We start from the raw sequence: 287278 nt of genomic DNA on the forward strand, positions 1-287278 counted from the left end.
CCTCATGAAGCAAACTGATGATCATTCTGATTTTTACTGACTGTTATCCCATTACAACCAGGTAACCGGCTGTGCCTGCGGGCTGTATCAAGCTGTGTGCTGCACCCACCCACGATGAGCCTTGGGTTTCTCCGTGGATGGGGTTACAACATCCTGCGCGCGGGCAGCACAGGGCAGTGGAGCAGCTCAGCAGGGACGGGACAGTGGGGTCTGGAGCGTGGGGCTGGGGAGCTGAGGGAGAAGACATGGAGGAGGAAGCTGGCTCACATTGCTCAGCCGCCGCAGCTTCAGCTGAAGGTCTCTGCTGTGCCCTGCTGCTGCAGACATGAGTACGCACCCTCCAACAGCTTGGCTGGGAGGAGAAAAGAGCCAAGCTCGCGTGCTGCCAGCCAGCACCCTGTCTCTCCTCTCTAAGGCAGCAGCTTGCAAAAGCCATTTGCTGCATTAATGCACAGTCCCTCCCCACACACCTTTCCCACTCCCCCCACCCAAAAGGGCCCACTGGTTTTAGGAGCGTAGCAGTACCTGGGGAAGCCCAGCCGCACGTGCCCGGCAGCTCCTGCCCACCGCAGAGGGAAGCTGGCTCTGGCGCTGCTCAAGTGGGCGATGTGGCAGCCCACGCCGTGATTTACAGCAGCTGTGTCCTGCTCAGCGGGAGCAGAGCCCATCCTGGCGCTGCGGATGTTCAAATGCCCGCAGCTGGGCCCCTGAATTGTTCAGCTCCAAAAGGCAGAAACGGTATTTTTCTATTCAGTGAATTTTCCCAGTGGATTCATCTAACCGATTTCACTACTTTCCCAGCCTGATACAAGGATTTGCACTGAGGAAGGAAGTCTCTCTCCCAGTGAGAATAATCAAATATCTCGCAGGCAAAGGAATGAAACAGCCATTCAAACATCGCCCAGTCCAGAGCATTGCAGTTATTCCACGTGACCAGGGAGATGCCTCCCCTGCTTATTTCAGCCATGTACCCATCGCCCATCTTAAGGGCTTCGGTACAACATGTCCGACCACAGTGTAGATGTGACAGCCTTGATTTTGCAGGGCATTACTGCAACAACAGCCAAGTCCAGTAATAGTCATGACTGCTGCCGTGCTGAAAGGCAAAGTTGCAAGCTACCAGGATTTGTTTTACTCATTTTGAGTATATGGGGAAATACAGACAGCAAAGCAGCATGTGAAAAGCAACTGCTCACCACCCGACAGAACCATTCAGCCATGTCACTGGACAGAAACCGTAACTCTCCAAAACATAGCAGAGATCAGCTCAGGTCTGGGTTTAGCTCTTATAGCTTATTAACAGTGGGACAGAAGTGTAGGAATTTGCACTTCAGTCATTCATTCCAAAATTCATCACATGCCTAAGACTATGTTTCTGTTCTGGGCAGGAAAATGTCTCAGGCTAGTGCCTTCCCCATGGAGAATTTCTTTGCCACCTTCAGATATGAAACATGTTCCTAACTAGTCCCCAGTGTTGACAGATATATGGCTCAAATACAACATTGATTAAAACAGAGCAGATAGCAGTGGGTGGTCAGGTCCTAAGCAGCTCCTTCTTTACAGTGGGATCTAAAAGAGTCCAAGGCAGAGCAGAAGACAACAGCTCTACAGAGAAGTGGATTCAACAGACCTGCCAGCAAAACACAGCTGCAGCTCAGAGGCTGCAACAGAAAATCTAGGGCAGTAAATACACAGAGTGAAAGCACCTTAAACATTGATCAAAAGTACAAGAAGGCATCAAGGAGACAGGGAAATAACAGCTACTTTAATGCAGGATCCTACCTGCCAGTGCAATAAATAGTAATAGAATAAGCTGGAGAAAGGGAAAAGCAACAGCAAAAGACTTACTTCCTTGGATAAGCAATAGCAAACCAAATCAAAACTTCTGAGTTCACTTCATGTCCATGGACGAGGGTCCGAAATACAGCACCCAGCACTTCACCAGACTGTGCTGTCTGAACACCCACTGCCCAGAGGGGCTCTCCTGCCCCTGAAGTACCAATAAAACCTGTTCCTCTGGCAGGATGGGTTCAATTTGGTTTCCCGTTCTATTGCTACTACTAGCCCCAGTATGTTCTGCTAAAAACCATATAATGACAGGCTTGCTTGCCTGCAAACTTACTTTTTTCCCTACACAGCCTAGTTCTTTACACTGTGCTAGTTCAGGAGAAGATCCTCCTTCTGAGTGTCTGGTATTAGGGTTTTTTTTATTCTGCTTGCTCTTAACCCATCAATACTTATGAATGTTCCTTCTTGGCCTGGATACAACTATATGTACATACTCCCAAGAAAATAGTTGTCCCCATTATATAAGCCTAAGACCTGCAGTTCTTCCATTTTTGTCAGCTGTTTTTTGTCAAATTTGTGCTAGGGAACAAAGCAGAATTTGGTCTGAAGGCAGGTGTTCAAACAGGCTTCAGATGCCCTTGTCAGAGAGCACTTGCAGCTCTGTTAGCTGCAGGTTACATCTGGAGAAGAGCCATGCTGTTGGAGTCAGCGGGGGTCTTGCACATAAAAGAGCTTTTTTTGTCCCCAAAAGCCCATAATCAATAATAATAACAACTTCATCACTTTTTCTTCCTCTCCCTCTTTCCGCATGTTCCTCCAGCTCCCTGTTCTTTACAAATCCTTATACTTTTCTCTCCCCCCTCCCACTTTTCTGCCTTCACCAGCTATGCTCTCTCCCTTTTCTGTGTTTTCCTTCCTCCATTCCCTCTCATTCTCAGTTACTCCATTCCCACCTCTCCTGTGCACAAACCACATCCCAAAGGCATTCTCCATCCTCCTCTTCTCCTCTCTTTCCCAGTTCTCCTCATCTCTAGCAAACATCTCTCCCCTCTCTTCTCTCTCCCCCAGACTCTTGCTAACTCTCTCATCACTGCTTCCTCCAATCCATTGGTCTGTTTTGCTCAGGAAGAACAGCTCGCTGTTGCCCATGAAAATCTGCCCACGTTGATCGCAAAGGGGCCTATGTGAGCGGTGAAGCTGGAAGATTTCTGTTTATTCTGGTGGTTGGTGGTGCATCCGACACAGGACTCCCTATTACTCCCGCTGGCGTCAGTAATGTTGTAAGTAATAAGTTCAGTGCAATGCCTCAGGCCAACTTTTTACTCCAAGAGAAAGCAGCTATTCCTTGTCACCTTCAGATTCCCAAGCATTGGTAAATCACCAGTGAACAAATTTCTGTGGGGTCTTCCATTGCCAGGATGGGAACTCTGCTCTCCGTATCTTTGGTGCTCTGCAGCAAGCCAGAAAATGAAGCCACGTTGTCACTTCACCGACCGCCCCAACCACCCGCTGCATTGTCAAAGGAAAGCTGAGGAGGCTTCGCTGTGCCACGCACTGTAAAAAGAGCTAATCAAAGCAGCCTTTTAATTGCTGGAGTAATGATTTAGATGTACAAAAATTCAGGCTAAATTTGCATGACTAATTAAATAATTAAACACAGCCTGACAACTAAGGAACACAATCGCGCATCCAAAAATCAAAACCACCTCCTGCACCTTGCCAGCAATAAATAGGAAGAGATTCACCACCCTGGGCATCCTGTCAGCAAGAGCTGTTGATGATTTGTGTCTCTTTGATTAGAGACCAAGTGTAAGTAACAGCACCTCGGCTCTTTCATGAAGTGTTTAATCTCTGCCCGGGGAGCTGTTGGGTTCGAGCTCAAGCGAGCAGCCGCGTCGGAAAGGCAGGACCGCATCTGGCCTCTCAGGGTGTGCAGACCCAGCCCATCAGTGCGAACGTGGCATAGGAAAGACCAGACTCGTGTCACATTTCCCACGTGCCTCTAATACAAGCTCAGTTTTCAGCAACAAGCCATTCCCGCTGCCTGTGCACTGGGCCCAAAGGGTTAAACAGCGTTGTTACCCAGCAAGGAGAAGGCCATCTCTCCCCCCTCCTCCACCACTGCTTTTTCAAGGGAGCTTATAAAATCCACTTAAAATATTAATACCGAGTTGGTCAGAACTGTACAGGCTAAAGGGCAATTTGAAGATTAATTCTCTATTACAATCTGAGCCTTGATTTCATAACCTTAGAAAGCAGATTCCCTGAAACTCTCCTGGGCCGCGGCACAGCATCTCGCCAGGAAGCCTGGTTTGACAACACCACGGCTTGACAGAAGCCAGAATCTGACATACTTTAATTCTCAAAAAAAGAGCAGCAGTAACATGGGTTTGGGGAAGGAGGGAAAAGAGATGGGAAATCCAGCCCCAACTGAATGGACTGGGAAGCTGCCAATATTTTACATTCCTTGTCACACAGTTTGCTACTGGCTCCATTGCCTGATGTGATTAGTCTGAGAAAAAATTGGCCAGTGCCTTCCCAGTCCACTGCTGACAAGGTGGCTCTTAATTTAAACTCTGCATACAGCCAGCATCCCTGCAGCCATTAAGAGGGCTTGCAAGCCATTGAATACTTACACTGGAAGAAGTATCAATTCATTATTTATTTCATCTCCATTTGATGCTAGTACACTGTTCAGTCCTTTCCAGTCCCTGTACTGTGCCTAGCCCCTTCCTGCAGGCTGGCAAGATTTCAGTGCAGAGAGCTCCCTACGCTCAAGGAGAAGATGCTCCGAGCTCTAGAGGCACATTACGCTGCTGCAAAGATGAATTTAAGCAAGCTGCTTTTTCGGTGGCATTATCTGGAGGAGCACCAAGGCACATTCAGTCCAGATCTTATCGACGCACACACACACTGGGGAAAATTTTCTTCCAGAGGAGGAGACAAGTTCTAACAGGCATTTTTGTTCCAGAATAGATCTGCCAAATTATTGCACCTTGCAGCATAGCCTCCTTCACCACTAGAAGAGCAAAGTACTTCCTCCCCACTCCCATCTTCTCACAGATCCTGCCCTGGGTTAATAGAAACTCATTTCTGAGTCAACATGGTTAAACGAGTGCAAAACCTCTATATGTACAACCTTGCATATGCTTCCATCATGCTTATATAAAGTGATTAGTGATAAACTGATGAAAATCTGGTGTGTGGATGAAGCAAAATAGCTGGATGAGCCCAACACAACAGCTCCACCAGAGCAGCTGTATTGCACACAGCAGCTCCCTACCACTGAAAGCCAAGGAACCGAGCAGGAGGAGGACACTGATTTCTCCCTGCCCCAGCATCTGGAATCAAAACCTCTCTCCTGGGCTTGCTGCTGAACACCAGGTCCTGGGGCTGAGTGTGCCTAAGCCCACCAGGCTGCTCCAAGAGGGATGGAAAACTGCAAGGCCTGGGTTATCCATGGCCTGAACAGATCCCCAAGTGGCAGCGCGGCTATAAACAGCGATGGTGCTAAGACATTATTGGACACATACCTGACTCAGCCCTTGGCTAACTATGCAAATAATTTCTATGGAGTGGAAGTATAAGGATATAGATAAGACACTATTCCTCTAATTTATCCAAGTAACTGAGAAGCATCTGAGCCATTTTTAAAAACTGCTTAAGCACTTGGGAGCTTAAATTCTGTTTGTCTCTAAAAAGTCTTATTTCTGGCTGTATTTACAAAGCCAGGTAAGAGGCTATCTGGAAAAACAGATCCATTTACCCTCCATCCTGGAAGTGTGCTGGGGACCCAAAGCACAACCTGGGCATGCAGAGCACACCGCAGTACTGCATTTGGCATTTGGCAGAGCTTCCCTAGATCACCAAGCCCAGATGTCCAAAAATGTGCACAAGCTCCCCAAATCAGGCCAAAAGAAGCTAATTTGCAACATCTGCACTGCACTGGCAGAACAAGAGCTCTTGTTTGCTGAACACTTGTAAAAAACACTGCTCATTTTTTATGTCTCTGAGCAAATTTATAAATCTGGGCCCAGAAGACTGCTTTGGAAAAATCAGGACCCTTTGAAACAGGCAGTAATCTGCTCTCAGGTCTCCTGACACATGCTCAAGGTAACATCCATCTGCCGGAGCCTGCTGTGAGGGCTGGCTTCCGGCTTTATTCTCTCCGCACCTCAGTTTGTTGATTTGTAAAGTCGGTAAAGAAAGACCCACCTACAGGCTTGCAGAGCTGCTGTGTAGCTTAACCGTTTCTCAGGTGAGTGACGCAGGAGCCAGGATGGGCCAAGGGGGCAAGAGAGATCTCTAGATGAGAGTTACAGCTGAAAAGACGATGACTGCCATGTTCATAATTAGCACCTGTTGCTTTCAGAGCCTCTAAGGCAGATCCAAGGAGGGACGTAAATGCTCTGTGCAGAGCCAGCACCTCCAGTGGGTTTGTGGCTAGGCACCAAGGCTCCCACAGCCACTTGGAGCAGTGAAAAGTGTGTGTTTAGAGTAGGGTGTATACCTCTGGCAACAGGAGCTGATCCTCTCCCTTGCCAAATGGGAGCCCAGAGACTTCACTTACACCTTTCGCACAAACCCATTTTGGAGAAGAGAAGAACACCACCCCACAGTGAAACCTCCTGATCCTTGCTGTCTCAGAAATCTCCAGCCCTGAAAGACGCAGCACACCTGACCGAGCAATGGATTCGAGGATGCATTTATGCTCCTGCTGCTTTGGGGACTGCACGTCTGGGGTTTTCCACCTGTGCTTTAAAAAGATCTGAATCCCCATTGCTCCTTGCAGCTGAGGAAGCCCCGAGAGGCCTGAGCGGCTCAGAGGCTTTCCGAGGTGGCACAACACACACCTGGGAGCTAAGGAGCCCAATGCTCTCTTGCTGCCCATTCCTGCCACGTTGGGAAAGGAACCCTGCTGTCTCTCAGGAGGGTGATCAGATCGAATCAGGCTAACAGGGGCATGGGGTCTGTAAAACCTGTCTGCCAGGAAGGGCAAGGAGAGCCCATCCAGCCATGGGGTGGAGGGAGCAATGAGATGACTTCTTGCCATACCCTTCTGCCCTCTACTATATACTATTAGACTGGCTCCACTCTGACTTCAAAAAACCAAAGACTTCTCTTCCCTCATCACCCAGAATCTACCCTGGAGGGATCAGGCAAGGGCAGGAAAAATGCAGGGGTGACAACCTTATGGGGGCTTTACTGCACTGAAAGACAGTGGGCCAAATTACCCTGTTGCTTTCATAAAGTGAGGAGATGAATAGCAACACTCCTGTCTTGACCCTTTCATATTTTAACCAGCACATAACATCCCAGTGAACCTTAGAAAATGTGCTGCAGAGTCAACGTCACTATCAAGAATTTTTTTCCACCTCTCATGTCCATGGTTCCCTGACAACCAGGTCAGAATATCAGATCCAGCTGTAAAGTTATATTTCCTCTAAAGCCAGCCCATTATCCCCCGCTACCTCTCTTTTCCGTGCAGACGGAGCCGTGCACGAGGCAGGAGGTTTGCAGAGAAACCAGGAGTTCCAAAGCGTAATCCCGAACAGATGGCAGCTCTAGCTGCGCTGCCTCAGAAGGGCACTTTTAAAAGTAAATAGCAACAAATGTTTTGGTGTGTAATGCGTTGAAATCTTGATCTCACACAGAGCTTCTTTTCTTTTTCTTTTCTCCTCCCAGCAGTGGCAAATGGCTGAGGACAAGTGGTTCTGAAAAGAAAGAAGAAGAAAAAAAACTGAATCAATTAAATGTTTTAGAAACAATTGTGTTTCAAAATCAAGAAGAAGAATTCATGAAAATCACTCCTAATTCAAGAGGGCTGTACTGATTTGTTCATCTTTCCCTTTCCTTGCCTAAGCAACCAAAGCAATAAAAATGATAGTTCCATCTCAGGCAAGGAAGCAGCAATTGAAACTTCAAAAACGTTCTACATCAGCTGATGAAGCTTGATGCAGTCTCCATGGCCTGAAAGCTAAATATTCTGCAAGAGAAGCAATGTACTAGGTGGTTGAGTGGGAGTCTGAGCTAACTGCTACCCCTCCGGGTTCCTTCCCTCAGCAAAGCCGAGCAAACCCCCTGCCCCAGGGAAAAAGCAAAACTGTTTGCATCAGCAAAGGTGCTGGCCAGATGGGAGCTGCCTCCGTTGCTCTCTGCCCATAAGAAACAGCAGCTCCTCTCCTATGCGGTGCCTACCCAATTCTGTCACTACAGGGACCTCAGTGGGGCAAATTTCCTGGCAAAGGAAGCTAGGGTTTGTAAAGCAAATCTTACTAAGCCTTCCTGAAACGTCACATCCACAAGAACATAATCTTCAGTGTGCCACAAAGTCGGTGGTTCCTGATATCATCACATCAAGCTGTCCCAGAGGACGGACTTCTCAGGAAAAGCAAGGTGCTGCTTTGAGTGACAGAGCAGATTCGATAAGCGGCACCTGCCGCCCCATGTGCCTAGTCCCGTCTCCAGGGAGAAAGCGTCTCCCAGGAGCTGCCACTTTTCAGGATGTGACCCTGCCAGGGTGTGACGATATTGCCTGGATAAACGACACTTGAAGGCTCCCTCTGGAATTTCCCATTTGAATATGGGATGGGGGATGTGTCCCCTCCGCCAGGATTTGCCGTGCTTCAGGCTGCCCTGAAGTCAGGTGAATGCGACTCCCGCAGCACGGAGCCTTGTGCAAACAACCCGTGTCCAACCCTGCTCAGATGACTTCCTGGCAGCGCAGAAAGCAAGCACGAGAGCGGGGCACCGGCACCTGCAGGCTGCCGTCATCTTGCCTTGGCATCACTGATGATGGGTACCAAATTTCACCTTGAAGCAGGGAAACTCAGGCTGAAGTGTAGGTTTAAAGGTATTCGGAAGATAAAAGCTTACTAGGTAGCAACCCTCCTATAGGAGGGTTTCTGCTTAACAGGCAGCCGCAGCACCCTGTGTCGCTGTGTAATAACAGATGAAACAATAACTCCCAGAAGAAATTTTTTATCTGCGGGTTGCAGACCGTCTCAGCTTTGCCCAGAGAAGGATACGACCAGCTGGGCAGATTTCACACTCAAATCTGAGAATTTTGCCCTTGTGCTCTCTAAAGGGGAGCAGGAATTTGAACCTGGAGCAGACCTGGAAATGGCAGTGTGGGGTGAAATGAGGAAGGGCAGTTAGGAGAGAAGGAAACAACTGAAGAAAAAACATAGTGGGAGGAAAAGAGGAATGGTGAAACATGATCTGGAGAAGGATTTAAGACTTCTAAGATTTGCACAGGTTAAGATTGTCTTCAAATCAGTTGATTGCAGTAATCTGTATAAAGTAATGAATTTTGTTAGACTTCATTTGCCCAACACAATCACAGATGTTATTAGGAGACACTCCATCCTTCCTGCATATCTAACGGAACCAAAAAGATTTTTTGAGGGAGTCAACAGGGACCTACACGTCCTACATTTAAGAATTCAGTGACCTGCTCTGCTCTTTCCTGTACTGTACTTGTATTACTGCATCTTTAGCAAATTCTTCTTTTAGGACCTGGCAGGTATTTCTCTGTAGCATTGAAAGAGAATTTCAGAAGTTTATTTCTAGGGAATAGAGCAGCCCCTTTTGAGGTGGCACCCAGGATTTGGGGTTCTTGTCACGACCCTCCTGGCAGTAACTTACAGCGTAAGGCCCTGGCCAGAACTGTGCTCCCTGTTCCAGCTCTCCTCCCATGGAGAAGGGGCAGTGATGGCACCGTCCCAGGGTGGGGACTCCCCCAGAAGCCAACACAATAAGCAGAGGAAAGAAAAGTCAGGAGCAGAAAGAGAGAATTACTGAGAACCATTTCAAGCCAGGTTGGATAGACCTCCAAATGAATCCACAGCTGTCCTGTTTGCTAATTTAACCTTATACATGCTCTGTTGGGCTCTCTTTCTTGTCTTTTATTTCATAGGAACACACACTACAATTTCCCTGTGGCTCAGTAGATGCCGGGAGCCAAGAATAAGAGATAAGACTGAAGTTCATACAAGGACAGAGAGAGACTAGGCACAGATTTATGCTCTGCTAGCCTCTCCCTGGACCAGCTCAGCTACAAAAGTTTGTATCACTGTCGCTGCTGACATCACCCAGCAACCAACGAGGACGTTCATTCACCAAAAAAGGTGCAAGGAGGCGACTGATCATCACAGGGCAGGTTTAATGATGGAATTAATGGGTGCATCTTCTTTCTTGTGGGCTGTTGGCACAGCCTCGCCATGGCGTACTGCAAACTGGTTGCCAGAGCCAGCTGGCTCTCCTGAGCACACAAGAATGGTCCTTGTACTGAGCCTGTCTCTGAAGTCAGAAGATGAGCAGAGCAACCATTATCAAGAAGAATAAATGGCTGCTAAGACCCTTAGTCTCTGTCTTAGAGAAAACATATTTTAATTTTCCCTTGGCATCAGCCTACTGAAGGCAGTGGACTTACTTACATCCAGCCTGAGTCTTCTCTCAGTACCTCCATCCAACAATTTCCAACCCTGTATGCAAAGGTTAAATCCTACCACATTTATCTTCAATACAAAGAAACCTCTAATTGCCCTAACACGTTCCTCATATCAAGCAAAGCAAAGGAGACAAGATAATGAAAACACCATTCTTGTGCATCTGCTGAGGGATCATCAACCTTTTTCCAAAGGTTGTTCATTCAAAAATCAAGAAGCTATCAATATCTTACATTTATACAATGTTGTTCATCCCAAATATGAACGCCAAACCGTAAGACTATATGTCTCATGTCATCCACTGCTGAAAAATGGAATAAAGCAGATGCTTAATAACTCAGTGTAGTTTTCCCCAACAGTTCAGGAGATGGAGAAAAGAATATGAGATTCCAAGAAAATTTCAAGGAGCAAGAGGGAAAGGGGTGGCCAGCTTAATACTCACGTGAACTACCTATGCAGGTTGCCAGAGATCCCGCCTAGTCATCAAAAGATCCTGGACCCAGGGAATTCATGTAGTGCATTTGAAAGACACTTCTTCAGCCACCGAATAAGCTTTTTCAGACAAACTTGGGATCTGCTGATCCAGAAGGCAGTCAAACATTATCTTGAACAAGCTGGACTGCTTCAGCAGCCTGTGGCCTTTGTGCTGTAACTATGCATTTTTCCACCTCTTAAGTCACTAATGCAGAACCCTCTTGAGCTGGCCAGATTCTAAGTGTCTGCCACCACTGAAATCAAGGGGCGTTTCACTGCTGACTGTGGTGAAGAGGCTGCCAACTGTACTTAGCCAGTGAAATGTACTCCTCCTGGTAGGTTTTACAGCTTTTCCTAGGCATAGTCAAACTCTGTACACAAGAATGGCTATGCCAGGCCAGATTGATGGTCTGCTTAGCCTGGTCTCCTTGGACCTTATGGTGGCCCATGGAGGCTGCGGGCAGGAGTGTGTATGAGCAAGGCATGAGTACAGCAACCCTCTCCCCTCGCACTCGCAGCTCCTTCAGCAGCCTGTGACCTGGGGACATCCTGAGCCAGAGGCAGGATCTTTGTGTATTTAATAACCCCTGATGGATGTTATTTCCACGAATTTTTCTAACTGCTTTGTGAGCCTGGATCAAGTTTAGCATCCAGCCAATACTTTGATGTAAACTGTTTGCATTGAGACTCCAAAACCAGTGCTTGCTTGCTTTTATTCTTGATTGAGATGAAGTTTCCCCCAATACAACCTTTTCAGAATAACACTGCCTGTTTAGCACATGTATAATTTGTTCCCCTCCATTCCCTTCCAGTCAAAGCAAGTCCTTGGTTTAGGGCATTGTGAGGGATGCTCGTGACCGCTAACTTTAGCCAAGGCCAGGCAGTTCCTATAGGCTCTCTTCACAATCAAAGATGAGAGATGATTCCCATTATTCATCCTCTGCTGGAGGAGCACCTCTCTTTTTCTTCACTGATTATAGCCTCTGTCAGCTAAAGCTAGCCTTTGTGAATCACATCAGTGCTTACAATCAGGAAGCGTTGCATGACACTGAAATACAACTTGGAAAAGCAGATGCTTATATATATTTCTAATAGAAGAACAATGTGATGATTCCACACAAAATATACAGAAAGGTTTTTGTGGGGAAAAATGGTAGAAATTGAATTTAACTGATGATATATTTGTACTTGGAGTGAGTTTCTGTGAGCTGTAAAGTAAGTATACATTCATATTTTTAGGGACTAAATTAGCATTCCTCAGTAAGATCACTCATCAGGTCTACTTGTGTGAATGAGAGCTGCGAGGTTTCTGGATAGCATTTATATAAAAACAGGAATGTTCCTGAAGTGCTGTAAATGGAGCTGCTTAAATTGTATGCCCAGATCTTGCATCTGATGACAGTAGCTGAATGAAATGACACTTCTGTGCAATCAGTTGCACGTTTGAGTGTGAATGTTTAATGCAGAAGGTTAAACTTGGTTTCATCAAACCCAAGCAACGACTGATTTTTCTACACATAGGACTCATGACTATGGCTCTAACTGGCCTTCCTGGATCATGGCAGATTTTTTTCCATTCCTAATAAATCATCATCCTTGATATCAAGGAAATAGGAATGGTATAGGACCAACATGGCCCTTGTCCACCTTATGCCCCAAGCCAAGGCTAGCTACACTGTCTCATTCCTGGCACTCTCTCACTGCAGCCTTAAGAACCACATCGTATAGCTTCAGCGTCACTGCTTTTCAAGGTTACCAGTCCACTTGCTGAATCATTCGTGTTATTATACATTTTTTACTGCAGAAAGTGGATGGAAATAAGCTTCTTCCCACTTGTAGTTCTGTCCCATTTAGGTTCTCACAACACCACCGCAGCATGAACACTTTGATCACAAAGCATATTTACTTCTTATCCTCTCTATGGTACCATACAAGCAGGAATTGGATTGGATGACGGAGCAGAAAATAGCGAGGCTTTATGTAAACCTGTCCCCAACAATGAAAATAACCCAGTGATCAGCAGTAAAACAGTCAATTATTCATTCAGCTTCTGATTTTTTTAGGCCTCCAAGCTTTTCTCTTTATCTGCCATGTGTCCCTAAATTACTAGAAAAAGGAAAACATTGACTCAGAAAAGTTTTCTTGGGGTTGGGAGTTAATAGTCACTGCAGAAAAAGGAGAGAAGTTCACACCTCATTAAGAGTTACTGACAAGTTCTTTCTCACTTTGAGACTCTGCAAGTTGGTGCTCTCTGTAGACTTGGATAATGTCAGATCTCAGGCCGCACCTAAAGTTTCTTTTCACAATAACAAGTAGCAGAAACCTTTAATTTTATATGAAAAGCTTAATTCTGCAGAAACTGATTTCATTCCTTGGGAAATCGGTAGTGTGAGCCACAGCACTGAGCAATGGCTTCATTCTGCTGAAGTCTTGAGGGCCTGGTAGACAGATCTTTCCTCTCCTCCAAGGGCTCCCCCAGCCCACCTACATGCATATCCCACTCACTTGCCGTTCTCCTCCCTCAGCACAAAGACTTTGTGTACCGGCATCCCCCAAAGGAAGACAACTGGTGATAGCAGCGGCTACACAGAGTTTCATGGTGTTTCTTCCACTTCCACCTCAGGGTGTTATAGGAAGTGTGGACTAGGATTTATTTTTATTTCCTGGGATGGGGGGGTAGATGCAAAGGGAGAGTAGTTATCATTGTCTGTTTGGCTAGGCTTGAAAAACTAACAGCATCTTTCTAAACCTGATCAGGCTGTGGATCTGTCTACCTTTTTGACTCCAGGCATTTTACAGGTCATATTCTTATCCAAAAGTCATTTGTCTTTCTTGCATTAATATCTCATTCTTTTTCTGAGTCCAACTTTCCATATATTACATCCATCTCATCCCCTCTCTTCCCTTAATATTGGTCTGTACTTTCTATGTCACTAGCCAAATGCTGAGGTGCCTCCTCATTGGGTTTGTCTGAGTAGAACATATTTGTGTAGTATAGAGTGAGTAAGAACGAAGTAAGGATATTTGCAATTTGATCTAGTATCTGAGCATTTCATTAATCCTTCCTCCATCAACCACTTAACCTTTATGGGCGTTCTTATTGCCTCTCATTGTATTGATTTCAGTCCATTTCTCCAATTTAGTGAGATCATGCAGTATTTTAAACCTGCCTTCCACCGTATAACTAGGTTTAGCTGGGGGGGTAATTGACATCAATTTAAAGATTGAAAAATTAGGCTGAATATCCGGGGAAAACTCTCTAATGGTGAGATCTGCTAGAATGCATTGCTGTCTCTCCATGGGATTGGTGGCAGTTCCATTAACATGTGCATTAAAACCATACTGAAGAAGTATAAGATCATAGACTGTAGAGAGCAATCCTGAAGTAGGATTGTAGCTTGCCTCCTATGGTCATCACATCCTGGATTTACCTCTCTCCCTCTTCGCACCACCCACTAGTTCACCGAGGATATGCCGAACCAACAATAGCAACTAATTCCGGGGACAGGATCCAGCGTGATGCTCCCTCCCAATATTATTGCAACTTCAGTTCTGGTGGTGGGAGTGTTGTGGTAGCTGTGGGAGTTTAAACCAAAGATACTCAATTCATTTTTACTCAGGATAGTTTTCCCAGACAGTTTTACTACCTCCTGGCAAGCTGGGAGGCATGTGCTGGCTACGTCCCGAGAACACGCGCTGCCTTCGTGGCCCCGTCTGTGGCAGGGGTTTGCAACTGCTCCCCAAGGCCATGTCCAGACTGTGAGACCCAGAAGGGCTTCCTAAGTCCTCGGTCCTGATCTGCTCCTTGGCTTCCCCTGCATCACACTGTCTGCTATGTTTCCATAGGAAACAAAACAAGCTGTCTAGGTTAGAAGGAAGTCAGAGCACTCTACAAACCCCTAAGCTGGTAGTGGGGAGCCTGGGACAGTGAGGTTTGCTGGAGAGCACATCTCTCCCACCGTTTGGACACAGACAGGAGAATCTTGAGAGATGCCTGATCACCCATAGGAACACAACACCCTGGAGATCATAACATGACAATATACCTCGTAACATCACTTTGGCACAATACGTTTCAAATGCATCCATCAATTCTGTTACCATTATCCCATTGTTCACTTCTTAAAGAAATGACTACTAATTCACATTTTCCTAGCAGAATGGTTGAAAGCAGACTGTGAAGAGAAGCCTGTTCTTCATAAGGCACAGATCAGAGATACAGGAGAATGAGGGTTTTGGTTTAAAATACACTGTTCACTCTTACGTTTATAAAGATAACAGTCCAAGCAGAAACAAGCACTGTCCTTCATGCACTTTGAGTGAAACAGTTTAACTGCAGGACTGGCCAGAAAAAAGTCATCCCCCCCCACACCTGTCATGAAAAATATCTCGCATATTTAAGAAAAGAAAACAATTTTCTCCGAAGTTGTTACTGAAACCAACTACTTTTTATTAAAAAAGGACTCCCATCAGTCCCTGAAAAGTGGAAACATTATTTTCAGCCACAAAAACCAACATATTAATCTCAAAAGCCAAGTAGACTGGCACATATTTTCATTGCTTGGTAGGAGAGGCAGGCTTTTTTGCAGGCTCTTGAAATCCATCTGCCATGAAAACACAATTTGTAAAAAAATGAAATTTCCTTCTAAGAAAAATTCAAAGGAAACTTTCCCATCAGCCCCACTCAATTAGCAGTGACATAAAACCTGTAAAACTTGGCTCAGAAATGGCTCAATTTCACAGCTGCTCCCCTGAATCTGAGAGCAGAGACACCAAGAAGACTTGCCCATTTTGGGTCGCCCGTTAAGAAAAAGATTAGCAGACGCTTATGTAGTGATTGGGACTGCACATGGGAGAAAAGGTCTAGTGCAGACCCCCCACTGCTCATGCAGAAGTGAAATCATTTTCTCCATGGCAGGAGGCACAGGCTACAAATTTGTCACATAATGAGTAGCCAGAGGCTGATACAAAAGACAAATTCTCTTAGTGAAATCCTTGGAGAATATCCCAATATGACTCCTAGGCTGGCAAATAGCTGGAGAAGATGGCAAGTAAAATGTAGCCATCTCATGAGGACGCTGCCTCTGGATTTTGTTTGTGCTTTTCTTTAACTGCACTTTGCATAACGCCCTGGCTAGTACCATTGAAATGAAACTTATTGATCGAAATTCTGATCCCATTGATTTTACACAAATGATGTATGGGTATGAAAGAACAGGAACTGCACTGTAATCACTCACGTCTCCATTTATTCCCAACTGAAGACATGTGGTAGACTTGCTTTTCCATGTACGTATCACCTCATTCCTATGAGCTTCCAGATATAAATTACCTCGAATTCTGATGTTCAGTACCTATTAGCTCACAAATGTGCAGTAAATATTACTGCTCCCTGAATACACTAACATTATTTATATGTTACCTTTCGCTTTTTTTTTGCCCACTTCTACCTTCCATCTTTTTTTACCCCCTTAACCACATGCCATATTTTTTTCCCCTTACTATCAGAGGTGTGGAGGAAAAATGAAAAAAACAAAACAAAACAGATTCTGGAAGGAAAGTGCCAGGGAAGCTGTGCTTAACGTACTGGAAGTGCTATTAGAAATGGTATTTCTACCCTAAAGGAAGGGTCTGTAAACACAGCGACTGCAGAACTCAAGACAGCAGGATGTAAGAAGAGCTCAGAAGAGGCAGTGAGCAGAGGCCCAAAGTGGAAAATCAACACTGCGTGAGCGTATGGTTTCTACCACCCAAAATAAGAAATGGCAACCCACTCCCTTCCCTGAGCCTCTGTGAGATGGCGCAGGGGTAATCCGGACCCAGGATCTCCTGAAGGCCTGTTCACTGAACAGAGTAATGCTCCTATTAAGCCTCCTATGTCCTTTTTCCTTGCAGGAGAGGGCAGGAGTGGATTTCAGGGACAAAATCATCCGCCTTCACATTCACATGCTATTTCGTAGCGATCAGCCCCTCCTTTGCACACTTGTTTATTATGTGAGGGGTGTCCTTTCTTCATATCTGGCAATAGTCCTTTGTTTTCCTCATCTCTATGTTTGACACCTTTTAGCTTGCTGCCCTCAACACTTCATTCTTTTCTTTCTAGTTTTTTTATAGTCAGACTGTCACATATCAATCAATGTTATGGATTGAAGCTGAATATATCGTGACTTGTCTAGGGCATTGGAAAAGCATTTTAAAGAAAGTCTTATGTATTTTCCCCATTGACATTTTCTGTTCCCCATTTCCAGCCTTATGAAATGGTAAAACCAGACAGGAAAATTGCAGGATTTTAACTTGCTAGAATTCCTAAATAATTGCTAGATGTAGTGAACGGTTATGAAAACAGGGCAGGTTATCTGGTGAGAAGGAAACCTTGATTGCACTGCAGCACGGAAAGAAAAAAGCCCACCTGTTAATCAGACTGATGGAAAACACACCCAAAATGGTGGTGAAACTCGATGGCTTCCATCAAGCACGTAAACGATCGGTACCACAAGCGTCGATCAGAACAATTTGACTGATCAGACCGCTTCGGCAGGGCTCCTCGCAGACCTCCTGCGCTGCAGGCGCAAGCCCAGCGCGGGGGCAGGCGGCATGGAGAGGCCGCCGGGCAGCGAGGGAGCTGCGGGGGACCCCACCGCCCCGTGGGGGCCCCGAGGCCCGTTCGAACACGCGCCGTGGCACGAGCCCAGCCGCACGGCGCGTCTCCCAGCCCCTCCGACCCCCGGCCACCGGGGCCGTGACAGAGCTGGGGCAGCTGTGCGGCTGGGCACAAGGCAGAGCCCAGCCCGCAGGGCCTCCCTGGCCCGGGGAAGGGGAGAGGAGCCCAGGCCCCGGCGCCTGGCGGGCCCAGGCACGGCGGAGAGCAGCCCGGTCGCGAACTGCCTCTGCTCGGGCGAGGACGGGGGCCTGGGCCGCGGCCGCTCTCTGCCTGGGCAAGGGGGCAGGAGCCGGGGCCGCGGCCCCCGTGCGGCCCGGGCCCGGCCGCGGCCCCGCGGCGGCGCCTCCCCTCAGCAGGGCCCGCGGGGGGCGGCGGCGGCGGCGGGACCCCGCGGCGGGAGAGGCCGCGCCGCCTCCGGGGGGCCGCGGCCGGGCCGGGCCGGGCCGGGCTGGGGCGGCGGCGCTGGCCGCGCTGAGGCGGGGGCCGCCGCGAGCATGCGCGAGCCGCGCGCGTCACGGGCGCGGGCGAGGCGGGCGGGAGCGCGGAGTCGCGGCGCCCCCTCCCTCCCCGCCGCTCCCGGTGCCTCCATTAGGCTCCGCCGAGCGCCGCGAGCGCGCCCCGCCGCCGCCGCCGCCCGTGAGGGACCCGCCGCCCGCGGCAGAGGGGAGCAGCCCGCCAGCAGGGGAGAGCGCGGACCCGAGAGCACGGCAGAGGGAGGGAGGGAGGGAAGGGCCCACCCCCCGCCACGAACCCTCTTCCTCCTCCTCCTCCTCCGCCTCCGCCTCCGCCTCTCCGCCGGGAAGCGCTCGCACGGTGCCCGCAGCCCCGCTCTGCCCGGTGCCCAGTCGGATGCGCTGATCACTAGGGAGCGGGCAGCAGGGGAGGAAGGAGCCGAGACCGGCCGAGGACACGCCGCGCCGCCCAGAGATTTATTAAGCTTTTTGTAATCCCCCCCCCTTTTTTTTTTCCCGTGCCGGGGCTCTTTTTGCCGGTGGATTTGGGCTGCCCCCTGCCTCCTCTCCTGCCCGCGGAGGAGCCAGCCGAGGCGGCGGCGGCGGCGGTGGTGGGGGCCCCCCCCTTTCCTTTTTTTTTTTTCCTTTTTTTTTTATTTTCGGGGCCGCCATGGGATGTACCCTGAGCGCCGAGGAGCGAGCCGCCCTGGAGCGGAGCAAGGCCATCGAGAAGAACCTCAAGGAGGACGGGATCAGCGCCGCCAAAGACGTGAAGCTGCTGCTGCTAGGTGAGAGCCCGGCGCCGCCCGGCCGCGCTGCCCCCGGCCGCGCTGCCCCCGCCCGGCCGCCCGCCTGCCCGCCCGCGCTCACCGCCCTCTCCTTTCTCCACAGGGGCCGGGGAGTCGGGGAAAAGCACCATCGTGAAGCAGATGAAGTAAGTGCCGCCGCGCGCGGGGGGCGGCGGGGTGCCGCGACCATAACGGCCGTAACGGTGGCGGTCGCGAGGCGGGCGGGGCGGGGCGGGGCGGGGCGGCGGCCCGCCGAGGTGAGCGGCGCCCGCGGCCGCCATGTTACCTGAGGGGCCGGCGGGCGGCTCCCGGCTCCCCGCGCCCCGCGCCCGCCCCGCCGCCGCCGCCGCCGCCGCCGCCCCGCTGCTGTTCGGGGCCGCCGTGGTGCTGAAGCGGCCGCCGGGGCGAGCCGCCGCTTCACGGCCGGCTCCTGTGCCCCGGCTCCCGTCCCGCCTCAGCGCCTGGGTCCCGTTGGGCCCGGCTCTGTGGCATTTATTAAAAAAAAAAAAAAATCCGCCGGTAATGCGGATTTAACGCAAGGCGCCCTGCCGCTCAAAGCCCCTTTTACGCAGCTTTCAGCCTTTCCTCTTAGCTGATGGGAGGCGGGTTTGGCTGCCGAGCGCCTATTGCACTGAAGCCGGGAACCGAAATCGCAGGCGCACCGGCTCCTGCCCGCTCCGGCAGCGCTGCCCCGCTTCCCTCGCCGCCTGCCCGGCCACCGGGGCGCCGCGGGCCGCGCCCGGCTGCGGCGGGGGCTCCGCGCGCACCGCTCCCGCGGGTAATCGGGCCTCGCTGTGCGGTAAACAGCGGCGCTGGAAAAACCCTCTGCGCGGCCTTTTTCAAGGCGTCGCGATGGCTGGAGTAATTGCATCCCATAGGAAAGCAGGTGCAGGGGAAAGCTAATGAGCGGGTGGAGATACTACCGTGGCAGGGTGCTGGGTTCTCCTTTCCGTTTCTTCTTTTTTCCCCCCCCTCCTTTTAATTAAAGCACAATGAAAATCCCAGCCTCCCACTGAAGCAGGCATGACAAGCTGGTTCAAGGCGGCGCCATCACTGAACAACCCCGTGCCTCGCTTTTAACGGGGAGAAGGCAGGGAGCGGGCTCTGTTTTTCAGCGCTGATGACTGCGGAGGGCTCTCGGCTGGGAGGGGCCCCGGCGCCCGGCGTTGCCTAGCGAGCGAGGGGCGCCGGCCGTGGGTGTGCAGGCTGCGGGGAGGGGTAGCGCGTGGCAATCCGCAATCCGGGCGGCGGGTCGCCGCCGTGCAGGGGCGGAAGGGCGCGGACGCGCCGCCGTGCGGGGCCGTGCGGGGCGGCGGGGCCGTGCGGGGCGGCGGCCGGCGCGGAGCGGAGCGGCGCGGCGCGGCTGCGGCGTTCAGGCGGTTCGCGTGGTGGACAGCGCCCAGCGGGGACTCGAACCCGCCGGCGCGGCTGCCGCTTCGGCGCCGCTCGGCTCCTCCCGGCGGAGGCCGGGCGCCGCGCTCGGCTGCCTTCGGAGAGCGCTCGGCAGCGGTCGGGGAGAAGCCGAGCGGGCTCGGAAAGAGCCGAAGGGGCTCGGAGCCGCTCGGCCGGCCGGGGGCCGCTGCGCCGGGGGGCGCGGGCGCCCGGGGGGGGCGCGGGCCGTCAGGCCCAGGGGAGGTGCCGGCCAGGGTGACCCGGGCATCCGCTGCCCGTTGCTGTGCCAATCCCTTGCGGCTGGCCTCGGGGGCTCCCGGGGGGGAACCGCCCGGGGGACCCTTCCCCTGCGAGGGGCGCCCCGCCAGCGGCCGGCGCTGCCCCCGGCTCTGCCCGCCGCCAGGGCCTGGGAGGGGGCTTTGCACCCCGAGGGGGGCTCCGGGGGGCTCCGCGCCGATGCGGGGCTGGGTTGCGCTCGGGCGGGTGCGGAAGGTGGATCGGGGGAGAGCTGCTGCAGAGGAGCACCCATAAATTACTGAATCTCTTGGAGCTGCTTCCGCAGAAACGCGCAGAATGGCGGGCAGTGGGCTCAGTCGAAGGGAGAGGCCGTGGCGACCACAGCGGTGGCACGCTGGCGCACGCACCCAGTCCGTGGGCGAGAAGGGCAGGTTATGGCCACAGTGGCACACACGATTAGTGTGCAGTGCCGCTGGGTAGCGGAGCTCTTGTCTTTTAAAGCAAATTGTCTCAAGATAATAACCAGCCCGCTGGGCTAAATTGCTATATCAAGGACTGAATAACACCCCACTGTTGTACATACCTATTTTTTTTCCACGAGACAGTCTGAAAGTAATGCATGGCAGGCTTGCCGTTTTGTGCCTGACTTGAAAATGCAGAGGAGGCTGCTATGGTGGAAAGGCTCGTAGTGTCGGAAACTGGGAGGTGTCCGTCAGCGTGGAAACTCCAGTGAACGGTGCGGAGGCTGGGGTGGGGACAGCGGTGTTGCTAGGAGCACAGCAGCAGGCATCTGGAGAGAGCCGCCCGGCACGGGCACAAGGCAGGAGGGCGAAGTGCAGGGAACGACTCGGGGAAATTAACATTTCTGAAAATTAATTTAAATATAATGCGGGCATTAGCATTTCACCTGGTCAAGCTCCATTAGACAGGCTTGCTGGGAACCTAATGATTTCTTAATAAAGATTAAATCACATGTTCATTAGATTTTGATGAAAGAGACTGCTATTTTATTTTTTTTAATACTGTAGTTTTAGTGTGCTTCTAGATAATAAATCTCATCTTCATATACGGCTATAGCAGTTTCACATGGGGATATTGCTTTGAAAAGCAGCACAGGAATCTCTAGACAGATAATAAAATACTGTGACAAAGGAATAGAGAACAGATGTTGTTAATGGAGGACTAAGAGGTTACACAGTGTCCAGGTAAATCTTGAAATATTGGGTAGAAGAAGTGACAGGTAAAAATTACAATAATTTGAGAGTGTGGCCAAGATGGGGATTAGGATTTATAAAATTAATTAAGGATGTTTTACTGAAATATTTGGAGATATCTTTTAGCTGGTGAGCGGGAGTTATCCAGCAAAGAAAGGTGCTGGTGAATGGCAGACATGTGGAACAGGAGGTTAGCGCGCACGCCTCAAACCACGGCAGCACAGGCCTAGGAATGATTCTCCCCTTAGCCTTCAAGAGCACTTGGTCACCGGGGTCCCTCAACGCTTGCACTTTGATTTAGGCCCATCGTGGCTGATGTTTGCTTGTTATTCTTTCACAAGAAAGAATGCAAAATCCTGCACATTACTTTCACCCATGCCTCAAAATGTAGGGTTAGGGTCGTGCTAGTTTGGGGAACAATCCTGAAAGGTGCTGTTGTGCCATGCTATAGAGCTCACCACAGTGTTCAGAATCAGGCTGTGACACAATCCCGTGTTCACTCAGCTTAAACTACAAAACAGCCTTAACCAAGCAAAACTGGGGCCTCCTATGAAGAGCCAAGCTACAGAGAGGAGAGTTATTGTATTAGAGAAATTTGTCTTCCACTCCCATCACCCCACCTCTGTAAATTCTCTTTAATGTAGGTCTGCAATGAATGGTATCTTTTTTTTTTAATCTTATGTCCTGAAATAAGTGTGGAGGATATGAGAAAGTTGCAATATGCAATCCTATTTTCTGGACTGTAGCATGGAGTCAAGACTGTTGTGGTTATTCTAGGATATTTTTATGGGGACTTATAACTCTAGCGAATATGTTTGTTCATCAGTAGGCCCCAGCCTAGGAAGACACCAAGTGTATCTCAGTCTATTACTACTCAGCAGAATACTTAAATACATGCAACGCTCCAGTGGTGAGCAGGGATGGACTACTCAGCCGGGGACACTGCCGCTGCCGTGAGCGTGAAGCTTCTAGGGAATGCAGTGTTTGAGCATTAATGCACAGCGGCTGAGTTGGCTGGCACAGCTTCAAAAACGAGGTTCTGCCACCTACTCATCAGCAGCCTTTTGGGATGGTGAGCCAGAGCAATATTCTGCCTTCCCAAATGAGGCATTAGTGATGGCTGTGGCATTCAGGAGGAGACAGGGCTTCACCTGCCCAGAGGAAGAGCCTTGGCTTTTTTGGGGTGGGGGGTGGGGGGCTTTTGCCTCTGCAGAAGCAGTGGCTTCTGGCCCCTGCTGAACTGGGAGCTCTGTGGAAGCTGAGAACTGGGTCCTGCTCCCTCAAGATGCCACAGCTTCTAGCCTTGCCTGTCCTCCAAAATAGCCATATCTCGGTTTGCCGGCAACGATGGCAGTACCTCACTTGATAGGCTGCTTTGTTGTACCATTTCTTTGCAGAATGTTTTTAAGTTATCACAAGGGCAGTAATATGTAATCAGGAAAAAGATACACTAGCATACGATTCTTATCTTTAAACATCTACTGTCCTCTTCCCAACAGCCATCAGTCCCAATAGCCATCTGATATATTGCTTTGACCTTTTTCAAAAAGCCCCTCGAAACAGGCCTAGGCTCTACTCGCTGTCTATGTAACTGAATTACTTATAATCTGATGAAGTTCTCTAGAGTGAGAAACAGTCCCCACCCTCTGGTTTTACAGCCCATCTCAGCAATTTTATGGTAAATGCCACTGAAACGTAATGATGTGTTGTGAACACCCACTTGAGGCCTTGTTCTTTGCTCTGTGCATCTGCGTCTCAAAGCTTTAGTGGTTTCACGCTTGCAGCCCCTTTCCCTGGGAATATCCCACCCCCATGGGGGCTTATAACGTGGGGGTGCTTCGTCTCTGTGGCGCGGTCCCCAGGAGAGGGCTGCAAACTGGGCCGTCATCACCCGTCCCGCTCCTCAGGGCTGCTCGTGTGCCCAGAGGCACCGGGAGCGGGAGCCCGTTCAGCCTCTCTGAGGCAGGGGTAGGGCCCCGCTGCCTTCCTCCCGCCAGGAGCTGTCTGATCAGCTGGCAGCCCTGAGGCATGGCCCTCCCTCGAGCATCAGCTCGGGCCGAGCCTTCCTCCTGCCCTGCTCTGGTTTTGAGGATTCTGTGACTTAAGGCCCAAAGTAGGGCAGTGACAGTCTGCACCTGGGTAGTAGTCAAACTGCATTTGAATAAGCAACAGGGGAAGAGTTGGAGCCTTTCAGATGAAGTTTTGCTCTTCTCCGAGGCCTGTTCACTGCACGCTGACCTGGCTATGGATTTGGCACAGTGTATGTGGCGTTCTGTTCCTTTGTCCCTTCAGACCCCACCAGGGAGGCTTACAGGCAGCTCTGACGGGGCTCTTCTGGCAGTGAAACCCTTATCTAGCAGTAAACTGTTTGCTGCAGCAGTTCTGGGGTATAGGGAAGACAGCTAATGGTACATCGCCTGCCTTGAGGAACCCAGAGTCTCCTGCCAGGGCTTGAGAAATCCTCAGAGCGGAGCCTGCTGCAGGAGTGGGCTCTCCCTTGCCGCAGCTGGTTTTTCCACCTCCTTCCCAGATGCTTTCTTGCAGCCCCAGATGCTGTGGGGACCACTTCCCACTCCCTGCAATGGCACAGCCAGGGAGCTTGCCTCTGGAGCCGGCCAGAAGTAAGAGCTGGGAACAGAGGAACGCGAGACACTTCCTTTTGGCTTGTAATTGCACAGGATAATATGTTCTCATCGCATTTTTTCTTCCTTCTGGATTATTAGTTGCGCTTATAAACCAAAACATTAGCAACCATAGTTCATTTATCTATACTTAAAGTACTTGTTAATAGACTGAAAGAGATTTCATAGAAAAGCAGTAATAATGTTAGCAGGCAAGACAAAATACATTTTGGGTTTGGGGGTTTTTTTCCTTAACAGTTCTTAATTTGCTTCTTGTTTTAGGGACTCATAATAGTAAAAATATTCAGTGACAACACTGAACTGCATAGTTTCTCCTCTTTCAACCTAGTTTTAAAATCTTAAAAGAAATTTGCCTGTCGTATTCTGACATGACACATCTAGTCCCGTTGGAAATGTTTTAGCAATCTAACGAGATGAAAACGGTTCTTTTAATGAGCTCCAAAGAAAGAGACAAATCTGCTGCACAAATGTAACCAGGGATCTGTTTTGTTTTATGTTTGGCTTGGCTAACTCTGAAGTTGTAAGAGACATTAGACTGAGTCATGACAAATGAAAAAAAGGTTGTGGCTTTCGTCTTCCATCTGTTCGTTTCAGTTTGTCCGGGAGACAACGTACATCTGAGAGCGAGCTCTCGAGTGTGCTTATCTGGGGAATATGGGGAAGACTGCTCATGAAAATGGGGGAGAGGAAGAGTGGAAAAGAGACAAAGTAATGGAGGTAGAGGCACTTTCTTGGCTCTTCTACTTGATCTGGTCGAGAGGAAGAGTGAAATAAAGAAATGATTCACTGTAGGCCAAGGCAATAGCAGGTTGCTGGTCACTCGGAGAATAAGAGCCAGGCAGTAAATAACGTCTTACAGAGTCATGATTAGTTACCTGCGGTCAAGCGAGTTTCCTCCGGCCACTTTGCAGAGTTAAAGCCTGCCCCTGTAAGCAGTCAAACTTCCACAGTTTCTCCTGGATTTGCAGGATACAAAATCATGAATGACTCCGTTGAAGCTGGTGGTTTTACACCCCAGAAAGCCTGATGCAAGTGCAAAGTCTAAGAGCTTGATGTTGCAGATTTCTGAGCTCATTCACCTCCTGCTCAAGCCATGAGAAAGGTAAAAAGCTTTCCTTTCAGGCCAGCAGCAGTTTACAGCACAGATGGAGAAAGACTAATCTATCCTGTATGCTCCAAAATCCATGGTTAAACTGTGAGTGTGACTGAGTGCAGAAGACAGAATTTGATCTTGTATTCTTCTGAAAGAATAAAAGAGGAGAAGGTCTGGCAAAAGAGAATCGGCAAAATTTCTCATAGGTATTCAGAATCACAGGGCCAGGCTATTCTGAGAGTTTTGCCACCCTTCCTGGTGCATTTGCAAATCTCATGAGATTTAAGGTTTCTTTAGAGCTTGAAATTGCTTCTATAGGGCCTGGAATTGCATAATGACTGGGCAAGCTCTGTTTTCAGGGTGTTCTTTCCTTATTTTTTTTTTTTTGTTTTTAAAATAAAACTTCCACCTCTCCTTACTTTAGAGAAAAGTTTTTTAAAAAGTCCTTATTCTAGCCTAAAGATGCAGTAATTGGGAGCAAAATGGAAAATGGCCCAAATGAAAACAAAGGATTAAAATAGATCTCAACTGCTTGGTTATTTTTGAAGCCTGGCTCCTTTTCTTTCTCATTAGCAAGACTGACACCAGCCATCTCACTTATTTAATGTCAATTTGAATACTATGCCCCCAAATCCTCCCCTTGACCTCACTGGACTTTGGACCAAATCCTTCCTATAACAAAGATGATGTCTGTCCAATGTACAGTTTTTAGGAGATCCAGTGTATTTCAAGTCTTTGTGTGGCACTTGGTAGGATACTGGAAGTGGCTAAGCTTCATTCACAAAAACAGTAAACAAAAAGGTCTGGAAATTACATTTTAGAAAGCATGGACACATTAAACCTAAGGCCATTTTCCTTTCCTTAAGAATTCTTTTTATTACATTCTTAGAGGGAAATATTAACAATTTTTGCCATAATTTTTCTAATGCTAAAGAGATGCTCTGCCTAATATAAAAATCCCCTTAAACTGTTAATTGAATCATTCTCATTTTATTTTTAAGGCCATTCATGCAATTGGCAGATGCAGGGATGGTTGAGAATTACAGTCCTGATTACAAGATGTTGTTAGGATTCTGCTTAATATCAGAAAATGCAAAAGGCTGAAAAATGCTACTGGATAACATGAAGCAGAGAAAGTGACAGTTGTCTAGTGCTGAGCAAAAGGAAGAAAAAGCTCTTTAATCCAAAGCTCACTCATTGTCTGCTTATTGCGGTAATAAAATAAAACTCTTGATGGAGGCATTCCTTAGCTTACCAATAAAAATGCTTATCTTCCCCAGCTTTCAAGTTAATTGAGAAAGAATTGAGGAACGCTCTCTCAGAAAGGGGCCCAGGGAATTGTATAGGAAGCTGACATTACATCTATTTTCAAATTGTCAATCAATAATATTTTCGACACTGAAAGAGAAGGATAGAAGGGCTGAAATTGCTTTGTTTTCCTTTCTTCTTGGGCATGTCCTGCTCTGCTTGGTCACCAGAATTATATCAGTTCATCAGCAGAGCTTTCATCTGAGCATGAAGTCCGTAAGCTAAAACAAAGAAACTTCTGTAATATTTAAGATGCAACCCTGCAGAATAGCATGATATTCTGCTGGAGAGAGCTGGTTGAGACGTTGACACATTGACACGAGGTTGAGAGAGAAAAAGATGTGGGTAACACCAGGGTCTTTCCCACAACTTAGAGGTCAGACCATGATTGTTAGTATTCTCATCAGGCCATTTTGTGGGGTTTTGTGTCCTCAAGAGTCAAAGGAATTTTATCCTCTTTGGATATCCTATCCCATTTGATACAGGATAACTTGTGTAGTTTTTCAGCAGAAATTCTGCTGGGTTAACATTGCAGGACTTGCTTTTGGAGAAAGATCAGGAGCTGCCAATACTAGTAAGCGACTTTGAGATGCAAGTCGGCATTCTCTGAGAAAATAACATAAAGGCATTAGCCAGAGTCTATTTAGGAACACGGTGTTGAGGGATATACGGCAAACCAGGAGCAGGTTTAGGCAGAAGCAGCATCCAATGCTGATAGCACATATAGGATTTAATAACAAGGAAGGGGAGCTGCTTCTCTTTGGCACGTGGCAGGTTACTTTACACAGACACATACCTGTACACGTTTCATGCTGTAAGGGGGTGTCTCCAGGACTGACTTCGGTGAACAGAGTGGGAAACAGGTTGTCCAGAGAGGTTGTGGAGTCTCCATCCTTGGAGATATTCAAAAGCCATCCGGACATGGTCCCAGGCAAGGTGCTCTAGGTGACCCTGCTTGAGCAGGGGGTTGCACTAGCTGATCTCCAGAGGTCCCTTCCAACCTCAACCATTCTGTGATTCTGGGCCCAGGACGATTTTGCTGGTCAAATCCACTCAAGGAGACATTAAAAAGAAGTATGCTGTATCTGCCTGTCTCTCCTGTCAGGCTCCAGCTGTTCTCTGGTATTGGTTTGATGAAGTTATTTATCCCATACTGAGGAGATAAATTTTATTTGAAAATATCTTAATAGCTTTATAAAAAAAAGCCAGTGCAGCCGTATACTTCTGTGTCTACACTGGGTCTGGTTTTTCAATCCTTTCTGGTATTAGCAGGGACCTCTAAGCTTGAGCAGTCCCCAGGAGAAAACACTGACTGTTGAACATTTGCTTTGAGAGTCTGAGTCTAGAAGAATATCCTACTCTAGAAATACCCTGCTTGGAGGATTCATCGCTTGAGTGTTAACAACTTGGCGGGGAAGCCAGGAATGGATGTTTCACCTTTGTGCCTTCCCTGCTCTGAAACACAACCCCCCAGTCTAAAAAACAGAGCAGTGACTCAAAATGCTTTAAGGCTCTCCAGCAACATAAAACCTGCATTAGACGCTCTTGTCTACAAGAGCATTGTCGACAGCAACTTGTGCACGTCGTGACAGTCTGGTACAAGTCTTGGAGGTTTTCTATATCAGCTGTGAACTGTTACTGAAGAGGATGAGATAAAACAGACTTGTACTGAGGAAAATATAACTTAAGTGATAAAAATGTATACTCCCTCCTAGCAGAATTTTGTGATTTACATTCTCTCTGGAAGAGAGTTTTTAAAGTGCTAGGCAAGAGGGAACGCGAAGGGCTGGGCACACAAAATGGATGTTAGGCATAATAATCCAAATTAAAAATGAGAGGTTTTGTAGCCAGATTTCTGGAGCGGTGGTACGCGGAAGCAGCGATGTAGCGTTGTTTCCTCACTTTCAGTACAGTGCCATCTATTCGTTACAGCCCTGTCCTGTGCGGCCTCAGTAGAGCAGGGCCTTGCCACAGGTGAGAAGCCAGCGCCTGACTTTATAGCAAAGGTGCAGTGCAAAGCCCTGGGAGCTCACTTTGACGGCTCTCAGCAAAATCGTGCCATGTTTGTATTTTTGGAAGAATTTTGTGTTCAGCTGATACTACTGACCAGTGCTGAGTCTCTTCAAAATAAGTGGTGAGATTTTTCAAATCACTTTGGGGCACCATGACATGGATTTACATGTTCTAATTTGAGATAGTAATACCCTATGTGACTTTATCATCCTCTAGCTTGCACCTCTGCGGCTGGAATGACAGGGCAGGATTGGGAGCCCATGAAAAGCCTGTATTTGAAAAAGCCAGTATGTATAATTCCTCTCAGTTCTCAGAGGAAATACCTGCTGGAGTGACTGCTGGGCCTCACCCAGCGCTGCAGGTCCCCTTGCCAAATAGGTGTAAGTGGCCTTTGGGGGAGACGAGAAATCAGTTGCTTGTCAGGAAGCTGGTAAGATGCATTAGCTGCTTCTTTCCAACATTAGGTGGGGGACCCTCTATCAATGCCTATGAATTCTACGACTGACAGATATTTATCATGGAAATGTCCATAACCATGTCGCAGGTGTTGCAGAGCCTTTATAGCACACTTCATCAGTAACACGAGCACAAATCACTAGAAGGAGGAAAGAAAATTATGGTGGCGAGCATACACCTCACAATGTCATCATGCTGTTCAGTAATCACCAGTCAGCCTTTGGTGATTGATTATTTAGCCAAATTGGACAAATTTTTCCCTATGAATGAGAAGACGTTTATTTAAGAAAGCAGCAAGCTCCTAGTAGCACGCCCTTGTTTTCCTCAATTTAGTTATGGGATAAATTTACATGGTCCTGATTTACAGCTCAGCAAAAAACCCAGAGTGCTGTATCAACTTGTTACTTTCAAGGTGGTTGCTGCCTGGCCAGTTCTCAAGCAGGAAACCTGATTCTGCTAAATGTATGCATTTAAGGTGTTTAAATTGAACATTAGACATTTGAGCTGATGGTCCTTGGTTTGTTATCTACATCTATCCTGCGTGCGCTGAGCCCTCATGAAACAGTAGTACAGAGGAACAGGAGAGCATTTTGCCAAATCCCAGCTCAAGGTTTGGCATTTCTGATGGCATCAGGGCTGCCTTAGAAAAGAGGAAGGACCTGCCCACCTCGAGACACCCTCGCGACTGCCATCCCGGCCAGCATCCTTGTGCTTGGTCCGAGTTCCCCAGCAGGCCCGAGGCTGGATTCCTGGGGACAGCCAGGGTCACAGCGCGGTGCTGACATGATCTGTGTAGGAGAAATGAAAGCTGCTGCCGGCACCAGGGGATCCAGGTACAGCAATGAATCAAAATCTTTACAGGTCCCTTAGTGATATCGATGTCTGTTCAGCACTTTTCACCCCAGCTAGTTTTAAAAAGAAAACAAACAAACAAAGGCTTTGAAAAAGATAGAAATGTTGAGGAGGAGTCCATAAAATGATAAAGAATTAGAAATTAATAATCTGTCATATGCTTCAGTAAATAACTCAGAATTTAGGGCTGAATTTATCTACTTCTTCTGTTACAGATTATTTCAAGAAATAAATTTATTTTTAATTCCTTTTTGCATAAACAACTATTTGCAATGTTTTTAACTACATGATAGGGCATGAAACTTTAATTATTACACTGGTACTTTTAGTTCTAATTGGAGAGATCAAATTGTGCTATCCTTTTCCCATCTGTGGTCAAATGAATAGGTGAGGCCTTCTGGCATAAACAGATATTCAGGATTAAATTTTCATTCTGATTTTTGTAAGTACTCCTGCATAGGACTTTGAAATAGATTTTCAGAGTTTGTAGTGAAATGTAGTTTGTGAAAAAACTTCTCACAAAGGGTCTAGAACAGTGATATAAACCCAGCCAAAATGATGTATTTAAGTTTCATAATAATTGGATAAATATACCTTGTTTTTTAAAATCAAGTCTGAGAGTGAAGTTTCCCCCTCTCCCCAGAAATGAATTTTGGATGAGAGTTTAAGCTTTATGCATTCCAGGTGAGAAAAATCCAATTCCAGCTGAATCAAAGCTCATTATAAATTGAGCATTTTAACTTGAAAACAATTTAAGTCCTCAGGTTTTTCACCGTGTCCCAGGCAGATCCTGCTAGCTGTGCAAATTCATTCATATGGACATAGGTAAGCACAGAGGATCAGAGACTTGCACAGAAAAATAATTGGAAGCTAAGCCCTGCTCTGGGTGAAACCGTTGCGCCGAAAGGCTGTTTCTTCACCCTACCTAATGGGACTAAATCTAACCTGATGGAAAATTTCAGATATGTTTCCTAATTTGACCCAGAGCAGGGGTTCAGTGTGCAGATTTTCTGATTCTTGCCACATTTATTTCTTAAAGCATCCTCTGAAAAGCAAGATCATACCATTTTTATTGGATGCCTCATTAACCTGGGCACAAACCCATTCAGCACAGAGCCTGTCTGAAGCTCCCTGACACACCTTGCTCTGTCTATTCTCTAGGACAACCCTCCTCATCCAGCAAAATGGTTGTCTTGATCTTCCCAAAGTCTTGCTCGGTGCTTATCCCTCTGCTGTCAGTTTTCAGACGTGTTGAGCCCCACAACCCCACGGTTGGCTAATTTCAAGACCGTAACAACTACTCGGTACTGCTGACCTTGAGGCCACAGGACTTGGGTGCTGCCAAATTAGTGATGCTGTGAATCTGTATGTAGTTAAGCCCCAGTGTTAGACATCGCTCATGTTTCACTCACACTCAGATCCCAAATCCCAGAACAGCAGAGTTTTCTAACAGCATACACATCAATATCAACAGGTTTGAACAGAGCTGGGTAATTGCACACAAGGAGATTTGTGTATACCTAACTTTTGTTGAAGACCACATCAGGATCATCTCTGCTTGCGTGGATTACCACCCAGTTTTAGTGTCATCTTGTGTATCCAACCTTTGTCCAAATACTCATTCTGTGTTTTTTATGCCTCTGGGAAAGTACAGATCAGGGAAAAGGATTCTTTTGTCATGGCCTTTTCATGCTACCCTGGTTCCATTTTTGCCTCAAGTGCTCTCAGGTACCAGATCTCAAATTTGTTACAGTTACAGTTATTTGTGGTGTTACCAGTATCAAGAGGAAGAAAAAATACTATCTGGTTTTAGAAAGTGCAGGTTTAAGTGCAGTATTTTATATATGTATTTAATGACTTTAAGAAATGAGACTGCATGAAATTGTTTGGGGCTAGATCTTGCCAGGCAATCGCATTGTGCTGATCCTCCAGCCTCAAACAACTGGAGGGACACTGGGGAGAGGCCAGGGCCATGGTACCCGGACCTTTGGTGGTACGCTGGGACTATCAGCAGCGCTTCCAGAGCCTGTCAGTAAGAATAACCAAATAGGGGTTGTTTAGCAGATGAAATATTTCATCCTGGCATTTCTGATGGCTGGAAATCCACATTTTTGACAGTGTAGGAGCAGTCAGCAATGGGCCTCGGCACTAATGAAGGCTAACCGTGTGCTGGGCTGCAAGAGCAAGAGTGTGACCTGAGGTCCCACAGGTCGAGCATGCCGGTTATTTCCCTCTACTTGGCGCTCGTATCTGAAATGTGGTGTCCAATTTTGGACCTCCCAGGCCAAGAGAGATATTGGTAAACTGGAGGGGCACCCAGCTGGCCAGGGGGCTCTGCTTTGAGCAGGGGGTTGCACTTGGGACCTCTAATACAAGTTATTCAAAGATTCTATGACAAGAAAACCCAAATAAATCTCCTTATTCAAAGTTTTTAAGTTTTTTTTTTTTTTTTAACTAAGCAACTGCATCTCTGTTGGGAAACCAGTCAAGGACAATCTTGCGCAGTTAGCACAGTTCTCCTTTAGAATGCATAAAACACTAGGCTCAGCTTTGAATATTTGGTTACTGCTTTTAATTCCCCTTCAAACTACTTGGGTTGGTTTCTGTGCTTCTAGATGTCATTTTCTTTGATTTATCCCATGCAGTATTTCACAGGCAGCCTTCTGAAATCTTAAGCTGTGGTTTGATTAACATCTCTTTTTGTTGACGGTGTGGATTTAATTCATTTCTGTCTGTCCCTGCTCATTCTTGCTTCTGGGGCCATTTCTCAGCTCTGCTAATATGGTTGCTTGTACGGTGACGCAGTGAACCAGACTCTGGCACCGAATCGGGGTTAATATAACTCAAAAAAAAAAAGGGTAGAAAGAAATGCTCAACAAATACTCTCATACAGCACCAATGCACTGAAGGCTGAGAGGAAAGATTGTGTTGAAAGATTCAATAACTCCTTGCTAGTTCTCTGAGTTAGGGCTTGATTTTTTGAAGGTAAATCAGTTACATCCTAAGTCTTTGAAAAGTGTTTTTCAAAAGTCTGTATGTACCTTTAGGCATTTAAATGATTTTTTTTTTTTCCAAACTAGCCTTCTTTTCTCATATTAGTACCTGTAAAAGAAATGCAGAATCTTCCACTGGCTTGAAATGTCTGCATTGTTTTAAATAAATTTCCTGTGACCCACAGTGCAGTGAAGAGGAAAGTGCCCTTACAACTTTTTGCTGCTGTTTCATTGTAGTTAGACCATCTTTTATGCTAGTGGAGGTCAAATCCATTTTACCTGGGTATGCTATTTCAATCACATTTACATTTTTAATGCAAAGCTCAGGTTTGCCTCACACTAGAATGATCTCTCTGGTTTTGTAACAGACCTTAGTTGTCCTAGGCTTTGGAGATTTCTTTTTTTATTTCCCCTCAGCTTTGGACATAGTCACCGTAATTTATATGGTAACTTTCCTCCACCGGGCTGCCCAAATGCTGCAGAATCTTGATTATACACGCAGCAAACAATATTTTCAAATTCCATTTTGTTGGGAGCAAGTTTTGAAGCCTGCATTAAAAGCCTTGTGTTGCCGTAGTTAGCCTGAGAGCGGTACCTAAGTTGGTTTGCACAGGGCTTTGCTGTCTTGCAGCCCTTTGAAGAGGAGAGCACTGCATACAGAAATCACCATCTTCCCTGAGTCTCCCATCCAAAATGGTGAGCTGTTCCCATGCTCTTTACCTTCCAAGGACTCACCAGTTCACAGCTTCAGGAAGATGCCTTTTGTGGTCTTACTGTAAGTAAACTAGACTAGAAAGTCCTTCATATGAAAGATATTTATCACATTCCTAGCCTCATAAGTGCTTCAAAGAGAGTCTGCTCCCATCATCAGGCCAGCTTTTCTCCATAAGTCTTGTATTTCCTCTTTTCTTTAAAAGACGCTTTTATGCAATGAGCCTTTTTCCCAAGAAGAGTATGCTATGCGTTAAGTCATTTAGGAAATAACAAGAAAACTCACCGGACTATTTACTGTTTTCTGAAGCCCCACTTACTTGCTTCTGAATTTGAATGAACCACCTCTCCCATTGCCTTTTACACTAGTGACCTGTAAGCTTCGACTAAGGTCCTGGATTGTCCCCTGAGGGAACAGAAATTAAGGCCACATATATTTATTTTGCTGACTTGTAACATCACATATAAACAAGCAGGAAAGAAATGATCAGCCTAGCAGAAGTTTGGCTCCATCAGTCAAGACAAGAAAGAGATTCTAAAACTCAGTGCAGATGGAGAAGAGCATACATGAGGCAGAAAGAGACAGACCTTGATCTTGAAAAGCAGGAGTCGAAAGAAGAATTATGATCAAGTTCAGGCTTTGGATAACAAAATGAGGTTGTTTCCTAAGCAGTCATCCAGAAGACTGACAACAGCTTGATACAACAGCGCACAGACTGGTACTGACACCTTTATGTGAACCTTGCTCAAAGCAAGTGCCAAGAATAAGTGGATCAGAGCTGTCAGAGCCATTAAGAAGGGCAAAGGCTAGCAGGGGACATGGCGAGCCCCCATCACAGTGGGTTTTAATAATAAGAACATGCCAACCACAAGTCAGATCCTAGAAAGCCCCCTTTTCATGGTAAGTCTTGGAGACTAATTTCCTGAATAAGGCTGTAGAAGCAAGACCCACATCTTCGTTAACTACAAGACTTCTGTAGCCAACACTAAAGCTTGGCAGAAAGGGAGAGAAGCTGTCTCAGTTCAGCTTCACTTCCAAAAGCTAGCCCTCTCTAATCTCCGATTTACTCTCTCCTAGAAGACCTCCTTAATATAAGTTACTGTAAGTAGCAGTCCTGACTGTAAGTGAAGAGACACTGGACCATTTGCCCAAAGTTCACGCAGTATATATAGCCAACAGGAGTTTAATGAGTGTAAAAATAAATGCAAACATACACAGAAGCAAAATTAGATCTTATATCCAGTAGGAAAGTCATGCTGAATTATTAATGACAGACAGTGCTGTAGTCTTTCACTTAGTAGCAAAACATACCCTCAATGTCTCTCAGGTTATGTCAGATTGAGAGCATCGCAGTCAAAGATAATGTCAACTTTTCAGTGATGGATCAAGTCCCTTGTATAGGAGCAAGAAAGGTGAATATTCAAATGAGAATCTAGGTTTTCTCTGAAAGCTACTGGGCTAAAAAGCCAGAAATTCCAAGTTGCGAATTGACTGATGTAAGTTGCCCTTGTCATGGACAAAATGGTAAACAGCATCAGAATAATAGATTACAAGCAAAAATAGTACAAGTCAGTGACTGTATAGACTGTGGAAAGGTCATTTTGTCCAGCCCTGTCCTAATGTAGAACTCTTCTTTGTCACGTATTCCTCAGTATTTCATATGATTTAGTTTTAAATGACTTAAAGACATGAACATTTTCACAGTTGTACATCACTCCTAACTGTAGTGTTTAAGCGTTTAATAGATTTCACATTAGAGAGCTTTCCCCAATAGCTTGAAATTTTTCTCTGAAATTTCCTCTTGCTTCTTCTGATCACTTCTCAGTGCAGAAGAGCTTTGAACGTTATCAGCTATTGGAGCAGAAATATAGACTGGTGAAGCTCTGAGCTAAGCTACATCTTTCTTAGTCTTTTTACCAAAGTTTGGATAGAGAAGTTATTGGGGGCTTTACCTTCCCCATGCTGAACATCTCCAGTGAAAGAGAGGTTGTCTTCAAGCACAAATGTGAATTGTTCAGGCCCCACAATGGTAGGAAGTAGCTGGAGGAAGTGATTCCAGTTCAAGGTAGAAAGGAAAAATCTTAGCAGTTGTGTCTTGGCTCCCTCTAAGTGAATTTGCAATAAGCTGTGTCAAAGCAAACAAACCGAAAGCTGAAAGAAATCCTATTGTGAGAGAAAGGGGGTCTTAAGGAGGCAAGACATGGCTAGACTACATTTTGAGTTGAGCCCGCATTTTGTGGGCTCAAGGCAGCTTTTGGGAAACGTGGATGAGAAATCTAGGGCCTTCCCTACTTTTTAATACACCTCCTTTTAGTGTGTGTTGGACTGCCTGGAGATGGTGTGCTCAGAGAAACCTTTACACACATCTGTTTGCCATTCTGGCCCTTCCTGTAAAGTCCAAAAATCATTTGCTGGAAGGCTTGCTGGGATTTGAAGACATCATAAACCTATGCAGCATGTTGCCAAACCACAGAAATCCCAGAGGAGGCCTGTCTACCAGGCTGTTAGATTCCCTTTGGAACTTAAACCCAAATAAACCCATGCGAGTCCAAGGTATAAAAATTATCTTCATCACAGAGTTATTTGTTCTGGCTGAGCAAATAACTCTGAAAAGAAGCAGCACCAACAGGAGGAGGAAGGATGTCTTTGTACTTGTTCCTCGTGATTCTTTTTAAACTGTATTTGGACCATCAATATTATTTCAAAGGCCTGTCTGCCTAGGCTAACTCACCAAAAGGGGGGCCTTAAGCTCACATAGGACTTTCTTCATCCACTGCATCAACAAATGCATGGCACTACAATCCTCCAAATCTTACCACACATTTCAAAGAGAGCAGTACAGTTAATAAAGAAACTGGTCTTTCTGAAAAACAGGCTTCAAGCTTCTCAGAACAATCACTGGTGTTATTTGGTCTGCTGGTGGTTTTCTAAAAGTAGAAGATGCCCAAGAACTCTCAGTATCTGCAGCTGGTGCTTGCCAGAAAAGCTTGTATGATGTATATGGATGAGTGGAGAAAGGGAGCGGGGGGAGGAAAGGCCTCAGAGGGGAAACAGCTGAGGAGATACAAATGAAAATTCAATTAAACAGAAGACAAGGAAAATTCAAACCAGCATTGACGCCCTGCTCAAGGCTGCTGACGAGTCTTGATTTCATCTCTCAATCTAACAAAGAAGGCAACAGTGAAGAAAAGAATTGGCCACCCTGGAAGGTGCTAAATTAGATGACCAGGAAGATGAAAAACCTTCAAATAAGACTCTTTTTTATGATATGCCTAGGGCTTCTAACAAATTCAGCTAGAACAATAGATCTTGTGTTTGTAACCATTCCAAAACTTGTCCAGTGTAAGAGAATTTTTCTTCCTAAAGAACTGAATTTATTTGCCATCTGGAAGACTTGAAATGGACAATGAACATAGTTCTCTGTTGTTTTCCTTCCTATGTAGCCATCAAAATGATGCTAAGTGGCTATATTAGAGTCAGAATGGTGACACTTTGCACTCATTTTACCTTCTGCCCTCAGTCACACTGGTATAGAATATAGAAAATGGTCTGTCTTGGTTCATACTCCTGGTTGCTACTGGTTTCCCATTTTGTGGAAGAGGCTTGCAAATGCTCAGGGTAATATTCTGTCGTAACAGAAAAGTTGGTGGTCTTTTCTTTGTTAAGATAAGCTTTCATTCCTCCAGAAAGTGGTTGTCATCAGTTTGTTCCTGCTTTATTTTGCTCTTTGCCAGCTGTGTGAGGAACACGTTCAGCATAACTCTGGTCTTTCCAATAGCTTAATTTCTCCCGTAAGTATTTTGCTTTTATTGGGATGTCACCACTAACACATTTAAAAGCCTGCTGATAATAGTTGAAAGCCATTTTAAACCTGCATGTAGCATCAGGAATTGATCTGTGTTTTATTTCTGTAAAATGGAAATAATAGTTAGCTATTACAGATACTAGGAAGCTAAACAACAGCCAGGGTTACCACTCTTTTAGAAATCCACATTGCTAGAAGAAACTCACACTATGTAGGCTTGGTCCAGAACCCAATGAAATTAATTGAAATCTTCTCAATGACTTTAGTGGGCTTGTTAGTCAGGTTCTGAATGCAAAGTATGATCAGCAGTGGTCAAAAAGAGGTTAGGCACAAAAAAATTGAGGAACTTTACATTTGCAAAGAGGGTACTTGGGTTTTGCAGCCAAAGCTTCGGCCTAAACTGGAGGGGAACGGAAGTGAGAGGTTGCTGGCTGGGCTGGACAAACTCATGTTTAGCCCTAGACCACTTGCATATGGATACCAGTTTTGTTGGGAAGGAGAGGTTGGCTGAGGCTATCTGTTCAATTCCTGGTTCTTATTTATTTTATCTGATATCATCTATATGCTAAGTCAATCACAATGAATGGCACTTGAAACATCCAGACCTAAGTCATTACATTATCACATTCAGGCCAGGCTTTAAGTAAAAGAGATTTGGCTTGTTCTTTACGCTCCTTGGCCCCAGTCCTGAATGTACTGCCATTATAATGGAGGATTATCTGCACTGGAGGTTTTCTTCATTTCCATTTGGAGAAAAAATTTCATTCAGTACAGCCAGGCCAGCCTGAGATGGCAGAAGGAGATTGGCTGCACGCTATTGCCTTTGTTATCCCGCTGCGCAGAGCCTGACACCCCCTGACACTGCCCGGGGCTTGGCAAAGGGGCCCTTATTTATTTCCATTTGTGGAACGCATTGTTTTCCGAAAGGGAGGAGAATCAGCCCTCTATTGCACAAGGAGTCACCAGGCAGTATAGTCGCGGAGCTGTAGGAGCTGGTGTTTGTTGATAGAGTTGGCTTTTCAGAAAGTGCCTTTGTAGGGCTTATCTGTTCTTTTAGCCTTCATCTCTTCCATGGTGTGTAAGGTGGATCTAGGCTTCCCCTGTCTTTCCCAGCCCCTCTACCTTTTCTAACATAAAAACGCAGGGATATAAGCAGAGGGACTCACATTTTTCAAGCCCTGAGATCTCCTTCAGAACCCTTCGCTGAGAAAGGTAACAGACCTCATACAGATATACCATCTGCCTTGCTGTGGGTTTTCTTAGTTCAGTGGTTTCCACACGTGATTTGAAGACCACGAATGGTCTGTACTGCTCTGACAGACAGTGTAAGCTGATTTCGGGGTTGCACTACATCCTCACTCAAAGTGCTGCTGCTTGGTGGTTTACAGCAACACGGCAGCAAAGCACTGGGGCCTCTTCTTCATCACAACCCCCTTGTAACAGCCCCAGTGACACATTTGCATCAAAGTGGAAGCCAGACAGCATGGTAGGCTCACTTGTATTCTTAAAGCATAGACACCACGCACATGGCCCCCTCTGCAAGACACTGTATGGATATTGGACTACATGAGTACTTTGGAGCAGAGACCAGTCTACACTGAATGCACTTGAAACGTTGTGAAAAACAGGCTTTAACTTCTGGCATTAAGCACTGAAGGGAGACTTTTCCTATAAAACCAGTGGCAGTGCAGTTGTGTAAAACAGGAGTTTTTCTCTCTCGTGTCAGGGGAGCAGCAACCTAGCCTCATGCGACAGGTTCATCGTACAACCATCCTAACCTGTCCTAAGGGGAGCATTTTTCAGGGGTTTGATAGTTCTGGAAAAGCACTTTAGGATGCAGTCAGTTCAGCCAGAGACATGGCCCTCACTGATACTTTCAGAAATATAAACCCAGAAGTAAATCAAGGGCCACTAGTGACTGTGCTCCCAGCCAGTAGCTTACAGAGCAGTTCCTCCAAGACACAAATCAGAAAGGGAAGAACTGTTTTTCCCTGCCAAAAAAACTAGAAGCCAAGGCTGCGAGACTGACCTTCTCCCTGCCCCATTTTGGCTCCCTTCACCCCTTTTGGCTCCCTGACTCCTCCAAGGACTTGCACACACGCAGATCTGCTCTTCCCCATGCTCGTTTATCTCATTGCTGCAAGGCTCCAGGTGCTGCCAGCCATGGAAACAACCTTCTCTGGACCAAACGTGCTCCACAGGCCCTGTGGCACCTGGGAGGGAAGCGAATGCCTGCACCATGTTTCGGAGTAGGGTTCTGCCTGTGTGTTATTTATGCCCAAGTCTCAGTCATGATCTTGTTAGTGGGGCTGCTAAGGAAAAAATTCAGAGAACCACTTGATTCACAAATCAGTTCAGAAAGAGCTTTAAGTTCCTCAGCTAAGAATTTCTGTTATAAATAAATTTTTGTATGGAGGGGAGGGGGAATACAAAAACATGCAGATTGCTCGTATTTATCTTCCTCATCCTGCTGGAGATGAGTTAGCAGGGAAGCAGAAGGGAGCAGAGTACTTTCTCTTACAGCCATAGGAAATAGCAGTGAAACGCTATTTACTGACCAGTATGGAGGTGTAACTTCAAACTCAAAATGGGAAAAATTAGGATCTTTAGATTTGCGTTAAGATAACTAATGCCATGTTTGAAGTCTTTGGGAACCTAGTAGATAAGTATGCCATCTCATAGATACCCAAAACAGTTTCATTCAATACTGAATTTTCCAGCTCTGACTGATTTCTTACAAGTCTTCTAAGCAGATCTGTTTGTGGGTACTGCAGCCTGTGGGGAAAGAGAGTCTTACCACAGCAGCAAGAAGTTAATAATCTGTTTTTTAGTGCCTTCACAGAACAAACTGAAAGCATCATAGGCCTGTCTAAGCTAGTTCAGATGCAGTGGGGCTCTAGTTTTGTCCGTCCAGATCCAGGACTGGAAGGGACGTCCGTCCTGAAGACTGGAAGTGTGCTAGTACACAGTCCTGCGTGCAGAAGTCCTGCAGATGTGGAGATGCAGTCAAACTGTGCAACAAAGAATGTATTTCACATTTCAGAAAAGCCAGGTTGGGTTCTAGCGTCTCAAAAAAGTCATTAAGTGTCAATGAAGATTTTATCCAAAGGTGCTTTTGGATTATGTGCTGGCACTGCTCAGATCAAATTTGTCTTGGTGCCATAATAGTAAACACGGTATGTGTGAAACCCAGGGCCATGAGCCAGTGTAAAGGGACAGGATAATGAATGTTGCATGAGCCTTTCAATGTCTTTTTACTTACAGCAGTTATTGGAAGGCACTAATCCCTCTCTGCTGGGTTATTGACTTTTGAGTGAATCCTCATACATTCTCCAGCAGCAAAACTTGGAGGGTTTCGGGCTCAGTAAAACTCAATAGTACCAAGACCTTGTCATTTATTTTCACTGTTACTGTTATTTTGGTATTTCAAAGCTGAGTTTTCTACTACAAATTTCCCACTGTTTGATCACAAAAGCAAGTAAGGGAAATTGTTATTTTTCATCCAGAATCTTTTGTCCTTTTTATTTTTATAAGCCACATGAGGCAACTTTTCTGGTCATTAGCCGAGTTAGTAAAGCGAGCTTTCTTTGTTGAGCGATAGCAGGGAAACATCAAATGTCTGGTTCCATGGTAGCAATTTGCTCTTGAAATAAAGCAAGCGTTGATAAGTTGCTACCCTCGGCTATATTTGTCCTAGTAAATAAACATCATCAGGATTTGAGCACAAATACACGTTGTTTTGCCCTGTTTAGCTATTCTGAGATTGCGTCAGGCCAACAGTTTCCTGCACATCAGATATATCTGTTATGTCGCTCTCTCATTCTGCAGATGCTGAGTGCTTCTGCGCGCCTAGCCGAGGGTGTGTTTTTTAGTCATTGATCAGCACAGCCAATACCCCTGGAAACACATCTCCATTAAGGCAACGTGGCGAGTGCTTCTGATGGATTTGTATTTTAGAGGCCAAAGTTTCCATTGGTGGAATGATTTGTCTCTGTGGTGTCTTGGAGCGGCAAAGTTGCTTAGAGGTAACTGTGGTTTGCCAGTACAGGGCACGCAGGGGACATCACACCCTCGGTGCTAGCGCTGCCTATCCAGCTTCAGCATTATCCAGCTTGATAGCAGGCCCTGAAGAGCTATTTTTGAGAGAAAGATTCAGTTTTACGTGATACCCATTAAAAAAAGTTCTTAACCATTTAGCAACGGGCTGTTCAGCTCAGAAGTGAAATTCCCCAGTTGAATCTCACAAAATCAGGATTGTGCTTCTTCCCTGAAGGAAGGGACCCAAAATAAAACAGAACAGCAGCAGGAGACCAAGTGAAACATGGCAGTGACATTTGTTCCCTTGGAACAGCAGGGTCACCACTAAATTTGGGTTCCCATAGCCCTTTGTAGAAACTTCAAAGAGACCGCACAGCTTCCTGATTAAATCCCAGAGTTTACAGAGGTATTCAGCTGTTTTGACATAAGCAGGATTTGTCCTGTGCATCACTCTCCCCACTTGCTTAACCAAATGAACATCTGAACTCGATGGAGTTTGCTGTCTCACCTCCCATGCACCTGAGGCCCAGAGAAAGATGCTTTTCTTTGCGCTTCTGATTTGCAGGAATTCGATTATGGAAGTTCATGGTCACGGAGGAAGTTCTCCGCTGGGGAGACCTGTCCTGGGGAAGGTTAGTAAGGGAGCAGAGCATCTCTATTGCTATGATTAACACAGGGTTTTGCTGTAACTCATGTAAGCTGCAACTTGATCAAGATCCCATCGCTGTACATCCAGCACAGAAAAATGGTCCATGTTTCTAAGCAACATATGCCCTGCCTGGTTCTCCCCTCTTCATGTTAGCCTCTAGGATTAATCCAAGCATGCCATGAGCAGTGGAAACAACGAATCCCACCTTCAGCTAGTGCTGTCTCCCAAGGGTGAGCACCCACCTGGGTTCTCCGACATGTAGTGAGAGCAGGCACACGCCTGTCCCGCACTGCAGGAATGAGGAGGGCCTCTCTCCTCTACCCTACTACCTACTTTCAAAAAACCTGTGGGAAATCGGTGCCTTTGAGGCCTCTACCAGGTCCGGGCAAAAGTGGCTACCAAGCTCAAACAGTGCTGACAGAGGGGGCAGGAGAGGCTCGTAGGCATGTGCAGGCAGGCATGCAGCAGGTGAACGCACCAAACTCGATCCTTTGAAGAGCAAACTGAGAAACACACTTGCGGACTCTATTGCCCAGGTTTCCCAAACCACTTGACAAATATTTAACCTAATTACTTCTAGGCAAATAGACATACTAAAACCAGTCTGAAAGCACTCCCCATTGGAACATTTCTTTGACAAGGAAAACTATTTCCTGGCTTATTAACCACTTTCAATAAATAGAATAACACTGACACAAAGACACTTCTTAACGGCCTTCTATAATGTAGCTGGAGAACTAGGAAACATGACCTGAAAATCCAGGCTCCCAACCCCCTTCCCCCGTTTTATCTGGGGGAAAAAAAAATTAGATCCACAGTGCACACACACCTTCTGGCAGAGATCAATTACATGCTGCTTTTTAGCAGAGTTTTGGTGCATTATTCTCCAATTTAGGCCACATTCAGAAGTGATTCTAAAGATGGTTAAGATGCATGTCAGAAGGAAATTGGTCAGAAAATGGATGTTGGGTGGGCGTGAACAGCACAGCATAGTGTAACTCGCAACACTTTGGCATTCAGTGGGTGAGCAAAATTGGTTTAAGTGAGAATAACGTACACAGATTTGGGGCGGGGGTGGATCTAGAAGTGCAAACTCTGAAAATGGCCTTTTCCTTAGAGGAAAAGAAAACAAGAGGCTGGGAACAGAACTGTGTGTGATGAAAAGCGAGTACCAGCCCCCCCAGGAACAAAAGGTCCCCTGTGGAGGATTTGCCCCAAGGAAAACGCCAATCTGTTCCGGTCCAAGCAGAGAGCTTGGTCTTTGTACCCACATCCTTTGAGACACGCTCCCTACAAGCCCCGACACCCCAAGCTAAGCGCAGAAGGGTTCACTTAGAGTTTGTTGACTTAAAGCAAACCCACTGAAGAGCACTCCCGAGCTGGAGCTGACTGTGGGTCCCCCAGCCCATGGAGGGATTGCTGTTTTACGGTTTCCTAAGAGAGGGAACAATGTTTAGTGCCGATTGCTTCGTAGTAAAGAAAAAAAATTGCTGTGGTAACGTAAAACTGTAGCTTAGATTCTGCCTAGACATCTCATTAGGGCAGAGCGGAAACATGCTTTGATTTGTATTCCTGATGATTGCACACAGCCACTAATTGGCCAAAGAAGCAAGGGATCTTTGTTGCTTTGTAGTTTGATGAGAAAAATACTGTGTAATGTGATCATTATTTTCTAATCAAAAAACGGAGAGGAACAGATCAGAAAAGAAAACCTATGAGTGAATAAGCACTGTATTTTTAATTAATATTTCCTTGTATTACTCAGTCACCTGGGTCTATAATCAGTTCCTAGCCCTTAATATGCCCTTGGTATTAAATAAGTACTATATAAATTGATATTTGAAATTATACTTAATAGTATATAAGTATTGCCCTTAATATGCCAAGCATTTTGCCCTATGTGTACTTTTACTCATGTGCATGGTCCCATTTAAACCAACAGGACTAGTCAGAAACTAAAATGAGCCATTTATGCTTGCAGGATCGGGGTCTTTTGTGCCCTGTGCTTGAATACAGGCAAATCGCTGCTTATGTGGGTAAAAGAAATGCCTGGTGTTTGCATGAGAGCGCCCTGTGACAGGGCTAGCTCCGGAGAGCGAGGCAGAGACATCTGCAAAGCCGGTTTGGAGCCAAATTCTGCCTTCAGCTACGTCCACCGGTGCAATTCCCCTTGGCGCAATGGGATAGTAAGTCTTTGCGTTACCCCAGTATCGACTTAGCTTCAGTGTGGCAAGACTGGACGAATAGATGAGAGAAATACCTGTCTGTAGCATTTCTGCCAGCAAATCTCAAAGCTCTTTGCACGACCAGGTCAGTGTCATCATTCCACTTCCCAGGTGGGGAAACGGAGGCGGCGAGAGGTTCGGGGCCTGGCCGGTGTATTTGGCAGCATGTCAGCCAAGCCAGGGTAGATCCCAGGTAGCCTCCCTTTCCCTCCCTTTTATCCCACAGAAAAGCAGATTTGTTTGCAAAGCTGAGCCTAAGGAAGAGAGTAGATGCTCAACGCACTACTGTATTTTAAACAAAGCAGCTTGGAGGTTCAGAAGTGATAAAATGCCAGAGATCCCTGAAGCATTCAGAAGAACAGGTCGGTGCCTCTCTGGGTTAGAAGGTCTGTCTTGTCACGGCCACTTATTTTCTCAGGAAATATTCAGCATGACTTTTTGCTAGTTTGCGTCTTGGAGGAAATGAATCTGATTCCCTGAGCTTTCATGTTACTTACTAGTGTGCAGCTGTGGCTGGCTCGCAAGCCTCTTAGCTGATTACCTGCTGGATTTTAAGTAATAAAAAAACCCTGATCCCTCTTTGAAGCATAGCCTAAGACATATTATGAAATGAGGAAGAAGCAGTGTTGGTCATGTTTAAAGCAAACATGAGGTATTATGCATTTCATTTTGACAGCTGAAATTTTACTGTAAAATTTTACTTTTGGCCCTAAAAATCAGCAGACCAGAGCCAGTACCTGCAAAGGAACAGAGCCATTGCATAAACATGCACCATGCATAGACAGATGTTTTATGAAATTGCACTTTCAGAGAATGGTTTCTTCCCTGTAGCCCTTACACTGCTAAAGCGTGAGTGGTGCCCGCCAAAAAAAAAAAAACAAAAAAACCCCTGAAACAGAAGGGAGGGGAAGGGGAAGAAACCTCATCCCCATTGCTGACATTTCCTACCGTCCAGCCAGAGCATGTGCTCTAAGGGCAGAGCAGGGACAGGACCGCTTACACTGACAGATTGGGGCAATCCGGCCCCAACCTGTGTTCATCGCAACAACGCAGTATTTGTCTTATAAAATTGCAGAAGTGTTAATTATCCAGATTCAGTAATAGAACTGGTTATTTATTGCGGCTTGCTGCTTTCCGGGATGAACAGGGTCTGGCTCCCTGGTGGAACCATTCATCAGCAAGCCTGACGACGACAGTCCGCTGCGGGGCTTTCATAACCGTAACACAGATTTGTTCACAGCTCCGAGCGACTGGCGCTCGCTCCCGCTATAGTACAGGTTTGACAAAGGCGAAAGGAAAGAGAGTCAGTCGCCAACCCGCATTCCCCTTTGTATAGGGCCTTTCTTTCGCTGTACATCTCGTAGCACTTTGCACAAAATAGAAAAGCAGTGTTGCCTACGTTTTACAGAGGGGGAAACTGAGGCACGGAAGGGGAAAGCAACTTGTAAAAACTCTTTCAGTTGGTGACTGTCAGAATAAGGAGCAGAAACACTGTCCAAGTCCTAATTCCCTTGCAAACCTGCGTGTTCATCCAGCTGTACTGAAAGCCACTGCACTTCCGTGCACTTAACCTGTGAGTTATAGGCAGAGGGGGAAATACAGAGGGTAATGCAGAATTTTACACCCTTAGTTCACCATCCTCCAGGCCTCTAATTTCTCCCTCCTCTGCTGTATGAGTTACTTCAGGACAGGCTGCACACATGCCAATACAGTGCACTTTGGGATTCATGCATATTCATACTAACCAGGCGCTAGTTTCACTCCACATAGGCTTTTTTCCAAGCAATTTTTGCTATTGTTGTTGCTGCAAAACATTTTAATTAACCACGAATTTTAATTAATTGTAACCCTGCTGAAAATAACAACACAAAAGCATAAATAAAAGGAGACATTGCTCAGGTCAGAGCTGCACATCTTCAGTTAGCTCTGCGATCACACCGCGTAATTACAGACACAGGTGCAGGGAAAACGCACAACTCTGAAGGGCATTTTCATGTAGTGGAGAAAGATGTAACTTATACCCCGGGATCTGGGGTAAGCCAGACACATTCGAATGAGCTACAAATCACACAATCTTAACAGCGAGGGTTAAGGAAGCTGAGAGGGGAAAGGAGTCATGCTGACTGGATTGATGGTTCTCCATCTCTCCGTTGCCTCCAGATCCAAGCAGGAGACTTTTCTGGGAAATTCACTGCATTAAAGCACTTGTTCCTTACACCATGTTGCAGGAGGTGTAGAGTAAAATTTTGTAGCCTTATGAAACAGGTGCCAGCAGAGCCGAAGCCCACCTTCCTCCCTTAACTGCATGCTCGCCAGAAGCTCTCCTCTAACCTGGGGAACAAATACAAAGTAAATCCATCTTGTTTGGGCCACTCAAAGGCAACAGCTTGGGACACTGAACTCCGTCAGAGACTTCCTACTTCGTTCTTCCTGTTGGCCTCAGTTTTAACTTCACCCCAGCCATGTTTGGGGCAGCGGCGTGGTGCCTGTGAGTGGCTCCCACTGCACTGCTGTGTCTTGAAACAGCCAAGAGATGGGTGCCATCTCATTCAGAATAAAAAACGGCATTTAACTCAATTAAAAGGCAATGCTAATGAGCTGGATGCTTTGGCCTGGCTAGATGATGGCTCCCTGCTGATAGACTAAAAACAAGGGTCGGGGGCAGCAAGGACACTTTGTTAGGGAAGGGGAGCCGTGCATGCTTGGAGGCATGGCCTTCCCAGTGAGGGCCTGTCAGAGGAAGGCACGGCAGCCGGCGGTGACAGGATTACTAAGTCAGGAAGGCTATTTTGAAGCTGTGATGGTGACATTGGCTTGGCATACTGTTAACTGGAGAGCTGCATCCCAGGAGGATTACAATGACCTTCTTCTAGCTTTTCAACTGATTCAAACAATCAGATTCACCAAAGCACTTAAAAATGATTGATTTCATTTGCAAAAATCGACTAGCAGGGCTGCATAGCTCCCCCTTTGGCTGTGGACTCAGCCGTTTCATGGGGACCCACTGAACACCTTAAGATGTTAACAGCTGACAGAGATCCCTTTCTTGCTCAAGGAGTCTGGAAAAGAAAAAAAAATCTCATCCCGGCCTTGTTACTTGTCATTTGGCCACGCTGCACAGCAAGTTAACAGCAGAGGCATTTACCACTGGTGGCCCGTTTGGTTGTGAAGTAACTGAGGTTTAGCCATCTAGCGACGTGAAAGTCTGGACCAGCCATCAGTGCACAGAGTGGTTGCACTTTCTGAGCCTGAAAGGAATTTTCTGCCCTCTTAAAATATTTATATGCTTTGGTGCACAATCTGGACAACCCTAAAGCACACTATGAATAATAGATGCTGAAAATACCTCAGAGCTTTGCTTATTTAAACACTTAAATATTTAGAATCTTTTGATATCACTGGCATATTTACCCCATTTTTACCACAGTAAAAGTTTGAAAAACAGTTTGCACCTTACAAACCTGCTGCAAGCGGTGTTTACAACCACTTGTCTGCTGTGAGATTAAGACCCACAAGCTAAGCAAACAGGATTTCACCCTTGATGAGTTTTCAGCCCTGACCCTTATCTTTCTGAAAAGACAAGTTGGACGGGTTGCATTTTTCATCATACAAACTCTTCTTTAGAAAGCTAATGGCAAAACCATAAGGGTTTTCAGGGGCTCCGGTCACAAAACAACTTCTTTCACCAGTTTTCTTTTAAATGCTACCAGGGGAGCTAGTGTGGACTAAGGCAGAGATCTGGCTTCTGCTCCCGCTTTTTCCACTAACACCCTGCCACCTTGCTTTGCCGGTCCCCCTCCCACCGCAGCCTGTGCTGTGTCCTGCTGGAGAGCAAGCTTGTCCGTGCAGGGAAGGTCTCTCCCTATGCGTTTGGATCGTGCTCTCTTGATCTTGGCCACCTTTTGTAGGCTCTGCTGCATTAGCGGTAAGCAGGCGTGAGAGTCCAGCGGCTCTCTCAGGAGGGTAGGAGATGGGTGGCAGGAGGAGAGCTGTGCCCCAGCTCAGGGCTTTCTTTCCATCCCTGGCAGCAGCTGAGAGTTTTGAGACCAACTTCAACAGGCACAGCAACAGAACCATTTTAATGCACTGAGGCACCTTCTTCTCCCGCTATTACTAGTGTAAATCCACAGCGCTCCACTGACCTCAGCAGCGTTTCTTTGCAGGTGAAACCAGGGAGTCACCACACACTCTAGCCTGGGGCTGATGGTTTACTCAAATTGATGAGCTCCTCCTAAAGATTTGCTCTAAGTGACTCAGTTCTCAGTCTGTTTAGACAACTTCATGGATTGAAGTGGAAATTTTGCCCAAGTAAAATTATTCCTCATCCCTCATGTTATGCCCGGAAAGCGGCACTTTGCCCATGTGCATTTCATTGTCACAAGTGATACCTTAATGGCAAAAGCCCTTTACTCAAAAATGCTTAATCAATCATTTTCATCATCTGAGGGCAAGATTATGCACTTCAGGGCTTTCCTGTTCTGTCATATTATTGGCCAGAGTTAGCAAACCACATTTACTGTGGGGCATCCTTAGCTGAGCTGTTTCCTGCCAACTCAGCTCATGTAAGAGGATCTACAACACCGGAGCTATCTGTGCCTTCAGCTGAGAGCAGTAGCTGGTTTGTTTAGCTGTGCGTTATGTGGGCACATGCGGCGACTGATGTTGCGCTCAGTTTGCTTTCTGCTCCCAGGTGTGCCACAGATTCAGGCAGAGAGGGGACAGAGCGCATTTCATTAATGTCATCTCTGGGAACCTTCAGTGCAGGTTCCTGCTCCCCTTTTCAAGCAGATACAGTAAAATAAAGTCACTACATGCTTTTAAGCAGCAAAACACTTTCCATGAACAGGGAGCACCAGGGTGAAGTGCAGAGGATGTCTGGAAAAGCTACCGCAACATTAAAAGCTTAGTCAGTCCTAAAGAGCTGAGCAAGAGGACAGGAGACAAGATCCACTTGCTAGATCTGTTGGAGGTGTCAAGAAAGGAGACAAAAGGCTGGTTTAGATGGTGCAAGCAGTAGAGGTTCCTGTACTGGCAAGGTGAGCTAAACAGAAGGACAAGCAAGGAGCCAATTTCTTTGCGGCCACCCCTTGTACCTGGCAGAGGGGTAAGCTGGATTAGGCAGCTGACTGCAAGGGCTGCTGTTCAAGGTAGCCACACAACCCTGTGTTTCTAGGTTGCCTTGGGCACAGAGCTCTTTTTTCTAAGGGAAAGCCCTTTAGACATGGAGCCACTCCGGGGCTCAAGGGGAGTTCCCTACGCAGCACCACTTGCATGATTGGAGGGTTTTTAGGAATGAAAAACGTAAGCTAATCCCTAGAACACCCTAGCCCCAAAGGTGGTTCTGGTTTATTACGCTTGTTGTAGTAGACACTCAGGCCCATCTTGTGCTAGGTGTGAGTCATCACGCAGTCAAGCCAACGTCCTGCAAATCCATACTGGTCAAATACAGCTCTTGTGTTACCCTGGGAAAAGCTGATCGTCATATTTTCCTATGGGGATGTCTCCCCTTTCTCCCCTGTAATCTCCATTTGTTGTCTCATATCGCTTTCTCCATCTGTACATTTTCCATAAACAAATGTATTTTACTTTTCTCTATACTTGACTATTTTATTCCTCTAAAACCTCTTTTTCTTTGTCGCACATGTTTTGGAGCTCTTAATATTTTTCCTCATTAACAGATTTCTCCCTTTTTTCCTCCTTCCTCTTTCCTTAACCACAAATTTTCCTCCCATTCTCAGCTCTTACAGCTCTGTCTCCTGTTACCCTCTCGCAGCCATCCCAGGAGGGGGCTGCAGCACACATCCCACTTGCCTTCCAAATACTGTTGACAAGAATGTTTCGGAGGATGAGTGACTGACAGACAAACACCAGCCTCAAATATTCTGAACGCTCTGTTACTAATGGCTTTATCCTTGCCAACGCAGTAAGGAAAATAACCCTCGAAAGGGATAGGCCATATTTTTAGCCAACCTTAAACTCAGCTTCATGCTGTCTGAAGAAACAGTTTTATGCTTAGCTGTCTGTCTCACTCCCTGGATTCGCTTTCTACAAACAGGTATTTAGAGGACAGACTCCACATGGAAAACACAGAGCTATTGAATAGGTCTGTGAATTCAGCACCGCTCTTCACTTGGCCGATAGGGATGCATAATTAGACTCTTGGAAGCGAGTTTTCTTCAGATACCTAGAAATGTTGCATAGGTGGGTCCCTGGAGCTGATCCACACCTTGCAACGGAGTTTAGCCCAATGGGATTAATGCTCCAACCCTTGTCCCAGCTGGGAAGGCAGGGGGTATACATCCAGAGCTTTGCAATATGTCCGGTGCCCTGACTTTGACCAGCAGAGAGGAACTAAAAAGGGTGAAATTCAAACCCCACCAAAAGTAATGAATTGATACAGAGTCAGGATTTATCCTCTGGTCACAATCACCACCAAATTCTGATCTTGATTATTTCAATATATCTTGAAGGAGATAAAATTTAGAACAGCTTAGGGTAGATAAATTAGGATGTTTCAGCTCTGTGCTGGCCTCAGATGTATATGACCTTGTCTTCCTCCTCTCCTGTTGGCCTTATGACAAGCCAGATTAAGGAGTGATCTCTTCCAAACAATCTTCAGTTTAAGTGTGTGAACAATGGTAAGGGTGGAAACCAAAGCAAGATGGATAAAGCTTAGAAACCCAAGCTGGGATTTCGCTGTGATGGGCCTATAAGGAATGTGTGTTAGTTAACAGGGCTAATTCATTGTGCAGTGCTCGTTTCCCCATACTCTATGCCATTCCTCTTCCAGCCTCTTCGCTCAGGTCACCTCCTGCTCGCAAAGGCCACCACAGCCACAGCCCAGACTGTGTATCCACCATAGCACCTTCCGAAAAAGCATTATCAGGGACAAGGAGGGGGGCCTCCACCTGGAAGGAAGTACGGACATGCAGCCTCTGGAGTCCTAGTTCAGCTGTCCAAAGCACAGCCGTCTCCCATCAGCCCTCCTTCCGCAGTCACCCCACGCTACCTGCCCTTGAGGCTACCAAGCTCCAACACTTTGACACCCCGCCAAAATGACAGCATTTCAGCTCCGCTCTGTCTGTCTTCTTACAGCGCTTTGTGTCAACACGTCCTTCGCTTGTGCAGCTCAGGATGGGAGGCAGCATGTTCAGCAAGGGTTTTATGCTCACTGCTCTTTTAGGCCGGAAAGAAGCCAGGGTTGGGGGCGGGGGGTGAGGGGCTGATTTGTTGCTGATCTGTTTGGGATATTTTTTCCCTTCTCCCTCACTGGGTATACCAACCAAAGAGACTGTTGCAGTGACAGCATTAGAGGCTGCTGTGTTTGAAGTGTTCTCATTCATTTGTAAGGGATGACTTGTTTGTGGCAAGACAGCTCTGAAGCAATTATTACGATGCAAATGGAGAGGTTCACCTTTTTCTTTTACTGTTTCCCTGTGAAACTCCCTACAGGGGGAAAGCAGTGAGGCCACTGGCTTAGCAAAGCAAAGAGGGATCGCAGGAGAGAATGTTGCTGTGCCTTAACTTTGTCATGAGCGACACCATCAAAAATTAAGAAGCAATCTTATGCACAAGCCAGTGTAACATCCAGCATAAAGTATGTGTGCAGTGGGCTGAGAAGTGCCTAAGAGTTCTTTTTATTGGCTTTCAAAATGAGAGGATATTTTCAAGTGGGATCCTGAAATGATCTGGTCCCGGCCCCACTGCTACTCAGTATTGTCATTCATGTTTGGGGCAGCAGCATGAGAGAGTACCACTCAGACGAATGTATGGCTCAAAAATGCTGGGGGAGCTGCAAGGGCTGAGAGAGACAGCCTCAGAAACAATCCTGCTGAAACCGCCCCAAAAAAACAGTGAGGCAAAATTCAGTAACAAATACAGAAGTGCTGCATTTGAGAAGGAGAAATTAGATGGTCTCACAGCTGCAGCTGTCCTGTACGTGCTTAATTCAAGCCAAGCCAGGTTCTTATTTTAGACAGATAGGCTCTGTACCAACTGGTATCCTGCAGGAAAGAGACTGGGTGCTTCAGCACCAAAAGAACAGATCTGAGCATACACAGCAAAGTAAATCTGCCCCTGTTGGCTATAGGAGCTGTAGTAGTCCCTCACTGTGAAATACCCTTCATCCACCGTTGCGCACGTGCATGCAGCAGACCAGACACCCTTCCCCAAGTACACTAGGCTTTAGGACACAACAACTGCCCGTCCGCTCGGGGGGAGGATGGCAGACTGCTGGGAAGGGTGTTTCTCCCCAAGCTAGAAGGAATCTTTTTCTGATGCAGCAACTTTTTCTGTTCCTTTGGCAGTTCCAGCTGGATATGGAAAATCCCAACTAGCTGCAGACTTGAAAATGTTGCTTTAGGGTACGACCTGTCGTGAGGAATGAGGCATTTTGATGGCTAGCTGCTTGTGCTGTGACTGTCACATGTGCACTGGAGAGGCTATGTTTGCCTTTGTGCACTCTGTCCTTTCCATATCTAGAAAAAGCAAGAGCCACTGCAGTGTTTTCCATTGACCATTCAGCACTGAGCGTACCAATAACAGTTCAGTCACATATTCAGAGCTTAGGGGAAGGGACTGCATCTTCTTCACAAGGGAAAAGGCCCTAGCACACTGCGGACAGTGTCGCTGCCCACATAATAAACAGGAGGACAGTCCTCAGCAAGTTTCTCCTGCAATACTGCGCTCAGTTGCCCTTTCGCTTGGCATAAACGTTTGGCATCCTCAGGGCCTGTGATACGGGAACGCAAATGTGAAAGGCAGGTCAGGATTCACGGTTATGCAAAGACTACCTCTAGGCTTAAGAGGAAAGCTCAGAAAAAGTTTCTTCAGCAGAGATATGCTGGCATTAGAGGGACAGGCAGTTTATTTGAACCGGGGGCATTGCTAGTTTTGGAGAGACTGTCAGCTCTAGCTCATGGTAATAGGCAAGCAGGTCTGGATGAAAGACAGCTCGGCAGAACTAAACCCAAAAAAATCAAGGAGAGGTGAAAGACAGGCTTTTGGAGGACAGGGTGAGATGGGTTCAGACTTCACAGTTCAGATCTGTTGCCTGAAGCAGTCTAAGAACAGCAGAGTTGTTCGGGCTAATGATGTGGGTCGAGATAAATACTGTTTACAAAGTGAGAGATGTTGGTCAGAGTTTGGAGCCTCATATCCACCCTGACAGGGGCCAAACCAAAAAGACAGAACAAAGTGAAGCTCTGTTTTCCTCTGAAAATTGCAGGGTTTCTAGTCATCGAATGAATGAGTCTCTAGAGCACGGAAGAGACGAACCAGTTTATAATGTGATGTAATTGACTGCATCGCAGGGTATGCCTTGGGAAGCCCCATCGCTCTTGAATCTTGCACTGAACAAAACCCAAATCCCCACAGCTGGCCACAAGGATCCACATTTTCGTAGCCCTCAGGACCCCCATCCTGTGCGCAGCACTTGCATGAGGCAGGACACACTGGCTAGCCCAGTAAAGAAAAGCAAGTTACATAGGAGGACTCTAGGGCCAGATTCACCCCTGGAACTTGCCCAACATCCTTGCTGGAGTCCTGCAGCCAAAGTCTCTGCTGAAGGACTGCCAGATTTAGCAAATATACGGAACTGGGTCTTTATGCAGGTGTAAATTAGCATGGTTCTCCAGAAGCCAAAGGATGGAAGTTTACCCAGTTGGAGAGTTTTACCACTGTGTTTCTTCAGTGGATTTTTACTCATCACACGTTTTTTGCATTTCTCTGACCACTCTCTGCTTTTTGCCCCATTTTATATGCATTCCCCATCTGTTCTCTTCCCCCATTGTTTTCTCTGAGTGTTTTCTAAGCCCGCTGCAAATCCAACAGCACTCAAGTTCTCATTGAACTTTTGAACCCACCCTGTTCAAGTGGGTGCTAAATCAGGCAGGCCAAGGCAAGCCAGCTCTAATTCTGATGATAGCAATTGCGCTTTTGGAAAAATAATTGACAAACATTCTGCATTTAGACAAAGCTAGTCGAAGGGAGTGAGAGAGAATGTTTATAGGCACTAACTCTGGTCTGCAGAGCGCCAGTGCTCAAGTAGGACATTTTAATAACATCCTTCATGGACAAGTGTTTTGCTTGGAACCCTTTTTTCCTCCCTCCACTCAGACAATTGTCAGCAAAGGGACTCACAGAGAACAAAATGGAATTAAATCTATTCAGAAAATTAGAACATTCTGCATTTCTTTCTTTCTGTGCTGGATTCATTACTAGCGGGGCTATAATCTGCGTTTTTTTGCCTGAAGCACACTCCCACTCTTACCTCTTAACAGTGATGCTGCTATTCTCCCAGATAAACAGGTCCTCCCTGAATGGATTACAGCTCTCAGCCCAATGCAGCCAGATGACAGGGGAAAAACAAACAAATGCATTCCCAGGGCCCAATCCAGCTCTTAGGGAAGAAAATAGAAACCCTCACTATTTCAGCGGGTTTAGATTCAGCCCTTAAGAGTCCCTGTGCTGATGGCTAATTGGACAGGGGCCAAGACGTTTGGGTTGTAAGGACTTGGCATTGCCCACACTGTCTTTCCCCAACCCCGCAACCACTTCAGAGGGTTCAAGCCCTCTGAGGCCCACCAGGTCCCCTCCCCAGCCACTCTAACAACACACAACCTCTGCATTAAGGAAAGAGGCATTTTGCTGGTGGCTCCTGCCCCGGGACTGTTGAGCAGCTCTAATCTGTACTGCAAGAAGAGACTCCCCACTCCCATCATGTTCTTCCTCAGCTGTTTTGGTGACACAGCTTCTCAAACAGCTTCCTTCTTCATGAAACCAAGAAATGTACATTTTTAACCCAACCATGGCTTTTTTCCCCTTTTACTATTGCAAGGAGTATCTCTTCCAGGTTGTTGTTCTCCCATCTGTTTAATTCAGTTCCCATGGGGCATCATTGAGTTTTACCAGTTTAAGTTACGAGAGCTGTGCCAATATCGCTATTTCTGGCCCTATGTTAGCTTATGCCCTCACAACATTTAAGTTCATTTTAACTCAGATGCATTTGCTTTCCTTGTGACCTGATTCTTCCTGCTGCAGCAATTTTACATGGTTTTTCAATACTATGAATTCCTGGGTTGACAAACTGACTGAAGGAAGTATCCAAACTATGAGGGGTGACACTGAATGTGCCAAAACAGACATTAATATTCACACTTCAACTGACCCAGCAGCTGGGAGAAAAAGGACAATGAGTAAAATAATGAAATGAGGGGCAACTGAAAGAAAAATACGCCAGAAATATTTGCGTTTGCATAGAAAGCTATTAGTGAGGGGACAAGAATTCAGTGCTCGGGAAATCGTGTTGTGTTTGTGGTGAAAGGAGAACAAGAAATCGTTCCCTGGGATTGGGCAGCTCCTTCCCGTCATGTCCCAGGAGCCTCGGCTGGAGGGTCCTGGCTGCTTCCTGCTCACGGCCCAGAGAGGGCCAAGTGCTCCCCGTTTAGCTGTGCGCCGTCTGCCAGTACTGATACCTCTTCCCATCCTAGCAGTTCAAACAGCCAGTTTCTTTCGATTTCTCCCACTCAATTCTTGCATGTCTCAGACCAATGCTTTCAGTGGTAATAGGCTCTTTACTGCTTTGCATTTGGAGGACTTCGTCAGCCCACTGTTCTCGTAATTCACCATAGTTTACAGTGATAATGAGGGTTTGGGTACTTAAAGAAGCCCTAAAGTACACACAGAAATCCACACAAGGGAGTGCAACCCTGAGCCTTGGGCATTAGTGACTATGAAAGGGTGTGTGAGTGCTTAGCCCAGGAAACTAAAACAGGAGAGGCAAAGCCACACAATCTTCCTGGGCTGGCAAATGCTGTTTGTCTTACTTGTTTAAATGACTAGAGAAGAGAAAGCTTTGCTTTCTTTTTGTTGCTCTGTAACTATGTTATGGTTTAGTCTTAGCCACGCACAGTTGCTTGCATGACTTTGGAAACTAAGCAGCCATGGACTTGCCCAATATGTGACTGTGAGATGGTCTGAGAAGTCCAGGAACCATGGACGTAAGTCCATCACTCCACCACAGAAACCAAAAGAGCTGAAGGACTCCTTTTGGTCTTATCATGTCTGAAGAACAACAAATAAAAAAACAAGGAAGAGAAGTCCTTTAAGATTCATGGTTTTGGGGGGTAACAATCTGAAAATCTTCCTTGCCAGGGACAATTTCAAGCAGCAAACATCAACTCTGGTCACATATAATCCTGCCGGCACATACATGCCTACTTTGTGTGCACAGTAGCATAACTGCATGTGCAAGTGGCGTAGAAGGATGTTGATTTGTTACCAGATTTCATAGCAATGCAGACTGAGTGCCAAAAATGCTATGAACAGTGTTCACATCTATGAGTTCAGAAGCCTCATTTTAGGGCAAAAAAAATCAGGCCTATTATTTCTGTCAGTAATGCTGTTACTAAAAATAACTACCTGAGTGACATTAAGAAACTGTATTTGAGTTCGTCAGTGGATAAATTTTGACTGGACAGCAGGAAATATTTCTAATGATGTGTGTTACATGGTGGATTATTATTCCCAGAGAAGAGGCGAAAGCCTCATTGACGGAGAGCTTTTAAATTTAAGAAGGGAATTTTAAGAATAGAATTTTAGATTTAAGAAGGGAGGGGAGGGAACGATCTTGCATCATGCCCTGATATTCTGCGTGGTTTGGGATCCCTAAGCAGTACGTACAAAGAACAGCCTGTAACCCACACAGAAATCTCACTCCCATGAGCCACGTAACGCAGGCCCCCAGCCTCGTCTCACTCCCGGGGCAGCAGTTCTATTTAGGGCTCCAGGCAGCTTGCCTGGCCACTCGGGGCCTGAACAGCACTTGTCGAGGTCCCTTCAGAGCGCAAAAGCCTGGCTGTTATCAAGCGCACGCACGATACACGCTGCCACACATCTCCTGGCAGGAATTGCTGCAGTCACAACACCTCTAGGTCAACAGCTCAGTTGCTCTGCAGTGGTGTCACACAAGCTGCTGCAGAGACCACTTGTGTTCTCCTCCCGACCGCATAACTCATCCTGCCCAACAGAGACACTCCTGGCTGGCCTGGAGGTGTCTGGACAGATATGTTTGCCATCCACTGCCTGAAAGGGATGGTCGTGAGATGAGGCTTTCTCCACCTCTGCTCCAAGCCCCCGGGATCCTGTTGTGGCTCATGCTGCAGGGTGTGAGGTGCGGGACTGGGGGGGCACTCCGCATTTCACAATTTCATGTTGCGCAATCAAGAGCAAGGCATAACGCTTCCTCACTCTCATCTCAGACACAAGGAAACCATTATTACACTTTACATCCTGAATCTTTCAGAATTCCTCTCAGGCTGTGATATGGCCCCTGGAGAACATGTTGGAGCGATTTCAACATGTGCCACCTTGTAGAAGTCCCTGAGAGGCCAGGACAGTAGAGCAAGGAGCAGCTGTGCTCTAGCATAGCCAGTCCTTGGAGGTGCTCACAGAACAAGATGGTGCCATGAAATATAGATTCTAACCTTCTGCTGACTTAGTCCTTGTGTTGGTGCTTGAGCCTCATTAATGCAAACGTGAACTGTGCACGTGTTTGTCCATAACTACTCGTTTATGCTCATTTTGCCCAAACAGGAACAACTGTATAAGCTATTCATATTGCAAGCCAGGAAAGCCTTTTATTGGGGGCTGATGAAACTGTGCGTAGTGCAATGAGAAGACAACCTTCTGGGTGCACGGGCAAGTGTTACATGCCATGATTAAGGTAGCCCTTCAGCCCTAATCGTCTTTCTTTTGTGCATATACATTGCAATACCATATTTCATGGTCTTGGAAGTTGGTCTTTTTCCCAGGGGACCCTGCCCAGTTGCTTAGTCTCCTTCCTATCTTCCCCACTCCTTTCACTCATCATTTATTCCTTTCTCAGGCTCCAGTTTTGACATTAATCAGGAACAGAGCATTAGGGATAAAAGCAACTCTCAGCCCTCCACTCTGGTACCCAAAGCAGAGGTTGCTGTAATAGTCCTGCCCTTTCTGTTCCGAGAGGGAACAGGCTCTTGAGCTCCCAGCACCTCCTCTCATCTACCCGGCTGGGATTCACCCTGCCTTCCCCAAGCCTGCGTGCATCCCGCTAGGTCAGCTGATTAGCATTTAGCGTCAGTTATTCCATTTAAGTTTATCAATTGATTGGTTAATGAGCCACTTGTTTGCCTTAGGTTACTCATCACTATTGCCTCTGCTTATAGATTAGATGCTGCTTTTTATCACACATTTCCCCATATGCTGTAGGTTGTAAATCTATTATATAGATATTAGCAACCTACAAGCATCACTGTTTAAAGGGGATACTGGCAACACTATTAAATTCTAAATCAGAGCTCCCTTATCTAGATTTCCAAAGTCCAGGTATATGTTTGTATATGTTTTCTTTCCCTGCCGAAGGAAGAGTACTCCCAGCAGCCCACATCTCCAGACAACCTTATGATAACAAAGCAACGGATGCTCTGAGCTATTCGCATTCATGAAAACGCAGGTGAGGGGAGGGAAGCCCTTTTAATTCACACACAGCCATGGCCTGCTCAATGCTTGAATCAAGCCAGAAGTGGAAAAGTCAGTCCGTAATTGTTTGCGCTTGCCCTGTCTGATGCCAAATGCAACAGTGGCTTTTGCAGTGCATGTGATTACAAAGTGAACAGAGATCTTCGCTCCCACAACAAACTCATTTTGCTAGGCCAGCCAAACAGCTAATGGAGGGTTGTTGTCCCAGTGCAAACCCCGGTGGCTCGACCAGTGCTACATCTAATCCGTCATGTTGGGTGTTAGCAAGGGAGGAAGGGGAAGGTTTGCTCTGATTGGAAAACTCAGAAGCCTTGAAGAAACTAAAGAGATCTACAAACTTTTCAAGATACTTTCTGTAAAAATAAAAGCCTACCCCATCAAAACGTTGCATCATCCAAATGCTAGCAGTGTGCTTACTATGTGGGTGGGAAGAGAGTCAAAGTAGTCTAAGCTAATTAAACCTCAGCCTCTATGAATCCAATCAAACCTCTCCAGAAGGCAGGAATGTTTTACACTAGGGACAGTTAAATAATTCTGGAGATGTGCTTAAACTCTATCAGATGTAGAGTAAATTTATTACAAGGCTGATATACCAAATCTAGTTGGATGCTTTATAATGTGGTTCAGAAAGTCACTTTGAACTGTAATTCATCTTGTTCTCAGATTCTTTCAGGAGAGACTTACAGGCATTTGCAAATTAAATAAATAAGGAATTCCTGAATTGAAGATGGGGACATGGGGGGATGACAAAGACCGATGAAAGTAGTAAGAGGAACCTACTCATTTTGAGATGTTTGTCACAGCGGTTGCTTCTCAACATAATGGGCAAACACATTCGCACACCCATTTAAATGCAATGCTGCTGTCAGTTGCAATTGTGTCTACCTAGAAAGCCAGGGGTGGTGAAGCCGTCCCAGCCAAAGCTGAACCAGAACTGCTGCAGACACCCAGGGATGGCAGCTTGTTCCACGGCATCTCTTACTTCTGCGGGGGTCTAGTGGCCAGCAAGCAATGTGACAGCAAAATAGGATGGGGGAGAGGTGCCAAGCGGGCTCTCTGATAGCTGCTCTGAGACTTGCTTCCCAGCAGTCTTCCAGGTTATTTCTTGGCAGTGCAGAACTCCTGGGACTCCCATTAACAGAATATGGGCTGGGCAAGGAGAACTTAAGTGCCAGCCTGGCTTTAAGCCAAGCTTTTAGATGCAAGAGAGCATCTGGCCAGGGTACCCCAGACACCTGACTCTTGAACATACCCTTCTCCACTGGCAGAGCTGCCATGCCAAAAGCGGACACAAAACTCTAGGAAAGCGCTGGGACCTGCACCTCATCCAGCGAGCGAGGGAGAGGCTGCCTCCAGCACGTGGCGTCCTGTGGGAGAACGGCGCCATGAGGATGCTGTCAGGCTGATAGAGGCCACCAAGGGAAGGGGGGAGCTGCTCTGATTTAGGCCAGTGGCCAATCCCTGGTCCACTGATTTTATAGGAATTCTTCCAGTTAGGGCCACATGCTTCTCTCCTGCTGCCACCGTGGGGAGGAAGGAAATCAACAGGGGGGCAAGGGTACAATCTCAGATGCAGTTACAAAGCCCCAGTTCACTTCTGCAGACCAAGGACATAACCCCTCATCTTCCACAAGGATGAGCACCCTAGACCACCCCGCACAGGAATACTTGTGGGCATGAGGAATGACATTTCCACTATCATTTTTCCACACAACAGCACATGGAGCACCAGCCCTCCTGGAAGCCACGTGCAAATTCTCATACAGCTCCGAGCGCACAGGATACGCCCATCAGGAGACATCTCCTGTTTGCAGTCAGGAGAGACAGCACCATTCCCAGGCCCCATTGCACAGTGGGGTAGCTGGGCAGTTCATTCCTAGGACCAGTGTCTGTGTCAACAGTCCCTCCTGGCTGTCCTCCTCCCACAGCATAGGATCCAAATCTCCTCCCAACTCCTGGGTCTGCCCAGCCCACTGGTGGCCACATGACAGGTCCAGCCACACTCAGCCTGGTGCACCAGTGTCTACCACTTGAGTGGTTGGTCACATCATGATCTTGCACTCTGCTAACTCCTTAGCAAGTACTACCTCCAAGCCCACACCACAACTCCAGCAGCTTCACAAGCATCAGTTCTTTCTTCACTGTGGCGTGACCAACCCTGCTGTCTGTCACCTGCTGCTCCCGTTACACAGTGCTCAGCCAGCCCTCCGGTTGCACGGGAACTCAGCGCTTTTCTTGCAGTCCATGTTCCCAAATGCTTTGAGGAGTTACATTAGCTACGGTAGTGACCTGCATCCAGCTTAGCATCTGCATACCATGATGGGGGCAAGGTATTAGGGTAAACCAGTAGACCTATGGCTAGCTATGGCATTAGCTAGATCTATTACTAGACTGTGACGGAGAGATACTGCAAGACAAAGGTGAATCTCAGCACCTTCACAACATGGCACTTGAACTCAGCGTGACACACAGAAAGGAGGGGATGGGGGACTGCCTAATTTGAGACTGGAGACATATGGAATAACAGCTTAAGTGGTGTGTGTGTACCACACCTCTGTCTGCTGGCTTCTGACGATCGCATGGCACACAGCGTAGGAAGAAAACAACCTTGTTTATTCTCCTCTAAGAAGCCTTCACTGTGCTTCTCTGCTCTGTTAGGTGGCAGATCTAGCAGCCAGGAGAGCAGAGAGCCCCGTGGGGAGCAACGCGAACATCTCAGGAAGACAAGCAGACCTGTGGGTCTTGCATTTTTCATTCAAGGGCAGAATTTCTAGGATCCATTTATGACATCCAGTTGGGTCTACTAGAAGTAATTATCTGTGGTCTTTTAGCAGCTGCTACATTTGTTGTAGCATATGTTTGTGCTCTTCCAGAGGCTGCAGCTACTCAGCCCAGTTAGGGGAATATTCAGCAGTACATTGCCTCCCAGTTCCAGCAGATACCCCCATCAGCCTCACAGAGAGGCCGTGCCCAGCTGTCCCGACTCAGAGAGCTCAGTCACCAAGAGGTCCCACCCTTTGCACACACCACGTCCCGCGACAGAGCCCTCAGTGTCCTACCAGTGCCAGGAAATAACGCAAGACACTGAGTATGCCCTAGGTCTTCAAACTCGCTTTGAAAGCCTATTTCACTAGGATGGCTTGACTCAAAGGACTGAGGAACTGTTGGGCAACAATTATCCCTTCTTCCCTTTCAGGGCAATTGTTGGTGGGAAACTTGGAGCTGAGGCAGGGCCTTCTCCCAGCTACTCAGGCTCCCTCTGGATGTGTGTTGGGTTAGACCAGGCAAGGTCTTGTGCCCCACTGGTATTTTCCAAACATCAGATGCGTTTGAAAATTTCTAAAGGGTTAATGTTAGTTGACTGAATACTTGTGGCAGGTGTCAGGGAAAAGCTGCTCACTGGTCTCCCCTCCAGATAACCTGTTCTCTGAGTACAAGCATATAAAATTATGATTTAAATATATCCAAATGCATGTAATTAATCACAAGTGCAACATACCTCCTTCCTGCTGAGAAACCTTATTAACAGTGTGGGTGGAATCCTAAAATACCATATCTGCCACATTGCAGCTCAAACGCTTCAGCTTGGAAAGTCACAAAGCACCGAGCAGAACAGAGCCAGCCAGGTTGCAAGAGTGGAGACCCGTGGCCTTCCCCGGCCAGGCTGCTACTGACTGAGCCCAGGGGCCCTGGGCAAACTTTTGCCACCTCCTATGCTGAGAGGTGGTAAAGCCTCCACTCAACCTGCAGTTGAGCTGCAGGCAGGGACTTTCACGAGGCTCCAGTAAGTACAGACAGCAGAAAACTTGCCTCCCCCCTGTCCATTGCAAGAAAAACCACAATTATCTAGCGAAGATTTGGCTTGATGCTGCCTACAGCAGCAGGAGTGACAGAGGCCAGGGAACCACAGCCCAAATCGCTGTCCCTCTGCCCAGGACTTTCACCATACATAACCGAGGCCTCCCCATTTTCAGTATAAAAGTTTCCAGCGATGGAGGATCCGTTAGAGTCCAAGGGGAGTTTTTCCCTGCAGTCAGCAGCCCTCCCGCAGCCCGTGGTCACTGGGGTGTGCTGCTTGCTTATATTCCCTAATGGAAAGGATGCACATCGCAGAACTGGGAGCGCCATGACTCAAAGATCACTGAGCTGAGACTAGTGGAGGCTGATGTCGGCTTGGCAGCGCGCTCAGGGGCTCGTGGCAAACATTGCTCAGAGGGGGAACCCTAGAACGGTAACTGTGCCTGCGAGGACATGCAAGAGGTGAGGAACAGCATCCTCACACTTGCCAGAATCAATTCCTTCTCAGCTTCTCATGCTAAAATACTAAAAGTGCTAAAAAAAAGGATGCATCTACTATCAGAGCTGGTCAAACAATTATTGTTTCAGAAAGACAGTTACTGCTGCAAGATTTGATGTTTAAAAAAAAAAGAAAGCAAGCAGAGCTGCTTTAAAGCACCTTTTTGTTGTAGCTTAGCGTTTTGCTGACAGCACATGATTACTAATGAACGATAGTTCAGCTGGTACGTACAGAAAAATATTCCTCCTGGGTAAAGATCAGTTCTAGAGACACGGGAAGTAACTTTGAATCCCAATGAATTTCAGGAGAACGTGGAGCTTTGGAAATCCTGGCTTTCCCCATAAGGGCGAGGAACCACTAGCATCCTACCCAAGCCTTTCTGCGATACACTGAGTCATGCATAGGTAATCTGCAGGTCCTGAACATCACAGTAAAATATGCCAGGCTGCTTTATTTTTATTGTGAGGTTTGGTGATATTACTTGACTGTAAAGATGAAATACAGAGGCAGGTAAATGGGCTGCATACATCCTTTGTTTTTTCTACTGTCCACAGAATATTTGGTTATGGATGGCAAAATCTGGAAAGGTTTTGAAAGACAAAGTCACCTTCTAGCTATCAAAACACTGCAGATCAGGCAGATAGGAAACCAAAAATATTATTTAGGTTTGGGCAGTAAAACTGATGTTGAACCCATTTGCTTCATTTTTCAGGCTTCAATGGTAGTTAAGGACAGCTTACAGAAGTTGTAAGTGATCTAAAAAAGCCATAAAAAGCTGCTTTGTGTCCTTGTTCAGGGGATGAATTTAACAAAAAACATTAGGGGGCTTTAAAACACTGTTTTGACTTTCTAGAACCAGCTGCGGGATGATCCAACTGCAGTTGGATCCCCCTTGCATCTAAGGGAACATTTAAGAGGATTAATCCCAATAATTTTAATTCAACAAAATGACCTTATGTAACATTACCAAGGAATTAATGAGAATTCTCTCATGTGGGTCATCATGGGCCCAGTGGATTTTTTCCCCCAGGGGATCTCATTGGTCTCAGACAGAGCGTGGACAAAGTAGACTGACGACGTAGCACGTTGCATGGGATCAGAAAATAAGTCACTCAGAGCAGGAACCCTTTTTGCTTCACTGAATTATTATTTGGGAAGGCACAAAGAAGAACGACGCAGCTGTCAGCCTCTGCTGGTGCTATTTGAAAACCTTTCGGACCCAAGGCGTTTTCCACGGAAAAATGCAATTTCATCTAAAGCCAAAGCTGTAGCAGGAATATGTGCAGGCCAGTTGCCTTTTTTTTTTTTTAAGGGATAAAAATCCTGGTCTAATTGTTTTTGACTGTTTCTCTGCTGTTCTTACTAAGCAGAGCAGGATGCATATTGGGTGCATAATTAGTGCTAATTAGGTGCATGTAGGGTATTCATATTCGATCTTAATACTAAAGGCCCCAGGAGAGGGCACAGTATGAAAGTTACACAATTCCAAATTTTAGTAAAACCGAACTATGCCAGTGGCCTGAGATTACACAAAAAGCAAGTCGCTGAGCGCAGGGCTTGCCGCGGGATGGGACGGGCTCAGCCGGCGCTCGGCCTCGGTCCCCCGGCTGCCCCTTCCCGCTCCCACGCTCCACCCTAGGTGCGCGCAGGGGCTGCGGGGCCGGCTCCAGCCACAACCTGCTTTCTCCTTCGGGTCCCAGTTTGGGCAGAATTTTATTTTGCTTTGGGAGCAGAAGAAACTGATTTAGGACGACATAAAGGAGATTGCTACCTTTCTTCTATAGTAGGAAGTCTGATGGATTTTTCCTCTCATCTGCGCCCTTATATCAGCACCCCCATTCCCAGGCTCTCGGGGAAGGGACTGAGGCTTTTGAAATATCAGTAGCGGCGTCTTTCATTTCTCAACCATAATTAATTGCTTTCAGGATTCAGGAGGTTGTTTACGCTCTCAAACATATTTCTACGTTTACTTAAAAACAGAGTACTTCTCCCTGCCGCTTCCTGTTAGGAAACGTTCATCCTAAAACAGGCGTCACAGAGCAAACAAACAAAGGCTCGTTGGTGCATCCCAAATGCACACAGCAAAAAATAAAGGCCAAAACCAAAACCTAAAATCTTATAAAAGACACATGCAAGGGAAACGAAAATCCAGTCTGGGAAATCACCTCACCTCTGAACTGCCACGTGCAACTAAAGTGTGCATCACCCTCAAAATAGCCCAAAGCCAAAATTAAGCATTGATATAGAACTCGTTTCAAAAATTGAGAAAAGCCTATAAAAACTCCTTCAATAAAGCTACAAGACTGTAGGGACACATCACCATATTGGGAGGTTTTTTGTGACTGGTACTAAAATGGAAACAAAGAGTATTGTCCATATATTTTATACACCTGAAAACAAGCAGTAGTCAAAGGTTTTTAAGTAGATGCAATATCTGGCCCCTACATGTCTAGAAGTTAAGTCACATTAGAAACACCATTAGTACAGTAGCCCCTCATCTACAGGCAAAAATGAAATGGTAGCGACATCCATTCTGAGTAGACACATGAAAGTTTCTTAATCATTTTTTTAGCCTGCACTTAAGGTATGGAAGTACTTGCCTAACTTTAACTAGACCTTATAAAGGCATCAGAGCTACTTAAATGCTTTGATATTAAGCACAAATTTAGCTCCCTTGCAAGAGCAAGAATGTTTCTGCCCTGTACAGGTCTGTGAAACTTTTGTGATTTGAATAGGAATAGGCTCAAACACTTCCAGGGCTGTAGATTTTGGCAGCATATTTCAATCCTCTGATGGATTCACTTATTTTTTTAACATGAACCAGCTGGTTAGTTATGATAGCATCTTTGCATGCAAGAAGTACTCTGGTGGTAAGAATTCAGTTTTGAGTGACCCCCAGAGGCATTTCCTCTGAAAAGGAGATTTTCCCCAGCTGAGAGTCTATCACAGGGCATCATCACTATTTCTTGGCCTGCTGTTAAGAATGCAGGTTGAAAAAATTATACATTTTTAAATGAGTTCAGTCTGTGATTTTTAGATGACCCTGAGGAAGCTGTTTTGCCTTTCAAAACATAGGCGTGTAGGCAGACAGTCATCTTGATCTCCATCCCAGAGAATTACTTGCAGGAATAGGATGCATGACATGTCATTCAGGCACAGGCACAGTTTAAGAATGAGCTTTTTGAGAGATTTTCACCCTATCATGGAGTTCTGAACTGTGGCTTTGCAGTGGCTGAAACACAAGGTTATGGGCATCTGCATTGATTTAGTTTAACATAATCCAGGAGTTTTTAATCGCATTTCAGGTCATTAAATGAGTGAGAACAGAATCACTGGAATTTAGCTTCATAACTCTCCTAATAAACAAACTTTTTAACCTCGTATCAAGATAAAAATAAATTAAAATAATAGCTGATTGCCTCTGGCAGAAGATTTTCCAACAAAATTTGATCAACCTTCCCCTTGCCTTTATTAAAGTAAAATTTTTTGATCATTTCCCCCATCTGCAAACAATGCTTATAGAGTTTTCTCCAAAATTAAATTTCTTTTCTTTGATTCAAGCTCTATCCAGCCTTACCAGAATAACATGGTTTATTCCGATATGAAACATAAGAAATTATTTTTGAAAGAAAAAGAGGGAAAAGGAGGACAAAAATAGATTTGTGTGCATGGGTGTGTTTCCAAGTTCTTTACAAAATTCAACCTTTGATCCAACTATCTCCTAGGCATATATGTGCAGGATGCTCTTAACAGCATGAGTGAAGAGACAAGCAGGACTTTGGTAAAGGCCCAGTTGTCCCTTTCACACCACTTCCCTTCTGATATGATGCAAGTGATCTCCTGCAGTATAAGCAGCACTTTCTACCCTGTAGCATCTCAAACTCTTTGCATCATCTGGGAGGTTTTTCTTGCACACATTCTCCATGAGGGCTTCATAGCACAAGCTCCCCATAGAGAGCACTCGGGAGAATTGAGCTTTCTTGCCGAGGAAAGAAATGCTGTTGAGGAATATACAACAAGCCACTCCAAAGTTGAGATGAGGGTGTTAAGCAGGGTACCACTGCTAGCGGGAACCAGTTCAACCTCTTTCGTCCACTGAAAGCTACCTGAAGCACTGAGAAGCAAAATTCATCTCGGTGAAAGAAGGATATACACAAAAGCTGTGCAATGACCTTTAAATACCTTAATTCATTTAGACGAAGGTGAGAAATGAGGACTGCTTGCCTGGGAACTGGACTGTTCATTTGTAAGGTATTTGCTTGCAATACACTTCTAGTGTAATAGCCTCCTGGTGATTTCTTGCCTGGTTTTATTCAAGCAAATCACTGTAATTTTAAGGATGTGCATTGATATGGGAAAACTTCAGCTGGAAACACCCTGCTGAGTGAAAGTAAATCATCTTAGATAAAACAGAAGCAGTATGGGATGTATTTTCTTTGTTAGGTATTCGGAAGTCTCCACATGCCTTTTACAGTGATCCAGACAGTGTGAAGCCATGCAATGTTCCCTGAATTTTGCAGGAAACATTTCATAGGCATTGGCTTGAGCTTTTGGAGTGATAAAGCCCAGGAGCTGATGCAGGGTGGAGCCAGCAGGAGAGGGGAGAAAAACTGCATGCAAAGCTATGAAAAGGATGGGGAATACTGAGCTCTGAAAGGAGGTGGGGGGAACAGAGGTCTTCACAGCAGGCTCCACCATGCTGAACACTGTCCTCTCTCCCCCATTGCCTACAGCAGCACAAACTCAGGAGGATAAGCCACACTGAGGAAGCCTTTGCTGCCTATTGCAAAGCCCTCAGAGCAGTGTTGGAAGAGACAGTATCACTTTGACAGTCTTCCAGTGTGGGTCAGATTCACAGCAGAGGGTTAGCACTTGCTATTAATCTTTTTTCAGTGGTGGACAATCCTCATCTGGCCTGCTCCATCTGGTTCACTAGGCCCCCAACTAGTAGGTCTTGCTAAGATCTCGTGAGCTTGCACATTCCCATACTTCTGTGTGTCAATCTTTATATCACTAGAACTAATAGCTATCGTATAGATAGGTAAAGCAGAGAAAGAGCAAGTTTTGTAAGATTAAATGTTTTCAGACCAGTCAGGTTTAAGGAACTTCTTGCTATGGATTTACAGAGCTGGTTGAGACAATCTCAAACTTTACCACTTCTCCTTGAGAGCTCTTGGAGGACAGATGGAGACCGGAAAAAATGTAAACATAATATCTATATTTTAATACAGAGGGAGAAAAGAAGAGTAACATAGTTACAGACCAGTCAGGTTAACTTCTAGAAGCTTTCAAGGGAATTGAACTATCAGTCAAAAATTTTGTAAGCACCTGGGAGATAAGTAGGGAGATGGGTAACATCCAGCATGAATTATTCAAAAATGAGGCATGTTAAACCAATCTAATTTCCTTTCATGACAGGAAGTAGAAGAGAAATAGTTGATATCCTGTCTAGATTTTGGGAAGGGTTTGACACAGTCACACTTCTCTCATAGAGCGAGCTGGGCAACAACAGCATAGATGAACTCCTTCAGAACACATGCACAATGGATGGCCAGCAAAACTCTTTCCCAGACTATATAGTTACCCAATGGTTCACGGTCAGAACAGAGGACTGTGTGGACCAGGACTCTGCAAGGGGCTGACAAGGGTTGATTTTATTCAGAATTTTCATCAATGAGCAGAATGAAAATATATATCTTCATTATACCATCAGTGGTGTGGAGCTGGAAGAAGTACTTCAGCACATTGGAGAATAGGTTTTAAAGTTTAAAATGATCTTAACAAGTTAGAGAAGTGATCTGAAAAAGCAAAGATGCCAGTTCATTAAGGCAACTAGTTAATTCAACATTTGGGTGGATTTAGCCAGCAGCACAAGCTACCACAGGGAGACTGATCACTTGGTAGGAATTCTGCAAGAAAAGGATGCAGGCTTAGTGGACAGCATGAGCTAATGCCTTGTTTGTGTGAAAAGGGGCAAAAGCCATTTGAAGATGTATAAACAGGAGGGAGATAACATGCAAGACAAATGAAGTAGGACTTGGGCTGTACCCAGGACAAGGCCTCTGCTGGAGGACTGCATCTAGTCTGGGGCACCATACCTCAAGAAAGAGGAGGACCAAGTCAGTGCAGGCATAGGGAAGAGTCATTATAGATATAAAACACAACTCAGGAGAAAGATTGGGAGGGCTGGCAAGAAGACACCAGAATAACTTGGCTGGAAATGGAGTAGGGTGGGGAGAAAACTGTAGTCTCTGCTCCAAGAAGTTTTTAGGACAGATGGACAAGTATGCTCCCATCAGGAGCAACCTAGGTAGAACAGATCCTTGCTCGGATTAGTGCCCAGTTGAGATCCAGCCCTACTGCTTGCTAGAGTTCTTGCGTGCTTTGCTCAATAGCTGCCACTTCACAACAAGGCAGCACACATCAACAGGGACATAGGACAAAATTATCTTTAGCTTTGCTTTTTTAATACATTTATGTTTCAGCAAAAGGCTGAAGTCATAAGTGCTTTGTTGAACAGAAGCCAAAGCAAGCTACACAAATTGCACCCCGTTTCTAAGTATTTCATTTATTTTGCAATTAAGCAATAATCACTGAGGCACTGGGCACTTCAGGATTAATGACTTGCTGGGAGATGGCAGAAGATCTGATCTGCAATGGAGCCATTTTCCCCAGCAAATACCTGTTATTGCTATCCTAAAATGAGAATGACAACAATAACGTACAAACATATGGGTTTTGCTGTTAGTAGCTGATGGCTAGGCAGTAGGCATTAATAGGCACATTAGACAATCAGGTTGTTTCAGTTTTCTCTCACCATTCCGTTCAAAGCACTGTGTTTGATTAATCACTTGGTGAATGAAATGTCTTTTTAATTGCTCAGAGTCACTTTTAAAAATTACAGCGTTGTCTGTAATTTTTGTTGTCTGTCTCCACAGCCCCTTGGATCCTCTTAAATCCCTCCTCTTCCTTTGCCCTGGAGACAAACAGGTCCAGTGTGCAAAAGGCAAAAAGGAACCTGCCTACAGCAGTTTTCGATGCATTTCAGACAGAGAAAAGATACAAGCCATTTAAAAAAACAGAGGATTCAAATTTTTAGTGCAGGAAACCTTTCATTCCCATTGATGTGTGGATCATTTAAGGACTTGGCCCACCTTGACTGAATCTTCAAAGAATTCCCAGTGTTGACACACTGCTTGCTCCTATTAGTTCCTATAACACTTTGCATTTTTCATGGTCAGAGCTGACTACAGCCTCCAAAAACCACTGCTTTCTGTGTCCTTGGACACACAAGCCTGCTCAAGCCGCTCCCAGTAACATGCCTCTCAAGAGCGTTGTTGGAGCTTTAGACGTAACATCAGGCAGGTCTGTCCTCTAGGCAATAAAGCACAATAGCCCTTCTGCAGGCCAGAAGAAAGATATATCCCAAAAGGATGAGCGATAGCATGAATATTTCCAAAGAACTATGGAAAAAGCTGCCACAGAAGTTCAGTGATCACATCACCAGGGCAAACAAGAGGAAAAATATTTCCTAAAACCATATAGGATGATAAATTAGTTCACTGTGTCCTAGCAGTCTTTGGAACAGTACTAGTCAGTGGGGGTTTGCTCACTCAATTATTAAGTAATGTGCTAAATGCATGATTGATTAATCAGTAGGTACTTCCTACAGCAAAACTTTCATACTGGCCATCTGCAACACTGCTTTCAGTCCTTGTGGCTGCCTTCCCAGAGAAATTCACAGACCAACAATCTTGTTTTTTCTCCACTTGCTTTTATGCCTCATTTAAAAGTAATGCTTTCATGTCTGCTCTTTGAATGATGTCAACATGTTGCCCAGTCAGCAGCATGTGCACTGAGGGATACCAGAACCATTCTCCATCGCTTAATTCTACCTCCTCAAAACAAGGAGCCCTGTTATTTGATAGGGCGCTTACACGGTTTGAGTATTTAGAAACACTCACAGAATAACTTCAGCTGGAAGGGACCTCTGGAAGTCTCTGGTCCAACCCCCTGCTCAAAACAGGGCCATCTCGGATCAGGTTGCTCCAGGCCTTGTCTGCTCAAGTTTCAAACAGCTCCTAGCACGGGGATTTTCCCACCTCTATGGTCCCTGTTCCAGGGTTTGACCACTCTCACCATGAAAGAAAAATTCTTACTACCCAGCTGGCTTTGCCCGTGTCCCAGCCTGCGTCCAGCACTGCGCACTCCCAACAGAGCTGGGCTACAGCTTCTCTATACCGCCCTGGGTAGCTGCAGACAGCAGCAAGATCTTTCTTCACCTTTTCTGTCAGAAAACCTTTGTGCTTGCAATTCCCATGCTAAAGTTGATGTCAGTGAATTCAAGCAAATAAAATTCGCTTTTCTCCCTGTTGTATCCATTAATAAGGATGGGTGTCTATGCACTCTACTGATGTGTCCAGACGGTGTAATTTTAGAGATAAGAACTGAAAGTGTCAGACAACTTCATGGCACAAAGCTAGAGACATTTTAAACTCTGAAGGCAGTTTAGTCCTCTTTCTTCATATAAGTCCCTAGTATAGGCCTGTCAATGAAAGGCAGAAACCACACTAGTCCAAGAGGGTGGACACCACTCTGTTCTCCAGCATGGCAGGGCAGCAGGACCAAAAACACCAACTGATTTTTCTCCCTTCAGGAACTTGGACCCAGCGACTTTAAGAGCAGCACGCACAAGAGGCAATGTGGGGTGTGCAGGCAGTGTTTCCAGGGGAGGCCTCTGCATCCTCTTGCAGCCTTTAAACTACCCCTTGTCCTTGATCCCAACAACCTCTTCTTGTCCCTTTTGTATTCCCTTCCTCTGTTTTTCTCAGCTGCCCCAGAACCAACATCTGCCCCCTCCCCCCCCCCAAAAAAAAACAAAATAAACCAAACCAACCAAACAAAAAGAATGAATTATTTCTGGCGATGCTTTTGCTAATTGCCTGCCTGCCTCCCAGAGCAGATTCCCGCTCCGAGGAATTTATTGCTCTCATGCTCATAGCTGGAAATCAGAGCTGTGTGCACAGTCTCTCTTGAACTGAGGTGTGATTGATGTAGATTCTTGCACTGCGTGCCAGTCATAACTCTTCAGGTTTGACTGCAACTTTTGACAATGAACGCATTTGCCAGAAGTTCAGCAACTTGTCTGAGTAACATTAAATGACCCATGAGATCCAGCACTGACACATAGCTCTGTTGGCCCCCCTCCTTCCCCATTACCCTGGCTATTCCAAATCTCAGCACAAGCACTGAAATCTCACAAAATAAAAGGTACAAAGCAAGAGTTCTGCTATTGTCCATGAGTCTTCATCAAAATCAAAACTCTCTCTGGAAAAAAATGTGACAGATTGGTAAATCTGGACTAAGTGAGAAAAGTTTTCAGCCATCAATGCTCTTCTCAGCATTCCCCCTTCCTCAAACTGGGGTACCTACAAGAGGGGTCCTCTGCCTAGTTCCTCAGATCAGTGGCTTGAAAACTTCCCAGACAACATCGGTTAACTTGAACTCCTGCCTCATCTCAGTCTGCCTCTGCTTCTAGTCTGATTTTCCAGGGTTCAAAGGCTGTGGTGGAATAATTCCTCCCCAGAGGTCTGTGTTTAGGGATAAACAAGGCAAGGTGGTGGCAGGGAGAACAGATAGTTGGTCACTTGCGCTACAAAACCTTTCCACAAGCTTCACGTGAGGGAAGTAGATTTGTGGCTTCGCCAGCATATTTGTACCAGCCTTGTTCTTCCCATAGTCATCTGTTGACAAGACCCAGCTGGCATCCAGCCCCCTTCTCCACTGCCACCCCGGCCCTGCGTCCTAGTGTGAGCTCACATAGGCTCTCCACTAGTTCTCCCCTGCCTGGAAAACGCTAGCACTCATCAGGACATTTGTGCATATCTGATTTAGAAAAAAAAATTATATTGGACAGGATGCTCAGTTTTATCAGTGACCAAATCTCTGTTGCCCAGTGAGATCCAAGATGAGCAAGCAAGGGCTTTTTGGCTAAGCAGCTCTTCCCTCTACTAATATTTGAGGGACAGGATCGTAACTGTTATGTCTTCACTGAGAAGAATTATTGCTAAACACAATTAGCTCTGCAATCCTGGCTGTTTTCTAGACACTCCGAGGTTTATGTCTTGAGTTAGAGATGAAGAAATTATAGGGGCCAGTCTTCTTCCTAGCCAGCAGCAAAGCTCTACTACAAAACGCAGGGATGATTCTTACGTCTTGTGGGCCAGCCACATGTCTCGGCATAGGATCGTGGCTGGCGAGAGCACATGGCTCACCTCCTTATTCCCTGGTCATGCCTGCCCAAAGTCAAGCGAGCTAATTACACCTATTTACATGAGAGAAAAACCACACTGGAGCTGCAAAGCTCAGTACAGGGAAGGGGCATTGCCAGCCACATCCTTGCAAATTCCCAAGGCAAAAGCAATTAAGCAGACTTGGTGCCCAGTGCTCCAAAAATCAGTCCAGGACCTGAAAACCCATCCTGGTGCTATCTCTTTATACTGGAGTTCTTCAGGAGTAAGCAGAGGGCTTTGGTGAAGAGGGCAAGCTGTGATCTGAGGAAATGCTAGGAGCTCATGCACCAGGTGGGAACCCACCACATGTGCAAGGAGATCAGGCTGACACATGGGCAAGCAGGGTGCGGGCAACACACTACAACACGCTTGCGACCGACCCACAGCCCCTCAGCCCCCTGCTGAGATTCCTGGTGAGCCAACCAGCCACTGCTCTCTTCTGAAACAGCCAATTTTGGGCAATTGCCTGTTTAGTTACTACAAAGGACTGTCCAGATAAGTGGTTCTGGCTACCAGGTCATTTCTGTTTGCTATGGGGAAAGATCTGAATACGGGATTGAGAGAACTCACTCCATAAAATAGTTCCTTTTGCAGCATTTAATAAAGACTAAGAGCACCGACTATTATAGAGCCTTAAGAGTATCTGATGGGTAGAACTGACAGGTCTGAGGGTCTAATTCCCACAGCATCTCAGGAAAGGATAACATAATACACCTTAAGGCAGCAGAACTCCTAGCACTACATTTTTAAAGGAGGGAGGAGGCTTAAGGGCTTGTAAATACTTTAAGTGCTACACAGCTAAATCACTTCCCCTCTGCCTGTTTCCCCATGCGTACAGAAGAGATGTCAACACTGATTCCTTTTGTAAGGCACCCCGAGAGTTATGATGAAAAGGACTAGACAAGAACTAGGCTTTTCTAACACTTGTTTCCAGTTGTTAAGATCCCAGTGTCTCTGTAAGCAGTGGGAATATTTCCATAGACAGGAGAGAAAACCTCCTCCCTGAGATCGATGAGCATGCGAACATGAAGCTGTCCAGGCTTCAAGTCAGCATCCAGCATTTACAGTTAAGGTGGGGGCTAGGGACCATATGCGCCAACTCTGCACAGGACCTCCTTGTGAGACAGCAAAAGGGATGCTAACCTCATGCTAACTCAGATGCACTCATGCTGAACATCTGGAAAGGTTTAAAAAGAAGTGCTGACTAGATTAACTGAATCAAGCCAGCAAATCTGTTCTTCAAAAGAGCATAGCTTTTTTTAAATGCTTCTCCCATTGAAATGACATTCTCATTGGGTTTTTGTCCTTACTTTTCTTCAGGATCATCCATGAAGATGGCTTCTCTGGAGAAGACGTGAAGCAGTACAAGCCCGTGGTCTACAGCAACACTATTCAGTCACTGGCAGCTATTGTACGTGCCATGGATACCTTGGGCATTGAATACGGCGATAAGGAACGACGGGTAAGTTAAAATCCAATGAATGTCACTGCTTGGGTTCAAAGAACAGAGCAACTGGATACCCCACAGCACAGACTGGGTGTTTGCACAATCCAAATATCTGGGAGGGAAAGCAAGGGGGGAGGGGGGGAGATGTACTCCCTGTTGTATGCCTATTGCACATGCGGTTGGTGCAACAAGTAGACGTACAGGCACAGTTGCAGATAACATATGGTTTGTACACGTAAGCTAAGAAACATAGTCCTGAGGCACTGTTACAACAGCCACAATCTCCCCTGCTCTGGCACTGACCTTTTGTGCAGGTAACAAAAAAATTTTCTATTGACCTAAGGACAGCTTAGACAGAGGTACTGACAGACCTGCGCAAACACCGAGAACGTGTCCTACGTATTGTGCGTGTGCTGGAGACACAGGCTGCAAAAAAAAGTCTTGAGGAAAAATCTTGCTGCTGTTCAAATCCCTTCCACCAGCCTGCTAATACAGGAAAGCCTTTAGGATTAACTTCGCTTTTGCGGGGGCTTGGCTGGCTTTTACTCACACATCCCCCATTTGAGCATGCCCACAGACAGCAATTTTGCTTGCAAACAAGCAGATGTATTAATTCAGCAAGGTTCTTATGAGCAGGGCCTTAGGTAGCAGCTTAATGCGTGTCTGCCAGGATAACTATCATGCCTGGCAGCCTGCTCACATTACACACCTAGGCCAGCCTGCCCTTTTACAGCTGCTGCTCTGTGGTTGCTTTAACCAGCGCCCCATTTTTGAACGGTGGCTCCTCTGCCAGGTGCCTCTTGGCCATTCTCTGCCTTTACTTTTCACGTTTCTGGCTCGGAGCAAGCCCTAGAGCAGTCAAGGCCTCTATTTTTGCATACTCCTGGAGAGAAGAAAGTAAAACCACCTTGTTTCACTGGCAATAAAATAATTTCAGATTAAAATCCTGATGAAGGCAAAGTCCTATAGCCACTGGGTTTATCATGACTATTTTTAGGCAGCTATTAAATGACAGATGTACAACATACCCCAAACTCCTTATCTGCCAGTTGATAATAAAAGCATTCGGTGGAAAGGATGCCAAAATCCTGCTGCGGTGTTACTGTATAAAGAGGTAACTTGCTTCTCCCAGTCACAAAGGGGTATTTTGATTTCTTTGCATCTAGGGATTTTTCCCACAGGAACTCTAAATCCTGAAGACATTTCTATCCAAAACGTAGAGATGATACAATAATGGCGTTCTTGTGAGCTTGCCGAGAACTAATGCTGATGGCTTTAGAACTGAATACATTAATCTGTTGATTACTCAGTGACTCAGCTCTTAGCAAGGCAACATATCTTGTCTCAGCTAAAAACCTATGCCCAGGAAAACAGAAACAAATCATTCTCCATGTCTGATAAATAGTCTGCAGCAGACAGCTTTAAAATGTAAAATTTCCTCTTTTTTTTTCTTTTTTTTTTTTTCTCCTTTTGATGCCTGAAGTCCTAGTTCTAGGAGGGAAACTCAGGACTGCTTTAATGCCAGGCCTGGCAAAGTATCGGGGGGGGGGGGGGGGGGGGAGGAGGTGCTGTAATCACAACTGCCAGGCCTGAGAGATGGAGTACTGGCCTGCATGAAATGTTACACCCATTCGTATTCCTATGGAAAAAGATGTCAAACTTTCCTAGGATCATAGAATAATTCAGGTTGGAAAGGACCTCAGGAAGTCTCTAGCTCAACCTCCTGCTCAAAGCAAGTCAGACCTGGTTGCACAGGGCTTTATCCAGCCTCAAAAATCCAGTCTCAAAAACCTCCAAGGATGGAGGCTTCACAGTCTCCCTGGGCAACCTGCTCCACTGGTTGACTGTCCTCATGATGAGAAGATTTCACCTTACATCCAGTATGAACCACTCTTGTTTCAATATATGCCTTAGGGCAGTAGGGATCCTCAGTTGCCTTTCCAAGTAAAAAACAAGTTAGATTAAGTTCTCACCAACCTACTTTCCCCTAAAGTATTTACTCCCAGAGGAACAAGTCCCATCTTACGGCAGTACAGTGCTGACTGCGTGCAGACAGGCAAGCTTACAAGGCTGCAACAAACCACTAAAATCAAACAACAGTCCGGGAGGGGATGATTCGGAGCATCTTCTCCTCTTGTAGATGTTAGTAATATCATTCCTTCATCCAACAGTAGAAAGAGGGGAAAGAAACCAAATCTCTCAGGCCTTGGTCTTTCACGTGCTTTCTCTTAGTCACCCTCCCCAGAAAGTTGGTGGTATTAGTATGTAACAGTATTTATTTTAATCTTACAAAGAACTGTATGGTCTCTGCTATTAATATATGGCTGCTATAAAGAGAGACCATTAAACAGGCAATTTGTTGAGTATTATGGTACATGGTTCATCCCTTTTCAGGCAAGGCTCTTCTATTTTAAAAGTCATTCCACAGCCAAGGGTTTCCAATGCAAATCTTTTTGCGGGGGATTTTCCCCTACTCATCACTTAAGTCCCCAAGAGGACAGGACTCAGGAAAGCGGAGCTAGGACTGTGGCTGCTCCGAACTTGCTTCGACAGCAGGGAAGGAAAGGTCACGGGCCTGGGTTATTACAGCTTCCCCCCAAGACTTCATGGGAGATGCATCTCCCCCTTTATTTCTTCAGGCTGGGAGCCTGACAGCATTCCAAGCCAGAAGCAAAAGTTCACCCTCCTCTATTTAATAAATGTGAATGAGATGGTTTGTGCTTTTGCTATTGAGATAAAAAACACAAATCCTCTCTTCTCATTTTTCTCCTGCCAGCAATCATCCCTCCAGTATTTAGTCTAATGGAAGTGAAAGGTTAGAGGAAGAGTCCTAACAAAATCTCTTAGCTTTTGTCAGTCAAAGTGAGATCAACATAGGAAATAAAAGCTAAAAAGACAAAATAAATCACTAAGTCACAAAAAGGAGATGTTCCAGGTCTCCCTGGCCCTCTCTACTGATAAGGACCTCTCCCCAGTTTAAGGGCAAAACAGTGTGTATAGGATTTCCATTTTACATACACTCCTTGTTCAGGGGAACAGGTTTCCTTTTGGCTGTTCTGTGCCTGGCCCATGAAAGTTTCATGGCTGCAAGCAACACCCAGGTCTTTGTTTTCTCTCCTTCAGTGCAGTGAGACAGAAGCACATCCTGCCATCCAATGTCATGTTATTACTAGAGCACAGTCCAAAAAGTCAGTCTAAAAGTGAAAAACCTGTTCAAATGCAATGTCCTGAATCCCTCAACACAGTGCAAGAGTGTAGTGAAAAGAAGATCAGCCACTGACGAGACAGGAACCCAGGTGAAGGAAGAGCATTATCTATAGATGTTCCTCACCTTCAGGGCTCTCAGTACCCTAGTTCAGGCCATCCTGACTAGCAGAGAGCAAGCAATCACACGAAGGAAGCGGGGCAGCTTCTCAGCCTTGCATTTCTACTCCAATCCCTCTAGCTGGCCTATAGCGTGCTACTTAGTCCTGACCTTTTCCTGTCTGTTAATCTGATTAGAAGAGTCAGGCCATAACATACAGCCTCTGCATTAAATGGATCTCTGAAGTGCAAATTTATTATTAAAAAAAACAAAAACACAAAAGCCCTCTGCCAAAAAACAACTCCTTGCTGATTCCCTCTCCATGTATCCATGCAGAGCAAAGGGGAAATGGAGGTTTAGAGTTAGGAATCAAAAACTCAACACAAGCATTTCAATCTGATCAAGAACGACAGACAGGAAAGTGATGGATTTTCATCTGTTTAAAGAGACAGGCCTGAAGTCCAACTTTAGAAATCCCAGCTATAAGGCACACAGTCTCTTGCCGCAGAAGGTCAGTGCTGGCTTCAGAAGCTGGTAGGAAAACCAGCCCGTACAGTCCCGCCGAGGGGAGAAACGCCAGAGCTGCGGCCAAGCTCGGGGGGCCGGGGCCATCCACAGCTCGGAGCGACGCAGAGCTGCAGGGAGCCCACCCACGCTAACACGCAGCCCGGCCCAGCCCTGCCGGCTGGCGCTCGCACCAATACACACACGAGGTTAGAATAATTCCCTTGTATATTTGGGTGTCCTGTTCATCACTAGTTTTTCAGGCAGGGAAAGTAAGGGAATAAAAACAGCTGTAGAGTGCATTCAGAATGGCACAAAACAGGCATAGGTAGGGTGGCTGAAAATTTTTCAGAAATTATTTGACAGAGAATCCCAGCGCCAGTCGCATGGATCAGATAAATACCTGAGGTAGCAGGTTTCACAGGCTCAGGGTACAATTTCTAGGGAATGTCATTAAAATTGAACTGTTTTCCCCAGTAGGAGTCTGGAAACATCTCCATTCCCACTACGAAAACAAATACTAAGAAGTGGTTAAGGTGTTAAAAATGTTTGATACGGCATATTCCCCCTCCAGGCTTTGTGGCAAAGCGTGTCTGCAGCAGCCTTACGTGCTGATTTGTACAAAGCGTAACTCCTGAACTGTGACCTATACAAAGACGCATTTGTGACATTTTAAAATACTGGTTAGTAATATTAGAAAAAGCAGTAGTTAAATTTTAATCTGTTTGATCCATTTAATGTAATTAAACAGCCCACGAGAGCCTGCTGGCACAGGGGGCTATGTGCGCTGGAATTGCAGATATCTGCTCCCAAACAAGCAGCTCAGCGCCCACAGCCTCGCGTCCTGAGCCCCAGCCCCTCGGCACACACCGAAAGCAGTTTTAGGAGCCTGCCCTCCTCCTCTCATCCTGCTAGGCAGTGCCAGGACTGAGGGATACAACCACCCAGCCGCTTTCACGTGTTGTCTTCTCGCCATTCGAATGAAGCAGTGTGTGGGAGAAGCCCTCTTTCATAAGACCTGCTCATATTTAACTGGCTTTCTACTTGTCAGCTCAAGATATTTGTGGATTTTACTTCATTTCAGGCAGATGTCTGCTTAGACCAGCTGTCTCCTACTGCATTTTGCTAAATGAAGTTTTCTGAGAAATGCAAAAAAGCTGCTAGTATGTTTGGGCAGACTAGAGAGCAGTGGCACCAGCGAGAGAGGGCAGGCAAAGCTCAGGTGAATCAGGTGCCATGGGCTGGTGGGAAGCCTCCTTTGGTGATTTGTAGCTAATAGGGTGATCTGGGGAACGGGCGCAGGATACCTGGGTGTCCATCACTGCAGTGAGGATACAGCCAGCCCTTGCAATGTTTGTCTGCTGTTGTAAGCAACAAACTTAACCATGCTGAAGCGTAACTAAGGGCTGCCGTTGCACAGGAACAGGATGGAGCAGGAGAAAAGGGGAAGCAGCGTAACAGCGCATTAGCCACTCCATTAATTTAGTTGGGTAGCCTTCATTTGTCTGGGTGTCCGGCAGCAGCTGAGGTCTGCTTGATGCCTTCTAGCAATAGCCACAGTACACGTACAGCCATCCCTGATACACTGGCTCTGCTGGATTCATCACTGGAACAGCACCAGACAAATATTTCAGCCCACCTTTCACTAAGATGTAAAGGTCTGTCAGTTTTTTCCATTAAGACCAAAGCCATCTTTATTTTTCACCCCTCTTCATCCCTCCATTCTGACCTGATGAGGTGCATCTCAGTTACCATCACTCACTGGTTTTGACCAATGGAGACAGATAAAAGGCAGGGCATTTCCTGGGAGATGAGAAAAATTAAACAAAAAGGAAAGCACTTGTTATTTTCGCAGCCTGCCTTGTTGCCGGGGAGATGGTTGGCTCATTCAAGAAAGACTTGTTGCTGGCTGACATGGCCAATGCCTTGGAAATTATTGCTGCAAAACAAGGGTGGAAGAGAAAGAATGAACACGAACAAGGGCAGCCCAAAAGGAGCTCTGCTTGCATGGCGCATGGCCCAAGAGCCCCGCTGCACCGCTTCTGGAGTCTCACTAACCAAAGGCTCAATCTTCCACATCCCACTAATGCATTTTCCCCCTTTGCCACTTTCTAATCCCTTGAGTCCCTGAAAATGCAAAATCTTTCCCTAGTAAATAATCACAGTAAAGTAATAGCAGAGTGTGAGGACACTTTATGATAGCCCTTTGAGCCAACTAAAAGAGCCTGAAACAATCTAGTTCCATGCCTTCATTCTACCTCTTGTGGTGACTCAACCACACATCACCAGGAGACATCCCAGCCAGTTCAGCTGAGACACACAGCAGGACCCAGGAGCGCTTGCTTTGCTGCAGCAGCAACAGCACATCTCGGCTCCGCACTGCTGACAAAGCTGAAATTGTTGTCATCAAGTCAATAATATATGATGATTTTCCTTTAGCTAAAGATCTCCCCAGTAGCAGTGCCTGTTTCTATGTAGTCACGCTACTAATAAAGAAAGCATTTAGAATGGAGACAAAATAAGTTTATAACATGGCTATAAACACATCATGGGGTGCTCTTGCAGACAGAATTGGGCCTAAAAGAGCCATCCAGCTAAATAAGCAGGCTGTAGAGATGGAGGCTACCAAGTCTTCATCATTAAGAGTTTTACTCAGGCTAAGTTTGTCAGTCTGTCCTCCTTTCAAACCTAGGTATTTACAATAGAAAATGGGCAATTAATTTAGGGCTAAAATGTGGTCTTAGAACTAGCATCCCACAGGTTACAACTATTTATAGGACACAGTGATAAACAGTGGTCAGAATCCCAGTCTTGTACAAATGTGTAATGGTGCTTATGAGGAGGAAGAAATTCTGAGTTTTTGAAGGAGGGAGATGATATCAGGTCTGGGAAAAAGGGGAGGACAGGGACCCAAGCAGAAATAGCCTAGAAAATTTAACAGCAATGACAACAGCTAGATGCTCTAGACAAGCAATTGAATTTCACAGAAACCACTTCACCCAGAAGCAATATCAACTAACCCTTCTTCTGACAGAAGGCTATCGACCACCAACAGACCTCTAAAAACCAAACTTTTCTTTCTCCTTCGCTTCCTCAGGGTGGCCTAGCATATCCATTTTCAGTTGAAATCCCCAAAGAGGGAAGAAAAGGCCTTGTGAAATGGAGCTAGAAAGGAAATGAGGGAGTGTGGGTGGCAGCAACGTAGCAAGTTAGAAACGTGTATCATTTGGAACAGTGCTCTCTGCAAAATGCCACCTTGTTGAGCATTTGATGTGCCAGTGTGATGTTTTTCAAGTTGGTCTTGCTTCATGATAATATCTATTGTGCTGTCATGGCAACATTTTAATCTTCACTTAAAAGTAAACATTGGGTCGGCTTTTTGGATTCTATCTGAACCTGTGGGCTGGCACAGAGTAGTGGTGAATGGGCAGTCAGGAAATGGGATGTGTGATAGAAAATCACTTGGTCTACCAGCTCCTCTGCAGTCAGAAACCCTGTCTTAAGAAACATCTCTAAGGGAAAAAAAGTGTTTTGATGCCCTTCAACATCATTTCTAAGTGAGCCAGATGAGAATAAGTGATGCAATCACACTTCAAAATGCCATTCAGATCTGCTTCTTTGGTGAGTGCATGGCATCAGCCAGGCATTGTACACTGCTGACACTTGTTTTCCATGCTGCCTTACCAATTGAGATTAGGTTTATAGCTCATACTGTAAAACCAGTGGCCAGAACAGATGCCAATGAAAATTAGCCTTTTAATTTTAATTTGAAGAAAAACAGAGAAAGGAATGAGATGTCTCAGGGGATCATTGATAAAGACACCCCAGTCATCTAGCTCTGACTCTAAGCTCTAGATTGAATCTAATCACATCTTGCATCACCTAAAGAAGGTCCTAGGGAAGATGGTGCCTGACTCTTCTCAGAGATGCACAGCAAGAGGACAAACAGCAGTCACCAATGCCAAGAAAGGGAATTTGACTGGACATAGGCTCAGACTCTTCATGCTTTCCCTCTTCTCTGCATGCCAGAGAAGAAGGTAACCCTCTCTTGAAGGGCTACAGCCCAACCCCAGACACATTAGAAGCAGGGAGACTGCACTGCCTCACAGCCTCTCTGCACACCTGCAACCTTTTGCAGCACAGCAGGAGCAGACTGCCATCTACCATCTGAGCAAACCCCTTCACCCCCACAGTGAAGTCCAGCAAGACTGTGTTGAATCAGCAGCTCAGCCTATGGCCTCTGTATCAGAGGGAAAAGTGGGGAGGCAACATAGTGAAAACCAGGACAAGCTGAATATAACAGGCCAGGTTCAGGCACTAATGGAAAGAACTGGTGAAGGCAATACCTGACCCCTGACTGAACACAAACCCCATATGAAACTCAGTCACCATCTTCTATGGGTTTTGCCCTGTCTTTTGCTAGGCACACAGGGTCCTTTTAGAGGTGTTCCTTGCCCCAAAACACTTTAAACTGCAGTGGGGCCATGGGCCAGATCCTTAGAAGTGTAAAGCACTGCAAACAGGCTTTCTCTGTGGGGTGACAACATGCATGGGGCTCCTAACACTGAACTGATTTCAGATCCTTTTCCTGGCAGAGCTCAGGCTGCTAGTTTTAGCCCAAAAGACCTTCAGTTGGGGGGAGCTCCATCACATTTGAAGCCCTGATTCACCCTGGAGTAATACATAACCCAGCATACCTTTAATGAGTTGAGAGCAGGTTGCTGTGAGAATGGCTTCTAGGAGAGTTCTTTGGCTGAGGAATTCATTCACCTCTAGTTTTCCAGGACCCCAAACCCTCTCAACCTAAGCTCACAGCAAAACCCATTCTCTTCTTGCACACATTATCTGAGTGATTATTGGAAATCAGTGAAAAGACTTTAGCAGGGATTGGGACCAAGCCATTGCAGATTAGGAGCAACCAGGCAGAGGTTTTGAAGACCAAAGGACTATTTAGACCAGCCCTTTGGGCATTAAAAGTGCAGAGGAACAAGAGCAACCCAAGGATATTCATGTAGGGGAGGATCCAGTGAAAATATGAAATGGCCCCAAAGGTGACTTTTTGATGATGGGTAGCCACCAGGAAAAAACATTGTCAGATAAAGTCACCTGGCATTGCTTGCTCCCTGGCTGGTGAAAAGCACAACCTCTTCAAGCGCAAATCCATCTTTAGAACTCTTTAGTGCATCTGCTTTCAGATGCCAAATTTCAGGCTTAATTTTGTCATAGTGCAGAATACAGGTTCTCCAAAGGGTGCATTTGAAAAGGATCTCCACATCCCCCAAAGCTGCACAACATCCCTCATCACCTGTGAAATGCAGACCCCTTTCTAAAGGGGGGCTACTCTTTCCTATTTCTTGCTTGCAAGCTCTCTTTGCACTGACAGTGTGATGGTTTTTTCCTCCACAAGCTTTGTGTTTGATACTGGTTTTTTGGATGATGCAAGGAGTATTTTTAGTCTGAAAAGAAAAAAAAGCTGTTCCCTTGGAAGAAGGGCTGCCTGCCTCCCCTTGTGAGATTTGTTATTCAAATGCAGCTGCAGTTAGCACTGCCACTGAGGTTTTGCAAAAGGGGCACACGCATTAGTGGCACAGAGCAGAGCGAAGAAGCCACAGGATGGTGACATTAGCACTGAGTTAGTGGGAGGGGTGGTGCTGCTTTCTACCACCACAAGATACTGCTGGGAGATGACTCCTCTGGAAGCCCCTGGAAGGTGCCAGAATAGGACAACGCAAAAGGATGAACCATTCAAAAAGATATGGGAGAATGATAAAAAAAAGCATTGACAGAGCACAGCCCCCAGGAAGGTGCAAACGTCCTCATGGACTGCAAACAGGCATCCATACAGGTCCTGGAGGCAGATATCCCTCAGGAACCTCCTCAGAGGGCCTGACAGTGCTGAGACTGCAGCAGGGGGAGGCCACAGCTTGTGGGAGTCACAGGCATGATTTGAGTTCAGAGCTGCTACAGGATAAGTTGAAGCATTTCCTTGCATGGTTTCTCTTGGTGCTGGGACAAACTGGGCCTTCACAGCCCTGTGCTGTAAAGGGAAAGAGGCAAGGCAGAGAGATAGAGTGCTGGTGCCCTCCTAGTGAGAAAAAGGTGCTGAGGCTATGAGAAATCACTTCTGCTTTGAGCCCTGCTCTCAGAACAAGTTCACCAATGCAAATGTCAAAATCCACTGGAAAAATCACTTAGACTCATGCTTTCCGGCTGCAGCAGCAGCAGCTCTTGGCAAGGAGCACTGGCTAATCTGGACCAGGGGATACAGGTCAGAAGGTCTGGCTCCAGGAGGCAAGGTGCTGGGCAGACCTAGCAGAGGCAAGCAAGCCAGTGCTGCCCTTCTCCTGCAGCAAGGTTTGGGTACAGGCACATTGCAGCTGTCTCAGGCCACCGAGACTGATTTCACCCCCTGCACCCCATCCCACCATGGCTCTGCACAGCCACTCCCAGCACAGCAAACACCAGCAGCCTTGCCCTGGGGAGCAGCTGGGCTCCTGCTCTTGTCTGCAAACACAGTGAACATCGTGTTTGTCCTTCCCTAGAAGGTTTCTGTCCAGAAAAGGATTGAGAGGCATGTCATCCAGAATAAAAATTACAGCTAGCTATTTTATGAACTGGGCAACTGAGGCAGTAAGGCTAAAGACACCACACTAGAAGCTTCAAAGACGCCCATAGATGTTTCTGACCATATGGATGATCAGACACTTGCTAAAATCCTTCCGGAAAGTCAACCTTTGAGGCTCAGATTGCATCTAGCTACAGCATCCCCCTGCCCCAAGCAGGGTGCTCTCTTCAGGTATGTTTGCAAGTCAGCTCTCCCAGCAGCAATTTCAGATAACTACAAACTACTCAGCACATTTCAGATACATGTCAGTTATTAAGGGGATTTATTTCCATCTCTTCTGGGGAGTGCTGGGAAGCACTGCTGAGTCACACCACTTACTCACTGGTTTTAAGAGAGCCACTTAAAATATTTGTTTTCTAAATGCCTTCTATGATGTTCCTATTATTTGAATGTCTCCAGATGTAAAATGAAAACATTTATACAGGGCATCCCTGGCCTTTAACAAATCTCTGGTGCATAACTCAAAGGCATAACACATGTCTTGGGAAGGGACCTCTCCCTTGGCTCTGTCATTTAATGATTATTTGAAGCAAGGTAGCTTCACTGCGGTGAGGAACAGCACAGGCTCTGCTCACAAACAGCTTGAGGCTCCTCAATAGCACAGGCAGGCTGGGCCTGGGGCAGCTGCTCATGAGACAGGACGGAGCAGGGAGGAAGGAGAGCCAGGGAAGCTGGCCTTGCCGTGCCCACACAGGAGAGGAGAGCTGGTAGCGCTGGCTGCCTCCCTCAGTAATCCCAGGTGTCCTGCCCATGTTTGCTCCCATATCTGCTACCACAGGGCACTGGCAAAGTAGGCCACAGAGGTGCCTTGTTACATCCTCATTAGTTCCCAGCACCTGCTGCAACTGCTTGTTTCAGCTGAGTCTGGAGGCAGCTTTGGCTCTCCCCTTGCAGGGCTCTCATCCCCCATCTCTTCCTTTCCAAACCTTAAGCAGAGCAGGCAGGAAGGCTGGGCACTGGGGGCAGAGGTCTGGGATGTCTTTTGTCAGCCACCAGCATGGACACGAGCACATCATCCTCCTTTACACTGAGCGCCGATAAAACCTAGTCCATGCGTGGACACAATATACTCATATACTGGTCCACTCATCATAGACCACAAAGCAATTCAACCCCCACAGAGACTTAATACATGACATTAGGTGCCCTTGCAAGAACATCAGATCCCAAGCAAGCCTGACCTCCATGGTGACAGGCCCCCTGAGAGGCAGCCTTTCTAAAATTACAAAATTTCACCAAAACCCACACCTGCATATTCCAGATCTAGAGCCCGGATGCAGCACCATTCTTTGCTGATCTCTCATTGCATCACCTCTTCCCTCCAGCACATGCCTGCCCTCTCCTTGTTTCACCAAAAAACAGGTTGCAAAAAACAGGTCCCCAAGGTGATGATGCTCCTTGCATCTCTGCAGGCTGCACACCCTCTCCCTGGGGTCCTGACTTGGGGGAAAAAGTGCCAGAAATGAAGCACTGCCTGCATCCCTTGCTTCTACCGGCATGTGTAGCCCCCACACGTCACAGTTGTAGAGGTCTCTGCTGTTGGCCCCCAGCAGCTAGGCAGCTGACACAGTCACCTTGGACTCTGCAGAACCAGTTTCTCAGCCTGTTTGGTGCCTGCTCTTTTGGCCCTGGCTGGGTGGCATCTCATTGACAGCCCAGCCCGTTCTCACTCTGAAATTAGCCTAGACAGGTGAACAGACTGGAATGGAAAAGCCATTTCATGGCCTGTGGCTGTGAAGTCTCATCCTTCCAAAAGGGAAATTTTGCTGAGCTGTTGAGGCAAAGAGACAGGAGCTCCCAGCCAATGCTCTGCCCTTGAGCATGCAGAAAATTAAAGTGTGCATACACTGCATCCAAGCCCCATGCCACCCTGTTCCTCCTTTAGGGGAAACATGTCCCTCCAAAGTGAGCAGCTGCTGCTTGTAGCTCCAATAACTCAGCAGGGGGAAGAACCTGGTACAGCCACTACAGAGATGTCTGCTTTCCCCGGAGAAGAGATGCAGTGAGATCATAGTACCTTGAACATTTTCCTTGTACTGCATTAATCATGGGGATAGTAGATGACAGGAAGCAGAGGATCTGCCACACATGAGAAGTTTATTACCTGAACACGAGTTTTACTGAGGCTATTAATCAGTATTGTGTACATTGGTAATAACCGATTAAAGATACCGTATGGGAACTCACTTAACAGCTATTACTGCTTTGACATAAACCTCATCTACCAACTGAAGCGTGAAGATTTCTGACCTTATAGAAGGGAATGGCATTACCTGGGACAGCCATGTCCAGCCTGCTCCAAAAGGCACAACCTACCACACCAGGATGGACACAGCACAAGGCAAGGCTGGCACTGAGCAGTCCTGACCTGCATGCCTCTGCCAAGTCTCCCGAGCCCCTTTCCAGGTGAGCTTGGGGGCTTAGGTCCTTCACACGCCACCACAACTAGCTACCGTAGATCAAGCAAAACTGTTTTAACACACACTCTGCTCGAGAGACAATACCAGCACTACTGACAGGAGGCTGAGTAACCCTGATCTCTCAGATGTCAACAGGGTTTTGCTGTTCACCTGGTTTTACCTCTGTGCAGGTGAGGGAAGGGAAGCTGGAGCAATAGACCTCCTCACTGAGTTTTCAGTGTTTAAGGAAGAAAAGACTCAAGCTCAAAATGAAGATTAGAAACAAAGCCTCAAGAGCTCCTGTGAAACTATCATTTTGCAACATGGCAATGTTCAACCTTGTGGTCAAAGACAGGATAGAAATTGAGCTGAAGAAAGCACAGAAAATATGAATCAGTCTGTGTCCAGTTGAGTTTTTTTGATAGATAGTCCCTGGGGGCCTCAGGACACCTCATCCTTTCATAGCAAAGATCTGCAGCTTCAGCATGTCTCCCCAGAATCACTCCAGGCAACGCAGCACATCCCTCCAAAGTGTCAAAACCCACTCAGGAGCTGACACTGGGAGTGTTAAAGCCAGAGCAAGGCTCACCCACAGAGTTTAAACAAATTTCCTCCTTTCTGCTGTGCTCTTCAGTTTTCAGGGTTGTAGGAGTTTCTCATTTGCAGCATATTATATCCATATTGATGGCATGACTGTTGCTAGATACTTTCCCTGTAAGAAATCATTCCCTTAGGTCAGCCATTTATAATTAACCCTTCATTTTCCCATACAGACTGGCATAAGGCTGCATCAGCTCCACTGATTGCAGGGGAATTGCTCTTGATTTACACCAAGGTCAGGAAAAGGAGAATCAAGTCACACATGCATGAGGCTGGCAGGAGAAACTCCTACAGCAGACTTCACACTCTCCAGTTAGCGATGGTTGTCCTCCAGACAGCCCAACCTGTCGGCATTTCACCTCTTTGCAGTTTGAAAGTATCCCCAAGATATGCTTGCTCCTTTGTAGGAATGGGCTTTGCTAATCTGATTTTATTTGCTGGATATACAGTGCAGATGTTCTGTCAGGTATCCAGGCTGTTGCATCCTCTGTTGAATGCAACCAGTTACATTTTAGTTGGGGGTGACAGCAAAACCAGAGCAAGACTGTCCTGCAGAAGAATTACAACCCGATTCCCCACCCACGCGCATCCGTCTGTCACAATTAAACCATGCAATAAGAGGCAGTGATAGAGTAGTGAGCATTTTCTGAGATCAAGGGAGTGGTTTCACTTGCCAGTTTTATGCAGTTTCATTTCAAACTATGAGAGCTTTCAGTGCTGGTAGATGATATTCCAGGCAACAATGAAAAAATTCTGAGAAAAAGGAGATCCCAGTAGTCACTGTCCAGCCAGTATGATTTTGTTCTGTATGTGAAAGTTATGAATTAGATTCTTCCAAGGGAGAACCAGGTCTCATCTCCCTTCCTCCTTTCTTCATTTCATTGCATTTCTGTACTTTTTTGTACTTCTTGTACTGTTTTACTGCAATACAGGTTTTGGCAACACAGCCCATCTGGAGAGGCAGTGGGACATTTCTGTACATCAGAGATAAGGGAATTTTAAGCTAGGTTTTCCTTTCCAAAATTCAGCTTTAATAATTGCCATTTGTGCACCAACTTCTCCCCAGGCATTGTTGGGTAATGTGGTGGTTGCTTCTGGCCTCATCTGTAGCATGTTGTCAAATAGCTGCTACATGGTGTTCTTCCTCCAGCGAGGAAGTGACCTTCCTCTGTCCCTAGTTCGCAGAGCATTAGCATCTTATCCAAAGATCTTTAAGCCATTTTTCTTCCAGCCTTTATTCTCCTTAATGTTATTGGTAGCATAAGCTTTGGAAAGGTTTTCTCTTGCCAAGTTCCACTGGGATATTTATGAGGCATGCAAAGTTTTCTACACGCTCATATTTGTGCTGTCCTTGTTTTTGAGTCTCCGTTTTAAGCAGGCTTTTGTTCTGCTACAGCTTCACTTAATGCCTATTACAGCCAACCCCTCAAGCCACACAGGTTTTTCATAGCAAGTTCAAGTTGTGTTTCTCTTAGTCGCTGTGTCATGCGGGTGTCTTCCCTTGCTCTTTTACTAGTGAGATCCTTTACCTGGAAAGCTGCATTGGTGTAAAACCGCTGTGTGAGGCTGGGGGATGCGTGCCACTATGCAGGCTTGTTTAATTTAATTCAGAGGCAAAAACATACCTAGACTGAAAAGTCTGTATTCAGCATTGCAGTGGATCATGAGCCAAATTCAGGCTAGTCTTGTGATGAGTGAGTAGGCAAGAATCCTTGTTCCTTCAACTTCCTCTCCAAGAACAAAATCTTTGGGAAGCCTCTAGGACAATTTGTAGTAACACAAGGCTCCTCAGAACAGAGCCTTTGGCTCAAACACTCTTCAGGCCATTGTGGACTAAGACTAACATCTAGTATTTCTTTGCTGGTGTCCCAAGCAAAAAAAAAAAAAAATGCTTGCACATAGGAAAACCAACCCTAAAGCATTGAATCATACAGCAGTAGGACAAAGCTCCAGCAGGAGCACTGAGTGCCAAGGCCAGGAACCACAAGGAACAGGTCCAAACCACACTCCTCTCTGCAGAGGAGAGAGAAGAAAGGACAAAAAGGCTCGTATCACAGTTGTGGTCTGCCTGCACAGACATTTTACCTCACTGAATCACCTTAAAAGCCATCTCAGACAGACAGCCCTTTCCCAGCTCCCCTCTTCCCATTTGTAAAGGAGCTGCAGGGTGCACAAGTCCAGCCCTGCTCGGGCATTGCCATATTCAGTGTCCCCCAGCCAGCTTGCACCTGCGAGCCGGCAGTGCCCCTTCCCTCAGCACCGCTGCTTGCCCAGGCCAAGCTGTGAGCCATGCCCTGCACGTTTCAAACCAGAAAGCATAATCAGCCAGTACATTTATCAGAAAAAGGAAGAAAGATGATCAGGACAGAGCTGCAAACAGTAATTCACACAGGCAGCAGCTCTGTGCTGCAAGCAGCCCTTCCACCACTAATCATCAGCTCCCTAAAATCCTGGGCAGGCAAGACCCCAGTTCTCAGGTCGTGCTTCTTGTCAACATGTATTTTCAGCTTCATTTGCCCATCCAAGAGCATAAGGGATTGGGGGAGCACACAGGCTATTCTACCACATCCCTTTTCTCCTTTGCCATCAGCTTTGCCCAGGAAGAGTGGGCAGCAAACAAACAGCAAGGGCTGATGGGGAGGGGAAAGCTATCGCTTCACACCATCTTCTAACTTGCCCTGAAATCCTTCAAGATACCCCTGGGAATTTGTTCCAATGCTAATGAGTCTTCAGTGACTCTTTAGGAACAGAACCAAGGTCGGGGCAGAGTCTACCGCAAAATGCAACTTTCTGCAAGTTAACTTCCAGATGTCAACTGATGTTCTCCCCAGCAGCCCTTATTACAAGCCCTATTATATACTTCAGGAAACCCTTTTCCGTGAGAAGCTGCAGGGTGCTGCTTGAGATCAGGAAGAATTAGTCCAGCAAGTTCCTTGAGCCAGAAAAATCATATTTCCCTTTCTGCTGTTTATGCAGTTCCTGGTTCAGACCCAGTCTCAGTTGCCCAAAGTTATTGATCAGGTTGCTACTCTGACCACTGTGAAAGAGGTTTCGCAGTACCAGGACAGTTTCCAGTGAACCATTGATCTCTGTCCCACCCAACAACACTGAATTCAATTCCTTCCTTGGCTCTTCTAGAGGAGGCAGAACATGGACAGGGCAAAAGAAATCACATCACACTCACAAAAGATTGCAGTCTGCTCAAGTATGCAGGGGTGATGCTAGTTTTTCTCTGCTTCTTCCTCAGCTGAACTGAATAGCTCCTCCGCCCCAGGGCCAGGAGCTGTGAGGAGCATAAGCATGTCCTGGCCATCCTGGCTACCTTCCAAAGCAAGGGGCAGGAATTATGTCAACCTCACACAAGCACCTTCTGCAAACAGCAGCCATGGAAAGGCACCACCTTAATTTGTTTCCTCTCAGTTGGCCTGGAGGGGGAGGCTGCTAATGAAAAACGCCCATGACTGCTTGCGGTAAAGGTGTTAGCCTTGAGAGATGAAATTCCTCTAAAGCCGCAAGAGACCCAGCCCTTGGCCTCCATTGTGGGTTACTCTAAGGCACAGCTAGATTTGAACCAGACATCAGGACATCCTGTGAAACAATTAGCTGAACTGCCAGCTCCTTGGTGCACACACACAAAATTAGAGCTATAAATCCAGGGCATCTGAAGCAGTGCCTAGGACTTAAATCTGAATAGGTGTATTCTAGAAGCAGGCAGAAATAAAGCACTTGATGTGCAGAAGGAAGGGAGATCTGATTTCACATGCAGGACCACCAAAGCTTCTTAGTTGTTTCCAGCTCTTTCAAGAAAAAGGGGCAGTGGGTTTTAGCTGAATGCTAAATAGGGTATCAAGTAATGGAGCAATAAAAGTAGCATCCCTGCAACACCAAAAGGGTATTCGGAGGGGCAGATCTGTATGCACTCTCCTAGCTCCAAATAGCTATTCCTTTCATCCGCAGGCTGAGCTTCTGACTAGGATTGGCTGAACTCAACAGGGCTAGGGCTGTCCTGTCCAAAAGGCAACAACTTATCACTAGGACTGGCTTCTTTCCACAAGCAGGCTCTGCCCCTGTAGATATGACACTCAACATGGCAGGGAGCAACCCAAGAGGGGAGGTGGCTCCCAAGGGCCATCCTCATCGCACAGCCTTCGGCCCAGGGCTTCAAAACACTGCAGCGCCCCTCCGCGGAGAAGCCACAACACCATAGCGCTCGCTGCCAAAACACCCTGGACACGCACACTTTGTTGGCAACATCTCAAAGCCTTGGTCAGAAGTCAAAAGCCTTTTTGTTCTGCATATACTGCCTAAGACCGTTTTATCTGGTGTTATGCCGCCTTTTCCATCTCATAAGGTGAGATGTCAGGAAAGAAACCCCGACACTGCTGCTTGTACACTCTCTCTCTCCAATACCCATGCAAAACAGGAGGGTCCTGCAGCCCTCACAACACAAACCGACATCAGAGCCCCTCTGCAATGAAGGGGTAAAATAGGCTCTGATATTTTTACCACCTGTGTGTCTGGAGGTAAACAGACATGTTACAATGTCGTTCACATTCTCATATTGACTTCCAGTGCCATGGCAACAAGGTGCTTTAATTGGCCAATAAGTAACAAAATTAAAAACAAAAAGCAGTTAATTAAATGTCAGACAAAAATCAGTGCATCTCAGAAATGCCCTCGGGGTCCTAGATGGGAGCACAGAGAGATACCTTGGGAATTCATTGAAAAGCGGGACTCCTCGAGCAGACAGACAGTGGAGCCAAAAGGGGGAAGGACCAGGTCCTCTGGTCCTGCATTTTCACCACATCCCAGAGGAAGCAAGCGTGCCTCCTCCATACATCAGTGCAGGATAGCTGGAGCCAGCCAGGCCCTGAGGTGACCATCTTACCACAGCCATTCCTACATCCCTGTCTAGGTGGAAGAGAGCAGATACATTTGCAGGTTTGCAGGCCATGCTAAACCTCTACAGCCTACATAGTGACATCCTGCTGCTGCCACCACCCCCATTTGTCACAGAGGGAAAGTCCTCAGATCTCCAGTCTGGGCCCCAGCATTGCAAGAGGACAGGCCACCCTATGCAGTGAACCATGCCCATGGTGAACAGAGCATCTTTATTCAGCAGCTCCCTGCCAGGGATCCTTGTCTGCTAGGATGTGATGTAGATTGGGAGATGCTCTCAGTGAAAGCAGCTCATCTTCAACCATAAGCTTTAAAAAATGTCATCAGCAACCCCTAATCTATGCCCCGAAGAAAACATAAGAAGCTGAAAGACTTAATTCTTGCATGCAGAACTAGAGAAGCTCTAGTCTCCGCTATCCCGGAAACAGCCTTCTAGGTTTCAGTGCAGGAAGACTTCAAAAAGCTCTGGTTTCTGGTGACAGAGTCAATTCCAAAATACTTGTTTACATCACCAGATTTCAAGAAGCAACTTTCTGTTGGTCTGTTCAGCTCTCCTGTCTATAACCAAAAAAGTATATAATTCATAGTGCTTTCTAATTAGATGTAGTAATTACACTCCTATTTCACTCCACTAGTTTGCTCCACAGTATTTTAAAGTTTTGCATTAACTATGTCATGGAGGGAGTTTGAAGAGTTTGAAGCCTGCTGTTACTTTGTTTTGAATTGCCATTAAAGCTGATGTGAGTTCATGCGGTAACATCCCAACACGACATCTGAAAGTCCAGGACTAAAAGTCAGCGTTAGGAGTCTGTCAAAAGTCAAGGGTCACTTATTCCAAAGCATGGCAACTCAGTGCAAGCTTACCAGGCTACAAAAGTGTTTGTATTCTCAGTCATTTCTGACCTTTTTAAAAGGGCTGAATTTTCAAGAGTCCGTATTTGGTAGATCTCCCAGGCAATCTACATCAAAGTTTGTGGCTGACATTCAAATCTCTAAAAATGGAAATGGGGCTTCGTCACTTGAAGACTATTCATTATAGAGGGAAAGATCTTGAGAGTTACTGGGCTGATATAGTCAAGCAAACACCCACTAGATCAAAGAGCAGGATTAGGCATTACCCATTAACACATTGGCATGTGTAATTGCAGAGAAGGTGTGGGCAGACTCTGTATGTTCTCATAAACAGGTGTGCACAAACTGCTCACCTCATCTGTGCAGATCAGATATCAGGGTCAGCTCCTTAAGAGCCCGTTTAATTGAGAACACCAAAGAGCTGCTAAATGCACTGGCAAAATTAACTGCAGAAAGTTTTCCTGTGTATAACCTTGGTGTTCTGGTATGCTTTTTACAAAGTGTTTATTAAAAATAAAATTTCCTTGGTATTCTCTTAGAGTAAAAAAACACAGTATCCCTGTGGTATTTTTAGGGAGCTGTTCTCAGTTAACTGTTTAGTCCAAGAGCTCCAATTTAGAAGAAACCTGTTTCTAAAAAAGTGCTCTGCATCTTCCTTTGCCTCCACCTCCATCTTCAAGCCTTAAATCTTTCAAATCCTGCAGATCTGTGCTAGCACAGCAGAATTTGTCTTGCCAAGTTTCTATATTAAAGAGAATAAACCCCCTGAGTTAGGACCTTCCCTAGCTGAGCCGTTAGAAGAGAAAACAGTGAGACATTGCAAGGGAGTCACCTTTCCCCCTCCTCGCTCCATCAGTAGCCCAACACCACAAGCATCCCCCGAGAGCCCTCACAGCCCTCCGCGTGCTCGGAGGTCAGATCCTCAGCCTGCCGAAACCCAGCTCGCTCTGCTGAAGTCGGCCTGGCCCCAAGGCTTGTTTTGGTGTTTTACAACAGAACAAATACAGCAACATTTCATAACGGCCTAATGAGGTACATTGAAGAATGCCCAGGAGACAGAGACAATATCAGTGTTCCTTGGCACAGAAAGAAAATCAAAAGCATTTGTTTGTTTTCTGAGATGTCAATCTCTGCTCCTTACAGCAGTGGACAGACATTTTTACAGTGTAGGTTCCTGGAAACACTCAGATGTCATTGTTAGTGTGCTCCAAGAGCACTATTTATTTTCAAATATACCCATAAAAACTGAGCTGAAGCAAGGAAATATTCAGAGCCATTACGAGTTATTAAGTTTTAAGTAGCGCTTTGCACTCTGTATGGCCCCAAAAGAGCTAACACTTGTAACCCATTCTTCTTCCCATTCAATGAGAATTGTATCACTAACTTGACAAGCCCTAGTGATGGAAGAGTCTTTGCCCACGCAGTTGTACATCACCTGGGGTGGAACCCAGACTCCAGCACAGAGATCAAATTCAAGACCCCAACCAAACCTGGCCAGGACATTAAGGGAGCCTGTCTCTCTTGGAAGAGCAAGCACTTGGCAGCAGCTGATCCCAGCCTCTGCTTGATATGTCAGAAGATAAACCAGTGCCATGAAGTGACATCACTACAGTCCCGCACATCCCACTGCATTACCACACAACACAGCTTTGCTCTCGAGCGTGGGATTCACCAGTGTTGCAGGATCCATCCGTTCCAGGGTGCCAGCAGGCCAAGAGTGTCTTGGTATGACACCCGAGGCCAGCTCCCCAAGCACTGTAATCGCCCTCTCATCTTTAGAAAAGGCAGCAATACCTCTGCACTGTGACAGCTGCTAAAGTGTCACCTACAAGCCTGATGGTCTCTTTAGAGAATGTTCTGCTCATTTTGTCAAGCTTCCACCCCCCAGCCCCTCAAGTTTTGACACTCATTTTCTCTAGCCTTGGTAACTAGAAGATATATTCCAAAGGCAAGAATGATACCAATATCAAAATACCCTTGCAATGTGGCTCAGGCTTATATTGGGACAGGGACTAGAACTACCATCAGATGCATTTGCTGAGAGGAGCCACACAGTTCCAGGCTGTTCACTGCCCTCTTGAATCGGCTGTAGCCATCCTGCCTGCTGATGGTGGGTGACCTCAGTTAAGTCACTTCAGGTTTGGGAGCAGAAGGCTCTTGAGATCTGCCCCACTTGAGAGCACAGCAGAGATGGGCTCCATGTCCCCACCTGTCCTGGAAATGGAGCATTTGCCAGCCTGGCATAGTTGCAGTTACATGTGATAATAGGATAGTGTGCTGCTGTGCAAGTCTCAAAGGAGAAGTGCTGCAGGATGGGCACATCCAGGCTGGCTGAGCAGGGGAAGAATCAAGCCCCAGGGAAGATGATCCAAGAAGAGCTATTCCTTAGAACAACTAAAAAAGTCCTCTCTAAACCCAGGAGCAGTAAAGTCTGTTGTACTATTAAGCCAGGCAATTGGAAGGTATTATCCCACAAAAGGGCATTTGTCTCCTGCAAAGTGTTCTTCTAAGGAAGCAGTGCTATTCTGCTTAGGTTGCCCTTGACAGATTGCTCCATTCCCAATAAGATCTGGGAAACGAGTATGTTAATAAACTCACTGCTAAGCAATTTAATGTTATTCTATACACTCAACTCGCTCTGGAAGTCCAACTAGGCATAAGAGAACAATGAGTTTTGCTTATTTAGTACATATTCTTTCCTGAATGTCACAATTAAACAAAACCAAGTGGACTAAATAGCCCCCCCACACACACACTACAGCCAAAATTATTTCAGCTGGATCAGATGGTTTCACTGTGGTTTCTCCAGTTTGAAAGCTATCATCCTTCAAGGGTTGCTTGTAAAAATTAACACTGTTCTGTTATTTTTGAGGACACACAGGCTGTTCCATGAGATCAGCTCGTGCCCACTGTTTCAGAATGCCTCTGCAAGAGGCTGAAAAAAAAAGGAGTAGAGCATTTAAAAAAAGCAATTCAGACATTAACAATGTCATGGCAACAGCAAATTAGAGCCTCAAAAGCAGAGCTCAGATCACTAAAGGTTTAGGGAGTCACTGCACTGCAGGACTGAATGAAATATTCAGCACATAAAAGAAGTCCCCAAAATGTTTTCATATTTTTGATAATGATGCCAAGCAAACTGCTGTTTAAATATATTTTTGCCTAACCATGGATTTTTTCCTCCAAAAGATTTTTAAAAATAGTATACTTCTCAGGAAAACATGGGTCTGTTTTGATTGTTAGAGAATTCTCACATTTTCAAGTCACAAGCATCAGCTTTCGCTCTTGTAGAAAGCAACTTTTGTAGCAAAAATTGATGGAAAGAAAAACTGAGCATTTTGTGAACAGTTTGCTTGTGAACTGTTTGCACAGAGTTTGTATGTTGAATAAGATGGTCTACATGAGGTGACAGCCTCACCCATAACCATTAGTGAATTATACAGTCTCAAATTTGTGTTTTCACCTAATACCATGCATGCATGCAAGCAGAGAATAAACCTCCTTTGCTATTTCTTTCCCCTACCTGCCCTATAGCTTCTCTTCTGTGTTCCTCAGCTGTTTTCTACCCATATCAAGCAGTCCAAGTAACACATGGCCATTCCCATCTATCATCAGTTTTGCTTTCTTTACCCATTCATTTCAGCGCTTATACTCATGGCTATATTAGCTATCCATCACTGATACCAGTGATGTCCGATCAGATGGGGTCAGAGCAAAAGAACAGCATTGCAATAATCTCCTTTAGCTTTCATTTGAGCTTGTGCCAGGCTGACAGAGAGCAAAACTTCAGCAAAGTCTGTGCTCCTCACACTGAAGACAACTCTAGAAGCAAGACAGTACTCAACTCTGATTTGTCCTGTGCTTATACCCCTCGTCCTGCCTTTTGTCCTCCACAGCTCACAACTTTCACCCTTCCCCTTTTGCCTTTGTTATACTAGCTTGGAAAGTGGAAACAGGTTTGAAAGACCAAAGTATGGGACCTTCTGTCCACTTAAGTGATCTTCATGAAACACTGCATGCTGATGGTCTACAAGGTGACTGCTAACATTATCAAACTCATCTGCCTGAAACTGGATGCCAAACTCTGAATATCCAAATCAAGAACTGGCATGCCCAACATGTTGAAAGCTTCAGTAGTACAGTAGGAGATTTGCTTGTACTCCAAACTATGGCAGCCTATCACTTCCATATGATTATGTGACAAGAAAGGAGGCCTGTAATGGTGGAACCTGCTCACCACATGGATCTCTTGGGTAATCACCTGCGAATATTCCCCTTTATATTGCTCTCAAGCATCTGAGGCTGTTGCAATATTTGCCCATTCTAAGACTCTCCCACTTTTGAAGATGCAGGGCATCTTTTAGCTAACTCTAGTTCCAGTTACTTTCTAAACTGTTGCAATTCATTTCTCATAATACTGGAATTTTCCATCTTTGAACTTGACCTTAAAGTGAATTTTTATGTAGTGCTTACACAGAGTCAAAATTCAGATTGGTTTGGAGCCATGAACTTTCTCTTCATGTTTCAGAACAACTTCTGCCTTCCAGTAACTTAAAACTAACAAGTCTTTCAGCCTTGCATTGTTGATACACAGACATTAGAAAGAAAGCAGCCTAGCAGATGTGAAAAGTCATACACTTTTATAGTTAGCCAGCTGGAAACTTCAGATACATGGATTTCAAACCTACTAGCTTTCATAATGCTGGAGGGGCTGGGAAGCATTTAGGTTTTGAATCAATCAGTATTAGAGCTGCCACTGAGCAAGTGTGAAAGGTTTAAGTGCTTTGTGCAACTAAGCTTAAGTGAGATAAAAAGGGGTTTCACTTGGTAGAAAAGCCTTAAGCTAAGGTGCAGCAGAGTTGTCTCCTATTTCTTAGGCACTTCCATAAGCATCTGTCACTGGCCACCCTTGGACACCATACTGGGGTCGTTTGATTGAAGAGTTTTTTTGGCTAGATCTGGCTAATGAGTTGCTGAACAACTTTAGATCAAAGCAGTAATACCTTGCAACATGGTCCGACAGCCGAGAGTTTCTAGAAGGTGAACAGAGAAATTGCAGGTATGCAAAGAATTGAATAGTATAACCAAGAGCAAAAACTAGCTTCAAAGAGAAATAAAAGGTGTTCAGAAGTCAAACTCTGGAGGAATTCCCAATAGTCCAGTCTCCAGTATACAGCAAAGTCTGCCATTTTCCTCTTCTTTAGGAACTTTAAAAACAGTAGTACTAGGGCCCAGACTTAACACTTCTTGAATTTCCCTTTCCCATGTCTAAGTTTACAATTTGCTCTCGGTAACAGGAACCCTAAAATCAGAAGTACTCCCCACATCCCAGCAACATCCAAACAGTTGAGTCAGAGGCCAAAAAAGCAAAGGCAATGAAAATTATTCCTCTCTAAAGGAAAAACATCTAAGGCTTAAAATTTGTTTGTTAGCCTCAAAGCCATGGCCTCACTCTGCTCCAAGAGGGGGCACAAAGCCCAGCACAGCTGATCACATCATATCCTAGCAGCCAGGGAAATAACCAATCCTTTAAATATCAACTACAAGGAAAATAACATGGGCAGCAGCCCTTGTGCGACGATGGAAACCAAAGGCACAGCTATCCAACCAGGAAACAAGTTTGTACTTGCAGCCATCAACAAGTAGAAAATTAAGCAGTCACTCACATGTGTAAAGCATCCACTGCTTCTCAGGAAACAAATACAGGTTTTCCTCTTGAGGGGAGGTCTGTCTGCTCTTTAATTTGCCGCCTCCTGATGTACATATGGGGGAGTTGCCAGAGCTGTTTCTGACGTGAAGCAGGTGTTTGCTGCCTCCAGGCAACCAGCTGGCTAGAAAAAGAGTAGTCAGTTTGCAGAGAGAATTGACTGATAGCAGATAGCTTGTGCAGCCCTTACAAAATAGGCATTTTTTCCCCTCTCCAAATTTAGACAGATGATTATTTTGAAGGTCCTATTGCACGTAGATAGCATCTGAGAGGGTTTAAAGAGAAGGATGATAGTAAAGGAAAACAGAGAAGACATCAGCTGTAGCCCTCCAACCCTTAACTTGGTTGCATATCAACAACTCCATCTTAAAGAAAATAACTCAGCTATCAGTAGCTTCACAGCCCTGCTGTAGTCTGCTAATCTCACATTATTGCTTGTCAGAAACCCCTTAAAGTGGAGTATGGATTTTCTAATAGAAGCCCTAATTGCTGTATTTGAACATGACTTATCATCTTGAGTACACAGAGCCCTTGAGTTAACAGAGACAGCAAGAGAGAGACATGCTTACTCCAAGCCTTCCCCAATACTTGCTCAGCTCTTCAGCATCCTGCCTCCCCCAAATTCCCCACAGCAAAAGCTCTCCGGGTGTACCAATCTCTCCATTTATGTGGCTCTGCTAACCACTCATTAGCAGATCTTTAGCAGATGAGTAGCACTGGCTGCATTATCACCTGAAGAAGAGTTTGCTGATGAATCTGGGCCCAAAATACTTGAAAGGCCATCTTTAGGCAGAGACTAGCTGCAGCTGTTTTTGCTCATGAGAACAAGGGCTGCTGCCTCAGCCTAAGTGACCCTGATGTGGACTTGCCCAGACATGCGGTTCCTAAATCTTACCCTCTCTGTCCACCTGCTAATGCTGCCCTGTTGGTGCTAGAATAGGAAATTGGCTGCTTAACTTGTTAATCCTTGTTCATCTACCTTCTCCATCACAAAAATACGCTATTCCTTCTAGTAAGGCTACAGGGTGCTGGAAAGCAGGGTTGGTGCTTTCTTTTTATGGGGCACCTGTATTCTCACGAGGCGCAAGCAGCCTGTGTCCCCCAAGCAGGTATGCCCTGTGGAGATACACCCATTAGAGCTTCCCCAAATGCCCACTACCTAGTAACTTAGGAGAATTCATCTTTATCAGGCAGGCGCCACAGGAATGCATGAAGAACAAATACAACTTAGGCCATCACAGCAGTATATTCCCCTGACATTTTCCTGGAAAAGCATCGTTGCTGTGTGAAGTGCACGGGGGAAGAGCTGGCTCTGGGTACAGATATATCCCTGCTGTTGCCCGGAGTGTGATGTTACACATATCACACTAGAAGGTAATGTGCTACTGGGAGCACCCTTTCCCTTCGCCACTTCTTCATCATCGCCTCCAAACCGCCCACTTTTCAATAGCTTTCATCTCCCTTTTGAAACTATCTCTTAGGCTAGATTTCCATCAACACTTTTGAGAAGAAAGGGCTGTCAACCTCTCCATCGCCCCACATATTCCTCAGATCTACACAAGTACCCCTTCTGCCCCCAACAAAGCCTGGCACCAAGGGTTACCAGGGAACCCGAGCAATCCGAGAGCTCTCCTGGCCCTGCACCTTCTACCTCAGCTCTCCCTCTTTGTGGAAGCTGTGGACTGTTAAACCACTATAGAGTCCTTCCATTTTGCCCCACTCTTTAAATGAGGTAGGTGGGGAAAGCACCTTTTTGAGTCCTTTCTCTCATTGACTAAGCCGTTTTGGGGACTATAGGCATTTGTCTAGTTTGGAACAATTAATTAGAAGCTTAGACTGATTCTTGGCGTGACAATACAACATCTCCTAGGGTTGCCTTAGAAAAGAAGCCAATGTTGATGCTGCTTCTTGGTCATTTTTGAAGCAGCAGACTTTGGGAGATGAATCCCCTGGAGTTTTCTCAAAAAGAAAGCACTTGTGCTGCCCTCAGAAAAACTGTCTTGTGGAATAAAATGGTTTCAGAGGACTCCGTTGACCCTCACTCCCAGCAGTGCAGAACAGGAGCAACTCCAGGGAAATTAAACCTAGCGGATACCAGGGAGATAACAGGAAAATGTGGACAATTGTTTTAAAAACTTGGAATCATTAGACCTGCCTGGCCTTTAATGTACATGCGCGCGTGCAGCAGATGGTGAGAGCCTGATGTCTATCACCTGAATCAATGGCCACCCTCAATCTCTGTTGTCCATCATGCAAGGTGCCATTCTGATCTCTGAAGGAGGAAGGTGGAACAGGCTTTCCTTTCAGTGACGTGCTAGGTGGCACCACTGTTGCAATCCTGAAGGATGAAGGCAGGGATTGCTGCCTAACCCCCGCAGCAAAACTGCACAAGTGGTAGGCTTGGTTCTTCACCGTCGGTGCAAGAGTAGCTGAGATACTTGTTGGTATTAAATGCATGCTATCAGCAAGAGTTGCCTGATGGATCGATTTCTGGTCTTTTTAGCAGAAGGAGCTATTAATGAACAGTTACCTATGGGAAATGGGGGCATGTATGGATCTGCAAATGAATGTGTCCACAACTCTCTGTAATCTTTTTACCTTGACATACCAGTTGTGCTCAGTGTGAGAATGGACATCAAGACCAAGCAATGGCAAGCTGCACTTGCAGCTGGAGGTAGCTGATTTTGTGCTCTTCTAGCACTGTTCAAGGATAAACTTTTCCTCTTGTTCCTGTTTTACAAGAACACGTTCTGAATGATGGACAGGAAATATCAGTAACTGATATTTTTGGAGGTTTTAATCATCAAAACAAATCAGAGCCATTTTTTTTTCCCTGCACATCCAAGTGAATGAATTTAAACACAACTCCCCTTCCCCTAGATGGAAGGAGCTGGGCTAATGCCAGCACATGCGCTGTATCTGGTTTATTTATCTCACTGTAAGTAATTTTCTGTCTAAAAATGCAGCTTTCTCAAAATTCCACAATTTGCAGGGAAACTGATTCTGCTGGAATTTTTGACAGTGAAAAGCTGAACAGAATGGCTTCATTTTTGCTACATATCAAGTAGCAATGCTGTCTGGTGTGTGGATGTGAGAGGAAAATTAAAATGAGAGGAAAAAATTAAAAGAGGATATTTTGTCATTACAGTAATGAAAACATTTGGTATTACTTAAGTGAGAGGATTTAATACTATCTAAATGAGGCATGGAGACAACCAACCAGCCAAAATCTGTTGGCACATTTGTTTTGCAAAAACAAGTATAACTTTTGCTTGTCATGCCACAGAGGAGAAACACAAGCATCCTGGTGGCTTTGACGGACACAGGACCGGCAAAGCCGAATGGACATCTCTCAGCAGCCCTGATTCATGTCTGTTGTATGGTAGCGGAAACAGGAGCAGTTTCACCAAAGCCACTGGAGTTGCAAACTCTGAGAGAGAGGAAACGGGACCTTCTCTGTCTGAATACTTTTCAGGGTTGGAGATGTTCACCTTTAAAGAGATGGGGAACAAGACATGAAGGTGGAAAAAGTCAGTGAAGAGACAAGAAACATAGTTGGGAAAAGAGGAAAAAAATGAAGCAAGATCTAAAAGCAGGCGTTTATTGCACTTTGGGAAATGCTTCTGCGCATGAAAGCATCTGAAGTACCAGAAAGACTGAGCGTTGCTGTCAGTCCCAGGAGAGTGGGGCGCAGTTCTTAGAGTATTTGAACTTCAGGGAAACATAGTGATGCGTTATGGCTATAAGGCCACTATTTTATTTTATTTTTAATTAAAGGGATGTTTTAAATTTTTCCCATCAGCTGTTTTATTTCATTTTCTGGAGAATAACTCAATAGGAAACCACTAATGAATCTCTGAAATAAAGCTCTCTATCACAGAAACATGGGACAAGTGCATCATGCAAGACTTTGGCATAGTGGGGATGCACCCAGTGGAGCACAAGACATCCCTGCAACAGCCAGGTTACTGCCTGCTGTCTTCTTGGGCGCTCGGAAGACACCTTGAATGTGTTTTCCAGCAGGGAAAAGCTTGCTCTTCTGCGTGAAATGTCATCTGGCCTGCTGGGCCCATTGGGACCCAAATGCCTATGCTGAGATTTTGGTAGCTTTCCATTTCAGCTCCATGAACATGACTCTTGTGCACAACTGTCTGAGCATCTTTACTGTCTGGAGATCGCTGTGATTTCAGCCATTTCCTTTGACAATGTAAATAATATGGTCTATTCTTAGCTCTAGAGCCGTGTATTGAAATCTTGATCTAAATTCTATAGAATTTTCCATTTCACACATTTGGTCTTCCAGAGGCAGACTGCTGCTTATCCCATGCATGGCATTATTCCTTTGATACATGATCTGAAAATTCAATTATCAGACCAATTACTGATTTTCTGAATTTTACAAGGAAAACATTGAAGTTTGATTAAGTCAGAATTCCCACTTGACTGATCAGCAATGAGACCAAAATTAAATTGCATTTTAATAGCTTTGCCATGTTGCAACACATAAGAAGTATCTGAATTTGAAAACCTGTTGTCAAAAACCAAAACTCTGAAGACTGGTCGGTGAAGGACATTATTTCACCCATCTTAAAAACAAATATTCTCTGCCCTAGTGCCGGATTGTGGAAGGGCCAGGTGGTGTCAAAGGCACCTTTCCAATCGCAGCAAAGAGCAGCAGAGTGCACTGGGACTAAGCACTTTGCATTAATAATATATGCAGTTAAACTTAAGTGGAAACAAGACAGGTCCCAACCCTTCCGTGTTACAAGGTGCTGGAGCAGCATCACGTGGAGGAGCGAGGCAACAAGAAAATAACCACTTGTTGTCTGGAGCTTGACCCCAAGCAAAATGACGTGGGATTGTCGTCCCTTGATAACTCGGGAGACCTGGGCAGCTCCAGGCGCCGGCGAAGCAGGCAAAGCGACCAGTGTTTCTGCACTGGACGCTGCAGCGTGTGGCTAAGGAGGGTTATCCTTTGCAGTTACCAGCTCAGGTGCAGGAAGTTTGCAAACAAGCCGACATTTCATCACGCATCTCTGTATAGATCACATACGTCTGTTCTGACTTATATTTGTCTTCTGAGACTGAAGTCTCTGCTGAGCTCACTTTTGCTTTACACTAATGTGAATGAGAGCAGAATCAAACCTAAAATGCAGCTACTGCCTGTCAGTCAAGTCGAAAGTCAGTCTTAGATGCATTGTACCAGAACTGGGACAATGATGCTCATTATGGGTGTCTCAGAAATGCAAGCGAGGGTTACTGTTTGTCAGGCACATGCACCTAGAAGATATTTTCACAAGGCTTACTGTCATCCCATGTAGCTAAACGTAGTATCAACCCAACTAATTATGGGCAGATAAACATCTGCCTAATTATGCCCTCCCAAAGATTGGACTGACATCTTAAAATACAGCACTTGCGCATGCAGTTCATTTGCTTCTGCAATTTGCAGGTGCAGAAAAACCAAATTCATTTTAAATATTTGCTTGGGGAACAGATGAATCAGTAAAGATGGGAGTGAAGGACAGAGATGTAGATATATACAGTTGCATCATCAATTAAATGACTGAAAACAGAAATTCAGAGCTCTGTCAGCTGCTGTTTTACAGGCTTGGTAAGGAAGTAAAGGGTCTGTGCAAGATCTCTGTTTGGATCTTGTGCCTTCTCCAAAATCCTTGCAGTTCCTAGAATTGTAGCTCATTTCTTAACAGGACTGAAGATGAGAATTTGGGTACTTTCATGTACTGATTGCACAGAACTGCTTAGAGAAAGTAGGGAATTTACTAAAAGGGGGTTGAAATACTTGAATTTAGTACGAGAAGTTAGCATACAGTGCTTGAATAGATGCCAGGGGAACACACATCCTTCAGGAAGCTCTTTCCATTTGCACTTGTGGCAATCGGTGTCTGGGTACTGGAGCTCTAATTCCCCCAATTCCCCCCCCCCCCCAGCATCACTCTATCTTCCAATGAGACACCTAGGATTAAAGAAAAGCACAGAAATGGCTTTTAACCTCCAGCCTCCATCAAATCAGAATTTCATGACACGGCATGCTAATGCATAATACATAAGCACTTAGCACGCTCGCCGGCTCTTCCTCGCGTGGAGGGGTTAAGGAGTGAAACGAATTGGATCATGGTGGGGCCAGGCTCGTTCAGAAAGCTCCGCTCCCCTTCCCGAGCCTCTGGATTCATCTTTCCTAAATAAACACACTTCAAAAATCTTTTGGAGTGTAAATAAGTCGGGACAGCAGCAAGAAAGCAATTGCCAGTGAATGATTTGCAGAGCTGCTTGCAGCTGGCCTATCCTCGTGGGGCCAAACCCGCCGGCTGGCAATGCCCTGTTTAGAGCTTGTTGATCTCGGTGCATGAGAGCTTTCATTTAAAGAGGTTTCCACGATCCCCACTCATTTTTTCTCCCCTCCCTCCACTTTTCTTGAGCCGTATTAGCCACGACGCTGTTGACTGTGAGCACCTCAAACAATAACCTCTGGAATGATTTAACAACACAGCTCCTCCAATAACAGGTTCCTCTGAGATGAAATACATTCATCTTTATGTAGGACGGAGGTTTTGGAACGCTATTAAATTTACATGGCGAGCTGGCAGAGCAGCCATCTTAACACAAGCATGAGAAAGGGAAAAACAGCCTGTTTGCAGCAGCAGAGAAATATTTATGAACCCAGAAAATTCCTGCCAGTGTTCACTACCCCATTTGGGGGATAAGGACAGTTAGCAATAAAATGAAAAAGCTTATTAAATTATTAGTCCATCAGGTTGGTGGGGCAGGGTGGAGTGGAGAGTTTGTTGGTTTAGGTTGGGCACCTTTTTTTTTTTTTCAGCTGGTTGTACGACAAGCCTCTAACATTGGAGGGCTTTTATGCAGCTTTTCACAGAAATAAAGAAAGAAGGAGGGGGAAAAAAAGCTGAGGTGCAGTGAGAGTGGGACAGAGATAAAATATCACCCAAACACAGTGCAAATAGTGGCATGTGTTGCCTGAGTCTCTAGAGGAAGGCAGGTGGACCACATCTCACAGGGCTTCAGTAGAGCATTAGCCACAGATGCCACCAGACACTTCTTAGTCCAGCCAAGGAAGAAAAGAGCTTTTGCACGGAGGTTAAGGAATGAGCCAAAACACAGGCATCCTCAGGCTCTGCTGAAACGCAGAGATGATGGGCCGTGATGGAGGAGGAACACGGCCCATGTCCCCACTTGGCCTCCTGCGTTGGGGCTGGGAGCAGAGCTACCAGAGAGCAGCTCTGTCTGGTGTCATTTGAAACCCCAGCGCCTGGGGCTGCCACCACACCGGGTGACTCAGGCCAAGCCAGGATGGGCGCGGGAAGGAGAGCTCTCAGACGGCCTTTCTGGAGAGGAAGGAGAGCTCTGGAGGAGGAACGCAGAGCCACTTAGCACGCAGCATCCTTCCCCACCTCCGTGCCAGCCTTTTCCCTTACCTATGAGGGGGCTCTGCTTGAGAGATGTAAAACCAAGCAGCCGAGCACCCGCGACCTTTATAGGGCTCACGGCCCTTTTCTGCAGGAGCGGAGAAGCATTTACAGCCGTGCCTTGGCCAAATTCCAAAGCGTGCAAATTACTTTTTGCTTCCTTAAATATTCCTTGCAGTGTTTACGAGCTCTAGAAATGCCAAAAGCACTGGAGCAGCTCCAGCTGAAACAGATAACTTGGTGTTATTCATTTGGCAAACTAGCCTTTTCGCTTCCCGTCCTGATCTGTTAAACATGGTAACCAGGTGCTGTTAAACAGCCGCTGCATTTAATCCCAGCGGCGACTGCATCCCGGCCAGCCGTACGGTGATGGCTCTGTGGTCAATAAGCAGTTTGTACAAAGTTATTTGGGAGAAGTACTCCAGAAATGTAAGATCTCTTCATTAAGCTCACTGGGCTGTAGGTGGCAAATAACTTCAGCAATTCCCAAATGGCCTCAAAATGTAGCGGCTGCAGAGAGACAAATTAGTCATTTTATGCTCTAAATACTTAATGTCAGTGCTAAAAATGAAGAGATGGGAGAATGTCCTAGAGAAACGGCTGAGATGCAGCCGAAAACAAGCCGACCCAAATCTGGTGTAAATCAGTGTCACTCAGTAACAGCGTCAACAGGACGATGCCAGTTAACAGCAGCTGCTGATCAGGTAACACAAGTGTCTCTAACGGGGTGACATTACGGCAGAAACCTCCGTGTGATGCTTTAAATATTTATACTGAAAATCACCACGAGTCTCCTCGCATTTCTGGCCAGGCAGAGCCTAAAACGGAGGCAAAAAGAGATGACTTCAAAGGCGTTGCCCGCCGGCAGGCCGGAGGGGAGTGAAAGGCACAGCGGGAGGCTTTTCTCTCCGATGTGGGAAATAAGGCAGGCGAGGGGGGGCACTGGGAAAGATAGGAAGCTGGCGTCGCGGAAAGGAATTTAAAACAGGGACTCGCAACTACAGGCCGCGGCAGCTTTTCTGGTGCAAGCTACCGAGGCGGCAGGAGCACGGAGAGGGGCCGGGAAACGCCGGCTCTCACCAGCCGAGCTCTCGGCTCTCTCGCCACGAGGGCGGCGAAGCAGGACTTGCCCGGAGACGGGTGCGAGCCCCGGCCTGCGGGCAGCAGAGCCGAGCCGCAGGGAGCGTAGCACCGCGCTCGGGGTCGGGAAGCGAGGCTGGCACCGGCGCTCCCTCGCCCGAGCCCTTTAATTCGTTCGGCTAGCTGCTTCCCCCTTGGCAGCTGAGGGGCCGCTTGGCAGCAGCGGGCCTTTGCGTCTTGTCGGGCTGAATAGGCGGCGGTAGGATTTTGGCAGGGCCAGGGGACACGCCACTCTTCCATCAATGGCCTCTTTGCTTCAACGCGGTGGCTCACGAGAAGCGCGGAAGGGCTGTGGGAAGCTTTATTCTGGTCGGCAAACGTGCGCTGGAGACGCGTTTCCAGCTTGACCCGCTACTCTGGACACAGCGGCTAAACGGGAAGTTGAAAAGTTGATGGTTTGCATCGGCGGAGGAGATCTGAGCGCGCGTTGTCTGCTCCCGTGTCGCGGGTCCGGGAGCCAGTCGGTGTGTGTGCGTTTGTCAAGAGGCAGCAAGCGAGCTAAGCCATCTGAAGCATAAGTAGAGCACAGCAAATTAAAGGCCTGATGTTCAGAGAGCTTCTCAAGACGGGACTGGAGTGCCTTGCACTGTTTAACAGATGCGCAGCACCTGATCGTGTTAGGTCCAAAGGCAACAGCTGCATTTTCTCCTGTTTGATGGCTCTTGAAAAACTAATACAATATGAGAAGCCAGCCAGCAAATGCTCTGAACAGGCAGCTGGTCAAGTAGCGGGCTGTATTTTAGCTCTGACCACCCTGTATTCATTCACAGATAATAGCGAGACGGCCCACGCAGATGCCATTAATGACATAAACAGACATATTTTAAAAGAAGACTAGATGAAAATTTTTAAGAAGCCAGTAGAAATTTATCCTGAAAAGTCTACTTTCTCTATTGTTACGTCCAAGCAATGGGATTTGCAGAAACACTCACTGTTCTCTTGATAACAGCCTCTACTTGAGCCCAGTGTGAATCAGGTTAGGGCCATACCAAATGCTTTGGAAAATCCCAACCCATGGGTTAATATTATGAGCTATTTTGAGGTCCAGCTGTCCAAAGGGCACCATAAACTATGTCACATTTAAGTGGGGCTGTGTGGCTTTAAGTGGTCCAAGAGTATTTGCAAGTGAAAACTAGACCTGGTCTGCAGGAATGATTCTGTAGAGAAGTGAAATGCAGCCACTTCGTGATGAAAGTTATAGTTGTGGCAGTGAAATGCTGCAAAGGAGTTTAGGGCAGAAAATTATGAAGTGTACAATACATTCAGTTGGCACTTGTAAGAAGAACTGTGGAAAAGAGGGCAGAAGCGACCACAAATCAGCTGCCTGTTTTGCCCCGGCAGCGCGTTCCCACAAGTAAGTGGGACTGGCTGACCAACCTAGCTCTGCCCATCGAATGCTGAGTTGGGCTTGGGCTCTGTGAGGGGAAAATGTGGTGAAAACAGCCTCCGTGGCCCTCGCTCTTTGTTTCTGGATTGCGGGCATTGGCTTGCGGCTTGAGACGGCTGCATTTGGTCTGTTCAGCGGCTCGAGCGTTGCCTTGGAGGAAGCATCGCCGGCACAGAGCACTCCGAGGGGCCAGGCGTTCACTCCTACCTCCAGGCCCGCTGTCCTTTTCCAGAGAGATTTTGCATGGCTGGATGCAAAGGCAGCCCTTGATCTCAGCGCCCAGGGCTAGGAAACAAGGGCCAAATTCCAATCTCGCTCTGCTGAGGGAATTTCAGAGGAATTCCCTGGAGTTAAGTTAAATTAAAACCATTTTGAGGAGAGGGAGTGAGAAGCAAGCCTCTTTTATCTCAGAGCTTGCCCGGATAGAGCTCTGCGTAGCGTACCAAGATGAATAATAAATAGCAGTCATCCATCCACACAGATAGATTTACTCTGGCCACCGGGGAGGGCGCAGAAGCCAGGGTGAGGGGACCATTTCCGATGTTGGGCTGAGCCAGCAGCTCTTCCTTTTGCTCACAAGGTATTGATTGAGGGAAGGTACAAAGGAAAGACATTAGTTAAATAAAATGTTTCAGCATCAGGCAGGACATCAATGGCCAAGTTGTTCATCATCAGAAAGAGTCTCTGAGGAAAAGGGGAGAGAGAGAGAGTTTGCTGTAGAGGGGAATTTGTGTGCAGACTGCCGGCTAATGGAAATGAAGGAGATCAGAGGGGCAGGAGGGAGATCTCTCATCCTGCTCATGCCATGCTGGAAGTGAGATCCAGGCTGACTCTGAGCGGAGGCAAAATAGGCAGAGGGGGGAAAGGCCATGGCCCCAGGGCTGCTTGTCTGGTGCCACCACCCTCAAAACTGAGGCTAGCTACAGGCAAGGCGTGCAGGGTAGTGACCACTACCAGCGTGGTGACCCTGTCTGCACCAACCTAGTTGTCCTCCGCTCCTCCTGGCCGCTTTAGGGAAAAGCCCAAGCCTCCGTGACCCTCAGACCCAGCACTGCTCCCTCCTTCTCCTCCGCTTCGTTTGCCGGGAGTGACCTGCTCCGTTCCTGGCATGGCAAAACTCAGCTTTGCTCGTGCTGCTGAGGAGCCAACCCTGGAGGAGCTCTAACGCATCGCCCAGCCTGACCCGCAGTCTGCCACCTTCCCAGGGCCCAAACACCACCTCTTGGGACATGGAGGAAGAAACCTGACAGCTCACTTTGCATTCACACTCCTAAGCTTTTAGGAGTTCCCATGAGACACGAGGGAAAGGAAAAGCAAGAGCAGGGCATCCACAGGCGATATTCACTGCTCACACTGCTACTAGCCTCTCTGTTCCCAGCCTGATAGAAATCCCATAAACGATCTCAGGTGCATTTTGCTGCTGCAGTCGCTTACGTAAGGGCGATGTGCACATTAAATAGCATCACGGTGCAGCCACAGCCCTGCCGGCCTGCCCTCCCCAAGGGAGGATGCTGTGAGACGGGGCCACGGCTGTCCCGAATGGGGCACAGCGGGGAGAGGCTGTCACGGTAAACCCATCCTTTCAGGTGCAGTGAAGGTTAAACCCTGTTAGCCACAGTCCAACCCAGTTTCAGCTTCAGCACAATCAAACATGGCTAATTCTGTAGCTTGGATTTCCTGCAAATATTCAGGTTAACGTTCCACACCGCTCTGGAAGCCTAAAAAACGGGGGAAAGCATGTTTCTTTTTTAATGGGAAGAGCTTGAGGGATCTTCCCATGAAGAAGAAGGGCGCCTCCCATCTAGTCGCCCCGCAGTCGGAAGGGAAGGAGACGGTTCCCGTCAGTGGGAACCTGGAGCAGTTAAAATCGATAGCACGTTGCAGTCCTAGCTGAAAAGCTCCTGGGACCCAGGAAAGCTCTGCCCTGCACAATGGATTGTTTTTAACTAGCTCGAATCTTCAAACACTGCAGCTTGAAAGAGGGGAAAGAACAGAAGAGCCGATTTGTGCAAGCTCCCCTGCTCCCATTAAGCCAATGGAAGCGGCGCTGTGCATTTCAATGGCGGCAGGACCGTGCCTCCCATGAGATAAATTGCGCCCCGTCCCTCGGCGTGCTCCGTGCCACTAGGCTTGGCTTGATCGCCGTTACTCTTTCCCGGCCCCCCAAAGAACACCCCTTCCTGCCCTCCCTTCCTGATATGCTGCCTGGCAGATTTTTCCGTTGTTGTTGTTGTCACTGAGCTATTCGTTTTCCATAGGCTGCCTTCATTCCCGCGGCCTTTTGCAGCTAGGAGACAAGGTGTTGCCTTGGAAACCAAGCCCCTTAGATGTTTGGAGTCCCTGGCACTGCTGTGGCTGCTCCCGAGTACTTTTAGGTTATTTTTATTAACCGCACAAAGATGCAGCCGGCCTGTCGCCAGCGGAGGAAGTAGCCCTGCGAGGTGGAGGGAAGGCGAGCGTCTCACGGGCATCGCTCACGCCGCTGGGGATACTTCTCCCAATGCACCACGGGCAGAAGGCCCGCGAGAGAATTGGCACCTCCGGAGAGCGCTACGCGTGCACGGGCGTTCCCGCGGGCTGGGGATGGCTGCGGAGCACAGGGAAGCTGCGACGCGGTAGCGCTGGCGAGGCAGCACCGGCGCCGCACTGGACGGCAGGGCTCTGCTGGCTTCCACGCGCCAGAGGAGCAGGGCCGCAGGGGTCTTCCTCTCCCCGACGCTGCCGCAACACCCAAGGGGATGGCGGCGGGCTGCGGAGGCAGCTGGGTACCACAGGCAGCAGGCAGGAGGTATGCCGCGGAGGAGCACTGCCGTTAGATAACACCCACACCGCCGCTGCGAGTTACGCAGGGGTCGTAGGCCCAATCTGCTCATTTGAAAGCAAATTGGATTTCCACATCCATTAGGCAGCTCCGAAGGTCTCCGCTCCGAGTTTTTATTGGCAATTCTGCTCCGTGCCACGGGGCGAGAAACTGAGATGCCGCAGAGGTGCGTACGGCAGGCAGGCACGCAGGCAGGCAGGCAGGCAGGCAGACAGGCACGCGGCCAGGCAAGGTGGGTTTTTAGGGAATCCAGAGAGACCTGGAACCCCATAAACGCTTGGCTTTGCAGTGTTGCCCCACACTAGCTCAGGGGAGATGGGAGCAATGTAAGCCCCTCAGCTCCCCCGGGCTCGGGGTGCCCGGGTGGCAGGGGAGGCGCCGACCCCTTTGGTGAGGAAGCACTGCGGGACCTTCGGGAAGAAGAGGTCGGACTATTACTGCCATCACCAGATCTGCTGCTGTCAGCTCTCCAGGAGCACAGCGCTATGTCCGTAGCCTGCGTTTCGAGGGTGCCTGCTCCAAACCGGGGGACTCGGGTGCAGCCAGGGCCAGCGCGGCCATGCACTCAGCTGGGTGCACAGAGCTGGAAAAGGCACGCGAAGAAATGGCCAGCAAAGAGTGACGAGCAGGCAGGGCTCAGGCAGAAGAATCACCAGGAAGGAGACTTCAGCCAGAGGCAGCTCCAGTCACCGATGGGTTCCTTGCACAGGACCCAACAGTGGCAGCCCTTAGCCCCCGTCACAGCCACCGTTCTTTGGGGATTATCCAGAGGCGCCGCTCTGAACAATACTGCCAAATCCAGATTCCTCAAGGGAGAACGTTTTCAAGTAGCCATTTACACTTTCCTTTGCAAAGATGTAAAAAAAAGCAAAACAAAAGATGATTAAAAGAAGCTCCCTAATCCTCTGCTGGTGCTTGAACTATTTCCAAGGCAGCAAAAGCATTCCAGAGAAAAATAAACATACATTATTCTCAAAAAAATATATCAGTGCAGTATTAAGCCTGTGCCCTGTTACTCATGTCAGCGCTGTCCTCTGCTCCGCACGGCTTGGAGAGAAGCCGTCCAGCTGCAGCAGCTGAGCGACCTGCAGACCCAGCAAGACTCCCGCGAACACAGGGCAGCGTTAGAGAGAAAGGACGAGAAGCACTGAAATAGGATGGCCCTGCGAGAAAGAGGTCACGGACTGGCAGGATGACACCCGCGGAGGTGAACATTACCAGGTAACACCCACAGAGAGCTTCGGCCCCGGTGCTTGAGATGCTGCAGCTCTTTCCCTTGCTGGCTACACCCCGGTGCCACACGCACTGCTTTTCCGCGGAGCCTGGGACACTGCGCGATGGCAGCGAACCGTTTTAAGGAGACCCAGCCTATATTCTCCATATGTATCATGTAGGATTACTCACAAGAGAGCAATTTTGCTGTTTCATGCCGTTCTCCATCGCTGCTGAGACTCCCATATGCCTAGGCTATCAAGATGCTCACAGATTTGCTTATCCCTTCTGGGGCATCCTCCCCGAAGCGAGGAAATCTGCCTCATCCATGCAAGTGTCATAAACGCCGGGCTCTTTTTTTCCGCTGTTGCCGAGTTTCTTGTCAATACTGCATGATGCCATGGTTACAGAGCTGTAGGACTAATCCAGCTACAGCACGTTATGGGCTTTCTGTGTTTGACATTCTTTGATGCTATATTTGTGCCAGAAGAATAAATAATAAATACAGAGAGAAGCATCAAAGATTTCTTCAGGGCCCCCAGCCTATTTCTGCCTATGCTTCCTAAGCTGTTATAAAGATACTTCTCTGCCAGCGTCTTATTTTACGGACTATCCTGTCATCTAATGCTGTACCTGAAGTCCCATTTATCCACTGCCTCCGCAAAGAGCAGTTAATAAAAGAAAGTTCTTGTTAGCAGCCCGGAGAAGGGACTCGCCTGGAAATGTTCACCCAGATTCCCCAAAATGGCCTTTCGCTGATACTTCTCAGCCTGGCGCCCGTTCAGCTGGGCAGCTTCTCCCCGGGAAGCAGAGGATGTTCTGTCACTTAAGACACTTACAATTAAGACCGCTGAAACAACGGGGAACGGGAAGTCGGGAGCAACCCTAACGAGATGGCAAAGACGAAGGCTGCAGTTAAAGGGACAGCGGTGCCTCGGCGGGGGGAGCAGAAGCACGCGGCCGGGTGTGCGGCCGACACCGGCACTGCTGAGGCTGTGCCGCAGCCTCGCCTGCAGCTCCGAGAGCTCCGGGAGCGGCTCCCGCAGAGCAGACGCTCAGCAGCTCGGGAATTGGTGTCGGCCACGTGGCTCTCGCGAGCGTGTCGGGTCCCAAGGCTAACTTCACACCGGAAAGGGAAGCCAAGCCGCGCGCCCAGCAGAGCTGTCAGAGATGAGGCAGACCTGACTGCAAACAGGTTGCCCCAAACCCACCAGGCTTCCCTCCTCCCCAGCTTTGCCTCTTCTTGCTCTTCCTCCTCCACCCGCCAAAGGGTCGGGGAACTTTCTTGCTTCTACTGTACGGAAACCGTAGGACAATTTTTCTCTGCAGCAATGTAAAACAATATATAAGCAAATGCCAGTGTGTGAAGTGCCTTAGGTCTGTTACGGAGGAGCCCACCGTGGGCTGGTCTCTATAATCCCTGGTGGCCAAAGGAAGAGCTCTTCCGAGCCTCTTGCCAGCACCGGAGTCTTGATTTTTCCAGCAGTACCAGGGCCCAGGAGGGATTTAGCTGCAAGTCTGTCTTTTGTCGGCTCTAAATTCCGGGGCTCCTTCGAGGCAGTCCCAGACACCTCGAGCAGCCACTTCTCAGCCCGTATCCCCGGCCCCCCCAGTGCCACCTCCAAGCCCACCAGGGCCTCATTAAAATGCACTTCCTCCCCCACAGCTTAGAAAGCCCGGTCCTCCCTGCAGAGGAGGGTGCGCAGACAGCTGGAAATTAAGAGGGAGGGAAGCGAAACAAAGATCGTAGCGATAATAAGTCACGCGCGAAACTTTGCGCACCAGCCAATCAATTAATCACGTCTCATTTCATCCCATCCCCTTCGCTGTGTTAGCACAACGTCTCTGGAGGCTGCAGGGACCTCCGGGATCACCCTGTGGCTCCATACACTGCTTGTATGCGCTTGGGGACCAAACACCAGAAAATTATCAAACCAAGGTAGTCGAAGGCAGTAAGTAAATGCTTTCCGCAGCCAGCTCTCTTGGTTATCTGCATTGCGAGCTGCCTCCAGTGAAAATCCAAAAATGACTGCATATCTGCACAATTTCATCTTCACTCTTTGCAGTAGTTCCTCAGAAAATATTATGTTTGATAGGGAAAGGTTCGTAAAGCAAAGCATTACCATTTTTCTGGGGGTCCCTCTTCTCGGAAGACTTCTTCTTTAAACAAGCAAGGGAAACAGGTTTGCAGAACAGACTCCCCAGTTCCCACAGTGCCCTCATGGTCCGAGCTGACGCCCTGATAGTTAATATTTAGCCAGCTGCTGGAACAGCTATTAAACCATGGTGCCCAGATGCCCTCTTAGGCTGAGTACATGTATCCTGCTCCTGCTGCTCTCCAGAGGCTAAGGAAGAAGGGGTTGTTTCGTTGTGATTGACTCTGTGGGCATGCAGACACCTGAACAGCTTTAAGGGCAGCATTTTCCAACACGGTCCCCTGTGGGTATGTGCAACCTTGCAGGATTTCCGAGGCCATCTTTTGCGCCATTTCCTGGGGTACGTAGGGATACCCCACTTGTAAAGCTCAAGTCCAACATAAGTAAAAGCCCTTCCGTCTGCATGCAGCAGTGATCATTTTGAAAGACTTTTAATGAAGGAGTACAGGGCTGAGAAACGGAAGAATTCAGGTGGTGAGAATCCCAATTAAAGCTATAAATAAGCCATGAACAAAGGATTCCTGATAAAGCAAGTTGCAAGCTCCTATCATGTTTATTACTAGACCTGGACAGAAACATTTGAGGAATAGTAAATCTGCTGAAAAAATATAGTCTAGAAGAAACCCCAAACATTTGTAAAATCAAGTCAAAACCTGCAAGTAGTCATGGCCAAGAGAAAAATTATTTGAAAATTTGGAAACTCTTTCAAAATGATTTTTCATTCCTGAAAGGCCAAAGTGTTTTGTTTTCATTAATTTTTCCAACTTGTCATTTGGAAACAGAATTTTTGTTTGAAAATTGACCTACATCTAAAATAATACTTTTTATAATATAAACCAACTCAAAACAAAATATTTTGGCAGGGATGAAGGAAAGTGCTTTGGCTGGACGTGAAATGAAAATTTTCAGAGGTCTTTAGGTCCACTGAAGAATGCAGAGGAAGCTACGTTTGATCCCAGCTGATTTTTCACACCACCTGATTTTTCAGTTCTGCCACCACGTGAAAAATGCGTTATTCTTTGACATCTGTGCTACCTGGTCTCACACCATCAATGTCAGTTGTAGTTTCAACATACACTGTCAGGTAGAAAGACTGAGCTATGGACAGCAAGTCGACCAACCACCGTAGCTATTTTAGTGATGAGCGGTAAGAAATCCCTGCCCCGACACCCAGGGACATATGTGTTATAGAGAAGAAAAGAGGCTTTTCAACATGCCACAGGGAGCTGAAACCTAGTGGGATTATGGGAGGAAAGATCTTTTCTGTCCACCTTGTCCTCTAAGTAGATACTTTTATCACAGATCACCAAGTAAAAGAGGACCATAAAATGAAACAAGGTTATTTCTCGGGGGCAGATGACAGTAACCCACAGACTTGGTCCTTCATCATACGATGCACTGATAAATCTGCTCCATTAATTGTAGAGTGGGTTTTAGCGCCCACCGTTCAGCATCAAGCTCTGAACATTAAACTAATTACTAGGTTCCAGCACTGCATGGCTTCCCAGCAGGAAGACTCTGCCCTATAAATCATCATACATGAGCGGCATTTAGCCAGAGATGTTAAAAAAATCTGCTTTGTACTGAGAATACTCCCACCGTAGGGGACGTTTTCCCATTCTGTCAAAAAGACAATGCCTTTTTCCCCCTTTGCGATAGGGGTGCTCTCAGGACAAAATCAGTGTCCCCTCTGCCCTGCCATCCTTAAGCAGTCGCCTAGAGGGATGTTGATGTGGGAATTCTTAAAAGACATTCAAAGAGTGAAAAACGTGCAGGCTAAAATCGTCTTTAATTCCTGAACCAGAACGGGTTCCTTGGGACGCCAGCACGGTCCCCGAGAATCACTGTCACTCTCGTCTGGCTCCTCTTCAGCCACCCGTTTTGCAATGAATGCAAAATAGCAATTTATTTTTCCAATCACACAAGCAAACGCCATTCCCACACCTGCTCTCCCACTGTGGGATAACACATTTCCCTGCCATTTACTGCAACATAAACACGCCAATGGCGTTAAATTTTATCCACTTTTGCCCAGCAGAGAGGATTTTAAAGAGAGGAGAAGGGCAGAGCAGTGGCAGAAGCACGCTGCAAGGATTTTGTTCTCTAGTCCGTACATGTTTCCAGCCTCCTCTCACCCCCGCACCGGAGCACTTCCCCGCAGAGTATTAAGCCATGCGGCTAATGTCCCCCATCTGTGACTCCTTCTCTCTCATCCTCTCCCCGGCGGGCAGCACTGCTTGTGCCTGAGCCTACTGCAAGTTGTTTCTGGCAGCGCAGGTCCCTGCAGCAGGCATGCTGCTCCGTGCCGGAGGGCAGAGGACCCCCCAAAGTGCCCTGTCCTCCTCCGAGGGACAGGGGGGCAGCTTGCAGCCGCTCTCCGTTTCTCAGGGAATCCTCCCTGCTGCCAGCGATATCGTGTTCCCCCGAGACAGCGCCACCAGACCCCCGGGTTACCCCGGCCTGGCAGAGCTGGGTCCAGCTGGGGGGAGGTTGCTCCAGGTGCCTGCTTCTCAGGGAAAACAAGGCAAATCTCTCACTTGCAGCATTTTTTGCATACTAACACGTCCCCCCTTCACCTGTGCCCTTGCAACAAGGGAAGTGGGTTTCAGCAGTATGAAGGGTAATGATGCCTAGGGTGGGAGAAGAAATGTTTTTGCATGGCATGCAAACAAACTGTCCCACTGTTTATATCTCACACTTATCCACAGCTCATCTACTTGTGTGCCAAGAAAGATCATCTTGTGTAACGTGGCAGTAAAAACCAGGGCTGGTGCTCTACGTGGCCAGGCATTTTGTTGAATTGGAAGTGACTGGGATAGACAGGGTGCTGTTTTCTTACCTTTCACTGCAGCCAGTCGTTCAGGACCTATTTTGAGACTATTTAGCACATGCTTTCTAGCTTTCCCATCCTTGTTTGGAAAAATCAGATCAGCTCTATGCCTCATTTGTCTACCCTGCTCAGAGGACCTTACTATTTCCTGGAAGAAATCAAATTTGGGGAAGGACTTGCCGTTCAGCTGGATCCCTCTTGCGGCTTTAGTTCTGATTCTGCTGTCCTGTGTGGTTGGGCGGTGGGGTTTTTCCACCTCTCTAGTGGTTTCCTACAGGGTTTGAACTTTTACGAGGGAGGTAGCCAACTGGCAGCTCAAGGGCTTTGTGCAGTCTATGCAAAAATTTTATCTGGTCCCTAGACTGCCGGATGGTCAGTAGTGCAAGCAAACAGGGAATATTATTGAATGTGTGTTGCAGAAGGGGAAAAGGAGTTTACAGGTTCATAAGAACTAGCCAATATTCTTTGATCAGCTACAGTATCATACAGAATGGCTAGGAATAAAAGTAATGCCAAACACAAAGCAGTTGGCCTGCTTTAGAGCTGTAATAACATCTAATACCAGTCCTGCTCATTGTCTCCCCAAATAGGAAGCAACAGACACAAAGCACAGCAGTAACAAGGTTTCAGTATAGAGATCCTAGACAAAACACCAGACACGGAAAAGTTGTTTGGCCAAGATGGTCAGAAGTGATGGGACTCTCTTGGCTCCAGAAGGATATGGAAACCAGGACTTGACTAATTGCTAGCCAGACAGCACAAGCTCAGGAAAAGAGATCTGCACATCACCGTGGCTGTCGGGTTGTGTTTGCCATGCAAAATATTCTGTCTCCTCTCAGAGAGACAGCGGCCCTTTGGCATTGTACCCAAGTCAACCAACTTCTGTTGCAAGCTGTTTTGCACAAAGAAGATAGAAGATGGCTAGCGTGACATTAGGGAAAGCCAGCCATCTCTAACTTAATTTGTTCAACTTGGCTTTGCTGTGTGATGCAAATTGCTAGAGCACTATGAGCCTCACCTCGCTGTAAACCCGTCTTTCAAGCCTCTGCAGATGACTGAGATCTGCATCAGGAGCTTTCCAACTAAACTTTAGACTACCAAGAATGCAGACAGGCGTTGTCAGAGGTGTAACGCTGGTGCTCACCCTGAGGTACCCCCTAATGGGCAGGATCTAGCTCCCTCAAGAAGGTCCCCCTCCATGCACATCCTGTGTTGGTTCTTGCTGCTGGTGTTCATCTGAATTTTTAAGAAGTCAGTCTGATTCCCATCCAGGTTCCTGGCTAATGACTAAACCGCAGCCACTACTCTTTTCAGTTGTGCACTAGGTTATACAAGGTTGGCCTGCTGATAACTAGTGCGGTGTCTCTGATTTTTCTAGCATCGCTAGTAAAATTTAATCCTTCTGTTAGCTTTTTCCCCACTCTGTTTGGCTTTTCTGAAATGTTATGAGATGCAGTTTTGAGTACAGCCAGTCACCAGAGGAAAATGCCCCAGCGTTAACCTTTGGGATAGGTTAAGAGACAAGTCTGCTTGATCAGAGTAAATAACAGCAAAAATGATATTTACTGGGATTTAGCTCACCAAAAGGAAAAATGCTATGCAATATGACACCCTGGGTCAGATCTCCTGTGGGTGTAAGTCAGTGCAGCTGTATAGGGTTTAGCAGATTTGTACTGCATAGCTTCACAGAAGTCTCCACCGATTTCTCTTAAATTCTCCACTTCCAGAAACCTATTGCTTTCTGAAAAAAAAGTCCCCCACTCAATGTTCAGATGACTTCAAATGTTCACAACCAAGATTTACCCTGGGAGGGTCAGAGAGACACAGACCTTAGAGACAGACCTTGGATGCCAACTCTAATGCAGTTCTATGTCAGCAAGGTCAACAGGATTGCTGCTGTTGCCTTTAGCGGGCACAGATCATACCTGCTGGCAAAGAACAAATAAGCAGGGGTGATTTATATCTATCCCACCGTTATCTTTGTTGAAAAGTCTGACCTGTAAATGGGTGCATTTGTATGGTGAAAAATAATAGCTTACAGAGACAAACCTGACTGCCAGTATTGTCTGGCTGCTACGAACAGCCCCTCTTCCTTCCAGCCAGATAACAAATTAATTGGGATATGTGGCTGCTGCAATCAAAGTCTCGAGTTTGCTTGCTGAACGTACGCCGGGTGCTTGGTGAAAATGACATATGGGAGACAGTTAAATAACTGCCATTATGGCCAGGTTGGTGAGAAAACAGAGCCTCTCACGAACTGAATTTATACCATGTGTCTGATACAAAGATACACACATAACACAGGGTTAGAAAAAGATATATTCACTTCCCGGTGAGTTAACAAGCTTCTTGTTTACATCCGCCTATGGATTTCACTGTCTTATAAAATCCTACTTTGTCCTGGCCGTAAAGGATCGCCTCCATTTGCTAATTGGTGTGTAGGCTTGCTTTTTAACAGAGGGTTATTTGGTCTTGCGGCTCGATCGTTAAAGACTGGAGGTGTAATTTACCCTCCCACAGTTTCTGAACTCAGCTGTTTCTCCAAGCCAAGGCCCAGCCTGCCAGCTCCGACGTTCACACTGGAGGCGGACACGTTTGGTGGTCAGGAGCGACACAGAGCTGAGCAAATCCAGCTCCGGGTAGTGAGTAACCCAAAGACCTGCAGCTCAGGGGTTGGGGGCTGCCCCACTGTGAAAAGCACAAGCCATTTGGAAGTAGCAGCAGGATGTGTCGGAAAGCTCGAGGGTGAAGCCAGACACTCCCGCCCGGTAAGAACCAGCCTGAAGGAAACAAGGGCAAAGCCAAGGACCCAGGAACACAGCGCTAAATCATCCAGCCATCCCTGTGACACCCACCAAAGGGATGAGCCAGCTTGCCCAGCCTCCCGAGATATGGCCAAGCAGAGAAGACCAGATGCACCGCAGCTCTTCGGAGACGTGCCCATGAGCTGCAGAAGAGCTTGAGAGATGACAAGACCCTTCTCCGGAGTTGACCTGAAGATGTGACAGCAAACACTGCTTACATTGCCAGTGCTGTGCTGCTCCAGCAGTAAGGAGAAGAGTACAGAGACCTCAGGCCCCAACATGCTCACATCAACATCCCTTTCCACTCACCCTTATAATAAAAATAAAAACCAGAATTTTGCACCCTTGGACACCCAGTTCCCTCACAGGTCCTCCTGCCCTCTTTTCCAGACAGCTTGACCTGGGTGGCCAGGAGCTGCGGGAGCACAGGGGAGCCTGGGGAGGCTCTGCCCGCTCCCCTTCCCTCGGCTCCCAGGTCAGACGAGCCACAGGGAAACGCCAAGGAGCAATGCAGGGAAGAGCGAAGCACCACACCATTTTGTGGCTCCTTGTTCCAGCAGTCCCAAGGGGCAGGTGGCCACCTATTTTTAGCTCCCGAGGTAGCTGAAATACCACCGTGATCTTCATTAACTAAACCCCCGTAGGATGGGAACAGCGATGCAGGGAGGGGAGGGAGGGTGCTAGCTGGTCTGGTTTGTTTTGCTTTATTTAATTGCTCGCTTCAGTACAGCCGCAAAGCGTGGCAGGAGGCTCAGCTCCTCTCACCTAGGAAAAGAGGGAGCGCCAGACCCGGGGGAGGTGGGAAGAGAAAAGTCAATCAGGCAGTATTTAAAAATCTACCTGCTGGGCCCAGAGGGGGCTGGCGATTTTAATGTCATTCCCAGCTTGAGGTGCAGCCTGGAGAGGGAGGAAAGAAAGGGGTATCTTCTCTTCTTGGATCCTTAATTACTCGTTAAATCATCTAACAAATGCATGAACTCACGGATGGCCCCATGATCCTTGACAGAGGGGCTTTATCCTTGGTGGGGAGAAAAGTATTTCTTAAAATGTTCATTTCACCTGCTTTTTCTGGGTCTATAAAATTATGAGTTGGTTGACACATACTTCACTTGGCAAAAGAAAACCTAGTTTTTATTCCCATACAGCAGGAACAATAAGCTTTCCTACCTGTAGTTCCCCTGCTCTAGCCTGTTGACGCAGCCTGCCCTGCAGCCACGCTCCCAGCGCTGCAAGAAGACAACCGTCTACAGCCAAAAAAGAGGCATCCAGGGGCTGCAGAGGAGCTCCAGCCTCTTGATTTGCCTGTACCAAAATAATTCCTTGCCCTACAAGCTGCGGGCCCATGCAGACCTGATAGCCACGGCCTGACGCAGTTGGCCCTGTTCTCTCCCCTTCTGCTCCATCATCACTGCTCATCTGTCTTTTGTTCAAGCCCTGGCTCTTAAATCAGAGGCAACTGCCTCATGTCGCAGGCGAGGCAGCTCTTTCCCGGTGCAGACAATGTAGTGACTATGACTCTCCCTCTGATACTTTGCAGAAAGCAACCTCCAGTTAAGTCCACAAAGGTCAGCAGCCCAGGTCTTGCCCGTAACAGCTAGAGAGCTTCAAACACGCTTTGCCATCACAGACAGACCGACCTGTAACTTGCACCTGTAAAATCCCCACACGCACACACACACACTGTATTCCAGACATACAAAAGACTTCCCTCCTACCTAGTGGAAAGCATCATACTACACCACAACTTGGACAGCTTGTGAAGTGTATTGCACCCATCTGAACCTACCAGGATGTCAATGAATTAGGCAGAACTACGCAGGCGGGAACATGGCTAGCACGCAGGAGCGGTCAGCATCCTCCCAAGGAGCCCCAAAGACCTCTGCTCTTCAGGACACTGTGTGCAGGGCAGGAGAGTTGTGTCTCAAGCTGGGTTGCTCAGGGGCTGCCCAGGGCCCCACTCTTACAAGAGCCACAAGTGAAGAACGGCATCAGTCACTCATCAAACGCACTTCCTCCTCCTTGTTCTGTGCTTTCCCTCTTGTGCACACAAAACGGGGCCACACAGGACCGCAGCCCTGGGCCAACCAGCCATTAGCAGGTTTTGTATTATTTATTTAAAATGTGTGGAAAGAGAGGAAGAATTACAGCTTGTGAGCATGTAGGAAAACAATACTGAGGATTTATGAATATTCACTGAGATCAAGAAGCAGTACAGGGCAGAAAACAAGCTTTGGAAAATAGCTGAACTCTTCAAGGTTCTTCATTTGTCTTGGCCCGGAGGTGTGAGTCACCAGTACTGTTTCTCAATAAAGAGTGGAGTCTGTACAGAGGGCTAGGAGGATTTCTGGACAGTAAAATATGAAGCTAGGTATGTTGTGATAAAGACTTTATGTTCATAAAGTCTTCACAGTGTAAAGACTACCCCATTAAGTTTTATGAGTTGATGTCTCCATACAGTACTGAGACTTCTTCAGTCCCAAAAGACTTAATGTTCTGGGGACTTCAAGCTCTTTCTCTGAGTGTTGAAATCTCCAGCAGCTTCAATCTCCAGTAGTAGCAGTTTGGTGCCCTGCAGTTTTTCAGAAATTTCAGTATTTGGTAAATAGATGCTGCAAAAGAGTTTTGATCCTGGCCATACAATCTGTGTCATACATGTTGGCTTTCCCAAACATATACTTAGATATATTGTGTGCTTTTCAACATTGACCATCCTCCCTTATAATTATTCCTGTGACCTAAGAAATAATCTGCCACAAAACCTGTAGCACCTTGTCTCTAGTGCTCAGGAGGTCCTTGGAGAGAGAGACCCATTCAGTAGTTGGGCTGTTCCCAACACAGCTGCTAAATTAACTGAACATCAGACAGGAACATCTACAGCATCTGGCAGGGGAGAGTAACAGGATAAAGCATGTTGCAGCCAGTAATAATGTGAGAGCACTTTGGAAGTGGCTCTTCTCCAGCAGGCAATGAACAGGCTCCCCAGGAGCTGGGCACCAAACTTTTGGGGGCTTTGTGCTCATGAGAGATCACTGTGATAGGAGATAATTGCCCATGGGACAATGACAGCGAAACCTAAGCTCTGCCCAGACTCCTGTTTGCAAGACTTGCATTTTTGGTCAGCCCATGCTGATTTAGGCCAAACACCCCGGAAGGCAAGGACTTCCAGTTGCTTTTGTTCAAGAATGGGTTTGATCTAGCAGACAAATGTTCACAAACATCAATGCAACCGCTAAGGCAGCTCAGTTGAGCCATATTTCTCCCGCTCCTCAGCCTGTGGTTGTCTTCACTTGCTTGCTGTAAGCCCACGTACAGGTCAAGAGCTCCTTTTTGCCAATTAATTATAGTAATGATAATTCAGTTTGTTTCAGCTAGCAGAAATGTGCAGCTTTTCCAAATCTTTCCATTAACAAAGCCATGGAAGAAAAACTCCGCAAAATAGCCAGCATCCCTGGGGCTTCAGGAGTCTATGGGAGGGGTGGGAGATCCATTTGCTGCAAATCAAGTGGAAGAGGGTCAGGAATTTGGGTCTACCACTTCACAAACGAGTGTATCAGCCACTGTGGACTACTATAGTGAGGCTGGAGTCAGCTATTTCAAGTCTGTCTAGACATTCCCTTCCAAATCTGAGACATCTTCCAGACCCAAGTTGTGTCAGAATGATACCCTCCAGGAAAAGTTTCTGTTCCAGTGAATCAGATTTTTCTGACCAAAAAAAAAGATTCCATCCGAAAATCACCAGCTGGTCCTAGCCTCACTGCCATACTCCTTAACCACAGGAGATTCCTCTTCATCTGAATCACAAAGCACTACAGACAGCCAAGGTGTTATGTATTAACAGGAATTAGCCCCTGCAGCAGGGACACAGGCTCGTAGGAAATAACAGGAAATCAGAAAAAGCAATGAACCATCATCAGAAAAAAATTGTTTCGGGAGCCCTTCTGCTACTCCTGATACAAACGATCCTATTTCATTAAGGTTTCATATGGGGGTAAAACAGGAATTACTGCAAGACATGCATCACTGCTAACAAGTTAGAATACGCTTGTACATATATGAATTTCCTTTGGTTACCAAGAAGCTCAGGATACACGCAGTGCAGACTGATTCGTCTGCTGAATAGAAGGAGTTTTCCACATGCGGTGGATTGCACAAGTACATGTTTCCTTATGGCTTCCTTGCTACATTCTCCTCTCGCCCTTCCTGCTAGGTCATACAGTCTGGATCCTAACGCCCCAGCCCAAGAAACACAGGCTCTCACGCCTGACGGTCTGGGGAGCTATTTCTGAGACCTCTGCCTCCAGCACTTACCTGACCTCTTGTTTCTTCCCTCTGCAGGCTGATGCCAAGATGGTCTGTGATGTCGTAAGTCGGATGGAGGACACAGAGCCCTTCTCTCCAGAGCTGCTGTCAGCTATGATGAGACTCTGGGCAGACTCTGGGATCCAAGAATGCTTCAACCGGTCCCGGGAATATCAACTTAATGACTCGGCCCAATAGTGAGTATCCTTGTCCATTGGCTTTTGGGTTAAGAGGCTGCATTTAGGCTTGTTAAGGTTTTAACCAAAGTGGCTCCTAAAATGTTATCTCGCTGTCGTGGATCAGGGCATGGTTCTGCTTGCAGACCAGGTTGTGTGGGGGTTGCAGGCTGCTGAGAGGTGGGAAGACCCAGGCAGGGCTTTCCCTTCGCCTCTGGCCCATCTGGGTTGGTTCACAACCCGAAGGCCAGGTTCCCATACTGCTCACAAACAGTCCAAGGCAGGTTTCTGCAAACATAGATCTAATGAGCAAAGGCAGACCCATCCGTGGATATGACTGATGGCTTGTTCATTTGCTGATAGATAACAGAACGATGTGACAACTTGCTTTGTATGGCAGTACAGCTCGTGGTTTCACTCTTCTGATACTCATATACTACACTGACAGGCAGCTGGATTATCGCCAAGGGCAGGGGGACTCTCTGCTTTTGGTATTTTGCATTATTCTCACAATACAGTCGGTGGCATCTATACTATTAGGGACCAGATCAAGATTTTTTTTTTGATCATGATTGTCTGAATCCATGGCTTTGGTTCATCCCTTTATAAAGACAAGACATTCACCCATAAACAGCTGCTCTGGCCCTAAAGAAACAGTGAGTGTTTCCCCAGTTTCAGTTTAGGCCCATTCCTAATGATAATTCCTCCAATCTGCGTGCCTCAACCTAGGCAAAGAGACTAAAACATTTCATGTCATAATTTCAATCACAGCATAAAAGCAGCTGTTATGTTCAGGCAAAAGCTCCCCCTGGCTCTGTACTGTGTCTTGGACAGTGGTCAGCAAAAAATGGTTAAGTAAAAATATATGGAACAAGCAAGAACGGACTCATCCCTTTCCCAGTTATACCCGTGCACCTTTTGGCAATCAGAAATATAGAGGCTCCCCAGAACGGTGACGGGAATGTTACCTCCATACTTTTGGCCTTCACCATATCCCGTGTCAGTAACTGCACCAGCTGAATCATGCACTCCTGGAGCCGTTATTCTGTGCTTAGGTTGTCTGGCATCTCTGCTTAGAGTATATCAAAACACGGCCCCGTGCACCGGGATGGCTAATGATTTTGTTGTGTGTAGTGGGCCTGATTTTCACGAGTCTGTAGCAGCTCCTCCCCTCCGAGCTGGCAGGACAGTCGGTGAGCTCCGCGTTATTCCTGCTATTGTGGTGCTGTGGCGAATACAATGATGACGCATCCTTTGGCACTGACCAAAAACCAAATGGGAGATTTGCAGATGTGTTGTTGTGTCACAGCATCCTACCCAACTATTTCACACCATGAGCAACTACATCTAAGTGATGATCCTGACATTATGCTGACTTTTAATCACTACTAAGTGGAAATTCATGTTCAATCTGTATTTCATTGCCTGTAACAGTGAAATCTGCCTTTTCTTGCCAGCAAAGCTTTTTTCACAAAAGAAGGCTCTGATGGCAAAAACATATCTTTAAAGATATAAATTACATTAAATCCCAGTCATTTGCATTACAACCTTGTGGAAAATTCTTCAATAGCTTTTAGAGCCATTCACCTTGAGGAAACTATTTTGATTTTCCTTCCGTGCAATATAGCAGTTGAAAATAATAAGCATAACCCTCCCAGTGCGACCAGATGCTGGGCATCAGCAAGAGCTCTGAAACCACAAGCAGTCTCTGGACATAACTCAGGAGGCTCTATGCTATGGTGTTCACAGCAATATCAACGTATAGCTGCAGCCCAGCAAAATTAATTTCAGTGTCTTTAGCAAAATGTCTTGCACTGCATTGAAATTCTCAAACTAACCAACACCAAAAAGGGGATGATGATGGAAGGGATGATGGAAGGTAAACAGAACTTAAAGCCCATTGCCTTATGCACTACTGCTGCTAAAATCAACAGAAATACGTATTTGGCTAAACATTGAACTTATCCATTTTTTTGATTAAACATTGGACTTATCTGACCCTAAGTGAAGAATGGAGCACCCAGACACATATACCAGGGAGCTGGTGCTAGGGCACGCTCTTGTTCACCTACTTGGCTCTCAGACGCACTCAAGCCAGAGCCTGATTTGCCATGTACCCTATAAACAAGCTGGCAAGATTTAAGGCCTTTGGAGCATTTTCCACCTCTCGCAACTGGGGACCCACCAAATCACCATTCAAAGCTGTGTCAATGATGCAAATCTGTCACGGAAAGAAGAAGACCAAGACCTTTCCCTTCGAAAGCTTTCCCTCTTCCTAGCTGGTGGATGCATCTGTGGCCAGAGGAAGTCTGTGCTGCCTCTCTTCAGATCCAAGCTGTGAATTTTGTTGTGGCCGGACAATTGTTTTCTTGGTGTTAGCTCAGATGAAAGTAAAGATAGCAAAGTCCTTCGCATTTACAGATCTGCTGCTGTTCAGGAGCCTCTGGTGTTTCAATCACCATGAGCAGAGATGCTGTCATAGGGCTGGGACACTATAACACGTCCTGCTGCACCTCTAGGCCTTGGCGCACTGTACCAGATGGTGATGCAAGTGAGAGCTCAGTTGGCATTTATTCACGCCCAGTGGACCCCAGTGAAAAGAGGCATATTTTTCATTTAATCCTTGAATGCTTTGGGGTTCTTGTTTTCTTCTGCACAAGTGAAAGATTTGAGACTGTTTTTTTTCCATGGGAAAGGACTTATCTTTATTGACACTGATAATGGATTTAAAACACTAGCAACTACAAAATGTTTTTTTTTTTTAAGGCTGAGAAAAGTGAATTCCAAACAAGAACTGAATCTGAAGTTCACCCAAGTTTGCAAACAGCGATGGGGAGTGAGCTGGACTGGCAATGTACACAAATAAAGGAGTGTCGCTCTTATTTCAGGCTTCTCTCAGTGTGAGGACACAGGGCCTGGTGGTTTCTAGCAGGAGGGAGGTTTGCTGCTGGAAGCAGAGGTTGCACTCTAGGGTCCTCAGTGCATGTCCCAAAGCCCCGACACAGCAAAGCGCCCAGGCTGCCAGCAGAAGGAGCAGCAGCACAGGCGCGACCCTCAGGAGCACGCCAGGACCCTTCACCCCTGCAAGCCGCATCCCCCTGGCAACGCTGAACGCCCTTCAGAAAACCCAGCCCAGCCCAGCTATTTCTAAAGAACCCACCCGCTCGCTAAATCAACAGCAGATCAGCCACAGCCCTCGGGCACTATGATCTGCTTTATCAAATGAAGGGACGTGGGCGAGATGCTGTGGCTGTCCCCTGCAACCTGCAGCTTCCACAACAACAACCTCCAAAGAGACCACACGAGCAGACAAAAACCAGGCCTGCTCTGTCATTAGTACTCCCTCCTCCTGGCCAGTGCAGCAGTTTGCCTACATTGCTCCTGCAATGCTTCACATTTATTTTCAATGGCTCAAACAACAGGCCTTCAACTATGTCCCCTGGGAGACCAAGTCACAGCCTAATCAACAGCATACGAGAGCTAGCAGCATGGTTCTTATTAGTCCGTCATTAATTTCACTGAAAATAGATTTAATATTTCATATTACCCTAAACATAAGTGAATAACAGCTCTTCTCTCCCAGGGAGGATGGGCAGAAGCACATTGTTTTCTACACTCCCATGCATGCCTGCCTATCAGTGTGGACTTCCCCGCAAAGTTGATGTTTTGTTTCTCTTAGGCTCTAAAGTCAGTCTGTCTTTAGCAAGGATTTGTTATGTACTGTGAAGGAAAAGGAAAAGGGGGAACAGCACAGTTCATAAAGAGAAAAACATGACAGAGGAAGAGGGGAGGTTCTGTAAGGGACCTTCTGTATCTTGGACAGCAGAGAGTAAAACAGTAAGGAAAGCAAGGGAAGGGGAGATAGGAAGATGTAGCAGTTGGTTCCATCATTTGTTGTTAGTACATTTTTTCATCCTTCCCTAAGGCAAATTTATGGGTGGGTTGAGTTCTACTTTCCTAATCTCTTGATTATGTTTTTATTCCTACTTCATCTCCTCTTTCTTTCTTGTCTCAATGCCTAAGAGCTAAATCTACCTCTGATCATGAAAAAGTCCGAGCACTGCTGATGTCTTTTTCTTGTCCAGCCAGTTTCTGTTTGTGGAAGCACATCTGTGACCCACATTTGTATTCAAAATCAGCAAAACAGGGGTTTCCAGCTGGTTTCCTTCATCTCTTACTTTTGTTCAGATTTAAAACTTGCCTTGTGTTTCCTATTGTCAAGTTCCTAACTCGAGGCTGGTCACTGGAGCACAGTGCCTAGGACAAGTGGGATCTTCAGCACCCAGAGGTGGGGAGAAGCCTCCAAACTTCAGGAGGGGAATGGAGCAGGCAGAGCATCCACACGAGCACCCACACGAGCACCTGTTTTCTATGTACCTATCCCAATAGGCACAGGCCCTGCAAGATGTGTAGGCAGAGACAGTTTGCAAGTACACATATACAAAAAAGCCAGAATATGTATCAAGTAGATGCCAAAATCAAAGTTATTCTCCCCCTGCTTCCAAGCATATTGAAAGATCATTAGATAATGCCAGGGCTGTGAAACTTCAGCGAAACTGCAAAATGTTTTAGGCCTGCATTCAACCCATCTATCTTCACACATATCTGAGGTGTCAGGGCCTGGAAGCTTGTTGCCTTTGGCTCTCTCCGTAGGGAGTGAAGGGAGGGAGAGATGCCTCCAAAGAGAGATACAGGCCTCAGTGCTCAGTGGAGAGAGATAAAATTGTGTCTACAGCCCTAACATAGCTAACTGCAGCCCTCATGTCTCGGTTCTGTGGCCAAAAACTGAGCCCAAACTGGACAACACTTCAGTCTTCATCTTCAACTACTCCTCTGGCAGTGACTGTTAGAAGCGTTGCACCACACAGAGTAAAACAGAGTAAAACACTGGTGCCTTCCCTCGCACTCTGTCTCACCTGGGACTGTTTTCTGGTCTCTTTTCTTGGCAAAGGAATTGCCTTTGCCTCATGGTATAACCTTCCTTACCAATGCTTATTACATCTCACATGCCAACACCCACTTTACATGGAGAAAAGTCAAGAAATTAGAGCCAGATGTTCTTGTGATACAGTGAACTGCTTCCTAGACTGAGCCCCAATAAGACTGCATTGGAACAGGCTGCCCAGAGAGGCTGTAAAATCTCTGTCCTTGGAAATACTCAAAACTGAGCAACCTGATCTAACTCTGAAATTGGATTTAAGTTTGAAGTTGGCCCTGCTTTGAATGGGGGGTTTGAACCAGACGCCCTCCAGAGGTCCATTCCAAAATGCTACTTTTGGTTTTGTCTTTTGTTTTTCCCATCATCCTTTATCTCATAACACTGGATTATAAAGGGAGAAGGGGACAGCGAACGTCTTTAGGGCTATGGCTGTTGCCCCATCGCAGCAGAGTGTGTGAGCTGATGGCACTACGTTTGCTGTAACTCAAGCCAGCCCTTTCCATGCTGCAGATGGGGCTGGCAGCATCAGCAGAGCTGGGAGGACAAAGACCTCTTGTGTGCTGGTGTCACTTTGTCACTGGGACAACATATCTGACAGAGACAGGAATACTAGAGCTGACTGCCAAGAAGCAGGTCTTCACTGTGAGGTGACTGAAGCTAAGAAACAGCTTCTGAAAAGAAAAGGAGGGAGGCCAGTCCATCACCTGGGATGTTTGTAACCAAGCACTAGAAAACACCATGAATACATTCCTCCGTCTCTCACCAAATCGAGATATAACCCAGTAGCAAATAAGGCTCCATTAGCTCCCGTGCTTATTGTGTGTTCTTCACAAAATCGCCTGTTTGCACCTCTCTGATGGTTGGAGTCTCCATTTTTTAGCCAGTCCTCTGTGGCCCATGGGCTAGGGGGGAAGTAATGAATCCTGACACTCACAGGTAATGCAGAATTACCAGGGACTCTGGAGAAGAGGCTGAACATGGCCAGGCAATGGCTATTCAATCCTATTTAGACCATCAGGCCTAATTTAGTACTTGTGCAAGTAATAAGTCCATGCCTTCTTACCCTAAACAAGTGCTCTGTGCTTCAGGGCCATGCAGCTCTATGAAATTAGTTTCAGCAGCCACGTAAACCTTTAGAGCACGTGACTTGCAGGACACTGTCATTTTGCACAACTATCAGGACATGGTCCATCTTAATGAGCTCCAGTTGTTGCTGGCTCCGTCAGATTGAAGAAGAAAAATTACAGGTCAAGGTTTTGCATTAATATTCCCATCAGGTGCAAAGCTTCCATTTTCTCATCACAGCTTTTGCATTAGAATATGTTTTTCTGTGAGCACTCTTTATTCGTACCTGTCATCTGAGCTCGCTTGTATTTAATTGGAGGGAGTAGCAGCATAAATGGAACAATCCAATTAATTGGGATGACTGTGTTGCACTGTTTATTGAACAATCCACCTTTGAGTCTTAGAGCTCAAGCACCAATAAAGCAGAAAGGGAAAATACATCATGATAGTCAAGGCAGAGATGTAGATACCATTTGCCTGAATTTATGGTTCATTTTACTCCTGCAAGTAAATATGGCCACCAGCTTCGAGTAATTAAGTTCCCCCTGTGATAAGTAAAACAAAATAGCACATAAAGTCCAGGGTCAGTTGACTGGAATCACTCGTGTTGCTCAGTTCCCACAAATCAGATGCAAAGAGATTTCCCAGGAGAAGCAGCGCTGCAAAATCTGGCAGTGCCTGGTCTGAAGTAGAGCTGTTTCTGGTAAGTGAGGCCTCCATTTTCCCAATTTGGGGGAGACAGGAGCAGGCTAAATGACAGTGTCTTCGACTCTTAACAGAACAGGGCTTGGGCTTAATAGAGGGCTTGGGCTTTGTCATTGTACTCAAATTAAGGACACGCTGTCCTTATACGAGTACACCCAGGACTGGTCTGACCTGGAAGTAGAGCACAACAGGAAAGACATTGTCTTTGTAGTCAGCTAGATCTTTTCCAGCATCCTAACCTGAGTCTTAGTCCATCTGGGGACTCAGTTTCACCAAAATATCTACTTCTGACCAAATCAAGGAGCTGGAAAAGCCAAACAGAGGCTGTGTTTGCTCTACAAAGAATTGGGATTTAATCCCAGAGGAGTATTTGCAAGAATGAGAATATTTGATGCAGAGTTCCTCTTCCACCTTGGCCTCCATGAATATATGAAATGATCAAACCCATTTGGAAGAGACAAGAGCAAGTTGCAAGAGAACTTGACTGTCACCTGGACAATGTAGATGCACCATACCAGAGGCATCATAGTTCACAGCACCTGTGGAAGAAAGTTCTGCAGAATGAAATAGCCATACAGGTAACCAGATGCTGTGCCATCATTAAAGTTTCACAACAAATAACATCCCTCCATCAAGTTCTTCCTTATTTATATCTTTGCACACCTGTTAAAATCAGTAGTAGTGCTAGCTTAGCTCAGAAGATGTCTCAGGACACCTGAGCCTTGTAGGGTCTGCTGCTGGCCCAGGTTCATTTCTATTCTCAGCTTTTGGGGTGGTAGAAAAATCAGAGCTAGTCCGTGTCTGTGACAAGGCAGAAAGCAGGAGCAGTAAGGAAGCCAGTCCTCAGCCCTCAATGGTAAATGCAGAGAGGAGAAAGAAAAGGAAGACTTGAAGGAAGAGATTTTCTTCCATTTTATGGATGACTTCTGCCCATCCCTATCACAGGATATACCTATTAATTGTAATGGTCCCATCTGGGCTAAGAAACTGCGTGGTAACACCCACGTAAACTGTTTTCCCCTGAACACTTTCCAAGTCTGTTGTGAGCGATTTGTGTGGAGCAGACAACCCAAACACCAGGACTGAGATAGCCCCAGCTGCCTCCAAAGGACTGCAGAGCGGCAGGCTCGCTCTGATCCATACTCCCAGTCTATGTGGCTCCTGTGGCCTTGATGGAATAGGGAACCCACTTTGCTCAGCCCTCTTAGACATCAACATAGAGGAGAGCTCTACCAGACCCCATCTGTCCTGGGTGGAGGATCTTTCCATCGAGGAGAGGCAACCCAGGAGCTTAGACACTGAGTCAGGCTCTTCCCTTTACCCTTTCCAAGCCACAGATGTGAACCATCAGTGGAAGGGGCACCCATCCCAAAAGATGTATCCTGGCAGGAGCTCAGGAGAGCCCTAAAAAAAATGAAGCAGCAGCAGATCCTGTGCCTTGTAAACACCTGGATCTCTGAAGGATTGTACCTCCTCTTGATCTCTGCGAGGGTATCTGAGCTGGCATCACCCCCTGCTGAACTACATCCCTGAAGAGAAGAAGCTATAGAGCTGAGGTTTAAAGCAGAGCTTGTGGCAGTGCCAGTGATATGGGGATGTATACAAAAGCGTTCACCAGCTGAAACAGAGCTCCGCCACTTTGTTCACCGCCTTTCCTTGTGAAATAGCAAACTCTGCAGCCAGCTCCACTGAAAACTCAGTACATCCTTAGCTATGGGTCTTGCAGACCTCTAAGGCCTGTCTGAATAGACCCAGGAGATAACACAGACCTCTGTGCCATTTTTCACTGCCGTGTAGCATCATAACAATGTTGTGTTTGGCCTGGGGATTAAAATGTCTCTGACTTGACCAAATAATTTGCTATTTAATGACCCACAATACCAGTCAGGGTTGGGCCATTTTTGACGAAGCTCCCACTCAGAAGGGGAGGACATGGGCAGTAGTTCACGTTGTTGCTCTCATTTCTAAAGCACTGCTTAGTAGCAGACAGTGTGTGACAACCAGTGGGGGCAAGGGGGGTATTGCAGTGGTGCCTTTATCAGAGAAGGAAATGATCTAGCATTAATAACAGAAAATATGCTGGAGTGGTCTTTTTTTCCCTTTCCCAAATGATTGTTTTATTCATGTTATGCAGTGGTTAACTTGGGCGCAGTGCCAACCTACAAGCAGATGCATTCTGAGTGCCTGAATCTGCCACCTTTTTTTAAGATGATATAAATAGGCTACTTATGGTGCCACTACTTGGCTACTAAAGTTGGCAGCTCAAGTTAATTTGTGCAGAAATTAGCTTGTGACTTGAAAAAAAAAAAAAAACCTAAAAATCCCGTAAAGTTTAAATTATGTTAGCCTTGAAAAACACATGGACTGAATGCAATGACTTGGCCATGGTGTGAGGCTGCCATAACGTAGCGGGAAACACGCTGAGCTCCTATATGATGGTTTTGTCCAGAGGAGGGGGGACAGTGCCAGAATTTGGAAACAATCCCTTCTTTCTATTTTGCTTAGAGAACAGGAATAGCCAGCACCACCAATTCCCAAATGTAGCACTTTGATTTATCCTAGAGGAAACCTGCTGAACCACAGTCTTAACCCCCGGATAACCCATTCTCATTGGCGACTGACAGATTCGACAGAGATTTCTTCCCTTCTTGCAAAGGGCTGTGGGTGACAGATTAGGCGCAGGGAGACTTGACTTTTTTTGGCTGAGTATTTGTGTATTTTTAGGCTGAAATGTCCTTATGAAACCAGCTGGAACTGGCAGGCTGCCACCAAGGGTTGGGGTTTTTGTGTTTGGCTCAGTTTGTTTTCTCATTGCTACTCCGTACTGCTGTCCGCGGCCCCCGTTTCCCAACAGCTCTGCCTTTTGGCAGGCGCTGCTCAGGCTCCTGAGCGGGCTTGTCCCCGCAACCCCCCGTCTTTCACCCGACCTCCTTCCCACACAAGGCTTCTCCGGGGACCCAGCTCCAGAGCAGGGTGTCCTGGCTCTCCTGGAAGCCAGCAGAGCTTCCTCGGAAACCCTGCGCCTCCTTTCCCGCAGAGCCAGCCCAGCTTGGCAGCTCCGGCCTGGACCCCAGCAATCCCAAACTTCCCTCCCCTTTTTGCATCCTGCAGTTTGGCGTTTCGTGTGCTTGCAGCTCTGCTGTCACCATCTCTGCAGAGGCCCCAGAAGGCCTCTGCAAAACAAATATTATCGTTCATACGGGGTCATGGCAGGAGAGAGGGTGTCTCCTATCAGCAAGGCTCCTGGGGCATCCTGATCGCTGGTTAAAGGACTTAACGAAGCAGGTAGCACTAACGCAGCAGATATCCCTCTGGGTGGCTCGTACGTGCTTGGTGCCCCCCAGAAAGCCTCCCGCTCATTGAACACCCGAGCGCCCTGCGGTGAGCTCCCGAGCTCGGTCCTCTCGCAGGCAGCCTACGGCCAGGCTGGGACCGGCCGGCTGCTGCGAACCGCGCACGGAGGAAGGCGCCGCTGGTCTGCAACGCGTCAGCAGGCAAAGCTGTCAGCGGACCACCGCTTGCCACGGCACTTCTTTACATAACTGGCGTCAGGTCTGGCACCGTCTCGGACAAGGGAAGAGCTGGGAGGCAGACACAGCGGTTGCTCGTGTTTTCCTACGTTTTTGCTGTCCGTTTGGAAGCCTTAAATGGCAAAGAATGGCAGGAACGCAGGAATTTCTTTGTAGCCAGACTCAGGGCTGAGCAAACCGTCTTCCACGTAGGTCTGCAGGCACCAGTGGCGACTGCGTGACTGGGCCTCCGGCAGCCTGGATTTGCTGTTCCCAATCTGTGTCCTGTCCCAGAAATCATCCCAGTCCAGAGGGAAAAGGCCCAGCGGGGCTGTTTCTGCAGTTGTAGGAGCACATAACAGCCCTTGGGGAGCACCAGCTGTTGGACAGGGCGGCCTGAGAGGAATAGCTAAGGAGGAGGCCAGGACAAGCACTGCAGGGCAGGGTGAGAAGATCCATGCGCTCAGCATGGCTTCATCTCTCTTTCTCCCTCCTGCACATTTCCACCAGCTTCTCCCTCCATCCGGTTTCTCAACGCCACATTCTCCTTGCCTGACCGCAGCCCGAAGGAGGTGTGATTCCTCCGTTGTTCACCGCGTCCTGAATCCTGCCCCTTCTCAGCACGCGTGCTGCGCTCGGGCGGTGCAATCCGTCGGGGAGCGCGGCGCAAGAGAGGCAAGCAACGTTTAAGTCACTGCTGGAGGTCTCCAGCTGCTGCCCGCAGTGAAAGCCGTTCCTCCCTTCTCCTCTCTCCTGGGTCCAGGAAGAAGTGCTGTATTGCCACGCTCAGGTGTTTAAGGTTATGAGTTAAATCCAAACCCAATCATGAGCTTAGCTAAAAAACCTACATTTTTTCATATATATTAAGACAACCACTGGAAAATTGTTTTTATCTGCTGCTTCTTAAGCCTGCTGGATTATACTTTAAAGCCTTTTGTCTGTGAACAGGAGGGCTAGAAAGTCCCTTTTTATTTCCTTAAGCAAATAGTCCATCTAATATCCAGCCTTGAGGTGCTGGAGCTTTAAGAAGGAACAAAAATGAAAAAAATGTAGCAAACATCATGTAGCTTGCAGTAAAATCGCAAACTTGGCAAGGACAGGGATGAGGCGCCCGGAGCTGAGCACACCCTCCAGTAGGAAGGCAGATCTCCCGGACCCTCCAGAGAGCCTCCATGGGCCCATCAGTGGGGGGGTTAAAGCTCCTTGTCTCAGGTCCCAGTTTGACAATTGTGGGTATTAATATTCCCCTACGTACCAGGGCATGAGGACAATAAATACGCTCCTATTTATGAGACACCAAAGGACACAGCGGTGTGAGCAGTGAGGGCCAGAGGGAACCGAGGGAACCCTTAGCCCCCAGGCGGGTGGGAAGAGGAAGATCTTGGAAGCTGGTTCAAGGTTCGCCTCCATGGGAGGAGAGTCCCAGCGCTCTGGCAAGCCATTCATGCTAAAATCAGGATTTGCCTCATGGAGCCCCAGGCAATGATCATTTCACAGCCTAATTGATATAATAGCTCTAATTATCCCTGAAGCAAACACCACTATGTTTCTCGCTTATCCAGGTCAAGTTCTGAGCCAATATTCAACCTGCACCTATTGATTTCCTACTGCTTTCTAGGTGAGAAAGGAAGAAATATGGGGTTTCCTTCTTGATATAGTAAGCAGGGCTGGAGGCATTTTCCAGAGACACCTGGCCAGTCGCTTGCCTTCCCTGCTTGAACGATGAGGATTTTGCAAACCCCTTCCCTCCCTTTCAGCCGCAGGGAGGTGTGAATCAGCCCGAAAGGGCAAATTCCTTACAGGAGCTAAGAGAAAGCCCCAACAGACGTGCAAGTGGCTGCTCAGCTCCTACGTCACCTCTGACATCACCTCTCAGCATGACCGCAGCCGGATGGCACCTGTGCCTTTGCCCCAGGAGCATGACGAAGACATTAAGGATGTCCTCGGTGCTGCCTCCCTGGCTTGCCCACTGCCCACGCAGCCATGGTGGACTCCGGCTAAGGGACATCTAGAGCCGCGGGGCGCAGAGGCCCAGCACGAGGCTCCTGGGAAATGTTACAGTTGGGGACGCCGAGCTCGCTCCGCCGATCATCGATTTGGGCAGGGGAACCAAAGCAGCCAAACACGACGCTAGCCATATCACTACCTCGTGCGCCATTCTCCTGGACTAATGGTGCGTCAGTCCAGCCAGCCTGGTGGGCCAGAGACACTTTAGGCAGACTTTGGACCTTTTCCTACCATTTTCTTTCTTTCTTTTTCTTTTTTTTTTTGACCCTGCAAAAATTCCAGCTAGTGCTAGAATTGTATCAGTTCAGTCACCCATATCTTTTACACGGACTCTCTATTAGAGACAATAACACTGAATCTGTCTATAAAGTTGCTCCCATCATTTCTGCAAATCCACTCCTTGCCTCCAGACTGCCGGTGCGACACAGCGATGCAAACCCACAGCTCCTATTTTGCCAGCCCCCATCAGAAAACCCAGCAATTTCCCGCATCTCTGCAAGTCTTGGCACCCCGGGATCCGTGCTCTGCCTGGGTAATTCTGCACAGCCTTTTGTGGACAGGCGCAAGCTTACTTCAAGCTGCTGGCAAAGGCCACTGAGCAGGGCTTGTTAGTTCAGTCACGGCAGCACGGTTCGGGGCGGAAGAAGGCTGGAGCACAGGCAGGGTGAATACAGGTCCTTCTGCCAAGGTCCTCACACCTTCCCCACCACCGATATTTTGACTGCATGCAAAGCGCTCGAGTGCTCAGGGAAAGCGCCTCCTCCGAGGTCCTGGAGACCTCTTCTGGGGCTGGATTTGTTGCGAAAGAAGGGGAGAAATGCTTCTGAGGCTGGGTTTTAGGCAGAACCTTCTCCGTGCTGTTGGGAGGGAAGGAACGAAGAGATACAAGGGAAAAAGAAACCAGGCACGAACCGCACTGTGGAGTCAAGCCAAGGAAACGTCAGTTCAGATTTTGGCATTTAGTCCAAGCCTCCCTCTTGCTGGGGATTCGTGATGCACTTCGCATCGCTGTAACCCCTTCCCTGCTGGGCTACACTGTCACCCCGGTATTGAACAGCAGGTTCTTCGGGAGCGCCAGTTTTGAAAAGAAATTCACTGCTCCAAAATTGCAAGCCCAGGCCACAAAACACTCCAGGAGCAACCGCTGTAGCTCTGAGACTCCAACAGCACTTTTCATAGCACAGATCAGCATTTCCCGCTCCCTCAGTATTGCTTTTGGTATTTTACAATAACATAAGGACCATTCCCAAATCCTCATTCACAAAAATACAAGCAATTGCGCCCTACCACGTAGACTTAATATCAAATTCAAGCATTTCCAGTTACACAGCTCCAGGGTCTTGCAATCCACAGCATTAGAAACACTGAACTGGGGTGTGCACTGAACAGGGAGGCCAAATCTTCAACAGGCAGGAATAGGAGCAAGTCCCCAGGACTCTGAGGCTGACACAGCTGTTGAGAGCTGGAAACTGGTAATGGAGTCCAGGTAAAAATCTTTGTCCAAATTAAACTAAAGTTGGAAGCAGCAACTTTGCATTAAGAAATCCCTAGAGGAAAATCTTACTGAGCAAAAATACATAAACAAAAAAATGATACAAATAACAAGAAATAAGTTACAAATAAACTCACCAAAAGAATAACAAGTCCCGGGGGTGACACAGAAGAGCTTTCAGCACTGTCCACCCACGCTGCCCCAGACATGGGCAACCTGGGCATGCCTCTGGGCAACCTCCTGGCAAGCTTTTTCCTAACCTGGCCAATCTCTTTCCACCTACTACTATTCTCCAGGCAGAACTGGACGGATTTTCCACTTGCTGGTGCTCTCCATCATCAGCGGAGTTAGTTGCTTCCTTTGAACTTGGCTCTATGGGTGGGGAAATGAGGCTCAGCCCTACTGTGACTATTCAGATTGCTATGGGAGACTTAAGAATATCTGCTTAAAATAGCTGGTAGTAAATAGAAAACGTACTAAATGCACAGAGGTCGCCCACATGACCTATTTATTTTAGCAAGGGCTTCTCCGACTGTCTGTGCTTGATGATCGGCACACACGTAAAAGATCTTTCCAACCTTTTTCCCGGCACTTATCCCCAAGCAGAAGCGAGGGCCGGAGGCAGCACCTCGAGGGCTGCATCCCTCCCCTAAGCACAGCAGCACCGAGCTGGGACCACCTCCAGCTGCCCCAGCTGGGCTCCAGTCCCGCAGGCATCCACTGGAGCATCTGAAACAGCTGCCCAAACCTCTGGCTCTGCCTTGTTTGGTCTGTTCATCCCACTCTTTATCGTCCTTTACTTTCAGAGTAGAGGTACCATGGGAAAGGCTGTAGGTTTTGCTTTGACCCTACTGACTCTGCTTGATGTGTTGCTCCTTTGCATCAGTGTGACAAGAACTTTTCATGTAGGACTGACCAAGGCATCTCCGCCTTGACGTCCTGCCCTTGCTGCTAGCACCAGAAGTCCCAGTGCGAGAGCTGGCCTGGCCCTCGAACTGCTCTCTTCAGAGCAGCCTGAAGGGGTGCTCCCTGTCTCGCCATGCCTGCAGGGAGCAAGCAGGCTTGCTCCATGGCAGGGGAAAGCTCCTGCATAGATGCGTAGCCCATGTCAGCAAGGAGAACCTGAAGAAAAATTGGACAAAATCCAGTATTTGCCTTTAAACGTACTACCTTGCATCGCCTGCCATGTGTTCCCATAACAACAGGAGCACATTACGCACCTCTGCGGTGACAACTGCAATCCCCCGGCTGCTCCCTTCGCACCACGCGCCTCCAGCTGGGCCCTGCAGCGTAGCGCGTTGCACTGGCTCGCAGTCCACACGCACCATGCCTGGACACCATCCAGCATGTGGAAGGTGGTCTTGGGGAATGCTGCCTGCCTGCCCCCCATCTCCTTCCTCCACACTGCTCATCCCACTCTGCTTTCCCACTTATTCAAGCCTTAATTCTCATAAATACAAACCTCAGCCCTAAGGACAAGTGGGTCTCATTCCTCAGCAATGAGCAATGAATGCATGAAGGAGACACAACATGAACAACATATATCAGTGTGCAAAGCCTAGCATGGGTAACGGTACAGAGACATGGATAGGAACTGACCCAAACCCATCCTGCAGCATTCCCTGTGTGGGCAGAAGAGAGGCATTCCTGAGAATCAGGGGTTATTTTTGTTTTCACTTGCCAGTGGGAGCAAAAAGGCTCTTTATTCTGAGCAGCTTCAAACATTGATTGGATACGGCTGATCCTTCCATCAGCTGGTGCAGTGCCACCAGATGAATAAATCGTGCATGCATCTGTAATTACTGCTTAGCTTGTGTTTAAATGCAGTGTCATTGATCTGCAGAACACATCAAAATCCACATAGAAATGCTTGAAATTTTATTGGGTGGAGCAAAGTACACGACAGCCTCCATTTTCAGCCTTCTTCATTTACCAAGAAAAAAAAATTATATTATCTCTATTCAAATTCTTGAGTTAACTTAAAATTCAATCATCAACTGTAACACAATTTTATGGGCTGCTCTTTATGTAAGACAATATGTTTCTTCCTTACAAAAGGCAAACAAATTTCTACTAGCTCTACGGTACCTGCCCCTACATGGGCAAACCCCTATTAAAAGCTGTGAAGAATATTGCTTAAGGGTTATAGAACAATGCAGAAAGATGGTCTTGGGGATAAAGCTCCTGACTATGATTTAGCAAACCCAAATTGACTTCCAAGCTCTGCTACAGGCTTCCTGTTGTGTCCTCAGGCAAGCCGTCTATCCCTTTAATAGTTATGTTCCTCATGAACGAAGTGTGATTAACATTTCCCTACTCCAGTGGGAGGTTGGGGGGACAAATGAATCACCCAGAAGTCAGGTAGCACAGCAGCAGTGACCGCAGCAGCATGGGGCTGGGCAAGGAAGATGTTTGTGCTAACCAGCCATCTGTCCTAGATGCTCTCCTTCCATTCTGCAGCCAAGAGGAAGCTCAACAAAAGCTTTTTACTGGCGATAAAGTGCATATTGTCTGGAAGGATTCCTGATATTTTCCAGTCCTAACACTGCTTTGGGCCAGCTCCATTCTCCCACTGGAAATGAAGTACTCCCAAGTCAGTTTAAACTTATCTCCACCAAGCAGGCACAGACTCTTGGTTAGCGTGCTGGGGTTACTGTGGCACACCGGCCCGCGGGTCACTCCCAAGAGATGCGAGCATGGGCATGTCCATGGGAAGACAGTAGAGACTGCGCCAATTTTTATCATTATAAAGCCTGCTTCTGGCAGGGACGTGTCCCCAGGGCATGTAGAAAAGTCTCTGCACAGCCTCAAGTGCTGAGGCAGTGGCTGTCCTCAGCCCCTGCAGAAGGACATGCCTGGGAAGTGTTGTCCTCCTCTGATCTCCTACAAACCCGCACTAGCTCTGGGGCCAGGCTGGCCCACGCTGAGTATCACAAGCTGATGTTGTTATGTACATGACCCTGATGCATCTTAAACTGGGGCATGGAGCTAAGAGCTTTGTAAGTCAATGGATTACTAGTTCATAATTCCCGATATGTTGCTTTGGGCGAGATTAATAGCAAAAATATGAAGGGGAAAATTCTCTACTAACCAATTGCTTGTGTAATCTAAATTGACATACGCATTTTGATGGCATTTTAGTTCCCTCGTTCAACAGCATCCAGAAGAAGGCATTATCTTATTAGTACTATTATATTATATCACTATTATTATTAAGAGAAGGTACTTGTCGGTGGAGGATTCCCCTCCCTGACGGACGGCGTAGAGACACGGGACTCTCTTGCCTTAAGCAGCCCTTTGGAAACTCTGTGAATACAGCGACTAGGCAACTGCGGGAGCAACCCAAACTGACATTAGGTGGGTTGCAGAAGCCTCATCTTTCAGGGCTGCTTAAATGGCAACAAGTGGCTACAATTACAGACCACTCTGTGGTTGCTCATGCCATAAGCACTTGACAGAAGGAAAGGAGAAGTTTGTGGTCAGCATTCATCCAAGATGTCTAGCTAGCCCAGCCTGGCCCAGGCGACAGCCTTTCTTCTAGTGGGAATGAATGAGCTATTTTGTATGTGGCAAACACAAATCTTCTCCCAACAATTATTCAGCTGGGGAGGAGAAACTTTTTTGCTATAAATTTTCCCTTATGCACCTCTGCTTTTGGATCTGGCCTGGACTAAAAAAAAAAAAATGCTGCAATATCGCAAGCAAAGTCATTCTCAGAGGATTCTCAGCCTGACAACGACTGAGAAGTACCAGAAAGTCTATTTACATAGCATAGATTTATAGACCCAGGAGATCCACCAATGTCTGGGTTAACTAAGACATTTTTAGTGCGCAGCCAAGGGTCAGCTTTTCAGGTTTTGTTTTTCCTAGCAATGAGTCGCATCCGTTTGCGGCCGAGTTAGGAGAGAACATAGGTCTGAAATTAGCTGATTTCCATGCCCAAAGTCTCTGGCATGGATGCATAGATGGGGTTTGAAAAGGGAAATCCCTATAGCTTGCTAATAGGCCAGGAAAATGGACAGAAGAGCATATTCAGTAACATGATTTCCACTACATCACCAGCAAGCCATCCGCCTCAGCAACACTGCTAGTAGATGTATAAAAGAGATCCCTGATTGAAGTCAGCTTCAGAGAGAAACCCACCCCACTCACAATTATCTGTTGCCCAGCTATGGGCACCCTCTATCCACTTGATGCGAGAGCTCATATCTCAATAGCTAATGCTTCCCGTTGTAGCGTTAGGCCTAAAACCCTCACCAGCGCTATCCCTGCCACAGATAGAGACACCTAGCACTGCAAAAATACTACAGCTATGCACCGAGTTTTTTCTTTCTGCTTAGAAAAGATGATGTTAGTGCTACTTTCCTTCCTGCCACAAGTACTTAAATATGTCCTGGGCCTTCCTTCATATGCTGATGAATGTCTCTGGCCAGTGACTGCTCAAAAGGTTGAAGTCTGAAGAACTGGCTTCATCTGTGGCCATGGCTGTTTGCTTTCCAGGGTTGGAGTAATTAGCCTGCAAGATTGCCTTGGGCCAAATCAAATAAGCTGCTGTGCAATGTAGCTAGCCCTGTGGCTAGCAAGCCTTTGTAACTTTGTCAGCTTGTTCCTTCAGGGACTCCATCCGCTACAAGATGGGATGGTTTCTCTCTCTCCTGTGTTTGGGCTGAGCAGCTTCTCTGGGTGACGGCAGCGCTGATGCGGGTGAATCCGCCGCCTGGCACAATCATGCCAGAAGCCCTGCTGCAGCACAGAGGCACCCGTCCCCCATGAGGGCTCCTTACCAGAACAAGCCCTTCATTATCCCAAACTCCTTTTGACTTATTTTTAGCCCTCCTCTTTCTTTTCCTTTTCCTTTTTTCAATATTGAAAGCCACCAGCTCCAAGATCAGCAGGTTTGTAATGGCAGACGCTGGAGCATATTTGTGAAAGAAAGCATCAAAGCCACTACTTACTCTGTTGCTTAAAGGTTTAGAGATAGATCCTGCTCACTTCCAGGGTGCTGAGTCCCACCATGCTTCATCCCTACTCTAGCTCAGCTATATTGCTTCAGAGCGGAGCATAAGAAATAAGTAGATGCTTACATAAAGCAACAGCTAGACTGGAGCTGTTGAGCCTTCAGCCATTTCAGCTGGAGTTTGCGTCCAGTTTGTGTCTATCCTGGCGTGGAAAGAGCACCTGTGTGCAGGGCCACGGGGAGAGAAAAGGCTCCCAAAGAACTTGCGGAGCTTGAGCTCTGCGTCATCCTGGTGTGCTCGGATTTACGGAACACCGCTGGAAAGATCCACTCACCCCCATAAAAATTCTTAATTTACTGAAAACAAATGCGAGTGTGTCCTGCGGTCAGCAGCTCTGCACTAAACAACAATTTAAATCACAGAGGCATTATATAAACTGCATCGCCACGACGAATAAGCTCCTAAAAAGGATTGCTCCACTACTAACAAACTGGTCAGATCTACTGGCCCTGCAGTAACCACAAGCAGGGCCGCAGTCACACCGCCGGCTTCCCAAAGTAACACAGTGTGAAGTGGCCATAAAGCAGACAGTAACACACAGAACAAAGCAGTTCTGGCTCCCTCCTTTCCCCATCTCAGATAGGATTTAGGAAAACTGGAGAACCCCTTCTTCTGGTATGGTCAAAGACTCAGAGGAGTTTCCATAGAGAAAGGTCTCAGGAGAAGAGTCCTCTCACGGCTGGAGCAGAGGGGTAGGCAGAGGCCTCCAGAGCAACACATGGTGAATAGGAAAGAGAATAGCTGTTCCCATACAATAATTAACTAAGTTAAACTCTGATATGGCAGTTTAAAAACAAAAAGAGGCAGTTTTTCCACACACACAGTAGTTAAGCTTCCTTGCTGCAGATGTGGCTGTTAAAAGTTCACATATGTTCAAAAAGTGCCCAGGCAAATTTATGGACTCATTGAGGACTGATAAATATAAAGATATCACTGTTCTTTCAGGAACTCCATTATCCACAAAGCTTTGGAGGCTCAGAAAATAGTCCAACCAGTGCATATGCACTCTGTATTTGTACTCTTCTCTCAGCATCTGCTCTTGGACACTGTTAGGCTGGATGGATCTTTGATCTGATCCAGACCCATGTTTTTTCTCTTCGGTAAGGGGCTCTATAAAAAGTCTTTCTCATCCCCTCTAACGTGCCTTTCAATGTTCAAACTTCATTTCAGAAAGATGAGCCCACACCCTCTTTCTCAGGGCTGGTGCAAAAACATTTCTGAATTGGTTGTAAGCGTTGGCTTTCCCTCCAAAGTCCACGTCCCCCCTGGCCAGAGCTCTCTGATCACAAACTCACACTGTCCTGCATCATCAAGTGCTTTTCCGTTCCCGCAGTAACGAAACCTCGATGTATTGCTGACCAAACCACCACCAGTGGGCAAAGACAGCCAGCAGCTTATGCCTGAAGACTGCGAGCTCTGACTCCCTTTACACCTTTGTTATACGGTTGCTATTTAGTGATGCTGCCCATCCATGTGCTATGCTAAAAATTAGTCCGGATCCAATAGTGCCTTGGAAAACCACAAGTCTAACTAGGACAGCTAAACTATAAAGCTGCTTTTGTTCGTCCCTACCTGCAATTCCCCCTGCCTATCCGTACTATTAGTGCTGATACTGCCCAAGTTGACCTTCACGCACCAGGTTCCTCCAGCCTGCTGCACGACTCCCCTTCTCCCTTGCCCTGGTTGCCTCCACGCATTTGCAGCCAGCAAGGTGCAAACACGCAGCCCATGCCCCAGATCAGCAGCAGGCTCCCACCCTTCAGCGCAGGTAAGAAACGTGTCACAGTGTGGCATCCCTTCTGTCAAGGTTTGGCACCGTGCTGTCACAGCAGAGAACACAGTCCTTTTTCCCAAGAGGGCATAATGAGAGCCCAGAGCAGCCGGCAGAGTTCACTAGGGAAAATAACCCTAATCGATTGCCCTGCGCTCGCCATCACTGCTGCTTTTAGCTCTAGCAGCCAGAGAATGGCCAAACTCCCATTCACCAGTGGTCTGGATGTTCTTCATTTCTCTCTCCCCAGTGGCTTAATGCTGAGAAAATTGCTTGGACTTTTCCATACTAAAAACAGTGTTGGTTTACGCAACCGTTGGATTTGGGAAGGGGAGCTGGGGAGAGGGGGCAGCGGCTGTTATAACCGATCCATGCCAGCATCTCATCTGCTCAGGCATGAGGTGAGGATTTAGCATCGGGAGCCGCGGCAGGATGACAAAACCTGTCAGGTCATTTCATGGGATTCCCGTAGAGGTGAGGCTGGCAGAGCAGGGAATGCAGCCAGGAGCACACAGCGGGTTGCCTAAAGTCCAGAAGAGAAGTCCCAAGCCCTCCTTCCTCTGAACTGGGCTCAGAAAATACCAGCTGATCCTCCCTTCCTCTTAGCTGAATTATTTAACCTCTACAGTTTTTCCTTCCTGCCTGTGCTAACTTACCTGGAAGTGCCCGACGAGCAGCGTTTAACACTTTCTAGCGTTCGTTAAGAGGATAGAAAGGCTCTGTGCACGTGTGTCCGCGGGCAGCATTTCCTACGCATAGCTATTGATTTTGGAAGGGACACAATACGACTGCTTGGCTGCGTTTCAAGCATTTCATAACTGATGATTATTTAAGATGTGTGTTATATCACAGCTGTGCGCACTGGATGAGAGCTGTGCTCTGATAGTGGGCTGGTTTTCCCCTTGCCCTAAAATAATATAGCAGAGATGGCCAGGAATGGTGTCTGCAGGAAAAACGGTGTCGTGCCACAGCCTCTGGGTGTTTGCCCAGAACCGGCTGCCCGGAGTAGCCATGCTGAGCACTGCATCACACCTTCTGGAGGCAGCACCCACACATTTTTTCTCTTCTGGTGGAAGATACTATAAGAGTTTTACTATATGCTTTTATAGAGTCACTACCGACACTCTTTTGGCCCAGTGCTTTTCATCTGATTCCTCACTCTGCAGTTACTAAGCATTGAATGTATCTATCTGTTCACCAGTGAAGGAAAAGAAGTATTTAGGGTACAAGTTAATATCAGATGCAAACAACAGACATTAAAAGTGCCCATTTCTGTCCATGAACCATAAAGAAGCATAGTACAATCAGCTCATCTGGAGATATCTGCCCATAAGCATCTAAAGCTAGGTGAGATGAATCCTGCTCATGACAACCTTGATTAAAAAGTCAGCATTTGCCAGCAGTCACCACGACGCAATGTCGGAGATAACCATCGAGCGTCTCTGCACATAGAGTAGAAAATAACCCAGTGGTGACTCAGCTGCTTCTGTTGACAAATGACGATCTGCTTTTTCAGTCAAACACAACACAAGCCAACAAAACCGAATGCCAGAGTATCCCACACGGGGCCCTGTTCATGGAGGAGACACAGGCTTAGGCCAAGGCTGACAGCCGAAGGAACATCTTGGAAGATGCCACTGTGTCCCGGCTTGCTCTCTCACACCTTTATCTGCAAACCCAGACCAAGACACATGGCTGTGGTTACCGGTGCACCGTGGCTTACTGTGCCCACAGGACGCGAGCTCACACTCGACACTGCATTAGCACGGCAGCGCAGTGTCAGAAGGTGGGAGCTCGGGTTGGCGGAGTGCCTAGGGCACAGCAAGCTGGATGTTGCTTGCCAAAGGACTGCAAAGATGCCACCTTAGAGGCAAACAAAAAAAAAGCAAAAAAAACCCCAGAGGTTTAACCATTTCACTGCTATTAACATCAACACTTGTGAGCGTACATCTGTGTAAGCCAAGCTGCAGGGATCCTGCTTTGACTGCAGCCCCAAAGTCAGATACCTCTGCTACCCTATTTCATCCACGATAGCAGCCAGTGGAGCCTTTGGCAAAGATGGTACAAGCCTGGAAGAAGTTTCCCATGGTGGCCTAGTGCCCTGGGAAGGGGTCCCCCTCCCCGCAACACATGTAGCATTGGCCACCATTATGTAGGCTACCACCAGCCTGTTCCTGTAGGATAATTCATACAACAGTCCTTTCCACGCGCAATGTATCTGGCATCAACAGCACTGCTCTCACATGGTGTTGAAAACGGCAAATGAAGGCGCAAAAGACTATATTTACTCCCTATTTTGAATGTTACTGTGTGAAGATATTCAGTACCAACTAGTCCTTACAGAGCGTCTGCATTTTGTAGCCTCAGTTCAGTCTGCTCCTCTCCCTATACTCAGGAAATGCCACTTCTCCTGCATTTTGCTTTTAGCAGCATAATATAGTTGGGTTTCACCCCCCTGAGCCTGGTAAACTGAATGACTCAGAAACCTGCAATCTGCTTCAAAACAAAGCATTTAAGATAAAAGATATAAGCAGTAATGGAGCTGCTCAGCTCAGGAGTATAAATGCTAGAGGGTTACTCATGTACTCAAAAACCTCTAACCTCTCTTCAGCTTTTTTTTTTCTTTTAACCCCTGCAAGCCCTGGGCAGCCCTGCCTGCAAATAAGAGCTGATGTGTCATTTCAGATGTGCATCCGCTCCAGTCTGCAAAACCCTGGAGCCTGTAAAGTAGAAGGAGCTCTGGTGCCAGCACAGCGCAACGAGGATGACGTAGAGCGGGGAGAGCTGAGCACTTACTCCACATGCTCCAAAGTGCTTTTATTTCTGCTAGTTAAACAGACGCTGACTTCTGAGGGGATTATGTGTCATCAAGACTGTTGGCTGCGACAACTAATTATCTCCAGCAACAGTTTGGCCTTTAGATTCGCGGTTCAAAGTGTTTATCAGGAGTGCTGTAATCCAAAGCCTTGCGTAGCACTGTCTCCCCACCTGAACTTCCTTCATCCCAAATAAATGGTCCCCCGAACACAGCATGGCCCCTCCACCCGGTCCTGCTAGAAGCCAGCACGTGGGTGCACGCATCCCGCAGCGCGGCAGGCACCCTTGCAGCCGGTCTTTGCAAACAGCCTGGGCAGGGAACGCCAGCTATCCCTAGGATACTTCCAGCAGGGCCCAACAAGAACAGCGAGAAGCTAAAATCAGCCCCAAATTTCAACAGCAGCCTGCCTGAGGCACGCAGCTTCCCATTGCTGCAGCTGGAGACGAGCGTGACAGCCGTGCAGCGGCCCGCTCCTCCTGCTGAGCTCCACAAGAGCCATTAAACTTGGTGTTCGTGCGCCAACCGGGCCCAGCTCAGCTGCGACAAAGTCCAGCGGAAAAAATTCTGCTGCACCCTGAGACAGGAGAAATTCCAGGCAAGAGCAGCCAAAAGAGTAAACAGTTTGGGAATGCAGCGCCGAAAACTGCACTGAAACTATTATATAGCCTCGTATAAATTGATGGCTGACCCTCAGTAAGACCACCAGGCCAGGCAAAAAACGCAACCAGGCAACTGAAATAATTTAAGATATTGAAAAACACATGAAGAACAACAGAAAGGATTTGAAAAGCTGTAAATGAGTGAAAAGGAGAGGAGTTAATTGAATGGCCCAGGGCGGGCTGAGAAGTGTGGGTCTGAGCTGGGCCCCAGGCCGGCCGGCCGGAGCCAGTGCTGCTGGAGTGCATTGGCATGGGAACGACCCCGAGCTACCAGACCCTCGCAGAGCTCAGCTCGGCTAAAGCCGGGGACATTGAGCTTTTCTCTCCGCTGGCACGGCCCAGAGCACCTGCTAAACACAGGGAAGCAGCGCCCGGACAGCCAAGGACATAGCTGCTCCACACCCCGATAGGTGTTAGAGAAAATGCTACCCGCAGCCCAGTTTCCTATGGAGATAGCCCAAACTGGGACTGGAAGCTGGCCGCTGTTTGAGACAAGCGGTTGGATGGGATGGATCCTGCTCGGCTCTTTTCCCTCTACTGCTATGTTCCTGCCCCCTCTAGAGGCTGGCAAGCTGCACGGTCTCCCAGAAGCCTGGAGGCTGGAGAGACTGGAGTCGGTGGGGTGGATCTAGGCACCTTTCGCTGCATCGTGCCATCGACAAGCACTGGAGCAGATGTGAGGCTTTCAGCAAGGATAGAACAAAACGGGGCGCGAATTTGCTGCGATGCAGCCAAAGGGAGCCCTGCGTGGAGGAGCTACACGCTGCCCAGGCACCCCCAGACATGCTGACTGCGCCCAAGAGCTGTGCACGTCGCTAGCAAGAGTCCAAACCACCTGCAATCCCAGATCGCGGCGCAGGGTTTAAAGGACGCTTCCATTCACAACCAAATCCTCGCACTTCAAAGAGCGTAATTACAGTAACGAACCCTTCCCTCATTGTGCTGCTACTGCACCGCTGAGTCCTTTGGCTGGTTTATAGTACATTTGCAGCACTCAGAGTATCTCAAAGGCAAGAATAATTAGTGGGAACATGTGAAGTGAACTGAAACACAGGAAAACACAGAAAATGAAGATGGAGGAATAGATAAAGGTCTCCAGGGTTCTGCCAAGACCTTCACGAGCAAAAGAAGATTCCTCCACCTCTTACACATCTGCTTTTTACTGTCACCTTGAAGGACTCAAGATCTTGTTCCTGAGGACACAGGAAAGCCTGGGTCTCTGAACAAAGATACTGCAAAGCCATTTTGGTCTGTGGGGACATGTGAGGAAATGCAGCTGTCTCTTAAATAACAGAAGTTGACAACCAGTTGTGAATAGATGAGTGATCATGGCTGCAGCCATCACAGCGAAGGATCTTATTTCAAAGATTAGCCAATGAAGGCCCATTCATATATCCACGGCCCATCATAAAGCTATTGAGGGAGCATCTGTCATAAAACCATGATGTTTTTAAATGCTTGAAGAAGGGCACGATAAAAATAAGTCTACTTAGCTCACATACTTTTCTTTGAGTGACATGATTCTTGCAATTCTTCAGTAAAAACAAATAATGAAAATGATGGGTAGCCAAAATACGTGACCTGAGTAGGCTGAGGTTTGTTTTTCATCTTAGAATAGAGTTTCTTTGTCTGCTGGTTTTTCCAAGTTACTGGAGTAGGCACAAAAGCCTGTGGAAACGAGGGCCCTGGGGTGGCAGGGAGTGCACAGCTCTGGTGCGCTAGACTTGGTCTGCTCACGAGCCCGGGGTTGGAGCACTCCCTCCAGGACTCAAACAGAAAGCTTTTATCTGCTTTCTGATGCTGCAGGGAAAATACAGTCATCAGCGGTACAGGGCGTTGCAGGGCCGCCTAGAAATCAGGGTGCCTTTGCCGGCAGAGCTGGGGACCCGGCCCGAGACGCGCCCGACAGAGCTGCTGCGCTCGTGGAGGGACGCACAGAGGGTCCAGGTGGGTGATGTGCCAAAGCGCCGTGAGCTCCCACGGCGTGAGCAGCGGGCTGTATTCCAGGCCAAGCGCGATGCGCTTTGGCAAGGCAGATAAGGAAGCGTACTCACTACCAAGTCAGTGTGACTGGTTTACTCATCAGCACCAAACCCACACTCTGAGTCAAAAAAAAAAAGATTACATTTAGAATAAACTGAAAGAGCAAGTCAAGCTAAACATCATGGCTATTTTATGTGAATGATTCCAGCTCATACTTTCTTCCACTCACTGGCAAACTCGCACTCATTTGGGTTAGCAACGTCTTTTCCTTACGTACAACTACACAACTTCTCTTAGTACCATTTATTTTCTGCAGGCTACACTGGGCAAAGCTGCCAGGCATCCCACTAACACTTTAATGGGTGACCTCCCCTCCTGCCCCCAACATGTAATCTCCTGCCCAACGGTCTCTTTGGGTAACATCCCAAGCTGCGAGAAGCACAAAAATCCAAAGGGCAAGACCACTGGTCACACACACATCTACTTTGTTATATTCAGGACATCGAATGCATCTCACATGCATTAGATTGATGCTCCTGGAGCTAGAAGTATGCATTTAGGCCTTGTTTCCCAGTAGTGCACACCATACCCTCTTTAAGAGGAACTGTAATGTTTGTGTGCAGCTCGCTGGTGGTGGAAAAGACTTTGCTGTGTGGTGCAACTTCGTGTTTATAATTCATATTAAATTGTAAACAAAATTAAATTCCTCTTTTCTCTATAAATTGTATTTAGTTGGGCTGAGTTATTTTGAAATTTTTTTCTGAATTTGGATGAAAAAAATGCATTGTGGTCATATATATGCAACAGTAGAGTTTCTCTACCTAAAGATTCCACACCAGAACATGCAACTTCATCCCCAAAATTCCAGCCTATGGAGAAGTTGCCTATATTCATAGATTTTAAGTCTAAAACAGAATAAAGGTAAATGTTTCAAAAGTATCCAAGCATTTTAGAATGCTAAATCTTTGTTTTCCTCAGAAAACACCTGATTTAAACTCCCAGATTACAGCCACTGATCAATATCTAATCTGGCCCTGAATTTTGTCCAATAATTTTATCTCCTGCAATCACAGAGCTATGTGCAGTTTCAAAGCGAAACAATGACTCACTCGGGCAGATTCATCTCACCTAATCTGAGCTGAAAGCACGGCATCTCGCTGGAGCCGGTCGCCCAGACTCCCCCCAGTCAGTGGAGAGAGAGGCATCTCCCAAGGGTGACTCAACCCAGCTGTTCCAGGAACGAGACCAATATGCTCCAGTTTCTTATCTGGAAAGGCTGCGAGGTTTCGACTAAGCCCTTACAGGAAAGCGGCGGTGTGTACAGCATCTAGCACAATGGACTGACGGGGACTTTAGTTCCCTCGGGGAATAAAAATAGTAAGAAATATTAAAACCTGGTATTTTCACAGACAGGCATCAGGACTCACAACACATGAACACTTAATTTCCTGCTTTCAGTTCACTATCAGATTTTGTACTTAGGTTAGTGGGGTTTGTTAAGGTTTCTTTTTCCCCAGAACAGGATTTTTTCTCCTTAACCACAATACATTCAGCCATGACAAATAAGATAGATTGAAAATGATTAATAGGAAGCTGAGGGATTCATCTGAGATCAACAAAGATTAATGTGCATCTTGTTCTTACCTGTCTTCTTTTTGTTTTCTCTTTCTCTCTTCCTCTTAGCTACCTAGACAGCTTAGATCGAATTGGAGCTGCAGACTACCAGCCCACGGAGCAGGATATCCTTCGAACCAGGGTCAAAACAACTGGCATCGTAGAAACCCATTTCACATTCAAAAACCTCCACTTCAGGTTAGTCTAAAAGGGTATGCCGTGGTAAATTTTCAGAGCACATATTTATCACAGTGTTTTCCCATAATTCACAAAGGAAAAACCGTTAAACTGCTGTTTAACTCATTGATGGCTTCCGCTGCAGAGGATGCTGCATTTCTGGGGGTCAACAATATGAAATGTTTTGCAATTCTGTCCTGAAAATCACTACATCTAATAAGTCTATGAAGTCCTTCAACTTCACTGTACCTTCTTCTAAGCCAAACAACACCTTCCTGTTTGGAGACCCAATATGAGACTGGCCCCAAGCCTGATGAAGCTTCATAAGCGTAAAAATATTTGGCCAAACTTTTTCTCCAAAATGGGTCAGTCGTGTAGTTAACTCTATATATTGACACTCATGAAGTCAGCCAGTAGAGAGAAGAGAGGATGGAGACAGAAAGCCACACACACAGTATGTAGAGTATATAAACCTGAAGAAAGCACAGGCTCAACCTCCCCAGATCCTCTGGCACCCTTTGGCACTGCTGAGGCTTTCCCATAAATATGCACATCTCTGGTTGTTGCTGCTCATCCTTTTCCTCCTCGGGCTCCAGACCTTGGAGGAGGAGGCTGAGCCAGTGGTTAAAGACCTGTTGCTCCTTGTTTGGAGCCTTCCAAGGAAAGTTTCCCCTTGACTAACGAAGAGCGAGCGCTGACAGCTCCTCTCCTGTGCCCTAGGCTCTTTGATGTCGGAGGCCAGCGGTCAGAACGCAAGAAGTGGATTCACTGCTTTGAGGACGTCACGGCGATCATTTTCTGTGTCGCACTGAGTGGCTACGACCAGGTGCTCCATGAAGACGAAACCACGGTGAGTGTCAGCTGGGTCTTGGAGGCCCCAACACTTCTTTATGGGATACTGCATAGCCAGCAACTGCTCAGAGATCCCCTTAGGCTCGCAGTGGTACTAGAGCGATGCGCGTTTGTCAAGCAATCCCTCCTTGACTCTGAAATCCTGGGGAGATTTGTCCTCCTCCATACCCTTCAAAATCAAGTCCTGCACTCCCAGGTAACGGTTCCTTGCACTGATAAAGTTACACTGTTTGTTGTTTTTTTTTTTCCCTTTCTAGCTGACCTGCATGTTTTCAAAGGGTGTTAAAGGGACTTTATATCCAAAAAGCGAGCAGATGTGGATAGGTGGGCTTTTAAAACAAATTTAAGGAAAGAGTCATACCATGGTGCAGAGAGGTGTGGGAAGGCCACACGTTCCTGAGTCAGGCTCGGGCTAGGTGTATAACCTATTTCTTCAGGCAAAAGAAATTCATTTTCATGTGTGGTACTGGAACGATTTGATTCCTTAGGTAATTTGTTCTAGAAGAGCTTTTATAACTTCCTACTGTGACATTAGGCTCAAAATACCATCTGGAAATAAAGTTAGTGTGGACTTGTGCACTCCCTGATATTAGAGGGAGTGCAATTAATGCAAATGAATTAAATACACAGAAAAGATGCAAGAAGACTCACTGCTATGTTTTCCCCATCCCATGTGTCATTCAGTGTGATGGAAATGTGGACTTTGGGGAAGATGGGCTAACAACAGCTGAGGCAAGCACCCGGTTGCATTTGTCTAGCAGAAAGGAATCAAAAGCCATTCTCAGCCTTTGGTAATTATTTCATCCGTGCCTGGTATATGATAGCATGAAGGGCTTGCTCCTCTCCGCTGATCCTGTACAAGGCCCTCGCCTTTATTCTCCTGCTTGTAAAGATGTTCGATTTGCAGAAAGCTGTTGATGAGGAAGCAGTTGAGGAAATGTTTGCTATCAGTTGTCAGTTGTCTCCTCCCAAAGAGCCTGGTGGAGCTGTGGTTTCTTGCCTCTCCCAACCCAGGTTCCTGAGCTCTGGCTGTTTGATGAAGTCACCTGTTTGTTTAGGTCATACTGATACCAGAATTCAGGATGTTATTAATATCCCTCCAAATAGCTAGAGACTGACTGAGACACCCTACGCCCTCTCATCTTTATTTATTTATCTATAATCCTCAGTTTTCAGCTCCCTGTGACCCTGGCCCTCATCTGTTCAAGGATGTTCAGTCCTGTAGGATTCACTGGGGAGGAACCAAAATCTCCTGATGTGATTCGAAAAACCTAGCCATTAACTCAATGCTGTGCACCTCTGCATCTGGATAGGGGAAAACACCCAGGACATAAAGAAGAACATGCAGGGAGCCCACAGACCCAGGGGGCTGTGAGTGAAACACAGTCCAGTGGTCTGAGCAGAGAACAAGGCACTCTTTACACGTAACTTAAGCTGTGGCACTCACCCAAATCATGAAACCATGAAGTCCATCACCCAGTACCACCCTGATACAATAAGATCACTAACAGGGAGACTGCTCTCTGAAATGCTCTATGACAGACACCCGGCTTTGTGTGACTCCATCTTTGCTTTTGCATCAGGAAAGCAGGCTTGCATGTACTTCTCTGGCGCAGCGCTGACATTTGATTGCTATTTCAATCCCTTTTCACAATGCATTTCTGGGGATGCTGAGCAACAGGAGGGCAGAGGCAGATGCTGTTCATTTACACATTCCATCATCGCTTGGGGAGAGGAGAGGATTCGGCGCAAACACCGCCAGGCCTGCAGGACGCCCCCGCCTAACCCAAATAAACAGCCCTGAGCGAGGCCAATGCAAATAAGAAAAATGACAGTGTTGGAGCCTGTCTGCCCTATTATATCCACAACACAAATGGCAGGTGGAAATCACAGTGCCCACAGACTCTGTCCTCTGCCAACTTAATCCCCTATCATTCAGCGTCCTCCCTGATAATATGGTTCCTCTCCAAAAAACTAGCAGTAAAAGCAGCATCTCTTTAGTCAGCTGATTTGCCGTCTGTGTGTATCAGTCACATCTGCCGGCTTTAATGACGTAAATCAGCTTTTATTGCTTCTCACTTATAAAGCACAAAGACGAGGCAGCTAAGAGAGTAAGCTGGATTCTGTTCCTCTATCTTCATTTTCTATAGAAACGCTTACTACGTTCCAGGCACTTCCAGCTTTATTAAGCCACTGAAGGTTTGGGGGCTGCACAGATGTCTCTGTGGGTATGAAAAGACTTGTAGAGCCTTTATCGCTGGCACGGATCCACGAGATGGAAAGAGCCTCACTACGTGCCGGATTCCCAAGAAACGCTTGCAAAGCTAGTGTTTAGAGAGAACAGCTTTTCCTCGTGACTTCAGCGCCCCGTTGACAATAATCACAGGATTTCACAATGGCATTTGACACTTCTCTAGGTCAAACTGCACTCGAGGAGGATGAAACTGCAGTTCAAATACAATCAGCCTTTAATACAGAGCAGGGGCTCTCCTTGCTAAGCTCAGGTTAACGCCAGGGCATTAGGAGCAGTATAGTTGCAGGGTCAGCTTGTCACACTGAGATAAGCTCACGAACCAGCTCTACTGTGAACTTCTCAAACAGGAATGAGCAAAGAGCTGGTTAAACAAGCAGGTGAAGCAGACACTGATCTGCCCCTTCCCTTAGAATAAAGCACAGCTGCAAGCTCAACAAGTTTTTTCTTAGTGTATTGCACTCTTTCAAAAAACTCGGCACCCATCCTCCTGCAGGATCCAAAAAAGGGCTGTTGTGTGCAAAGCCCGCGCTCGGTAAGACCTTTTATAAGGTAAGACTCTTTTATAAGGGATGTCTATTCTCTCTGGTATCTTGTCACAAACAGCAACACCACAGGAGCCGAGGAAAGCAAGTACTTCTCTATGTCCAAAGCAGAAAGACATAAATAAACTGAAGAGAAGCTTTCTGCCCAGGTGATTTCTAGGCCCATATGCCCATAAAGATCACTCTTTGCATAGTAGCACCCAGTCCTTTTGGATCCAGCATCCCGCATTGCCCCAAACACCCTCGTGCAACGCTGTCAGCAGATCTGAAACCTCTCTCCTTGTGCCCCAAGGCCTGGCTGAGGGCACTGTGCATGCCCGGCTCTCAGGGGAAGAGGAAGAAACATAGAGAGAAACTCAAGCAATGCCTTCAGCATTCCCATTACTGCCAGATACAGCCCACAGCTAGAGATCACAAGGCAAAATGACACACTCTGCCCACCCCATGCAACACACAAGATGCTGTCTCCAAGGCATGATGGGTCTTGTAGATGATGGGATGATGCCTGGGCATCAACCTTTGCCTAGTCCATCACAAGGACTCTCAGGGCACCCTGCCATGCAGCAGTGCAGAGTGTTTGCACTTGGTGGAAATGTCCTGCTTTAACTGAACAAACAACTCAGTAGATGTTTTTGCATAACAAGGCTATTTTGTCATACTGCGGCTATTTTGTGACTTATTTTTATGTTTCATAAGATGAGGTTATAGGAGGAAAACCCAAGATATTTTCAGATCTGTAACTGGGGAGGAGAGAAGGACATCAGTCATTACCCAGTAAAACTGGAGAAGAGGATGACCAAAGGCAGATTTGCATTTTTCCTTCTAAACATTTTAAAGACAGCAATGACATGGGACCTACCATGGGAACTCAAACTGTCCTCTTTGCTTTTTCCTCACAAGTGCAAAGGAGCCAGGCCAAGAGAGGGAGATGTCCATGATGCATTTTGCTGCCTCTGAAACTAAGATATTTAGGCCATCCACAGCTAGCCAAGATATGGAGGTATTGTTCATGCCCTTATTCCTGAACGTGTAGTAGGCTGAAGGCATTGTGGCATTGTGCTGTTGACTCTTAACGTGCATTAGTCTTGGACTGTTAGTTCATATTTCATTGCATGACCTGGTTAGCGTGCTCTCTCTGATATCACTGGGCAATGAAAATTGAATTGCAGCACTCAGGAATTTCCATAGGAGCGACAAAGCAAATGAAAGTAGCTTTGGCATCTTAGGAAATATAACCAGAGGGAGAACAAGGAGTTTCTGTGGTTACAATAATGGTCCATGTCCTTATAGTTTGCATGACAGTTAGCACTTAATTACCAAGGAAAACAAAAAAGATTGCATCAATTGTATGTTGCAGAAATAACCAGGTCACATCCTGTGCTCTGGTGAAAAAAGATGTTTTTTTATGAGAGTATTACTGCCTGGGCAGAATCTTGACTGTAGCATCCATTCTCCCTTGCGCTCAGTAGAAAGCTGTTTGCTCCTCACATCAAAGTGACACAAACATATTTTTGCAATGACATTTGAATTCAGCTATAAGCAATTCTGTGCCTCTTGTGCTGTGTAGAAAAAAATAACGAGACTTCTAGTTTTTATGGGCAAGTGGTTATCCCTCTGAAATGTGGCTGGTGTGGCTGCTTTCCTTCTTGGAGTCTAAAACATTTGCAGGTGCATGGATTCAAAATACCGATTTTGAAATAGGAGGTGATATTAAGAAGCCAATGTTTCAAGAGCCCTTCTTTTAGTGAACTACTGATAGACCCAAAATCAAGGCAGACAAAAGCAGTACAATGGGTCCAAAAGCAGATTAAATAATTTATATGGGAAAGGTATAAAATAGAGTTGCGTTTAATGCCTGTCACCTGATCCATCGTAACATGCTTAGTAACTCCAAAATATGTGTTCAAGAAGCTAGTGTGGGAGCAGTGTGCCCAGCCAACAGCAAAGCATCGTCTCCCTCCTACGACTCTGGGCTGTCCTGAGCAGCACCAAGAGGCTCTGAAAGATCCTTCCAGGCCTGCAGAACACAATGTAGTAAAAGACAGTGCTGTGGGGCCACAAGTGGAAAAAAGAAGGATAGGAAGGGCTGGAGGGTTTCTCTCCCATCTTCTGCAACATAACAAGAGGGAAATGCTTCCATGGGAAAGCGTGATCAAGGAAACGGGGCAGAAAATGCTGCAGGGAAAACATCTTTAATGCCTCCTAGCAGAGCAGGCACATCTGCTAAGTCATAGGAGCAAGGGTGCTCCTGAGAGGGGCCCTAGTGAAGCTTGGGGAAGCTTTAGAGGACCAGAGGGGTCACCCCTACCTGTAAGTAAAGCTTCATTTCAATGTGGATTTACTGGTACAAGGGGGATTATTGGAGGCTTTAATCTCTCCTCACCCCTCTGTTAACAGCAGCCTATCCTTTAAAATGAGGCAGAACCTATCCTGGACACTGCCTGCCCCTCCAGAGCAGGCAAACACCCTCCTGTCTCAGGCAGGACCCATCTGAGTTATTGGAGGTCTCCTACCAAAGTCTGTTGAATAAATAACTCTTGGGAAGGGAAAGGAAGATGGGAGACAGCGAGGCATTGCTGCTGTTAGCCAGCGCCGGCACCACTTGTGTGACTGGCGGAGCAGCTCTGCTCCATGTGGTTTCACCGCATTTTCCCACCGTAGGTTTCTCACTAACCTGGATTTAATTTTGCAGTTCTGCTAGGGAAGAGGGGTCCTTGCTCTTGAATAGTATCTGCTTCTCCTTAATGACAGGGAAGGAAGAGGTGGGTTTTAAGACCAGAATCTTTCCCAGGCAACAATAAGGAAAAGTTAGGAGAGTAGTGGTTGTATTTACTCAGCTAACCAGCAGAGCTGGGGAAAAAATAAAAATAAAAAAAAAAATCATTGTATACAGACCAGAAAGCCAGGTCAGGCAACCTTACAAAACTTCAAAACTTGCTGCTGGAATTTTAAAGGAATAGAGGATTTTTATAGAAAATGTCATTTTCTACAGTATTGGTTTCTGCTGTGTGTATATTCCGATTAAGACCAAATGCTAAGAGCCACTGTTTCTTGGGAATACACTGTCATTTCCCAGCAGGTATTAATGTAGATTATTCAGACTATAGGAGATGCAGAAGGATTTCTGTAGGCTCCTTAAATAGTCTTGCTACTGTAGGGAAGTAGACTTCACCTAGCTGTGAAGTCCCTCTCAGGAGAAAGACTCCGCTCCTATGTCTAAGCCAATACTGATGGCACCCGTTGTGCTACACACGTAACGCGGTGTTGTTGTACACTGCTGCTTGCCCTGCTCAGACTGTTTAGCCGTGTTACGATGCTGGTGAGGTGGAGCATGGTAAGTACCATAACATCCCAAGACTGCTGCATATGAAGTATGAGTTTAGGCCATGAGCATCGTTCATGCCTTTCTCCGTGCTTTGGTTTTAAATCATCAATACGGATGATAAAGATGTGCCAAAAATGTTCTGTGAGGGACCCTGCTTAAAACCAGTTAATTATATTTGCTTTCTGTTCCCCTGACCATCCTCCACTTGCTTCTCTTCTCCTCCCAAAGGGCTTGGGTAGCCAAGGATCACCTGTATAAAATCTTTTCAGGTGTCCACATGGTAATAATTTTGATGCCATAGGTAGCAAAGAGGAGCATTACTCTGTGGTTTCTACACCGCCCCATATAAAATGAGTTAGCAGAAAAATATCACACAAACATGGGATGTCCATATAAGCTGGTGGCTTGTTCTGTGCTATGGCCTGCGAGCAATAGCCCTACCCTGTCCCTGCCCAAGGTAACATTTAAAGGTATTCAAAAGCATATTGAGTTTGCCTTGCAGGCTAAAGTTGCAACATTAAGACACCTTTCTCATGTCTTCAGAGCCCAGGACAACTAACAAGACCCAATAAATAAATGCATTTTTATATTTGTACGTAATCACATCTTCCCTGTATATCGCTACAATACATGGCGGAGAGAAGCTCATTCGTTTCACGGAAGCAAAGTGTGTGCTATATGGTACGGCAGATAGCTTGCGTCCTCTTTCACTCTAGGTCTGATTGGATGTGTCCTTCATCCATGGAGCCGTTTTTATCTAAATAAAACGTTCAGCAGCAGCTAATGTATACCAATGAAAAGGAAAGTGTTAATCAATAAAACATGGGGCTCGGTGATGCTGTAAGTGTACTCGCACACGATGGAGCGGGAGAGGGGTGCAAGCTGTGGCGGTGGCTAGAGGAGCCCGGCGCCGCTCTGAATTTCCAAACGTGCGTGGGCTGCGCTGCACCCACCCCACCAAGGACTGCGGCAGTAGGACTCGGCAGCCCTGCTCTCTCTAGCGTATCTCCTGTGCTTGTTGTAACATCTACTAGTCTTGTACGTGCATTAGGGGGTTTGGGGAGTGCTGTCCCAAGGAGATGCCACTGGGAAAAGCCAAGGAAGCAGTCTGGTGTGTAACCCGATTTGCCTTTGATAACCCCATGACTCTTGGGTGTGCTTCGTCCTCACTACGCCTGCTCTCTCTGCTATCCCGTTCCTGGTTGAGAGATGGCCACGCGACCGGCGCGCGCACTCCGGCTTCGGCCTCTCGCGCCAATCACCACCAAGCTTCAGCACCTTCACAACTTTTCCTCGGCCGTCTGATCTTATCTAGCCAAACAAAGGCCAAAAAATGAGCATTTGAGAGACCCACCAAATTTGGCAGGTATGAAGCTTCTCTTGAACCGAGACAAAAAAAACAAAACAAAAACCAAGTTGAGAGTTGAAAGCAGCAGGGAACATGACAATTGGTTGACTTTGCCGTGAGCTCTTTCCACCATCATGAAACCATGTGGCGGACTTTGCAACTTGCTAACCGGTCCTATTTTCATTCCTTTTATCTCTCTCCTTTCCTGTGTCGTTTTTTGCATGACCTATAACCAAAAAGCTGACTTCTCGTTGTGTGTGCATTTGGACTTATGGCCCTTCTACTGGCAAGTAGCTAATGTTCTTCTGTGAGGCATGAGCTAACATCGATGGTAGCTGGCTGACTTGTAGTCTGGTTGTTCTTAGATGCCCTTTGTTACGTTTTTCCTTTCTTTTTTTTTTTTTTAATTACAGTTTTTCCTCCTCCTTTTTCACTTTTTTCCCTCTCTACCAGACACTTCTTGTTGAGCCATCTTCAAAGACAACCACACTAAAAAAAATTAAAAAAATTAAAAACCCAACAGCAGACAACAACACTAAACAAAATAACAAAACCACACAAAGGTCACGGCAAGGTCATTTCCAAAATTATGTCACCTTGATGTCTGCTTCCAACTCTGGATTAATTCAAGGATCTACCAGTCCTTGGTTAATGTATCCAATCAATTGTGTGCCTCACGCACTCGAGAAAGTAAAAAATAAATAAATAAATAAAAATTATGAGAACTTTTTAGAAAATCTGCATGAGCAACACCAACACTAGTTCTGACCAAAGGGCAAAATAACTTCCCATCCATGCATGGTGCATGATGATTTATATGAGCTGGGATCCTGTAAATTATATGCTATGCAAAATCAAAACAGCTCTGTATAGTTAAATGCCCTTAAGTTACTAACTGTATGTGAAATGTCATAGGGATTGCATCTGTGTACGTATACGTTCAGCTGTATGTATACATAAATTTATTATGTATATTGTAGCTTTTTTTGTTGTTGTTGTTTTCCTTCATAATTTAGTTATTTTAGATTTCCCTACATGTTGAACGTCACAGAGTCACCGTCTCTGGCCTGACGTGTTGTTTCCTTTCTGTTGCAGAACCGCATGCACGAATCACTGAAGCTGTTTGACAGCATCTGCAACAACAAATGGTTCACAGATACATCTATCATCCTCTTTCTAAACAAGAAGGACATATTTGAGGAGAAAATTAAGAAATCGCCACTGACTATCTGCTTTCCTGAGTATACAGGTAATGAGAAAGCCGTGTGTACAGGAATGCATAGCAAAGGGATCAGCTGGCTGCACAGAGCATCTCCTGTCCAGGCCGTTACGGTCAAGTATTGCAGGCACAGAGGCTAAAGACTTCCAGAGACATAGTTAGAGCTCTCCTTGGCTTCACCGCAAGTTTTATTTCAATAAATACCATAGGATCACCCCTACCACCTCCTGGTGGCTGTTCAGTGGCCCACAAAGTACGCAGATGACTTAAATGCAAGTTCTTTGCAGGCAAACAGCCACCACCGCTGCTCAGACACCTGAACTCGGCCTTACTGGTGGCTTCAACATGAAGCCACCACCTGCAGAGGTAGGGCTGGCATCACAGGCTATGTTACAGCCTCAGGGCAGGCCCAATTTGGCAGAAGTAGCATTACTCGTGAGTAAATAATGCCCAAGTTGCTCAGCAATACGGCCCCGCTTACTTTCGGAAAGACACAGTGAGCTTAACCATTACCAATGGGTCATTGGTAACTGGGAGAAGCAGTGGGTAGAGGGCACTGGGTTTGTTAGGCTGCCCACAGCCAGACACTACGTTTTGCTGTCTCATAAGGCACCACCTTCCCTGACCGTGACAAGGATCACTGTCCCCCCGCATGCTACGCGCCTGCCGTGCACTGAGAGGCTGCGGGCGCAGCCCTCCAGCAAGCCTACGGCAGGTCCCACAGAGCAGGTAGGCTGTCACAGCCACGGACACCATCAAACCTGGCTTCTTCAGCTCAAGCTGTAAGTTCATCACGTTAGCTCAGGAGGCCCCTGGTTTCATTCTCCGGCTGTTATCGAAAGAGTGGGCACTGCACTGACATCTGCCCCGTGCAGACACAGCACAGCCACAGCACAGCCAGGCCCTGAATTTTGCTGGGGAGCGCGAACCACAGCTATAACGATATTTGAAGATTGGAGCAGAGGCTCCGCAACAGGGCAGTGCTCCAGAAGCCCTCATTCGTGCTGGTTGCCTGGCATCTGACCTGCTAATGATGGGAATACATCACCCATGCAAAGTCTGCAGCTGCCCCCTGCTGCTTCCCGCTGTATCTCACTGTCTTCCACAAACCCTCATTATCATTCGGAGACTGCATAAAAATAAACTTTTATCGTCATGAATTATTTAAGCTCACTGGAGACATCCAGATGAATCAAGCTGACAGACAGAGAAGCAGATCCCTTTGTCAGGAAACATAGTTGTGAACCGAGAGTACCAAGAGTGTCACATTTCTGGGCAGGCCAACAAATTATTAACCAGAGCTTCCTATCTCCCAGCACTTGATTTTCACTGTGAATAGGCAAGAGCGATCCATCATTGCTCCTTTGGGCTGAATGGTAAATGAACATGGAGCTGAACGACTCTGGCTGAATTCAGCAGACCATCTGCAGGCTTCCTCTCCGGGGAAGGTTTGGATGTTTGTCACTAGCAGCACATTTCAGCCATCTACTCATCCCCTTGGTCCAAACAGAACCAAAATATTCCTGACATGTTTGCCTAAAAATATCTAATAATGGAAATTTCACAATCTTTACAGTAGAAAGCTCACAGTAATGCTAACCCCAATTTTTTCTGCTTGCATATTAGATTGCTGCTTGCCCTCCTTTGGAAAGCTTGTAGAGCAGCTGATCACCACCCTCTTCATAGCAGCGCTGTTATATACTGGGAGATTATCATACCCTCTTCCTTTTTCCCTTTTCTCGATAAACAAACACGCATCTTTCACCCTTTCCTCACAGATCACATTTTGTGGACCTGATGTTGTTAACCTTCACTGAGGTCTTCCAGTAACCCCACTCTGAAATAATATTCTTATGTGCTTCTGATGGCAGAGAGACTAGAAAGACAAGGAATGGAGTTTTAGATATAACTTTTCATTCCCAAGCTATCCCAGTCCAAGAAATGAGTTCACCAGGGAAAGCAGACCCTCACAGATAGACAGCCAAGCACTCTGCTGAGTAAGCAGAGGAAAACAAGTAGAGTTCAAAGCTGGTTTTGAAGCACTTCCGTCCCAGGCTAGGAACCAAACTAAGTCCTCCCTAAAACTCAGAGTGCCCCAAACATGCTCTAAATTTCACTAACCCTCAAAATGCCATTCTGGAAGCTGAGAATTATCAAAATGTAAGGGACTGTCCACAGACCTTTTTTCTCTTACCAAATCCACGTGTGGGCAATCAGAAGAGAGTGGGAATACTCTTCCTATTCAGTCCAAAATTTCCGTGAGTGGGGAGTGACCCCCTCGGAGGCAAGGCTGCCTGGCAACTCCAGAACAGCCCCAAGAAGCTGTACCACCACGGAGGGCTGGGATGGGGTACAGAGCAGCTAGTTGAGACAGACCTGAGCTGCCAGGTTATCCTATTTCATAACACGCCACTGGATCCTGATCTGTTGTCCACTAAAGCACTGAAAGTCTTTCTGCTGATTTAACAGGGGGTTGAATCAGAGGTGAAGGACGCAGCTGGAGTCCGGCATTCAGCAACACTGGTAAAGCTCAAAGTTAGTACGTGCTAACTTTAAACCTGGGCTTTAGACCCAAGCACACACGCAAGCTTGTTCACCCATGCTTTGCTGAACATAGCTGCTCTGCAATGAAGGAAATGCAAAGGAGGAAAAGCTCGGAGGATCAAGCCCTCAGTTTGCCTTGCAAATACCATGGAAAGCAAGCACCAAGGAAACACCGACAGTCAGCCTTGTGAAAAAGCAGCATTAAAATTGCCCTGGAGTTAAAAAGAAATATTTGATGAAAGCCTATAAATCAAACAGGGGACTTCTAACATCAAATGCTGGTTACACAAAATGCTTTTAATAAAATGAAGTTTCAGATGTCCGCTAGTCTTGCTGCCTGACGGAGAATTATTAGGAGACTGCATCCACAAATGTGCTTTCTGTATGCTGGAGCACTGACTGTTTCCATCTCCTTAATTTACTCATGCTATTAACTAATCCACAATACTCAGCAAAGCAGCAGCAGAATCCAGGGCACATTTTAAACAGAGCTGGACTTAGTGATCCCCTGTTCCCTCAGAAGGGATCTAGGATCTAAATCCTTGTGTCTTTGAATGACCAAGTTCCTTTTTGTAAAATACCCTCTTACTTATGCACAGTGAGTGGATCTACTCCCACACTCTTTACACAGATCTTAGTGCAACAGCCTGCCCACAGCAAACATTGCGCTGAATTGTCTTATTTCAAGTGTATTCTCAAGTTGCATGGTCTTTATGAACTTTTTTCAAACAGTAATGGATGTACAAGCGAGTGCAAGTGCTTTGCCAAATCAACGGCTTCAGCTACAGCAAATCTCAACTGCAAGTAGACCTTCTCTGTGGCTTATAACAATATCTCCCATTGATAAAGCACCATCGAGAGAGGGATCCAAGAGCATTAGTGGCTTCAAAAACATGGAGCCTTCTGGGGGTTGGGGTAACCAGCACGTAGCAGTACACAGCAATACCATATGGCTGCACTCCACTTCAGGGCACAAAATTAAGTTTAGTAGATCTAAACACTGGCCCAGGTGAAGCCATGTGTGTGTTAACCAATTTCAAGTCTGGCTGAAGGACAATTTTCTCTTTTGCATGACTGCTGTTAAGCTGTTTTAACAAAAAACATGACATGTACAAGCGATAAGGTTTGGCCCAGACGTTTATACACATCAAACCCAGAAACTCCTTAGCCATAGCCCTAGCAGAGGGTACTGCAATATTAATTCATCAGAAAGAGGGACATTTGGTGTAAGTGTTTCTTTGAACAACATCTTCTCTTTGTCACACAGGCTCGATCTTTTCATGTCCTTTTCTCTTAGCAATTCAGGGAAGGGAGGGCACAGTTATAAGTGCAACGCTGAATTCCTGGGCATTTTAGCTCAACTTCTCCATCAAAAGCTGAACTTTGGATCAAAGTTCAAAAAGGCAAAAGTGGGCTGTGGTAGATGCTGCTTCGCACCCTACGGATGGGACTGCTTTAACGGGCTCTTTCTCCTTTCCCCTTGGCTCTCTCGTAGGCCCAAACTCTTTCACTGAGGCAGTGGCTTACATCCAGGCTCAGTACGAGAGCAAGAACAAGTCCCCCAACAAGGAGATCTACACTCACATCACCTGCGCCACCGACACCAACAACATCCAGTTCGTGTTTGACGCCGTCACGGATGTCATCATCGCCAACAACCTGCGGGGCTGCGGACTCTACTGAGCCCCGCTCGTCTCCCTCCTCTCCTCGCACACTCCAGGAACGCCCTCCGGTCCTGCGGACAGGTTCTCTTTCTTTCTCTTTTTCCTCCTCAGAAGATGATGAAGAAGGAAGGCATAAATCCCCCTTTCTGGCCCAGAAGCCTTTGCAGCAAGTTCTGCTTTCCCCCAGCCTCCCCCCTTTTTTTTTTTTTTTTTTTTTAATTTTGGGTTTTGTTCATTCCCGTGCTGTCTCTTTCTACTCCTCCGTTCCCGGAAGGCAGCCAGTTCACAGTGCTGTAGAGGGAGCTAACACAGTTCCCACAAAGTGCATTTCAGTTGCCAAAAAACAAAAATATCTCATTTATAAAAGAAGAAAAATTCAAAGCCTTAAAATATTCGTCAGCAACAGCGTAGTTTGGAACAGAAACTTTTTCCTTAAAATTAGAGGATATTTTTAAATCCTATTATTTATCTTTTTTAAAAAATTACTATTCCCTGTGGAAATACTAGACAAACATCATCATTTTGAGGGTACCTTATGGCTCCAGTTCCTATCCCAAAGCTGGAGGGGTCAGTGTTGAACACAGCCACAGCAACTTGGATTTATATTATAATTGTTTTTTTTCAGACAGCTATTTGAACAAGTAAAACAGCCATATTGAGTTGTGCTGGTGTCTCTAAGTAAGACAGACACAGTAACAAAATCTACTAAGCGTTGTCTAAAAGCATTCATTACTGATAACAGTTTTACCTCAAGTTTCCAAAATTAATGTTAAAGTATGTCTAGTGAGTTCAGTAACCCACCTCTTACCCAAGCCTGCCTTTACGCGCTTCACTCGATCCCACAGACCTACTGCACCAAGCAGGGCGGTCGCGAGAGCTTCATTTTAACCCCTCCAGCGTGACAAGCCCTCAGCAGCAGGGCTGGCCCGTGTGCCACTGGGTGCAGCCACCATGCCCTGGTGCGCCGCGGGCTGCACGACTGAGAGCAGTCATGCCGCCCCGGGGGTTGATGCTCCTACAGACACGTAGCATTTCTCTCCAAGCTTCAGCCCTTAAGACAGCTGGGTGCACCAGAAATGTTTAGCCTTGGCCTCTAGCACCCAGGGTTGGACATTTCATTACCAAAAGCACACAGAGGTGGTTTTGGAAACCTTGTCAAGCTGGGGTGACAGCAAGGCACATGGGAGCCGCTTGGCTCTTACTTGCCCCTTGGCCACCTAAAGACCCGTATAAACCTGGCGTTGCACTCCCAGAGTCCTCAACTCAACCAGAGACATGCCACTTGCCCGTGTTGTCTCTCAGCTGTGCAGTCAGAGGAGAAGACAGATTTCGTGTCTTCAGTCAGGTCAATTCTTTACCAGTATCTAAAATGAAAGGAATGGTTTGTACTCTGCCTATTTAATGGAAAGGGAAGGCTCAGGGAACTGATTTGATCCAAGTGCTGGAGTAGGAAGGAAAAGCGCAAGGAAGAAAGGGATGGAAGAAATGGTAGGAGGGAAAGGTGTGGAAAGGGCAAAGGTAACAGCCAGCAGAAAAAAACACGTAGGCACAGAGGAAGGACAAACAAGGCTGGTTGAGGACAGGCTGGGGCGCCTGGGGCCATCAACAGCCCGCTGTCCCCAAGAGCACCGGGTGCCGGTGCGACAGGGATAGCTGGGGCGAAGGCAGAGAGGGAATGTGAGCGGTCAGGAGTGCCCCTGCTGCCATCGAGAATGTGGAAGAGCCTGTAAGACTCCATCCCAAAAGCTTGTTTGGTGACTGCAGGCGACAGTCACCTCCAGGTCCCACTCTGCGTGGCATCTGGGGGCAGGTAGGCACCTGCTGATGCCTCCCTCTTTACTGTGTTTCTTCAAGTTCCTGATCCTGGATGATGTGAGCCTTTCTGGGACAGCCACAAGTGGAGCTGTCCTCTCTTGGGAGTCAGGGATAGGGGTTTCTTTTAGATCTCACAAGGTCAAAGTTTTCTTCAGTGGCATGTCCAAGAAGGTGAATATCTGTTTTCTTACTGTGCTCATCAAGGAAAGGTAACATGAGAGCAGGCCAAAGTAACACGGCACAAAGGCAAGAGGCCGGGCGAGCTTCAGTGGGCGAGAGTCAGTGAAAGAAAGAGGTATGGTGGGAAGGGATGGAGAGGACTGGAGGGGGGAAGTTGGGCCAGTTTGGGACATAAATTGCAGAAGGGAGACAAGTCAGCAGCAGAGAGGAAGAGGAAATGGGAAGAGAAGGGCCCGTGGGAGGCCAGAGGAGCCTCCCCATCGGAGGTTTGGATCTGCCAGGGAAAGCGCTTGTGGGACATCTGGGACAACCCAGTGACATGAGTCAGGAGCACCCCAGGACAAACAGGGCACTGCCTTCAGAGAAAAACCAAGGTGGCTGTCACCCATCAAGCCTGATCACCGCCCAGCATGGTTTAGAGCCGTGTTAATAATCCCCTAAATAGTGTTACATTATAAAACAGTATTTAGTACTGTACAGTCAGGACTCACTGCTGCTGTGCTGGACACTAACAGCAATAACACCAAGTCTCTCTGCCTCACTCTGCTCTGGCAGAAGGGAATAAACCACCTTTCTCTTCACCATCTCAGCCTTAAAATACCTCCGACAGTCAGCTCCATGGAGAGCTGGCTAGCAGCAAAGCTAGGAACCCCTTGCTGCTCCTTGAAGCACAGGTTCCTACATGCTCTCTGCACATCTCGTTTCCCAGGTCCCAGCACCTCTCTCAGCTCCACTTAATGCCAGCACACTCTGCTGTACAACTCTAAACCAAAGGAATAATAAACACAAGGCCTCTGCACATAAATGTATTTGTTTTAGCTTAGGATTTTCAAAGTCAATAGGAAGCATGTGCCTAATTCTCTTTGGCTCCTTAGAAAGTACCAGCCACAAGCCCCAACCTTGAAAAGATTTACATGCGTGCCAAGACGAAAGTCAAGGGAATGACAGTAAAATGCAACAATCAGTTTGTTTTTGCAGGAAAAGGCATTTAGGAGTTTGCATATATAGGCAATACCAAAAAGAGATACACATGACTCAGACCCCCTCCCCCAATTTTCACTCAATCCCAAACCAAACCTTCTTTTTGCATGTCCTCTGCTGACCTCAGAGGTTGTTTTACTCTAGATGAAAGTTGTGCTGCTGTCTGAAGCTATCTAATTAATTTGATTAATTGATCGCAAAGCAATTAATTGCTTTGCTACTCAAGACAATAAAAAAATGGCAATTGGATGGTGCTTCTGCCCTGGAAAGAGGCAGAACATTGACTGGAGTGATCCAGAACAACAAAAAAGAGTCCTGGAGTCTGGCCTCGTGCAGATGTCTAGGCAGGCACCGGGAAACTGGTGTCACCCATGACACGTAGCTTTTGGGTGATGTAAATTTGCACTGACTGGGCTAAAAAGGTGAATGCTACATTTGATGCGCAATCTGTATGCAACTACTAGACCCAAAATGAAATACCAAACCTGTACACTGTAGAGCACTAATGAATTACTCTGGCAGCAAAGCAGGTCTTTACTAAACTCTACCAGAAGAATTTGATCGGTAGCACTAGGCACTAAAAGACTTGAGATTTTTTGTATTTCTGCCCCTTGCTGTGGGGGAAGTTTTATTCTATTTAATAAGTAATAAACACTGTTCCCAGGGAAGGTAGCACCAGGCCAAGACTCAAGGAGTTTCCAGTATAGAGTGCACAGGAATCTTTTGGTGAAGTAAATTTAAGTTAACTCAAACGCAAACTCTTCTAAATGCAACTATCTCACCAGTCCCAGCACTGTGCACTTCCAGCATTCGCTGAGCTGGGTTCAGGTAACCTGAGCTCAGAAATGTGGGCTGGCAGGTCTAAACCCTTGTCCCTCCCCTACCCTCCCGCAGCTTTGCCAAATTCCCTGGCCCCTCTGCTTCAGCTTCCTAGGGAGAAATTGGTTATAATCAATGCCTGGTGCTCCACAGGGATGAAAGGGAGAAAAGGGGAGGAGATGTTGATATACTGAGCCTTTTCTTTCATTTTCTTTGGCATATTGTATGTCTAAAACTTCATTTCAGCTGCTGCTGATGACATTCCCTCCCTCACGTAAGTGTCGTGAGGATTAACTGACAAAGGTTTGAAACAGCCTTTGAAAGATGAAACGCTTTGAGTGTTAAACACTACTGTTTTTCCCACTTGATGGCCTTGTATAGATTTTTTGTCTCCAGAAAGCCTGCCAAAGGATTACTCATCTCTGGAAGCCTGCATTCCTCCCAGGTCTTTTCTGACAGATATGCCTTTTGCAGACAATATTTTGTCCAATGCTTTTTCTTATTCCTACATAATGGCAATCTTTGCAGGAATTGCCTAGAAAAAAAAACCTTGAAATGCATCCCACCCGTTCAAAAGTCCTCTTCTTCATAACCCTTCGGGTTGTGAAATTGCAACGCTCCAAATCCAAACCCCCGGGCCCCAGAACTGCTTTTAATTCATAGTCACCATGTAGCGGGGATATTGCAAGTGGTACAGCTGCAACAGAAATCATGCTGGGGCATGGGCCACATATTTTAAAAGCACGATGATTCACGCATTTGAAAGAGCTACATATACACCTTGCTGCCCTTCAAAGCTAATGTGGAAATTTGCACCTTTTTCAGAAAGCCTGCCAATTGCTTGAGAAATATAGAGTTTTCTTAATGACGCAAATCAGTGGTTCAAAAGCAGCATCCAAGGGGCATCACGCTAAAAGTGGCATTAACAGCTCGCGATGAGCTTCAGACAGCAGCAGAAAGAAAGCAAGCAGAAGAAAAGCCCTCCACTTGCCCCATCTGCAATCTCTCTCGGACGCCTGGATCCATGAGACATAAAAGCTATGCCAGTTTACATCCACTGAGAGTGTAGCCCTGAATCTAGGGAAATATGCAATTAGCTCAGCGGTGTCTTTTCCGTGAAAAGGGACTTCAGGTTGGGTGAGGTTCGTGCTAAGTGAAATACCTGCAAAGTATTCCCAGAGCTCCGAACAGCCTCTGGAGAGGAAACTCTTTAATCAGGTGTATTAGTTAGATGCTAAAATCAGACATTGCAAATAGCTCCCTTATTTAAAGAACAATTTGAATAAAACATAGAAGTCTGCAGATGAGTTTTAGGATGGTGCAGCTGCGCTGCCAAGCACCTGAGTGTGCATGCTCCTTGCGTAGGGAGGCCCTGCTCCTTGGGAAGGTGCAAGAGCTGCTCTCGTCACGAGAACTAGCAATAAACACACAACGAGAAAGCACATATTAAAATACAGCCACAGATTTCCAAGGCCAGTTTGTCTCTAGCAAGTAGAGTTTGCGCTCTCGCTTTTAGATATGGCCCGAGGAGCCCAGTCTAGAGTCAAGGAAGCATGAAAGATCCGCGAGGCCATCTGGCCCGTCCGTCTGCTAGCACAGGACTGTTCCCTACTGCCTCTTCCCCAGCGCAGCGTCCGATCCAGGCTTAGTGAATGGGTCAGGTAGCTTTCCACCACCTCCCTCTGAGAAACTCTTCCAAATCCCTCTCTCTCTGGAGTTTTGCATAATTAGCTTTTTTCCCAGTTTTCCTCCCATCAACTCTCTGGACAGGTTCAGTGGTCACCTTTGGTCAAGACTCAGCTAATAATATCACCAGCTTTCCCAGGCAGGCGTAAACACACAGGGCCAAGCTCAGCTTGACATTGGCACACACTGTGCTTAGCGCCCAGCTGGCCACCTAGTAGCTCCACTGGAGGAGAATGGCCTCATGAGAGAAGGCGATAGTATCTCGTCAGTCAATAGGATTTTGTTTTAAAGGTCACTGAAAGCCTGTTACTCGCTCAGGTTAATAACTTAAGAGCTGAATCACCCTCCAGACTCGGAGAAGGTGCCTTTCTTCATCTACATCACTCGCGAGCGAGTTTACAATTTTCTGAGTTGCCTAAAGTTAGTCAGGGGGAATCCACATCTTACAAAATACCCAGATAAGTAGAGAGCTGCAGTCTGCTACAGAGAATCAATTCAGTGCAGGAGTAAAGTATTATTAGGAGCAGTCTATAACGTTGCGTACATTAAAATCTATCTGCCATATTTAATCTATTATAGTGTAAGTCCGTTGCTTGCCTGCAAGTTAACAGACTGTTCTCAGGCCATGTAAACTGAGAGGTTAGAACTGGATGTTTAAGATATTCTTTTGCCAACGAATCCCAGTTTGTCCAAACTATACTACATAATTTAAAGCACCAGGCAGTCCCTCCAAGTGCAGCACGCTCCCTGCAGTTCCGCACCGGACAAGGTGTCAGGCTCAACCACGGGAGGGCAGAAATCACCAGCTGGGACTTCTGCAGTGGATGCTGTTAACTCTGCAACCTAGCCTGGGAGATGTGTCAGAATATTCTGTGGCCAAAACATCTCCTACTGAAGCCAGTGAGATATTTCTCATAGACTTCTTGGGAGCAAGGCTGACCATTAATCAAGTTGGCTAGAGAAGCTTAGTACCAGCGCTTAGTACTAGTATGTCTACGTCCTTAGGCCAGCCAGGTATGACTTCAGGCTTACAACCAATATTTCTACAACCATTTCTAAATTTTCTAAAATACCCTTTAAAGATGAGATGCTGGAAGGTTGAGGTCAATAGAGATAATGCTACTGAGCATCATCCTGAATCGAGCTTTGAGAGAGACCCAGCCCCGTCACACACTCGCAATGCCACCTGACTGGCGCACCCCCAACGCACACATTTCCTAACAGGGAAGCAGAGACGTGGTCCACTCTGCTCAAAAGCGTGGGCCATGTTCTGGCTGCTACTTCATTTCCCCTGAGGAAAGAGCAGGCAGAAACACTTGCCCAAGATACCCAGAGACGTGAGTGTACATTATAGTTTCTGAGCTCGTGCAATGATATGCTATAATTGATGTTGACAGATATAGGTACATGACCTATATAAGATGTTGCACTGAGAGCGTGGTTGGGAAAATAGACTTCTCGTAGGAATGCTTGTGCCCAAACCAGCAGCCTGTGAGCTCCCCGGCAAAATACCTGCACGTCACAGCGAAGCAAGACAACACAGTTCTCTGCGGGAGTCGGGTGAAGCAGGAGCAGGGAGAAGGGAAAAGCATGTTTCAGCTCCCGGCTGCTCCGTGCTAAGGAGACGGAGGGAGGAGGCGGCGGGCTGGGAAGCGAGCCGGGTGTTCGCTGCCACGGCCCCTCTCCCACACCGTGCCTTCAGAAATTAGTTCAGTGACCAAAGTCTGACTGTCCGGTAATGCTGGCAAGTGACTGTGTCAAAATCCCCCGCTGCAGGCGGGGAGAGGGGATCACAGGGAGGCGACAACTCGATTTTCACTACTGCCCGGGACTAACCAGCTTGTTCAGTGCTGGAGCAACTCAACGGCACTGGCAGCCTGGAGAGCACGCGGGGCTTCGCTTATCCCCGCCGGGGCCCTAACCAGCCCCGGGCCCAGCGCCCCGCGCAACGCAGGGCAGAGAAAGGGCCGTCACCGCTCCAGTCCCGGGGGCTGCGTCACCCCCTCGCGTTTCCTAGGACTCGCCTGTTTTTCAGAGCTGTCCCCCAGCCCGGGGCCAGCACGCGGGGCTGGCTCCCAGCACGGCGCCTCGCCGCGCAGCCACGGGCCAGCCCGCGGGCAGCTGCTACGCCCCAAACACCTTCGCCCCCTTCCGCCGAAGCCTCCAGTCCATTCGGAAAGCAAATAAGGCTGTTTAAAGACAGGCCGCTACCCCGTTAAAGAGTCCTTTCCCCAATTTAACATCCTCCCCTCCCCGCTTTGCTCTCCCGCTCTGCCAACCAGGCCCCTGCTCGCCAGGTCAGGCCGACTCACGCTCGGCCGCGTTCCCCCACCTCCGTTTCACCCTCCGGCTCGATACGGGAACAGGGACTTGCACCGCGACCTGCTCTCGGTGGGCTCCCGTGGGCTGCCGGCCCTCTTCCACCCTCCCTCGCTCTCCTCCTCTGCCATGTCTCCGCCGCCGATTTCTTTTCAAAGGAATGCCGGAGTCTGCCACGATTTTTTTTCTTGTGCCAGTTTCTCGCTGTGAATCATTTTTCCTGCATGTTTGATGGCCCAAACTGTATTAACTGTAATTTTGTACGAAGAGTGACTGTCCGTTGGTTTAATAGAACGTTAGTTATTGTAATAATTTATTGGCTGTCAGTAATGTATTTATTAGTTACAAAATGTTAATAAAGTGCCAGCTCTTTTCTAGTGTGAGAGGGTTTTTATTGCGTCTCCCTTGAGCATGTTAAATGTCTCGAAACTGTTATTTACTGTACTTTCACTCCACGCACGCACATATGCGACACATGCACATGCTTTCTAGCTCCTGCAAAGATGCTGGGAAGCATCAGACTGGCTGTCTGTCAGACAGACGGCAGCTATCTGTCACGTCTTCTTTCTCCTGCGGGTAAGGAATTTGAAAAGGATACGACCAAAAGGTATTTATTTTATATCAGGGTTTTTTTGTTTGTTTTGTTTTTAAGAAGAAAAACAACTTTATCATGGTTTGTGCTTGTTCCTTGGCTGCTTGAAATTAGACTCTTTCCCTTCTAGAACTCCTCAGCGCTGTTTTTATGTCAGCAAGCTCAGAAATAGATGTGAGAGTGATTAGTGTCAAAACTGGGTGTATCTGTGCATCTTACCGCCCGAGCGGGCCAGACAGCCGCAGCCGTTTAGGGCAAAGTTTGAAACGGTGCCGGTCCTGAGCCGCTCCGCAGCCCCAGAGCTGGGCTGATCACGACTGACGAGACTTTTGGCGCTCAAACCCTGCCGAGAAACTGCGCCTTTCTCGAGGCAAGCGGAGCCAGCACCAGCTCTCGTGTAGCGAGTTCCCGCGTCAGGCTCCGGACAGACGTTTGTTCTCGGATACTGCGGACGCCATCCCCAAGGCATCGCCTTACCTCCCACGCTGCTAGACCACGCTTTGGCGCCTCTCCGCTCGCGTCCGGCTGGTTTTGTCCCTCGCGCTGTGTTTGTTGCGACCCACAAAGCTGCTGGGCAGGCGCTGGGGTGCGACGCGCAGCCCGAGCCCTGCCACGGCCGCCGAGTGACCGCGGGGCGTCCTCACCGGGCACCGGGTCAGGGCTCTGCGGTTCCAGAGCGGACAAACCCCACGGGTTTCATCAAAGCTGCATGGTCCTCCCAGAAATGGAGAGTTATAACTCAGTCCTGAGCTGTGTCAGAGAAGGGCATGTGCAATCGCGTGACCGAATCGGGGCAGCGATTTGCACGTTCCTCCGTTGTGGAGTCGTGACAGGGCATCCATTTCCGGTGTGGTCCGCAGCTAGTTTAAAGATTTGACCATTTTGTATGATCAGTGTTTAATATAATATAAGCATCTGCATGAAAACCATTTAGATAGAAGTGTGTCGTTGATAAAATACAGTGATTTTTCCAAGCAGGTAGCGTGTCCGGCTGCTGTAAGTATCTGCCCAATATCTTAGAAATGTCTAAGTTGTTTACTTGTTATCGGAGTGTCCCTGCTGCTCCATTTGCTCCTCCAATATTTTGGTTGCAAATCTATTACAGGTAGGAAGTTGCTCATTTCTTTCCCACCATCTCTTAGTGTGAGCCTTGCATGCACACAGGGAAAATAGCTATTTTTGCTTCATTCCAATAAATCATGCTTTTTTCCCCATGACAGTAACACAATATTTGGAGTACCTTTCTGTCTCTTTAAAATAGCACAAGTGTCAGTTTTTTCTTTTATATTTCAACCAAAGGTCTTCCATTATTTGCAGCATGAATTAGAAACCAAGAATAGGAACTTGAAGAAACCAAGGCAAAATTTTCCATTAGCCTCAGCATAAGAAAATTAAATGTTCTCCTTAGTGATATAACTTCAGTTTAACCTGTTCCCAGACACACATTCCCATGCAGCCCATCCTGCAGATAAGACAGAAGAATGGCCAGTTCTGAGAAGAGCAAATTCTATTAAAAAGTCCTTTCTCTTTGAACAATTCCACCATGGATTTTTAAAAGTTTCCTCCAGGATGCCATCCTGTCCAGACCTTCTGCATGGATACCCAGGGCTCAGGAGTTATCAGTTATTTACATTGCACTTGGGACCTTCGTTCCCCCAGATACGTCCTTTGTTTCCTCCGCTCCTCCACCAACAACACCATCCCCCCTTTTTTCTTTTTAATATTTATAATTAATATTTTTTTTAATATACGAGACAACATATAGCATGAACGAGGAGGTAAAAACCACCCAGATCACCTGCCATGAAAATCTCAAGGCTGAGCATTTTTGCAGAGGCCACTTGATCAAGTCACCTGAAGAAAAACCGCATCCATTTGAGGCGGTTTCTCTTTGTCCCTGTGAATAAGGTTTTTTAAAGAGAAGGATCGAATAAGGTTCAGAAGCTTTGGAAAGTGACGGCTCCGCATCCATAGCTACTCTTTGTCAAGCAAAAAACAGCGTAATCTCAAGATTATGAGCCTATTAAGAGAAAATCAGACATCTGCTAAATTTTGCATGCAGCATCTACAGTCGAACCGTAGCTAATAAAATGATTCACTAATAAAATATTCACGGTAAACTCCAACATGTGTAATTGGGTCATCACTTCAGTAGGAAACACTTATGTTCTCCTGACTCTTGGGTGAGTCTAAAGCCCCCGTCGCGCCACCAGCGGAAGGGACCTGGCGGGCTGGCTGGCTCACGTGTGCAACAGGAGGGGTTTCCCAGCCGGCTGCCGCCTCGGAGCGCGCCTCGACGCTCCCTCCTGCTCTCGCGCTCCGCACAGTGCCTTCCTAAAGAGCTGGGTCTCGCCTTGTGAGGGGCAGGTAGCAAAGGCAGGGCTTTAACTGCTCATCCCCAGGAACCGGTTTCAGAGACCTCCTGCAAAACGAGACAGGTCGTGCAAGTGTCCCACTGGCACGGTAAGGGGCAGAAATCAAAGTGTTTTTTACCTCGGACTGCACTAGTTTCTTGTTTTGCATGGGTAGTTTGGCAGGTACAAGTAGTCAATCAGGTGAATATACACATTGAAAAAGTGGATGGACTGCCTAAAATTTCTCCCTGAATCTTCAGTGAAACAATAGGAAATGCCTTTATTTTAAGAACAAGTTAATGATGGAGAAAAGAGTTTTTGAGAGCTCCTGCAGAAGCACATCTATTCTAACCAGTTGCACCGCTGCATTCCCACCCTTTGCACTAACAGCTAGTGCATGCAACTGGCCACGGAGAGACACCTTGCAGCAATTTAAACAAAGCATTAAAATACTGGTGTGGCAACTAATTCAGAGTAGGCTGGCCTCATCTGCTCCTTTCACTGTTCTTTCCCTCTCTCCTGTCTGCTCTCCCCTTCTTCCTGGTAACAACTTCTGTAGCATGGTGGAACAGGCTTTACGTGATGTTTGCCCACGTGCAAAAGGACAATGCATTAAGAAACTGCAACTCTTAGTGAATCGCCTCTGTCTGTGTTCCTGCTAAAAACTCTTCCCTGCTTAAGGTCTCCCCAGAGCAGCCCACAAGCGCAGCATGCTCAGGAGAGCTGCGAGATGGGCTACTGGAGAGTAGCTGCATTTATTTCCTACGCGCAGCAGTGCTGGGATTTCTTAGCAATGACCTGGCTGTTACCGTGGCATTTTCAAAGATGAAGAAGATTTCTCAAGGGGTCTAAGGGCCCAGCTAGAATATGATCTCCCCCAGGCTCTGGGAAATCTCAGGCCACGTGCTCAGCACCACTCTCGCTGGAATGGCACTAGCTGTTTGGCGTAACGAGTAACCCGCTGCCACTAATCCACCTAAATCCCCACGCCCAGCACTTCCCGGTGGCTGACGGCAGTGGCTGACTGCTCTGTCCTTCGTTTAGACTCTGTGAATGGCTCTTTGGGTGCTCCCAGCCCCGAAGATGTGTCAGTCCAGAGAAAAATGGAGAGACTGAAGGGCTGTGGCTGCAGTCCCCATTCCCAGTCCTCTGCATTTAGGCAGGTGACGAGCAAATGACCACATTTTTTCCCTATTCTTTGAAGCTCCAGGTGTGAGCCTTTGCTAGGAGCGGACCGCCGAGAGGCCCCGCAGAGAGGAGCGGCTGGAGGCCGCAGCACGGGGCAGGCTCAGCGCTGCGCATGGGAATCCTGCTCGCTAGGACCCTCCCCGCTCCTCCAGCCTGCCTTGACCTGAGGAGAACACACCACCTTCTCCTCGGCCTTTGTAACCATCTCATGTTTATCACTGTCTTATTTTAGAGATTTTGCTTTCTAACCATTTCAGTTTGGAAAAAGTTCTCCTCTCCTCTATCTAACTCTCTCTTTCTCTTTGCCTTTCTCTCTCCTTTTTCCTCCCTACATGCTCCCTGTTGCAGAACCGCATGCACGAATCTCTCATGCTCTTCGACTCCATCTGTAACAACAAATTCTTCATTGATACCTCCATCATTCTCTTCCTCAACAAGAAAGACCTATTTGCCGAGAAGATCAAGAAATCACCTCTGACCATCTGCTTCCCTGAATATACAGGTATGTGCTGCGGCTGACGGCTGCCCAGCCTGCCCGGGGCAGGAAGGAGGAGTGACACACACAACCTTGCAGCACAGACACGGGGGTTAGGGAGAGGCATGCCATGGTCCGACCAGAGAACTTGGCTTAAAGCTGGGGTAATACGTTCCCGTGAGAGCGGCCCAGCGCAGGGACAGAGCTGCCAGACTGTCCCGTTTAGCATCTCACCCACAGCGAAGGGGAGGAGGTGATAGATCATCTTTACAGGGCAGCAAAAGAGGTGCCCACCTTCGGGAGGGCTGTACGCTTCTGCCACCCCAAGGGCTGTGTCTTAGGGATGAATCCTGCCCTGCACAGGGTAAATTCTTGCAGCAAAGATGTGCTACCCGCCAACAGGACAGAGGGGCAGGTCTCAAAGGTACCATCCAAATGCAGAGAGCTCTGCGGTCTAAAGCACCACTAGTAGCCAGTGGAGCGACACAATCATCTTGAGTGCTTGCGATAATGTTAAGGACGTTTCCCTCCTCTCTTAGGAGTTTATAGTCAATCTGTGCCTGTCAGCATGCTCCTCAGATGTTGAATAAATGCAAGCTCGAGGTCCTCTTTCCAGTCCCTCGGTGTCCTGCAGACACTTAACCCCCACACTCAGCTTCTCGACCACGAGAGCTGTCTGTTTCCCACGGAAATTAAGCCCTTGCACAAGGACTGGAAAAGGGAGCTGTCTCTCTCCCTCCCTTGGCGAGGGATTGCAGATCCGTCTGCCCTCTGGCATCCGTCTCTGCAGCAGCTCACCGTTCATCAAAACAAAGATTATTATCAACCTTTGCAGCCTCCTTCTTGGTTTTAGCTGTTACTTTGTTTTTAAGGGAAATTCATGACCCTCAGTAGTTTAGGTTGCTTGTTGTGAGACCAGTAAGTGTTCTTTACAATATAAATAGAGAGCACTTTTTAAAAGTCTGACCACACTGGATTGCAAAACGGAGAACCAGGAGCATTGATGAGTTGCAGACTGCTCACCCTACCCAACACCAGCAATCGCTGTCAGCCAGGAACCCCATGTGGCACCATCTCTGGTGGCCAGGATTACTGCTGGTCTTACTGAGGGTTTTCTTAAAAATGAGCGAAAGCACTACCTAGCTGGATCAAACTATCATGTCCCATCTCCTGTTTGTGCCAGTGGCCAGAGTCAGAGACCTCAGAAAAAGGCACAAAACTAGGCAGTCCATGTGGGCTATTTTAGCCCCTACAGTCCATCTCAGAAGCAGGATGATGCACGTTCAGGGAGAAGCTTGCAGATAATCTTTGACCTCACGCCTGTGAGATACTCGCATTCACCGTCAGAGGAACCAATGCAGAAATGTTCTCGGTGACGCGGAGCAAACCAGTGTCCGTGCTGGTCTGGAAGGCAGATTTCCAAACCACTTACCCCACGCTCCAACCTCCGGGCAAGCTGCTCCCGCACCCACCCAGCCAGAGCTCCACCAATTCATCTTGCCTAACTGCGATATGCAGCCAGCCTGGACCCAGCACATACAGCAAAAATCAGAAGGTACCTCAGCACCCAAACCGATGGTGAGTGCACCAGCGTGGGGAGTGACAAGCGCAGTAGGCTCTGGCAGGACACCTTTGCGTTAGCGAGCTTCCCCACGTGTTGCACAAGGACTTCCTAGCTAGGGTTTCATGGATTTTTTTCAGCTAAATTATCTGCCACCTTCTGTCACGGTCAAGTTCACATGCACTGATTTATGCGCAGGAAAAGGCAAAAATGCAGATCTACAACTCTCAGCAGCCCTCTAAAGGAAAGAGGAAAAAATAATAAATACCTATAAAAGAAAGCAGTCCAGCCATTAAAACAACAAAACCAGGACCATGAGACTCCCTCAGATGACGCTGCCAATGCCCAATAGCTGCATTCCCCAAAAGTTCCCGCGTAACAGACAGCCATCGGGACATGCTGTGGAAAGTCATGGAAGTGGGAGGAATTAGCACAAAACTGGCAGCCGCTACTGTAGCAAATGTGACATTGTAACAGGCAAGCGCCGACTGCTCACTTCCCTGCAGCGAAACACCGTATGTTGAAGTTTCTCCCACTTCTTAAACAGCACTTTCAGTTTATTTCCACCAAAAAGTCGCCATCCCGCAACCCCTCCCCACACAGTACAGGCGGCAGGATTAGGCCGTGTGCCGCTGAAAAGAGCGGGGGGATGATTTCCTCAAGTGTACTTCTCCCATGTTTTTACTACCTTGAATATTTTCATATTGGGTAAAACTCTAGAGGGAAATAGACCCTTTTTTAATAGCACGAGTTTATGAAATCACAAAAGAATCATACTTTTTTTTTTTTTTTTAAGTGAAAACAGCTTAACTTAGACAAAAGAACAACAAAAAATATCATCATAGAAGCAGACATCAATTCCGAATTTTCTAAAGGAGAGACAAAAAAAAAAAAAAAGTTCAAATTCAGAGGCTCCAGCGCCTCCTACAAATACCTTGATGCCTCCGAAGTATTTTGCCCAGAGCGCGACCGACCTAAGCGCGAGGACGCCTTTGGCGAGGTGGCCACCAGGGCAAGGGCTCTCCTCCTGTCCTCCCCAGCAGGGCCGCGCCAGCTCCCCCAGCGGCACGAGCTCACCGACGTTTGCACCCAACATTTTTAGGTTTCTCATCACCAAGAGCAGCAATTTTTCCTCGCGTTCCCAGCCGAGAGCGGCCAGGCGTGCGGGCTGAGCCCCCCCCCGGGGGCGTTTCGGCCCCGGGGGAGCTGGCACCTCCGTCTCTGGCGCCCCGGGACTTCGCCTGCCCCTCGCCACTGCCGCAGACCGCCGTGGTCGCGCAGGATAACCCGGCTCCAGGGCAATTCCCCCGCTGCGCGACTCGCCCGCTCGGAGGAGCCAAATTAGATAAGTGCCGCGCTGAAAAGCGCCATGGCGCACCCCACGCCGCGGCCGGGGCCCTTCCCCAGCCCAGGGCCGGTCCCCCCGCACGGTGCGATGCCGGGCCGGCTCCCCGCGGCCTCTCCTCCCCGCACACCGCATGGGCACAAAGGAGCGAAACCAGAGAGCTTGAAAAGGAAAATAAACCTCCGGATAACAGCAGCTCTTCCAAAGGCGATTTCAGGGGCGTAATTCGGGCTCCGTGTCTTTGCGCGAGGTGCCAGGCCCGGCCACTCTCACCACCGTGAGCGGTTTAACGCAGCAACACGCACTTTCCGTCTCTAACACCTGGCCCATCTCCAGCCCGTTACATGAGAAACGTGACTCCCCGAGCACAGGCCAACGGCCCCACAGCCGCAGTGGCCCCTCGAGGCCCCACGGGGACCAGGGGGCCGGTTCCCTCCGCCCAGCCGGGCTGCAGCCGCCCATGGCGCAGGCTGAGGAGGCCCACCGCCACCCCCAAGGGGGCTCAGCCCCACGAAGGGGTGATATCTGGGGCCCCATCTGCCCTGGGGCCCGTCCGCCCCAGCACGAGCCCTCCCTGCATCTCCTGTGTCGCGTGAGGCGATGTGATGCGACGCGATGCAACGCAGGGACTTACCAGCACGTGGCAAGGCGACAGCCGACATCCCCCTGGCAGCCGGTGTCCCTGCGGCAGCGGGTCTGGCCAGGCAGGCGCAGCCGGAGGCCGTCGCAGCTGGAGGCCGTCGCCTTTCACGAGGGGGGAACGCGGAGCAGCTGGGGAGGCCCTGGGCAGCAGCAGCACCTGGGGGGGGCAGCGGCGCCCCCGGAGCCTCCCACCCCTCCAGGGGCGGCCATCGGGCCTTGCGCTGCGCTAGCAAGCCAGGCCGGGGCCGCGGCCGCCCCTCGCTCTTAATGAAACACCGGGTTTGCGGGGTTTCCTAAAAAAGGGGCCCTGGGGGGTCAGCGCCGGGGAGGCGGCCAGCGCGCGGGCCCTGACGCCTCCGCTGTCTCCCCCTCCCGCCTCTGTGCCCGCAGGCCCCAACACCTACGAGGACGCGGCGGCGTACATCCAAGCACAGTTCGAGAGCAAAAACCGCTCCCCCAACAAGGAGATTTACTGCCACATGACTTGCGCCACAGACACGAACAACATCCAGGTGGTATTTGACGCCGTCACCGACATCATCATTGCCAACAACCTGCGAGGCTGCGGCTTGTACTGACCTGCCGGCGCCCGCCGCGGCGGAGCGGCTTCTTTGGTAACGGTCACAGCGCGAGGAGAAACAAGCAGAAAACAGCAACACAACCACACACACACACACACACGCACACACACACACACACACACACAAAGGCAAAGCAAAACAAAACAAAAAAAACAACAACCAAATCAAACGAGAGGGAAAAAAAAATCTTAATCATAATCATGCAAGTTGGTAAATAAAAAGGCATAATGAAAAGTTATATATATAAGTATATATATATATATATAAAAAAAGAAATCCACAACCACCTTTTTAGTTTGTCTCAAAAAGCTGTGGGCAGAACTGGTTTCCCAGGCAGATTTCAGCCCTTTCTAGTAAAGTCACAGAAATTTAAAAAGATCGGTTAAATAAGCCAAGAAAAATCCCACCAGGGTTCGTGGGTGGTCTGCCCATCTTTTAAGCCTGAAGGAGCCTACGAGGTTTTTAAAGGAACCTCTTCCTTAAAACACATAGCGGCCATGTTATTTTTAACGACGACGACGACGACGTTGCGTGCGGGGGCTCGGTGGGAGGTGGGGAAAGGGGACTTGTCCCGGCTTTCTTTTTCTCTCGCCTGCCTCCCCGGAGGGCTCCCTCGCAGCTCGGGGCCGAGCTCTCGGCGCCCGCCGCTCCCGGCCGGCTCCGTGCGGTTTCGCAGCCAACAAAACCCCGAGGCCGGAGCCGGAGCCAGGGCGGCACGGCCACGGCCACGGCCGGCTCTCGCGGGGCCGCCGCCCCGACTGCAGAGGAACGCTTCTCCTCCCGTGATTTCTTTGACCGGGTTTTTTTTTAATTATTATTTATTATTCTTACTGTTCTTACTTTTATTTCTCGCGCGCCGAAAGCCGGGCTCCCGCCCTGGCCGCGCGCCCTCACCCAGCCGTGCCCCGTGGCGTGGGGCCGCGCTCCCCCGGGCGCCCGAGCTGGGCCCGGGCGACTCTTCGCATTTAGAACCTAAAAGAGTTAAAAAAAAAAGGAAAAAAAAAAAAAGAGGGAAGGGGGGAAAGGGAGAGGAAAAATCCCCCCTTGCCATGTGTCGTAGCTAAAAAGGGAAACAAAAAGAGCGAGCTTTTCCCGTTTCCCTTCTCCCAGGTGTTTCCAGAAGAAAGCTCACTTCCGCGCCAGCGCTAAGAGGCGTTCTCCTCGCCGGGGCAGGAAGGAGTTTGCATTCGTTCTTGTGGGTTTGGGGTTTTTTGTTCTGCTTTGTTTTTTCTTTCTTTTCATTTACGCCCTGCTTTAGGTAAAGGTCTTCACTAGCCTGGAGTAACAAGACCAGCCCGTGGCACCCTAACGTGGGTCAGCTATTCAGACGATGATGTCTGTCTCCATTCTTTTTTTTTTCTTCTTTTTCCATTCCTTCCTAGTTTAGCAGCTCTTTCCTCTGAATTGTCTCTCACTCTCCAGGTTTGTATCAAAAAAAGCACAGCCGTCATTGGCCAGCAGTGGCCTATTTATCCAGAGATTCCCCTTCTTTCAACTTTTTTGCTCTGAAAAATATTGTGTATTACATACGAGATAGGCTTCCTCTTCTTTATTTTATTGTTTGGGGTTGATTTGGGCATTTCTGGGAGGGTTCTATACATACATATAAATATTTTTTTTTTGTTTAGGGTTTTTTTTTTGTTCTGTTTTTATTAATTTTTAACTCTTTCCAGTGAATGCTTTTTTGTGCTGCTTTTTTCTTCCTCCAGTCCTCCCTTTTAGTGAATGGTGTTTTTTCTCTCTCATGTGGGGATGTTTGTGCTGCAAAAAAAAAAGAAAAAAAAACACAAAAAAACTACAAAACAAAATAAAAAATACAAAAAAATACAAAAACAAAAGCAAGAATGAAAATAATTTAAAAATTTTAAAAAACACACACAAAAACACAAAAAAACAAAAAACAAAATCGAATGTAGTGTTTACATTAAAGCCACAGTTTTCATGACCAATCCTTCGTCATTTCTACTTTGATTAGTAATCAGACATCTTCACAGTTTCACTTTTAAGAGTTACCTTTGCTGAAGAAAAGCAGTCACACCTGTTTAAAATAAAATGAATAAATAAAGAGGAAACTAAAATATTATATATATATATAAAGCGCCAGGTCTTTCTAAGCCTTTCTATTACCAATCAGTGAGGTTTCTGTGATATATTACACACTGCCAATCTTTCTCTGACTAATGGAAAATTCATGTGTAGCTCAATAAAGAGAATGTTTGTCTGTACGCCTGGTCTCTCACCTCCTGGTTTTCAGTCTAATTCTTTCACTGTGTTTCTCAATTGGTTTTCTTTTCTAAGGAAAGAAGTACAAAGTAACCTGCTTGTGTTGCTGGAAAAAATCCCCGTTGAAGATGTTTGGTGTGGGATTCTCCGGAAAAATCAGTTTTCTCCTAGGCAGGAGAATAACAATTCGGGGCTTTGGCGGGATTTGGCATCGCAGGGCGCTCCGCTGTATTGACACCCTACCGATTCCCCATACGGTCAAAGTGGCTGTCCGCAGTGACTCAAGGTCTTGGCCCCTTGGGACATATCCAGACTGGTTGCAGAAGGCTGTAAAGCCTAGCAGCAACCTGTTTCCCATCCCAGGTCAAACGCATTAGACCTTAAATTCCACCCCCAGCCACTTAGTCTGATCACATCGCCCAGAGCACTCGCACACCCATGTCCTGGCTGGGCAGAAAGGCAAATTCCTGAGTTGCTCTTGCCCTTCATCCCGTGCACAAAATAACACGCCAACAACACTTTCATCTCACTGCAATCACTTGCACGCATAATTGTTTAAAATAGCTGAAAGACAAGAGATTTAAGGAAAGAAATATAAACCCTGATAGCAACAATGCCATTCCTGCCTCCAGCATTTAATGTCACAGTCAGAGCATGGCAAAACAGGCTAAAGTGAGACAGGAGCATGGGATAGAATGGCTAGGCAACAAATCCAGTGAAAAATGTTTGACGGATGCCGATTCTGATTAAAAAGCAGAATTGATTCTGAAGAACGTTTTTGGACCCGACTCGCTCACTTTCCATAAATGTTCTGCCTAATGAACCATCAGAAGACTTGTCTAATAAAATCAGAAGCACATTTCAGACAATATTAGCAGGAAACTAATTTTGAACAAATAAAGCTCCTATTTGCACTAAGTTCCAAGACTCGCATCAGTCAAGAAAGAAGCACAAGATCTTTACATCTCGTGAAAGCTAATGAGCACAGCTCAAATACTACATAAAACCCAACAAAAGCACCAAGATACAACTGAAGAACTGAGAAGCTTGCACACAAATCATTTGTGAAGGAATTCCTCCAGTCATGAAATTTATGATCCTCGCAGAAATTCTGCAAACAGAAACAGTAGAAAAAGGGCACGTTTACGAGCTCAGTGCTTGCTGTCTGATGGACAAACTGCATCAGACTCTCCTGGGGTCCGTCTGCCTCCCTGGACGGCATGTGATCTGCCACACGTGGCCATCTCCAGGGAGCCTGTTCTCCAGTCACGCTGGACGCTTCCATGGCTGATGGCTGAAGGATGGACCGCACAGGCACTTCTCTTATCCACAAATATGTATATTGCCTTAAGAATAAATAGGTCACTAAGCAGGACTTCTATGCTCCCAATTTTGTCGTTGGTCACTACAGATCTTGTTTCAAACAGGAAAAGGCAGAGCAATACCTCTGCACTCAGATTTGCGTTTCCGCTCACCCATGAGAAACATCAGATTAATTCCTGGTGCTGGCAGAGCCACTCTAGGTTGCCACGCTGACAGTGTTTTACTTTTCCATGAGTGCCATATGGTTAAAAGTGCTTGGCGTGTTTTGCAGAGCTGTGTCAGCGGTAAGCCTTTGTAACTTGTGTACATTTGAGGGTCCTGAAAAACTGATCTCAGTTAGGGGAGATTCATGGAGGACAAGATTATCTTTGCTTTATCTACGCTTCAAAGCCCCCAGTTTCTCTCAACGATAGCTGCAGGGCTGAGAATTTCAGCTGCTGCAAGCTGAAATAGGAATAGCGAGAGCAACAGGACTCTCGCTGTCTGAAAAGTCAGCTGAAGTCACCTCCAAAGTTGAAGTATTGTGCATTAAAAATCCTACAGATGACTCAAATTGCTTTGGAGCTTCAGTTGTAGGAAAAAAAAAAAAGGAAACAAAAAAAACAAACAAAAACAAAACCCCCACAAAACCTCCCCAAACAAGAAATAAAAAGGGAACGTCTATTACTGTGTGCTGGGAAACGAAGTCATTTCTATTTATTTCAAAAAGAAAAACATCTATGGCTATTTAACAAACACGTTCATATTTTAGGTTTTGACCAATGCAAACACCACTGCCCAGGGTAACGAGTTAGAAGGAGATTTCCCAGGGGGAGATTTGTCCTGCAATTGCTAACCACAGAATTTCTTGGACCTCCCTCAGAGATAGCTGGTGTAGACCACCAGCACAGACAGGATCCAGGCAGAGACACACTGGGACACCAGGCCAAGTGTCTCATCTTGGACTTAACTCAGGTCCACATCATATTGCTCAAACGGACATAGCGGACTCATCTATGGTAAAGCGAGTTACTGGGCTGGCTCCTTTGTTTTGCAGATCCTGTAAGACACCAGAAGCTCAAAAACATGCAAGATTTTTTTCTCAGAGAGGTAGGGGAAGGTTACATTCTCCAAGAAAGATAAGATTTTCTCCCCACTACAGGAGTAACCTGCATCTTTTAGTATTCGTTACCCAAGGTCCACAGGCTCCCATGCAAGCCAGTTTCAGGCACCTTGATGGCAGACAGGAAATTACAGGGCACAGTGCAGCTACATTTCTGAGGGGCAGCAAAACTAAGCAACTTATAATCCAGACAGTGCATTGTTTTGGCCAGGGAGACACTTCTTAAAGGCAGACCCTAGTGACTAGCTTACCCTGTAGCATAGCTCAGAAGCCTCCAAAAAGCTCTGCGACTGCTGTGTACACTCAGAAATGTAGCTGGCTCTCCAAAAGCTGCTCCAGGCAGATGCTTGGTAGAGAGTCAGCTTGGCTACACTGCTCTCACCAGCTCTACACTGGCCCAAAAGTCACTGTAGGGGCTGGAGTTCAAGGTGAGCAACAGTTCTCCCTCGAACCCTTTCTCATCTCCCTTTACAAGGGAAGGGTCAGTGCTGGAGAGACCATTACGCCAGATAGTTGGGGAAATTTGTGCGACAGGAACATAGACTGTAGAAGTACTGCCCAGATTTGTCTCTGGCACACACTCCTGGACCATCACTGTACCAACCCAGCAGTGAAATTTTAGGCCCTCTGAGCTGAGGGACACTTTCCATGACACAAGTACCATTTTAGAAGCCACAAGTCTATGACAGAGATCTAAATTATACCTTGGCAAAAAGGGATAAGATGGGATGGCCCCACAATCTTTGATCAGTGATGCAGTGGTAACTAGCAACAGAAATGCAGAATTTTGTTTGGGTAAACACTACTGCACCCCAGTTAGAAATAGGGAGACTCCCGTTATGTTCATCCTGATGTACATCACTGATTTTTTACACCACAGCAGCTGGCCAGACTAAAGAGCAAGATAATTGCTGATGAAATATAGGGATCACCAAGATCTACCAGTGCAGACATCTGGAACTGGTCAAACCACAAGAATACCCAGGATAGGAGACTGAACGCCTTATGGAGCCACCTCTACAAATCCCTCCCAGAGGAGATAGGGAGGGAAGAGCTTTTTCTCCTTGGAGTCAACACTGCAGCATGTTCCTCTGGGGCTGGTAACCAACCAGATAAGCATATAGAGGTAAGCAGGTACTGAAATGTGGAGAAGGCATAAGGTAACCTCAGCTTTGGGATTGCTGCTGGAACTACCCAGGAGAAACAGCTCGCCTGTCTAATACCTGCCTGCATTCAGGGTTTTGAGCTCTATCAATGAGACCTTACATGGCAGCCCCATAAATGCAGAACTGTCGACCCATGTTAAATAGCCACACCAGGAAAGCAAGATGAAAGATGTACTGTGGTTAGACTGGCTGGCCTGAAGCCCTTGGACTGTGCAGCATCACCTAGCTGTGCCCTGGCATTTGGGCACCACAGAGGACAGCACGGCGCGCACTATGAGCACGCTTTCATTCTCTGACCTCTTCTTTGACAGCTCCACGTGTTCTCGGGCTGGTTTCTCACTAGTGCTTGGCAGAACTCGAGCTGACACTGTGCTCCTCATCTGCCTCCCGAACCACAGGAACGCTTCCAGAGCCAGCTGGCCCACAAGGCTGGCAGTCAAGGCTCATGAAGGAGCTGTAGAGAAAGTTACCTAAGAAGCCAGGACCCCCTACCTTGGCTTTACACCGAGCCTCCCACTGAACTTCACACAGAACTAGCCTGAATAAGAAAAAAAATGGTTAGAAAAGGATGCTTTCTCCACACAGCAGCATGTCCTGTTCAGTGCAGCAAAGGTATTTCTTCAAGATTCCTACTGTTTACAGCGATTCCACGAGACAGAAGTAGCTCATATTGGCACTGGCAAAGTCAGTCAAGCTTCTCCTTGGATGACCTCCATTTCCAGGGAAGCAGAGCCAGCCAACAGGCCACCACTGGTCCATGTCCTGCTGCTTCACACAAACAAGCCTTTCATTGCTGAAGTAGGTCATTTTGTAAGGGTGCTCCAGGCAAGGATGCCATCCAGCGGCTGGCCAGGGGCATCACAGAAGAGAGCTGAAAGCAAAGCAGGATAAAGCCACCAGAAAAAAGTTGAAAATAAAACAAGAATAGACAAGTGCGGAAGGAATAACCCAGGAGTCTCTGAAACACCACCACCCCTTCCTTGTTCTAGTTTCAAGATGCCCTCCTCAATCCACACAAACCGAGCATCCCCTTTACTCATCTGTAGTGCAATCTGAATAATTGTAGGATCTTTGGCAAGAGGGATTTATACAAGAAGGGAGTCCCACAACATTTTCTCCTTCCAGCCTGACCTACTGGCAAGCAAAGGAGGGAATGAGCTTGCCATAGCATTCCCCTGTTCCACAGCAGGGTCCCTCAAGGGGCAGAGAAAGGAGGGCTGACCAAGTACAGCTGCTGCACTGCTACCTTTCTAGGCCAACGTGAACATAAGAAACAAGGGAGCACTAGAACTAGGCTAAGGTGGAGGCTGTGCACCGCTGTTCCCCAGCTGAACCTCGGGCAGGGTAGGGGCTCTCTGACCTTTGCATTTGAGGATGGGGAAGGAAACGTCCTTAGCATGCAGCCCTCCCTCCACTGGCAGGCAGAGGAAGCAGGAGAGGACTTAGCACGCCAACGGTATTCCTGCATGCCCAAAGCTAGGTCAGAATCCCCCACAGCTACAAGCATCCCCCTCTGCCTAGGTGAAACTGGGGGTCATTTTGCATCATCATGTACAAGAACTCCCAGAAAGGCAGCAAGGAGGAGGAACGCAAGGAAACTCAAACCCACAGAGAAGGATTTCTACTCTATGGATGACTACTGTTTCCTCTTTACCATTCTACACTCCCATAGGTACCTAGGTTCTCGGCCATTTCAGTAAAGGACTAAGTTCTACGTATTGGTCATACATACAACAACAGCTCTCATCCCGTAAGCATGCCGCCAGACAGTTCAAAACCCAACACTCCCCCCTTTAAAAAACAAAAAACCAAAACAAACAAAAAAAAAGTCCCTCCAGACATTGTCTCTTCCATTTTCATGTTCGCAGCATAACTGAATTGCAGTAGCAATAACTGGTCTACAACCAAAGGCTTGAAAAAAGTTCCCAAAACTTAACATTAGGCAGCAGTATTCCCTTTCGTTGTGACAGAAAGGAGCAGCAGGTGGCAAACTGCAAGTGCTACATTTACAAACCAAACACATACTAGGAACATGAGAAGTCACATTATAGAAATTCCCAAACAATTTCCAACACTGACCAAGATTTTATTTTTATTTTTTAACAATAAAAACAAACAGCTGTGCTCTGAGCAAAACCAAAGATCTCAAAAAAATTCTTTGAAGTTTACTAATAGCATTGCAAAGTAAGGCTTCCCAAAGAGTTTTATTGAAATAAATTATTTCACCTAAACATTGATGCAACTCCTTTCATTAAATTCACCTTTAAATGTCCTAAAAACCAACGGTTAAAAAAAAAAAAAAGTTACCAATAATTCTAGATAATACTGGGCTCCTTCTAAAGGACAGTGATACTAGAACTCATTCCTCAAATTTAAAAATTAAGTCACTGCCATGTAAAACTCAACTATACAAGCTAGCATTGGCGGTTCCAAGTGTATCTCATGTCAAAAGTTCTTTAGAAAAATCAAAGGTTAGCAGATTGGCCTGCAGCTAGCCTAAGGTCCAGCTGCCCCAATTCTTCTAGTCTTTCTGAATAAACTCAGGGTGACGCTGTGGGGTTAAAAAATGAAATAAAATGCAAGATACCGGAGCTATCTCCAGCCTCTCCATTGAAGTCCCATCTGTATTGCTCTAGAGACCAGAACAGGCAGGCCTTTCAACTGTATCCCACTGGCATATCCTAACACTGAATTCCAGGGGCTAATAACTTCACCTTGTGCCCCCTTCTCTTCCCTTTATTCCTCTCTGTCTCCCACTTGTTTCTGGCCATAAAAGGCAAAGGAAAATAGTGCAGCCCTGGGGAGTGAACAGAGCTAGAAGTCAGCGAGTGCAGAAAAGCCCAGAAACAGTAAACAATTTTATACTGGAATCAATGTGAATTAGCGCTTCGCTGCACAATTCACGGTCTTATTTTCTTCTACTTTATGTAGCTAGACAACTTCCATCCAGGCTAAGAACTCACTTTGCAGGAATACTACTCGAGCCCCTCAAGCTGGCCTATGGAACACTCTTCATTCACTCTTGATACGAACAGTAACTTAAGAGCAGACGCCTGCTCGTCTAATACAGGGTTCGCTGCAAATTTCTAAGCTTTCTTCCCTTCTTGGAATGACTCTCCCTGATCTCAAGCTAAACATGCCAGTGCCCTCCATGACCTGTACACACAGCTGCTAATTTGGACACACTCTTTCCCCAGCCTCTGCTGTGCAGTCAGCCTAATACCTCATGCTAGCTGCAGAAATCATGCCCGTGGTTTAGAAATTGCCTTCGTTTGTGGAAGGGATCAATGTCACATAGAAAATATTACAAAAAAAGGTTAATTTGTCAGCTGTCCAAACATTATTAGACCACATGCTTTATACAGCAGAGGCAGCCAGCTCACTCAGCAGCACAGCTAGCTGAACTCTGACGAGACACTTTCCTGCTGGTATAGAAAGCGCAGGTTTCCTTGTATTTAATTTATTTATTCAACATTGCTCACGAGGCGGAGAAGAGGGAGGGGCAGCGAGCGCTAAGAGTTTTGTTGCATCTGAAGTCTCCGTTCGGCGGCAGCAGCTAACGTTCTGCGACGCAGAGTGACAGGATCAGCGGAAGCGCCCTCAGACGGAGAGGGCTTCTCTGTGATCAGCTCCTCATCAGAGGTTTTGTTTAAATAGCGCCTACAGGAGGACAAAGGAACATATGGATAAGTAGAACCCACCTCATTTTGGCTCTGGAAAATACCTAACTGGTACATCCAGGAAATAAGGTAGATTAAAGGCATATTGAAAGCAGGAAAATCCTTTTGATACGTACACACTATATATTCCAGAAAAGGCTCATATAACCTATGATACGCTTTATAGAGCTAATAGCAGCTCTTCATTTTTGTGCAAGATTCTTGCGCATACAAGATGGAGCCAGTTCTAAAGGTCTGCGCTCTATTCTTAGCTCAGTGATTCACTAAGACTTCAGGTGAGTTACTTAATCTCCGTCTCCATTATTTCACCATTTAAGATGAGGCATTGTCTACCGTAAGAATTCATTCACCGGTGTTAACAAGCAAGTCTTTGAGAGAAGAGGTGCTAAGGCTGCAAAGTGTAAGATAATGCAAAAATACAAGGAAGCAGCTTCCAGATTTCTAGACCCCAATACATTACAAAATACAGTAGTGTGGAATTCCACAGCTCTTAAAATACATAGGAAGGGAACTAGTAAACCAGAACATAAAAATACTTTGCCTCTCTGAATGACATTTTTCAAATGTCAAGGAAAATGATTCTGGCAGCAAGCCTATTTATAGACAAACTCTTTAAAAGCTGTTGTCCCACCCATTATTCACATGGTAGCATTTCAATGCGCAAAAGAAACCTAAAAACATGAGCAGCCTATCTGTTAACACCAAAGGATGCACAACCCAATACATTTTTTGTAGACTCTTTCAATATTTTCCCTAAGATACAAAGGTAGAGACAGCATTTGTTCAAGACAAATGCTAAATAAAAGTTTCCTCTATAACATTAAAATGTTTTTCCTTCTCTTGTTTATCAACATTGGACGCTAGCAAACTTCACCAGAATGACTAAGTCATGTTAAAAAAAAAAAAAGAAAAAAAGTTAAGTACTACATATAACACCTTTAATTAGCTAGGCTAAAAGAATCAGTTAAAGCCGGTCACTGTCTTCTCAGAAGTGTTGACTTGCCAGTTAATCCTGAGTTCCTTTGAGGTGCTTTAGTGAGTAGTACTCTATCAACCCTACGCCACCTAGCGCTAAAGACACTTACTCTGTACTTGGAAAGAGTGATGCCCGACAGAAGTTTCAGCTGTAACAGCATACACTGTGTATGCTGACACCTGTGCTAGAAGACAAGCTAAGGACATACTAGAGAACCCAGCAGAAGTAATGGTCTCTCACTTATTATAGGACCAAACTAAAACTCATTGAAGCTGGAGAAATCATCCTTTGATTTCAAAGATCTTTGGATCAGCTAGTTAGGAAGCTCTGTGTTGGGATCTATAACACTATTTCAGAATTGGGCTCATCAGCAATGGTTATTTTAAAAAGCATTCTCAGCCTGCTGTAGCAGATGCATTCATTGTTCCCACTATATTTTGCATCTACCCAACCTCTCATTGGTCATAATCCATTTGAAGTTCATTCTGGGGGTTACATTTGAGTGGCCTGGCTATGGTTTCAGGGAGGAACATACTTTCGAGCTTGCTGCAACAAGTCCTCCTTCCGTTGAACCAACATACGCTGCCTTTCATCAGCTGACTTTGAAAAGCGACTTCCCCTGGCCTCAAAATCTTCTGTTTCACTAGGTTCTACTTCCACTTCACTGAATTCCACCATTTCTTCCAGTCTTGAGTTGAGTTCAAGTGGCACTCTCTCAGTCTAAGAGAAGGGGGGATGGGAGAGGGAAGGGGGAAGAAAAAGAAATCATCAGTCTGTGAAAAGTTTGCAAACAGGGCTTCTCTGCAACCAATATAACAAGCTAAAAAGAGCTGTGATTTTCAGATACACTGGAGTAAACTAGACTCTCACCTATTTACCCAATTCTCTTTGTTCTCCTTTAAAAACCCCAGCCAAAATACACAAAGATAATTCAAAACATGTTCAAAGAGTCAGTATTCTATAAGGCTGTATATTTTATGCCATGTTTGAAAGTGAGCTCAGATACATAAAAAATTAATTACTCATAATTAATGCTCTCTCAAAGTGGGGTACTTGATACAGTCAGATTCTGGAGCTGGCTTAATAAGCAATGCAACAGTAAAGAGTTTTTAAAAAAGCCCAGAAATCCATATACTAAGGAAAGAGTACCAAACATATTTACAAAGAGGATTGGGAACTTGAGACAGGAATTTCTGATGCTGCAGTTCACCAGGTTCTGCAGCACCCAAATTATCACGTATTTGGACTGCTGGGGCAAGGCTGGCAGCTGTCCCAAGCAGTACATGTCAATAAAGGAAGCTAGCAGCCCTGCTCGTAGCACCACCTCACCCTTGACAGCTGGCCGACAGCGCTCATGTGAAAATTGAGCTGATGAACGATGACACTGGTAAACTAGCATAGGTGAAATCATGTATCCTGATCACATTCTGTCATATACTATCAAGTCAGCTCTGCAGGGGAAAAACAAGATGCTGCTAAGCACAGTAACGTCAAAAATCAAATCACCTCAACCAAGAGCTTAAGAGTTTAGCCATCATTTGGTATTCCAGTAGCTTACTCAAACAAGGAGGATGCATAAGAGAGGTATTACCCTAGTCAGTTCCTACAGTCTAGTTTTGGGCCTTTGGTACTCCAGCTGCACAAGCCTCAATGGCCAGTCACATGTGTAATAAGTCCCAGCAGCCTGGGCTCAGCAGTATTACAGTGTGCAACGCATAGGTTTCAACAGCTGATGTGCAAAACAAGTTGAGTCATTCCAAAGCCCTAGAGATGTACCAGTAACTCCATCTCACTGATGCAATGCCTTTAGAGAGCAAACGGCAAGGCAAATGTCACTTCCTATCAGCTAGGTGAACCAAAGAGGAACTGCCAGGACCTAAGCCAGAAGAGTACTGACACTGCAACCTCAGACACAACAAGTATTCTCAGCATATTTCAATGAAGTGCCCCGCACAGTGGCATCTACAGGAGGGTTCCCCCTATCACACACACTAATGTCTTGGGGTGACACGACAGGGGTACTGTCAGACTGCCTCAGAGCAATGCCTCGCCTGAGATGAGGAAGTGAGAGCTCCACAGAGTGATCTTACCCACTTTCTCCAGGGCCAGAAAGCCCACAGTCAGTCTCCAAAGACTTCAGCAGATCCAGAGGAACAAGTATGAAACACCCTTGACTACTGCTTCTGATTACCAAATTAGAAAATAGGTGGATAAGGCAAAGGGAAGTTTTGCTGGGATAAAGCAGTAAGAAGGGTACTCATTATGGTTGAGACATGACTGCTTTTTTCCCTGTGGACCTTTTGTATCAGAAGATAGAAGCTAGGGTCACCTCAGCTTTTTTTTTTTTTCCCCCCTAATGTTGCAAAGATGCAAATATTAATTTCCAGAGCCTGTTCTTCTATCTGAGCACAGGAGCAACTACGTAGGAGGTTTAAAAGAGAGAAATACCAAAACTTGGAGTAATGAGGGTTATGAAAAGCCTAAATATCAGACCAGATCTCAGATGCAGAAACCTGAACACTTCAGAATCTACTCCTCTTACAGGCTCCAGGAAAAAAGGAATTAGTAATGTGAAAACCACAGATGCCTCAGAAGTACATCTAAGTAGTGTCACCAAGTATTTAAGCAATGGCAATAAACTGGCTTGTTAAGAAGGGGCAACAGTTGCACCAGGAAAGCATCAGCTTTATAATGACAACTTTCAAGCCAGGTCTGAAGAGTCCCACCCAATATCCACTATGGATTACAGAAACAGATAAACAAAAGAATTGTTTTTTAAAGGATAATTCTAAAATAAATTTTAGTGCATGGAAACACAAGCTTTCAGGAAATAGCTATAGCTGCTCAGGCATCTGTTCTTCTTGGGAGTAATAACAGAATCAAAAAAAAGCATGGGAGGGCAAATATAACATACTGGGAATGGAAAGGGAGCATATAGACCATCACGCACCCTGCTGGCAGCATTAGCATTTCAATACACAACCAGAAAAAAGTGTGCACGTGGCATCTTGCTAAGTGTTAAGGTGAAGATTGTTAGAACCAGTCAATGTTTTCAGAGCATTATCTAGCAAGCCTTTAACACACTTAATTTACACTGTGTTGGCGCTCAGTACGACCTAAGTTATGTCTGCACAGACACCCCAAAATTGCAAGTTACATTTAGAGAAAAAAAAAAAAAAAAAGAGTCACTACCTCTGTCTTAATTCTATAGAGGGTTCAAAGATCTTAAGTCATAATGTAGCACAGCAAACAGAGGATATTACCCGTAAGGAAGGGTGCATTTGTCTGAGCTTGTCAGCTCTCATTAGCAGTGTTATTTCCAACGAGCAGAACCCTAGCGGGTTTGCCACTTGCTGTTGGAGACCTATAACAATTCTCAATGGACATCTTGATTAAAAAGGAAGGAAAAAAAAAAAGAGCTTGAAAGCTTGTAAAACATACTCTAAGGCTGCAACAGAAGGCAATCGGAGAAATCCACTGCCTGGCTGCCATGGTCTCTCCCAGCTGTATAAGGTGCAAAGTTGCATCTATCCACTATTTGGAAATGCAAGTTTCACCCACAGGAGATGGTGGCTTCTTACATCCCTCCCCTCTTACATATAAAAAGCTTCTTAAAAATGAAGTGCAATCTGCTGAAGTAGCCTGTTTACTGCTAGATCCTTCCAGATAGACAGAGTTTGGCGGACTACAGCGATACACACTTTTGGCAAGACAAAAAGAGAACATCTATAATAGGCCAGGTACCCCGTTAAGAACTGAAATCAAATTTGAAGAGAGACAAGAGTGACTGAGTTCCCTAAAGGACGCCTCTATGCTCCCAGGTCTTCTCTCAGCCAGAGGAATATTACCATTAACAGAGTCGAGCAAGCCTGACTCCTAGGTAGATCTCTGTGGCAACATAGCAGGTGTGATCCACTTGTTTTAAGCCAGCATAAATGCACAAAGCAATTGGTTTGGCCTAACATCCATTGAAAAGCACTTGCATCCTCTCCAGGGAGGCAACGTGTTCAAACACACAGGCCTCCCCCCCCCCAGAAAAAAAACAACAACTTTTCTGGGGCAAGGTCAGCGGCAGAAGAGGGATCTCTGTACCACATTCAGCTGCAGTACATTGATAGTATGATAAGGATACAGCAGGAGGGAGAAAACATGGTCCAAAACAGGAAGCAGGTCAGTATGGCAGGACTAAAACCAAGAAGTCACAGCCTTTAGGGCACACCTACTCACTTTAGTTACACACCATCACCTTAAATGCAAACAACAGAAGAAAAGAGTTTGGCTTAGCTGTCCAATTTGGGGCACTAATCTGTAACATTTATGCATGTACCAGGCAGAAGAGGAATAGCAGCAACTGGAGCTTCCATTACACCCCCCAGAAGCAAGTTTCTCTTGGTGCATGCCAATGCCAGTCTCCTACTTAGGCCTTGGCCTGTAAAGTCCAGCTCTCACTGTAAACACCCATCCAATAACACCTGACTAGAGACCACCAGTTCATTCCAAACATGCAGGCAGCCACCTGTAGCACCACTCAGTTGCTTTGGATTTTGCATGAAATTCACCATTTTTCACAGTCACACAAGGTTCTCTAGGCTATCACTGTGCTACTCTACAGCACAAAAATACATTCTCCTTCCAAACAGCCATTTGCTCCAGCTAAAACACTGCCAATTTGAGCAAAGTTCTCTGCTGTAATGCAAAGCAAGGACACACCACTTTTAGAGGGCACATCTTCAAAGACATTACAGATGTACACCACTCCCAGGTTTTTCAGGTTCTGTAGCATGACAGGAACACAGGTAAAGTTAGGCATCCTGGACAGAAAGGAAGGAAGCTGAACAGCAACACAAACATTCAAAGCCAGTTTTGAAGCCAGTTCCAAGCTAAGGCAAAAGTGTAAAAAGCAGTTTGTAGAAACAGACATTTTGCTCACAAAGAACAGGGAAGACACCACCAAAACCTTCAAGCTAACCCACAAAGTTACTAAAGAATTGTCAGACCCAGATCAAGATCTTCATTCCTACAATTCTGCATCTCCTACCCCAGGCTTGTATTTCAAACCTGTACCAATCCCCTCTACCTTTTCTTCATCCTCAACTGCAGTATCAAATCAAATGAAAGCTGTTTTTCTATCTTGGAACACGCTGATGGGGGAATTGCCGCAGTTTGGATTCAACTGAATGACAGGTTGGCTATTTTTAGATTATTAAAGGCTGCAGCGGCCAGAAAGTCACACACCTAACAAATTCACTCCCTTTCTGAACTCAGATAAAGAGGGGAGGTTTATAAAAAAAGAAACTCACAGTTTTGCTACCACAGTGAGGGAAAAACAAAAGGGGAATGAGACTTTATTCACTAGAAAGCTAATTTTTTCTTCCTGCCTCATTTTAGCTAGCTCAAGCTGATTAACAAAGCCCTTAAAGAGGAAGAGCAAAAAGCCATTCTTGTGCTTTATGTAAAGGGGCTAATATCTCTTAGCACTATTTGTATCCCATCTTGTTCTTACCAAAGCTCCCTATGTCTCCAAGTGCCTCCTCCATAACACAAGAGAATTTTCATTCCAGAAGAGAAATACCATCCATTTACTGGAAGCCTCTGGAGACTTCCCAGACATGAAGGGGAAGAGGAAGGGGAAGAGGAACGCATTGACTGTCCTGGCACTTCATATTCCACAGATGGGGACAGTGCTGGCTGCTGTGATCAAAGACATGATCTTTTTGTCTACTTTGTATCACTTAAGAGCACTTTCCTTCAAGAAGGAAAGAGCATATGGATAATTCTTTAAGAGACCACCATGTTGAAGTCTTGACAGAGATTACAGCACTTCAGACCTGCTGCCTGACAGTATTAGTTCTTGTGGGAAATGCAAGGAACAGATGCCACCAACCTGATCTCATACTAAACTCAATGCACTTATGCTTCCATACGATTTCAACTTGCACTTTTTGCTCTTTTTTTAAACACCAAGTTACCTGAGTGACAGTTTCCGTATCCTCCTGGTCAATACTATGCCGTTCCACAGAACTGTTCAATGCAGGTCTAATGCTATCTGGACGCTGAAATGCAAACATCATGGATTTAAAACAGTACGTGAAATGGCAAAACAAAAACAAGTTCTGTGAACGCATTCAAGCTCTGCCTTCTGCAACATCATGTGTTATGTTCAATTTAGAAACAGATAAGTTAGCAATAAGCAGAACGCAGTCTGCTGAGAGAGAATTCTCTCTGCTTCCCCATACACCCAGACTGAAACCACGCTCCAGGTAACAATACTATCTGATGTGTGCAGAACCACAATTCAATATTCTTATTAACAGAAGCCTTGTTCCCAGACTGCTTTACTGAAATCTGCTATTACTAATTAGGAACAAGACGTTATTTTGCTGACTACTTTCTTTGCAAAAAACCTTCTTAAATGGTACAATTCAATTATCCGTCAGCAGAGAAAACAGCTGGAAACGTTCTAAAGGCTCTGCACCAGAGCAACCGAGAAGAGCTGCTCTGAGTAAATATTTGTCTGTAGACTAGGTAGACCATTTTCAATATATTTCTGGTACATGACTGAATATACTGCATTCATTGAGCTTTAAACAAAGAGAAGAAACAAATCCCAGGGGTTTTACTATGATTAAACATTCTATAATGTGTCTGAGACTGTACAGACAAGCACTTCATGCATCCTGCAGTAAAATCACATCAATCAGTGGGCAAGCTATAGCTCATGGGTGATAGCCTCTGACTTTCTTTCATGAAGAAAATATCCTGTACTACAAATGGAGAACACTAGCGCACACCTATCTGAGATAGCCAGCCTAACACCTTAAAAGGCCTTCTAAGGCCCACAGCAAGAAATAGATTCACACATCTCAATCATACACAACAGAGGGACATGCTGATTAGGTCAGATGTTGCAATATGAAGTGCTATACAACATATGCTGGACAGCCAAAACTGGTTTGCCCTTCCTACTGCAAATTTTCCTACACATAAAGCCTGAAAAATAATATTGCAACAAGCTAAGCTTGATTCACCAGTGCTTCTACTTACCTCATTCCCCTCACTCATTCCTAACAAGCTCTGTTCTGCGATAAGAAAGAAAGAAAGAAAGAAAGAAAGAAAGAAAGAAAGAAAGAAAGAAAGAAAGGCAGGCATTTCGGTGCATGAGCTCACGACTTACCTGTGTGGGGAAAGGTACCTGGATGCGCCCCTCTAAGATGTTGTCAGTGGTTATCTCTACAGAACGGGTGAGCTGCAGGTCCTGTAGAACTAAATGATAAGGAACCTGAGGGAACATCTCTTGAATCTGATGGGCCTGGAAAAAGCAAGGTTTGTACAACTAGTATTAGGATAAATAAAAGTTAGCTGTAACTATCTTAATAGAAAGAGAGGGGAAAATGAATAGTTTAGAGATACTGTTTATGATATAACCCAGATGCAGAAAGAAAAACAATTAAAAAAAAAACCATGCTGGCATTGACTTACAGGGCAATATTTTGACTCCCTTGAAACCAACAGCAAAACTGCAACTCCTACGGAGATGCCTCATGATCCTGAAAATTTAGGTTCCTGAACAGTGCTTGTAGATGCTCAAAGGCTTCAAAAAACTTCCCAACCCTCTTTCTATGACAGCCTTTTTTAATAAAGGCCTATATAAAATTGATATTAGTGACTGAAAATTAGCTCTACATTTAAGAATCCCTTTTCTTGGTCCCAGACAGATTTCAAAACGGTACTGGTACGGACAAGTGGCATAAGTTTTAATAACCTACACTCTCCAGCCACCCTGCCTACAAACCTATTTTAATACCATCTGAAAGCTCAAGCAAATTAAGCCTGAGTTATCAGGGAATTGTGATTATTGGATTTCAAGTTACTTGGGTAATACCCAAATGAAACAGAGAAAAGCAGGAGGGTGGACAAAATAATATGCTTTTCGAGTCAAACAGCTGGACTGGGGAAAAAAGGGGGAAAAAAAAAATTAGAACACCACCAAAAGAAAAAAAAAAGGCTGGAAGGTATTTGGAGAGCAAAGCAAAAACTATGTACTAGCTGACAGTGAGGTCAGACACAAGCAAACCTAACTCCCCATTGTACTAGCTTGTGACCAAAACAACCGATTCAGCATTTCAGCCTCCAGTCTCTCCCTTTAAATACTTCCCTAGGGTTTTATTCTATTACACAAAGGAGAATTTCACTTGGTTTCCATTAAAAATCCATAACACTTTAGTAGTTTGCTAACATGGGCCTTTCCATTAAAGTAAGCATTTTAATATCAGTAGGTACTGTACTTATAATTATGCATGATGCTAAGAAATTATTACTCATCCTTAACAAAAACCCATTAATGTTACTGTGTCCAGAAAAAAGGAAAACTAAGAGTTGACCTTGTATGGTGAATCCCTGCCTATATAACTTATCAAATCATCTCCCCTCTCACCCCATCCCCCAAAAACCCCTCAAAATATCCTGTTGAGGTTTAAATAGCAGAGAAGGCTATGGAAAGATCTCACAACCAGATTTCATTACCTTCATGAGATACATCACTGAACACTTATTAACATGCTATACAATATGATAGTTTTAAGAATTCAAAGGAAATGGCGCTTCTTAAACTCAATGAATTAAGTCTTACAATGTCCTTTCCGTGCCTTTTTGGACTACCTTTGAGTGTTTATTCACGAAGCCCTGAAACCTAGCATTCCATCCTCAACGTTCCTGACATCATCATGAATCAGCAAGCATCAACTGCACTACAGAGAGCCCCATTTCATACTTATGAGGCACTCATATCAGCTACCTTGGAACTTGGTACTATTAAAAATAAATACTGTAACATCCCAAAACTATAAAATGGGTTTGATCAGTTACCACTGGACAAATGACTAAACGCTCTGGTTACAGACTCAGACCCTCTACTGCTACAAACTGTGTGTGGAAGTAAGTACTGGAAAAAACTAAAGAAGCTGCTTCAAGCAGGCTGATAAAAGAACTATCTGTCTATCTATCTGCATCAGCTACATCCCACAGAAAGTACATATAGTTTTTCTCCCTCATTTATCCATCTCCAGCCCTGTCCTTCTACGTTTGTACGCTTGAACCAACAGGCAGCCCTAACTTCACTGAAATAAAGCTGCTCTCACTGAAGAGACGGCTTTCATGTGGCATCTAAACACTGTTTTGACTTCCTTCCTGCTTCCGTTCTCTATGTACATGCACAAATAGGAAGGTTCAAGCTGTTAAAGTAGCCTTACCATAGCATTAAGTTGGGAATTGCTGGCTTGTGCAATACCAAGGATGTTTGTAGTATGCATCACTTCCACTGAAAAACTGGGCAGCCAGCTGGCAATTCGAGAGCCTGAGAATAAGAAATCACAATAAGAGTCAAGCTGGAATATAAGAGGTTTTCAGGAGGCTAAGTACTTCTACATGTATTTAACACAAGTCTTCATATTTCCACAAAGTACACATGGGGAGTTCTGCAATGCAATGCAATCCATCCCTAAGGTTTTCCAAAAATAGAGATGGCCAGAGTAAATCGATAACTGCCAACCTCCCAACAAACAGAACATTTTTTTCCAGTGTGTCGTTCCTGAAACACACACTATCACCGTGGCTTAACAATCTGAGGGTAAGAGGAGAATCAAGAAAACAAGGATGTCTTTTTTCTTGCTTTAATGTTCCTATTAAAAGCGAAAATTAAAATAATCCGTGGCCAAATTAAATTCTGGAACACATAAATAACTCCAGCAATTTTGGTAAAAACAGGTCTGCTTCTAATGAGCTAAATCTGGTCCCAAACTGGGTCAGATATATGTGGCTGGCATCACAGAGAGTATTACTACACAGGGACATAGAGTAACTGAATAAAGCGTCTGCTACAATTATGTTCTCAGGCTCAACCGATTAGGGGACATGGCTAAATCCTCACTCCCATCTTCTTCCTCATTTCTGTTTAAATAAATAAATGGATGGTTTGCTCCAAGCAATTTCCCCTCATCTCCACAGTAATTTTGTGAGTCTCCAAACCGCAGGAGAGTACAGGGGAGGACAGCCATCAAAAAGCTAAATATAAGTGTCCTTTGGAGACCTAAAACACACCCCAAAAGCAGGAGCCATGCAGGAAGCTATCAGCAGGCCTCAGTGTACCCAGAAATGTCTGCTCCTTCTCTGTTTATTATTCTCCCTCCGTAATCTCCAAGAATTACAAAAACAGAGAAGACCAGTAAAGGTTCACTACGCAAGGTTGAAGTGCCTCCGCTACACACACAGTGGGAGCTGCAATAAGTCAGCACCCAATGATGAGTCTTAACATTAGTAAAATTTACTGTGAAGCAACAAAATTGCCATCAAAAAAACCCTAGAAAACTGTGGAAAACAAGCATGCGCTGAAGTCAAAACCATCAAAAAATGTGGAAGAGATGCAACAGAAATTTTCATCTCTTTCAGAAATGTTTATCTGTACACACAGAACTCGTCACAACCTGAAATCGCATGTGCTTTGGTGAATATTTTTGATGATACACCACTGAGATCACCAGAACCAATATCTAAGACTGTTCCAGTACATGATGCCTAAGAAGGAGCTTCCGCAGAGTTCTGCACCTGACCAAGGATTGCAAGGTTCTTGCAAATTAAGCTGCAAGCAGGGACTTGTGAGAACCTCACATAACCTAGGGGTAGGGAAAGATCAATTTTTAAGTGGTACCACACAGTTTCCTTCCCCAGCAGTCACTCATTAACCAACCATTTGGTAGCAAAATAAAACACATTAATATTGCATTCTGTTGGTCAACAGGGCACGTAAGGAATAAATGTCAGTGTTAAAACTGCGAACCACAACAAATCAAGAAAAAGGGAGCACTTACTTAACAGTATAAAGTCTTTCAAGAAATCCCTGTAGCTCTGGACAGTCTTACAAGTATACATCTGAAGTCTTGCGAAGAAACTCTAAGAAGGGTATTTGACAAACTCCAGTAGAAGCACAGTTTAAGTTTCAACTGGAACATGGACAGAATTCACTTCTGTGGAAGCCTGTTCCCTTCGTTTGTTTGGGTAGCAGCATCAGAAGTCAAACCTGCTTAACTCACCATCAAAGTGGAAGAAGTGATTGTGCTGGTTCAAGCGCGGTCTGCCTTCTGCCACTGCCACAGGCACCAAGTTCTCATCTAGGTTCTCCCTTTGGTGATCCTCCCTCACATGATGGCTGTCAGTGATATTAAGAGACATTCTGCAGGTGGGGCAAGATGTGTCTTGTTCAAGCCAGGACCGCAGGCACGAGCTGACAAAAAAAGAGAATGTTATAGTGAGTTTACAGCATTTGTCTAAAACACCACGATCACAAGTACATCAATTAGCTGTAGCATATTCTGCACAAAACATTAACAAAAGTATATAGATTGTTCAGAGATAATGTGGGGTATACTTGATGAGCGTCTGACTACTCTGGCATATGTTTCTTATCTCTTTCAGCTGAAAATACTCAAGCCTCTCAATACTCACTTTACTTTTTATAAATTAACCTGGAGATTTATCCCAAACTTAAAAAGCTCTGCATGTTTTCATTGTCCCTCTAGCTTAGAGCAAATAAGTTTTGCTTGGAATGGGAAACAAAGTGATTCTTTTTTCTCGCCATCTGATACTGAAAATGGACAAAAACCAACTGGACAAAGGCTTATGATGAACTGGCAATTTTCATAGCAGTTCTGCCAGACTGATATGGTAATGGCACCTCCAAAGTTTTTCAAATATCTTTTCAAAAATATTATCCATGTCAGCACTAAAGGGAGTGCCACTCTGGGAACTCTCTAAATAAAATAAAATTAAATATTAATACAACCCAGTGCTGTGCCACTACAAGGTTTACTGAATACTAAACATTCACTGTCTTGCAGGAAGTGAGAAGAGTTTGAAATGTAGGTTTAAATACTCAGAGCTGTGCCTACTTTTTGATTCCAACTGATATTTCCCAACTATGTTATTTGCTTCTCGCAAAACTTAATTTCCAGTATGGAAGAGAACTGAATTTCACAGAACTAAACACATTTCACGCTTGCAGGGTGGGGGTTTTTTTGCTTCTTCCAAGAGAGGCTCTCAAAGCACTTTAGAAGGGCAGGGAGACACACACACAAAAAAATAAAATAAAATAAAAAAGCTAAAATAAACCTGTTTCACAAGTTGTATATGGGCAAATGGAGCAAAGGCACAGATTACAGGTTTGGGCTGGCTGAGAGAGTAAGTAAAAAGCCCAAATTGCAAGACTGTAGCAAAGTCAAGGATACATTCTGCAGTCTTCCTAATGCTCTAGTGCAGTGACCTTATTGTCAATGCGTTTCTCATCACGCCTAAACGGATAGATATGCAACATCCAGAAGTGACATGGATGGGCATCCCAGAAATGTCAAAAGCACTACAGTAAAAATCTACGGTTTTCTACCACTTTGGTCATCAACACACTGCACATAGCTAGCATGTTAGCACCGCCAGTGCTATACAGCTTCATCTCTGTTACTACAGGAAAATAACCCTGTACACAGCAAACTTGGACAAATCTCTGCTACAGCTGCACTCAAAAGGTCACCGGTGAAACACGTGGAGTGATTCACCACATTGCTGTTCCTCAACAGCCCAATCACCCTGCAAGCAACACAGCCCCCTTTCAATCTCCATGAGCACCAAGTCCTGAAGGTTTGCAGTAAGCCACTGGTGGTTACATTCATTTTGGACTGATAAAGAGAGAAGGAATCAGTCACCTACAGCTCTTCAGTAGTAGGATGATTAAAAAATAGGTTGAGGTGGGCAACACCTTAGAGCAACAGCTCTTTTTAAAGTTACTGTCTGGCTCCTAAAAGATAAAGAAGAGACTTCTAAAGGAGCCTAACAGATTCAGATGCCCACTCCCATTAAAATTAATTAATATTTGGGCACACGCTTGATCTCAGCTATGTGAATCCACCCCACTATCTTCTCTTCTTCTCCAAATAAATGGCTATGGATAAACTGCCATGTAACTGAGAATGGGCACAAGAGCTCCATGTTTAGCCTGTTAGCAAAATCACCAGGCTTTGACGAGGACAGAAACCATTCTTAGGTTGTATATACAGTTATTAATACAACCTGGGTTGTTGTTGGTTTTTTTTTTTGGGGGGGGGGGGGTGATTTTTTTTATATATATGCAATTTTAAGTTATCCAATGTAACATGTTTCCTCCCCAGATGCAACAAACAGATAAGGGTAACCTAGCTTCAGAGAAAATACAAAAGGGTCATTTTAGATGCAGAGAAAACAATGTTTCGAAGAGGAGACCCTGGGCTTCTCCTCAAGTGCACAGTAGGTGATTAAGCATTCAGCTGATTCAGTAGCATTGGAAGAAGAGTTTCTGCAACTGAAACAAATTATCTCATTAGAGACTTCTTGGAACACATAAATATTTATGACAAGGTTTGTCATAAATGACAACAAATCAGCACACACATTATAACCTCTGGTTTGACAGCTAACAAGAAAAGAGCTATATGCAAGAAGGAATTTGCTCATACGACACCACAGAGACAATTTAACTGACCATGCATGTTAATGCTAGTCAAATGGCACTTCAGAAATTCTGACCCAAGCCCCAATCCTCTGCTTGTTTTTACACATAAGCATGAAAACGAACAGCTGCAAAAGGCCAAGAGAAGGTGCATCTAGCTCAGCATACTGTCTCCACAAGCATCTGCTACTGTTCACTATATGGCAAGTGTAGAAAACAAGTAGATAGTGTGATCCTCTGGTCAAGAGCCTCCCAGCTCCCAACCATCAGCTGTTTAGGGACCTCTTCAGCTGGATGGTTTATTTGTTTAATGTGTTTTATAGCCCTGACGGACTCTGACCCCCACAGGAAATCTTATAAACAGTCCTGGCCTCCACAACTGCCCTGGAGCACCCATCACCACTTAGGGATGCACTACGCAAAAAATATTTCTTGTTTTTCCTTTAAAGCTGATACCTGAAAGGTACTTAAGGGGCTAATGCCGAATTTTCTTCATCACTTGAAAATCAATGCATCTTCATGGAGGAAGTGAAGACTGGGATAAAGCAAGGGGAAAAAACAGTCTGCCACCCCAAATATTTACACAGCAAGCTGGGGTACGGACTTCCACTTAAAATACCATACCTAAATACTATCGACCCATTAGCTGACAAGATGCATACACTTACCTTGAGGGAAAAGATGCACCAAGTGAATCTAACTCAAACATGAAAATGACTGAAGAGAACATGATTTTTACTTTGTAATTAGCAACAGACCAAGATGACACAAGGAGTAGGCAATCATGGCTTTTCTGATAGGCGGTTACTTGTCATACTGCTCTAACTTTCAGGCCATGCGCACATAACTCTTACTTCCTCCAGTCAACCCCACTGTCTCCATCCCCAGAAACGTACTTGTGGAAGAGATGGCCGCAAGGGAGTTTTCGTGCAGACTGCATGGAGTCCCAGCAAATGGCACAGTCATCATTATTGACCGCTAGCTCTTCTGGTGTTGCGACTGCAAACCTACAAAGAAGAAGAAGAAAAAAAAAAAAAAAGAGACAAGAAAGTGATTATGCCAGATCAGCACAGCCTTCTCTCCGCAGTCGCCTGCAATGAAAACACTTATCCTCCATGTCTGCTTTTCCTTGGGTGAGATGTGCCAGCAGGTTTGTTATCTTTTCCATATCTAGAACTCACACTGCAAAGGAAGACCGAGTCTCCTGCACACACCTCTCCCATGCCTTCTCACAGACATATTTTTCTTGCACATGTCCCCATCTGCCCTAGGTTGAAAAAACTTTGACTTATTTTCTTCCAAGGAATATGCTCATTAGGTTGTGAACCTCAAGTTATAATCTGCGCAGATTTGGCTTATGTCATTTTTCTAAATGAATTTCAAAAGCTGTATAAATTAAGATGTTTTCTTGGGATCGGAAACATGTATGCTCTGACTATATTTGCCCTCATAAATTTGCCCCCCTCAAAAAAACTTTGTCTTTGATTTTTTGTTTGTTTGTTTGTTTAACTACAGCACCATGCGATCAGCTACTATGTAGTATCCAAACAGAGACAGTATGGTGATGAGTGGTATAGGAACATTTCACAGTACTGCTAGCATGGAATATGCCTGAAAAATGACTAAACAAACCCATGGAGCAAATTTCCATTGGCAACTTCAGGAAGAAGCTAGAACGAGGTTCTTCCAAAACAACCAGAACGACAAAAAAACCACATCAAGTCACTTGGACAAGAAGTCCAAGATACTTGCAACTCAAACAGCCTTGTGAGCAGCTTACAGAGGGGTTTAGGTGTTACACCTACCGAATAAAAATAACGTACTGTGGGTGAACTTTGTTATGCAGCTCTTAACCAGTTATTGTAGCTATTAAATGAGCTTTCACAAAGAAAACCTTAGCAATCTCCAGAGAAGTCAGGGTTTTAAATAAGCTACTAACATGAAGGAGGCAGGCTACAGTCTTTCATACTTAAAGTTGAATACATTTTTTCCTCAAATTAAGATTTTGATTCAATTTCAGGCAGTAACTGAATGCTATGGCTTAAGAAGTTAAGAGCATTTACAGCCTGGCACTAGGTTTGTACTAGTTAATATGATCCGTTTTATTATTTAATTCTAGCTACACCAGTAAATGTTTCCATCAGACACAAAGCCGATGCTTCACAGCCGAGACAGGCAGAGCTCTGCAGAGCTTATGCCACCCCTATTGCCTAGGGCAGAACACAAGAGAATATGAGGGAAGAAATACTGGGCAGGGGGGTTCACTTGTTATCAGTAATGCCGCTCTTATGAAGTCAGCCTCATATATCTGTTAAACCCCAAAAGCGCGTCCCCTGCAACAAACAACACGGAAACAAAGAACTTGTAAAATACACCCTAGGCGTAAAGACTTAACGGCTGGATTTGCAAGCTGTATCTCTCCTGCCTACCACATGACATCATATACAAAAAGAACATAAAAGAACCCCAACTTCTTGATCAGGATCCTCCCTCCAAGAGCCAAATCAAATCCCCAAAGCAAATCAGAGGCTCACATAGCTTCCATGTTTCCGACCACACGCAGGTAGTTCTTATGCCGACGAATTCTTCGCTGAACTTCATGAAACAGGTAACGCAGCTGCATAAAAATCACCAGGCTAGCCATTGACAACCAGATATTGCCAAATAACTTTAAAGAAAACAGAATGGTGATTAGAAAAAAAAATACCATGGGAATCAAGAGGCAGACTTACAAATAAATATATATATATATATATATGTATGCCAGACTAACCAATAAAACAAACATTAACATAGCCTGAAGAGCTCTGGATTTTCCAATCAAATTTACCACCATCACTATAAACAACAAGAAAAGAAAAAACAAAAACAAACCAGAAAGCCAAACATTTTAACACTTTCTCCTCATTTTTTTGTGTTTGTTTTCAAAGAATCATTACCTAGTCTGTATAAATAAGGGGTGAACAGGAGAAAGGAATTTAGTGGAGGGAAGATTTATTTGCAGAATTTCTGCCACAAGAAACTGCATTGGGTCTTAAGAGAAAAAAAAGTTTGCGAAAGCAGCACTGAATAGCTTTTCCTCTGCTGAGACCTATTCAGATTAGTCATACACATTCACAAGAATTGCTACTCTTTACATTCGCAGATACAACTTAAGCAGCACAGCATTTATAATAAATTGTATTCAGTCCTCTTCAGTCTGATGTCCCCTGCTAACAATGAAAATGTTTCATTTCTCCTGATGATTCAGTTTGTTATTACTAAGAGACAAAGCTAATGAAACATCTATTAAACAGATAATTATATGGTCATTAATACTCCATAAAAAATTTGTTTCCAAGAACTCCAGTTACACAGAATGCCTAGAAGTCTACTACAGTTTCCTCTTTAAATAAAGAGCTTCTCTGTAACATTCGACTCAGAAAAGCATAAAATATATATGCCCAGTACTCTTCAGATTAAGACAAGTCTCTTTGCTTAACATTATCTCCATATTTCATACCAGCATATGAATATGATGCATCAGGTCGAGCGACAGCAAGGTTAGCTCCATGACAAAGTCTGTGTAGTACACGTAAGTGCCTTTGCCCTCCCACGTTCCTTCGTGGTTGAGATCCCAGAGATGAATTACATATCTGCAAGAGCAGGAACATCAATGTCATTCTATATTTTCCATTAGCTAAAATCTCTAACATTCAGACTATTTTATACATTTTTCAAACAACTTCTGGACATGGATTCTTTGCCCTTCCTAAACCCAGTGCGCAAACTCTGCACTTCCCTTGTCTTTCTAACACGGCTGGTTTCAAACAGCACTATTTGAAAAAGGCAAAAGGCCAGCAAGGCTTAGCCCACATCGGCATTACAGAGACGACCATCTGGCAGAGGAGATATTGTAGCATTTGCTAAAAAAACCCGCATGGACTGAAAGCCAAGCTTGGGATCACCATCATGCACACTACAGACCCATGGTTTGCAACCTGAGAGGTGTTTCTCAGGGGAGGCGTTACAGCTTAGTGAGACAGACCTGAAATGCCACTGGTGACACGGGCAAAAAAGTTTTCTGTTCTACACCTCATGGTCCACATGTACATACACGAGCATTACATATGCATGTACATCCCATTTTTTTCTAAAGTAAAAGTTCTAGAGATTAAGATGACTTAAAAGAAATCCAATGTGATGACATGAAGTAGCCTAAATCAACCCCTGTACAACAGCACCAATCCATTTTTATCTATGCCTCAGGCACGGTATTATTAGCACCCACTAAAAATATCCATACATTGCAGTATTTGCATTTAAAAAAATTGTACTGTCTAAAGTTAATAACCTTTGCCCATCTCCAAATATACACTTGCGATTCAACAAGGTAACTACATACACCTCTTAAAAAAACAAAAACAGCCCACCCTATCTGCACTGCCTTCTTGGAATGACCATCGCATAAAACATAGCCTACTTACCGTAAAATCACATGAGCAGTTCTCACTGTCACAAGCAGAGACTGTAGAAGAGAGAAAGGTACATTAATCTCACGCTTCTATCACAGACAGTCGTACTTCAGCTACCTTCAGCTGAAACTAGCACACCCCTCCCCATCCCACTGCTCAAGAAAAATTCAAAGAATCGAACAGTAGCAGGGATTTCTAGAAGAACCATGGAAACACTTTCAAATATATCCCCCCTTTGCTGAGAGAGAGGTGAACAGCAAGAAAATAACTTCTCTGCTTAGTCATACTCACCCCTCTATGCTAAGCAGAGAGAAAAAAATCGAGTGTATGAGAAAGCATAAGTAGATCAAGAATCTATTCTAAAGACAAGTCAGCGGAAAAGTCTGCTTCTAGAATACCTAACTGTATTTCCACATGCTCTTGTCATCTAAGAAACGGCCCCATTAACTCCCTCCCTAACCTGTCAGTCCCACAACTCCCTGACCCTCTGCTGTGACGTCCCATTAAAAAAAAATAAGACAGGATGAAGTCCCTTCAGAGAGTGCCCATGCTACCCCTCAGGTAGCAGGGGCCAAGTGACACTACGATGCAGGGGATTTGTAACGAGCAACTGCAAACCATTTCTGTAAAACTGATTCGATGGCACACTTTTGCATAAGTAGTAAAAACAGTATTTGAAAACATCAAAAAAGGTAATGCCCCATTAGAGCAATAAAGCAATAAAGTTTTGAATGATGTTTTTCTGTTTGTAAAAAAAATTCTTAAAAATATGCTTCTATGCACATTTAATCTTTAGTAAAACCCAAAACATTTGCCAATTGTTTATTATATATCATATGGCTTTAAAAAATGTGTTTCTGTGATTACTTTACAACCACTACAATCTTTTGTCCAAATAATGGCTTCAGGATAAGACACACAAATCATTCAAACACCACAAAAAAAGTTAGTCAAGAGTATAACGTCAAGTCACTACCACTGTGTTCTGTTCTCATCAGGAGCCATCTTCCACAAAAAACTTAAATCAGCACACAAGCCGCTCCTGGCAGGCAGGCTAGGAGACCTTCTTCTAGCTCCCGCCGAAACAGCCACGTCTGGGGGACAGGAGGAGGCCCTGCCTTGTTCTCACGAGGTTTTCAGCTACGGTGAAACTTGGAGTAAACCACAGAGCAAAAGTAAACGTGTCCAAATCCTAACCTTGCAAGCGGTAAAACAGAACGATTTTCTGATCTGCTGGATGAATATGCTTTGAGCACAGATTTGTATCAAAACTAGTCATATAGCATAAAATCTCTGATAAGGAAGACATCTGTCAACCCAAAGAGTCTAGGCCTTGTAACTTTTAAGAGGTTAAAAATATAAGTCAGCATTCGGGATCTGTGGGATTTTAATACTTCCTTGTAATTCACCATTTTGTGGCCAAGATATTATTTATACTGGTTAGTGCTGAGCCAGCAAGAGCAGCAAAACTGAAATAATGAGCCAGCACAGATTTGGCCAAGGCAAGGCTCCCCAGCTCCTACGCTGATCCCAGCGACGCATTTCTACCTTCTAACATGAGAAATACTTCCCGGAAAGTAAAATATTGCATCACAAGTTACACAACGCCATAATCTGAGGTTCTGAACATCCAGCAGAACATTTGCAGTGATGACACCTCAACAGATCTTGCTCTGCCCGAAAGAAACTGCTCCACTCCGCGCACAGAATCACAGAATCGCTGAGATTGGAAGGGACCTCTGGAGATCATCTAGTCCAACCCCCCTGCTCAAGCAGGGTCACCTAGAGCACATTGCACAGGATTGCATCCAGGCGCGTTTTGAATATCTCCAGAGAAGGAGACTCCACCACCTCTCTGGGCAACCGCACACTTGTCCCCTGGGGACTCCGCGGCAGAATACACAGCTTACAGACATTACTCATGTAGCTCAGCACTTAAATGCTCAATGGGTGCGGCATGAGAAGCTGTACAGAAAATACACTACTATCTGCAAGGTACAGCTCTAAGATGTAAATACTGCTGTTATTACATGGGCTTAACTAACACGTGTGGAACAGGATCAGAGTACAGTTGCTACAGGAATGCAGTAATTCCTTCTAACAATAAAAAGGTGCAAAAACAGGCTGGACATTACAGGCTAAACTGTAATTCTCAAGTACCATATATTAAACAACAAAAAAATTATTGTTTATTCAAATAAAAGAAACAAACAAACCACCGACTGTCCTTATTCATCGTTTTCTGGGCACTGACAAACAACCCAGAATAAGGGGAAGCCTACCTAAAACCCAAGAAAAACATCCATATTGCTTTATTGCAAGCCCTGAGGCATCAAGCTAAATCAATGTTTGCAGAGTCAGGAGGAAGAAAAAAATAGCTTAATGCAACTTAATGTAATTAAATATACGCTAATGGCATACGCTTGGCAGGGTCCCTCTCAAACAGCATCACACAAGCCACCACCAAGAAAACAGTTTAGTCTTCCTGGTTTAATGCTTTTTTGCAGAGAGCTTGCAGACTGCCACGAGGTGTCACCGTTAGTAGCTGTACAGTAGGAAACCTAAACGTTTTATCCAAGTGAAGGAAACTACTCATGGGCACCATCCCATAAAAGGTATATTAGAAAAGGTGCAGAAAAGGGCAAGATATTAAACAGTTTCATATAAGGAGAGATTAAATGGACTAGGACTCTTGCTTGGAAGAAGGGTCAGAAGGGGAAAAGGAGAAAGGTCTCTAAAGTCATAAATGGTGTAAGAAGGGTAAACAAGGAATGACTCTGGGCTGGTTTTCCCACCGCAAACGTAATAGATGATAGCCAGGGAAACTATCAGGCAGCAGATCTGGCACAACTAAAAGAGCTCTTTTGTGTACACAAAGCCCAGTTAAATGTGGAATCCGTTGCCTTTGGCTATTGCAGAGGTCAAAGTATAAATGAGTTCAAAAAAGGATTAAACAACTTTCCAGAGTCCATCTGTAGCTATCAAACCCAAGAGACTTGTGCAGCTGTCAGTGCAGGAATGTCCTTAAACACCAGTTGCCGGAAGCAAGCGTAGGAGACCCTTTCCTGTATATTCTCCCTAAGCCTCCACTACTGTCCACCAAAAGCACAGTAGGCTACAGGGATCGATGGCTTGACCACGGACCATGCACTTCGGCTGATTTTGCCACCACTTTGTAAATCAAGAGCCCTGCTGAGAGTCAGCGTTCCACTAAAACACCAGGCTTTTGAAGCAAAACACAAAACCGTTTTTAAAACGCACCGCAAAGCCAGACACAACAGCTCCTATTGACATGAATAAGCTGGGCCCCATCCTGTGACCCAAAACATGTACACCACATGGTGCAGCGCGAACGAGGCAAGGCTTCAGCACCATAACACTCCCTGATAAATCTACCCCGGGCTGGCAGGAGACAGATACAGCCTTCTGTCAAGCCAAGATAAGAGACATAATGTTAACAAGACTCCACCCACTAAAGACACCAACACAACAAATCTTCAAAACTTTTCCACTACATAGATGCAAATCTGACCTTCTGACATATTCTCATGTTTAAGGGACAGTTAACTGATATATTAACAACTGCCAAGTATTTAAACAGTCTTTGTTATGCAGCTACAAGCAGTCACTGCTCCTATGTTTCCTACTTCTCTCCATGAGCCTTCTCAAAACTAGCTCTGAACTGTGGTGGCCAGCATCATGTTGTCCTACTTCCATCTGCCTGGCTTCTTTCCTCCTCACTAACTCTGAATACAAATTGAAGACAGCGGAGAACAAAACAAGCTGTCTACACTGTTTGTTGTCTGAACTGAGGATGTGCTAAGATGACAGACTTGCAGCTATATTGGTTACCACCCCTCTGTTGGCGATTACCACTTCCTCAGGTGGAGTGCAACAACCCATGTTTACTCCACGCTGCAATGGATTCAGGAGCGCACAAACATGAGTTGCTGCATCTCAGCCAAGACACAACTTTTTACACAAACATGAGCAAGTCATGTGAGCATACCTTAGGGAAAGGATGTTAGTCCCATTCCTTTTTGGGGAGAAATGAAATAGAAAATACAACCTCAAAGAAACAGGGTTGGGATGCACATTACCTATGCACATATACTCGTCCCTTCTCTAATGGGCATCTCAACTAACTCTTCTTGCAACATTCATGAAGCACAACCATTACTTTTTCATACACTGACATTTGATTTCAGCCATCATCTTACAGATTTATCCTCTCATTCTCCTCTTCAAACAAAGATGATCTGCAAGTCTTAAACTTTAAACAGAGAAAGCATGCAGATCTGGCAACCATGAAACAGGGGAGGGGCTGTTTGCATCTTCTGAATTTCTTCTGGAAACTAATAGAAAACCCACCACCCATAAAAGAGTCCCACATATCCCCCAAACCATGACTGAGAAACAAGGCAGAAGCACCCCCACGTCTGCAGGGAGCCTCACCTCTGCTGCCATGAAAGCCAGCGTGTGCATTCCATGGGTGTAGCCGATAACCCCACAGACAACTGCTAGTCCGCAGCAGGACAGGAGCATGGCGATGAGCAGGGTCAGGACTCTGATGTGGCTGCTCATGGGTGTGGTAGGAGAAAAGGAAAGCTGCAACATAAATACACAACAGGTTTAAAGGAGTGCTTCATCAACCCTGCCCTCCATACTCACCTCACCAAACAAGTCCTCATTCAGGAAATTCTTTTGTTTTCCAGAATAAAACCAATGGCACAATCTCAACCACCTAATGTAGCAACAAATGATGCTGAAAGAAAGCTAAAACCACACCGCATCCCAAAGTCTTGTTCATCTCACTGTCATTTATGTTCACAGGGTTTTTGAAGCTAGGAGGGATCATTATCATTATTTAATCTAATTTTCAGATCACCTGTGCAAGAAAACCAGACTCTCACCTAGCAGTTTCTGCATCAAATCCACAGCATCTGCGTAGGACAAGCATGCCTTTTAGAAGGATGCCTAACTTTGATTTAAAGACTACAAGGGATGGGAATAACAACTCTGACAGATTTTGCACCTTACAGCTGATCTGAATTTGTCCAGCTTCATCTTCCAGCCACTAGTTCTTCCACAGTTATTTTCTTCTGGAAGAAAGAAGCATCTCCCTCAAAAAGCTCACTTGCAGCTAGGGACAGCTGGACAGTCTAATGAAAATAGTTCTCCGTCTCATTCAATAGTACATACAACTTACTAATCCTCTAAACTACCTTAATGGCAGGCTACACCTAAACTGTTTAAATCAAAGATGACACAGGAGGCAAAACATCAGCGCTGGAAGGGCAAGAACAGGACAAAGAAATAAGAAGCTGCCCAAAGTTGTAGCCTGACCCGACTGAATAAGTTGACTCCCGTGTTTTGTTGTTAAATTCATTCTTCCTCATTAATATTTGGTTCTGTTCCACATCCACCCCAATGAGCTTGCAGGGCAAATCACACATGTGCCATTTTGTCCAATATTATGATACAAGCTTTGAAGGCAAAAGAAAAACCTCTTTCCAAGTTTCCTCTCAAGAACACATAATAAAGATATCTTCCCGCAGAGGCTTTGCTCTTTTATAGCTTTCTGAACACCACTAAAACACTACCAGACGACTGCCTTGCTCATTTCTGTCTCAATTTTCCTAATACCAACCAATCTAATTTCAGTACTCAGCTACCCCCATGAACTGACAGAACTTACCGGATATTAATAAAAAAAATTACAAAGTACTAAACTATCAAAAGGAAATTCAGGAATTCATTTTAGTTTAAATGCTTATTCCAGGACAGAGGAGCTGAGGAAAAGACATGTACACTATAGATGTTTAAAGAGCAAAATTTATTGTTCAGATTCCAGTTCCTTCCTCCTTGCCTAGCTTTCAATTTCTGTCTCCCTCTGTTGAATTTATTCTTGGTATTAACACAAACTGGGATATAGCTTATGTGAAAAACTTGTATAGTATATTGTAAAGCCATTTGCAGTCAACATTTGGTAGATGTAAATAGCACTATTAGCATGAAACCTGAGCACAGAATCCACAGAAAGAGGCTTTACAGATCAATCCCAAAGGGCACCAATCTAAGGGATGCACCGTCGTCAAGATTTCTTCGCTAAGGAGAGTTACGAAGACACCTTACGGAGTTACATAACAGAAATTACATGGCACATACATGGGCCAATTTATTAAAGAAAATAAGCATCTTAAGCTCTATTTGTCTGATGGTAAAACTGAAGGAGTAAGACTGGTATGGCACTCCAAAGGAAATATATTTGAAGCTGATGGGAGGTGCACGTGTTCAGCACCTCAGGGTGGGGAAAAGGTCTAAATGATCTGTTTGCAACCCATCATGAGTCAATGCCCAAACCAGAAAAGGAATCTGCACGTCCCAAAAGATAGCCCTTAATCAAAGCTTACGTATTCAAAGCGATCCTTGCAGAGCTGAACCATGAGATGAAGAAACACAAGTCCAGAGAACCAGAGGCACCACATGACCACTTCTTCCACTGTCTGAACATTCAGCACGCCAAAAATAAAGATGAACTTGTAGAAAATGAAATTCCAGAATTTATCCTTCAGATGCTGAAAAAGAAGACACTTGGTTACTGTAGTGAAAGCACTGACAACTCACGTCTGCCTGCCCATAGCAGATAAATAGGCATGGGAGAAAGGGAGGGAGGGAAAAAGAGTTAAAAAAGGATGCAAGTAGCGACATGAAAATACGTTAACAAAAGACAGTTGCATACTCAACTAGAATAATATTTGTTAACCTTACAGAATCTCAAACCATATTAGAACTATTAGAAGCCCTTAGTATCTATTCAGTCTTTTGCACCACTGCAGCAAAATAGCGCTACATAGCGCACAGCGCAGTTTCCTGCCATATTTCTAAAACAGTGCTTAGCACAAAGGAGGTCTGGTCTTGGTCAGATTTTCCATGCCCAAGTAATGTGGCTACTGGGCCACAAATACCAAGTTTTCTTTGCTAGATTGGTTAGATTCACGGCCATGCTTAGTTAAACCAAGTGCCCACCTAACCTAGCACCCTGCTTCCAAAAAACTGTCAAAAAGCTACCTTTCTCATCAAGTGCAGAGATGATTAAGAAAAGCTGACAAAGTCTGCTCTTAAAAAGCACAATGCCTACAGTGAAGAACGAGATGGATGAGCAATAAAAACCAATTATTCCCACACACACACAGTAGGAAAGAAACAGTACGATGGTCTCAAATAGCAGATAAAAAAAAAGCAGCTGGTTGTGGATAGAAAAATTTTATGAAATAGAATGTTTTGTTCAAGAACAGGATGAAATCACCAGTAGGATAGTTAAGATGGGCACAGAATTCCTTCAGGATGCCAACATTATTGGCTCATCAACATTAATAAACAGCTTTCCTTTAAATGAGAATTGGAGCATACCCCAGCTGCGCAAAAGCAAATGAGTCCCACACTGTTACTGCTTTTCAGGCCTGTTTTGAAGGGAGCTGGGAACATTCTGGAAGTTATCGCTGCTTAAAAATCCACATCCTTATGGTCCATGTAGGATAGAAAAAAGAAAAAAAAATCTGGCCCAAAGCAATTTGGGAGTGCCTTGTTTCAAATGCCCTTCACTCAGAGGCTGTAAGGGCTGTGAATCACAAGCTTTGGGAGACCTGTGACTATTAATGAGGCCGTATGTGCCACACGGCTCCGCACGTCAAAAATCCTCACGGCCCGATTTTTCCTAGAGAACTGCATTTACACACAGCAACTTTGGCTCCTTTTTACTTTTATTTTTTTACTACACCAATATGATTCGTGCCACTGCTGCTGCTTCCGTCTTTTGCAGGAACTTGTTTTTAGGAACTAAGGGCTTTACTGGTCCTCTTGCTGAATTTTTAAAAACCTTCTCACCTAGCCCAAGACCAGAACCAAACAACTTGAGTTTTCAGCCCTTTCATCTCCCTTCTCTGGGCACATGACTGCCTACCCCTTTTATACCTGAGGATAGATAAACCATCCATCCGATGTCTGAAGATAAAAAAATACGTGCACTCCTCCGGCAGTCAAGCCACAAAGCAATGTACAAGAACAAACTCAACCTGCCAGTGCAGATGACTAACTAACTATGAAATGCAGAGGAAGAGCTGTCAAATGCAAACTTAATAGCAAAGAACATATATATATAAATAAATAAATATTCTGAAATGAGGTACACTAAGAAATCTGACAACATTTATTAAGGAAAGAGGATTTTCAAGTTGACCATGGGCTTGTAAAATACGATAGCAACGATTAAAATGAAAAATTCCACTCAGAAATAAACTGGAAGCTTGTGGCTGTGGCTACGAGCTACGTAATACTTGCGTGACAAATCGAAGGGCTTCTTGGGTGGATTTTCACCTCTGCAGTTTCACTGAATAACATTTTACAGAGCGAGAACTCCAAATGGTAAGATTTAAGTTTATACTGTTTTAAAACTTACATTTATTGTATAACCTTCAGCAATTTTATATAGAAAACTACACCAGTCATCCACCAAGAAATTAGGCTACATGAAAGCAACACAGATATCCAAGACAATGCATTTGTCTGTCTTACCTGCCTCTCACTGACACGAAGAGGACCAAACACCATATACTGGATGAGTTTAGCAACCAGCATCAGAACACAGCAGGCAGTGTTCACTAGTACCTGAAAAGAAATAAAGCAGTCAGCGGCAAATACTTCAGCTCTGCTGGAAAAGGGAGCGGGACGGGGAAAGCAGGAGTCTAGCAGAACCGTCTGTCGCTCATGAAATGGGGGTTGGTTGGTTGTTTTATTGTTTTTTCTTTTTAAAGGTGTAATTTAAGTGTGGCCTCTTCCAAGACACGTATTGTAGCTGATAACTCCCTTGATTTTCTTTCTAGGCACACTAGCGTGGTCAGTTTGATATCCAGTATACCCAACAAACAAATCCACCTCCTCATGATAAACTGATATAGATTGGCAAATTTTAGCACTAAGGAACATGGAGCTGGAAACTTATAGATCACCAAGGTGTTTATTTTGATTAACATATAGAAGATGAGAAAACTCCAGCTTGAACCTGTCAACTGTCACAAGAACAAGATTCAGAGACTGTCTCCAAACATATTCAATAACATGTATGCTTTCTATAACTACACCGCTTAAATCCTTCTTGGATTACAGCAGTGGGCAACTGCTTTAAACCAAAGCAGTAAGGAGCAGAACACACCAGCCTGGGAAAATGGTTTCTATTTGACAGTGACACTTGCAACTAACTTTTAACCTATACAGAACAGTAAAAGGCGAGGAAAAGAAGCGGTGAAGCAGCCTCATCCTGTCATTGCTACAGGACATGCAACCAACTTTTCTAGGGCTCTTAATTAAAGTTCCCAAACCCAAGTTTCCAAACGGACTCAAGAGGCTTAATATCTTAAGCGTATCCAAACTGCAAGTCTCGGTGAAGCAGGCACGTCGTAAAGCGGACGTCTAACAGCCTAACGCCACCTCCGCCCGACAGACGCGAGGCAGAGTTAGGCAGCGACCGCCCAGCTGGGTCTCCCAGCGCGCCCCTGCCGAGCCTTTACCCGCGAGGCCCCACGCAGGGATGAGCGAGCGAGAGTCACCTGCTCGTATTCACACCGCTGTCAGGTTCGGGTCCCAAGAGCCGCACGAATTCTTTTTTTCTCCCCTTTCCCGTTTAGGCGGTGGGAACGGTTCCCGCCAGCTGCGCGGCTCTGTTTTTTTACACCGCGCCTGCAGCCGGGGCCGAGCACCCGCCTCTCCGCACCGCCGCCGCGGGGCAGGGCAGGGCAGGGCGAGGCGAGGCGAGGCGAGCCCGGCCCGGCGGCCCCGCGCCCCCACCGGCGGCCGCTGCCCGGGAGCAACAGCTTCTTCTCAGCTGCCGAGCCGCTCGGAGGCGCTTTCAAAACAAGAAAGCCCTCTAGAGGCGCGGACGGAGCAGGCGAGGCTCCCGAGCAGCCTCGGGAGCAGTTTAACGGCCTCCGGGCCGCAGCGACGCCGCGAGGGCCCGGCCCGGCGCGGCCCGTTACGTTACAGGCCGGACCCCGACGGCTCCGGCCCGCCCCAAGCCGGCGCCCGCGGGCGGGGGAGCCGCCGCCGCCGCTTCCCCCCGCTGCGGCCGCGCCTCTGCCACGAGGCTGCGCCGCGGCGGCCCGCCCGCACCCGCGCCCGCGCCCGCACCGCCCCGCGCCCGCCGCGGGCCGCGAGCAGGGCCCGGCGCCGCCGGGGAGGGGGGGGGGGGGAGCCCGGCCCGCCGCCGCCGCGCGGCCTCACCCAAACGCAGAGGCTGTCGGAGAGCAGGTAGTAGGCGACGTCGAGGGCCAGGGCCGCAGCGCGGCGCGGGGGCTCCGCTCGCTCGGCGACCGCCGCCGCGCCGCCGTCCGCCTCGGCGCCGCCGGGGGCCGGGCTGAGGGCGCGGTAGGCGCTGAGGCCGCTGCCCAGCAGCGCCAGGGCGCTCAGCGCCGTGTAGGTGCGCAGGCTGGGCCAGGGGAAGCGCTCCAGGAACAGCAGCGGCATCGCGGGGCTCCTGCGCCGCCCGGCACGGCACGGCACGGCCTCGGCCCGCCGCCCCCGGCTGCCGCTGCGGCCTAGCGCCCGCCCCGCCCCGCCGCCGCCTCCCTCCTTCCCTCCCTCCCTCCCTGCCGCCGGCGCCGCCCCCGACGGGCTGCGGGGCGGCTCCGACCCCCCTCCCCCCCCGCGGCCGCTCGCGCCCTGCGGCCCCGCCCCGCGGCGCTGAGTCACGCCGGGCCCCGCCCCCTGCCCCCCGCCCGGGAGCGCCGGGGGCAAGAGCGAGGCGGGGTGACGCGAGCGCCGGCGCGGCGGCAGCGCTCACTGCCCCCGTACGTAAGGGGTAGCGCGTGGGGCTCCCGCTCCAGACTAGTTCTCTCATTTTCCCCACAAAAACTAGAAGACGAATTTTATTTTCCTCCCCCCTTCGGTGGGCGCAGAGGGAGAAGCCGTGCGTTATTTCGTCCAAGCCCCGTACAAACAGAAGCTTCCAGAGCAGTTCTGGTGAGCTTTGAACAACAGCCACGCTCGCCTTTAAATATTCAGAGTATCTCAAAACAGCAATTCGGTTCTCTAACTTTTAACAAAGACACTCCAAATTATATTGCACCTACTTATACTATTCAGTTTCTCCCTCAGACTAATCCTCTGCTCAGGGATGCAGATCAGAGAGCATCCGAACGCTCCCAGAATAGGTTAGGTCCTCATGTTTCCAAGATCTCCTGTTTTCCTGAAGGAAAGTTATGTTTAAAATATATTCCTAAAAAGTAGAAGACAAAAAAAGACAAACAGAATCTGATCCATTTTGTTTAATGTAGTACAAAAAAAATTTGGTGAGTATTACAATGAAAAGTGATTAAAACACTGATATCACATTGCCATCCCACTATCTAAACAGTTGAGATTCACTTCTCTATTCATACAATAGAAAGTTTAGTGGCCTTCAGGAAAGAACGACATAAAAAAAATCCTTGCGTCACACGTATTCTTTTCTCTACATTTTAAAGCTGTGCTCACAGAGACGGCTTCTTCTACCACACTCTTCAGGTGTATGGGAATTCAGTTGTAAATAAAGTTGAACCTAAAATTAAAAGGATTATACCAAGTGAGAGACTTAACTCATTTCATTTAAAAAACATTTTTGAATTAATAAGCAAATGTTTTGTTTCTGTTCTTAATAAGCCTCCTTTTGACAGAGCAAAAAAGAAACTCTTAATAGGATAGCTTTGGTATAACCAGGGAGCATTATCTGTACCAACAGATGCTAGGCTAGCATTGCACATCAGCCTCTGAAGGAGATGAAATATTGAGAATTAGTTCTTCCTGCAACCTTTAGCAAGCTTCATAGATATGAAACTACCAGTGCAAGTTCTGTACCCTCTAAGCAACTCTTTCACAGCATTTCTGTCATCAGGGCCAACCTTATACACTCCAGGAGTAACAGATGGACATACTCAACAGAAGAGTTATTCTTGTAAACCAAGTTTCACAGCAGACAGAAGAGCACTGTAAAGGCATTCATGATGAGCTATACTGTGAAAGTAAGCATCCATCTCAACTTCCAGATGTCCTTCCTTTCAATGTGTCTGCTGCAGAGGTATCACACTGGCCAGTGTTTTGCTAGTACTCATGAGAAAGTTTCTGCTGTCTTTATATGGAGCAGAGGCAAAAGCCTCTATAGCAGTAGTTGCCAAAATGGGGACTAGATAGAGAACAGATATACAGCGCGATATAAGCTTGTTATGGGCAATACCAATTCCAACATTCTGCTAAGAGAGATTTTTCCACCAAAGTAGGTGGGTGACATAACTGCTTCCCCCGAGTAACAGCTGACAGGCTGTAGCATGCCTGGCATTCCTGAACATCTGCTGAAGTAACAGAAATAGGTAAGACTAGTTAGCTCTGGAGACCTGAGGTACAAGCCATTTTCCGACAAGAAAGCTGAAGAATGTGCTTGCTGGGAAAAGGAAGGAAAGACTACAGCTGTCCCTATAGGTATCTGCATTATAAATGCACTTCAACTACATACTGGGGGAAAAAAAGTTTAATCACCACAGAAAGCTGTGATAACATGAATGCCTAATTCAGTGCTTCAAATATGCGTCTGTTTTTATTCTCACACTATCCCCAATACTCTCAAGAAATTTCTTAGTACATGCACAGCTTCATCTTCACTATCTTTCAGATTTTCCTTTCATTCAACTACCAGGTAAGACTTTGGTGCTAGTAAGCTGAAACGCTATCTCTAAACTGTCAACTCCATCTATTTATTCCTCATGTTCCACAGCTCTTCCATCTCACATTTTTATATATCCATCATGTCTAAGCTCTTCCGGGCAGTGACAATCATCACTGTTTCTGTATTGCCTCACCTCTCAGGAACTATAATAGAAGTAAATCATAATATACCTGCTCAGAAGCTGAGGAAGGCTGGAAATTATGGGTCCATATCCTGGTGCGTTGTCATAGAGCTCAAACAATGGTGCAGCTACCAGCTTATAATTTTTTGGGACTGCAAACAAAGCTAAGAACAAATACGAGTTGATTGATATTAAATGATAAAACACCAAGCATTCAGCCAAGATATCACTCCCCATCCCCACCCAAAGACAAGATCACTGCATATAGCACTGCAGTATTAGAGTGGCTTTATTTCATTTATAGTTGGACATGGGGCTCATGTGCTGTACATAAACTGACATAGGAGCAGGAATGGGAATGTACTAGAAACATTCAAAAAAGCTCATGTACCTTCAAAATTGACCCCAGCACTTTTTAATTTTTTTTTAGTTATGCTTGATCATTAAAAACCTGCAAACATATGAATCTTGCTACCACGCTTCCTTGCATGAAATGGAAGTATTTACAGAGTTTTATAAATGCAATCCTCTGTTGCAAACACTTACCCTTTTCTTGAAGCTGGACCAAGAAAAGCTTTTTGTGCTCTTTTGGTTTTGTAATATGAGCTGGGATATAGGGGTACTGGAAGAAAAAGCAACAAATTTACTCATACAGATATTTGAAAGTATTGCACGATCTTAAGTGCTGCTCCATAACTAAGAGATTCAGGAGAGCACTGTGGAAGCTTTCAGCATGTCATATATTGTTCTTTCATGGTATAAGACAATGAAAAACACTTTTACAAGAATGTACTCGGAAAAGAATGCTGTTGCCTTCATGACTGCTTACAGGATCTATCTAAAGAGATGTCAGTACTCATAACCAGTTAAAAGAACCCAGCAAGACAGAAACACGTGGCAGCAAACTGAGCAAGTATTTTCAGTATTAAAGCATTTAGAAATCAGGTAATGAGATTATTTTGTTTACATGGCATCTGTTTCAGATGTACCAGGGCGGGAGTTTCCATCATGGCTAAAACAGGAGTTTAAATGGTGTGTCTAGCTCAGCACAGGACCAGAAACTGCTACATCCAGCGGTTACTTGTCTATTGGTAGAGGCATAAGGAGGGAAAAAGGGTTTCCAGAAGAAAATGGTTGTAGGTTGGATCCCTTCTCCTCAGCCAGAGGAAAGGAGAAGACAGTGAAACACAGCAGGACTACCTGCTCATGCAGCAGGTGCTCAAGAAACCCAACTGGCAAGTTGAAGGCTTCTGTGAGAACAATCAGTATTTGACTCTGAAGAACATAAATGCAGACCTGAGTACTCACCTGTGGAGGTTCAAAGTTTGGTCTCCACCAGTTACCAATGCAGTCATCAATTACCCAGTCTTGCTGAACACCATCTTGGCGCCCCAGTATCTATCAAAAATCCAGTTACAGTCAAAACTGTAAACACCCCATGCCATATTCTTAGAAAACACACACTGGAAGCACAAAGAGATGCTGTAATAAGGGTCTGATGTAGTTCAGAGCCAGGCTGGAACAACTTTTATTAGAATGTTAGATTACTTTTGCATAAAGTGACACAGGACAAGGACACTTTAGAAAGCATTTCAAATTCTGTGTTATATTCAGTTGAACGGAGTGCTGTAAGACCAACGGGAAGAATGAAGCACAATGTTTCACAACCTGACAGCAGCAGTAAGCATCTTTACAAACAATCACAAAAGCATCAAAATGACAGAAATGGTAAGACAACTATTTTAATGCTTTGGCTTATTCTATTAGCTCTAGAATAATTCAGCGTTCTATGACATTCTAGTATAGCAACATAAGAAAACTGACCTCTGTCATTAAGCGTTTGAGCCCTTCTACCTCATCTTCCCCTGGATTGAGTTCACCACCAGGTCTGTTAAAATAATCAATGATATTATTGATGATAACCAATGATGAAAGCTAAAGTTATGCTTTATTACATTTACAGACATTCACAGGTAAGTGTAGATGTGCTTCCAGGTAGGGAGTTACAAATTCATTCAAGGCCCTTCAGCCTGAAGTCCCAAATCTTGTTTCGCCAAATTTGAAGACAGAGTAACATAGCATTTACCAAAACTGTGACCAAAATGGCTACTGCATGTCCTTCTAGAAAAGTATCCAGAAGTGCTATATACACGATAATAACTAGGATGCTTAAAAGGTAAAGTTTTAACAATAACAGAAAAGCACCAGAAAAGACTTGAAGAAAGGGTTGTAAATATTGACTGTATCTGTCCTAATCTCAAGAATAGCACTCATTAAAGCAGGAAAAAAAAAACTTTTGTGGGGAACCATTTAAATCAAGATTAATGAAAAAAACTAGAAGGACTCTTCAATAAAGATTTTTGAAAAATGTTTAGACTCCAATCTATTTTTGCTCCCTCCCAAAAATCATTTTCACAAGAAAACCTCACCATTCAAAATATTTTTCCCAACTAAGCCTTTGTAACAAATGAATCAAACATTCAAGACCTAACAGAGCTAGTCACACTTTAACCTCTAATCTACACATTTAGTGCTTTATGACTTTTAAGTTACACTAAAAAGTTATATTCAAGAAGCAGACACTTACAGCTTGAAAAAAGTTGTACCCAGCTGCAGTAACAGTACATGGGGCAGCCTGTGCTCGTGCACGATCAGAACCCCTTCCACTGTCCGCCTCATGCCAATCTTGTCAAATTCTTCCCTCATGCGTTGGAACCGAGCTGCCACTGAACTGTCCTTCTCATAAAGGGGCTCCTTTGTACCAAATGTATAATTCGTAAGAGGATACCTACAAGAAAAAAGGGTTACTACATGATAAGAAATCTAAGTTAAAAATCACATATGCTATTATGACACAGCATTCATCCCAAGGCAGAGTTATCTGTACTCAAGCAAACAGTAGCTGATTCATAGCATCGGACTAGAAGTTCTTGTTGGCAAGTTGAGTTATGGGGTCCATAATATGCAGAGATCTGCACTACGATATAGAAGTGCAGAAAATCATGCTGACTGATAGGCTGTCGTGATGTTGATTCAAAAGAAGGCGGCAAAGAACTGCAAAAGAACAAGCAGCAACCACAATTTAACAGTCACTCTCTTTGACCTCCACATTGCAGAGGAGAAGGGAGTTGAGGCACTGAGAAGAACTGGGAAGAGGGCAAGAGAGAAGAGCGACTCTGCTGGGAGAGAAGGAAGTTGCATAGGACAGTTGTTTTTCTGCAGAAGGAGTCAAGAGCCTGAGAACTAAGCTGTTAAAGGCAGTTTTGTTTTGAAGTGGGAAGTCAGGCAGCCGGGTCACAGAGGACAGGTAACATTGTGTGTTTAAGTGAAGGGCCAGATGCCTGGAGTAAAAACAAGAGTTTGAACAGATCACTTGGCTGGGCTAATGTTGGACCTTTAGATTCTCTAGCGATTGTACAGTGGAAACCTCAAGATTTCTCCAGGAGAAGGGACTGAGTAGATAAAAGAACTGGAGAAAGAACTTGGGCAAAAAAAATGGAGTCTTGCAAAGCACAGAGAGTAAACAGGAAAAATTAGGAAAAATTACTGTACAACTAAAAGTAACACAGAGGTCTGATAGTAGGAGGCCTGGAGGGAGGAGGGTTGTTGGGGACACAGCATCATCAAGTTAAGGTAAAAAGGGTGAGGAAAATGGGTTCAGGGCAACAGAATAATAAAACTGTACTGAAATGTGTTATTAACTTGTGGCATACAGCAGCTTCATTATCTGAGTTAATGGCAGATTTCACATGGAATTTTTACCTTGAAATTGGTCTCCTCAAGTATTTTTCCCCCCCCCCAACACCTGGTCTTCAAAATCAGATCAAACTTAAGAAACACTTCCCTCTCCCCCTCCCCCAAGTTTCCTCCACTCTTCACAATGGAGAAATCACAACCCAGGTTCAGTTCTAAACTGTAAGTGAAAAGGGCCGGGGAAATGCTTGCTAATAAAGGTATCTACAATGAGTAAACACAACTAGTTTCCTTATTAAAGATATCTTTGTTAGCAAGCATTCCCTCCCCACCTTTTCACTTATAGCTTAAAACTGTCTCCATTTTTTTTTCCTCATTAATTTCCCTTTTATATTCTCCAAAATAGGTATTCTCACTCTTTTCCCTAGAAAATATGATACAGATCATATTAATAGCCATTGGTACCTCAAAATCCTTAGCTTATAATAAAAGAGTTGGGGCTGATAACATAACCTTTTTTTCCTTCACGGAAACAAACACTATAAAAAAGTCCCAGTTTTTGAAGTTGTTATTTGAACTTCAACAAGATTAGCTCTCATATACCAAACAGTATATCCATCCCTGATTAATAGCTAAAATTGAGTATTGACTACCATAGTTAATATTTGTTGGCTTTGCAGCTTCACAAACACACTTATCAAAAAATGCATCAGAGCTTATTGTAAAAAGCTAGCTAAAGTATATGACTTCTCATACAAAGAAAGCAAATACTTTAAGCGAATAGCTTGTATCTACAGTAGAAACCTCATGCTTCATGTGGTAGCAAGCACTTTAGCTTTAAGTTAAAAAACCTGTGCTGCACAGTCAGGAAACACCTGGCGTACCTAAACACTGGCTACACTGGGTAAGCCCAAAGGCTCCCTAGGCCAGCAGCCTATTTTTCTACATGTAGTCGAAGGTGGGTGCCTGTGGAAGGGTATATGAAGAGAGAGGCATATGTGCCACCTGCAATACTCCCCAACTTTCTGTTATTTGCAGCTTATATGTTTCCCGGGTCAGATTTTTCTTTTTATATATATTTCATGACCCTCGGAACAGCTTCATAGCAGTGCTTCACGCTCCCCTGACACAGGTAAGCTTTCAGTATGCGCAGCATCCGAGGCACAGAGCTCTGCAGCTTCACAGGACACTGTGCAAGAAGCGATCGCTCTCTGCGCGTTTTAAGCCTGCCACTCGGCAGCTCTCCCGAGCCCCAGCACCCCCGGGGGGGGGGGGGGGGAAGAAGGGACGGGACAGAGCCCGGCGGCCCTAGGGGCCCCGCGGAGGGCCCAGCCGAGCCGGGCAGCAGCTGCCCCGGAGGCTCCCGCTTTCCCGCCCCCTCCCAAGGGCGGCCCCACGGCTGCTCACGGGCCGGGAAGGGGCTCGCGAGCGCGGCGGGGGGAGGGGAGGGGCCGGCGGAGCCGGGGCGACCCCAGAGGCGCGGCGGCGCCCGCGCTCACAGGTTGATGGTCCTCTCCAGCGTGAGCGGCTTCGTCTGCTGGATGTACTTGTTCCCGAACTGGTTCACCCCGCGGGGCCAGCCGGTCTGCGAGCGGTTGGGCGGCACCACGGACATGGCGGCGCCGGGCCGGAGCGAGCGCGGCGGGAGGCAGCGAGGGCGCGGGTCACTGCTCGGCGGCGGGAACCGCGTCCGCCATTAACCTCCCCGCCGGGCCGCACACACCCTCCGCGCGCCGCCTCGCCGGAACCGCCCACCTCCACTTCCGGCAGCACCGACCATAGAGCGGAGCCGCTCTGCCACCCCCCAAAAGCGACTTACCAGCTGCAGCGAGCAGCACCGCCCGCTGCCGTCTCACTGGCTTTTGGGGGCGGCGCTCCGCCCTTCCCCCTCTTTCTCATTGGCCAGCGGAATGCCGCCCCGCCCCCGCGCGGCCCGATTGGCCCGGGGGAGCGGCGCGGGGGCGCCTGGGAGTTGTAGTCTGGCGGGGGCGGTGTCAGACGGGAGCGGGCATGAGCGCCAAGCGGCGCGCGGCGGCGGCGGCGGCGCTGCCGGCGAAGAAGCGGGAGAAGCGGGGGGCGCGCGCTGAGCTGAGCGCCGCCCTCGGCGACGCGGCGCTGCGGGAGCGGGCGGCGGCGGCCTGGCGCCGCGGGGAGCCGCTCCGCCACGGTACGAGCGTGGCGCGGCGTGGCGCGGCGCGGCCCCCCTCGGCGGCGGCGGGCGCCGCGCTCACCGGCGGCTCTTTGTTCGCAGAGGCGGCGGCGCTGGAGCCGGCCCCGTTCCGGCACGGCCTGATCCCCGGCTTCCTGGCGGGCCCGGCCTTCGCGGCGGCGCTGCGCGACGAGCTGCTGGGCCTCGGCTTCCGCGGGCGGCGCAACGACCTGCTCTCGCTGCGGCAGGTGGGCCCGCGCCCCGCGCCGCTCCGCTCCCCGCGCCGCCCCGCCGCCGCCGCTAACCCCCGTCCCTCCTTCTTTTCCATGGGCCGCGGCAGTCCGAGGAGCTGCGCGGGAGGCCGGAGCCCCACGTCGCCGCTCTGAGGTGCGGCGCCTTCGCGAGGCGGGCAAAGCTCCCCGCCCTCTGCACCGAAACGCTTCGTTTCTTCGCGGTGTTTCGGGCAGCTGTAAACGCGGCGCGCGGCGGGGGGGGCTGCTAAAGGCGGGGGGAGGGTCGCGCCGGGGTCTGGCGGCAGAGCGTGGGCTACGCGGGGCGCCCGGCCTCTTCCTGTGCGGCCCCGCTACCCCTCGCGAAGGCCGGCGTGCCCCAAAGCCGTTCTGAGGAACAGCCTCTGCTTCACGTTAACCGACTGATCATTTTCTCCTGAGCACGCTAATCTCATTCGGCCATTAACCCTCATCTCTTGATCATTTACCATTCCGAAATGTTTATCTGTTTCCTGTACAACTAATTTTGTATTTATTGCCTGGGTATTGTGAGTGATCCTGTGAATGCTAGACTTTTCCTGGCCAACTGCTGTAGAGTTTTGCAGAAATACGGTGCCTCTGGCAGAAGTAGTAGCTTCAACTATTTAAATAGTTGGAGGAGAGGTAATAATAAAAGTAGTTTTAGGCTTCATACCCTTGGTAATGTGCTCTATAAATCAGGAGGATGCTTACCCTGTGCTTGTCTTCCCAGGCACGCTCTCTCTGAAGAATTCCGAGCGTGGCTTTCTGCTGTCACCCAGATCGAACTGGAGCCAACGATCGACCTATCCTGCGCTAAATATGAATATACTGGTCAGTCAGTAAGCGATCCTTTCCCCAAAGCTTTCCTGGGTGTGTAAGAAACTATATTTCTGCAGAAGACCTAATCACAAAGCTCACCACCACCCTTTCCCACTCCTAAGAGGTCCTAGAAGCTATCGCCCAGCACATCAGTCTCAAACAAGAAACAAGCTGAGTCCAAATTATGGAAAAATGATTGCTGTAGTCATGCTGCCAATAGTTTTACTTGGGCCCAGTGTTGTTGCAAGCCCCCCACCTTTTTGGAGACGTTCAGCCAGCGTTTGCTGCCCAACTCCCTGGATGCATGTTTCTATGTAAAGGGTTGTGTGTTCAGATTCTACATGCCACAGTTTAGCTTGCAAAGTCTGATGCTAAAATGTCATCGTAGTGAGTCCAGGAATGGGTTACAACTGTAATAGCCTTTTAGTCATGTAAAATTAACTTCTGTTAATTCTACTTTTTTAAAGTCTCTTTGTACAACCAGTTGTTGGTCCAGCTTTTCTGTTCCTGCCCTCCCCCCAGCCCAGCAACAAACCTTCTCAAAGGGCAGTTGTGCATTTAAGAATAAGAGTTTGACTAACTGGTAAACTTAGGGATCTGTTCCTGCTGTGCCCAGTGACAGCAACAGAGGGAGGCATAACAAGAGGCTTAACTTCATAATTGTAATGAAATCTCATAGAAGATAATCTCTCTGGATTAGTGATGCAGACAAGTAAAAATGCAGTTCTTGAGAAGGGCATGTTTTTTCCTGTTATGTCCTTGCAGGGGGCAAAACCGGGAAGCAGCCACTGAAATAAATCAGCTAGTCATGCACATGATAGAAAGGCACTACTGTAGTAAAATTTGTGTAATTGCAGATGTCCTGCTGTGCCATGATGATGAGCTGGAAGGTCGGAGAATTGCCTTTATCCTGTACCTCGTGCCACCATGGGAGAAGAGCGATGGAGGAACGCTGGACTTGTATAGCACAGATGGTGAGAGTCACAGATGGTGACTGAAAAAGATGAAGCTTACTTGCTCTCAGCAGCAACTCTCCCTGCGGATGGTACAAGGAAGATTTTTCTCAGTCCAGGGAAGCTGATGTATTGGTAAAATTTGCACCTTGGAAAGAGATGGGCTGTAGCAGTCTTTCCAGACTATGCTAACGGATGACAGCTGAGGAAAAGAAGCTAATAAAGAGGGGAATCCTTTTTTTTTAGCCACTTTTTTGCAGGGCATAGAAATGGAGGCAGGATAGAAATGATGCCAGTAACTGTGCAGTGAGCTTCTAAGCGATGGAGATAACTTCCCTTTCCAGCAACAGAAGTCCGCTGATTCCTCACAGTCTCTTGCTCTAAGCTCTGTCCTTTACAGCCACGTGTCTGACCAGTCACAATGTCATAAAGTCAGAGGGAAATGACAGTTGCTAGTGAGCGCTAAGTCAGATCTTAACCAGAGCATGTTTTCTTCCTCTTCAGAACACTTTCAGCCACAGCAAATCGTCAAGTCATTAGTGCCTTCATGGAACACACTGGCTTTCTTTGAAGTGTCTCCAGTCTCCTTCCACCAGGCAAGGACCTGCATTTTGTTCATTTTTAAATTCTCACTGTTGTGGTGATTCACTTTGTATGTTATTACAGTCTTGATGGGGAGGGTAGAAGAGAAAGAGAGAAATGTAGCTGGTCAGAACAGACACTCATGTTAAATGCTGTGTGTTAAAGGCTCATGACTATAAGGAGGACAAGAACTGACAAAGCCAACTCTGAACTACAAAATTCCAGCAGTCTAGATTCATCATCTTAGGGGAAGAAGTTCTCATCTATACCTTCTGTCACTACACTGACAAACCATTGCTGTGGACTTGGCTGTGGTGATAGAAGAGGGCTTTTGTTGCACTAGCTCATGTTTTTCATGCAGATGCCGTGACTTTGCTGGCAGAAATGCTCCCCAGTACGTCACCTTGCCCCAGTAGGGGACTATGCGGATTTGGCTGTACTAGCTTGGTAACGCAGATGTGGTGTGATACCCTACAGTAGATGTGCTGATATGGTTAAGTAGCATTTTGTGGCACATAACAGGAAGATGGCTGGAAAAAGCGTGAGTGTAATCTGTGGAACTGCTTCATATGAACACCTGGCTGAAACCTGAAACTCCTGCTTACTTGAGAATGCCATGGACTGTAACAAATAGTTTCAAAGAGCAGGAGACTGGAGAGGAAGAAGAGCAGTGAGTGTAGTGATGTAGGTCAGGCATGTTTGCAGCTAGACTGCTTAGGTTTACTTTTCTGTTATTTATATTTTATAATTAATTAACAGAAACAACTATTTGGTCACTGCTCTAGTTGTTTTCAGTTAGTGATTTACTCTTGTCATATAAATCCATGTGCCACTTAGCCTTGTGACTGCCTCCTACTGACCTAGACTTAATCCCGTGCATTAGCACCATTCAGGGTCCTGTGTACTGTCTCTGATACTGTTAACACAGGCATTAAAAACTCAGCTGACTTAACTGGGAGTGCTGTGGATCAGAAGCTTCCAGACCTGCACCTCACTGGTTATTGCCAGAGTATCTTTTGAACCATCAAATCATTTCTTTGATCCTTTCATCAGTAAATCGTAGAGCCCACAAATTGCCGTTAGAGGACTATGTCAGGATCAGACTGATACAAAGCCTTCATAGCACATGCCAGCCTTAAATCCCTCTCAGACATTTGGCAAAGAGCATTTAGTCATTAATTCCTAGTAGATCTTTGGATTTTGGCCTTCATGGTGTACACTTCTTAAGCAGATATCAAATAAAGCTTTGGGCATTTGGTGAGCAGAGCGGGTCCCTGGTCTTCTAATAGCAAGCATGGTTTAAGAAGAGCATTTTTCTGTTTTCCATTTCCCAAGCAATTTAGGATTACTGTAGGCATTCCAAGTTAGCTAGCAAACTTTTAATTCAGGCAAGGAGAGGGCCACTACAGCTCCATAACAATCAGTACAAGCCAAAACCTTTTCCAGAATAGGCTCTGTTTCTTCCTTCTCTTCCACCAGACTGTCCTGAAAAACCAGTGCAAGGTCTTTATGTTGCTTTATGTGCAACCAGTCATAAGGGGGTGACTCTCTCTTCATTATTCAGTACAGCACTCTAGAATGTGAGATTGTTTGATTTAGCCCAATTTATATCAGAGCACAATCTGACAAAATCAAGATCTAGCAGTGGTAATCACTGTGCAAAAAACAGCGGTTTCCACAGACCAGGTAAAATACCAGAATAGAGGGCCAGCTCTTAGTCTATTAGATATGTAGACCTTTAACCCAGAGCCAAAGGTGTCAGACAAATGCTCCTCCTGATGGCTTGTACTGCAGCACTTTTTTAAAAAGTAAAAGACAAAATAAGTAGAGCCATACAGCCTGCTGTGGCCATGGATGGTAACTGTTCCCCAGAGCTCCTCATGTGGTTTCGGAGTTCCAGGTTAACCTGTGACAGCTAGTTTTTGCAGACTCTGGTAGCCAGTTCAACAGAACAAATGGAAAAACCTAAAATGCTTTTACTTCTAATAAAATATTTCAGCCTTCACCCTGGCTCTCAGGGGGAGGGGATAGATTCTGTTGGGAGCTTTAAGTGAAAGCTTGGGCTAGGATTCTGGAAATCTACAACAGACTTGAGCAAATCAAACTCTGCTTTAGCCTTCGCTCTCTGAACCAAGAATAATGCACTTCTAGCCCTTGTCTGATCTTTATGTGGTAGGCTCTCTGGAGGCAGGTCAATCTCTTACAGGTCTGCATGGTGCCTGTTACAGCTGGTCCTTAAATGTTATGTAGTCTAAACAGCAATATGCCCTTCCACTTTGCTCCAGGTGTCAGAAGTTCTGTCTGAGGAGAAGTGCCGTTTGTCAGTGAGTGGCTGGTTTCATGGCCCATCAATAAACAGACCTCCACGCTACATTGAAGCCCCTTTGTCAAGGAGCCCACACATCCCTTACGATGTGAGTAGCAAGCCTAGATCTGCTTACCCGCACTTCCGTGTCCCTGGAATACTTACTTGGGACACATTCAGGCTTGGGGACACTTTAATCTTAAACTTGTTCCATGCTCCTTTTTGTTTCCTGTCCACAAGTTTGTAGCTAGTTAATTTCTTGGATGTTATAGATGGTTTGGGGACCCAGGATGAAAGATACTGGCTAAATGCAGACTCTCCTTAGAAGTAATTGATAAGGAGAGACCACTGAGGATTTTGCCTTTCACTTTGTAGCACAAAACAAGCTAGCTTTGAGGACTGTGTTTGTTCAGCTTTAAGAAGAGAAGGCTGAAAGTTGCAGTCTTCAGCTACCTAATGGGAAGGTATATTGAATTTGGAGCCAGACTCTTCTTGGAGATGCACAGTGGTAGGACAAGAGGCAGTGGGGACAAGTTGCAACATGGGAAATTCCAGGGAGATTGTGGGAATCTTCATCTTTCAAGATGGTCAGAACTCAACTGGACAAGGCCTTGAGCAACCCTGTGCCTGGATCAAGTTGGACCTGCTTTGAGCAGGAGGTTGGAGTAGATGCTTTCTAACCTAACTTTTTCTATGATTCTCTGTCCACTTATGTACTTGTAATAGTGCAGAGAATGCAGCAAATACTCTTACCACAATTAAAAAAGGAAAAGAAAGGTGTGGGTGAGGGGAGGAATACAGGCCTTTGGCCAGTTGGGTGAGGAAGAAGTAGGGAATCCTTTTTACATTTGCAAATCCAGCATTCAAACCCGTTTCCTTTCCAGCATGAAATCTTGTATGAGTGGATCAATCTGGTTTATCTGGACATGGACTCCCAAGCTCAAATCCAGGAGGAATTTGAGGAGCGATCAGAAATTCTCCTGAAGGATTTTCTTAAGGTGAGCCCAGTGGTTCAATCTGATGCAGTCTACCAGAACAGGTCACAGGGCTGGTATGTGCCACATGTCATGCAGACTGGGAAGGGCCTTGCTTGCACAGCTGTCAACTAAAACACCTTCTAGTTTCACTTCCTAAAGGGATGGATCACCTGCTGGCTGCCTGCAAACTGCTGCAGGTGCCCAGCAAATCATACAGCCTGTGGCTTACACTTTGCATAGGGACATTGTGAATCGCAAACTTTGCTTCAACGTTCTTATTTCTTACAAGAAGCAAAGCAGAAAGATGGAAACACATGTCATTCTTCCTGCTTCCTAGCACTGAGATGACCAGAGTATCCTCTCCTATCCCTCAAGCCCTCATGGCTTAGGAGCAAACAGGGAACTCAACACATATGTGAGACAAATGAGAAAAATCATGATTTACTTGAATGGCTTTTCTTCGCAAGTCTGTTTTACCTCTTTACCCATACCTCAGTGAAGCAAACAGCATTCTCACCCAGCAGACAGTCAAGTAGCACTTTTCATAGCCATTAGTCACTGGCATTAGAAAGACATGATGCCCAGCCTAGTGCCCTCAATTCAGCAGTCCTTAAGAGCCTTGAACAAGCTAGAGGAAACAGCTGGGCCTTATCTGGGAATAGAGGGTGGCTGGTTCCAGCACACTAGGGGAGACATGGGAACTAAATGTTAAAGCTTCTGCCCTATCTTTCTCTACTAGAAAGAGAAATTCCAACTACTATGTGAAGCTCTGGAGAAAGAGGACATCCAGTGGAGTAGCCGGGGGCCATCCAATAAGAGGTAGGGATGCAGCAAGCTGCTGAATGACAACATCTGGCTCCTATTGATCAGGCCAAGCAGGAAGTGCCACGAGGCTGCACTGACTGATATTGTCCCCATGGAAATGTCCTTGTTGGCTATCTGTTGCTGATTCCTCTGCTATCTTTCAGATTGTATGAGATAGCAGAGGAAGACAGTCTCCCTGACATCCTGAAGAACTTCCTGCAGTTGTTACGCTCCGAGGCCTTGTTTCTGCTGCTTTCCAACTTCACTGGCCTAAAGCTGCACTTCCTGGCTCCCTCTGATGAGGATGAAGATGCCGGAGAAGGAAGAGCTGCAGACACTGCTGGACACAGCACTCCCAAACCCAAGCAGGAGGAGACTGAACCACAGGCTGACAGCAATGCCCATCAACAAGACCAGCCTGACAACATCCCTGAAGTGCAAGATGGCGAGACACAGAATGGTAGGTAGGGCAGCAGCAGTGCTGAAAGGACTTGAGCAAAATCCTGGCATTAAAGGATGTCAGCAGTAGAACTTCCAGTAACTTTTCCTGGGACTCGGATTTCACCTTGTACTGCAATCATTTGCACAGGCACCAGCGCCAACATTAGATTCAAAGCATGGCAGATTAGTTAGTCATTAATCACTTTTTTGGGGTAATTGACTAACTAATTAGACTAATGACTAATCATGACTAACCTGAAGATACCATGTTGTAGCAGCATTTTGAACATACCTTGTCAATCTGAAGTCTTATTTAAGGGCAGGACTGGGGGCGTGAGACTTCTGTAGGAGTTGACGCTTTTTTTTTTTTTAATCTAGCTACCCAATAATCTTTTGTCAATAGTTATGTGGCTTTTACATCCACATACTCCTGTTTCATATAAAACAATTCTCCTATGAAAGATCAAAGCAAGTAGAATAAAGTTAGCAGATCAGAAGTAAAGATAATTTTAGAATTAGCAAACTGATGCCTAAAACTAGGATTTAACCCTAGCCCTTCAGAAGACGCTGCCACCCTAAATAACCACTTAGTTGTCAGCAATGACATATCACTACTATAAAAGATTAATTTTGGACTCATGCATTGGTGTTGTTTAAGGCAGTGGTTTTGAAGTTTAAGGGTAGAATTCTTAAAAATGCTCATCTTGCGCTCAGTCAAGTCAGTGGACACTGGAAGAAAAGGTAATCAGAACAGAGCGCTACTGAAAATCCCACCCTTAATGCTTACTTGCTAAAAAGGCTTTGTTTTTCTGACTTGCACTGCCAATCATTTTGCTACTTCCATTTGCCATGTTCCCTCTATATGATTTTAACCAATTCTTTCATGTTCTGGCTGTCTTGAATGGCTGTGACTGACTAGCGTATGAGAAGGGCATAGTTTGGGGCTGCATAAGTTGAAAACTGAGCTGTAGCCATAAGAAAAGAAAGGTTTTCTCTAAGTCTGATGTACCTGCCTGGGATAGCACATGAAGAGTGAGTTCAGAGCCATATCCTTCTTCTCTGGAAGCATCTAGTAGTTTCAGTGTACTTTCAGAACAGATAGGTTGCTGGCTTTCGAAGTTCAGAGGTCTACCATAAATCCTCATGAGGATCTGCTACCAACCTGGGAAAAGAGGGGGGGGGGGGGGGAAAAGGATGAACTGGCTTAATCCAAAGCACATCAGAGCTCGGATCTCTCAAAGAGCAGATCTTGGCTCCCCTCACACCCATCATGCAAAGGACATAACTTCTTTTCTAGAGGTGACTCTAAGCTAACGAGATCTGTGACTTTATTTTTTCTTCCCTTTACACTTTGCTGGCTCTGGCAAACACAACTTTCGGTGGTGTGAAGAGACAGTACAGGAACTTAGGCCTGCCTGCCTTGAGCTTAGCAGGAGTTAGCTGTAGTGCAGCTTCACTGTTTTCCCTGACTGTTGAGATGTTTGTTCTCTCCATAGGTTCAGGTGCCCCTGTGTGTGCAGGGGAGCTGAGGCGCTGGACCCACGGGCACTATACTCTAGTTCATGACGCCCAAGCAACAGAATTTGCTCTGGACCTGCTCTTTTTCTGTGGCTGTGAAGGTAAGTGGACAAAAGAGAAAGGTGTCGGACTCCCCTTGACAAGATATGCTTAAAAGCAAGCATTTTTGAATTCTCCACAGTGCTGCAATAGCCAAAGTTCCCCTGCTTTTTCCTGTATAGAAAGGTTCTTTAGATTTTATCCTAGTCCTCACTTCTGCAGAAGTAGTTTCAGTAGTCCCTAACACAAAGATTTGGGATTCTGGCCTTCTCTGTAGCTTTGATGCTGCTTCCTCGTAACCTTTCCTGCTCGACCCAGGAGGTGGCGCGTTGCAGGTCCTCTTGGGGCAGAGGGGAGGTGCCAGTCTCCAAGACCTTTCCACTCCTCACTAAGCAATGGCTCTGGGCAGGGTGGGAGTGTTTGGTGGCTGTATGGGCTCAAGGAAGCGCTCTGTTTTGCCTCTTTTCTCATCAAAATTATCACTTCCTCCAATTCACAAAGCCCAGGATTTTCAAAAGTGACTTTAGGCACATCTAGGCATTTTAGGCTGATTGCTAGCTATGCACAGCTGAAAACAAAAATCTAAAACATAAGCACTTTGGTCAGCACTGCTGGACCAGTGGAGACCAGAATGCGTGGCTTAAACCACCCGAAACATGCCTGTAATTATACCCGAAGCCTTTTACGCATCTTCTAAGGCAAAGCTGCTCTACATACGGGGAACAGGAAGCCGTGCAGTCTGAAATGGCCTATTTGTGGTAAAAGGCAAATTCAGTACATTTGGTTCAAATTGCTTCCGAACGGAAGAAAAAAAAGTATCCTGGCAGAAGGTAAACTGCTGACAGTCCTGTAGCCAGTAGCTGCGGAGAGCTGGCCAGAAATACTGCATCTCCAGTAGGGCACTCTGGACAGTGCTGAATTTTCTAAGAACCTTTTTCTTCTGTTTTAAGACTGGGATCCAGAATATGGTGGCTTTACATCCTACATTGCTAAAGGCGAAGATGAAGAGGTAAGGAGCTCAGTTCCTAGTTGTAAATTAGATAAAATTAATTGTTGGCGGGGGGGGGGGGGGGCGGCATGATTACATTTTGTTTTGATGTTAACATAATCTTGAAGGTGCTCAGTATTACTCTGGAGCCTTCAGCCTACTCTGGAGCTTCTTGCCTGAACTGTAAGTTGTGGATGCAGCTCTGGATTCCGCTTCACGGGGCTGCAAAGCTTAAGACTCAGGCCCTGACAGTGCCTAATACAACCTGAACCTGGTGGTATTTTGAGAAGCCTCAAGTAAGACACAAGGCTGTAGCAGGTGTCACGCTTTTCCAGGGAAATGCTTTTTGCTAGTGTCACGTGTAATAGGAGTAATAATGAGGCTGCTGAACAGTAATACTGATAGAAGTCCAGAATCTCTTCAGATGAACCTTGTGGTCTAATAAACGTTGCAGGTTGAGGGGTATTAATATGAAAATGGTGACATCGCTCATTTTCTGATGAGACTTTTGTTCTGATTAGCTTTTGAAAGTCTGTTCTGTCCATTTCCTCCTAGGAATGATATCAAAGCCATTTTTGTGAAACTAATTTCCTGCCTTAATTATTTGTGTGTCTTCTAGCTGTTGACTGTGAATCCAGAGAACAACTGCTTGGCCTTGGTTTATAGAGACAAAGAAACTATGAAGTTTGTGAAATACATCAATCATCGTAGTTTGGCACGTCTGAAAAAGCATCCGAACAGAACAGGATTTTGGGACTTTTCTTTTGTCTATTATGAGTGATGGTGCAGAGCGTGACAATCCTCACCCAGTAGTGATGGCAGTACTGGGTTTTGGATGGGTTCCTGTCCAAAAGCTCAGCTGGAGCTCATCTAAGCAGGTGAACTTGGCTGTTGCTAACTCGATCATACTGTATGTGAGCTGTACCCTACAGAGTGCCATCCAAGTGACGCTTTTGTTAACTATACAAATAGAAATCCACTCACCTTCTGACGCCGTTGTAACATGCGCTCTTGACTGCTTTAACTTGGGGGGGGGGGGGGTCACTGCCATACAATTCTGACAGCTGCTGTGTCAGCTTTCCAGCTGTTCTCATGGAAATGGTGGGATGAACCTCTAATCTGTCAGGGTGAAAATTGTAACTGTGCATAGCCCCAAGCTCATGATTGATTTTAAGAGGAAAAAAAAAAGGAGGTCACTGAAATGTTTCAGACTGTGATTGAGGCAAGTTTTGTTACAAAATGCCGAGGCACATTTTCTGGGGCTTGACAGTATTGACTTTTGTAGTGGCAGAAATAAAAGAGATGCCATGGGAAATAGTAAGTTTTCCAGCTGTACAAGCTGTGGAGTTGGGAAGGAAGAAAGTGAGGCTATAAAGCTGCTTGCTTTGACAAGGGCTTAGCACTGTAACAAGGAGAAAGACTTTGTTATGCTAAATGGTGTGCAGACAGCCCTCCTCCAAAGAATTTACAGGCTAAGTAGCAAGTGAGATAAGAGACCTGCTCCTGTCTCTCCTTCCACTGGTACTTGGAGGGTCCTGTGCCTCAGGTATGAAAGGGTTGTGACTGGTGTCAGACAGAGGAGGTTGGGCTGGTAGTAAGGTGTGGACTCACCTCTTTTTGGCTCGTCATCCACATGCGGTAGGAGGGTTACTAACAACATAGCCTCTGTTTGCATTCCAGTTTTGTCCTGGGGTCTGACAGGGACTGACATGGCTTCTGTCATTGGAGATAGGATGCTCAGATCTTTCCAAGTAGCAGGTACCCAGCTCCTGTGGTAAACAGCATCTAGTAGGTGGCTAACACAGACAGGAAAGGTGGTGGCCTTGATGCTTTCAGTACTGCCAACATGCCTGGCTGACCCACGCTCATTGCAAGTAGGACTTTGCCAAAAGTATCGCCTCTGAGGTATCATCAGCCCGCTAAGTGGTGCTGTTGCAGAACGTGTGCTGACTGCGCTCTTAAGGAGGGCATCTAACTGGACTGCAGAACACAGGTGCTCTAGGCTCATTCCTGGTGTACATATCGCTGCCTAAAACTCACTTTTTTGCACCTGGCAGAACAAAATGACACAGGTGTCTTTTCAGATCACCCAAGCCACATAAAATAGGTCATAGGGGAAAAGTGTTTCATTTCTCCCACCTCCCTCTTTTGGGCTGGGATAGCGTTGCTTTGCTTTGGAGTCTGCTACCACTCCAGTCCCAGACATGTTCGCATTGCTCACAGCTGGAGTGGTATAAAACTGTAGCTAGTAGCGTAGTGTGCATTGTAATAACCTCTAGCAGAGGACTAGTAAGCTCAAAGCAGAGCTGGCTGCGTGGGCGCATGAATACTCTCCATCCCTCTCAGTAAAGAAACAGTAAGTACTGAGGGCTAACCTGCAAGACTTCCTTCTGAAACAGGGCTGGGAGCGCTCACGCTATTGAATTTATAGCGGCAACAACCTTCAGCCGCGATGCCAACATACAAGGCTTGAGAAAAGGGAACTGCAGAAACCAAAGTGTTGCAGTTGCTTCCAAAATGAATGGGTGTCTCAACCCCTGGCTAAAGCTAGCACAAGGGGAGAGCGCAGACTGGCCTGCAGGACTCCATAGTTTCAGCATCAGGTCAGTCCCAGACCGCGTGTTCAAAAGTAATTGTTTGGTTCTAGCTTTTCTCTCTTTCACTGGTGGGCAGGGAGAACAGCTGAAAAACAGGTCTGAGCTGCTGCTGTGACATCTATGAGATTTTGTCCATATTCTGACACGTTCCCCTAAACCAGCTTCTCTACATACTGTAGAGACTTTCTTATTCTGTTTTAATGTTCCTCTGCTACTCTTTTAAGCTACTTGAAAAGACAAAGGGGACCAGAAACAAATCCTGAAGTGAGCACAGGACTCCTCTTTGTGAATTGCTGATTTAGGTTCATTTCCGAGGCGCTCTGCTGCCTTTCTGGGCAGCCACTGTACTTGGGGAAAAGAGTTCTTATTCTGGGCTGCTGCAGTAGAAAGAAAATGGTAATGGTGTTTTCCAAGATATAAAGCAAAGTTGTTTGGGCAGTTTCAAACAAAGGTTACAGATACCACAGCTGTTCACAGTATAGTTAACTAGGCAAAGTTGGGAGTAAAATTAACAAAAGGAAATTATATATTCTGCACTGCCAGCTTAAGAGCGTGTCTGGTAGGTCTTGGAACAGCCTTCCAAAAGGCTGGGAAGAAGCTGTGCTTCTTGAAACTAGCTGGGTTTTAATCATAAATAATACACTAGAGGGCATGCAAGCTTCTACTTGAGCAAGCCAGTATCTGTCTGATCACACACAGAAACACCCTTATGCCTCAGGTGATTGAGATGAAGCAACTCTAGAAATTAAATCTGCAGTTAGCATTCAAAGATCTAAAAATCAACCTTATTCTCCCACACTTCCTGTTAGGTACAGAAAGCCGAATACTCCAGGCAGCCCCACACATTGATTGCGCTGCAGGTACACAGAAAAGAGACTGTTGGGTGAAACTTCATGTGACATTAGCTGTTTGGGGGTGGGGGGGGAGTGTGTCCTAATTTATACTGCCTATGATAGGAGATGCTCCCTGTAGATGCTACTCTTGGATACAAATCTACAGTTATAATTAGACTTAGCTGCTTATGAAGTACTCTGTGTTCATTAAGGAAAGGAATACGAATATGAAATGCCTACACACCCACAAAAGGAGAAAGCAGAATGATTTAGAAAAAACAAAAAGGAGCAAGAAAAGCAAGTAAGTGAACCATATGGAACGGAGCATGAGCAACAGAGGACAGAAACTTCATACCGGGCAGTGTAGCCAAGTGCAGAAGTTGACTGGATCAAATGAGGATGCATGTTTCCCACTGGATTACTACACCACAGAAGCAAAGAGGTATTTGACACAGCGTACCAGCAGCTGAGTTACTCACGTTCTTGGCAGCACAACAAATTTGTCAGGATTTGGTGGTTTCAGTTTGCCAAGGAGCTGAAAACAGAAGCAATTCAATATGGAGTAAGATAAAAGTTTAGCTGTAGACCAGACAAAGATTTCTGCGTTCATGTACGCGCAGCAAAGAAGTTCTGACTTGTCATCAGTTATTCAGTCAATTAAAGATTAAGATGAGCAGCAATCTGTGGGACTTGGAGAAACAGGGGCTAAAATCAGATAAGCTGCCGTCAGTTCCAATTGCCTTTTGAAAAAAAAACCTAGGACTGAAATTAGGACATTGAAAATTACTGTTGCATAGATCCTTCTTCAGAGGGCACAGATCCAGCAGAGTATTTCTGCACTGAGTTTTCTCAGTCAGCGAAGGAACGGTATGTGCAAGCTATGTGTGTTTGAACACACTGCCTTCAGGCGCTCCGAGGTTCCTGGGCAAGCTTAATTTTCAGGCAGGTACTGAAATGCCCCAGAAGGCAGGATAATGGTGTAAATCTAACCCCCAGTGCAGGTACTAAGTTGTGGCACTATCCAAATAGTCTTTCCCACATAGCTTTAGCAACTAACATGCTGTTCTACTAGTGTGATTTTAGAGGTTTTTCTGCATTTCAGAGGTTATTCTGTATTTGACCAGTGGCTTGACAACCTACCGTAAACAATTCCCCTCAAAAACACAAAAACAAGATTATTTTGTGATAATACTTGGCTACATCTTACCAATGGTGACTACTGGCCACTGATTTCCTGGTGCAGGTTCATCTAGGCACATTGCTCACATCAACTCGCTGCTGTGTGCCAGCCAAGGGCTGCTTTTTTCAGTGGACAAATGCAAACCTTGTTGCATCGCTTCAGCCTATGGGATGTGGATTTTACACTTGGTAAAGACAAAAGTTGTTTCTATGGGAAAATAAATGACAAATTTGTTGTCAGGATCTTGGCTAGGGGAAAGTCAGCCACATCAAAGGTCTGGACTGTGACCGAAAAACTGACAGCACTGCAGAGACACAGGCTGCCAAGAGCAAAACAGACATAGGACTGGAAGTGCTTGGCATGTAGCTTTGGAAATTGGGATGATGGGAAAGCTACCTTCTGATCAGAGCCACTCTCTTATCATTGAGTGGACTATAAAACTATAACATTACGCAAGCATTAGGATTCTGAACATAGAAGAACAAAAGAAGAGGCTGGAACAGTGGGAACAAGTACAGTAGGTGGCAGAAAGCCCAAGACTTATGCCAAGAGACTGTTCCATAATCAAGTCTTAAAGTTTGCTTGCTTAGAACAGCATGGGTGGCTCAACACCCTTTGTACCAAGAAGCTGGATTTGACTAACCAGGTTCTTAAAAGGATTCAAATAAGCTATTGCTGCAGATTTGAAGTGACAGAGATCAGTGCATTTGCCAGCAATATTGACGGGGCTGAAGCAGAGGCAAGGGGTTGTTTTGGAGATTAAAACACTGTGCAAGAATCAAGTTACCCATTCAGCTGGTCACATGCTCACTGGTTTCTCTGTAATGAATGATGGGCTGCTGGCTTTAATTCAGTATTAGCAAAGAGGAGAGCAGCCGGTTACTGGAGGCTAACACACCTGACAGCCGTGAGAAGTTATCTAAGAACCTACTTCCACAGAAGCAGAGAACAGCCTCCTCCCAACCTGTACTGCAAACACTGATTTGTAGAGCGGTAGAGGAACAATGAATGCAGCATGGAGTAGGAAGTAGGAACACAGGCACCCAACCTCCATCCTGTTAAGGGTATTTTTAGCTTCTAGTAGAAATTTGCTTTGGCAAAGGCTCTAAAATATCTATACGTCTAAGCTACAGTCTTACTGTAATATTTTAATTGAATTCTAAGAGATCCCACAGTTAATAAACACTTCTGCGTCAGGAGCCAAGAGATTTTTCAATGCATTCTTCTTTGATCCCTTTAAGTACTGCTAGCACTTCATGAGTATGCATGAAGCTTGGGCGTGTAGTTTGTTTTCCTTATTCCTGAAACGCACCCTTACCTTGCCCACCTCTGTATCTGCAGTTTTATCCAGCAGTGGTAACAGAACAAGTAACTAGAAGCAAAACATCCTGCAATCAGGGTGTGGGGAGAGATGTTATGGATATGAAACCGACCACTTCCTACCCGCATAGATCCTGGAACTGGTCGGTTTTCCAAGATCTTCTGGCTTAAAAGGCCAGAAAGGAGATGTTATCCCTTTGGCGCTTCTCATGCAGCAAACTGCAGTTTACCTAGAAAGGAGGACGTCCCTAAAGGAAACCAGGGATTCACTGACACAGAGTACTTCTACTTGGGAGCACAAGCCAGTAGGTGACAACAAAAGATGGAAGCAATTCCAAAAATTAAATTCCAAAGCTAGCAGGCCTGAGGTCCAGCGTTTCAGTGTAAGGTTTCACATCCACCTCCAGGTTCTTAAGCCACAGTGTAAACATAGTAAGATATACTTACGTACGTATACTTAGCATGTACAGAGATCAAACTGACTATGCAGCAAAACTGGAAGTGTTCCACTTTTCAACAAATTAATTTAACCATACGCATCTTTCCAAGTGAAGAAGAACAAAAGCAATGTGACCATTCTATGTTTTAATGGAAAAGATTGATGCTCTAACTACAAAATGCATTATATTACATAAATAAGTTACTGTAAGAAAAATAACTGTTCCAAGGTTATACCTCAGTCTCGCATAAATATCGTATCTGCACTTAAACTCTGATTTTTTTTTTTTTCCAAGAAGCTTCCTGCCCTTTGGCCTGCATAATGATATTTCTTGCCTGATGCCTTGACTAAAATGCTACCTTGCCAATTACTTCACCCTACGCTGGAGTCACTGACTGAATTAACTGCTTGTCATTATTGGTCCGTCACATGTTGCTACACATCCCATTCCTTTTGTTGTTTTCTCCACCACCCAAAGATTACATGCTGGAAAAGTACTGCAATGCCTTCGTTGTTACGGCTGTTGGCAGGATCTCCCTTCTGTGTGGAAGCACTGCCTCCATGCAATTGCTAATTCTTCTGGTTGTTTTAAGAAGAGGCTGTCCCCACACGCATTATCCTGAACAGCATGTTAAAGTTGTTGCTTCTTATTGCATCCCGACAAGCAGCGATGACTTGCGTTTTAGGTTTGCCAACTGTAAAGAGAAAAAAAAAGACAAAAGAAAAAAAGCACTTAAGTTACTGAATAAAAGACTGCTAAAAATATTTATTAGATCCAGTCTCAAAATTTAGGGTTTTCTTTCAAATATTTTTTAAAAATGTGTGAAGTACCGCCTTGCCATTTTCTTAGTAAATAAATATCCTTTTTTTTTTTAAAGAATTTTCTGTAGCTGTATTAGAGGGTGTAAAGAACTTCTTAGAGGGGTAATGCTATAAATCCACAAAACACACCTCCTTCCCCAAAGGCCTTCAAAACAAAACACAGAAAAAAGGCAGGTGACAAAGGAAAACTAGCTAGCAGTGCTCCAAAGAAGGCAACAAAACAACAGCTGATTCTCTGTAAAGTTAATAATCTACAGTACTACCAATAAAATAAACAGCATCACTTAAGTTGGTAGCATTTTTTTTTAAACTAAGTTAGAAATTAACCGAAACATTATTTCAAAAGTGTTTTTAAAACTGCGTTCAACAAAACTAACAATTTTTATACCACCTGGAAAGCTGAAGACTTACTTCAAATTGTTTTCCCCTAACATTGTGACCCCAGATTATACTGGACACTCACGGCTCACTGTCCCAGGCAATTGGCTGTGACTGAAAAAGGAAAGATCACTTCTACTAATTTAGCTCCAGGGCAAGACTCAGCTAAACTCAGGTGGCATTTGAGACATGTCTTATCTGCCTCAATAGGGTCCCAGACTCCCACTTTTCTCAAATACACCCACTTACCACGTAACTGCCCTGCTCTCTGGATTGCCTGATTCACAGCTTTCAGATTATTCAACAGCTCAGTGTGATTGTTGCAACGAATTTTGTACTGATTGATTAAATCTCTGTTAAGATCGTACAGCTCGACGTACCGTTTCTTCATGTTTTTCCTAGGGGAACAATCACTCTGGTTATTTGAAACTCTGGAGACAAGGAACTAATTCCTGGTTTGTCAGTATAAAGGTGTAACAATACATGGTTGTAATGGCTACCATGGTTACCCGCACGTTTGGGGTACAACAGACCTGTCTAGACATGTTGGTTATACTCATTATTTACTGAAAAATGGTCTATTTTTGTAGTTACTTTATCCGGCAACCCAAAGAGGAGATGTCACTTTCCCCAGAAAAATTAACACTCCTGCTCTGCAGTAGCTCAGACCACTTTATCGTTGCCCTTTGACACACAGGACAGGACAAGAGCAGAAGAGCACAGCCGGCTGGAGTGAAAATACTGACACCCAAAATTTCTTTCTTGGTGTTCTCAAAGGTTCCCCCACTACAGCCAGCTTTTACTGCCTTCTTCCCTTAACGTAACTTTTCTGGATGAGCCAAAACACCATCTCAGTCTGGCAGGACTCACCCTGCCTGCTGCGTGCTAAGCTCTTACTCCCTCCCTTTTGCCTTCTCCCTCCTGGTTTTCCAAAATACCAGGACAAGGCTCAAGATGGTGGGACCAGCTAAGATACCAATTCTACATTAAAAGCATTTAGTTGTAACTAAGCATCCCCTACACTGAATGCCCACATCACACAAGTGTTTTTGTGCTTTTTTTCCTGCCTGAAAAGCAAAGACTGGCTGTTCCAAATCCAAAGCCCGTGAGCTAAGCAGCAGCTGCTCACATGTCTCCCAGGAGTCGTGCATCTTCAGCCTGAATCAGCATGCTGCGGATGAGGTTGGAGTGTTCAGCCATGTCGGCAGTGAGCCTCTGATTCACTGCGTGGCGTTCATCCACCTGTCCGAGGCGAACATTCGTGAGAAAGGGCCCCCAGGCACTCTGGCAGGAGTGCAGGCAACCAGCTAAGCTAAACCTTGGCCTGTAGGAACCAACATCCCAACTTCACCTACCAGGATCCTTAGGACCATCCTCCTTCCTCCCACCACCTTACCGCCAGAGCAGTGCCTTGTCCTCCAGAAGGGAGTGACCAGGCCAAGACATGCACCCTACCCCCCGTCCACTTCCACAGCACAGGCTCCCAAATAGCATATTTTGTTATTTACATTATTCTAAACAATTAACAACTGCTGGAGACCAAGACCCTATTCAAGATTACAAAGAATAAACAGAAAGCTGCTGGTGCCCCTCTGCCTTTTGCACAGAACGCACAGCAAACCATGGCTTGCTGACTTACACGAGGGAGCTAAAGCGAGTTTAGAGATGCTCGGCTTTTTCTCTCATACAGATGTCCCCAGTGACTGTTTAGCTGCCATTTTCAAAGTGCCCAATGCCTCCTCACCTTGACCAACACTTTCCGCAGCTCCTCAAAGTACGCAGGGAAATCCGCTTCCACCTGCAAGTCTTCAATTGCCAGAAAGGAGGCCAATGACTGGATAATGTCACCAGCTAGGTCAATATCATCCGTGTTGATAGAAATCTATCCGAAAGGACAAGAAAGCACTTCAGCCCTCTTCCCTGCCAAAATGTCTCCCAAAACTGCTCAGCAGAACTGCTTCTACAAGAGCTACGTATGCTCAAACCAGCAATGTGCAAGCTCTAAGGCTTACAGTAGATAAGGAGACACTGATCTCAAAGGGGCTTTTAGTCAGGCCTGGGGGAAACAGGTATCAGTGCGAACAGGGCCAGTGCAAGAGCTATGGGCAGCCTTTGTGCCTCAAATCATGACTCCCTGAAACCATTTTGTGAGGGAAGAAATTCCCTCCCACAGACCCACAGGCTGGACTGTTTGCTTCATTGACTGGCCCTGAAATTTTACCCACTAAGAGTAAGACGCACCCAAAAGTTGCAGAAAACATCCCCTAAAACTTGAGTACTTCCTCTGCCTGTTCGGTCCATCTTCCTTTTTACTGCCTCAAGTTGGCACCGCCCTTAAGTTTCACTGGTATTTAATTAAACAGGCATTCCCTTTGCCTGTGAACGTACTCACCTCTCCGCCAGGCTTGATTTTGATGCAGAGCTGACCCGCATTGCGAAGGGAAGTGAAGCAAACCTGAAAGGGAGCACTCTGAAGCTCTGCATCCTCTGGTAGCAGGAAGCTCTGATTCAGCCACATGACAATCTTGCAAAAATAAAATGAAAAGCCTCAGCCACCTCTTATGCGGGAAGTCTGTACACTGGCGAACCATGCAACATTCCCACACGTGCGCAGGACACCAGGGCACTGTTCAGGGTACCTTGGGAATTACTACCTATCCTCTAATCCACCTCATGAACTTATCAGGATGGGGGCAGTTGGCCCCCTGCTCCAAAGCTGAATACTCCTAAGAAAATCAAATCTGACAAAGCGAGTACGGCCCAAGGTCAAAACATAAGCCCAGGCCTGGGGACGGGAGAAAGCTAGAACTGATCAAGGCTCGGTTCTCCTCTAAGAATTCAAAGGAAATTTTTGTTTCATCTTGTTTTTTTTTTTCGCCTTGGCCATTTAATGCAGTAAAACATGGCAAATATGGCAGAGCCTTACAGTTATGACCAGCTCTAATCACTGCCATTCCACAATTCAAGCCTTTTAGAAGCAGAGTTACAGGATAACTGTTCATCTGTTATGAATTTGAGCCATTATCTGGTACTGTATTGCCTTTTTCGACCCCTGTTGTCTCCTGGTTTATATAATTCATCTCACTATTGGACTCCTGCTACTGGCGCTCTATCAGTTGTTACAGAGCAAACAAGGTAATATTTGAACGCCTGGTAATCTCAGGCCATTAGTTCCTGCAGCTCAGGCTATTAGTTCCTGCAGCGGCAGGAATTCCTGAAACAGGGAATGCCCCAATTTGTTTGCACAAATTAAAAAAAAAAAAAGGGGGGGGGAGGGACAGAGTCAAATTGTAATACACAGGCCAGCAGCGCAGTTCACTGCATAATTATCCTTCCCTCTTGGGATTCTCAAGCTAACTACAAACCTTCCACCTGCCACAAAAAGCAGCACCTGTAGGCAGGAGAAGAAAACAAGAAACAGAGCAGAAACTCAGGAACTCACCCTCTGTGCCCTCTCGTTCGTTGTACAGTTAACATAGCTCAGTGGCTCTGCGGCCGAGTCCGGGCTGCTCAGGGCATACATTGAAAAGCGGGGAAGCTGCCTTGTCAACTCAAATACATGGAACTGTGTGCTGAAATCCAAAGTAAAAATACAGAGAGAGTTGCTAATATACCAGCAATTCACCTACGGCATGGTTACTGCCATCTCAGCATCCAGCTATGCGATCGACCGCTTACCACTCCCCATAGGCAAACCTGAACTCAGAAATCCCAGGCTTATCACATCTCTATGACGGCTGAATAATTCCTCCATTGATCATTTTCCACACTCCTTCCAACGAAATACATTTGCTAGGCTAACACATTTGAGATTTTACTAGGTGACTGGATATTTTAACAGCTTCAGCAAAGTCTTATTAAAAGTAACAATAAAGATGAATAGAGGAAACAGAAAGGGAATTCAGTTGCATACATTCTTTCTGCAATGATTGGCCAGCCCTCAAAATACACCTCCCTGTGTAGGGAAAGGACACTGCTTCCTGGGGCACCACACCCCCTGGCAGATGTGAGCAGGGAGAAAGTCATTTTCAGACGTGTATTAAGAGACATTTTATTTCTATGGAGAACTGGAAAAATGCTGTCTTCAAGTCAGGCTTATGTGACTTGCCCTGAAATCAAATGGGGTCACAGCTACTGAGCACTTTCAAGGACACTATTGTGCTCTCCTAGAGCCCAGGCTTGTTCAAGTTCAAAGCAGCCACCGTTCAGGCCCCGGAGAGGCAGACACTTAGAGCACGCAGTCTGGATGCAGCCCATGCTTCTCTCCATGCACTCCAAAGACCCACAATAAGGCAGCCCTGGAACAAGGAACACTTACTGCTCTTCTGAAGGCAGAGTCAGACCACAGCAGGTCCCAGAGACCTCACAGCATTCAGACTTTGTTTGGAAAAGAGCTCAGCATCACAGGTACAATAGTGCTTTTAAAAAAGTATCCAGGTCTCCTTCCAGTAACACCAAGAAGTGAGGCACCAGGGAATTAATGGGGCACTTCCCCTGAGACAAGCAGGAAGCCACATCACGGGCGTTTCCTGTCACACAGTGTTAGCTCTGGGGACAAGCAGAGTTCACAACACAAACCTCACCTGTTCCTGTAACCCACAAAGGCTTTGATGTGCAAATCCACCGGGACGTCTTTGGGTGGAGTGAGGGGAACGCGAACACAACCTGAGAGGTTCTGGAGACTGGGGTGTACCACATGGCTCTCTCCTTCAAATATGCCTTCAGCAAAGATCAGCACAGCACGGATGATTGTGTCTTAACAACAGGAAGAAACAGTGGTTCCTAAATTAACAGCTTTCTTCTAGCAACAAACCACCATTGCTTTCAGAATTAAGCACAATCAGTTCCTTTACACTCCTCCTCTGAAATGCTGAAATATTCCAGATGACCAGCAGTACCACATCTGGACCCGACTGCAGCAAACCTCTGGACACACCTGGTGCGAGGAGAATTTGCTAACTTGGGGTATTTCCAGCTTTGCATTTGGAGCCTGCTGAGGTCCAGCTACATTCGTGCAACACTCTCACTAACAAGGGTGATGAGGGTTGCTGGACATGACCTGAGCTCTGTGTGAAGCCACTGTGGCCATCTCTGCATTCGTTTCATGGTTTACCTCCGTACCAGGTAATCCACCCACGGAAAGGCAAGGTTGTACGTGAGTTTTTGGAAACACAATTGTTCTTACAAAAAAGCTGTTAAATAAGTGAATCCCTCTCTATTGACCACCATACTCAGTGGCTGGGCGCTTACTCTCTCACTGGGGATAACGCACTGCTCTTTGTTAATGTTCAGAGTCAACGCAAGGAGCATTGCAGCAATCACAAAGGCTCATTTCAATCTAAGTTAACTGCTAAGTGCCTTGGTAAGTAAAATACAAGAAGAAACAAATTCCATCGAGCTCATCTCTACTGAGATCCATCAAAGGAACACAGCTTGATTCAAAACTGTAAAAGGCAGGCAACCACACAGGGGAACTACAGACACAACAAAGGGGAAATAGGTGAATCATCAGCTAAATATAACCCAACGTTTACACGAAGTTACATGAAACAAATGTCAAGGTTTGCAGGTCACCACTCACCATTTGTTGTGGAAATGCACAACTCCACATGAGCAGACTGACTGTCAGAGCCCAGATTAACTGATAGGGCAGTCTGGAGTTGGGTATTTGCTGGAATCACACCTCTCCGCCCATCAGCTTCCTTCAGTTGAGTGTTCAGTTCAGCCTGTTAAAAAAAACACATACACTTCAGTATCAGAACTTCAAGATTTTCATTCAAGCAACCTGGAACACATATGCATAAGTCAGTTGTCTCTTCTTGCAGGAGAAGGCTCTATTAGAGTAGTTCCCACACGTTTCAAATATCTATGAAGAGTGATTTGATTAGGCCTGGAGCTGTGGACACCTGTGCTGCAGTTTGTTCCATGAAGCACTTTATTGTCAGTGGAGCTCAGCTCCATACCCAAGTCCTTATTCAGAACCACCACCTAACGTACATTCAGTTTTAAGCACAAGCTTATATATTTTCATGCCTTTGCTATGGTGGTCATTACTTTTTAAATATGGGCGTGCTCTTTTCTCAGCCTATTTTTCAAAGAACTCTGCAACTTCCCCTCGAGCCACAAGTGCATTTTCTGCACCCTGTCCGTACTCCCAGGCATCATCCATTCACCTTGTGTTTTCATACAGTCCCCTCTGCCACCCCCCGGATTGGTTCCTTGCATTGAAAATTACAATTCACAATCATAAGCTGATGCACAAGGCTGAACAGAATCCAGGTCCAGACACAACGGCCCTGGCAAGTCAAAGGAGCAAGGAAAATGTTACTTATTAAAATAAGAAAAGCAAGTTCCAAACTTGCACGAGGAGCAAGCCAGATGCACAAGCAGGCATCTCCAGTAGACATTCCCACCGAGTACAAATAACTAAGAGTTTACCACTCTGACTTGACTGCACTGTGACCTCCCCCCAGATTATTCTTGATTTATAGCAACAGGAAGCCACGTTTTGGCCCTATATATTGTTTAAACAGTACCTTTGCATTTTCCTCATAGTTTCGTAATTCCAGCAGCAGATTTTGTTTCTTTTGACTAAGTTCTCGGATCAGGTCCTGCTCAGCACTTGCATCCATTAGATTTCCTTTCATCTCTTGGCCTCCCGGCAGATAGCCCCGGACTGCAGAGAAAGAAAGCACAGCCGATTGCAGCAGGGCCTTTCACTGTATCCTCAAAACTTCAGTGTCTGCAACATGACTCTCTTGTAACATGTCAACAGCAGACAACGCTGGTCCTGGTCTTCAGGTGACACATCCTGGTACCATTCAGCTAAAAAGCTGAATTCATTTACACCCACAGAGGCTCTGACTCGTGATCAGGACAAGAAAGATGGACATTAAAAAAAAGAGAGAATTTCCAACCTGTCTTTAAGTTCTAAAGTGCAGCTGTCACAGCCTTTTTGTGAGAGGATTCCCACTACGATCACTCTTTCAGGAGCTTAAGCAAGTTTTAAACCACTTACTCAAATTAATAAACTATGTACAAATATGCACAAATTAATAAAATACATATCTGGGTATTGTAGAGCTGGTCAGAGGAGTTGTTACCATCTGGAAGCAACTGAATGACTGCAACCCACTGTCCATCAGCCAGTGAACAAGATCTGCCTCTGCTAGTTTTTCCCCAAATCAGGAACAGTTCACTTACAAGGCTAAGACCTGTTTCCCAGTAGCCCAGCAGAGCATAGGGCTAGGAAAAACCTCCCAACTGGAAGGCCTGGGGAGACAGAAAAGCTGAACAGGAGCCACAGAGATGCTTGCCAAGAACTTCCCTTTGCTCTAGGACTGTGGCGCTCTGGTTGCGGCTGTCAGTGAAAGCTAGGGGGAAAACTCCAACGCTTCTTCTGATGAATACTCTGCCTGACTGTGTAACCTCAGTAAAAAGTTGCAGGGAATCTGAAAAGCATTCAGTGATTCTGAGATGAGGTACACACTGCCCTCCAACAAAATGATCCCAACACAAGAAAAAAATACACTGCAACACAGAAGAACAATGCTCCCAGTCATACAACCGACCTAGTGTGGAAGGATGCTGGTCCCAAACACAGCTCCAGTGACAAGCGCTGTGAGAACGCAGAGGCTTGTCCATGTGACCCTGACAACTGGGTTAATGTGATCTAGTAGTGCTTGAAGGCTCTAGACTAAGGGGATCCCCATTGTGCCAAGCTTTGTTTATGGCAGACCCATCAGAAGAGTAACATCAGGTTCAGTGACATTATCCTGCATAGCTCAGTTAGGATAAGATGTCTTCATGACTGTATACAATGGTTTCATTCTTCTGTAAGCTTGGGAAGAAGGTTTGTATGCTGAAGCCCAAGTGCAGCATATCCCAATAGCCTGCGATCAAGACAGAGAGCAACACCGTGCTATTTAATAAGCACAGAATTTGTTCCAAATGGGTTGTGCCAGACCTGCTTGTATCAGGTCAATGTAGTTGAGCAGTTGGATAATCACACACTTTCTCGGGGCCATCATATGTCCCTGTATATTCATGCTGAGCATATTTAAATAATCTACACTTATATTTGTTTCCACTTGCAGTAACCAGATCTCACTTCCTGAATGTCTGGTGGGATAAATCCACCAGTTCTCCAGTCTCAGGATAGCATTTTCCAGCAAACAAAGGGCAGTTAACATCTAAAACTTCTAATATGAAAACTAATAATCTTTTGAACAAAACACCCTTAAGCCCTCTAAACCCCTTTACTCACTATAAAGCAACCAACCCAAAGAATTATCACATGTAGGGGGAAAAAAAGATTTCCCATAATGTTTAATAATGCAGCCTGAAGAATCAAGGTCTGTACTGAATGTAAGTCTCTTAATTATCAGGATAGAACCTTTTCTGCTAGGCAAATGAATTCTGATGGCTTTTTGAACGATAACAAAAAGCACATTGATCACCACAGAGAAGGCAATATTCAAAATCCTGTTTGCAGAAAGTGTAACTCAAAATTCCCTTAATTTCACATAAGGCAAAGGCAATTTGGCACACAAAAACGCATGTGGAAACCAAACAACATTTAGTTAATCTGCGAGTAAGTGATGTGTCTGATAATATCTTGATCAGTGTTTTTACCTTCACCATCAACTGAACAACAGATTAACTGGGTGTTTCCATCCATTCTGTAATCCCCCTCCACCAGTCCTGCAATTGAAGAAGCAAAGTTGTCCTTAAAGATTACCTCCCCAGTTCGGTCACTGCGTGCATCAACCTGAAACAGAAGAGTTTCAAGGTAAAATATGAATAGAAAAGCTAATTCCAAAATATAACTTATGCAGCACTCTGGGCTGTTAACCAAAAGCCAGCTTGACTCATGGAACTGCAGAAGAACTTGCAGCTTTGCAGATCACACCACAACAAGGGGGGAAAAAAATACTATCAAAGAAATGAGATCTAGACAGACTCAACTAAAAGAAACTGCTCTTCAGAGATGCTTCAATAGGTTAGAAACAAGAGGAAGCAAAAAAGGCAACTGCAAGCCGGCACTGCCAAGGTTATGCACACATAGATGCGCCAATGGCAGGACTAAACTAGACATAACCTTAACACAATATTTACAATCTCTCATCTTAGTTGCAGTATCTTAGTCTTGATGAAATGTATTATTTTTATGCACAAATAACATGACCTTTTACTATTTTTCATGGGAGAGGAACAGCGAGGGGAGCTCAGTTCTGTACAGTGTCTCTCTTCCAGAGCATGGGACCCAGCATTGCTCTTTCTAGGAGATAGGAAATGTTTCAGGTCAACAAGCTAGGCAGAGACTGTCCATAAAAGAGACCAGATAGGAGTAAGGCAAGGAGAGGTTCACTCCATAACAATGTTGTGACCTATGCTGGATTCGGTGTGTAACACATTTGGGCTCTAGATTGCCAGCTTGATACAAAGGAAATTAAATTCCTCCAAGCTAATGAGAGGTGCTGAGAAAGAAGCGTAGATTTACCAAAAAAGAAAAAAAAAAAAAAGCGGCAGGCTGTGTCCAGGGGAGATTTGGCAACTAGAACAGTTATTTCTGGCAAGGGGAATACAAAGTTAAGAAACTAGGACCAAGCTGCATAGAATGCCTTTACATAAAATTAATTAATGCATATAGATTTATTCTAATCCTGCCATAGTTAAGACTGACACTGCTCTCCTGTTACCTAAACACTTTGCTTTCCTTGTAGTTTGAGAACATCCAGGAAGCATAGCAGAAGAATATTAGCACGTGCTCAACACAGAGCTGAAAAGAGACACTCGAGAGCCCTAAAATGTGGCATATGACCTCTGCTACCATAGAAACAATTTACCACACCTTAGCAATTGATCCTAAGCAGAGGAAAGAGGTTTTCTCTGACTAATCTTGCATTTGGCACTGGATTCACCAGCCAAACTAGGTTTACTGTAATAGTTCCTCAGAGCTCAGTTTTCAACAGTCACCTTAATTTTTCTCTTCAACCTTAGACAATTTAGCAGCTTCGTTCAAACACAGCTTCCAGATTTACAGCTCCTCATTTTTTCCCCTGTATAAACTCACCTTCCCATTGGACCAGCCAGTGATCAACTCGCATACTCCATCAGAGTTCAAGTCAAAAGCATGTATGCTCATTGCATGGTTCTTAGACTGGGGACAGAAAACAAAGAATAAACTAAGCTTGCATATGTTTTCTAAATTGCATATGCTTGACACACGTAAGACACTTGAGCGTGAGCCTACAGAGAGTAGAGAAAGGACTAGAAAAATGTCTCTTAACAGAAAGTTACAGCGTTGCCATCTGAAAGGTCACACATCTCTGAAATCTTAGCACTTGCATTACAAATACAGCCCACTGCTCTCAGAGGACATGATCTTTCCCTTAAATATTTTTTCATCCACGCAGATGATTAGAGCTCACAAATCAGTGTGTAAAAGCCAAATTCTCTAAAACAAATATCAGAGCTTCGACTTTTCCATAAACCCTTCCTACCACTGGGAAACCCCATTAGCCTCTTTGTGCCACCTCCTAAGAACTCGAAGGTTTTTGATTTTATTATTATTAACAGAACTGTTCTAATTGTATTACATTAAGAGCATTAAAATGAATGTCAGGAAAGGACCTACCCAATATGACTTGTGGCAGCAGGTCATTGCTTCTGATGCTAAAAATTAGCTTTGAACACACACAATGCAAGATGAATTCAGTCTCTAGAAAATAATTTATTGATTCAACAATGCAGCTAAATGCACTTTCTAACAGTGAATTCAAGATTCACTTTTGTATCTCTTGTTTAAGCCATCCTGCAAAGCTGAAGCCTTCAAGCTGTATGGTTGTATCAGTGTCATTTAAGCCATCATCAATAATCCCCAAGCACTGATATGTTATTAGCACACCTATAAGAAAGGGTATATCTTATAATGACAAAATTACATTCAGTGCTATGCTCAGAAGATTTTAAATTCATGTAATGAGTTTGGACACCATTAGAACATCCCGAGATAAGGTACCGAATCCCTAGGACACTTCAAAATTTCAGCTAGGACACACTAACACTGGACTAACCTTAATCCTCCAGTAGCGGGCTGTCCTGTCGTAAACTCCTACTGTCCCATTAGAAAGAGCATAGCCAAACCGACTGCCGTACATGGGGCTAAGTGCTGTGATAGTCTTGGGGGAGAGGGGGAGGGAGGGAGAGGAAGAGAGGATACAGGAGTGAGAACACATCCACTTCTGCAGCTTCAAGTAACAGAGAACAGACTACATGCAATTTCTATCACATGAACTGTACACTATAAATTTAATGGTAAACAGATCTATTTTTAAAAATCAGTTTAAAAATCACCAAAGGCCTGTAGGATTTCCTTACACAAGCTGGGTTATCAGTGTTAAGGTATACTTCAGCAAAGAATTGCACTCAAACCATGCTCTTTGACCAAAAATTTCCTACCACCATCAGCAGCACAATTACTCATAGGATTCCTGTGGTCATCAATGCTAATATACTTTCATTGAAAACCTACTACAAGCAGACAAAACTCTTTTAAAGCCTCAGGACCTGAGGATGCACAAGAGTCCAACATTACATGGGCTGAGGAAACCCTTGCGGTACTATCGTTAGAAAAATCTTTGCCTGAGATTAGTGAGATAAAAAATTAACAGCTCCCAGGGTTGGACTTTTCCCAAACACCAGGCTAGCTATTATTTCAATAAGAAGCAGCTCCAGGGAAATACCTGAGCATCATAACTCAGCCCGTTTCTCACTCTTTTTAAGATCCATTACCTTGTAATTCTTCATTGAACACAGTATCTCAGTGTTTGGTAGTGGGGCCCTTTCCATGCACAAAGGGTAGAGATTTTAACGCCAGGAGGAACAACTGCAATAGTCTGTCTGGTCTTCTCTATAGCACAGCAGGAGTTTTCCTTCAACTAAATCCTTCACAAACTAAAGCAACTCCTCTAGAAACCAGACCTTCTCACTGTAAAGATTCCCAGTGAAAGAGAATCCATCAGGACCTTTGCTGAAGTCACTGAGTAGACAACAACCACCCTCATCATTAAATGTGCGTGCCTCAGGCTCTGAAATTGTCTGGTTTCCATTTTAAGCCGTTTCACTTTGTTATACTTGGTCTCCTTAATTATAGTGCTTGTGTTTACAGTTCAGTCTTACAGGTAGATATCTGCAGACCGACATGAAAGCACCATGTAAACTTCTTTATTAAGCTCAGCTGATTGTGCTCCTTGATTTTTCACTGTAAAGCATGGTTTCGAAATCTGTTACCCTTTCCTCTCACGGATCTTCTCTAAAGCCTTTCCCAAGTATCAACATCTTCCAAATTGTGAGTACCCAGCGAGGACAGAAGATCCTAGCAACAGTCAAGAAGTCAAAGAGGCAGCATACCCCTTTTATACCCAAATTCCTCTTGATGCATTCAAGAACCACATTAGCCTTTGTGGTCTCACTTCCATCAAAATAAGCAATTAAACACAGAAAATGCATGCTATTCAAGTCTTAAAATGAGCACAATGTATAAAGCCAATGTGCACTGAATTTACCTTCCTAAAAGGAAGGGTTTAGGTGCAACTGTGTTCTTTTAAATTAGAACAGGAAGATTGTAACAGACCTCTCAAGACTCTGCAAGTGTGAATTTAAAAAACAATTCTACTATAGGTCTGGAAATAAATCACACATGAGATTGATGGACCATTAATTTTTTACTGTCACAGATCATGACATGACTCTAGACTGGTTATTATACAGACAGTATTACGCATTTCAGGCCAAGTTCTAATTCTAGCCATAGTAACAGCACCCTTTCCTAAAACACAAATAGCTATTAAAGATAAATCCAGGCAGTAAGTGGTTTAATAGTTAAGCCTTTTTGTCCTAACTTGGGTAGCAAACTAAACTTCAGACTTCAAGGACAAAGTTCTCTAGCACGTCCTTACTCTACCCTTGGACCAGATGGGTCATGAGAGGGCTAAAAATGCTCCTAAATGCAACCATAAGGGTATTTTTCTCCCTTATAAGCAACCAAAATTTAACAGTGGGGAATTCTCTCTCAGCTCTAAAGCTAAAGAATAACCCCCACACCTTTTATTTAACCCTCTGAAAACCCATCTGTCCCACACTTTAATTTAGGCACTGCAAAGGTATAGCCTTGTTTATATGGCCAACGCACAACTCTCATTTCACATGACTGCACTGCAAAACATCCAGTTTTGCCTGGCTGACTCCCTTCTACTCCCCCATACACTGTCTGGGTACACACAGAGACAAGTTATCGGGTCATGATCGTGTCAGTGCAGTTGAGATAAACTGTAGCAGATGTTCTATTGCTCAGAAGTCAGTAAGAGCTTAAATCACTGGGCTTCTTCCAGTAACTTTAATCACCTTTGGACAGGGCCTCAATTTTCAGTCAAACAGTAGTTATTTTTCTTAATCTGGTAAACTAGCTGTAGAACATGAACCCATATGCAAATACTACTGAAAGACATTAAACTAACATTTACAGTTCTAGCAGAATAGATATTGTGCCAAATAGTTAAATAATATTTAACTACACAATAAATTTGAACCAGGATAAACAGAGCAGCTTTATGTTACACAGAATTTCCAACTCCATCTGCAATTGTAACAAACACCATCTAGAAGTAATTTACCTCTGTTTCTGACATTTCTGCCACTATCTCATCTTCTTTAAACACGCGGATGTCAAAATCTTCAGAGCCAACAAGAAGCTAAGAAAAAATAAAATCTACAGTTATTTAAGTTAAAGAAATAAAAAGCGCATACTCCAGGACCCAGAAGTAAGCAGAAAACAAGCAAATATTCCAGGTCCAGTAATAAAGAGCTTTTAACAAGCATGTGAAATGTTGCCAGTCGGACAAAAGGAACCCTCTGTGAAGACAAGATTTCAGAAGTCTCCCATTGGTCAAATACTAGTTATACTTGTTTTGGCCAGCTAGAGTCTAACAAAAGCACAGTGAAATATCTGGGGTAGGAATGAGAAAAGATATCCTGGAACATCAGGGCTACACTCTTTCCTTACTGTAAAAGGTTCAGTGTTATTCATAATTGTAGTTATACACGTGAAAATACTATATTGCTGGTGTTGGCACAGGAGACTTACAGCTCAATTCTGACATTACTACACAGGTGCAGAGAAACAGCAACTTCTAATTACTAGCTTGTGAGCAAAGAGATGGGAAACATTTCATTATTCTGCACTGAACATCCCTCACAAGCATTTCTTGGTGCGTGCTGACTCAGAACTACTGAATCCAAGTGTCCAAACCATCACTGCTTCTCCAGCCTGAAAGGTGGCTGCCACTACTGCAAAATGGGTTCTAATCTGATGTAAACAATTGTGCAAATAGGACATTAGCACTGAATCAAGTCTTCTGCATTCTCATTCATTATCCTCTTGGAGCAAGTAAAAGATATTAACCAAAAAGGAGGCCACATGGAAAAAGCACTTTATAAAGATGTTAACAAGAGAGGCCTTCTATTTTACAAATTGAGAAACCGAGGAAAAGAAATGCTTAGTGCCTTACTCATAAAGCCATCCATCAAGTCAATGACAGAAGCAGAAATATAAACGAAAGTTTAAATGCCTGGTAGTGCCTTTGCCCACAGGAACCTTTGAGTCTGGCATCTCTTCCATCTTTACTGGGCAGGATAGACAAATCCATACTTAAGTTGGATTTTTGAATAAATAGGGCCTTTTTTCCTCCAAAGCAAACCTATTTCAACAAACTAAATTACACAGGCCTAAGCTTACTGTAGCTATTAAAATAATTTACAGTTAAAAAAAATATACAAGCAGTACAGATTTCTTGACAAGCCATTAGCTAGAAGTGACCAGCTAAAAGCATGGAATGTTAAACCAATGATTGGTAACGTTATCGTCTCCTACACGTGCCTACAGGGTTTTTTTCTTCATTTAATTTGATTCAACTTGTCCACCTCAGAGACTTTCATTCCATTGGACCGGAATCTGAAAAAGCAAGGAAGAAAATTCTCTCTGAAGTCTTTGGCAAGATGGAAGAAAGTAAACTATCAGTCTAAAATCCTGAGGAGCACAGTGACCAGAATAAATCAGCTTTGTTAGCTACTAAGCAACAGAAGCATCGTCCTGCAGTTAATCAGGCAACTTTAAAGGCAGACATGTTTTTACTGAGGGAGGGAAGAACAGAAAAGGAGCTAGCACACCCATTTAACAGATAAGTCATGTAAGTGATAAAAAACAATCTTTAAAGATGGTTTTGTGCATTTTCTCAGAACTGCAGTTTAAAGCCACATGCAGTTCCACATAAGCCACAAGTAAGAAAATGAATCATCTAGATAATTAAGATTAAGAAGAAATCCTAAAAACCTCAGCAAATGCATGCTGGGCTAACTAACAAAGTAAGGCAGTTGGACAATGCATCCAACCTTGCTTAGCTGAAAGTAGCAACAGATTATACCAGCTGCTGAGAAGGAACCTTTCTTGGGGGGGGAGCTTAGAAGCACAAAGGCAAAACAACTATAATTAGCGTCACAGATCAGTTTCCTGCTTTCTGACAGAAAGCAAAAAATCTTTATACACTGTCTCTACTTCTTATAACCATCTCTCAGCCCATCCAAAACACAGCATAGGAGGAGTGTGTAGAAATCAATTGGAAGACCTGCAAAGAGATGTTCTTACTGCATTGGTACAATATTTATAAGAAACACCAAAGGTGTAGAGGCTATTTACATATCAATATAAACATCACAATTCAAGTGATGTTCTTACCCACTCTAAAGGAGGATATCTTGGTAAGTAGGCAGAAGAGCTTAAGTGATAACGATTAATATTGAAAGACAGATGACAGAAGTGAGTATTTTAGCTTGGCAACTTAACAGCATACTTACTTGTATCTGAAGTACACTAGGAAGCCAATATTTTTCTCTACAATTCATATTAAAGCCATGATCCTTCAATTTACATGGAATCGAAGAATACTTACAGTAACAGAGAATGCCATACAAATTCAGGACTACAGCCATATATTTATCTGTTTATCTCATATGTTATCAGCAAGATGCTTGTTAGAGTTTATTTTCAGTTTTACATCAGAGAAGCAAAGAACATTTAATTTCCTCATGTCACTACTGAGGAGAAGCAGTGTGACTAGATGTGAAAACAGATTTCTTGATTTTGTCAATCACAAATAAAGCTCTTTACAGTACAACCTTTTAAGAGCTCATTTTACAGGTAAGATGATTGCAAGTTGTTTCTCTGCCATTTAAAAAATATTTATAAACATACCACCAAAATATCACTGAATTAGATGTCTTGTGAGCGATAATCAGAGACATTTCATTGTATTTCTTCTGCTGTAGCTCAAAAGAATTTGGGAGAAGTTTTCCATTACAACTGGCAATCTATTCACCAAAGCTAGACACCAATGTTGTAAAGACCACTGAATATGACTAGTTTTACATACTGCAAGTAGTCCCAGAGAACGGTGCTGCTCCCAGTATATGGATTAAGCATCTGTGCACATCTTTGCAGGAGTGGAGCCTGAAAAGGGACAACTTCGAAGCAGAGATCACTTTAACTGGCAACATACGTAAGCCATGTTTGATAATCTGTGGGTCTGGGGTTTTTTTTCTTCTATCGTTTCACTGCAAGACCATGAAAGCAGTTGAATTCACATGTAAATAGTTACAAACCTCAGTTCTGCCATCACCATCAAAGTCACACAGCGCTAATGAACGAACATTGTCTCCAGTAACCTAAAATGAGAAGGAGAGTCTTCAGTACTGATGACAGCTGTCAGAGGCTAAACTATTTTTTATGATTTCAAATGCAACAGAACAATGAACATAGTCAACACTCGAGCAATATCTGAATGCACACTGTCCAAATACATGATTTAAGGTCTGTGATAAATTAAGAAGGATCTGAGCTATTCAACAACCAAACGAATGTATCATATAAAAAAACATCAAGGGGAATGTGTGCTATCAAAAGAATCTTTTAATAACAAGAAGAGTGTTATGCGTAGCCTTACCGTCCAAAAAAGGTCATTTCCTTCATAATCAAAGCCCTGCAGGGAACAGTTTCCACCAATAATAGCAAGTGGAGATGAAATGTCTCCTAGCGTTCCAAGAACTATTGCGTTGGCTCCATCCGAAACCTAAAAAGAAACGTTAAAGGAAGAAGAAACATAGCAAAGAATGAGACACCTAGGTGCATGGAGTTCACAAATCAGAAAGAAAGCTTCCAATATTATCATGTTTGTCTCCTTTCTAATGGGGTTGGGGTCTTGCAATAAAATCTGCATGTAGGGATCCCTTCCTCTTTATGGATCCAGTTATCAGAGCTGAGTGGAATCACAAGGCAAGACAAAATTGACAATAACCATTTCTCAGAACAGCTAGTAATAAATGATACATAAAGTTAGGCCAACAATCAGGTTGATTAGAGGGAAGGTTATAAAATCAGGAATTCAATTATTATGATTAGTTATGCACATATGTTGGTAGTTAACCTTTTACTATAAACTGAAAAGTGTATTGCTTAAAGTTACACAAATCCAAGGCCTTTTCATGTTTTTTCCTAGTAGTCTCTGATTCCATGATAAAAGCCATGATTCCTACCCTCACTCACCAACTGTAACTTGGATAGGTTAGGGTGAACAAACTCTAGTGAAAATATGAGTTTAGTTAAGCTCTGAATCCTATTAACATTTTTAAATTTTTTCTTGCCAAGCAATGCAGAACGTATTATGAAAACTTGCTCCCTCTCACGCATACATAGGCACACATCATATTAATGTTTTGACTTTCCTTTTAAAATACTCCACAGATTGTAAAGGCAAAATGTTCTGAATACAGCAATATAACTAATGCAATGAACTGAGGCATAACTGACAAAGTTATGTAACAACTGTAATCTTTAGAATGCAAAGAAAAAGAAAACAATGAAGAGATGCTAAAAGGGGAAAAAGTTAAACTAACTTGCCTCTCTGTAAAACAAATCCGAGTTGTTATGCACATCATAAGCCAATAAATTAGTCTGTGTTCCAACCAGAAGAGAATCATAACCAAGCTGAGGATTCAGCACTCCTGAAGCTAGACAAGTGATCCCTTGATTAATGTTGAGAAGGGAAATGTCAGAATCTTGGGTACTTTGCACCATGCGGTTTATGCTTGTTCTCTGGCCACGGGCATGAGGATTATGAATAAAAACCTGTAGAAACAAATATTTTAAATGTTTTAAACATTTTAAATATTATCACAAAGCATCTATGCGTTTCTTTACAAACATTAAAGACTACTGTTTGGATAACAAGCGTGGAGGGAAAGAAAGGCATTCACTCAAAAGTGAAGACAAAAAGGTTGGGTTTTTGCTGGCAGTACTGTTTGTGACAGCTATTCCTTTGTTTTAAACCACCTCACAAAGGACAATTACAGGAAAAACTCTAGCCAGCAAAGCTGTGCCACCTTTGCAGAAACGGCCTGTGCTGTTACATTTGTTTCTGAAAATGACAACTGACAAGTCTTCAACCTACAAAAAAGCAAACTGAAGGGAGTAACAAACTAAAAAAATTACATCCCATCCAGTAACTGTTACCAAAAAAACAAGGTGTGTACTAGTAACCTTCATTTGTAAGTGAGCATGGTTAATTAAAAATGGACCTGTGCTAATAAGTTTTTATTCTCACTCTGACACCTATATTCAGTCACTGTAATTCTCTGGAGCAAGCAGTCATAGGATAATGTCATCCTTTGCTTCACACCCATACAGTTTGTGTCTTGCACAAGACCTTTTTCTACACTGTTCCTAAAGGCTCCTAAATCAAATTAATAATAATGCTGGGAAACAACGCAGATGAACTACGTGCATATCTACAGCAAACTAAATGCAATGGATTTATGCCTCTGTGGGTTTTTGTTTCCACCTGTGCTTTGTTTAGTTAAGTTGTGTTTAACTACTTTTGTTGAGTTTCAAACTCAAACAGAGCACACACTTAATGTTTTCTGTTACTGCAAAGCAGTCTTTGCAGAATCTACAGCACTTTACTAGCATTTCCTTCACTGGCATAAAGTTTATCCAATAACAGCATCAAGGCTCACTGCAGTAGCTGAAAATACACTACAATAAAACACATGGCTTGAAAAAAATCTAATTGCCAATTACCTAGAAAATGGGAATCTTTCTTTGGTGACTTGGGATTTAAGCTGTTAACTTCTGCAAACTTCCTATTGTTTAAAAGCAGAGTTTCAAGTGCTGTGACCCTGCACCTTCAGGAAGCTTCAGTGCCTTCCCTGCAGCTCATGCCTTATCCCAGAAAGAAGGTAAACAAACAAGACTTCTCATTTGCAGGGCTTTTAAGAATTTGTGAGCGACTGCTGCTGCTTTGAAAAGCTGGAAATGTCAGAGACAGACCCAAGAGCTGGTCAGGAGAAGCAAAACCCAAGGGCCAAGCTGCGGGGTGAACACGCTGAGGAAACACTACCTCCACCCGCGAAGCTCCTGGTAACTTCATGGATGTGAGGGTGAGAGAAGACAAGTGGTTCCCCTTACAGCATTCAGGGGAACTCTTATCTCCCTAGGCACCTGCCAGGCAAAGACTAATGTAAAAACAGAGCCCACGGACAAGCCTGGAACAATACCTTAAACTCCAGGTAACCAGAAAATTAAAGTTCACGTTGTCTCCAAGTAGTTCCCACTAGAAAGAGGCTGCTGAAAGAAGCTTTTGGCCAGTAGGCTTAGACGTTTGATTTGGCCAGCCCAGAATACTGTGTTTCACATTTAAAATCGGGCAATGTTTCCCAAGGCCCTGCCTCTTGATACACGGGATTTCTCCGTTTATTTTTGTCCGAGTTTTGTTTCTTTTCTGTCTGTTTAGTCTTAGCATGCAGCCCAGCTTGCTCGCGAAGCTTACGCAAAGCTTCGTACCGAGGCACCCGAGAGCGAGCCTGGAAAAATCCCCCTCTCCCCCCCTTTTGGCAGGCCTAGGAACAGATTAAGTGACTTAAACAGTTATATCCGGTATCCTTTCAAAAAAACGGAATCTCCAAACCCCGAAACACCCACACGCGGGATCATCAGGTCAAAAGAGAGTATAAAAAAAAAAAAAAAAGCAAAATCCGAGGAACGGCTCAGCTGCTCCTGCAGGCCCTCCGCCCGCCCGGGCGCCGCGGCGCCCGCCTCCCCACGCCGGGGGCTGCCCGGGGCAGGGCCGGGCCGGGCCGGGCCGGGCCTCGCCGCCCCCCGCCGCGGCGCGGGGCCCCGTGAGGCGAGGCCGCGGCCGGCGCCGCCCCGCGCCGTTACCTTGCCCGCCTGCGTGGCGGCCGCCAGGCACGGGTGGGTGCCGTCGAACCGGCCCAGCGCCACCATGCGGGGCAGGATCTTGTGGTTGAGCTTCAGCGTGAACACGGGCACCAGCATGGCGGCGGCGGCAGGGGGAGGCCGGGCCGCCCGCGGGCCCCGCCGCCGCCGGACGCTGCCTCCGCCGCGGGCTCGCGCCGCCCGCGCACGGTGGCGCCGCGTCAGCGCGGAGGGGCGGGGCCGGGGGCGGAGGGGCGGGGCCAGGAGGGGCGGCCTGAAGGGGGCGCTGTGGGGGGCGGGGAGCCGGGGACGGTTGGGGGCGGGGCCGGAGGGCCGGAGGGGCAGTTGTGGGGTCGGGGGAGCTGGAGGGGGCAGTTGTGGGGTCGGGGGAGCTGGAGGGGGCAGTTGTGGGGTTGAGGGAACTGGAGGGGGCAGTTGTGGGGTCGGGGGAGATGGAGGGGGCAGTTGTGGGGTTGAGGGAACTGGAGGGGGCAGTTGTGGAGTCGGGGGAGATGGAGGGGGCAGTTGTGGGGTTGGGGGAGCTGGAGGGGGCAGTTGTGGGGTTTGGGGGGCAGGACGGGGGGCAGGAGAGCGGAGGCCGCGGTGTCTCCCATCCCACACCGTCTCCGCCGCGCCGCTCCCTGCGCTCCAGCCCCAGGCCGCGTGGGGCCGGCGGGTGCTGCGCAGAGCTGGGCCGTGTGGCGTGAGCCTGCTCCTGCCATGGCGGCAGCACGACGTTTGGGGCAGATCGTGGTCCCTCTCTTCATTTCCATTCACGTCGCTAAATTGCATTAATAATACTTATTATTAGCTAATTCTAATAGCTCTTTCACAAGGTAAAGCTTATTGACATTGTTCACAACTTTATTAGCAGTCGGTCTCTCTCTTACTTTTAAGCCAAGAAAATTTCAAACCAAGAAGAAAGCCAGTAAAAACAAATCATGCATTTAAAATACACCACGGTGTCTGGGAAAGAGCAACTTCAAAGCAGTTGTGCATTTGTTCTGCTTTTTTATAGGTTTATATGTCTATTTTTACAGAATCCATTATTTCTGGAATCAGAGGAAGCTTGTAAACCTAGATTGTAGATCACAAATACTCACGCAGTTTAGCACTTCAAGACTAATAACCATGCTGTGCCCTACTGTAGGTAACTCCTGTTACTTTATAAACGTCCACAGATTCACCTAGTGTGCAGGTCCTGCAGAGAATAGGCAAAATCTAACCCCGATGCACAGCCAAGCTGCCTTGCCCACATTCCTCATATTGCCACCCCTTCTGTAGCGAGTCACAACAGATATTAAGACTGGTGTGAACAAAGTGTGTGTGTGTGCGTGTGTGAAAGCACCAGAAGAAAGAACACATCAAAGGTTAAAAGAACAGCCTATACTGATAATGAAAAACACCGTTTCCAGCCAGTCACCCTGAGGAGTTGTTGCTTCTCCCAAGGCCAGAAGGCATTCTGCAAAGACCTCGCTGGCAGAAGACCTTGCACTCCCACCGACAGGATGGCGGCAGCGTATCACATATGACATTCCTTTTTCGATTAGCCCAGCGGGAGGATAATAGTAAAATACCACTCCTAACTAATGTGAAAGACCTGTCCAGAAATGAGTTTGACAGTGCCGATGAAGAAAAACACGAGAGGCCTGATGAGGACTTGAAAGTTGGTGTCTCTCATCATCCGTGTTGCACACAAGCGATCCCAGCTTGAACACGCTTGAATATGTATGTCTTGGTGTTTGCGAGTGGGAGAGTGGGAGCATGTAAAACCAACTTGCTTTGAGATTTTGTATAATAAAATCACCTTCTCCTTCCGTAAGATCTTGCACTGAGCTTTGTTGCCACTGGTTTTCTACACTTCCACCCTCACCGCTGCAGGTTTGAGGACCAGTTCACCTGTATAAATGCCGATTTTGGTCCCGACCTCGGCATGTTTTTTCGTGTTGGCTGATAAATAGACCCTTTACAAATTTCTATGAAAACCCAGGAGTCAGATCTCCTTCAGCAGATTTCAGTGGCGGGGGAGGCTCGGTGCCAACCCGACTCCCTGCACCAGTTCCTAAAGCCAGCGACGCACTGAGGGGTGAGGTGGCATCGCATCCACCCACCCACCCACCCACCCGCCAGGCTCTCCGGTTTAAACGGCTGCTTGCAAATTCAAAGCTGGATAAGAACGAAGACAACTTTTGGCACAAGCCTTAATCACGTTTCTTGATCCGTTGCAAGTTGGCTTACCACACCTCACTTAGTTCTCCGTGCAGGAGTGAACTTGACAGACCATTGAATTAAATCTCAAACCGCCCCTGTGAGAGAAAACTATATTATCCTTGTTTGGATACCCATGGGATTTGGATATCCGTGTGGAAATCACGATACGAAGTGTGAGGGCTCTGATTCAGCAAGGCATACGCTAACTTTAGGAATTTAAGAAACTATGACTCTGTAGCTTTCTTTAAACTAAGCAGCTGTTTCTGCGCTGAAGCAGGATTCAAGTGATTTTGCCAAGGTCATGAAAAGAGTCAGCAGCAAAATTAAGAGCAGAATGAAATCTGAGGCTTCTCAGGACTTTGGCTGTACAGTCTTGGTAAAATCATCCATTCCTTCACCAAAACAGCCATTATCTGTACCGGGGGAAACAGACTCCAAAACACAGCGACTGAGCAAACTGTTTGTGCTGGCGGCTGCAAAAAGCCGTCACACGCAGGGGCATGGCAAGGGCGAGAGGTGCGCGTTGATGTTGGTGGCCTGACAAGTGCCCATCTGGCCAAATGGCTGAGAGTGGCCAAAAGCACAAATATCAACAGAAAATATCTTTTAGGGGGCCGGCACCCCCCAGCACACCACAGCCCCCGCCGCCACGGCTGGCGCCCGGGGCCTTGGCTGCTCTCCCGCCCTGCTGCCGCCAGCCAGGGATCAGAGGTGGGAGCTGCACCCGGCAAGCTCAGACTGGGAGCAGAAAGGAGGTCACCACGTTGCACCGCAGCGACACGAGACAGCAGCGCGGGCTGGAGGCAGAGGGAGGAGGAGAAGCGTGAAGGAAAATTACAGCCAGCTTATTTTACCCGCATGCACCAGAACTGATAAAATTGCAGGGCCAGTATTCACCTTGTGCACTGGGTTTCCACTAAAAGCATTTGAAAGTGCAGGGGAAAAACAGGGTAGGAAACAACTAATTTTATCAGTCACCCTAATTCTGACACACAGGCAAGAATACCGACGTCTCCTCTATATTTTCCAGTTAAAAATTAAGGGTTATCTCTTAAGGCGAGTTTGGATAGTAGGATCTGCTGAGCACAGCCAAGTTACAGGCGTTAGCTGGAAGGAATATTAGGATGTAATCCAGAATAGTCGAGAGCAATCTTTATAGGGAAACTCTGGCTCAAGGTTGTAACTTTAGAAATTATTAAAGTACTCTGAATAACGTGACTAAGATTGAAAAAATAATTCTAACACTGCAACTTTCTGATGAAACACAAATACCCCATGCTCTCAGAGTGGCATGCAAATCTACCATCTGCCACTGCTGTGCACCACTGCTTAAAAGCATGGTAGAAAATTATCATCTTCATCACATCAAGATGCAAGATAGGAGGTTTGAAAAAAGATGTGCTGGGACAACACCCCTGTCTCTAAAAAGGCTACTGAATTACACCAAGGGGAAGATTAATTTACTTCTAGGAAAGCTGGCTGGTGTTTCCTGGTTTGCATTTAGAAATAGGTACTGTTTACAACTCAGAGAATGAATGATGAAACCCTGTGTTTTTGTTTTTTTTTTTTGTCGAGCACTGGTCAGCAGTAGCTTTCCTGTTCTGCATGTGAATGATACAGGCTCTCAAAGGGAGCATTCATGTGAAAAGCAGAAAAACAGAGTGCAAAGTGGGCAGCACGTAGCAGGCCTGGCTGCCTCTCCAGCGGAGGTAAATCATGTGACTCCAAATTTGAAAACAACATTTTTCTTTTTAAATTGTTTTTATGAAGTTTTCTGGCAACTCTATCAATGTGGCATTATACTTTCGGATAATGAGGTGGCGACCGTATGAGGCATATTAAAGAGGGTGTTTTTCCCCTTTTTGAAACTATTGTGGATAAGCACCGTTTCCAATGCCAGCCGTGCAGTGGGTCTCCTCTCCTGATCCAGGTTTGCATAACAGCGCAAAGGCATAACACCAGTATGAACTCCAGCAAGCAACAGGGTATTTCCAAAGTCCAGAAAATGCTGCTGCCCTCTCAGACAATGAGCTCGCAAAACCCCAAACTCATCCCCCAGCAGTATAAAGTACTGTTCTTTCAGGCTGGTGTAAACCTGACCAAGCAAAACAGGAAAAAGTGTACCCTAATATACCATTATAGACTGATAAAATTGTAAATATAGGAAAATTCAAGCTTCTCTCTAAATATGTATTATTTGGGCTATAAATATTATTTTACATCTCTAATTATGGTATTGACTTTTGTGTAAGTCTAATATGGTTGAATTATGCTGCTTGTTAAAGCTGTAACTCAGAATTTGCTGGATTTGAAACTTTTAAGATTGAAATCATAACTTTGCTGTACCTTTTTAATGTTCATTTTCCTTAGTTTAGACAGTATGATTCTGTACAGACTGGAAACCAGTCACTTAGATGCACACAGTGATTGTATTCAAGTGCAGAACTGGTTCTCAGAGCCTGGCCTGGCACCTGCCCTTGGGCATGAATCTTTTTGCAGAGATTAGGACTTTCTTGGGATGTTTTTAAGGTCATCTATGACAAATCAATAGCATCTGGTGCTGTTTTTCCCTCTTCGATTTTTGAGTTGCAAAAATAACACTTTGCAGTTGCTTTATTATCTAGGAAAGTCAATGCAGGTGTAAAGGATGGACACATGGAGTCACCGCTGCCTTGCAGACACAAGCATCGTTTGAGATTTAAAAGCTTTCCCGCAGCTTGTGGGAGGATGTAGCTCAGCAAAAGGAGACCAGCCCATCAGCGAAGCAGAGGAGATGAGAACAGCTCTGTGTCCTCCCCAGTGGCCGACGCAAGGCTGGAGATGCTGTGGCAATGCTAAGTAGCACTACCGTCCGGCGGCCGATTTCCCAAGAACGTGGCTACCTGAAATGCTCAGTGACACAGGTTTCTCGCCCTGCTGCATCGCCTGCAGCACAGCCGTAGTATCAGCAGCAAGCGTGAGTGCTTTCCACGCCCCATCTTGCCAAATCACTTCTGCCCTGGCTTCGGTAGACCAGCTCCAGAGGTTCAAAGGTCCAAGCCTGCTGCTCCGGAGATGAGAGCTCAGCACCATGCATGCCAAGGGAAACCAGGCTGCTGACGCCTTCCCAGGACTTTGCACCTCTAGTGATGCTTTTGTTTCTTCCCGCTCTCTCCTTGGTTCGTCCCAGCGCTAAATCCCATTCTGCTGAAGGATCTCTCCTAGAGGGATCCTCTGCCACATCATTTTGGGAATCTCTGGTATTTCCCTGTCAGTCAGAGAAAATCCTGCATGACGGGTTTCCAGAACGTTTTTTTGAACAAATCAGGGTATTGATGTGAGCAGGAAGGGGCTCCTTTGGCATTCGGTGTAAATCCGTCTCATCCTACACATCGTACATAAAGATTGCTGACCGTCCAGGCATTGCTGCAACACCCTGGCAGCGCCTGTACAGCAGTGCAGCAAAAGGTGCTGGTGTGCAGCAGCCAAAGGGGCCGGGACCAGTGTCACTTTACTCAAGAGCCAGTTCATTTTGGTAGTCGAAGCAAGGATCTCCCTAACGAGCACAAGGTTATCGAGGTCACCATCCTCCCTGATGTGGGGCAATGGAGTTGCTTGATGACTGCTCATGCCCTGTGAGCAGCGTTTTGTATTTCCTAGGTCCTGGGGGAATATATCTATATCATAAAACAGCTGGCGCCAGTTGTTGGCTTTCTAGGCAAAGACGAGAAGGCGGACTATACGGAGAAGCTGGCCTTGATAACAGAATGAGGATCTTTAACCACCCAGGAGTTGGCAAAGACATCAAATATAACTGAAAATTCATGGTGTCCTTATCTGACTGGCAGGGATCCTCCTGTTCGCTCTCCCCTGTTGAGATCCTAAACCCTGAAAAATGCTCAGCTATCTAACAGTGGGGGGCTCGGTAACACGTTGTCAAAAATAATCGTCTCCGGCCCTCCGAGGAGGATAGCTGTAAGGCTCGCAGGAGCAGGGAGGAATAAGCAATGCTGACTACACACCTGATTATTTTTTGAAATGAAGCAGGCGGAGAAGATTGAGCCTGTCTGAGCAGCAGCAAAAAGCTGTTGCTGTTTTGAGCGGCTTTTCTCCTTTCTCCCCTCCAGGTTTGCTCCTCTCCCTTGGAGAAGCTGCCTCCAGGAGCTGGAGCCAGGAGAGCAGACTGAGCACTTCGCACCCATTTCCATGCAAAATGAGCTCAGTTCTTGCCAGGCCGGGCGGTCCGGGCACTGCTCAGCCCCTCGGACCGGGAGGGATTGCTCAGGAGCTGCGCCCGGCTCCTGCCTCCCCCTGAAAGCAGCGGCCGAGGGCAGCGTTCCGACCAGGGCCGCCGTTTGCGACATTTCTGGCCTGTGCAGGGCTGTGAAGTCATCAAGGAGGATATCGCATCCTCTTAGCGTATGCATTTATAGTGAGGGGGCTGGTGTTTTGCAAGCTCAGACAAGTGTCTGCTCAGCACCTCGGGGGATTACTCATCAGCCTTCTCTCAGCTTCTAATTCTGAAAATTAGCAAGTGGGGAAAAAAAAATTAATATGCCCAAGGTAACGATACTTGGAAACTTCAGGTCACGTTTCAGCCAGGGGAGGAGGAGAGCAGTTTGAACAGGTGAGTCTGAAGTCTGTGGGAACCTGAAGGAGGCAAAGGGAAGGGAAGAAAAAAATAACGTACACTGGGAAGCACTGGAGGGGTTCGAGGCAAGGAGCAAGAGGGCAGAAGGAGAGCTAAGGAGGAGAGGGGAGGCTGCTGGTACGTCTGGAGACCCCTTTCCTCGGGGAAGGGTCTGCAGGCTCCTGCGCTTGGTAACTCCTCAACCCACCGCTCCTCTGCCCTCCGGCTGGAGATGGCACCCGGAGCAGGTGGGAATGTGGACGTCACTGCGCGGGGGGAGAAAGCAAGTCCTTTTGTATCGCAGCCAAAACTTCACGCATCCTCACCCCCTTCCTCCCCTTGGGGGCTGCAATTCTGCCCTCATTAGACCTCCAAGTAATTCCCATTAACATTTATGAGAGTTTCATGATTAAAAGAGGCATCAGCCCTTTCATCTTCCAGACGTGCCCGAACACACCTCGCCCAGCCCCAAAACCACCCGTTGCTGTGGGGGAGCTCCTGCCAGGGGACACTGGCCATCCCGCTTCTGCTTGCGCTGGCCCAGCCGGAAAAGCCATTCCTGCCGAAAACGCACCCCAGAAACCAAGGAAAACAAGAGCACTGTTTCCTACTAGGGTCAGCAAGGAGTTTGCAGGGTCAAACTCATCCCAATGGAGCCAATTGCTTGGGTGATACCCAGCACGATATTGATCCAGTATTTTTTCTTTTTCCTTCTCTCCCTCATTAAGAACAAATGATAGCAACAGTGTTAATCACCATCCTCTCCATGCTTCTTTTCAAGGGAGGAGATAATATTGATATCTAATTTGCAGATAAGAAATATGGAACAAATTCAAAGTCACTTGCCCAGAGCCATGGAACAAGTCCCTGGCAGAGCCAGGCTCAGAAACCAGGACTTTCGAGTCACAGCCCTATGTGCAGCCTGCTGGATTGCAATGCAGATCCCAAGCAACCCACATCAAAGCACTATGCGGAGTTATGAAAGCATTGCATTATTGCATGCAGTGCAATTCCTTTTTAATGAAAATCTGCTAATATCCTTATGACAGCGAGCAGGCTCTCATTAAAAGGATCTTTTTATTGCTATAGGCTTTACCACAGGCTAGCAAGGCCCACCAAGGAGTGTGTTTACGCAAGGCGCTAGCCCAGGCCGTGTCTTTGCTGATGCCTGAGCTAGCTAAGCACCGGCTCGGATATGTCTTCACAGTCCTGCAATCGCTGCTCTCATCAAGGTGTAGACACAAATTTGCCACCAAGACTGGCAGCCTCTTTCTGAGTGACTGAGGAGGTAAAACAGACTATAGACTTAAGTCTTGCTTTTCAGCCAAACGAGAACAGCTTTTTGCTAATGATTGCTGCCTTCACCAAGCATTCGCTAGTATTTCCTGGGAAAATAAAGAAGCCTCCGTAGTATGATGTCACCCGGCAGTTCTAGTTTCACTGCCGAGTGGTTTCCGAGGCCGTTGGCTTGGCGTATGCACGTTCAGAAACGGGAGCGGCGGGGAGAGGGGGAGAGGGGCCGGCGTTCGGGGCCGGCGGAGAGGTGAGTCATCCTCGTCCTCCTCCGCCAAAGGGCTGGCGAGCGCCGGCAAAACAAAACGACGCCAGCACCTCCTTCCCGTGGGTTAAACGCTGTCGTTTATTATCAGCCAGTAATAATCTCGGGTGCCTGTCAAACAAAAGTCTAGTCTGCTTTCTAAGCAGCAGTCTTCTCGATGGCTTCCTGATGGTTTTCAGCGGTTAGAGCGCATCGCTTGCTTGCGAGGCTTGGGTTGCATTTATACACCCAAAGCCTGCGGTGTGAAAGGCTGGTCCCGGTGGGTGCAGCACCGTCCACCCTCCACCAGCTCAGCCCGGCTGCCTGCCGCGCTCCTTCCCAGCAGCCGGCACACACAGGCCAGCCGGAGCGGGAACTGCATCCCCGCATATCCGGAAAAATACACCCTGCGCAGGGAGCCTGCCGACGCTGCGGAGGAAGCCAGCGCTGCTGCCGGCGGGGAATTCGCTTTGCTGCTCGCCATGGCGTGAACGGCATCAATCCCCAGCACAAGCAGCAAGCACGAGCCCCTCTGCCAACCTGGTCCTCCTCTGGCCAAGCTATGCCGATAAATCCTTCCCCCGGGCGACCGGGATGCCGACCGGCCGCTCGGGCCCGTGCTGCGCTCACTGGAGGGCTGTGCTCTCCGGCTAAACCAGCCAGAAGCCTTGTTAGCGGCGAGGAGCGTCGGGGGAACGTACCCTGGGGAAGCTGCCGCGCTGAGATGACTCATATTGCGGGGACTGAGCGTGCTGCAAAAAATCACGGACACCGGAGATGTTAGCTGTGGAAGCGAAAGCAGCTTCGTCGTCTGTTGTTGCATGACCATGGGGTGACTAGAGCCACGTGTCTTCAACCCAGGCCAGGGCTGGGGCACAGGGACAACAGGGGTCACCCATCAGCGCCTCGGCAGCTGGATGTTGCCCGTTCCTTCGCACTTACCTGGCACCATCGTCTGAGTCATCGCCAGCTGCCGTCACAAGCCCTGATACCAACCCGTGGTTTTTAGCAATCACCTCTAGTCATTTAGGTGCCAGAGGTGCCTGTCACCGGGGCAGGTGCCTCTGTGTCTAAGACACCTTCCCGAAGATTATTTATAATCTCCTTCCTGCTTTTCCTGGAGAGCCCCGCATCTTTCCATGCATTGCAGCAGCAATAACCTCCCAGCCCCGTTTGACACTGTTCTGTCCTGTAAATCAGGAGCCTTGAAACTAGCCTGGGGGCTGTGCTCCCAGCAAAGTCCTGCACCACGCGGATGGCAGAAGTAGGAATAAATCCCCCACCGAGGGTCGGGCCGGCTCTAACCAAGCCGCGCTTGCCATCTGCCAGGGGTCTGCAGGTTGTGGCTGGCAATGGCCCGGCCCCTGGGTTTCCACCTGCAAGCACCTGCCTGCTCTGTATCCGCCACGAGCAGCCGCGCGGCGGCCGGGCAGGACGCTTTCGGGGCAGGTGCCTGGGCAGGAGCCGCCGGCAAGCCGGCGTTTGGAAGGGAGCCCGCACACAGCCCCGGCCAGCGTGAGCCCCGGCTGCGCCTGCAGCACCGAGCGCCTCGCTGACTCACCCGCTTCCATTCGCCCAGCAGTCTCGGGGTGATACCGCAGCTCCGACCGCCACGGATGTGCCTAGGGACGGAGTCGGTAATTGCATGCACGGGACAGAGCCACCGAGAGACAGAGCGCTCACATGGTAAAGGTCTGCAGATAATTGCCACGGAGGGATCCTGTTCGTTTTACTCGGCTCAGAGCGCTCTGGGCAGCAACGTCAGGCTTATTTAAAAGACGGGGAAACCCCAGGCTCCCCCAGCCAAGGCGCAGCACTATCCACAAGGCAAAGCAGGGCTCGCGGGGCCTCGAAACGGCTGCTGGATACCAGCGGCAGCTCTCCGCGCGGCCCGGGAGGCGCTGGGCTGGCTCTCTAGCACGCAGCCCTTCTCCGGAGCTCATTTCCCCGCCGCGGGCTGCCCCGGAGGCGTCCCTCGGGACGTCCCTCGGGATGCGGGCCCCATTTACAGCCCCCGTGCTCCATTGACTCCAGGCCATTGCCCAAGATTTATCCCCAAATAATTCTTGGTTTCAATCAGAACAAAACAGGAGTAATACGGCAATAAACCAGTCTTCCCACTTCAGACTTGCCCTCTTCCATGCTCCAGCCGGGGATTTGTCTGGCCCTTCCCGGTGGAGGTGAGGGCACCACTTCCCCTCCCGTGGTGGGAGCACTGCTCCTTCCTTTGCCAGGCGCAGGACGGGCGTCCGCCAGCAGTGCCTCCACTTGCACCCTGTTATTTACTGGCTTCGGCAGCCCGACGCCTCTCTGTTCCCACCGGGCTGGAAGAGTTTCCCTGGGCACGTGGAACGGCACATTGCCGCGACGGTTCGCCTGCCCGGGCAAAGCTCGGCTTGTTATCCCGGGAGCAAAGCACGTGCGGGACCCCGAGGAGACGAGACGCCCCCCTTTCTGCCCGGTCGACACGGGACAGCTCTAACGCACATCGCTCTAGCCGGGGCGAGCAAGTCGCGATTCACTAGGCGCTGCAAAGAGAAGTGCCGAGGCAGGGACAACGCCGCAACAGAAATCCGCGGGTGCGCACACAGGCAGATCAGGCGCGCGGGGTAACTTTTGCACGGGGTGATGCGTGGGGATGTGGGTGGCATCATGCACGAGTAGGTGGGCGGTCTGTAAGCACCTGGGTGCTGCAGCGCCTCTGCACACGTCCCTCGCCGTGTCCGTGTTTTCCTGCTTCCAGGCGATGAGGTCAGGGCAATCATGTGTGAGCAAGGCATGCTGCGGAGGGCGACTAACGCCCTCGGCATACACCTGATACCCGGCAAGGAAACTCGCAGAGGCACCTCTGTGCTTCGGCGGCGCGTCATTCCCCTGACCTTGCATCCGTCAGACCGCGGCGCTGAAAAGCTGTTCCCAAGCGCGGCGCGGGGGCGAGCCGGTGTTTGCCAGCAGAGCTCTCTTTATAGCAGCTTGGGGCCTGATTTAGCTGCGGCAACAGCACCCAGACATCCTGCTGAGGTCTGGCTGCGGGGCTGAGGAGTTCCTCCGAGCCTGCTTTGCCTAGCAGTCTCCTCCTGAAGCTCGCACGCGGTCGCCGGCTGCATATCTGCAAACGGGCATTTTCACGCACTTCCCCTCTTTTCTGCAAGTGAGAGCTCCCTTTGCTGCCTCCGCCTTCCCTCTCTACGTCTCGGCAAAGCGGGAGCCTGCTCCTGGCTCTAGAGATGCCAGTGGGCAGATGTGTTTAGCAGCATGAGTTGTGGAGGAGAAAGGGGGCAAACAGGATTTCAGCCTGTCCGTACCAGAACTAGAGCTGCTCTCCGGAGCTGCCCGCCAGCCTCGCTGTGCCCGAGCCCCTGCAAAGCAGCCGGGGCATGGCGCGGCCCCCCGAGCGGCCCACGTTTCCCCTGCAAATGCACACGGGCCCTGCACCCGGCGAGCACCCGCCTCCGTCCTGCACACCGCCGGCACCCGCTCTTGCCCCCCACGCCGGCGCTGCCGCCGGCCACCCCGCACGGGACCCAAGTGTGCTGCTGCCTGCGCCGCTGCCTGCACTGCTGCCGGGGTAAGCGAGGCGAGGAAGGGGCCCGCAGGCGCTGCCTGCCCGCGGCTTTCACGTGCGCATCCCCCACCGTGAGCCGGCTCGGATGCAGGAGAGGCAGAGGCAGCCCGCTGGCACCCTTCCCCAGCAGGGCGCCGAGCAAGCTCCCAACAAGCCTAGACAGCCGGCGAGCAAAAATACTACGGGGCCCGGCGTTTGGGCTGGGCTGGCGTCGCCTTCGAGAGGCCCGCGCTAGCCGGCACCCGAGGCCGAAGCCCGGCTGGGATAAAACCCCGAGCAGCTCGTGCCGCACCGGCTCTGCGAGGGCTGGCGATGGCGCAGGGCTGGGCCACTCGCCCGCCGCGCACGTGGCGCTCGCAGGCGGCAGCAGCGCGGTCCCCAGAAAGTGTCAGCGCGCTGGAGGGTTTTCCAAGCCTGCAGACGCCTCCCGGCCGCGAGGCAGATCCTCCCTGCCGGCGGCGATTGCTTCTGTTTCAGGAAGCAAATGTCCATAACTGATTTCACACCTTCCACCCCAAATCCTTGGAGCTCTTTTGGGTAGGTGAACAGAGTCGCCAAATATCCCATCTGTGCCCAGCAGCCAGAGGCCGCAGGACGGGTTGCCCGGACTCACGGTGGCGACACCGATCTCCTGCCTCCCTCCTCGTCCGTGCGTGTGTGCAAAACCAGTTACGTTGCTCGCAGAAATTCATTCACACGCATGGGAGGAAGTAACGCAGCCGGGAGCGCGGCGGGGAGCCGGCGGAGGCGCGCGAGGCACCGCGGGGATGTGGGAGCTGCCGGCTCGGGCGCTGGCGGGGCAGTGCAATGCTCTGGCCGGGCCAGTCCTGACCATCACTGCTGCCGCTCACGGGGAGGGTGTCGGAGCGCCGGGACGGGGCCTGGGGCAGGCACCGTGTCCCTGGCACCACGGCGGGTGCCCGCTCCAGTAGCAGCAAGGGGCTGTGAGCTCCCGCAGCTGTGTAGCTGGGGCTATCGCGCCTCCCCGGGACGTCGGAGGGGCTCAGCACCTTTACGCAGGTAAAGGACCGGCTGCGGCACGCGCTTAGCCCCCTTCCCCTGGAAACAGTGCTCGTGTGGCAACTCATGTCATCTGCGTGACGAGAGCTGACGGTTCTCTGCACCCGCGCGTTATGCTCCCCCCGTTCAGCGTTGCTGTGGGTTGGTGCAGGCGGCCGCCACCCGTGCCACGAGTGCCCTCGTTCTCTGCGCGGGCGAGGTGCTGCCGCCCCGCTGCTGCCGCAGCCCCCCCGCCGGCCCCGCACGGGCCGCGGGGAAGGGGCAGCAGGGCCGGGCCGAGGGCCAGGGCACAGGGAAGGGGCAGCCGGGCGAGGGGGGATGAATCAGCAGCGCCCGGGGCAGGTGCCCGGCCGCGCCGTGTGCAGGCGGCGAGGGGCGGAGGTTTTGCACTCGCTCCCTCCCGGCCAGCGATAAATAGGAGGCGGCGGCGAGTCGCGGCTCAGCTTCGCATCGCAGCTCGCAGCGCCGCCGCCGCCGCCAGCTCCCGCCCAGGCACCATGGACTCCCAGGACTGCCCCTGCGCCACGGGTAAGCGACCCCCCCCCGGTCACCCCCCCCCCCCCGGGCCGCCCCGAGGCCCGGGCACGGCGGGCAGGCGCGCCGCAGCCCTCGCCGCGGCTGTGTGCGCACCCCGCTGCCCGCCCGGCACCTCTCGGCAGCTCCGCTTCTCCCTTCTGCGCCTTTCAGGTGGCACCTGCACCTGCGGGGACAACTGCAAATGTAAAAACTGCAAGTGCACGTCATGCAAGAAAGGTAAGCGGGTCGCAGGGCCCCGAGAGCACCGGCGCGTCCTCTCTTCGGCAAAGGTACAAATGCAAAGTTTGGAAACGTTTGCGGTTTTCTCGCTACGCATCCCTAGCCATGCTGAAGCAGGCTCCAGAGTCTCTTTTCCAGAGACTAGTTTGTTCCTCTTCTATCCCCTCGCCCCCAAACAAACAGGGAAGGACTTCCCTTAACCAGCGCAAGCCACCCAGCATAACCCAGATATCAGTGTATTACTTGCCCCCGCTGACACCGGAGGCTTGGTGCAAGGTGACATCCCCGGCGTGCAGCTGAGCTCCCCGAGGAAACCTGCACACGGACTTCTCCTGTTCGCCTCCACACCGGTCCCATGGTTTGGAGCAGCTCTGTCCAAGCCACGCTCACTCCCCTCTCCCGCACAAGACTGTGCCGAAGGATTTGCAGAACTGCTTGAGGGGCTAGTTTGGATCCCTCAGGGAGCCCATGCCTTCCTGCTGCCTCTCCCAGGCCAGCCCGGCGGGTACCTGGATGTCAAAGACACCCCGGGAGAGGAAGCTGAAGGTGGGGAGGATGCTCTTCCCCGGAGAGCAAGACCCACGAGGGTTGGGGAGGTGAGAGGAGGAACGGGGGGGCTGAGAGATGCCCAGAGCAGCAGGTTAGGGACAGGAGAAGGAGAGACATCCTGTTTTTTACCACCCTTAAATTGCCTAGTCTAGGCTTGTAACCAAGGTCTGATGTGGTTCCTGTTTAAACACACCCCAGCGCGATCCCACGGGAACATTCCTGACCTATTTTTATCCCGACTCCAGGCTGCTGTTCCTGTTGTCCCGCTGGATGTGCCAAGTGTGCCCAGGGCTGCGTCTGCAAAGGGCCGCCGGCCACCAAGTGCAGCTGCTGCAAATAGGGGTCCGCGGGCAGCCCGCCTGTCACCGAAATCTGTATATGTGGAAACCTGAAGAAGAATAACCTTATTGTGTGTTTTTTTATATATGTTCAGATATCTTTAATATTTGTCCTGTGTGACATGTAATAAGCTTCCTAAATAAAGTTACATGTATATAAATACCTACAAGCAACCTGTCGCTGGTGACTCTGTCGGACGAGGCAGTTTTCCCCTTGCCTTTCACCCCAGGGAGCGGGAGAGCTGTGGATATACGGGGGGGTCTCGGCACAGAGCTCAGGGCAGCCGGGTCCTCGTGGACCCCGTTGGCTTGTGCAGGCAGTGGGTCTCATTTTGCCCCTCTTTCTCCAAACCCAGCCTTGAACCTACCCTCCCAAATAGCAGCACATACTCCTGCGTCTTCAGAGCAGGGTTATTTTCTCTCTATGTACTTTTTTTCCCCCCTGTTGTTACTCAAAGGCAAATCCCATGCTCTTTCCTCCACCAGAAAGCATCAGGGCTAATGAGCACCTCTTCAATACAGACATCCATCAGCAGCGTAAGGAACGCTGCAGCCGTGCCCATTTCCCAGGGGAACGTCTCTACGACAGGCTACAGGTGTCGCAGCAGCAGGACGAGTTCGTTTTCCCTTCTGGCAGTTTAGTTTAGCTGCGAGAGCCATGGTCGTCTTTCCCTGCCCGGACCGCTGGCCTGGTGGGGGATTTTCCATGGGCCGCCAGGGTTTCTAGGCCCTCTCCAAGCCGCTGCTGCCCGGTGCGGCCATGTCCCTGGCACCGCGCCGCTTCGCAGGGATGCGCAAGGGCTCTCGCGCATCCCGGGGCTTTGCAAACGCAGCTTGCCACGGCCGGGCCTCCCGGCGGCTGCGAGAGCTTTCCTGAGCCGGCAGCAGGAAGGCAGAGGGATTCGGCGCGGCAGAGACCGTCCCTGCCCGCCAGCCGCCTGCAGCGCCCTTCCCTCTCGGATCCCCCCGGCTCCGTTAGCTGCGCCCTTGCGGGATGCTCTGCCCCGTCCCTGGGCCTGCCCTGACGTCTTCCCCTCCTTCCTCCCGCTCGAGCCCGGGCTGGCGCCTGCGCTGCGCTGCGCCGCGAGGTCGGGCTGCGATCAGCGAATGGTGACAACAGGCGGGAGCTGGGGGCCTCGCACCGAGCTCGGTAACGCCGCTTAGCAGCGACGGGGCGCCGCTGCTTACCGGGCTCTGCCGGCGGGGTTTGCGGTTTAACGGCGTGCCGCGCGGAGAAACGTGGAGAAACGCCTCCTTCTGTTCGCCCCGAGCCCACCGTCTGCCGACTCCATCCCAACCCCGGCGCCTGCGGCAGGAGGAGCGCTGAGCGCCCGCCACGCGTTATATCCCGTCTGCCCGTTTGCCCCATAGCCGGTGCTTGGCATCCCGCTCTGGCTCTTCCCTGGCGTTTCGGAATCCCGGGACACAGGGATGCTCCCGGCACCCACGGGATGCAGTGCCAGCACCCTCGCTCCCTGCTCCTCCGTGCTTTGGGGGGTGACGCAGCCATGTGCGGGCAGGTCCCGAGGCGGCTGCCTTCGGAGACGCGGGCCCCGGGAGGAAGAGTGCGATGGACCCAGCCCGCCGCGGTTTCTCCGCTCGCTTTAGGGCTGCTGGGAAACCAGCCGCGCTGCTGCGGAGCGGGATGCTCCCATGCCACCACCGCGCTGCCCTCCCCGCCGAGCCCCGGGGCCGCGGCGGCGCTCGGCCCCCTCCCGCCGAGCCCCCGCTGCTGTTGGGGCCACGGCACGGGCAGCCGTGCCAATCTGCTCGCTAACAGCCGAGCTTTCACCGCCGGGAGCGAAATCCTCCGGAATCGCCTCTTCCTTCCGGCGCCTGGCACATGCCTGCACCCCGGCATTTCCGCAAACCCACGGCACGGGGGAGGCACAGCTCATCTCTCCCGTAATCTTCCCCATTGTGGAGGGAGTTAGTTATTCAGGAGAAACTCTCGGATTGGGAAACAGGCTGCTCTCCTGTCCTGCTTCCAGGAAAACGCTGGCGAGCAGCGCAGGGAGGTTGCACACAGCAGCGCACGTGTGCCACTGTCCCGGGCAGGAAGAACTGCCAGCACTGTTGCTGGCCGGAGGGACGAGGTGTCCACGGGCCACGGGCCCTCGGGAACTGCTGTCCGGATGCAATCCCTCCTTCTGGGCAGTGGCTCGCGATTCCTGGAAAGCCGCTGTGTTTGCAGCACCTGCCTCTGCCCCGTCCCCAGCTGCGTCAGCCGCCTGTACCCCCCGCCCCTGTTTTGCAGCCGCCGGGACAAACTGTGCTGCAGCAGCGGTGACTTGGTTGCTGAGAAACCCTTCCGCTCTGTGGCATTTTGCCACTGCCTTGCTGCCTGTGGCGTTTGGGGCCGTCATGCCACCCCCAAACTTTCTTTCTAAATGACTCACCCAAATTAGCGGTAGGTGCATTATCCCCGGCTACAAGTACCGGGCGCGGGGGAATTGGTCCTGTGCCCCACTTTTAAAGATCGTTTCCCCCTGGGGAAGGTGCTCGTACCTTGAATTCGCCTTCCCCGCGGACACCCGCCGTCCCCTCCCGCCCCACTTTTGGAAGTGCCACCAACTGGGCGCCCCCCTTTCTGGCCACGAGGTACGAAATGCACCGAGTTTGTCTGACACGAACCGCCAGCCGCAGGCAGGGAAACACCCCTTCCTGACGGGCAGGCAGGGCGCTGCCCTCAGCAGGCGGCTTGTTCATTCAAATATCGATAGTCCTTATATAGATATAAATGTGCATTGCATACATGCACACGTTACATGTTTACGCGTGTTGGTATGTTTGACATAAGTACATGTACCTCAAGACGTACAGCAGCCCCAAGCAAGGCTGGTGCGCGAGGGGTGCGGGAGGGACGGCGGGACCCAGGCCCCGGCTTTGCGGGGTGCGGGGCCAGCGACCCCCCGCGCCAGCGCTCCCGGCCCCCGGCCTCCCGCAGCAACGCACGGCTGGGCCGGACTCGGGACAACTTCCCCAAAGGCACCCGCGGAGACAAGCGAATTCTCCGCAGCCGGAGCGCAGCCTTTCGGACGGGGGCTTTGGCAGGCGAGGAGCCAAGGCGGGGAGGGGAGCAGGGAGGTTTCGGCACGCAGCGAGTAATTTCGCGAGGCGTGTGGGGGGGTGTGAGTGAGTGAGTGAGTGAGCGAGTGGGTGGGTGGGTGCAGGGGCCACGCACACCTCGTGGTTCACCCTCAGCCCCCACTCGCTCGCTCGCTCGCTCGCCCGGCCGCGGCCCCGCGCTGCCCTGGCGCGGACCCAGGGCGCGGAGCAGGGGGACGCTGCGCCGGGGGCCGCCGGGGCAGCGCCGCCTGCGCACGGCCCGCCCGGTTCAGCACGGCCCGGCTCAGCTCCGCTCAGCACGGCCCGCCTGGCTCAGCACCGCCCCGTTCAGCACGGCCCGGTTCAGCACGGCCCGCCCGGCTCAGCACGGCCCGGCCCGCGCCGTGCGCAGCGCCGTGCGCAGCGCCGAGCACCGCCCCGCGCCGCCCGGCCCCATAAAGAGGGGCGGCCGCCGGGCTACTGCTGCTGCTGCTGCCGCGCCGACCGAGGCGAGCCGAGCCGAAGCAAACCGAGCCGAAGCAAACCGAGCCGAGCCATGGACCCCCAGGACTGCACGTGCGCTACCGGTGAGTACCCCGCCCGGCTCGGCTGGGCCCGGCCCGGCTCGGCTCGGCTGGGCCCGGCCCGGCTCACGGCGCTCTCTCCCCGCCCCAGGTGACTCCTGCTCCTGCGCCGGCTCCTGCAAGTGCAAGAACTGCCGCTGCCGGAGCTGCCGCAAGAGTGAGTGCGGGGGCTGGGGGCGGGCGCGGCGGGTCCCCTGCCCGGGAGGGAGGGTCCCCTCCCCCCGTGGGGACATCCTGCCCCGGGGGACCCCCGTGAGGACCTTCTCCCTGTCCCCTTTCCCTGTGCTGCCCCCCCTCGCTTTCCTTCCCTGCGGAGGGTGCTCCTGCCCTGGGA

The 287278-nt window shown here is 46.7% G+C and overlaps 5 protein-coding genes across 8 annotated transcripts; 2 read left to right on the forward strand and 3 right to left on the reverse strand.

Annotated features, from left to right (window-relative positions):
• The first annotated feature begins 18258 nt into the window (after positions 1 to 18258).
• Positions 18259 to 184232, forward strand: GNAO1 (G protein subunit alpha o1). Of its 2 annotated transcripts, none has more exons than XM_067302666.1 (8): positions 18259 to 18613; positions 18717 to 18759; positions 74669 to 74810; positions 125816 to 125976; positions 153605 to 153733; positions 154433 to 154562; positions 179743 to 179896; positions 183808 to 184232. In XM_067302666.1, exons 1-8 carry the CDS (start codon positions 18496 to 18498, stop codon positions 183993 to 183995), a joined length of 1065 nt encoding a protein of 354 aa, XP_067158767.1. In that variant the 5' UTR covers positions 18259 to 18495; the 3' UTR covers positions 183996 to 184232. The 2 variants fall into 2 exon arrangements, with proteins under 2 accessions (XP_067158767.1, XP_067158768.1); XM_067302667.1 differs by lacking the exons at positions 179743 to 179896; positions 183808 to 184232 and adding exons at positions 163129 to 163282; positions 167292 to 167527.
• Positions 184233 to 191877: 7645 nt separating this feature from the next.
• AMFR (autocrine motility factor receptor) lies at positions 191878 to 222997 on the reverse strand. 2 transcript variants are annotated; one of them, XM_067302668.1, is made up of 14 exons: positions 222723 to 222997; positions 221022 to 221114; positions 218861 to 219025; positions 216903 to 217055; positions 212460 to 212500; positions 211496 to 211628; positions 210528 to 210661; positions 208890 to 209000; positions 205553 to 205743; positions 203717 to 203820; positions 201643 to 201777; positions 200438 to 200521; positions 195004 to 195188; positions 191878 to 193472 (listed from the first exon to the last, which is right to left on the reverse strand). In XM_067302668.1, the coding sequence occupies exons 1-14, from the start codon at positions 222963 to 222965 to the stop codon at positions 193325 to 193327; spliced, it is 1920 nt and encodes a 639-aa protein (XP_067158769.1). In that variant the 5' UTR covers positions 222966 to 222997; the 3' UTR covers positions 191878 to 193324. The 2 variants fall into 2 exon arrangements, with proteins under 2 accessions (XP_067158769.1, XP_067158770.1); XM_067302669.1 differs by lacking the exon at positions 222723 to 222997 and adding an exon at positions 222053 to 222168.
• Positions 222998 to 223750: 753 nt separating this feature from the next.
• On the reverse strand, positions 223751 to 230753 carry NUDT21 (nudix hydrolase 21). The gene is made up of 7 exons (XM_067302674.1): positions 230509 to 230753; positions 227904 to 228104; positions 227141 to 227204; positions 226625 to 226714; positions 225863 to 225938; positions 225366 to 225480; positions 223751 to 224037 (listed from the first exon to the last, which is right to left on the reverse strand). The coding sequence occupies exons 1-7, from the start codon at positions 230622 to 230624 to the stop codon at positions 224016 to 224018; spliced, it is 684 nt and encodes a 227-aa protein (XP_067158775.1). The 5' UTR covers positions 230625 to 230753; the 3' UTR covers positions 223751 to 224015.
• Positions 230754 to 230877: 124 nt separating this feature from the next.
• On the forward strand, positions 230878 to 241826 carry OGFOD1 (2-oxoglutarate and iron dependent oxygenase domain containing 1). The gene is made up of 13 exons (XM_067302673.1): positions 230878 to 231176; positions 231261 to 231406; positions 231499 to 231545; positions 232140 to 232240; positions 233086 to 233202; positions 233686 to 233777; positions 236049 to 236177; positions 236953 to 237066; positions 237785 to 237864; positions 238014 to 238309; positions 239787 to 239909; positions 240798 to 240856; positions 241455 to 241826. The coding sequence occupies exons 1-13, from the start codon at positions 231020 to 231022 to the stop codon at positions 241614 to 241616; spliced, it is 1623 nt and encodes a 540-aa protein (XP_067158774.1). The 5' UTR covers positions 230878 to 231019; the 3' UTR covers positions 241617 to 241826.
• A 5509-nt stretch (positions 241827 to 247335) lies between these two features.
• Positions 247336 to 268918, reverse strand: BBS2 (Bardet-Biedl syndrome 2). Of its 2 annotated transcripts, XM_067302671.1 has the most exons (17): positions 268731 to 268918; positions 266415 to 266642; positions 265462 to 265587; positions 265121 to 265183; positions 262081 to 262158; positions 259483 to 259587; positions 258480 to 258566; positions 257039 to 257174; positions 254941 to 255080; positions 253986 to 254130; positions 252988 to 253159; positions 251847 to 251976; positions 250797 to 250928; positions 250149 to 250286; positions 249534 to 249646; positions 248654 to 248802; positions 247336 to 247899 (listed from the first exon to the last, which is right to left on the reverse strand). In XM_067302671.1, the coding sequence occupies exons 1-17, from the start codon at positions 268845 to 268847 to the stop codon at positions 247793 to 247795; spliced, it is 2166 nt and encodes a 721-aa protein (XP_067158772.1). In that variant the 5' UTR covers positions 268848 to 268918; the 3' UTR covers positions 247336 to 247792. The 2 variants fall into 2 exon arrangements, with proteins under 2 accessions (XP_067158772.1, XP_067158773.1); XM_067302672.1 differs by lacking the exon at positions 248654 to 248802 and having other exon boundaries at positions 247806 to 247899.
• Between the last annotated feature and the right edge of the window lie 18360 nt (positions 268919 to 287278).

This window comes from Apteryx mantelli, chromosome 10 (assembly GCF_036417845.1).
Source record: "Apteryx mantelli isolate bAptMan1 chromosome 10, bAptMan1.hap1, whole genome shotgun sequence".
Lineage (NCBI taxonomy): Eukaryota > Metazoa > Chordata > Aves > Apterygiformes > Apterygidae > Apteryx > Apteryx mantelli.

Coding starts and splice junctions, on each gene's coding strand:
- GNAO1 (XM_067302666.1), top strand. CDS start 18,496: ATGGGATGTACCCTGAGCGCCGAGGAGCGAGCCGCCCTGGAGCGGAGC. Junction 18,614..18,716: donor CGTGAAGCTGCTGCTGCTAG/GTGAGAGCCCGG, acceptor CTTTCTCCACAG/GGGCCGGGGAGTCGGGGAAA. Junction 18,760..74,668: donor ACCATCGTGAAGCAGATGAA/GTAAGTGCCGCC, acceptor ACTTTTCTTCAG/GATCATCCATGAAGATGGCT.
- AMFR (XM_067302668.1), bottom strand. CDS start 222,965: ATGCCGCTGCTGTTCCTGGAGCGCTTCCCCTGGCCCAGCCTGCGCACC. Junction 221,115..222,722: donor CCGACAGCCTCTGCGTTTGG/GTGAGGCCGCGC, acceptor ATTTCTTTTCAG/GTACTAGTGAACACTGCCTG. Junction 203,821..205,552: donor TCACTTCTTCCACTTTGATG/GTGAGTTAAGCA, acceptor TCTTATTCTCAG/GCTCTCGAATTGCCAGCTGG.
- NUDT21 (XM_067302674.1), bottom strand. CDS start 230,624: ATGTCCGTGGTGCCGCCCAACCGCTCGCAGACCGGCTGGCCCCGCGGG. Junction 227,205..227,903: donor GGTACAACTTTTTTCAAGCT/GTAAGTGTCTGC, acceptor TTATTTTAACAG/ACCTGGTGGTGAACTCAATC. Junction 225,939..226,624: donor CAAACTTTGAACCTCCACAG/GTGAGTACTCAG, acceptor TTTTTCTTCCAG/TACCCCTATATCCCAGCTCA.
- OGFOD1 (XM_067302673.1), top strand. CDS start 231,020: ATGAGCGCCAAGCGGCGCGCGGCGGCGGCGGCGGCGCTGCCGGCGAAG. Junction 231,177..231,260: donor CGGGGAGCCGCTCCGCCACG/GTACGAGCGTGG, acceptor CTTTGTTCGCAG/AGGCGGCGGCGCTGGAGCCG. Junction 239,910..240,797: donor CTTTTTCTGTGGCTGTGAAG/GTAAGTGGACAA, acceptor TTCTGTTTTAAG/ACTGGGATCCAGAATATGGT.
- BBS2 (XM_067302671.1), bottom strand. CDS start 268,847: ATGCTGGTGCCCGTGTTCACGCTGAAGCTCAACCACAAGATCCTGCCC. Junction 258,567..259,482: donor CCCGCTACTGGAGGATTAAG/GTTAGTCCAGTG, acceptor TTCTGTCCCCAG/TCTAAGAACCATGCAATGAG. Junction 254,131..254,940: donor ACTATGAGGAAAATGCAAAG/GTACTGTTTAAA, acceptor TTTTTTTAACAG/GCTGAACTGAACACTCAACT.